This window comes from Pelodiscus sinensis, chromosome 20 (assembly GCF_052426305.1).
Source record: "Pelodiscus sinensis isolate ZL-2025 chromosome 20, ASM5242630v1, whole genome shotgun sequence".
Classification (NCBI taxonomy): domain Eukaryota; kingdom Metazoa; phylum Chordata; order Testudines; family Trionychidae; genus Pelodiscus; species Pelodiscus sinensis.
Window position 1 is genome coordinate 27,696,426 of NC_143071.1, and position 278,184 is coordinate 27,974,609.

General features: G+C 58.7%; 5 protein-coding genes across 11 annotated transcripts; 1 reads left to right on the forward strand and 4 right to left on the reverse strand.

Annotated features, from left to right (window-relative positions):
- Positions 1 to 4,100: 4,100 nt before the first annotated feature.
- Positions 4,101 to 12,659, reverse strand: TVP23C (trans-golgi network vesicle protein 23 homolog C). The gene is made up of 7 exons (XM_075903505.2): positions 12,524 to 12,659; positions 10,464 to 10,546; positions 9,237 to 9,381; positions 7,726 to 7,815; positions 6,913 to 7,044; positions 6,671 to 6,799; positions 4,101 to 5,915 (listed from the first exon to the last, which is right to left on the reverse strand). Exons 1-7 carry the CDS (start codon positions 12,533 to 12,535, stop codon positions 5,883 to 5,885), a joined length of 624 nt encoding a protein of 207 aa, XP_075759620.2. The 5' UTR covers positions 12,536 to 12,659; the 3' UTR covers positions 4,101 to 5,882.
- Positions 12,660 to 18,132: 5,473 nt separating this feature from the next.
- On the reverse strand, positions 18,133 to 46,243 carry FBXW10B (F-box and WD repeat domain containing 10B). The gene is made up of 14 exons (XM_075903504.2): positions 45,199 to 46,243; positions 43,517 to 43,708; positions 43,054 to 43,272; positions 42,825 to 42,952; positions 41,116 to 41,238; positions 38,827 to 38,936; positions 37,925 to 38,128; positions 33,980 to 34,101; positions 32,813 to 32,961; positions 27,671 to 27,813; positions 25,739 to 25,897; positions 24,269 to 24,558; positions 21,149 to 21,346; positions 18,133 to 19,489 (listed from the first exon to the last, which is right to left on the reverse strand). Exons 1-14 carry the CDS (start codon positions 45,737 to 45,739, stop codon positions 18,612 to 18,614), a joined length of 3,456 nt encoding a protein of 1,151 aa, XP_075759619.1. The 5' UTR covers positions 45,740 to 46,243; the 3' UTR covers positions 18,133 to 18,611.
- Positions 46,244 to 59,531: 13,288 nt separating this feature from the next.
- On the forward strand, positions 59,532 to 173,412 carry ARHGAP44 (Rho GTPase activating protein 44). Of its 5 annotated transcripts, XM_089771991.1 has the most exons (22): positions 59,532 to 60,017; positions 118,149 to 118,188; positions 126,649 to 126,753; positions 127,265 to 127,341; positions 128,021 to 128,132; positions 129,327 to 129,403; positions 132,744 to 132,861; positions 139,755 to 139,823; positions 139,971 to 140,052; positions 143,494 to 143,621; positions 146,014 to 146,125; positions 147,065 to 147,146; positions 149,996 to 150,076; positions 151,188 to 151,301; positions 154,531 to 154,622; positions 155,375 to 155,555; positions 158,728 to 158,949; positions 161,423 to 161,869; positions 162,806 to 162,954; positions 166,353 to 166,730; positions 168,001 to 168,052; positions 171,631 to 171,769. In XM_089771991.1, exons 1-21 carry the CDS (start codon positions 59,965 to 59,967, stop codon positions 168,006 to 168,008), a joined length of 2,727 nt encoding a protein of 908 aa, XP_089628117.1. In that variant the 5' UTR covers positions 59,532 to 59,964; the 3' UTR covers positions 168,009 to 168,052; positions 171,631 to 171,769. The 5 variants fall into 5 exon arrangements, with proteins under 5 accessions (XP_089628117.1, XP_089628118.1, XP_075759607.2 ...); XM_089771992.1 differs by lacking the exon at positions 168,001 to 168,052 and having other exon boundaries at positions 166,353 to 166,406; positions 171,631 to 173,412; XM_075903492.2 differs by lacking the exon at positions 168,001 to 168,052 and having other exon boundaries at positions 59,533 to 60,017; positions 171,631 to 173,412.
- A 2,668-nt stretch (positions 173,413 to 176,080) lies between these two features.
- LOC142819080 (testis-expressed protein 47-like) lies at positions 176,081 to 185,058 on the reverse strand. Of its 3 annotated transcripts, XM_075903502.2 has the most exons (7): positions 184,931 to 185,058; positions 181,530 to 181,602; positions 180,686 to 180,789; positions 180,033 to 180,097; positions 179,004 to 179,208; positions 177,615 to 177,771; positions 176,431 to 176,616 (listed from the first exon to the last, which is right to left on the reverse strand). In XM_075903502.2, the coding sequence occupies exons 1-7, from the start codon at positions 185,033 to 185,035 to the stop codon at positions 176,564 to 176,566; spliced, it is 762 nt and encodes a 253-aa protein (XP_075759617.1). In that variant the 5' UTR covers positions 185,036 to 185,058; the 3' UTR covers positions 176,431 to 176,563. The 3 variants fall into 3 exon arrangements, with proteins under 3 accessions (XP_089628119.1, XP_075759617.1, XP_075759615.2); XM_089771993.1 differs by lacking the exon at positions 180,686 to 180,789 and having other exon boundaries at positions 176,081 to 176,616; XM_075903500.2 differs by lacking the exons at positions 181,530 to 181,602; positions 184,931 to 185,058 and having other exon boundaries at positions 180,686 to 181,523.
- Positions 185,059 to 191,733: 6,675 nt separating this feature from the next.
- On the reverse strand, positions 191,734 to 276,455 carry USP43 (ubiquitin specific peptidase 43). Its single transcript, XM_075903490.2, is given in 16 exon segments — positions 191,734 to 193,133; positions 194,021 to 194,170; positions 195,014 to 195,172; positions 196,968 to 197,316; positions 198,333 to 198,462; positions 199,009 to 199,086; positions 203,941 to 204,044; positions 213,793 to 213,904; positions 214,916 to 215,078; positions 215,877 to 216,021; positions 216,455 to 216,590; positions 226,179 to 226,271; positions 245,666 to 245,772; positions 261,176 to 261,316; positions 275,763 to 276,253; positions 276,256 to 276,455. Coding segments are annotated over 16 exon segments (3,429 nt in total). The 5' UTR covers positions 276,323 to 276,455; the 3' UTR covers positions 191,734 to 192,129.
- Positions 276,456 to 278,184: the final 1,729 nt, after the last annotated feature.

Consider the following 278,184-nt stretch of genomic DNA (forward strand, 5'->3'; position numbering starts at 1 on the left):
GCCAGCTTGGCTTCTGCAGGGGGATCTGCCTACAGACAACGTTTTCTTTGTGCTACCCTTTCTTCATCGACATTATCTACAATATTTGGAGGCACTGTGAGTATCGCAGCTCCCAGCACGAGCAAGGATCACACGATGTGACATGAATGAAGCTCAGTTTTGAAAGGTTTATAACTAAACCTAGGAGGTTAAGGGGCTCTTAGTACAAATCTCATAGGACACAGTGTTCCAGCACCCCTGTAAGTAAGCTTTCTGTAACCACGTCAGTCCCAGATATTCGAGACACAAGGTTGGGGACTTTTGTTGCTACATCTTTTCACACATTTCTTTGAAATTTACATCACAGGTGGTCAAATTCAGGTTCAGGCCCGCATTCAAGCTACGTGAGTAATTACACGTTTTTAAAATTTTGAATTAATTTTTCATTTTAATTTAAAAAGTTGCATGTATTTTGGGAATGACAAAAGAGCCAGATTTGGTTCCATACTGAGCCATATTTGACTCACGAGCCATAAGTTGCAGACCCCTGGTCTAGAGAGACATAAATCTAGAGCTACAAGTCTCAGACAAAAAGTCTAGCTCACAGACAGGGATCACGGTGCATTTCAGTTTTAGCAATCAGCTGTTAAAATCAACCTCTCCCCTTCATAATGTAATAATCTCGCCTGCTACACAGCGGCACTCGACCATGTTTGCAGACACACACTGCCATGTAATGCCTCTGGACTGAGGGCTGGGAACACAAACATTGGCTTTCCTTGATCAGAACACGGGTATTTGAAGGAGAAAAGGCAGTGTAGGACTAGCATCTGCGCACAGGCTAAAGGAAAAAGGGCGGGGCTGGAGGACTGTCCCTTGCATGTTACCTATTTTTAGTGTAAGGTATTTGCTTGGGTCCTTGGCAACCTTGTGTTTGGCTTGCTAAAATTCCCAAACAATGTTTATTTTTAAAGCCTTAACCCTTGTTCTATTTAAGATCCCCCCCTCCCTTTCCCCCACCCACTCCACTGGTCTGCCCTGTAGATAGCATACTCCTCTGACCTGGGTTTGGGGCCCTGGTCTCCTCTTCCCAAGTGCTCAAAACTCACAAACTGGAACCCAAAATAGCATCAGCTTTTAAAAGCCACACACCTGGGGATCTTTTCATTGGCCTGCTGCTGGCAGAGCCTTTGGGGGACACGTCTGCAAACTTTTCTCTGCAGAGAAGGGGGCTTTTAGAAAAAGGCCTCAGAATGCAAACGGTCACTCTCACAGCACAGGACTCCAGGAGAAACACGGCCGTCCGCGGGGGACTAGAGATAGCGCCATGCTGTCCCTTGCACACGCGTGAGATAAGAACAGCTCTGAGTCACTGTTGTTCCGTTGGTTTGGAGCTGGTGACAGCAGAGGCAGCCCTTTTCGGGAGGCGTCTGAAAACCGGAGAAGGGGCAGATTCAGCCCTGAGACCTTGTTTGCCATCTCCTTACACCACTGATTAAACTGCACCAGGATAGGCCCAGCGTAATGCCGCAGGGAATCAGGTTCTGGCAGCATTAGCATGTGCAAGGGGCATTAATACTTCCCGCCCCACCGTTGCCTGGCACTTCTGAACTGGCATCTCCATGGGAACAGGAAATTTGATTCCATTGTTCTTCCGCCCCCAAGCCACTGGCGGGGCAAAGGGCTCAGGCACCACCTGTCTGTGGCTGCCCATCCAACCAACAGGCTCCTGCTGGCTCACAGCCCTCCAGAGCAGGAACCCGCCACCCAGCCTTCCTTTGGCTCCTGCAGCTCTTTGCTGCCTGTCCTAAAACACTGAGCTCAACCCACCCATGCTCTGAACCCATCAGGAGGCATTGGCGAGGTTATTAGCCAGCTGTAGAATGCTGGGCCAGTCCTTTCATAAGAACATAAGAACGGCTGTACTGGGTCAGACCAAAGATCCATCTAGCCCAGTAGCCTGTTTGTCTTTGGTCCACCCCCTCCGGGGCACTTGGCACCGGCCACTTTTAACAATGATCAAGCGATTTGTCTCCTGCCATCCCTCTCCAGCCTCTGACAGAGGCCAGGGACACCATTCCAGGGACACTAACAGCCTTTTATGGACCTAACCTCCATGAATTTATCTAGCTTCTCTTTAAACTCTGTTATAGTTCTAGCCTTCACAGCCTCCTCTGGCAAGGAGTTCCACAGATTGACTATGTGCTGTGTGAAGAAGAACTTTCGCTTATTAGTTTTAAACTTGCTACCCATTAATTTCATTTGGTGTCCTCTAGTCCTTATGGGAACTAATGAAGAACTTTTCTTTATTCACCCTTTCCACACCACTCATGATTTTATAGACCTCTATCATATCCCCCCTCAGTCTCCTCTTTTCCAAACTGAAAAGTCCCAGTCACTTTAGCCTCTCTTCATATGGGACCCGTTCCAAACCCCTCATCATTTTAGTTGCCCTTTTCTGAACCCTTTCCAAGGCCAAAATATCTTTTTTGAGGTGAGGAGACCACATCTGTATTCGCTGTGCTAATATGTTCATGAACATAGCAAATGGCTCAACGAAATCACTCTCCTGCGGCTCTTGTGGGTCATGTTGATCGCTAATTGGCTCCGGAACCACAGATGTCCGAGAGTCGCTCACTGCTAGTATTATTCTGGGAGCCACCAGCTCAAACTGCAGCTCCAGACCTGGAGACACCGTCAGTCAATAGGATAGCCTGTGTTATAGTGTGGTGGATACAGGGCCCCAGGGAATTATATTTGTGTTCGTTTTCATCACTCTACAAACCAACCATCCTGACCAACTGCAGATTGGCTCCCGTAGGCGAAACAGCTGTGCTGCTACTCTCAGTTGCATGTACGTGTCCTGTCTGTGTTCCTACGCGACTGTATTTAGTATGTGCAATTGATTTCATCACTTTAAAAGAAACACTCCACCATGCATTGGAGGCCAAAGCAACCAGCATTGTCCCTTCAGTGCGACGATGTGCCTGTGAACGCACAATCCAAACAAGCTACAGTGTCATAGCACACCTCTCTCTGGGCACGCAGCAGTCCCAACCCCAGTCAAGAGCAGGGCTATAGTCTGTATTTATTTGCCACTAGACTAGTGTTTCTCAACCAGTGGTACAAGTACCCTTAGGAGTACTCAAGAGAAGTTTGGGGGGTACATCAACAACTGGAATTTGGAGAAAACTGAATTTTTGTTTTAAGTTTTACAGCGCTTTATTATTTTTGTACTTTTTACACCCAAAAATTTCATTGCCCACTCAGCTACGATTGTGTTGCAATGGTAGAAAAAAAATTGTCTCTGAAAACTGTAGGTACTGGGGGTACTTTTTTTTTTTTTTTTTTTTTTTAAACAGGGCTACTTTATAAAAAAAGGTTGAGAAAAACACGGCACTAGACAATACTCATTCCTTCTCCTCGGCCCGGCTTGTGGTAGAATGGCTTCAACTGACAGGCGGGGACTTGCAAGTGGTGCAATGGACAAATCAGTTTCTCTTTTCTACTTCGTTTCCTTCTCCCTCTTAGCCCTTCTTATCCACTCCACAACGTCCTATTTTTCCCCTTAGCGTTTCCCACGGCTTTGCAAAAATCCATTTTCTCACCGTTATCCTTTCCCGCATCCATCAGTTTCTTCAAACTCAAATCTATTTTAGAGTGGTGTGGTTGACGAAGCATGGAACAAGGGAGGTAGAATCCCGTATCATCAGTTAACCTAACGCTAATTGGTTCACCGACTAAGCAGGATCCTGGGCAGCAGACTGCTCTAGCTTGGCAGGAGCAGCCCCAGCCTGCCGGGCTGTTGGTCCCAGTTACTCGTCCACATCCCTCCATGGAACTAGAAACACCCAAATGCTAACCTCTACTCTGCCATGATTTGCTGAGCTGCCCTGGGGACTCAGTTTCCTCATCAGTACCATGGGAGCAGCACTGCCTACCTCCCAGGGATGTGGTGGGCACTAAAATAAGCAAAGCCAGGTGAGGTCCTTGGACAAAAGGAGCAATAGCTTCCCTTGTTAATAACAGTGTGAATCAACAAACAGCTCTTGCCATGTTATTTCTACCTGGCGTGCTGATGATCCAGCTTTGTCAGTGTCTAGTAACAGCACACGATCCGGTTAGACAAAGCAGTATTTAATTTCCAGACTTTATAAATATCTTACAAAAAGATATCAGTCCACAGAGTTTAACAAATGTAGTGTCCGAGTTTGAAGAGATTTTACAATTTCAATATATTGCTTTAGAATAGGAAGAAAAATATCCTTGATGCAATCCCACGATTTAGATCCAAACAGAGACACGGCTTTTAAATGAAAAATACCCCACTGGAGGGTTTGATTCTCCCCTCTGATGTAGAAGACAAATCCCTCTTCAACTGAGTGACATGACAAGGTAGAACCAGTCCCGTGTTGACTCTGCTTTTCAAGCAGAACATATCACCGTCCTCTATCTAACTGAACGATGAAACCAAACAGTCGCTGAATAAATGCACAGCAGATGCAGAATTCCTACCAATCCCAATGAATCTGTTGGCGGGTACAATTCGAGGAGCAGGTAGAACACTAAACCTTCTTGCCAAGTTGGCATTCAAGCATTAGGTTCCTTAGACAGCTCCAGAATAGGAATTATTCAGATCGCATGAGTCCGCCCTGCCAGCCACACCGCAAGCGAGAGCAAAGCGGCCAGTTAAAAGTTTATAATCACACTGAATTTTTAGTGAGGACTCTTCTCAGTGACTATTGTATTTTACCTGCATATGGAATACAGGGGTCATATATTGTACCAATGGGGGAGATCCACTGGTCACTTCTATCTAGTAACAGCAGTGCTCCCCTTTGCAGACAGGCTGGCAGTCAATGTAGCAGGGCTTAAATGTGCCATTTTCTGCAGTGGCAAATCTTATCAGGCACCACCAGCCCTGTTCATCCCAGGGAGCCTCAGACGCCCCCTTGGACACAGTCTAACTGTATCGTGGCCTGTTAAGTGCATTAAGATGCACTTAGTGATGGCCAGGTAACGATCGCTCACACCTTCATTTTGCTGCTAGTATTTTACACAGCTTCCCCTGATACCCATTGCCCGCTCTCTGGTCAAACACACACCACAGGGTAAGGAGGGATTCCACTCCACACTCAGGGTCTAGATCCACACCGGCCTAGCTCCCGCCTTCTTTGAGAAGCAAAACTTCTATACAGGCAGAATTGGAGCTGCAGCTCACGCTCTAGATTGGGTGTTAATCAGGCCGGCCAGAGTATCCAAGTGTCATTCAGAAGTAACCAAGCTGCTTCGCCACCAAGTCAATGACACAAGTCCCACTGAACTCAATGGGAACAGGCTCAGCACCAACATCTGCTAACAGGTCGTCGTCTAGGGTAGGAGCCAAACCTGAGGATGCTGGGATCAAGGTTACCGAATGCTAACAGCAGCTACCTCCAACAGCAGAGTTACTTCTGCAGGCAGTAATTCTACAGGGTGAATTGCATCTGATGCAATTGCTGGAGGGCCAGGGGAGTTCCTAGATGATACACAGCCTGCCCCATTTACATTTCTCACCCTGACAAATTATGAGGAGGGATGCCCAGTCGTTTTCTCTTTTATTTCACCTCAGACTGTGTCTTCCCAGTTAGGCTCTAGGTCTATGATATTTTTTAATTAAAAGATTAGGTGAATTAACTCAAGCACTTTAACCAACCAAACTATTAGAAGAGCTCTGAAATGCAAACTGTTGCAGAAAAACGTAAGAGTAATTTGCTAAGAAAGTTAACCCAAAGTCTTACAAGATTTAATTTAAAATAAAATAAAATAAATCCACACACAGTTTATCTAGCTCCCAAACTCATGGTGAGAAAACATCTCCTGTTGTTCACCAGTATAAATCCAATCCAATTTTGGATCAGTCTTCAGGACGCTGCTTGGTCATCTTTAGCCACAGCCTGTGGAAGAAAGGAAAGGGACAATCCATCAGCACGAAACTAGCCACACACGGACACCTAGGGCAAATGTTTCAGAAAAGGGCCTGAATCTGCTTGGATAGAAAGCCCTTGACAAACTGAAGAGGTTGATTACACTGGAGCCAAACAACTAAGTTAGACTAAGTCTTCACTGCAAAGAAGAGGTCTGGTTTTATACCGAGTCAGCTGTTTCAGTGTAAAATCTTAGTGGGGACACGGCACAAGCAGTTTTTCTCTTGATGCAGTTAGTTAAGGTCAATCCCAGGTGAGGAGGCAGAGTGTAGACACGGGTGTGCTGAATATGGAATTTAGACCCAAGTGTACCACAGAGCATTGCACTAATTCATCTGGAAGTCAGGCTGCCATAAATTCAAAGTACAGAGAGCCATAGTTCTTCCACCCCTCACCCCACACTCTCAGTCAGCCAAGGCAGGGGGAGTTGGAACAGAAACAAGGGCCTATGAGAAATAACCTTCCTCCACCCCCTTAGCAAGAGATTTGCAGTGACGCCACCATTGTTTAGGCTGTTCACGAGCCCTGCGAATTAGAAAACAATCGGCAATAAAACTGAGCACAGTTAGCTTGGTGTTGCTACAACTCTTCCAGCTGAAAGCTACTCGGCTAAAGAAGGCTGCTCCAGGGTATCTGATCCAAGTCTCAGTGTCCCATAGGCCCTATTTAAATGCACGCTGAGAAGGGACATGGAGGCTTCACTCAGTAACCTTTAGGATCCTCACCTGCCGCAAGAACTGTCTTCCAAGATAGGAGGTAGCCATGCTGGTTAAATTTGTTCTGCTGCCCACTTTACACCGGATATAACCATACAGGTTAGCCCCCTGCAGAACCACTCCCATCGTAACCACTGCCTGTGACAGAGAAGACACAAAGATCAGGGTTTATTCTCCACTTCTCTAAGATCAGAGGTGACACGTCCATCTGGGAATTTCGAATGCACCCAGGATCGAGGTGCTAAACTCACCAGCCATTTCACTTTGAATGAGAACAGGGCACTGAAGGCAAATATCACCCAGATGATAGGACAGGTAATTAGCCCTAACCAAAAGATTCGGGACTCTGCTTCAGAGGAGACCTTTTTCCGTTGAGCCGATGCCTGGAAATGGAAGGAAACCAAATCTGAGCAGTTTTATTTGCCAAGCTCAGAGTGTCATTACCAACATCCTCAGGTGTTTGTGTCCATACTGTTCAGGAGTGACTCCTCAGGAGAGTCAAGGCATGCAGGAGAATTCTATCCCTCCAGGTGCTGTGGAAACAGGGCATTTTTTTAAAAGGACCATTCCTGTCAGGTTCCTGACTGCAGTGAAGAGTCTGGAATACACCCTTAGCTCTTTTTAGGGAACATTTTGAACTGTTAATGAAAACCCTGAGTTCCTGATGACATCAGCCACCGGAAGCTCATACCAATGGTCCATCATCACATACCTAGTGTACCATGTTGCTGTCATAAACCAAGGGGTAGCGGGAGGTGTTGTCAAAGACAGCAAACACCCTCTCAAAACAATCAGCAGCCAATTGACTGATGCATTTTTATTACAACACTTGTATTGTACTGTAGAATTATACAGCGTGAGACAGGCCAAGACACACTGCAGACCCTTAATACAGGCTGAACCTCTCTAGTCCGGCACCCTCACTGGTGCTGAACCAGAGAATTTTCTGGCCCATGGAAGGTCGCTATTGTCTAGCTGCATTACCAATACTTCCACTGCCTACTGGAGTCACATGGAGATTTTACCAAACTGAAGCAGTTAAAACATAAACATTAACCATTTACCTTCCTGGCTTCAAACACCCAGTGACTCTTGCCATCATCATCCACCTGGTTCCACCAGCGAAGGCCAACCATCAGCCGGCCTGTAACATTCTGGAGAAGGATAAACACAGAAGGAATGGGGTTCAGAGAAATTTTAGCCCTACAATGACAACCCAAGAAATCCTTCCTGTACCTTGCCCATGAAATACCAGAAAGAACTTTGAAAACCAATTCTCCTCTGTCTTATAAACTCTTAATATCTACAATTTCCATGGCAACCATCACAACCAATGCACCACATTTACAACCATTGCTATCAGGTCATATTGCTGTAGCAGTATTACAGGTGGTGCTAGTAGCTACCCGCATGGCTTATACTTCAGGTTGTTTAACACTCCCTGTTATATGTTTTCAGTGGCTTATAACCAGGGCTCGACAAACTATAGAATCTACTTGCCCGTGGTGAGTAGATTTCAGCCGCGTGCCCCGTTTACCAGTGGCGCATACATGCGCAATGTGGCTCTTGCGCATGTGCCGTGCGGGGCTGGCGAGCGGCTTTCACCACCGTTTGTCAAGCCCTGCTTACAACTTTGCCCAACTTTTGCCATCAGTGCTGTCAGCCTAGGCAAGTGCAGCAGAGTTTAATCAAGAATTCACAAGCTAACTCCCAAAGGGGACATGTTGTATAGAGAGAAGTTTTAAGGCCACGTGTGTAAACACGTCCACAAGAAGCACTTGTGATTTACATCTGCCGTGTTACGCGCTCTCTCTGCAGTGAAATACAAGACAAAATGCAGCGCCACTGGCGAGGCTGAAATCACGGCACAGGTAACAGTGCCTCATGAAACTGCCTCGAGGCTGTGGCAGGACTGCTGCAGTCAAGGCTGGTCCGGCATGTTGAGGGGTCTCTTCCCCAGCACTGACACAGCGGGACTGGAAGGGGTTCCTGGCATGGCCCAAGACAGAGCACAAAGTGTGGGGGAGGTGGCAGTTGTCTTTGGCCAACAGGACAGCAAAGATGAGCTGCCAGCCGTGGGGGAAATCTGATGAATATCTCCTGTGCGGGGAGGCTCCCGCACCCCTGGCTCAAGAGGGAAGGAACAAGGCTGTGTTCATAGAGCTGCAGAGGATGGCTGCAGTTTGGGCAGGGCAGGTCAGAGGCCCCTGGCTAGGACTGCAAGGAGAAGGACATCTACTCGAATTTGTGAGGCTGTGTGATATGGGCCTTGTGACATTACAGCCCATATTCTTTCTGAAAATGTGCGTATGATGTGAACATGCCTTCACCGAGACATGCTTAATGCAAGATAATTCATGTAAGGTATCACTGAAGAGGTGATGATGCATGTGAATGGGATGATCCTATTCAGTGAATGTCCCATGTTTGAATCTGAAGCTAGGAATATTAACCTGCGCATCTGTATTTCATATTTGCTGCTTTGGGGCCCTCCAATTGCTGACACTTCAGGGACTCCAGTTGGCCCATCAGCAAGGACAATGGACTGTGAATAGGCAGGGGGGAAGGGGCTTACCTTTACTGCCCAAAAGTCACAAGACAGGAGCAGGATAATTGACACCATGCAGGCAATAAAGCTGCTGCTGATCAGTTCGCAGAGCAGATAGACAACTATTGCAGTGACTCGGAAGAACAGGTGGAAAAATGATGCCACCGGGTGTCTGTAAACAATCCATCAGAAACACAATCCAGTCACAATCCACTCGTGTGAAACGAGGCTGAAGCCACATGGTAAAGAAGCAACATGTTCTATCAAGGCAGAAGAGGGTTTTGTTTTTCTTGTGCGCAGACTGGGAGGACAAAAGCCTTTAAATGAGGCTAGTTTGTAGAGCACGTGGACCACAGTGGGAAAACTGAGGACCATGATACATCGCATCATAACGTACACATCATCCTCTAGCATAACAAAGTCTTCTAGGAGCTCGCTACGCAGCAGACTTATCCTGCCTGTGGCCACAGTTCAAAGTGCATGCAGCATTTGAGGTGTGTGGGAAGGTGAAACCCATCAGAAGCTCCTAGATATGTAGCAGTTTTTGAGGGGTAACATTAAGACATACACCCTACTGAGATGAAGGGAAGCAAATTGCATCTCTCTCTAGGGAAATCCTGCTCTTTTCTCAGTCTTCTCTGGCATGTTTCCATTCCAAAAAGCTTTGAGATGCAGGCTTTGCTCCACAGAGCTCCCTGCATATGGCTTACAGCACGGGTCTGAGGATAAAGCAGGAATGAGTCTGCTGTATCAGCTAGTATGAAACAGCATCCAAAGGGAAGCAGGGAAATCGGACAGAGGCTACTCCAGGCAGGATACTGGAGAAGTGCTCAGGGAATGGCCTAGAAAGAAAGATTCCTCCCCCCATGTCCTAAAAAACTCTCTATTACTCAGGATAGATGCTGTGCACTGGAGCAACGGTTTTGGCCAGTTCACACATCTTATTATTTCAGATTGCCTTCCTGGGTCTGCACATAGACAGCTCAACAGCACGAACATACAATCCATCAAACCCATAAAGACATGGATTTGTAATGAAATACTAAATTATTTAGCTATTTATGAATAAGTCTCCTACCCTCTATTTGCCAGGAAACATTGCTTCAAAAATCTCATTCACTTTTAAGTAAAGAGAGAAACTCACAGCTCATCTACCAATAAGTAGACATAAAACATACCAGAAACACACCAGTCCTGCCTCTGCAACATTTCTGGATGCAACCCATGAAAGAACTATTCGTACTGACCACAGACCTTATCTTTGACTTTCTTGATCTCGTGGGTACTTCTTCATCCGCATCAAACAGTGACACATCTTCAGTATCATCATTACTGTCCTAAAGGGGAAGAAAGAGACAAAATGTTACAAGAGATATAATTGATAGGCTATTTTTAGCTTCAAATAGGGGATGGTTTTGACTATCCAGAACTACCATATTTCAATGAGGCCTTAAGATAAAAATAATTGGAAATTAACTAAATACAACAGAAGCAGCACACACAACCGCCAAGCTGTTTTAAACACTATCTCCTTCATCTTGCACCACACAAAGCTTTGAGTTCAAAGAGTCTTTTTACAAACAGTAGAGTAATATCAGATCTTAAAACAAGTCCTTTAAGCACAAAACCCCACCTTTTGAGCACTTCTGGATTTTTTTGCAAAGTTTTTTTTTTATTTTCAGTGGCAGTAAAGCCGAACTTGTCCATGTCACATTAGGGATTCCTCAAAGGACATAAATGGTGGAATTAAGGGCTGCAGATTTCTCAGAAGTTGGGAGCTGTTTGCCTAAAGCCTGATTTGAACATACTTTTGGTATTGGTATAACTATTTCAGGGAAGAGTGGGATTGTTTACCAAATTAATTAGAAGGGTATAATGTTCTTTGCGTTTGTACAATAATTATCTAAATGACATCCAGATCTCTGACTAGGGCCTATATCATGTCATCACACTATATATCCCAGGGGTCTCAAACTCCCAGCCCACAAGCCATCCCTTACTGAAACAACTGCATAATTCATCCTGGGAGTCCCAGCAGGCTAGGGGTGTCCTGTTCATTACTGTTCCACAAGCACCGCCCCTTCCTACAACCACTGCACCCTCATTCCCATGGCACCCCATTCCCTGAGGACACAGCTTCAGACATAACAGGGGGAGCAACTAGCGTCACGCAGCAACAGCAGCCGAGTTCCCCCCCCAACACAGTGATCCCTGGAGCCACATTTTTGGGGGACGAGGCTTGGAGGATGGGGTACCATGGGGGAGAGGGTGGGCTGATGGTAGGAAGAGGTAGGGCTTGGAGGACAGTAACAAACAGACATTCCCCTCCTCCCCCTCCCCCTCAACTCCTAGGCCACATTTCCTGCGGGACCTCTGATATATTCTAATCAAGTAGTAATTAGCAGATATAGTTGAGATCTCCAGTTACTAGTATTTATCCAGGTGTGCTTATCATCAGATCAATTAGGGCTTATTTTTAGTAAAAGTATTTTGGTGTTTTAAAAATGTTTCACCGAAGGTATTATTTTAAAAAATAGCCTCCTCATACGACATCCGAGCACTGTAGATCCCTGGTATTTGAATCTTAACCTGCCTCATCTCCCAGTAAGCTGTCCTCTACTCGCCCCTTAATGTTTTTTTTACTATTCTCCCACATCTTCAAGTAACTGCTCTGACCCTGTCACCAACTGCCCAGCACCCCCTCCAGCCTGACCCTTGCCCTCTGACCCCATTCCACTGCCAGCCCAGCACCCCCTCCAGCCTGACCCTTGCCCTCTGACCCCATTCCACTGCCAGCCCAGCACCCCCTCCAGCCTGACCCTTGTCCTCTGACCCCATTCCACTGCCAGCCCAGCACCCCCTCCAGCCTGACCCTTGTCCTCTGACCCCATTCCACTGCCAGTCCAGCACCCCCTCCAGCCTGACCCTTGTCCTCTGACCCCATTCCACTGCCAGCCCAGCACCCCCTCCAGCCTGACCCTTGTCCTCTGACCCCATTCCACTGCCAGTCCAGCACCCCCTCCAGCCTGACCCTTGCCCTCTGACCCCATTCCACTGCCAGCCCAGCACCCCCTCCAGCCTGACCCTTGCCCTCTGACCCGTTTGCCACCTGCCCAGAACCCCTTCAACTCTGACCCTTGACCTCCGAGCCCCCGCCCCTGAAGCTCTTCCCGACCGAGCCATACACCCTCCTCCTACCTCTTCAATCCCCGACCCCTGACCTTTGACCTCTCATCTCGTTCCCCTCCCCGCGCCAGGCCGGAGCAAGCGGGTCGCAAGCCCAGTAACCCCGAGCCCCTCCGGACCCTCCTCACCTGCCGTAGCATCCTCGAGCCGCCTCACTTCCGCCTCCCGCCACGTCACCACGCGGGGGCCAATCGCTCCCGAGAGTCCCGCCCACCGCGTGTCGTCATCGCGCCGCGCCACGCACCACACGCTGGGCGCACGAGTGACGCGTCCGTGGGCGGGCCGCTTCCTGATGGGTCGGCGGGGAGCCGGCTCGGCCGCCGGGGGGGGGGAGGTTTCCGCTTCCGCTTCCGCTTCCCGCGCCATAGGGAGGCAACATGGCGGAGCGGGGGGGGGGAGCCGAGCTTGAGCTGGATCTGGCTCCTCATGGGCTTCCTCAGAGCTGCCCCCCCCGCCTCCCACAAAGGGGGGGCAGGAGCCGGATTAATGGTGGGGGGGCTGGTGACCCCCCCACCCCCGTGAACATGTAACCCCTAAAAATCCTCCCGGTGCCTGTTCACACGAGTAGCTGTTAGTCACCGCCCCCGGGGCATGGGGGGGGCATGCCCAGGCTGGCCAGAAACAAGGCGCAGTCGGAAAGGTGGAGGCACAGACGAGGCTCAGTCTAGCTAGAGCTAGAAGGGTAACAAGAAAACGTCCCGCGAATCCACTAGAAGCAAGACGAACACCAAGGCCAGGGGAAGCCGTGGGGGCACCAGGACAGGACATGAAAAATCAGGATTGACCCAGGTGGTCAGCGTACCCATTGCTCAGTGAAGAAGGAAAAAACAATCAGGTAGTGAATGCCAGTGAAATTGGGTAGGTTCAGAAGTTAAACTAGGAAAAGAGCAAGTTTAAAAATTACTTTGGAAACTTAAATGGCGTCAAGTCACCAGGGGCCCCCAATGAAACACCTCCTCAAACAGCTTGAGTATTGTGTATCTGAGCCATTAGCTATCATCTTTGAAATGTCATGGAAGATGGGAGAGATTCCAGAAGACTGGAAAGGGGGCAAATATAGTGCCCATCTATAAAAAGAAATGAAGACAACCCAGGAAATTACAGATAATGGAGAAAATAATTAAGGAATCCATCTGCAAACATCTGGAAGATAAGGTGATAAGTAACAGCCAGCATGGATTTGTCTAGAAAGAATCATGTCAAACCAACCTGATGGCTTTATTTGGTAGGATAACCAGCTTTGCACATTAGGGGGAAGTGGTAGACATGGTAGATATTAGGCTTCAGTAAAGAATATGAATCAGTTTTGCATAACCTTCTTAACAATGAACTAGGAAAACATAGCTGGGTTCTTCTGAAAGGTGGTTGGATAACAAACATGTTTAAATGTCTAGAAAACATGACTTGTGAGGGAAAACTGAAAGGATTGGGTTTGTTTAGTTTGGAAAAGAGAAGACTGAGAGGATGTGATAGCAGCCTTCAAGTATCTGAAAGGATGTTAAAACCAGGGGGAAGAAATATTATTCTCCATAACCTCTGATGATAGGACAAGAAGCAATAGGCTTAAACTGCAGCAAGGGAGAACATTCAGAAAAGCTTCCCAGCAGGCTGATTAAGTACTGGAGTAAATTCCGTAGGTAGGTTGTGGAATCTCCATCACTGGAGATTTTTAAGAGGGGGTTAGATTAGGATGGTGCTTAGTCCTGCCAAGAGTTCAGGGCCTGGACTTGACCTCTTGAGGTCCCAGTTTTATTGTTCTGAGTCTGGTTCGGGTCAGGGAGTCACACAACGCTGAGGAATTAAAACAAAATTACAAAGTTACTTTAAAAGTTTCAGAGGGGTAGCCAAGTTAGTCTGTAACAGGAAAAATTTAATAACTAAGGGTATGTCTACACTACAGCGTTATTTCAAAATACCTTATTTTGAAATAGTTAATTCAAAATAAGTTAATTTGAAATAATGCATCTACACACACAGTGCATTTTGAAATAGCGTTTTGCTATTTCGAAATAGAGCGTCCACACTGAGTGGACACTGAATAGCATTTAAGGCCAGCTGGAACAAGGTCTGAGGTTATCTGAGGCCTATGCTTAAAGGGACCCCCCCGGACAGCCAGTTCTCAGGTTTCCCTGCTTGCTTGCCTACCTCGATGAGGGACAGCAAAGCATTTTGTCTCTGCATGCTCTGGTTGCCCTCACTCAGGACACCATGGCACTCTGCAACATGGAGCTGGAGCTGCCCCTGGGAACTCCGGTGCTTCTCGTGGACGCGTTGCTGCGAACCTGGCTGCACTTTCTGCAGGCTGCCATCTGGGAGGTCATCAGTATCCAGGAGGCCCTGCGGTAGAGCTTCCACCCTGAGGAGCACTAAGAGCCTCCCTAGTCTGCCCCACTGGGGGCTTGTGCCTCTTTCCTCCCTCACGTCCTTCCATTGACCCCTCTCTAACCTGCCTTCCTGATGTCAAATAAAATACATGTATTTTCATGAACACAAACTCTTTATTTAACAAAACGGGGGGGGGGATGAAACTCTGGTGAGACTGGGGAAAGGAGGTGGGGGAGAGGAGGGGGAAATCTGGGAGGAGGGAGCTGGAAGGGGGAAGCAAGGGGAAGATGGGGGAGGGGAAGCTCAGGGTTGGGGGTCTTGCTGGACCAACTTGATTTTCATGCAAACCTGCTCTTGGGTTTGCATGTGGCCTTTGGTGGCCAGGCTGGCAACTATCCTGCCATAGACAGCTGAGTTCCTCCATCTAGTGCAGAGATCATGGAAGTTGGAGGCATCCCCTCCAAACCTGACTTAAGGTCCATGATTTCTACCCTGGACCAGGAAGGCGCCTGCCTTCTCCGGGCCCTGGCAGGCTCCTGGGAGCTGGCAGACTGCTCCTGGGGAGCAGTGGAGGGCTGGCTGCCAGTGGCTTGCTGACTCATGTTTTGGGGCCACTGGGTCAGGGGCAGTGACTACTGGCTTAGGGTGGCAGGCTTGGAGCTGGCACAGGCACTGTGACCAGAGTCAACCCCTTTAAGGGCTCCAGGGAAGCGGGGAGGGAAAGGAGTGTTCTTGGTTGAGGCTGGTGTGGTCACCAGGGCACCCTGGGAAGGCTGGAGGCCTCCTATTTCGATATGTCTACTCAGCACTTATTTTGAAATATCTATTTCAAATTTGGCATTATTCCTTGTGGAATGAGGTTTACCAAATTTGAAATAAGTGCTTCGCTATTTCAAATTAATTTCAAAATAGCGGTTTGGCTGTGTAGACACTAGTAAAGTTATTTTGAAATAACTTTGCTGTGTAGACATACCCAAAAAGTCTAGTAGCACCTTAAAGACTGACAAAACATGTAGATGGTATCATGAGCTTTAAGCCCACAAAAGCTCATGGTACCATCCTCATTTTGTTAGTCTTTAAGGTGCTACTAGACTTTTTGATGTTTTTAAAGTTACTTTAGGAAGCAGAAATTACTTTTTTCCATACACAATGCCGATTAGACCCTTGGCATAGTAGTTTTACACAGACAATCGTTTTTTAAAATAATATTTTAAAAAATTCTGCTTTTCATTGTTTGTGAATCTTTGTAGCAAAACTGTAGGTAATGTCATTGGAAATTATATTGGGGCTTAACTGTTTTGTCTAGTATAATAAAAAATACTTAAGGCTTGTTCCTCACCATTTCTCCAACGTGGAGATCTGAGAAAGAATAAGTTTGCTTACCTCCTGTATAATATGTGGAATCAGTAATTATTTAAATGAGTACAAAATCAGTGAGTGACTCAAGAAGTATTTTCATTGTGTATATCTTTAACTTTGCTTATTCCCAACAGTGTTGTGTCTCTACCAATTTGTACTTGCCCATGAGTGGGGATGAGTATGAACATTTATATCATGATTTTCTATTATCCCTATAAATAAATACTTAAAGCACATAACTGGTTGGATCCCGACATCAAAATGCTAGTGAAAATGCTGGCAGTGAAGGGCCTGGGAGAAGGTGAGAATTAGGGATGTTAACGGGTTACCTGGTACCCGGAGAGCAGCTAATTTAATTAAACATGATTTTACATCCCTAGTGAGACTCCCCGTTCCCTTAGGCAAGACTCAGCGTTATGGGTGGACAGCACCTGTCTGGATCAGGCCAAACATGGTAATAAAGAGCACAAACAAGAGCCTTGATTGTGCTACAGCATTGAGCTGGTGTATGAAAACCACATGTGAAACTGACTCCTACCAAGAAACTTAGTTACCACATTCAAAATAAATGGAAATGCAAACAAACATGAAACTAGGAGCTTGAAATAAATTAGTTTTGTTTAATTATCACAGGTTACATGATCGACAGAAGAGATTTAATATGATTTTGTGGTTAACAGTGTCCATTGATGTTCTAATTAAAGGCAACAATATTTAATTTTGTAAACTACAGATGGAGGAGAATATTGCTGCTGAGGGAGGGAGTTGGGCATTGGTGAACACACCAAAATTGTATGTCGTGATATTGTATAAGAACCCTGAGTAGACTGGTTAATCCACTTACTGTGCTTGTCTGTACCTTGCAGATACCAAATATGAAGCCAAGACCTAAGATTTGCCAACATTTTATAAGTAATTTGACACATTCGTATAGTTGACTCACTGGTCCCAGTCTGTTCAGTGGGAAGATGGGACCATGCACTGCCAGGGCTTGTCTTCACTAGCAAATATCATATCCAACCATTTTTAAATATGGATTTAGGTGACCATGCTGACAACTGACTGGTCAGTATTGGCTAGAACAAATCCTGTTCTGCATGGTGTCAATTAGCGATGAGTAATCTGGAGTTATCTGCACTGACTTGTTAGCAGAATAAGAACAGGCATAATGGGTCAGACCAAAAGTCCATTTAGCTCAGTATCCTATCTTCCGATGGTGGCCAATGCCAGTTAGGAATGTAAAAGGTTAACCGGTGGCCTGGCCCGGCCAGAGCTAACCCCTGCCCTGGCCACAGCAGGCTTGGCCCAGCCTGGCCGATGCTTCTTCTGGCAGACCTGGTCTAGCCAGAGCAATTCCCTGCCTGTGGGATCCCGATTAACTGGTTAAATGTTACGATTAACTTTTAAAATGGGATTTTACATTCCTTACGCCAGCTGCCTCAGAGGGAATGAACAGAATAGGGAGAATCAAGTGATCCATTTCATGTCACTCATTCCCAGCTTCTGACAAAGAGAGGGTAGGGACACTATTCCTGCCAACCCTAGCTAACATCCATTGATGAACCTATCCTCCATGAATGTATTTAGCTTCTCTTTTCAACTCTGTTATAGTCTTGGATTTCACAACATCCTCTGGCAAGGAGTTCCACAGGTTGACTGTGCGCCTGCATTGTGTGAAGACAGTAACGCAACTGTTAGAAATCAAGTTTAAATTTCTAGGGAAGATAAGGATGGAATTCATCCCTGTGCTGAGACCTAGCAGTTGGCCTGTGCACTATTTTCATCCCATTTAAGCCCCCAGATTGGATTTAAACAAGACATAAGTGATAGTTGGGCCTTTTGCTGACCTGCTGTTCAGTGGGAACTCAACAGTAATTTAATAGAATTGGTCTCCTAGGAAAACCCATGTAAATTTTTGAGCACAGAAGCAATCTATACTAGGTAGAGATGTGCAAGGCTCCTCGATACCTTCTGCCTATATTTACAGTTCTTTTTCGGAGAACCAGCTGTTTCAATTCTAGTCCAACATGGAAGATACAAGTACAAGAAGAAATTATGGTTGGAGATATTTATTTCATATAATAAATATGCACATTTGATGAGGCTATCAGAGTTCTGGTGAGCCATCCCTACAGTTGCAAGGGGTAGGCACCCCTTCCTTGAAATGTGGGTCAAATGATTGGCCTGCTGGAGCGTGCATGAGACCTCATGAGGAAAACTGTGAAGCATAGCATGGTGGGGTGATCACGAGGGGAGATACTAATGATCACATTTCAATCAGTCTACATTAATACTAGGCCCACCTAAATAATAATCTCATGGGCTGCTGTGAGGGCTATTTAATTATGTTCGTAATATTTTCTTGAAGAATCATACAGTGTTCCTTATACAATTCTTCCCCCCGCCCCTGATAGAGTCATGAGATGATATCCTCAAATGGGGACCACAGCTGAATCAAACAATTTGAGCAACCCCCAAATCCCAAAGTTGTTTGCATTTCTTCCTTTAAAAGAGCTGGTAGTGTGCCTTAGCTCAGACATACACATTAAACCCAAGTTCAGGAGCAGCGATTTTTCCCTCCTTGGTGAAATCATCTATGGGAAGGCCTTTAATTTTCTTTAACCAGGCCTTCCTGCATTCTTTTTGCTGGTCTGCGATACGTTTTGTTCGGTGTGCTTGATACTCAACAGCAGTTGCTTCTCCACACATTTTCATCTGCTTCAGTGTCAGAAGCTTGAATCCACAGTTGTTCCGGTAAGGATTTGCAGTTTGTAAGAAGAGGGGAGTTTCTCGCCGGAACCCACTTTCAATTTTAGTTTGTGCGATCATCATGCGCGTCGATTTGATGGATTCAGATGAGCTTGTTATGTGGCCGATCAGCTGACCCCCACCTGCCGACAAGGAAGTGGCTCTGCCATGGCCGGTATGAACCTTCTTTTCTTCTGACAAGCTGCAGCATGACTTGGAGCGTACAATCACAGGAGCAGGAATAAAGGAGCTCACTGCTGACCCGTGCAAAGAGTTCTTCAAGTTCAGCTTCAGTCTTTTGGTTTCAAATGGGGTTGAGATTCTTTTCATAGGCAGTGAGCCACTGGCAGATTTGATGTATCTGAGTTGGGCTGATGGGTCCTCTTTCTCTTGCTTAAGGATTTTGGAGGTTGCCATCTTCTTAGAGCGTTCTTGGGGACGCAGAGGAGGTCCCCAGGCATCCCTGATTTTCACATTGTGCATCATATTGGAACTGACTTGGTCTGGCTTGTAGGCGTGCTGCAGCGTGCTGACAGTCAAGAGGATCTGGTCAGGAGAAATGGGACAATGCGGGCCCCATTTCTTCATACCCTGTAAAGCAGCCTCAGCTCTTTCAGCAAAGGAAGGTGTGTGGGCTGGAGAATCGTAACCAGATTCGATATCTATTTCCAAACATAAACATGAAGAAAAGAAAGTTATCTGACTCTCTCTCTCTATATATATATATACACACACACAATTATATGAAAGAGGAGGTTGTGCTAGTGGTAGCCTGTTTGATCCTTGCTAGAGTCCCAAAAGGGGACTGATGATGGGCATTAAATTGACAGTCCTAGAGAGTGAATGTTCACCCACAAAACAAGCACAGTATGGGAAGCAGCAAGGCACGCTTTCCCAGCACTGTGTTGTCTAATGTGTGACCGTCCTAAGGCTAGCAGAAGACTCCCTGTGGCTTCAGTCACCATCATTCTTTGACCCTGGTCACCAACAGTGGTGACAATTCTATGTTAGTTTTCAGTTGAGTGCCTGTTGGTACTAAAATTACTTAGGATAGTGGATGGACAATTGTTTGTGGGTGCCTTGACACCTGTCCTAGTTTTCTCGAAGCCATGGTTTCTTATGTGAACAGAACTGGGTCTTATGAGAGGGATGCCAGGAAGTGGACCCAAAATGCCAAGTCCGTTTCCAGTATAAACTGCTGAAGAACAATGAGATGGTAACAACTTCTGGCCATTACATATCTGAGCTGGATTAGAATTTGAAATCTCCAGGGGTATGTAAACTAGTTTACCTGGCATAGTCAAGGAAGTGGGGATTTAAATAATCCACGCTTCATTAAAATAAACATGGCCGCCAAGCTGTGTTGACGATCAGCTGATCCAGCACAGCACGGCAGTCTAGACACAGATCTGTCGGCTTCCCCAGCCGACAGATCCATGTCTAGACTGCCGCGCAATGCCCAATCAGTTGATTGTCGGCACAGCGCGGTGGCCATGTTTATTTTAATGAAGCGTGGATTATTTAAATCCCCACTTCATTGACTATGCCGGGTAAACTAGTTTACATGGCTCTGTCGACGGAGCCATGTAGTCTAGACATACCCAAGATGATCAAGGCATGGATTTTCTGATATCTGAACGTTTTCAGGAGTGGCCTCTGTTGTTTGATGGACACTTGGGGCCAGTCACCATCTTTCCTCATTATTCCAAGATCGTATGATTATGCCCAAGGTTAAGAAATGGTAGAGTTTTCAAAATGAGACATACCACAGTATAGAGCACCCAGCATTAAGGACTCTTGTCTTGCCAGCTGTCGGTAAATGTAAGGAATGTGCAGTAGGGATAGACCTGATGCAAACGCGAGATCCAAACACGTTGGAACAAAATGCGTTTACAGAGTGATTTCTTGAGCAAACTAAGATTGGTGTTTAAATGCTAACCATTTCTTCTGAGAACTTATGTAAACCCTTTCCTTCCCTCCCCACTTTTTAAAGTAGATCAAAGTGACTTTGAAATGTATAAGAAAATCTAAAGTGTAGCAATAACTCTACAGGGGAGGAAATGGGCCCACATATCACAGAACTTTTCACACTTAGAAGAGATCATGTGACTTAATGTCTGTTCATCTGCCCCACCTAAAACAGCCCCATAACCATTGTGTGCCTCAAAGGAATCAGCTTACTCAGTGCAGACTCCAGATGAAACCTCTCATTTACTTCAGGCCTTTTACCCAGAGCATATCCCCCTTACCATATTATTAGTCTATCTTCACTAGTTCTAAGGCAACCGCCACCAGACTGTCTAGCCACTAAGATCTCTTACCAGACTCTGGTAAACTTCGCGGTGTTGCTGCACCATATGTTCGACCTGAATCCTCTGAATCGCTGCTATAGGTCTGTTGTCTCCCAAGAAGAGCAAACCTTTTCTTCTGGTCCGGCTGTATATCAAGGCAACCCATACTCCTTTGCAAAATCTGACTTGGCCGGCGAACAGGTGTCTTCACAAATTCATAGTGGAGACCTACAAAAGAGAGAAGCGGGTTAATCTTGTGGAGTTAAGATCTGAAAGGTTGCCCATATCTATGCACTGCTGAGTCTTCTGGCTTTCGGTTACTCTTTTGGTTTTGGTTGAACTTCTGAAGTTAGCGAGCCATGGTTGAAAAATATCCACAAATGTTTGACAAGCTAAAAGCGTCCGAGAAGCTTTGAAGATGATAACTCCATGCCTCCTTGCTAGGGCACATTCTGATCTGAATTATGTTGGCTTAATTCCAGAGATTCTACAATCAATGATTCTGAGGGTTCACATTGATTGGAACAGAGGTTAGAATCTGGTTTATTCCCTCTCAATTGCCTATCTCTAGAGCCCTGCGTTGATACAAAATTTGTATCTTTATACCCCTCCATATCCTCAAAAATGGGATGCAGCCATCCACATCCACAGATGTGGACATCCATGGATGTAAAGCAGCTATTCGCGGATTTGCAGGGCTCTACCAATCTCCTTTCAACGCATGGGTCTTCAGACAGGTAAATGAGTGCATTGAGCGTTAATGCCACACGACTGTTATAACAATTCCAAGTAGCTGAGATGGCCCGGCATTTATGAAAGTAAGGCCTAATGGTTCTGCACTTAAGGATTGTAATGGAATCTAAGGCTATGTCTACACTATAACCTCTTTTTGGAAAAAGCTACACAAATTGCGCTCTGAAATTTGCGTAGCTGTTTCCGATTGCTTTTCCGAAAGAGGCTTTTCTAGACAGGGCCAAATGGCGGAGTCATGACATACCCTCAGTTGTGAATTTCGTCTCAATGTTTTTGTTCTAATGAATATTTTAGGACTCAGAGGGTATGTCTAGACTGCATCCCTCTGTCGGCAGAGGGATGCAGATTAAGCAGGTCGACATTGCAAATGAGGCAGGGATTTAACTATCCCTTTTTTGCATAAAAAAGGCCGCCGCATTCTGCCGACTCAGCACTTTGTCGGCAAAAAGCGGCAGTCTAGAGGGCGATCTGTCGAGAAAGAAAGCCTTTTTCGACAGATCCCTTATGCCTCCTGCAAGGAGGTTTACAGGATCTGTTGAAAAAGGGTTTCTTTCTCAACAGATCCCCCTCTAGACTGCCGCTTTTTGCCAACAAAGTGCTGAGTCTCCAAAACAAGGTGGCCATTTTTATGCAAATTAGGCATGGGATATTTAAATCCCTGCCTCATTTGCAATGTCGACCTGCCTAATCTGCATTTCTTTGCCGACAGAGGGATGCAGTCTAGACATACCCAAAGGGCCAAGCTTCATAGTGTCTCAGACATGTGGGGCTCCGCATTGTACAGCACAAGCTCAGCCATGCAGATTTTTGCATGGCAATTTGGATTCAGTAGCCATCCATAGTCTCAAACTGTATCAGGATGTTATAGTTTGAAGAGTATAAACCTGTATGGATTTGGTCTTCATGGTAGTTACAAAGTCTAATCATAGACGTTGCTAAGACTGATACTATGGGAGTAATGTAAAAATAAGTACTAATTCATGCATCCCTCAGCAAGTGCTTAAGTATATGCCTAACTTTAAGCATTTGATTAATCCCACTGACGTCAGTAGGACTGCTCGCACACTTTAAAAAACAAACAAACAGTCTGGTAGCACTTTAAAGACTAACACAACATGTAGATGGGATCATGAGCTTTCGTGGGCACAACCCACTTCTTCAAATGACCGGAGTGTTGGAGGTCCAGAAACAGGACCTTCATCACTCCGGTGGTCATCTGAAGAAGTGGGCTGCGCCCACGAAAGCTCCTGACACCGTCTACATGTTGTGTTAGTTTTTAAAGTGCTAGAAAAAATGTTGTTTTTTAAGTTTTTCGTCTTACAGACTAACTCGGCTCCCCCTCTGAAACTTTTGCACGTACTTAAAGTCAGACACACGAATAGCTTGCTGAATTAGGGCCTCAAATGTCTATCGCGCTGTGCTTTGAGCAGGATCCTAAAGGGCCTTACAAAATTCGTAGCACCAGTGAAATGCAGCAGCCATCTTGTACAACATCCCTGGAGGATGGTGGGGATTTGGTAAGAATAGTGGGTACCTGAAAATATTTCCTAACTCGTTTTTCTAAACTAACTAGATTTTAGGGTTGTAAAAAAGCCTTAAAAACAGTTAGGCTGTGTCTACACTGGGCCACTTATTCCGGAAAATCAGCCGCTTTTCCGGAATAAGCTGCGAGCTATCTACACTGGCCCTTGAATTTCCGGAAAAGCAACGACGCTCTACTGTACAAAATCAGCCGCTATTCCGGAAAAACTATTCTGCTCCTGCTCGGGCATAAGTCCTTATTCCGGAACACTGTTCTGGAAAAGGGCCAGTGTAGACAGCCCAGTAGTCTTTTCCGGAAAAAAGCCCCGATCGCGAAAATGGCGATCAGGGCTCTTTTCCGGAAAAGCGCGTCTACATTGGCCACAGACGCTTTTCCGGAAAAAGGGATTTTCCGGAAAAGCAGCCTGCCAATGTAGACGCTCCTTTTCCGGAAAAACTGAAAACGGAATAGTATTCCGTTTTAAGCAGTTCCGGAAATTCATGCCAGTGTAGACACAGCCTTACTGTGTAACAGTTAAAATTCCTACTGATTATGTGGTTACCTATTTTGGGGGATGTACAGCCGGGTGGGACTAGAGAAGGGATAGTGAGGGATGCCCCCCCGTTCCTGGGGAGCCATCTGCTCTGCGCTGTGAGTGCCGCAGTAGAGCAGGTGGGCTCCTGGCACATGCCGGCTGCAGTATAAGTCTTATACTGGAGCCCGCAGTGCAGGGCAGTCAGCTCCCTACTGGTAGCGGGGCAGGTGCCCCAGGAGTGGGGCTGGCAGAGCCCACAGTGCAATATGGCTCCCTGGGAGCAGGGTCTGTAGCCGGAGCTCCTGGGAGCCGGCTTATAGCATGTAAGATAGACTAGTACTTGGAGGTGCCCCAGAGTTCCTTGCTGACTGACGGCGAATCATGTATGACAACATTATCTGGTCCTCATCTGCTTGCTCCGTGGGATATTGATATATCTTCCTGTGGCTAGCTGCATCCCGTTTGGCGCGTCGAGCACGATCGTGCTGATAGCCCTGCATTTTGATCCTAATGTCTTTCTGCTTTTCCTTATCCTGTGTTTCTTCCGCTCGATCAGCCTCTAGTGTGTAGTCCCACTCTACGTCCTCAAACTGGAACATCAGCACGCTGCTTAGAGCATTGATCACCATCCTAGGAAGAGAAGAGGAACCGTGCTAAGAAACACATTGTAATAATGGAGTAGCAGTCATCTGTCGTGACAGATTGCTTGTGTGTGCGCTGTTACAAACACTAAGGCACGGAACTAGAATTGAAGTTGCAATTGTCTGTTGGGGATAAGAAAATGAGCAGGGTTTAGCTTGTTGCCAGCCCTTGTGATTAGACCCAGCATATTCCAGTTAATGTAACCTGAAATGTAAAGTACACTGTTGCGTTCATTCATTGCTATGTACAACTAGCAATAATAGTATGAAATCATGAAAAGGAAAAATTAAACGAAAGTTTTCTGACTGCTAGGCTGTGAAATAGCTTTCAAGGGAAATGGTGGTTGTACTGTTGCATCTGGATGAAAAAAAACCCCTGGGAAACATACAGTAGGGAGCAACCATATTCTTGTCTACAAGGATGTACAGGCAGTCCCCGGGTTACATGGATCCGACTTACATCAGATCCCTACTTACAAACGGGGTGAGGCAACCCCGCACTAGCTGCTTCCCCCCAGCAGACCAGGGAGACGCGAAACTAGCGCCCCCCCCCCCCCAGCGGACCAGGGAGACGCGGAGCGGCTTTTCTCAGCAGACACCTCAGCTTGAGAATAAAGGACTGAGGGAAGTGAGGTGTGGGAGAATAAAACTGAGCTCTGAGAAATGTTTGGCTAGAGTTTCCCCTACAATATGTACCAGTCCGACTTACATACAAATTCAACTTAAGAACATACAGTCCCTATCTTGTATGTAACCCGGGGACTGCCTGTATATGACGAGTAGGCCTTTTCCATCTCTTGCATCTATGAAAATGCAGTAAAACACTGCTGTGCTAAGGTGGGTGTGATCCTGAATCTACCCAAACTTAGGAAATTCAGGTCACGATCTTGACCGAACTTTATAGATTTGGCCTGTCTTTAAAATAGATTCAAGTCAAAACATCAGATATGAATGTTCCATGTGTTGGGGAAGTTTAGCTAGAAATCCAGACCGGAACACCACACGTATTTAATGGAATAACATATCACAGTGCGCCATACTCAATAAACCAGCGTAATCCTCATAACAAAAGTTCTACCTTTCAGGGCTGAAAAGAGGGACATGGTTTCTTGAGCAAGAAGATATCTTTCTAGCTAGCTCATAGTGTGAGTGCAACTGCTACTGCCCACCTGTTTTCCACAATGCAGAAGGACACCACAGGGTCACCTCTGCTGTTGGCCCGCATCACCTTCAGGCAGGTCCCCGTCATGAAGTTAAATATACGTATTTTTCCATCAGCACAGCCACTGATAACTCGGAGATACAGAAACGCTAGATACAGGACTTCCCTGAAAACAAAATACCAGAGCAGAAGCACATTCCTTATTCGTACGTGAGATGATTGAAGTAACAAAGTTCTTTTTGGAATGGTGAGTAAAAAAGGTCCATCTCTGCCTACAGATTAGATGCAAGAGCTAGTCAGGTTTAAAAGAGGCTGGTGAGGATCAAAGTCAGACGGCAAATTCCCCCCTAATCGTTACTGTTCAGAATGAAAGGATGTCAAAATTAGGAAGTCCAAACAATTTATTGGACATATGCACACTCAGAAAATGAACAGAGCCATCATTCACAGCCACCACTGTGTTTAAGACCAGTTGCAACTTGTAATGGTCTTGTTTTCCTGAACTCCTTGATTCACAGCGGGTGATTTGCCAGCGGTCTGGGATATAAGCACCCACTGCTAATGCTTTGGATATAACAACGAAGAAGGCCACAGTTCCGGTGAGCCATCAGTGAGAGACAATGAACTAGAAAAGAGTTTAACATTCCGAGGAAAGTGTGGGTCAGCCTGTGAAAAATGGCTGCAGAGACATGTGACCATGTCACCTGATCCTGAAACCCATCTTGAGCTCTGTAAGTTTCCATGAGAAGCTGGGAGAGGGTCAAAATGGAAACAGGGGTCTCCCATTTTATGCAAATCTTATTTAAGGTTGAGGAATGAGGTAATTCAAGTAATCTGTTCTTCCCAGCTTCCCCACCCAAGATGACGCTGGAACAACTAAGACTGAATTGGAAGAAGGAATGGGGGGCCGAATGGGAGGGTGTCTGCCCTGTGATGATCATTAGAACCAAATTTTGGGTGAAATCTTACATATAAATAGTATCTTATAGTGTAGTAAGTTTATCTCGCATGTTTGTTTATTTTGTTCAGTTACCTACTTTGTTCTGCCTGTTATCGCTTATGACCACTTCAATCCTATCTTTTTATACTTAATAAAATCACTTTTGTTTAGTAATAAACCCAGTATAAGTAATTTCTACCTGGGGAAGTGAGGAACTGTGAATCTCTCTCTATATTGAGAAAGAGGGTGAACTTACACAGTCCCTGTAACAGGGTAAGACTGATTTATCTAGGGTTCAGCTCCCAAAGGGGACATGTACTTGAGCGCTGGGAAGAGGTCTCACACTGTGCTGCTTTCAGTCTGCATCGAAGGCCTTGGGGGTTGGCCCTGTCCCTGTGTCTTGGGTGTGTCGACACTATTCAGCGTTAAGCGACAAGGCTGGGTTGACGCAGCCTTCCTGCAAGTCGGCAAGTGTGAATGCTTTGTGTCTGCGCTTTTGCCGACAAAATACTTCTACCCCCAGTGAATAGGTTTTGCTCTGGCAAAGCAGCATTCACCGGGGGCAGGGAGGATGTAAGCATCCAGGCACAAGAAAAGTTTTGTTGAGCAAGTGCAGACACAGCCTCAGTTGGAGCAGGCGGGAGAGCTAAGCTCAACAAGACAGGGTTAGAGGAGGCCCAGGCTGTCAAGGGAAGCCTACTCCGTGGTGTCTCAGCACATCAGGTGACAGTCCCAACGGGGTCCTGACCCGTCACAAGAGCCATCTGTTCTGCAGGAGTTTCTTACTCTGGAGCTACAGTTCCACTGCATAACAGCAAGTTCCTGTACAACGAAAACCCCTCCCAGCAGGACAGGGAACATATTAAAGCATTAGAACTGTGAATTAACACTACAGACACATTCCTAAGCAGGAAACAGAATTCACCTCTTTGAGTCAGAGCTACAGGAAACACACAGAGATTGGTTATCTATGGATTCCAACGTGCGAATGATACCTACTGTGGATGCCTGAAAGCTACTAGGCATCTCTTATGCTTTCCCACCATGCTCCATCCCAGGACAAATCCATCAGAGCTTCCTGTCACTAGATGCCACTGGTCGAAGGACAGACATTTGACTGGGCCTTGGTGTCCTTCTAAGGTCTGGAATAGGAAAGAGACATGTTACATAGCGTCACATACCACAAGAATTCTAGGCATATATGTAGCCCCGATCATTCTCACATTACAATCACAATATTGCCCCCTGTGATTGAGAGTGGGTTCTAGAAAGGGTTACAACACGCCCTTTGATAATTGCCTTGATACAGCAGCCACTAGGTGTGAAACAAGCCAGACTCACTATTGGCGGCCAGACACTAATGTGAATTTAATTATTCATTGGCCAGAATCACTGCATGTACTGTGATGCATAGAACTGTAGAGGCACGTCTACCCAGCAGGGCTAAAGCCGAAATAAGCTATGCAACTTGAGCAACGTCAATTGAATAGCTGAAGTTGAAATAGCTTATTTCGGCTTTTGGCGCTGTCCACACAGCAGGAAAGTACTCTTCCTCCGACATCCCTTCCTCCTCATACCATGAGGGGTACAGGAGTCGGAGGAAGACGTCCTCCAGCTGGACATTAGTTCGACATTATATCGATATAACTGCTTGTAGTGTACACATGGACTATGTTATTTCGGAATAACGTCCATTATTCCAAAATAACACTGCCGTGTAGACGTGCTCTAACTGAGAAGTCAACTCAGACCTGAAGGGTCAGTTAAGCAAATACTAAATGAAAAAAGACAAAATGAATCTGTCCCTAACTGAGCTAGTAGGGGCTGTATGTAAACTTGGCTTATCTAGAAGTGGAATATCTTACACTTGACTTACATCTGTACATGTCACTCTATGAGACTCTTTTCTTAGTAGAAACTCTTTGGGTACATCTAGACTGCAAGAATCTATCAGAAAAAGATAAGTAAAATGCACTCCACATTTTGCGTCTTTTTCCGATACTTTTGTCGGAAGAGGCTTTTCTGATATTTGCCCTGTCTAGACTGGGCCAAATTTCGGAAAAATAACCTCTTTCGAAAGCCCCCTTTTTCCTCGTGGAACGAGGAATACAGGGGCTTCCAAAAGAGTGTGTTTGCTATTCCACAAAAAAAAACAGAAGAGCAAATACATTTGCTGGGCATGGCTGAGTTTTTTCGGGATACCCAAAACGGGCCCCCCTCCCCTTTCCCCCTGCACTCTAGCCATACCCTTAGAGGACCAGAGAACTTGCTCTGGGTATACACTGATATAAGTGAAATCAAACTGGCTTTCATCTTTAAATTACAGTAAACTGTTTTTGTTTCTGCTAGAAACAAAATTCATTTCTTGGTTGAATTATATGTCATCCTCAGCTCTGAAATACAGCTGTTCTCTGGGAAATCCCTGCTTGTGAACATTCATCCAAACAAAAGCTGATTCATATAGATATCTGCAAAGAGCAAAAAATTAAACAGAGCAGATCAATTTTTGATCACATCAGATCAAATGTCAATTTTTAATTTTGCAAATTGTTTGCTAATAGACTCTTACACAGGCAGCCATTTCTGTTGATCATCAGTTTCTAGTTTCATACCTTTTTCTTTCTTAAAAAAAATATTTGGTGTAAACAAAAAGTCATGACTAATTGGGGTGAACAGATATGTAAAAGGTTGTTATAAAGAGCACAATGTTCAATTGTTCTCCATGTCCACCAAAGGAATCGTAGACATATAAAAAGGGACTGCAAAGGTCATCTGGTCTAACTTCCAGGGATTTTAACTGTCCAAATTGGCTTAGTTTACAGGAAGGGAGATTTAGGTAATTAGGGAAAACTTCCTAACTTTAAAGATAGCTACACAATGGAATGGATTACCCAGGGAAGTTGCGGCATCCCCATCACTGGAGGATTTTAAGAACAGGCTAGATGAATATCTGTCAGGGATGGTCACCGTGCAGGGGGATAGATTAGATGATTTCTTGAAGTCCCTTCCGACCCTACATTTCTATAATTCAGTATGTAGTAGAGCGAGAACCTGTGTAAAATCTAGGTCTGAATCAGAAGCTGTCAACAAGAGTCAAACCATATATCGAAGTAGATGTTCACAAGTCCACTGTCCAGTGCCTGATTTTGCCAAAGTTGTTGCTAGCGTATTAGGCTCCAGCTATTTACATCAATGTATTCCAGCTACTACAGGTATGTTCCCATCAAGTATAAGATGGTTTGACAAACTAATGAATAGGAATGTTTTGTCCGAGATATCAGGAACAAAGAGAGGTAACAAACAGTTATCATGAAACACATAAAGTGCTATGTAAGATGTTGTCATGGTCATGAGAGATGGTCAGCAGCCTGGGGATTAAGGGGATACACAAATCTGCTGCCACCATCAAATGCTTTTGAACCCACAAACCAACACTTGAAACCAACCCCAAAGAGCTTGAAAAAGAAAAGAGAAAATACAAATTGCAGTTTGTTGTGGCTGCCTCTCTGTCAGGCAAGTAGATGTACACACAGACCTTCCAGGACACAAAAATGAACCAATACCGGTTACTTAGAAAAAGAAAATAACCTTTTATTACTGAAACAAGATTACAGTCGCAAACATGATTAAGGTGACTGGAGGGTAAGAGTCACAACTTAATAAACTCATGGGGGATTCCCATGGGCTCAGGACTTAGTTATAGAAGGGAGGAAAAAAAACATTTCTAACACATACACCTTATATCCAAATTCCCAAACAAGAAAACAAGAAAACCTGAAGGATTTATCTAGTCTTTGCCCTACTTACAGCTGGTGAAGAGTCTTTTCTTTTCTACATTAGCCCCCTAGATCGATCTAGGGAGGCTAATGAGGGCGACTGAAATTGCAAATCAAGCCCGGGATTTAAATATCCCGCGCTTGATTTGCACGTTCCCGGCCGGTCGCCATTTTAGAAATTGACTAGCCCGAAGAAACTGCCTGCGTCTACACGCGGCAGTGAAACGGGATTCCGATTTAAAGCCCTATCTCGAATTAGCTTGTATTCCTCCTGCAATGAGGTTTACCAGCTAATTTGATTTCGGGGCTTTAAATCGGAATCCCGTTTCACTGCCGCGTGTAGACACGGGCAGTTACTTCGGGCTAGTCAATTTCTGAAATGGCGACCGGCCGGGAACATGCAAATCAAGCGCAGGATATTTAAATCCTGGGCTTGATTTGCAATTTCGGTCGCCCTCATTAGCCTCCCTAGATCGATCTAGGGGGCTAGTGTAGACTACCCTTAGAGAGAGACATGTCCTCTGTCCCTCTCAGTACCTGGAGAGCAAACTGGCTTAGAGACATAGGAGGGAAAACCCCAAAATTCCTTTGTCTCAGTTTGAAATCCCTATCTGCATTTCTATTGGTTGACTGCTACCTGGCTAGGTACAGTTAACCCCTTAGTCCCCAGGCTGCTGGCCATCCCTCATGACCATGACATAAGGTTTTGAGGTACTTTTGCGGGTCCCCACTTCTGCATTTATCATGCCAGAGTGGGGAATAAGCCTTGACAGATGTTTATTCCAGTTATTTGTCTCAGGCCTTATCAATACTTTCCCAGAAGGTCGAATTAAGATGCGCAGCTCCAGCTACATTAATTGCAAAGCTGGAGTCAACACACCTCAATTTGACCTTTGGTGCTGTCTCCACAGTGGGAGGTCAAGGGGAGCAAAGACTTCCATGCCCTTCCCTTACTCCTTGCGAATCAGTGGGGCACCCTCAGCGTTTGATTTCGCGGGTCCTTACTAACCCACTAAATTGAACTCTGGAAGATCAACGCAGCATTGAGTTTTTTAAGTCCCGGCTTGACCAAGCCCTGGCTGGGATGATTGAGTTGGGGTTGGTCCTGCTTTGGGCGGGGGCTGGACTCGATGCCTCCTGAGTTCTCTTCCAGCCCTGGGGGTATGTCTACACTACCCTCCTAGTTCGAACTGGAGGGTAATGTATGCATACCGCACTTGCTAATGAAGCCCGGGATTTGAATTTCCCGGGCTTCATTAGCATAAGCGGGGAGCCGCCATTTTTAAATCCCCGCTGCTTCGAACCCCGTGTAGCGCGGCTACACGGGGCTCGAACTAGGTAGTTCGGACTAGGGTGCCTATTCCGAACTACCGGTACACCTCGTTTCACGAGGAGTACCGGTAGTTCGGAATAGGACCCTAGTCCGAACTACCTAGTTCGAGCCCCGTGTAGCCGCGCTACACGGGGTTCGAAGCAGCGGGGATTTAAAAATGGCGGCTCCCCGCTTATGCTAATGAAGCCCGGGAAATTCAAATCCCGGGCTTCATTAGCAAGTGCGGTAGGCATACATTACCCCGCTGGTTCGAACTAGGTAGTGTAGACATACCCTGGGATTCTAGGATTCTATGATCTTCCCAGTGGTGAAGACATGGCCTTGGTCTGACGGAGCCATGTAGATTAGGGTTGTAGACATAGCAAAACGAAGTGGCGATTTAAATAATCGTAGCTTCATTTAAATGTAAATGGCTGCCACGCTGTGCCGATCAGCTGTTTTTCGGCTCAGCGCTGTAGTCTGGACGCTCCGCGCTCGACATCAAAGTCCTTTGTCGACCGCCCTGGTAAACCTCATCCCACGAGGAATAACGGGGAGGTCGACAAAGGGCTTTGATGTTGTGCGCGGAGTGTCCAGACTACAGTGCTGTGCCACCAAACAGCTGATCGGCACAGCGCGGCAGCCGTTTAAATTTAAATGAAGCGGCGATTTAAATAATTTTAGTTTTGCTATGTCTACAACCCTAATCTACATGGCTCCATCGACGGAGCCATGTAGTCTAGACACACCCTTAATGTTAAATAATAATAGAGATGTAGCCATGTTAGTCTGGTCTAGCTGAAACAAAAAACAGGACTATGTAGCACTTTAAAGACTAACAAGATGGTTTCATCACCTAATAAACCATCTTGTTAGTCTTTAAAGTGCTACATAATCCTGTTTTTTGTTTCACCTTAATGTTAAGGTATCTTGCCTTAACCCTTTCTCCAGCCAAGGAGTCATCCTGCTTGCTGACACCCCAACTGACAACACCGTGTTTTATTAAGAAAAACAAACAGTTCCAGAGCATGCACTGATTAGAAAGAAACATACCTTGATTAACACGCACGTCTCAACATGCCACACTTTCACCACCCCTTTTTCGCAGCTGCTCACAATGTGCAGGCTGTTGATTTTAGCTGTGCAAATGGCATCTTTGTGTTTTAAAGTTTTGAGGCATCGCCCGGTGCTTAAATCCCACACTGTTAGGAGCGGGAGGAAGAAACATAAATAATGTCCACATTGATTTGCCTGTGTCAGTCTGTAAAATGTGAATAAAGATGGTCTGTGTCACAGCAGAGGTCAGAACTCCCTCGTGCCAGGCTCTGCCCAGAGACAAACTCGAACCTGAAGCGTTTACACTGAGGGTGTGTCTAGACTACAAGGTTTTTTCGAAAAAATGTCACCTGCATCGAGACTACAGCTGTGTTCTTTCGAAAGCAAATCGAAAGAACACGGCAGTTTTTTTGTTCACGGTAAACCTCATTTTACAAGGAATCATGCCTTTTTTCAAAAGTACTCTTTCAAAAAAAGGCGCTATTGAATGCAAACTGTGTATTTTCGAAAGAGAGTGTCTAGACTCTCTTTCGAAAGAGCGGCTCGCTTTTTCGAAAAATCTGCTTGTAATCTAGACACGCTCTTTCGAAAGAGGCTCGAAGTCTAGACGTAGCCTCCAAGTAGAAAAAGAAATGGAGTATCATTAAACTCCCTGTTTCACAGGCAAGAATCTGAGGTCACAACAGGAAGTCTCCCACATCTAACCACAAAGCCGTTCCTATTGTATTAAACCACCCTCGTGGGAGTAGCCAAGCAAATTCAGCTCCATTGAGAGTGTCTGAAATTCACCAGCTGTCTTCCATGCTGGTTGTCAGGGGCACACACTGTCTGCAGAGGCAGCCCGTGCGTATAGGCCGACTCGGCTGTCGCCTAGGGCACCGCGTTAATCGGGGCGCCCAATGATGACATCATGCCATTGAGGGCTGTGGAGGCGGGGGCGCCGATCGTCTGGGGCACAGAGGCGCCGATCACGCATTCCGCATGGGGCGCCAGCTGCCGGCAGCCCACCTCAAGCCACCCCGACTGTCTGTGGTATAAATATACGTGTTGGGCCTGCTGGTCTAAGCCAGGTCAGACCCCCGTGCTGCTACCGTTGGGATTTGGAATGTGGCTGGCAATGGCCTGAGCAAAAGCCTTGGCGTATTTTGGTGATTTCTTGCTCACCTTTGACCATCCCGTCTTTCGCTCCTGACACAATCTTGGTTTTGTACAAGTCCAGGCAGGTGATGGTCCCCGTGTGACCGTTAAAGATCTTCAAACAAGTCCCGGTGAATATATTCCAGCATCTGCAGAGGAAGGGCCCAGCAGAGGAGACTCGTTGTGAATAGTGACATAATCTTTGTGAGTGCCACCTCATGGCCCTGGCTCTCTTTGTACATTCACTGGGGTCAGTCAGGAGCAATTCCAATGAGCTCAATGAAATAACAGCAGGAGAAGCCCAATGTAAGGTCAGTAGAATCAGTCCCTAATAGTAACGGAGCTGGTGTTATATTTTGTGCAGGCGGCACCAGGGCTGGCACCGACACAAACATCGGGATTGGTTCTCTGGCTACTCACCGATGGCTGGCCTCCAAAGGTAACAATTGGTCAAGCAGCCCCTTTTCCATCTAGCACAGGGGTGGAGAATAAGCGGGAACGGTGAATCGCAGCCAACAGGAGCTACAAACGGCTGCACCTGTGATGCTCAGGTAAATAAAGCATCTGGCAGCCCCCCAGGGGCTAACCTGGCAAACTGTGTCCAGCCCGTGGGCCGTTTATTGCCCAGCGCTGATCTTGCAGCTGCCAAGAAGTCGTACAGCTGCTTCAGTGAGAACACCCACGCAGGTGGCTACAGCAAAGACCATCCCACGCCAAATCAGGGGGGAGACAAAAGCTCCGTAGCTGTGTATGGCCATGGAAACAAACCCTGCCATGTCACCCCAGAGCTGGACAGAGAGGATACAAATCAATGATTTTTTTTAATTAAAGAAAATCAGATTTTTTTACATTTAAATCAATTTTAAAAAAATTTTAATCAACAAAAGACTACATTTTTCATTTAAAAATATGAGTTACAATTAGATCCCATCCCAAACATGCTACATCTACTCTCACAGCCTCGTACGAATGAATTATGGGCGCTAGTCCAGTGTTTCTCAACGTGGTCCACGAAACCACTTTGAGAAACACATTCCCTATGTCTACACTGCGGTTTTCATGTGGAAGAGGCTGTGCAAATGGTGCACTCATTTGCATATCCTCTTCCGATTCTTTTTGTGGAAAAGGTTTTGCCACAAAAAAGCCCTGTGGAGACGGGGCCATTTGTCAGAAAAAAAAATCCTGCTATGAACTTCGATTTTTGAGGAATAAGGGATCTTGCACAAAAGGGTTTTTTCTAACAAATGACCCTGTCTACACGGGGCTTTTTAGTGGCAAAACCTCTTCCGCAAAAAGAATCGGAAGAAGATATGCAAATGAGCATGCCATTTGCATATCCTCGTCTGCAAAAATACTATAGCGTAGACATAGCCAGTAACTGGCCGCCGCAGTTTGCTTATTTACCAGCACCGTGGCCACGGAGCCTCGTGGCTCCCATTGGCTCCGTTTTGCTCTTTGCGTGGCCAGTAAATGTGTTTCTCAATATGGTTTCATGGGCCGCTCTAGTCTGTCCAACCTAACAAGCTCCTGCTGCTTGAAAGTTCTGGGCTTTCCATTTCTGCTTCTCGGCAGACTGAGGTGTGCAGAGACAGACATAGTCTGGAAAGGATTGTTTCTGCTCTGTGCTTAGGTGGTTGTGGAGCTGGGCTAAGCTTGGCAGCCCTAGTTAAGACATTGTCTGAAGACAGCGAGATGAGAGGCAGGAAAGGACAGAAAGGAAGAGTGGAGTGGACTGGACTGGAAAGGAAAAGGGAAAACGTTCATTCTTCAGCATACACACAGCTTCCCATACTCCCCTACACTTTTGCTGTAGAAAAACTGGCCTGGCTTCTGGGCATAAAAGAGACCTTATCTGGGGATAGCTTGAAGGAATTCGTGCCCTGGGTAAAAAAGGAAACGTCGCCACGTGTAAGCAGGGCAAGAAGAAGACGCAGGAGCTAGCTGCAAACAGGAAACATCATAAGGAAAACGGCTTGTTGGGAGAAAACACCGTGGAGGAAGACGTGGCTATGGCTGACAAACAATGTGGATCTACTTTGCGATGCAACATTCTTCAAGCCTCTCTCTCTGCCTTTTAGTAGAAGTGTGACTGAACAAGTCAATTCCCAGCTGGCTGGTTGCCGTGTTGCGTGTCACTAGAAAAAAAAGTTGAGCTTAGCTAATCCATGTGGCTTGTTTAATTAGGCTTAGAGTCTAGCACCCAAGTGTACAGCACAGAAGGCTGCAGTAAGAGAAATCTAGAATTGCCAGTTGCCACTGAGTGTCATTTTCTTATTTTATATGACATAATACACACCTCTTATTTTGGGATCAGCCAGGTCACAGACCGTATAAGTCCATCCCGTACTGGTTTTCAATGGGGCTTACTCCAAATTAAGCACACTCTAAGTACAGACCGTCTTGGCTTTTTCGGTAACTTGGAATTAGACAGGCATCAAAATGACAGTGGGATGGGGAAGATGAGAGCTAGCTGTAGAAGTTTTAAGGAAACTGTACATGTGTCTGTTAGAGTTAATAAAATTTGAAGGACAGCTGTCAGCCGACAACTTGCCAAATGTAAAACATTTACATCTGCAGCTTGACACAGCTAATGAGTATGATGGACTATTTCCTAAATTAATAAAATCAAGTTGTCTAAAAAATGACACAAAGTGTACCTTCTTGGATGTTGTAAAATGCTAAACTGAACTGTAAAGTAACATGGTTTAGTGATCAGATTTGCACCATTGTTTGAAAAAATCTGAAGTCGTATGAGTGGGAAACTTGATTTAAAGCAATGAATTTTTGGGGGGGTGATTTAAATCATGATTTAAATTGATGATATAAATTGCCTTGTTTTTAAATCAGTCTGTCCTGGAGTTGGAGCACTTGACTTAGGTTTCCGCTCATGGGCATAACACGGCGATTTTGGCAGCGGACCACTAGACTCCTAGGAATTAGTGACAGAGAAGACATAAAATGACTCTTTGTTCCCTCTGGGGCTCCTGGCATTGGCAGGCAGGACATTGGGCTAGATGGACCTTTGGTCTGATCCAGTCTGGCCATTCCTATGACTTTCCATTCCCAAACTTTAAGGAGCAATGTAACCTCTTCACAGCTAGCTGCCTCTACACTGTCTTCCAATCAAGCTGGAAGAGTCAGAAAGATGTGGAGAAATGGCAGAAGATCCAGAGAAGAGAATCAAGAATGATTAAAAGTCTAGAGAACATGAGCTGTGAAGAAAGACTGAAGGAATTGGGCTTGTTTAGTTTGGAAAAGAGAAGACGGAGAGGGGACATGAGAGCGGTTTTCAAGTATCTAAAAGGGTGTCACAAGGAGGAGGGAGACAAATTGTTCTCCTTGGCCTCTGAGGACAGGGCAAGAAGCAATGGGCTTAAACTGCAGCAGTGAGGTTTAGGTTGGACATTAGGAAAAACTTCCTACCTAGTATAAATTGCCTAGAGAGGCTGTGGAATCTCCATCCCTGGAGATATTTAAAAGCAGGTTGGACAGACACCTCTCAGGAGTGGTCTAGACCGTGCTGGGTCCTGCTGTGAGGGCAGGGGACTGGACTCGATAACTTCTCAAGGTCCCTTCCAGTCCTAGTGTTCTAGGGTTCTATGACTTCAGAGGTGGACTCCTGGTCCTACTGAGCTGAATGGGGGTTTTGGCCTGGACAGCAGCAGGGCCAGGATGCAGCCCAGATGCTAATTGGAAACATAGCTCAATGCCTGTTTCCCTGGCTACTTCGCTACTTCTTCCAGTGCTGGGTGAAACTGCCACACACAGAGGAAGAATGTGCTGCCTGAACAAGGGGAGGGCACGTGGAAATCTAGGTCGTGTTTTTCCTCGCTCCTTATTCTGGTCAGAAAATGGGGGTGGGGCGGGTTCTGGAACAAATTCCCAACGTTGGGTTGGGTTTGGGGCTTTATGCTTTATGGAATGTCATTGCAACAGATCCTTCCCACATGGATGCTCCACCTGGGGGCTCACCTGATGCTGAGATCGAAGCTGGCACTGAGCACGAACCCTTTCTTCTCGTTGAGGAACACGGCCTTGATGCTCCCGGCATGGCCACTGATCACAAGAGGCATCTCCTTCAGCTCCAGCACGTCCAGGAACCTGATCTTCCGATCTATCGAGCCAATGGCGAGCAAGTTGCCACCGCTGTAGTGAATGACCCTGTGTGGATCTGGCCTGAGCAAGCAAGCCGAGATTGAGAAGAGCATCTGCTAAAGTGCTGCAGGCTAGCCAGGAAAGTGCTGTAAGCTGTTATTAACGGGCATCTCTCGGGTGCCGCAGTGCCTTAGATGTCCTGGAAAGGTACACGAAACCCCTCCAGGTACCAGCAGGAGGGTTGCTGAGACCCAACGTGTCAGCTGATGTTTGCCTAGAGGGGATAAACCATGGCAGGGAAGCGGGTGTGGCACGGTGAGACTGTTCACCCCATTATTTCTGAAACTGAGTCCCTACAATACCTTTATAAAAGGTCATATTTGGTTGGGATCCCCCTGCCATTGTGTTTTAAGTGCCAGTTCTTGCAAGGTATGGCAATAGACCTAGTTCATGTTTTGCTCATACACATGTCCACTCACACCGAGAGACCCCTCCTGTGATACACCCTGACGCGCACACACCTGAGATGCCTCCTCTCGCACTAGGGATGTACGCGACTGGTCAACCACCCGATAAGCCTGGGCGACTCTTGTAGCTTCCAAAGGGAGAGGCGCAACAGCAGGGGACCCACGCCAGCCGGACCGTTTGGTCCCCACTCACAGGGGTTCCCTGCTGTGCCTCTTCCTTTGAAATGTACAAGCGCCGTGGTGGTGCTTGTACATTTCAAAGGCAAAGGCACAGCAGAGCAGAGCACTCCCCTCATTCCCTTATGTACATACTGGTCTGTGAGGACACGGACATTATAGGAGCCGCAGAAAATGTTTCTCTCCTCCAGCTGGACAGTTTCAGTCATCTGGCCACGGTAAGCTGCCTGAAGGTTGTCCTCCTCCTACGGCCAGAAAGAAAGGAAATAGGAATAAATAACGCTGTTGGGAAGAGATGGCCTCTCGCTCTTCCTCCTCAGTTATACTAAAGAGCCTTAAGGATGATGGGGGACTGACCCCAGAGAATCTGCCCTATACACCAGCCCATCCCCTGCCAGAGGGCACGTTGGGGGCAGAGCAGGGGTGTTCCCTGGGGTACACTGCAGTAGGGTTCTTCTCAGAACGTGTTATGGACAAGTCGGAGTATCAGAAGGTGGAAAAAGTAACCGGGGCGGTGGGGCTATTTTAGATTTGATTCTGACTGGAAGGAACTGGTTGAGCATCTCAAGGGGGAAGACAGCGGAGAGAAATAGATCACGAAATGACACAGTTCGTGGTTATAAGCTAAGGAAGGAGTGACATTGGGGAAAAACCCAGACATTGACCAGCAGGGAACTGGTAGCTCTGGTCCTATGGAAAAGAAATTAAACGAAAAAGGAGTTCAGGAGACCTGGCTCTATCTATATAAATGTTACAGCACAACAGCAACCTGTCCCCATGCAGAGGGAAGACAGGAAGAATAGGAAGAGACCAACATGGCTTCATGTGGAGCTCTTCAATGGCCTGAAACACAAAAAGGAGTCATACAGAAAGTAAAAGCTCAGACAAATTGCTATGGATGAGTATAAAAGAAGAGCACAAACCATAGGGACAAAATCAGAGACTAAGGAGCAAAATGAATTACAACCAGTAAGCGATGTACATGGCTCAGGGCCAAGGGAGGGGTCACAGAGGACTGGAGAAGGGAAATCATGGTATTTATCTTTGAAAAGGGGGGGAAGGGAAAGCCCGGGAATTCTAGTCCAATCACCCTAACTTTGATACCCAGAAAGCCCTGGGAGCAAAGTGTTAAACAACAAATGCGTAAGCACCGAGGGAAGAATAAGGTGATAAGTAAGAGACGACACAGATTTGTCAAGAGCAAATCATCCCAAAACAGTCTGATCTCCTTCGGCAGGATGACAGGCCTAGCATGGGCAAGGGGAAGCAGGAGACACGAGACTGTCTGATTTTATTAACTCACGTGACATTCTCATTAGTGGTCTAGGGAAAAGTGGGCAGATGAGATTTCTGTAAGGTGGGTGTACAACAGGCTGAAGTGCTGCTCTCAAAGAGTTGTGATCAATGATCCACTGTCCGCTCGGAGGACTTATCAAAGGGATGTTTTGAGGGGGTGTCTTATCTGGTGCTATTCAGTCTTTCCATTAACAGTTTGCATGATGGAATATGGAGTCAACATAAAATGTGGGGGGAAACAAAACTGAGAGGAGCAGGGCGAATTTTGGAGGCCAGGATTAGAATTCAAAATGATCTAGATCAACTAGAAAATTGCTCTGAAACCAACAAGATTGAAATCAATGAGGATTTCAATGACAGAGTCCAGGGGAGACTGACCACAACGAGAAAATTCGACCTATGAAGGAGGGTTGAAAGAACGGAGTGTGTGTAGTTAAGAGAAGAGCAGACTGAGAGGAGGCCCAATAACCATTTTCACACATGTAAAAGGTTGTAATAAAGAGGAGGGCGATCCATTGTTTTCCATGGGCACCAAGGGCAGGGCAAGAAACGATTGGCTTAGTTGGCAGCCAAGCAGATTGGGGCTAGATGTTGTGAGGGCGCTCTGTCAGGAGCACTAAGTGCTGGATTAGGTTGCCAAGGGAGGTTGGGAATCCCTGTCCTTAGAGCAGTGTTTCTTAAACTTTTTAAGACTGAGGACCACCAAACAATAACTTTTTTTTATGAGGAACACCAAGGATTTTTTGTTGAACAAAAAAAAAAAAAAGTCGCCTGCCCCTTTAAGGGCAGCCATTTTGAACTCTGTTATTCTCCGCAGCACACCTCCAACTGCCTTGCGGCACACTGGTGTGCTGAGGAACACAGTTTAAGAAACACTGCCTTAGATGTTTTAAAATACGGGTTGGGCAAAAATCTCTCCGGGACAGGCTAGGTTTGCTTAGCCCTGCTTCTGTGTGGGGAGGGCCTCGATGACCTCTCAAGGTCCTTTCCAGCCCTAATTTTTTATGATTCTGCTTCCCAAGTTCCATAAGGGGCCATAGGAAGCAAAGTATAAATGAGAGCAGTCCTGAGGCTGCTCTAGCTTACCTTAGAAACCATGGAGGTTCTTTGGATGTAGCTACAGCTTACCTTGGTTCTGCGCTTCCATTTGTGGCCTCGTGCTGGGATGATGTCCCCATCTTTAGTTATCCTTGGGATTACCACGTTGGTCATTTTAGCGTAACTGGGAACGACTCCCCTAGGACATGACCCCTGGGATAAACATCAAAGGGAGTTGGTGTCATTACCGCCTCGGCTACATGGACAGCCAGGGAGGGGCTAGAAAGCAGCACTTCTCCTCAGAACTACAGACCCTTCCACGCACTCTGCTTGTACCCGAAGGCTGACCAGACACCCTGGTTTTTTATTGGTGAATTTCTTAAGCACCTTGGGCTGCACACACTGTTGTGTGATTGGAGGGTTGCTCCTCAGAGCCGGTGCTCACACACCGGTTTGTCCTGGTTGGGCTGTGTCTCAGATCTGCTGTGCATGTGCTTATTTCTAGGATTGCGGGAGATGTAAATAGGACAGTCGGCAAGAGGCACACCCTGAGTTTTCATGGGGGTGTTTTCACTTAGAGAGGAGCGTGGTGCCTTTATCGCCAGGGGCTGAGATTAGTGATCAAGGTCATGTTTTCCAAACCAGTTCTGAGGCAATTTCATTGCTACATAATGACTAAGATGTCTTTATTTGCCAGCAGTGGTCTCCCAGCTCCGCCTCCTATTTAAAGACGCGACTCTCCAGAAATAGATTTGTAGCTGCATACCGCACAGTACGCAATAACGGGACCTTATCAGAGAGGAGGAAGCTTGGCAGAATGGCTGGATTTGTTTGAAACACAAGTACTGGTGACTTAGCCTGAAACGAATTATCACCATGCAGGGCGACAACTGGCGTTTTTTGTGCATGGGGTAAGAAGATAAGAACGGCCAGACTGGCTCAGACCAAATCCAACCAAACCCTACATCTCAAAGGGCATCGCATCCCAAGCTGCCCTGTTCAACCAAAATTTGGAGTCAAACCCATCCAAGTATGTAGGGCTCCCAATGAAACTCTCTAAGGGCAGAGCCCCAAACCGTGGCTGGGTCAGCTGGAGTGTCTTTGTGAACAGAGCAGGCTTCGATGCGAATTTCCTTCACACGAATTGCACCATGGAGTGTGATTTTAAAGGTTGACCCTTCATGGGATTTGCCTCTGCTCTTAACGTAAGCCCAGTGGCAGGACAGTAGCCACAGATGTAAGTCTTTAGCCCAAGTGTCGGGTTTCAAGCCTTTCCCTTTAGGGGTCTTCAGTACATGCTGCTACACACAGAGGTCTCAGTACTTTTATGCTCCTGTGTGGAAGCTATTTCGGAAGAGGAGTTATTCCTTGTGGAATGAGGTTTACAGAAGTCGGAATGAGCCGTCCGTTATTTTGATATTATTTCGAAATAACGGAATTGCTGTGTAGACGCTCACATTGTATTTCGGAATGACACTAGTTATTCCGAAATAATGGTGCAGTGTCGACGTACCCTAAGGGAGCCTGCCCCGGACTAATTTCAAGGCTTCCCCGTAGTATGGACACGCTATTTTGAAATAATTCTTTGGGGAGTTATTATTTCAAAATAAGTTATTTGGAAATAATTTCCTAAGGTAGACAGGCCCTCATGCGCCTGGCTCTGGAGAGTGAGTGAGGAAGAAGGAAGGAGAAACCGGCTCGAAGGCATGTTGGTCCTCCCACCCCTTGGCTAGGGGCAAAGGAGCTATACGGTAACAGCCGTGACGGCAGAAGAGGAGGCAAACGCCAAGGCACGGTACCTGCAAATAGACAATCTCTTCCAGGACTAGTCTGCGCACCAGTTGTTCCTGCTTGACCTGTCTCACCAGGAGAGCCCAGTGCTGGCTCACGGAAGTGCACCTGTTGAGGGTCCTGGAATCCAGAAACCCTGGAGAATGGCAAGGACAATCAGGTTAACCCCCCGCTATGGTCGTATGGCATCGATGGGCCCATGGGGCAGTTGTGTGTGGGAAGGAAGAGGAGCCATACTCAGGATGTACTTGGACAGGTGGGTGGGCAGGCTGCGGATGAAGTCCTTATACTTGTAGATCCCAGTGGCTGACTGGAAAGACGCAGGGTCGGCGGCAAGGGCTGGGTCGATCAAAGATACAGTGGACATATCCTCGTCCATTGAGGCAGCTCTCTCACGACAGAGGGGCACCACCTCTCTGGCACTGAAGCATGGTATCTGCCCTAGGACTCCTAGGCCTGGGGAAGCCGAAACAAGAGCACGTTACCCACTGCCTGGAGACCCTGAGCCTTGGGATACATCCCTAATATCAGACTCGGACACCAAACCTGCGCCTCCTCATTTCTCATTCACCCACAGCTCTGAGGGAGATTTTGAGCACCCTGAGCTCTATGGCAGCTGAAGGCGCCTCATGAAACACAACCTCCCCCGCCTTGGGCTGTGAAGTCTCTCAGAGAACACCCCGCACTTTTGTGACGGTACCTATTTCACTGATCTGGCTGGTTCCTTCCGATAAGATTCCACTTTCGACGGCTATGGAGGGAGTCAGGAAGGACTGAGATGCGGGTTGTAGATGCACTTGAGAGCTGGACCCTGGGCGTTCCTCTGGCAGGACGCTGCTTTCGGCCTCAGTGATGACCACGGTGATTTTTAATTCCTCTTCCTCGGAAGGAACTGTGGAAACATAGGAGCAAGCCAGTCAAACAGAGCTAAGTCAAGGGGCCACAGAGACCGAGGCGGAAGGGGCCTGTTAAACCGGCTTCGTTCCCCTTGACTAGCGCAGGAATGTTTCCTTCTGGATTTTGTCGGGGGAGATTTCAATGAGTATTTATGTCTCCACCATTTCGCGGGGAGGTCTTTGGCACAGTAGACCCCACACTGGGAAATGATCGGAGGCTTGCTGATCACTGCAGAGGGACAGGAAGAAATCCCACCCCGACCTCCATGTCCTGCACAGCACAACCGGCCAGGTGCATTCTGGGCTGCGTTCCTCCCCCCTCTGGAGCGTCAGCATGGCCCACTCCTCCCCGCAAGGCTCCATATTTGAAGACACTGAGCCCCGCTCTCTGCCACTGCGCGCCCGTGCAACTCACACCCACGCCACGGGACCTGGGGAACAGCCCCTGCGCGGGGGGGGGGAGGGAGAGGGAAGAGCATTCACGCAGGCTTGGGGCAAAATGATTCATCCTCAAACTGCGGCGGTCCAAGCTCTCCAGGATCTCCGGTGGTCTCAATGGATGCAGGTGCGACATGTCCCTGCTAGGGATGTTAAATATCGGTGAACTGACTGGTCGATTAGCCTCGTGAATTCTTATTGGTTACTAGTCCCCGGGGGTGGGGCCAGCAGCCATTGCGCTCCCGCCCCACTCCTGAGGAGCCCCCTGCCACTTCACGCTGCTGCCGCTGTATCAGAAGCAGCAGCGCAGGGTGCCAGGCGGGAGCTGGTCCACAAGGGGAGCCAGTTTAAAAACCGGCTTCCCTCTTAGACAGGCTGCTTGTTGCCCCACGCTGCTGCCTCTGATGCAGTAGGCCCAGTGTGGGGCGGCAGGGGGGTGGTGGGTCTGAGCTCCTGGCGCGGGCTGGAACGGAGTCGAGCTGCCTGCCTGACCAGCTCCTAATACATTTCAAATGCAGAGCTGCAGTGGGGGTAGGTCCCGGACCCGGCGCGAGCCAGGACTGAGCCAGGCTGCTGGCCAGCCCAATAAAAAATGTCGTGGGTGGGTGGATGCGTGTAGTCTGTAGCATTAACCCACACGCTTTTGCTTATCAGTTCATGGGCTGCACTGTTCCATCCCATGAAAAGCCCACCCGAGAGGGAGCATCACAGGCAAGTCCAAGGGCTGAGCTCACTAGCCAGATGAAATGCACAGAGTGTGCTTTCCTCACTCCCCTTCCCCCCACAGAAAGTGTGCTGAGGCCCCCAGGACTCAGGCCACCGGCCCGCCGAGTGCATTAGAGCCGTGCTCTGCAAGTGGCCTCCATGAAGCCGTGCAGCAACTCAGCTGGGGCAAGGGGGCCGACAATGGAACTGCGGCCGGTCTGGCCGGACATGGCACTTGGGGCAGTGTGGAGGGAGTCACAGTCTGGCGCTATCCTGCTGCCTTCGTTCGTCCCGAAAGCCAGGGATTACTCGCTCCGGCCACCCAGGCCGTCACGCGGGTTACCTGTTTCTCTGGAGCTGGCACTCTGCTCCCTGAGCAGGCGGACTCGGACCAGGTTGGCAGCCATGAACAGTAACTTGGGGCTACACATCTGCAACAAGAGCAGTGTGTAGTTTGCCTTCGTCCAGTAGGAACCGTGTCTGAACCACTTCCAGGTCTCCAGCATGGCCTGCTCTAGCATCTCTGTGTTCAAAGCCCGGTCCCACGTGGACGTGGATGCGGTCGGGTCTTCTCTGAAGCTGGGGCTGATGCGGGAGCGGCTGAAAGTGAAATCCTTCCCGTGGGCGCTCTGCAGGACTTTCTCCGCATAGTTCAGCAAATCCAGGCTGTTGAATCGCTTCACGATCCCCACCAGGAACTTCCGTTGGGAGGCATTGCTGGCCCGCAGGAACCACTCCTTGGTGGAGAAGACCTTCCAAGCCAAGATACATGTCTCGCAACTTTGGCAAACGGGCACCAAGTCTGTTTTCTTCTCACAGCGCAGCTGAGGAGCAGAGTCCAGCCTGTACTCCAGGCTGGCCAGGTCCTTGGGGGCGTCTTTCATCGTCTCGGGTCCGATTCGGCATGCAGGCTCTGAGTTGGGCAATGGGAAACGCAGGGGAGCATAACCCGCTCCTTAACTGTCTGCTTCCATCCCGCGGCATTTAAAAGTCACACTGAGACACGGGCGGGACTCTGCGATGGGTGAAGCAGCCGCATCACACCCGGCTCTCTGTAGAACTCCCGTCTTTGATTGTACAGAACTCCTAGGAGACACCGTTGATACCATAAACCTCCTAGAATCTGCACAAAGAAAATATGGTAGCAGCTAGTCTACCGTATAGATTGTAATATCAGCACTGTTCCAGAATCAAGACAGGAATGGGATAATATGAAAAAGTAAACAACTATCCTCCGCTTGGATTCGTACAAAAGGTATCTAGTTTGCAGTGTCTTCTTTATGATGGCGATTTTTGTCAGTATTTCTGTTGAAGGAAATCTGGTTTTATTAGAATTGGTTCAAATACTGGTCCCCACAAAGGTCCTGCACTCCTGGAAATTGGAGCAAAGAAATTTGCATAAGAAGGGAGATTTTTCTGCAGTTTTGATTACTGAAAAAAGTGCAACTGCAGGTATTTGAGGGGCATATATCTTAAGCAGTTATATTCCTGAGGCTTTGTTTTGAGGCATTTTGGAGGGATCTGTGGGGTTTAGTCTAAAACTGGCGAAGCAAAGCATTGTGCACAGGTGACTGAAAAGTAGTAAAGTTTGTCAATATGGGGGTAGGGATGGTGTCCCTGGCTCTGTTCGTCAGAGGCTGGAGAGGGATGGCAGGAGACAAATCGCTCGATCGTTGTCATTGGTCCACCCTCTCTGGGGCACCTGGCGCTGGCCACTGTCGGTAGACAGGATACTGGGCTAGATGGACCTTTGGCCTGATCCAGTACGGCCGCTCTTATGTTCTTATGTTCTTAAAGTTTCCTTAATACAAAAGACAATTTGAAAATTGCAAATGCATGAAATATACAATATGACTGGAGAGATAGTGAGCTTTTAGGTCATAGGGAACTGCTTGGCGCCCTTTTCTGAGCCTCCTGCTGCCAGAAAGCATAAGCAATGCTCTCAAACAGCCAGGAAACGTGAGCTTTGGCCCCAAATCAGAAAGCACCTAAACACGGGCATCAGGCTAAATCAGTAGCCCAGCGGAAGCCAGTGGGACCGTATATTGGTAAAGGCAGTGTCTCGAGCTAGGAGTGAGAACTCAAAGAAACCTGTGTCCCCTGTTCAGCATTAGGGATGGTCAGTTGCGATTATTTAGCTAATTGGGTAGTCGATGGAATTTCCATCGACTACTCGATCTATCGATAATGGGGGAGGGGCGCTCGCGACCGCTGCTGTGGCTCTGCAGTTTAAATGTCGTAGGAGCTGAGCGTGCAGGCAGCCCGGCTCCGACTACAGAGCCACAGCAGGGATGGCTCCTGGGGCTGGTGCAAGTCAGGACTGACACAGAGGCAACGGTGGGGGCGGGGGAAGTGAGCAGTCGACTTGACTCCCCAGTAAACAGCATAGGCTTATGGGTAGTCGACTCCTCCCTTACATCCCTGTTCAGTACGGTCCAGGATGTTGTGTCCATGGACTGGGATTTTCCCACGGCAGAACGTAACTGTCGGGGATCGTGCAAGAGTCTCCGCACACGTCATGGGGTGTGGGGGAGTCCCCGGGCCCACATCCGCAGCCAGACGTGATTCTCAGCCGGCGGTAGAACAGAAGGGTTATTGGTTCACAGGGACACAGCGTAGCTCAGACTTGTGTCAGTACAGCCCATCGTGGAAATAGGGGGGTCCAGAGCCCCAGCCCCCCAGGTCAGCGAGGCTCCCTTCTCCCTCCGCCAGCTGGAAACAAACTCACACTCACAGCCACTGCTCACAGCCCCCCAGGCAACCCCGCCTCCTGCTTTGTCCTGCTTCCAGGCCCAAGGTGTTATCTGCTGTCACCTGGTCCTCAGGGGGTGGGAGACTGAACATACTTCCACCATGAGTCAAGCCCAGCCTCCCCCCTCTTCTTGCAGATAGTGCTGTAGTGTCCAGGGAAACTGAGGCACACCCGCACAGAGTTAATCCCGAACAGCTCAGGACAGGAGAATCACACAAAGCACAGCAAGCAAACAGTGAATGCAAAACCAGAGTGAACACAGTGGACACAATCCCCACGACGTCACAATGCAGCAGCAGAGAGCACCCCAGCCTCCTTGAAGCCCTGTGGGTCTTGCATGTCCCCACGGTGCTGGGCTGAAGTTCATCCATAACATTTTCAAAAGTGGCCTTGCTCCTCTCTTCTGCCTACATCCCCCATCCCCCGGCCTCCTGGTGTGAACCTTCAACTCCTGCAATCTCTAGAGTCTCCCTTTCACTCGCTCGCTCTCTGCTCTGCAATTTGTGTGGCCAAAGGTGTGTGTCCGTCCAGCCGTAGCCACCCGACGCTCTGCCTTGCTGTTCTCAGAGTCGCTCCGGGTCTCACTGGCACAGCCAGCACGGGAAAGTCTCCATCTAATGCCCAGGGCTCCACTTTCCATACCTCGCCCATGCCCATCCTTTCTGATGTGGCTCTCCTGTGTTCCTCCAAGGCTTCGTTTCTATCGTTCTCCCATCCATGGGGATGCTGCCATCTAGAGGGCCAGCAACGACAACGGGAGCTTGCTGAAACCAGAAAGGAGAGTACGCCAGACTGTAACACAATACAACGGTCGCTTTATTCCACTTACTAGCAGTGGAACTATTTGCCTGGTCTTTAAAAGACACCCGGCTAGCTTACCAGGTCACGGAGGAGTTAGCAGGGGTTGCCCAGAGAAACTCTGCTTTCTGAAACAAAGTTTAAATGAGTGAAATAAATGTCACAAATATATTTTCTCTCCTAAGCCCCAATCCTGCAAAGCACCAGCCATGTGCTTAACTGTACTTGAACAACAAGCTGTCCCTAATGTGTAGAAGTCCGTGTTCTCCAGCTTTCCAGGATGCCAAGCCCTTGTCTGAAGTTAAACATTTTCACAGCCTTTTTAGGGTTACTATGGAGAATACTTAGTGGGGAAGGGGAAGGATTTGCAGGGACAGGAGGAACAAGATTCTCTTTGCTTTATAACATAACGCTCAAGGCTTTGTTACCCCCCATGGCTCCCGGTTGCATTTTGTGGCACTCTCCCTCTCAGGGATATAACCCACCATTTGCAAAAACCGCTGTTTCCAGCTGTTCACGGTAACAGGCTCCGTAACACGGCCTGTTGCGTACAAACGTGTCAAATGAAATGCATTGTCCTGCATTTTGCTTCAACTACCCCAGACTAACACGGCTACATTTCTATCAAATGAAACAAGAACTCAAGACCAGCGGACTCATAGACTCATAGACTTTAAGGTCAGAAGGGACCATTATGATCATCTAGTCTGACCCCCTGCACAGTGCAGGCCACAAAATCTCACCCACCCCTCCTAGAATAATCCTCTCACCCATATCTCAGATATTGAAGCCTTCAAATACTTTGAAGACCCCAAGATGCAGAGAATCCTCCAGCTGTGATCTGTGCCCCATGCTACAGAGGAAGGCAAAAAACCTCCAGGGCCTCTGCCAATCTACCCTGGAGGAAAATTCCTTCCTGACCCCAAATATGGCGATCAGCTAAACCCTGAGCATGTGGGCAAGACTCATAGGGCACGTCTACACTACAGCGCTAATTCGAACTAACTTAGTTCGAATTAGTTAATTCGAACTAAGCTAATTCGAACTAACACATCTAGAACTAAAAACTAGTTCGAATTAGCGTTTTGCTAATTCGAACTAGCGCGTCCACACTGATTGGATGCAGGGGCGCATTTAAGGGCAGCTGAAACCGATTCTGGCAGGGCATCAGGTCAGTAGTTGCTTTGTGTGGCTGCTGTCTGAGGCTATCTGAGGCTCGTGCTTAAAGGGACCCCCCGGACAGCCGGTTCTCAGCTTTTCCTGCTTGCTTGCCAACCTCGCCGAGGGACAGCAAAGCGTTGGTCCCTGCGCCCGTGTGTGTCGGTGCTTCCCTTTGGGGACGCCGCCGCAGGTGGCAAAAGGGAGCCAGAGCTCGCCCTGCACCTTCTGGTGCACTTTCTGGACTTACTGCTGCAAGCCTGCCAGCAATGGCTCGAGGCTGCCTGGCACCTCCTGGTGCACGTCAGCCCCCTGCCTCTCCACCTGGCCGCCCTGGGGGCCGTGGAGGAGCCGCAGCAGCGCCCCGGCACCGGCGTGCCCTGCCGCATCTGGCGTCTGGACACCAGCAGCGACTGGTGGGACTGCATCGTCCTGGAGAGCTGGGAAGACCAACAGTGGACCCAGAACTTCAGGATGAGGAGGGACACCTTCCTGGAGCTCTGCGAGTGGCTCGCCCCTGCTCTGCGCAGAAGGGACACTCGCATGAGGCCCGTCATCCCCCTCCAGAAGCGGGTGGCTATCGCCCTCTGGAAGCTCTCCACGCCGGACAGCTACCGATCCATCGGGAATCAGTTCGGCGTGGGGAGATCCACCGTCGGAGCAGTGCTCATGCAGGTATGGCACTCGTCGGTCACTGCGCCGGGAGGGGAAGGGGGCTGCAAGGAGGGGATGGGCCGCCCCAGGGACAAAGTGGGGGAGGGAGGAGGCGAAAGCGCCCCGCACCGGAGGGGTCAGTCTGTCCCGGCCGTACTACACGCCACTAGGGGGGGTTGCTTCTGCGAGTGGGGCGCGGGGCACTGCCAGGGCACGAATGCTCCCAGCCACCCGGGCGCTCCACTGATTGGCGCTTTGCTGTGTCTCTCTCTGCAGGTGGTCAAGGCCATCAACTGGGTGCTGCTCCGCAGGGTGGTCCGCCTTGCCGACCCGGACGCCGTCATCCAGGGATTCAGCGCCCTCCGCTTCCCCAACTGCGGGGGGGCCATCGACGGGACGCACATCCCCATCCGTGCCCCGGAACACCAGGCGTCCCGTTACGTGAACTGCAAGGGGTACTTCTCTATCCTCCTGCAGGCCGTGTGTGACCACCGGGGACAGTTCACCGACAGTAATGTGGGCTGGTCCGGCAAAGCACACAACACACGGGTGTACCGCAACTCCTCCGTGTGCCAGCGGCTGCAGGATGGGACCTTCTTCCCTGACCGCCACATCAGGGTCGGGGACGTGGACATGCCCGTGTGCCTGGTGGGGGATGCCACCTACCCACTGCAGCTCTGGCTCATGAAGCCCTACACGGGGCACCTCAATCCCTCCCGCCAGGCCTTCAATGCCAGGCTGACCAGGGCCCGCATCGTGGTGGAGGGGGCCTTCGGGCGACTGAAAGCCCGCTTTCGATGCCTCCTCACCCGTCTGGACCTGGCCGAGCACAACATCCCTCCCGTGGTGGCAGCATGTTGTGTGCTCCACAATTTATGTGAGAGAAAGGGGGAGGCTTTCCTGCCAGCCTGGATGGCTGAGGCTGACCGCATGGCTGGCCACTACGGTCAGCCCCGCACCGCCGCCATCCGGGAAGCCCAGCGGGGGGCCGTCCGCATCCGGGAAGCCCTGCGGGAGAGCTTCCTGGTGGAGGAGGAGGACTGACCTCTCCCTGCATGCCCCACTGGGGCTTTGCTGTGTCTCTCTCCGCAGGTGGTCAAGGCCATCAACCGGGTGCTGCTCTGCAGGGTGGTCCGCCTCGCCGACCCGGACGCCGTCATCCGGGGCTTCGGCGCCCTCGGCTTCCCCAAAGTGTCCCAGCCGCCCAGCTGGAATGGACTCCAGTCTCTTGATGCCAGTCCAGTGTAGTTGGAGTCTAGTCCTTCATGGGCAGCGGGTAATAATTCATCTCTGGGCCTCCCTGAAACTGCGGGATGGAGAGCGCCGGCTCGGATGGGAACTGTTCTGTTCCGTTCTTGCACCGCACTGGCTGTCCTGCAAGGAGGGGTCTCCCGTAACTGATCTTAGAGCAGCTTCTGTTGCTCATTAATTTACAAGAGCCCTTTTGTCAGCCAGAGGCTGAGAGCTCCCGGGGGGCCTTCCCTTGTGGGGATGGTATTTCCCGCCTACCTCCCTAGAGATTTCCAATTCCTTTTCAGCTGCACGGCATTTCAACGGCAACCAGCTGGGAACTCTGGGCCTGGCCCCCCACTGGTGTAAACCAGGACCTCTGAGTGCCCCAGCCCTAGAGACAGGGTTCTCAACTTCCACGCCTTGTAAGCCAGGGCCATTGAACACAAAGGCAACAGCCATGACACAACACAGCAGCTTCCCGGAGGACTTTGAGCCTCATCCTGCGGCCACTGGAGGCAGCGGGTGTTTTGATATTAACTTGGCTGGGCCCTTTCCCCATCGGCCTCTGTGCTCTGCAAGTGGAAACGGGGGTGGCAGGTGACATATTTTGCCATGAATTGCAAAGTGTGTGTGTGGGGGGGAAGCATCCTCAGCTCCAGCTGCATCGGTCCCGAGGTTAATTTTCCTAAAAGAATGAACTTCACGGTAAAGTCAGGCCCCCATCTGCGGGATCCCGGCGCTGCTCTGGAAGGAGCTGAGCCCGGTGGTGTGACGTAATGGGGGTACCTTGCTGGTTGCTATGCTGGGCAGCGGGCTGTGGGTGACCCGCACTGGCTGCAGCACGGCCCAGCTGGGCAGGGGATGAGTCATAATGCAAGAGGGCTGCGAACCTGTCCGACCAGTGATCTCCCAGGGAGCGGAACAATGGGAAGAAGGGGAGTGGAGCCCTGGCTGGGAGGCAGGGCTGGAAGAGAGTGGTAGTTTTGGTCTGGGAAGCAGGGGAGAAGGAGCTAGGGAGGGGGGCTGGGATTGTAGGGCCCAGCCACCCCCCATCTCAAGGGGGGGCACTGAGGCCCTTAGCCCCAGTTCCTGTAACCAGATCACAACTGTGCTGTGCTGTATCCTGGAGAAGCAATAAACTCCCTCTATTCTACTGGCTGGGGGAGTCTGTTCGTGCCACTACAGGGGTGCAGGAGACGGGGAAACCCCAACGCTCCGTCACAGGCGGTTCCCTCCGTAAACCCAGAAACATTTCTCTCCCCTGCCATCTCCGTCCTTGACTACCCTGCATGTAACACTGGCAGCCCTTGAATCGCTTCCCATCCCGACAGAGCCTGTGGCATGGAATCGGCCGATGGCCCAACCCCACGTGTGGTCTCCGAGTTGTTGACGGGGGGGGGTGTGGTCTGCAAGCAAGGACTGAGGTGCACCACACAGCTGGGGGGCAGGGGAAAACCCAGCAGAGGAATAGCAGAGGGTTACAGTGCCCTAAAGTGCTGGGGAGACAAGAGAGGGTCGTTCTGCCAATCGGAAATGAGACGCATTGGAAATCTGTGTGCAAACTCGGAGAGCAGCTGCCTGCCTGTGCTGTGCTCCAGATCCTGTCCCGTATGTGGCACACACCAGATTCCCATCGGTGTAACAGAGCTGAATCTGGCCAGGACCCCGGCTAGCCAGTGACATCAGCCCCTCACTGCCATGAGACCAAATTTAGACCGGACTTTGGAAAACCAGGTTGCAAAATTCATCTTCCCTGTGTGTGGTTTGGGCTGTGGCGTGGGGGTGGGGTGGCCTTCGACAGATATTTTTTTCATGATTTTTTCCTGTCTTTCCAGATACCCGCTAAATTCCAGGAGACAGACGCCCAGCAGAACAGGAAGGGATGTGTTTGCACTGAATAAATCTCATTTCCTTCCTTTTCCCCTTTCTTTCTGTAGCAATGCCCGGCTGAGCTGCACCTGAAGGGACGTGTCTGAAAAGAGACTGAACACGGAGCAGTCTGACCCTGTCAGGAAGGAGCATCTGCGGAACAGCGGTGACCATGAAACGCGTGTTCATTGCCTTGAAAAACCCTGCCAAATGGGCTGGTTCCGCTCCTCGCCAAGGCTCTTCGGGAGAAAGTCTGCCAAGCTACCCCCTCTGCAAAATCCTTGTCAGCCGGTCTGGTCTGCACCCCAGCTGCGAGTCAGCAGGCTGATGACAGTGCTCGTTCGCTGGGCAGATGTGTCGGCATCGGCAGCAGAGGCTAATGCTGAAGTGATCACACAGGAACGGGGTGCGGGGAGGGCTGTACCACCAAAGGATATGACCGGTTAGCATGGATATGACCGGTTTTGGCTGCGTTTTATGAGACCGTGAAGGGTTACTATCTGTCGTGAACCTCTGTGGCCAAGGCGATGACGGTGGGAGAGATAGAAAGACAACAACGAGAATAATAGCAACAGATCCTCGGGTGGTTTTTGTTCCTTGCCAGTCACATTCCCTGAATTTGGTTTCAGTGACACTGTCAGGCGTTGTTTGGAGGCAAATCGTTTCTTTGCCGTGGGGCAATGGGTATATACGGTGCGGGGTTCAAGTTTAACACACTACAGGGAAGTTCTTTGCATCCGTGTGCATTCCCTGACTCTGCGCCCAGTAAGTCAAACGAGATCAGTGTTGCTTAAACTGTATTCGAAGCAGTCAGAGGTGTGTCGCGGAGAACAACAGAGTTCAAAATGGCCGCCCTTAAAGGGGCAGGTGACCTTTTTTTTTTGGTTCAATAACTTTTTTTTTTTGCTCAACAAAAAATCCTTGGTGTCCCTCATAAAAAAAATTATTGTTTGGTGTTCCTTGGTCTTAAAAAGTTTAAGAAACACTGATCTAGATGGTGGCAGTTAGATAGGGAAACATCCAATACAGGGCTACTCAACACATGGCCCGTTTGTTTGCGGCCCGTGGAGTGGTTTGGGTTTAAGCAGGGCTCACCACATGGGTGGGATCCTTTGAACGCGGCCTCTGCTGGGAACGCACTCCACAACGGCGAGGCATCTCCCAGGCAGGGTGAGCACTGAAAGACGCAAGCGGATGGGCTGGCTGGAACAGATGGATACACAGTGTCGGCATTTCTAGCCCACAGGGAGGAGGTGCTGGGAGCACCAGGGCATTGTGGGAAAGAAGCTATTTGCATATATTTACATATATTTGCGTGCATATGCAACCACATGGTCTAAGATGTGCTCAGTGGAGTGGCTGATGATCCTACCCTAGCAGGATCATCTGGCCAGATGCAGAAACTCTAGTAAGTGGCTTGGGCACGTTCCGTGTTGTGGTTTCACTCTGTGGCGTGACAGCGGGATCGAGATTAGCCTGACCACTGCCTACATCGTTCAGTTCGAATGCCGAGGAATAGAGGTAACGCTTCATTCATTTTTGTCTATATTGAATGGGGGCCACCAAAGTCAGAGTTCCCCTGGGGTGCCAAAAATCTTGGGCCAGCTCTCCCCAGGATTGGGACATCTCCTGAGTGGTTCATACTTTGCTCCTAGCGGTGCCCCTGATCCTGCAAACATCCACATGTGCTGAATATCCGCGCTGCCCAGACACATTGGAGAAAGTGCAGCAGAGGGCAACAAAAATGACGAGGGGGCTGGAGCACAGGGCCTACGAGGAGAGGCCGAGGGATTTGGGTTTGTTTAGTTTGCAGAAGGGAAGGGGGGGGGGGATTTGAGAGCAGCCTGCAACTTCCTGAAGGGAGGCTGGAGCGAGGCTGTTCTCAGTGGGGGCAGATGGCAGAGCCAGGAGCAATGGGCTCAAGTTGCAGTGAGGAAGGTCCAGGTTGGATATTAGGAGAAGCTATTTCCCTAGGAGGGTGGTGAAGCGCTGGGCTGGGTCCCTAGGGAGGGGGTGGAATCTCCATCCCTAGAGGTGTGTAAGTCCCAGCTTGACAAAGCCCTGGCTGGGCTGATTGAGTTGAGATTGGTCCTGCTTTGGGCAGGGGGCTGGACTCGATGGCTCCTGAGGGCTCTGCCCACCCTAGGATTGTATGATTCCAACCTGTGGCCCCCTTGCTGCTGACGTCTCTAACCCTCAGCCCCGTGCCTATCATTGCAGGATTTGCTCATCCCTTCCACTCGGGGCTCAGCGGCTTTGCCGGGCCCGTTTCATTTCCCAGGAAACAGGCCGAGCCCCAGGGAAACAACTGGGAACTGGACTGGTGTCTGGAACCCCCTCACCAGGCTGTGCTCTTCTGATGCTCCTGCGCCAGATCCTCTGCTCCGCTCCGCTGACTCCATTTCCTTTCTCCTACCTTTGGCCCTGTCTGTATAGGCCCGGGTCCTGCCACGCTGATGCACACGCTTCCCGTCAGTGGGGCATACGGCTCAGCACCTGGGTGAGGCTTTGCCGGATTAAGGCCTTTGTTTAGAAACTCGTTAAAGTTGGGATCGCCGCATACTCGGCAGCTGTCCACGACCACGCACCAGGGGCCCTCTAGTCCACAAATAACAACAGTCTTGGGGAAATGAAATTAACGTGTGTTTATTTCACTCACTCACACACACACACACTCTCTCTCGCTCTCTCTCTCTCGCTCGCTCTCGCTCTCAGGCCAAGCATGGAAAGTTTCCTCCCAAAAGGGAAATTGCTTAAGTAGCTCCAGGTGAGTAAAACCAAGGGATTAAAATGGCAGCTGAGTTGCACTCTTAGGCCTTGGTCTTGTGTTGGGCTCCACTGTCCTTGACTCTGGTATCTCCCTGTGGGGGCAAGACTCCATGCTATCAGACCCCGGGGTAGGATCAGGGCCTTGCCGGTAGCTTGTGCTTCCTGTGAAAGCTGCGTGCCGGACTGGGAGTGCTTGTAAAGCCTTCACGGAGGAAAGGTGCCAGCCAGGTGCCAGATTCTGGGCCTAACAAGGCCCAGGCACGGGCAAAATCCAAATCAGTCGTGTCTCATACACCGGGGCTAGCTGTGCGCCATTAATACGATTCATTGTTAGGGTCATTCCTTCTCCACCGCCACCAGCTGGCTACATTGCCCGAAAGCGCGGATGTCGCCGAAATATCTGGTTTTGATGTTTCATGCTCTTCCCAGCAGATTGCTGATAAAATCTGCTTCCTTTCCCAAATGGCCCCCAGCTCAGTTATTGTAGGGTTGCAAGTCTTGATCCCGTAAACATGCTGCAGTCAGAACCCCCTTCAGCTCTCCCTGGAAGTTGGTGCTTGAAGGACTGGGCCCCTAAACTGGTGTGAAGACCCTGGCTTGTTACTGATACCGTTTATGCACACCGCGGCGTGGTATGGTTCTCAGCATTGTCCTTGATCCTCCTACTGGAAACAAATACTTTGGAGAAGAAAATGAACCCCAGAAAAATCCGACAGCGTTTGCAGATCCCATTTTTCTAAATCCTTTCCCCCCACACGCCTGAGTCCTCAGATCAGATGTGGGAGAGGGAGGAGAAAATGCCGCTGAAGCAGGATTTTTCACTCACTACGCTGCCCCGTACAATCTGCAGGCGTTAACCAATCGCTAGCTCAGCAAGGTGAGTTGAGGACAGAGCTCTACCCTGAACTGGGAATTTCTGGCTTTTCCAGCAAGACAAACACGGATTTTTCTCCTGGGCCTCCAAAGAGCTGAAATAAACATGCCTGGGGGTTTATCCATTTGTTAAACAATTTAGCCATACTGCCCCCATTCGTTAAGAGGCCCAGACATCCTTTGTTTATGCTTCAGCATCCTTTGCTGTGTGAGCACGGCCCTGTGCACAACACCCGCTGACCAGTAGATGGGGCGCTCTGTGTTGCGGTAACAGGCCGCACTGCTTGTGTCTTCTGATTTCCCAGTGATGCTCCAGGATGCCCATCAAGCACAAATAAAGACATAAAAAGCAAATATGTCAAATTCAGAGAGTGGCCCATCTCTGCAAGTGTCTAACTGAGCAAAGACGGACTCGGAGACTCAGTTCTGCTGTCTGCTGTAAGGTGGGAACCACACACAATAGCCTGCATCACAAGAAGAGCCGAATCCTTAAAACTCCCACTGATTTCAATGGAGGTTGCAGGTGCTTTGCCTCTCAGAGATAACAACAACGCCGGCCACTTATAGACTACTTAGCAGCCGCACATCCCCAGGGAGGGCAAATCTCACTTTGCAGATGTGGAAATTGACGCTCAGAGTTATCGCACAGTGGGTAAGTGACCAAGCTGTGACTGACCCCAAGTCTCCTGATTCCATCATTAGTGTGACAAAGTGGGGATTTTCGTAACGTTTGGTATGCATATTGGGTGCCTCGGTTTCCCCTATGTGTTGTACAAGTATTTAGGTGGTGGGACAAGGGTGTGTTGTTGTTGCTGTGACCGCCTGGAGGCACGTGTGACCAATGTTCCCAGTAATCTTTTCTATCTATGTGCAGGTTTCTTCCATCCGGGTGCAGAATAAATGTGTGCACTGAGGCATGTGCAAATGTGCACCACTTGAAGAAACCCAAACCTAGCTGGGGGTGCTCTGGGCTCTCTCCTGAGTGGCTGCAAAGTGCACAGCTCACAGGGACCCCTGGTGTGATGGGGCCCGCCCGATGGCCTAACTCTGTTCTGGAAATTGAAGGCGGAGGCCCATCCTCTGCAAGAGCCAGCTGGAGGAGCTGGAGAGCAGAGTGTGCTGGAGGCCAGGTGCCAGTTTACCTGGCTGCTGGAAGCTGGACAGATGCCAGGTTTGGGACCAAGGAGAAGGGGACGAGCTCTGAGATGAACTTTGCTGATGTTCCTAACAAGCTCTGTTCTATACTGCGTTCCAGGCGACCAATAGCCCTTTGGTTTATATATCTGGCTGGGAGTCACTGCTGGCTGCAAATCAGAATCCTAGAACAGTATGACTGGAAGGCACCTCGAGAGGCCATCGAGTCCAGTCCTCTGCCCCCCGGCTGGACCAAGCACCGTCTAGACCATCCCTGACAGGTGTCCATCCAACCTGCTCTTAAATATCTCATGACAGAGATTCCACAACCCCCCCAGGCATTTTATTCCAGTGTTTCACCACCCTGACAGGCAGGAAGTTTTTCCTGATGTCCAACTGCAGCAAGGTAGGTGTAGGCTGAAGCCCATCACTTCTTGTCCTAGCATCAGAGGCCAAGGAGAACAATTTTTCACGCCTCACCTCCATGCAAAGTTGGGAGGCAGGACCCTTTGGGGCTTTCCGGACTTCCCCCAGTGTTCCATCCAGAGGGACGCCGTGCGGGGAGCTCCTGGCATGACACAGGCGCTGAACGCTCAGAGCTGAAGCCAAGCTGCTTGTCCTCCCAATGCGCCTGCGCTTGTGTCACTCGACAAGCGGGTCTTGTCCGACCTTCATCCCGAGCCTGGAACCTGCTCTCCCGTCCCAGGCTGAGCCCAGACACGTGCCCCTAAGGATGCGAAGCTGGTTCCCTTGGAGCCTTGCACAAACATGCCATCGGCTCACACCTCGTGGAAATGCTGCCGGCTTGGGTGGGAGGGGGATTTCCTGCCGCTTGCCCAGATTGGCTCCGCCGCTGGTGTCTCCGCGCTCCGACCGCCTGGCGCACAGCGAGGGAACGTGCTGCAGGACAGAGGCCCAGAGTCAACAAGGACAAATGCAAAGCGCCCCACTGAGGAAGGAGCCATCAGTGGCACGCACAGGCGCCCCTCCATGGCTGCTGTGGGGCTGGAGCACCCATGGGGAACAAAAAGCACCCATGGGAACCAAGCTCCCCCACCCCTCTTGCACAACGGTGCCCCCACGCATATGCTCTTCCCCCAGTGCCTCCAGGAATAGCTGCTTCAAGGGCTCCAGCTCCAGGAGGGAGGGGGAAGAGCTGAGCCAGGGCCCTCTCAGGAGAGGAGGTGGGGAAGAGGGAGGGAGGGGTGCAGTAGGGGCGGGGCCTGGAGTGGAGGGGAGTCAGGCACCCCCAGGTCAGCATGTTTCACCTTGGCAAGCACATGAAAGGTGCAAGGAGGAGGGATGACAATGGTCCTGCAGCCCCTGCCGACAGGGCCGGGCCAGGGGCTTGAACTGCAGCCAGGGAGGCTGAGGTTGGACATTAGGGAAAACTTCCTGCCTGCCAGGGCGGTGAACCCCGGGCTGAGCTGGGGGGGGGGGGTGTGGAGGCTCCATCCCTGCGGCTGGTTAAGGGCCGGCGAGACGTGCACCTGCCAGGGCCGGTCTGGAGAAGCCCTGCGCGCAGGGACCTCGGCTTGGCCGCCCTTGCCCTGAGCCGGGGCCGGGAAGCCGGCGGGGCGCGGGGCAGGGACTACGTCTCCCAGCCGGGCCGGGCGAGCAGCCGCAGTAGCAGCCGCGGAGCCCCCGCAGCGCAGCGCAGCGCAGCGCAACGCGCCGGTGGAGCAGGAGGGGCCGCGCCAGCCCCATGCCGCAGGATGCGCTGAGCCAGCGGGGGGCGGGAGCTGCCGCCGCCCGGGAGCAGCGCCGCGCGGCCGGGCTCCGGCCCCAGCCCGCCCGCTCCGCCCGCCGCCGCGCCCCGGCAGGAGCCATGTAAGCGCCGCCGCCCCGAGCGCCCCGGCCGCCGCCGACATGAAGAAGCAATTCAACCGCATGCGGCAGCTCGCCAACCAGACCGTGGGCAGGTAGGGCCGGGCCGGGGGCAGCAGCCTGGGGACCCCCCTCCCGTGCGTCCAGCCAGGGCCGTCCGCCCGCGCCCCTCCCCGGGGCGTCTGGGCTTGGCGCGGTGAGGGGCCTCGCAGCTCCCGCACCTGTGTGGCGCTTCCCTCCTTCCCCAGCTCCGCAGGGTCCGCGTGGCTTCTCTCCCTGCCATCGCCTTATTCCGGGCCCCCCTCCTCGCCCCTGCCCCAGCCAGAGGGCAGCGCCCGTGGCACCCCACGCGGGGGGGGGGGGGCAGAGGTTGTGGCTCTCGGCTGCTCGCCCGCCTGGTGGGCGGTGTTAGGCGTGGGCCGTGGAAGTGGTGCCATGGGGTTTCCGCATGTGCCTGGCTGGCTGGCTCGGTCGCTGGCGGTGCACTCTCCCTCTGGAGGGTGAGGTCTGCGGGCGCTCTCCTACCACCTGCCCTTCCAGAGAGACCCGCCTGCTGCGGGCACTGGTGGGGGGCGTGTGTGCACGCTGGCAGCGGGCAGGAGCCCCCGGCCGTAAATAGTGTGCACCCCAGCCAGCCAGGGACGCTTGCTTTGGGCTCTGGAATCGGGCCCTGATCCTGGAGCGAAATGGGGCTCCGTGGGGGTCATGGCTGTGGCCGGCTTGGGGCCTTAGCCACACCCGCAGGGAGATTGCCACTCACAAAAGGCACAAACAAGTCAGACCCTTCTTCTGGGGACAGCTACGTTCGGCTTCTGCCCTCTGGCAGGCAGAGGTCTGGCGTGCGTGGTGGAACTGGAGTGCTAGCTGTGCTGTGTAGTGGCCAGGCCTGGCTCGGTTCTCTGCGCTGCCCTGATGGATTACAGAGGCGCTGTGTAGTCCCTGCTGAACGCCACCGTGGGCTGTGCTGTGGTTTTGATTGACTGTCTGTCGTACCTGCACTGTTGCCGGCCTGGACCCTGAGTCATTTTCTCCGAGTTTTGGCTTGGACACCGAATTCACCTTCGTGTGAACCGGGCTGGTGCCTGGCCGGAGCCGGTTTCTGATTCCGCAAGGAGCCCAGCAGCGTTGGCTGGGTTCTGTGGGGCTGCCCAGGGGCATGTCGGCATGGGCTGGGATCTCAGTCGGTCGGTCTTACGCCCGTCCCTGGAGTCCTGCTTGCTGGTTTGGATGGAGCTTGGGAACACGCAGCATGATCTGAGGTGCCATCTGGAACCATGGCCAGAGACCTGGGTTTGTTTGTTGTTGTGCGATTCCCCAGGATTTTGCAATGGCTTTCAATATGGAGAGGATTCTTTTCCCTTTTCTTCCCTAATTAAGCATGTTCTTTTAGCAGGCGGCGAGGAGCCGGGGCAATGGAGAGGGGGAGGGGGCGGCCGAGTGGATTGCTTGGAACGTTATACCCCAGCAGATGCCCTCAAGGCAGTGTCTTTTGGCTTCGGACCTGCGGGGTGTTGGAATCCCTTTCTCCTTCTAACCTTTGGAGTAGGGGTCTTGGAAACCAGCACCCCGTGAATTGCCTGGGTTCGCATCACTCGTGTGCTGCCCACAACAGCGTTCGCCATGCCCAGCAACCCGCCGGGGTGTCGTGTGTCTGCCTGAGCGTCTGTGCCACTCACAACAACAAACACAGCGACCTTGGCGGCCTCCGGCGAGCCAGCCGCTGGGCCGGCTGTTTTGCATTAGCTCCTGGGGCTGGTTGTTTTGATGTCGTTTGCTGCGCAGCTCGGCCGTCTCGCCAGTGTCCCGCGTCCGGGTGGAACGAGCACTCGTGTGTGGGGTTACTCGAGGGACCCGAGCGTTGAAACCCCCACGGTGCATCCAAAGAGCTCAGAGCTGCGAGGCCGCTTCTCTTTCTCTTTGCTTTCGAAGGAAGGGGACCTGCGGGCTCCTCTGTCAGCCGTTTGCCGGGCACAGCCAGGGACTGCGTCAGCTCTGATTTGTGTCGCGGTGGCACAAAAACCGGCCTGGTACTTTGCAGAGAGGAAACGACCGTTCTCTGCCCCGCGGTGCTTCCAATGTCAGGTCTGGATCCTGCAGCGAGCGCGCACTGAAGGGCCCCGGAGTCGCTGGGTTTCTGCCAGGGCAGCTGGGTCCCTGTCTGAAGAGATCAGGCCCCAGATTAGACATGGCACAGGACGGGCCCGAGGGGCGTGGCCGGGAACAGCCAGGAAGGAGCTGCTCTTGCTTGGCACCGCTCTCGTGTGAGCAGAGGGCGATTGGCGGTGAGGGCCGGGGGCAGAAGCGAGTGCTGGGGCGTGCTCCAGGAGGCTGCAGTAGCCTGGCACGCAGCGCTAGAGGCTCAGTAGGCCGGGGGAATTGGCAGCCCTGCCCGCCCTGTGTTCAGGAGTCGTGAGTCGGCCGCTCCTCTCAGGAGAGAGCCGAAAAGCCCCGAGATGAGCCACGCGCGGGGGGCATTTCCCTCTGGGTTTGGAGCCGCGGGGGCTCGTTTCTGGCTTTTCTCCGCAGCCATGAGGGCTAGGAACCTTGGTCTGAATGGCCGCTGAGGTTCGCCGGTCAGCCCCTGGCTAGAGATGCTGGCCCTTCGGGAGGAGCCGCAGGCCACTGGGGGTAAAATGGCAGGAGCTGGCGAGCCTGGATTCCCGTGAGAATGTTGCCGGTTGTGACGTGGGGGGGGGGGGTGCCTTGCTAGGGCTGTGGCGACCTCTGCTGTCTGTGACAGGAGTCATTATGCAAAGGGGGCTCCAAACCTGTCTGACCAGCTACCCCCCATGGGGAGGAACAAAGGAAGGTGGATGCCGCCCCTGGCTGGGGGCAGGGCTGGAGGAGAGTTAGTTAGTTTTCTGTCTGGGAGCATGGAGGAAGCAGCCTCAGCAACAGCCTGGGGGGTTTAGAAGCTGGACCCCCCACCCCATATCAAGGGGGGCTGCGGCATCCTAGGCCTGCCCTGTAACCTGGTGACATCTGTGCTGGGCTGTACCCTGGAGAGGCAATAAACTCCCTCTGTTCTACCGGCTGGTGGAGTCTGTTCGTGCCCTTTCGGGGGTGCAGGAGGCGGGGGACCCCAACGCGCCGTCACACCTGTGTCCGGATCTGAACAGGGAGCGGGCCAGGCCCTGCTGAGATGTGCCCTGTGGAGTCTGGAGCACAGGCCGAGAAGGGACGGTACCATGGACCAGCTGTCGGAAGCCCAGCTGCGTTCCGAGAGAGCTGGCACTCAAAGTGTGTGCTGCTTTGTAGACCTGGGCTTCCGCGACAGTGAAGCCCTGCTGTCTCTCCTGCCAGGCAAGTCTCGGGGGTCCTGGCCCTCCCTGGGTCTGACCTGGCGCTGCAGGGCACTTGCGTTGCTGGCTGGCGGGAGCGTTCTGCCCTGGCGTGTATGGACTGTGTCCCCACCAGGCCTGGATCCGACAGCGGCCGCTCTGTGGTTCTCCAGAGGGAATGTCTCTCATGGCCGGCTAATGCTCCAAACCTACGAGGGTTTGTATCTCTCCGCTGGGGTCTCTGTATCTGTCCAACACGGGCCTGGCTGTTCTCCGCGTTTGTGGGGGGGGCGGGGGGCATGTCCAATTCTCCACTGACTCCGGCTGTGCTCTTGGCCAACGCCCCATGGGGTGGCGGTGAATTCAGGTGTCAGTAAAACGGGCGCTACTGAGTCAGACGTGTTGATTTTGGAGCCGTCGAGGTTTAAAAATACAATGGCAGCTGTTCCGGTTGGAGTGAATTTTGGCAGTTTTTTAATGCCGTTCTGTGTGGCACCAGAAAGCGGCTCGCCGTGGGCGTGGCACCGGGACGTGCCCGACGTGTGCATGCTGCCTGCGAAGTCCCCCGAGTGCTGCCGTGGATTTCTGTGTCAGCGGGCTGGGGGGGCATATGGTACAGATCCGGTTGTGGGTGGGAGCGAGGAAGTGCCCAGACCTGGGAGGCAGCCCATTAGAAGTCCCCCCGGGAGATTTGTCAGAGGCCATGGCATGGGTAGGGTGGTGCCCAAGAGCGGCTGCACAGGGAGTCGGCAGTGGTCAGAACAGAGCTGACCAGGGAGGCCAAGGACTGGCTGGAGACTGGCCCTTCGGTCTAATGATCGCTAAACGTGGCGCTGGGCCAAGGGATCTTCTGGATCGTCCTGAAGAGGCGAGGTCCTCAGACAGGCCCGACGCAGCTTGCAGCTGGGCGAGCTTCCAGCCACGCCCCCGAGCTGGGGGGTCTTTGCCCCTCCGGCCCTGGGTCTCCGGGCTGAAGGTGCCTATTCGCATCCGTTGTCAGAGGGCTTGGGTCGCGTCGGGACTGAAACTCACCAGCCTCTCCCATGCACGAGGTGACAACCTTCTTCCTCTGTGGATTGGGGCTCCCAGCGCTGTTCCCAGGTGCCTCAGTCTGTAGCGATCCCGACGGGTTTGGTGAGAACCGTTTTTTGCCTTTTCCTTTCCTTGCTCTGCTCTGCCGCGACGTGCAGTCCGCTCTGCTGTCCTTTCAGCCCAGGGTCGGGCGAGACGGGGCTGCACCCCCGCTGGGGTCGATCGATTTCGCGCCGTTGGCGGTAGTAGGGCTGCTCCGTCCCAGCGGCGGCTCTTCTAAGGGATTTGCACGGGGGCACTTCAGAGGGCTCGGCCGATGAGTCGCCCCCACTGCACAACGGCCAGTCAGGACTCGTGGTCCCAGCTCCAGAGGGGAGTGCGTTTGAGTGGTTAGAGTGGGGGAGTCGGGGTCCTGTCCCTGGCTGGCGGGAGGTAGAGTGAGCCTGTAGCTAGAACAGGGGGTCCCAGGCGACAGTGCCAAGCCCACAGGTCCGACGGGAGGGGAAGAGAGGTCGAGGCCAGCTGGTTTCAATCATTTCCGGGCCCTGATGGAGGAGGGGTGGCTGATACACAGCTGCCTCCGTGGCGGAGGTGCAGGGTGGGACAGGGGGTCCAGGGCAGGTAAATAGCAACATGTGGAGCTGGTGAGACCTCACTTCAGGGCATCCTGGCTTCCCGCTCCGTGCCCCTTCCACTAGGCATAGGGGCAGCTGGGGAAACAGCTGTGGCCCCCAGGGCTTTGCTTGCCCCTGCTCGAGATGGCCCTGGGCTCTGGCTAGGAAGGGCGAGAGCTCGCTCAGGCCCAGCGCTGTCAGAGAGCAGCCCCCAGCGGACTCAGGGCAAAGAAGCCCCCTGTGCCGAGGCCCTGGAGTCGGTTGCTCTAACCGAGCTGCGTGGGGGCACTAGGGGCTTGTCTTTCCTACAGCACCCCAGCGACACAGCTGCAGGGCTGGAGCGCTTTGCTGTGCTGACCGGAGAGCTTCTCCCATTGCCCGAGTTAATCTGTCCCCCCAAGCGGCGGTAGCTTCGTCGGCAGGCCTGTCCGCACCGTCTTCCAGGGGGCTAGGCCAGTCTGACTGTTGTGCAGGGCTGCTGAGTTTTGGTTACATCAGCACAGGTTGGTAGTGTAGGCCTGGCCAAAGAGGTCTGCCATATCCTGGTATTCCCTAGCTCTGGGTCGGTGTCAGGCTTACCTACCCTCGTCCCTTTTAAAGGCGCTTTCTCTCTGCCCTGGCTGAGTGGGGCCCACGCGGGCCATGCGCTGCAGTTACCCCAAGGCACTGAACTACGTTTCCCTGTTGTTCTCTCTCTGCTCCGTTCTGAAAGCAGCCTGGCTTTTTATTTGGCTTCCCCCCTGCGAGTGGGCACTGAGCAGACATCTCCTCCCGGCCGTAAATACCGCGGAATACATCAAAAGGACAGGGTGGGCTATTTGTTGGTGTGGTTCCCTACGGCGGTTAACTCACAAGGAGCACAGGATGTGTGTTTAGCTTGTGTCTGTGGGTCCAAGGTGTCTTACCGCCCTGCCCACCGGGACATCTCATTTCGAATCCTTCCCCCTCCCATCTTCCGCGAGGGGAGGGTCACACTCACAGATAAGAGCAGGCCCCTGGCCCGCCTTCTGAAACAGACGTAGACCTCGGAACGGCTGCTCCCCACTGCTCCTTTAAGTCTGCATCTGAAGGTTGTTACTTTGGCTGCTTGAAGGGGGACGGATAACAGCCTGGCGAAGAAAGAGGCCGGTTTAATTTGATTCAGGCCCTTTGAAGAACATTTGTCCCAGAAAACAATTTAATCTCTCCGGAAGACTGGCAATTCCTTCCCCCTCCCCCCTCCCGGTAGGATTTCAGGGGAATAAAGGCAATAAAGGATCATCTGTATTATGAGCTTAGCGCTGATAGATTTGCATCAGAATGTGCGCGGCAGTTCACGCTAGCGGCTGCTTTTTAGCATGGGAGTTAGAAACCGAAACAGTAACCAAGGTGTGAAGCAGGCCTGCCAGAATCAGCATCGCTCCGGCTCCGGCTGCTGCAGAGACCTTTCTCTAGCAGCTGCCGTGTGAAAACGCTGCGATTCCTCCCCAGTTGGCTGTGCCCTCCCGGTGCTGAGTGCCGCTGCTGTGAAATCGACCTGAGCGTTGTCAGTTTCACTCTGCTGCCACATGGGAAAGTGTGAGGAGGGTGGTAGAGCTGGGAGGCTGCCTGCAGACTCTGGCAGACGGCTTGGCGTGGACGGGTGTCGGGGGGGATCGGGCTCGGCGTGGACGGGTGTCGGGGGGGATCGGGCTCGGCGTGGACGGGTGTCGGGGGGGATCGGGCTCGGCGTGGACGGGTGTCGGGGGGGGATCGAGCTCAGCGTGGACGGGTGTCGGGGGAGTCAGCGTCACAGCCACGAGTCCTGGAGACGTTCAGTTTGTTAAATGGGGCAGTTTGCATTCTGCAGCAGTTCGGACTCCCACTCTCGGGAGGAAAGACGAAAACATTTTCCAGTTCAGCTCCCTTAGCTTGTTGAATGGTAAATTGAATGAAACACACGTGTTCTGCTGAGCCCTGGTACGGAAGGTGTTCCTCAGAGGCCTTTCTAAACACTCCTGTTGCGTCTCAGGCTCATCTGAGGAAGTGGGTTGTGCCCACGAAAGCCCATGACACTAGATAAATTGTTTGTCTCTAAAGTGCCACTGGACTGCGCCTTGTGTTTGGGAGCGTTGTACAGGAACGTGTTATTGGCGCGATCAAGTGGGTCTCTGGTATTCACACAATCACTGACCTGGTTGGGGGGTGGTTGGTGTGGGTGGTGGCGGGGTCACAAGCACCGTTCTTTCAGGCTAACTGGAGGGCACAATTATGCCCTTTTAGTGATGGCTGGAAACCAGAGGCGGTTCTGGCCCAGGGCAGTGGGCTGTATGGCAAAGCCCGAGTAGGGCTAAGCCGTGTGTTTGGAAGGGTTCCCCGTCGCACATGCAGGGGCTGGGGGATTCTTTGGCGAGCTCTCTGTGCGGTAGGTTTTGGCCAGGGGATGCAGGAAGCTAGCAACAGCTCTGAGAGGGAGAGCTCCGAGAGGACTCACTGGCTAGACAGGCTTGGCCTTTGCGAGCAAGGGAGCTGCCCCGTTTCCCTGTGCGGTCAGGGAGCCAGGCCTTTGCGTGCGGCCTTTGTCAATAAACAGGAATGCACCAACAGGGAGACCTGACTCCTCTGATCGGTTTCTCTGGAACAGCCTGGCAAGGCCCTGGCTAATTGCTCTTGCTAAGAGCCAGCAGCCAACAATAAGCCCTTCCCTTCGAGTCCCTCAGTGCACTTTACAAGGAACTGAAATCTTCACTGATTGTTCTGGGCACAGCGGAAGGGATCTAGTGTTACACCGGGCAGGCCCTCCACGCTGGCTGGTAGCTCCCGTGATCGGTGGTTGCGTGTCTTGTTGCCAGCTTAAAACAAACCAGAAACCTTCCTTGGGTTACTGTTACCCCCGGGGGCCTGAGACTGGAGAGAAGCTTTTCAAACTGGAGCCTGCGTCTAGTGAAAGTCCATTTAAACCCAGCTCCGAACCCCGGTTCCCCTGGAATTCAGGGGAATTTTAATCTGGGGCCTGAGGATCATTCTTTCTCTGCTGCTTCTGCTGTTCATCTCTGTCCGCTTGAGCTGTAGCCGCTTACAGGCGTGTTGCCAAGGAGTTTGGGGTTTTGCACCTGTCCCCAAAGGCCCTGCCAATTCTTGCGCTTTGCAGTCCCCTTTCCGTTACCGGTGTCTTCCTCGCCTTGGCTGCTGCGAGAGTGACCCACAGAAACAGCAGAAGGAGCTGACTTGCCATGTAAGAAAAGGGTGACGCTGACAGTACATGGTGACATGACAGTACAGTCGCGCTGGCGAACACCTTTACTCTCCTGGTCACAGCGAGTAGAGCTGTTACCTGCAACAACAGTCGGTGAAATGTGACGGTTCTATTATTTAATACGACAGCACCTGCTGGCCCCGGTGGCTGTCAGGGCCCTATGGTGCTAGGCGCTGGACAGACACCAAGTCAGAGGCCACTGACGCAGTGCACTGCTCCTTGGCTAGCCCGGGTGGTTGTTTGGGTTTGCAGCATTGCTGCTCGGAGGCCCCGACCCCACGGATACTTACATAGGTGTCCACGGAGCCGAGGGGTCCGCCTGACGTTCACGGGATGCGTCGTGTGGACGGGACGATTGTACGTTCTCTAGCTGTTTGGGACGTCGCTGAGGCGCACGCTGAAGCAGCTGCTGGAATCTATTCGTGTGCTAAAGTGCTTCCTGGGGTGGGTCTTAGATGGAAAGTTCGGTGGTGCAGAGGTCTCCAGGTGCTACTCGGTGTAATACCAGGCATCATTTCCAATCGTCTTCACACCGACTCGAGAGCTCCCTTGCTGGGGGGGCTCCTCTTATGCTCTTCCGAAAACTCTCCATTTCCAGCCGAAGCTGCCCTGCCCTTTGTTCGCCTCCCCCCCCCCCATCAAGTCTGTCAAGTGGCTTCTGCCTGGGGGAGTCCGGGCTCCACTCTCCCGTGCTGGCTGCAAAGCCGATCCGCCTTCCCAGATGACACAGCCTGGAACCCTCTTTCTTCCTCCCTCCCGGGCCCAGCCGAGGGGCATCGCTGCGTGAGCCCAGAGCGGATGGGCACGAGGGGGAACTTTGCAAAGGTCCCATCTGAAAGTTCCCCCCAGAGGGTGATGGATGCTTATGGCGAGCGCTGCGCTGGGAACCAAACCCAGCTGCTGCGCCGGCTGCTTGCCCCACAGGGTCAATGTGCAAACCCGGGGCAGGCGCCAGGGCCGGATTCACCCTCTGGGATCAGCTGTGCTGGAGGCAGAATTCAGCTCCAGGCTAGAGCAGGGGCAGTACCGATCCCTGGGGGATTCTGCTGCAGAGTCCGGGAGAGAGCTACCCAGGAGAGACGCTCAATCCACAAACCTCTCGCCGCTTGGTCTGGGCTGTGGCGTGGCTGTGTGCTCCGCTGGCCGATTTGCCACCCCAGGGAGTGACTCAGGCCCTAAAAGCTGGTGGGGGCCTGAGTCCAAACCTTGGATCTGGGGTCCCTGGGAGAGCTTGGCCTTTGGGCTAGCAGGAATCGGGTCGCGGTCGTCGTGCAATAGACACAGATGAGCTGCCGACCGGCTTGTGAACATCCCATTGGGAGCGTAGGAGTTCAAGGGCTGCTCTGACCTCTGCTCCCCCCCCCCCCCGCACAGCCCAACATCTGGCAACACCCTTGACTCTGCCGGGGTCTCTGGCCAGCCTGTAACACTGTGTTGAGTTTTCCTGGAGTCAGTTTGGGCCCAGCCAATGTGGGACGTGGCCTCTGCCGTGGACATTGGCTTGTTTCGGTGGATGATGGCCGCTCTGGCGCATTCTCCAGGGCCATCAGCAGGCTGCAGTGAAGCTGCTGTAACTCGCCCTCCCCCCTCCTCCCCCCGCCCTACTCAGGTCAGTGTCTGTGTAGAACGGTGCCAGGCACCCGCCTGGGTCGTCCGGCACCCCGGCAGTTATCACGTTGCACGTCCATCCCTCGGGGAGGGAGGCAACGGGACCGAACCTGGTGCTCTGTAAACTCCCGATCGCACCTCGCCGGGTTCCTGTGGCCCCGTGGCTGTGAAATGAGCTAGACAGGGGGATTCCAACTCGATTCCCCCCTTTTCCTGGAGCCTTCAGACGCGTTTACGAGCCCTCCAGCACCGCGAGGATCGTAAGAGAGCAAAGCCGTTACCACGCTCAAGGGAACCCCGGTCCTATCTGCCGGGCATGGGGAATAAAACGAACAGAACGCTGGAGGCTCCGGCAGCCTCGACGGCCCAGCCGCTGCACGTGCCGGGAGTGGCCGTTCTTTGTGCAGTCAGCAGTGGAACCCCGGGGCGTAGCCCCCTGGCCAGCAGGGGCTTCCTAGCCGAGCGCCATCCTGCCCGCTCCCGGGCACGCCGGAATCTGCTCGTGGGAGTAGGGCTTGTGCACCGCGCTGCCCGCAGGAGCGGAGCTAACGAGGGCAGGGACAAGGCGTAACCCCCACCTTGGGGGTGAGCAGCAGGCCAGCAACCTCCCTCTGTCTGTGCCAGAGCAGCCAAGAGCCAGGGGCAGCCTTGCTCAGCCCTAGCGAGTAGGGTTGCCAGGTGTCCAGTATTGCCCCGGACACTCCGGTATTTTTGCCTCGTGTCCAGTAAAAATCAGAAAATACCGGACACCTAAAATATCCTAAAATGTTCTGAGTTTTTTTTTTTTTTTTACTGGGCAGAAGGCGAAAATACCAGACACATGGCAACCTACGACACACTCAGCAACTGGTTCCAGCCCTTGGGCCCCTCCCGAACCGCACCTTCCCCCTCCACCCCCCCAGGCCTCCGGTTACCTGGTTTCGCAGGGAAGCTGTCTCATGGCACGGAGGAAGAAAACAAGATGGCCTCTGGCAAAAAAAAGCCCCAGAGGCCGTACTTTTAAATTATTATTATTATTTTGCTTAATAATTGTCAGGGTCTCTGACACTTAGCTATTGTGTGCCCTTGGAGGAGTCACTTAACCTCTCTGATCTGTAAATTGGTGACCGTATTGCTCTCAGCATGGTGGGAGAGAAAGGGTTGGTGAAGCTCAGTGGCTGTAAAGTGCTTTGCCAATGCTCCTGTGAAGTGTGGTGTTTCTCATTGCTCGAGTGACCTTTGCCATGATAACTTCATTGCTCTGTCTGGCTTCTGTTTGTTCTTGGTTTTCCTTAGGCTCACAGTGATAGCAAGTTAGTAGCAGGTACTAGGAAAACCTGGACAATTCTGTGCACTTTACAGCCACTGAGCTTCACCAACCCTTTCTCCCCCACCATGCTGAGAGCAATACTGTCACCAATTTACAGATCAGAGAGGTTAAGTGACTGCTCCAATGGCGCACAATAGCTAAGTGTCGGAGACAGACTTTGAACCCAGAATTCCTGACTCCATGTTGTATGATTTTTGGATTGTCTCATGTTTCTTCAAAAATAACCCCAGAAACTTCCAACCTGTTCTCTGAATGTGAATCAGTTGGTTTTCAATCCGTCAGAAAGTGGGCCTCTCCGAGTCTTATGCAATCTGGCATTTCTGGGCTTCCACCTGTCCCGGCAGGCGGCTGGAAATACATTTTTAGAGAGCCCTGGATTCCAAGGCCAGAAGGGACCATTGTGCTCAGCTAGTCTGACCTCCTGCCTAGCACAGGTCAGAGACCTGCCCCACAATACAGCTTGCAGCAGAGCTTTTAGGAAAATATCCCATCTGGATTGAAAAATTACCAATGATGGAGTCTCCCTCATAATCTTTGGTAAATTATTCCAACAGTTAATTGCCTCTCAGTTCTAGAATTTAAAAAAAAATGTTCCCTCTCTTTTTTCCATCTATGTGTGGAATAAATTTTATGTGCACTGAGGCATGTGCAGATGTGCACCACCAGTATAAACACATGCTTCCGGATGCGGGCTGCTGCTTCAAAGTTTGTGTTCCGCTAGCTCCAGCTAGTGGGCTGTGTCTTGGGCCAGCGTGTGGATGGGACCGAGGCCGTGTGTGCAGTGCCAGAGGTGTGCCAGGGGCCATGCAGGACAGGCAGCATGACCTGCTTCGGCCCAGGAGAGCTTTGTAACTGCAAGTGCATTACCCACACGCAATTCTATCACTCCCACGCTCTAGGGGCACCCACCCTTACCCGATTCCTAGGGCTCAGGGCGTAACTTCCAGCGGGTCTGCAGGACCTTTTACCAGTAAAAGAGCCTCACGCAGTAATATCCTTACTCTGTCTATTAGCAATTCCCAGGCAAGCAGAACACACCTGCTAAGCGCACGGTGCCAAGCTCACCCATCCTGATCAAGGCCGGTGAACTCCTCTGCTGGACAGGCCAGATCAGTCTCATCTGAGTCCTGGTTGTTGCACGTCACAGTCGTGCAGAGGAACCGTGGCAGCGCGGGTCTTAGACTGTCTCTCGGAGGTCTAAGACTCTTCTAGGCCTTCCCTTGTTACACCTTTTCCTTTCTTGTTGCTCTCCTTGTACTGTAATGTTACTAAGCAGTCATTTACCCATTACAAAGATAGCTTCCCCCATTATCACCTCTAATTCTATTAACTCACAGACATCTCCCCTTCCCCACCTCTAATATCATTAACTCACTGGCATTCACCTCCTTCCCCCCCCCGCCCCCCATCCCCCTTCTGTTCTGTAATGTGATTTGTCCTTTTCATGTGTGTTCATTTTTTTTAAATTGTATCCTTTGGTATATATGGTTGTGACTATTTTCTTCCACTATTTGATCTGAGGAAGTGGGTCTGGCCCATGTAAGCTCATCACCTAATAAACCATCTTGTTAGTCTTTAAAGTGCTACATAGACCTGTCTTTTGTTTAAGCAGTCATAGCATACTGGAACAGAATTACCTTACCAACCCTACCCCGCTATCTTAATTGATTTGCATCTAGCAAAATGAATTATGCAGCAGAGAGAAACAATTAAAAACCAGCCAGAGGCCGTACAGACGTCGGAACGGGGGGGCCATAACAGTAGATTGAGGATTTCACCCCCCCAGCGATTGATATGTAGTTTCTTGCCAGGTGACATGCTGTCAAACTCGGGTTTCTGCACCCCGCTGGAGATCCGTTCCTTTGCCTGGTGACGTGGGGGCCCTTGGGACAGGGTCTCCTTCCCGGCAGCCCGGCGTGACCCCGTTGCGAGGGGAGTTGGATGGGCTGGGCGGGTGGGAAGCCCTGCTCAGCAGCGGCGGGCGGCGGCTCTTTCGGTCTGGCCGCAGACGAAGGCCGTGGGCATTAGGCCTGGCCGTACGGCGGAGAACAGCCTGCCCCTGCCGCCGAGTGTGCATGCCGCGCAGCGAGCCGGGGGCGGGGCACATCGGAGACAAGCAGCGTCTCGGGCTTTGAAGCCAACAGGGCTGCTTTCCCGCCGGCTCTGTAACCAGCTGGTTCCTGGGGCTCTTTGCAGCCGGAAGAGGCTGGCTGGGGCTAGGGGCTCGGTCTGCCCGGCAGGCTCTGCGAGAGCTCTCAGGCCGGCCCGGACAGCTTGGGGAGGGGCCGCAGGAGCTTTGTGGCTGAGGTCCTGGGCAGGACAGCGGCGAGGGCTGCAGCAGAAATGGCAGCGCGCTCTGGTTGCGGGAACAAGCCACGTTCCCATCGGGGGGGGGGGGGGGGCTGCATCTGCTCCCAGCGGGCAGCGCCCGGCAGGGATCCCGGAGCGCCCTGGTGTTTTCCCTTTCTCGCCACCACCTGGGGCTTCCGCCTGGACTCCTGCACCCGGCTGGGGCCCCTCTGGCCTGGCTCCGTGGGCCCGGCCTCTAGACTCCCGGGGGCTGCTGCTCCTAGGGCTTATCAGGGGCCATTTGGATGCAGCCAGCTCCGTGCCCCTGAAGCTGGGCTGCGAGTGGCAGTGACAGTACGTGTGTGTGGCGCTGGGGGGGCTGGGCCTGTGCCGTGCCTTTGGGAACACCTGCTCCATCGTCACCCTGACACAGCAGTACCATTCGCCTGGCAGCTGGGGGGGGCTCCTTTTCCAAGACCCGTCGACTGTTGGGGCTAGCGGACGAGGGAGCGGAAGGGTCGCCTGGGAAGCCAGCCGGCCAAGAGTCCCAGGGCTGTGGTTGCAGATACCCTTTCACCGCTGCATCTCTGGGCCTGGCCTGGCAGGGACCCCAGCGCGCTCCACTCCCGTAGGAGTCCAGGGACGCTGAGACTGCTCCTGGCCCGCAGACCGGGACTTTTCCCACTTGGTCCCTGGTTCCTGGCTACATGGGAGGTTGCGTCAGTTTCACGGGTTTCCAGCCTGGTGATTAAAGGTCTAGAGATTAAAGGGCTAGAGAACATGAGCTCTGAGGCAAGACTGAAAGATTTGGGCTTGTTTAGTTTGGAAAGGAGAAGACGGAGAGGGGAGAGCAGATTTCAGGTATTTAAAAGGGTGTCACAAGGAGGAGGGAGAAAAATTGTTTCCTTGGCCTCTGAGGACAGGACAAGAAGCAATGGACTCAAATTGCAGCAAGGGAGGTTTAGATTGGACATTAGGAAAAACTTCCTGCCTGTCAGGGTGGTGAAACACTGGGATAAGTTGCCTAGGGAGGTTGTGGAATCCCTCACAAGCCATCGAGTCCAGCCCCCTGCCCAAGGCAGGACCAACCCAACTCAATCAGCCCAGCCAGGGCTTTGTCCAGCCGAGACTTAAACACCTCTAGGGATGGAGACTCCACTACCTCCCTAGGGAACCCATCCCAGTGCTTCACCACCCTCCTGGTGAAATAGTTTTTCCTAATATCCAACCTGGACCTCTCCCACTGCAACTTGAGCCCATTGCTCCTTGTTCTGCGACCTGCCCCCACTGAGAACAGCCTCTCTCCAACCCCCTTCAGGGAGTTGACGGCTGCTCTCAAATCCCCCCTCCCTCTTCTCTTCTGCAGACTAAATAAGCTCAACTCCCTCAGTCTCTCCTCGTAGGCCATGTGCTCCAGCCCCCTCATCGTTTTGGTCGCCCTCCACTGGACCCTCTCCAATGCGTCCACGTCCTTTCTGTGGTGGGGGGCCCACAACGGGACACAATACTCCAGAGGTGGCCTCGCCAGTCGGGCGGCTGTTACGCAAGCGGCGAAAGAGAGGGAGGTTTCTTGGGCCCTTCCAGGATGTCGGGTGCGGCAAACCCAGCGACCAGCAGGGAACGCAGAGCCGAGGCGCCGCCCACACAACTGCCCTCAGCGAGGGATGCCCCGGTGGGCCGCAAACACGCTCCCGCCCTGCCCTTGCTCCTGAGAGCCCCGTGTCTGCCGCCTGGGTGGCCCTTCTGGGCCTCTCCCACTCGGCTCTCTCACCCCTGACAGACCCACTCCTGTGCCCTTCCCGGCCACCGGCCCCTGGCCCGGCCCACCCCTGCACCCTCTGCTGACGCAGCCGAGTGCTGCCCTCGCCCAGGGGTTGCCCCCAGAGCTCAGGGAGGGGGGCTCCCCCCGGATCAGGGTCCCCACTTCCCTTTGTGTCGCAGCCCCAGCTCTGCCCAGCGAACCGGACCACGTTAGCCCAGCTGCCCTCAGCCAGGGAACGCAGCCGGAGTGTTCACCCTCGATCCACCGTATCCACAGCTGGGGGCTAACGACACCTGGAGCGGATTGGCCAGAACCCCGAAGCCAGAGGGTGATGGGGGGGGCAAAAGGTCACCACGAGGGGGATCAGGGAGCCAAATGCCTTATCCCCCCCCATTAAAAGACCTTTATAGTCCTGAGCGGCTGTGGGACGTGTGGATTGCCCATGCTCCGCGCTGGCACCTCCTGCCCGCAGCTGTGCGCCTGGCACCTGACTGCCCGCCTGTGTTTATGGGCGAAGAGGCTAATTGAATCGCAGTGTTCGGTGGGGTAGGACATGTCAGCCCCGAGCCATCCCCCACCCCAGGATTCAGCGTGTCACAGCCTCAAGCCAAACCCCCCTCCTCCTCCCCGACCACCACCCGGCGTTTGGTGCAGGCAGGAGAAATGGAAAGAGACAAAAATCTTCTGTTCTACTGGGAAAATATTGCGTGGAATTTTGTTGGGGGTTTTTTCAGTTAAATGAAAACTGTACTGTGCTCAGGGCCCCCCCTCTCCTTATTCCGGGGGCGAAGGGGAAGTGGGGAAGTCTTTAACAGTTTCATTTTTTACACGTCAAACTTCAACCTGAGATTTTTGTGTTGGTCGAAAAACCGTTTTTCAGGGGGGCGGGGAGCCACGCTGACAAATTTTGGATGGGCACCTCTAACAAAAGTGTCCATCTTGCAGTTCCCCCCCTTGCCGGCGGCAGGCCCTGGCTCCTGCTTGTCGCTCTCAGCAGAAGGACCTAGGCTCCAACAGGTGGCGGGGACGCGGCTCCACGGTTCCGAGGCCGCCGGGTGGGAGGCCGCCAATTGTGGCTGACGATAGTTCCTCAGCGTTGTGATTAGTAGGAGAATAAATATACAAATAGCATCGGGATGGCTCAGCCAGGGTCAGTGCCTCAGTGTGCTCGGCGCTGTACACACACGAGTTCCTCACCCAAAGAGCTTGCATCTAAACAGATGAGGAAGGGGAAACTGAGGCACAACAAGAGGGAGATGTACCTTGACTAAGGTGAGTGGAAGAGCTGGGAATAGACCCCTGATCTCCCATTGCTGTAGGTGCTGGACTGCCCTGGGCAGATGTCTAGAAAGGTCTCGCTGTAGCTGTCAAGCCAGCACTGTTCACAAACACTAGCAGTCGCTTAACTCCTGCCCCGCTGCGCTCCCTTCCCCCAGCTGGAGGAACAGAGTTCAGAGGAAATCCCTGTTTCCTTCCTCGTTCACGTACTGTTAGAGGCGATTGGGGCCCCTGGAAACCGAGGTGCGTCTCTTGGAACTCGTTGCCTTGGGAGGTCCATCCCCCACGTGGCCGGGAATAGCCCGGATCTGGGGCCCCTGTAGAGCGTGTTTCAGGCCCTTCCTTTCCACGGGCGGCTCTTGTGCTGGCAGGAAGGGGGATGTAGCAGGTGACCCCAGTCTGAGCCCTGGCTGCAGGGTCCCTGCTTGGCAAGGGACGTGAAGCTGTTTAAAATCGGCGGGTCCTGAGGGCCCTTTCTAGGCCCGTTGGGAAGGGAGGGGGTGAGAGGAGGAGGGGCAGAGCTTCGGGGCCAGCCTGTTAGCCTTTCCCGGGCCCGTTTTCTTGTCCCTGCTGGGACTCCGGAAGGTTCCCGGCCAGGTGCCGGCTGTGAGGGTTGGCAAAACCCTGGAGGGTTTATCTAACCGATGCCAGTGCTGGCCGGCCGCGAGGGCGGGGGGCTCCCTCCGTGTGTGTGCTGAGAGCCAGCGAGCGAGGGCGGAGAAGGGGGGCTGAGGCATGGGAGGGGCAGCAACAGGACCTGTGCCGGAGCAGGTGCCGAGCCCTGGCCTGTCCCCCAGCGAATATCGGTCCTGGCTTTCCTCCCACGCAGCCGGCTCCCTGCAGCAGCCCGGAGCTCTCTGCTCGCCCCTCTCCGCAGCCTGGGTGTCGGTGCCGACCAGCTGGTGCACGTCACCCCGGTGTCGCCGCGGGCCCCTTCGATCCATTCCCGTTTGCTGGTTGCAGCCAGGTGGAGGCTGCCTGGCTCCAGCGAGGGCCTGGTGCTACTGGAACGGGTGTCGTGAGCGGGACAGGCCTGGTGACCTCAGTCCTGCCTTCACAAGGGGTGTGAATCAGGAGTGAGGGATCCTCTGTGTGTGCGGGTGAACAGAGGCAGCTTCTCCTGGCTGGTCCAGAGGATCATCTGCTGCTGTTGGCTAGTGGAGTCTCCTTTCATAGAATCAGGGTGCAGCGGGGAGGTCCAGGTTGGATATTAGGAAAAACGATTTCCCTAGGAGGGTGGGAAGCACTGGGCTGGGTTCCCGGGGCAGGGGGGGGGGGGTGGAGTCTCCATCCCTAGAGGTGTTTAAGTCCTGGCTTGACAAAGCCCTGGCTGGGTTGATTGAGTTGGGATTGGTCCTGCCTTGAGTAGGGGGCTGGACCTGATGACCTCCTGAGGTCTCTTCCAGCCCTGGGATTCATAGAATCATAGAACTGGAAGAGACCTCGGGTCACTGAGTCCAGCCCCCGGCAAAAGCAGGACCAACCCCAGCTCGGGGAGACCAGCATTGGTGCCGGAGACCCTGGGTCTGGGCCCTGCTCTGCTTTCACGCCAGGGATGTGTGACGTAGTGGGGGGGGGGGTACCTTGCTGGTTGCTAGGCTGGGCAGTGGGTTGGGAGTGACCTCCACTGGCTGCTGGCTGCAGCACTGCCCAGCAGGGCAGGGGATGAGTCATTATGCAAGGGGGCTCTGAACCTGTCTGACCAGTTATCTCCCAGGGAGCGGAACAATGGGAAGAAGGGGAGTGGAGCCCTGGCTGGGGGCAGGGCTGGAAGTGAGGGAGTTAGTTTCTGTCTGGTATCGTGGAGGAAGCAGCCTAGGCAACAGGCTGGGATTTAGGGGCCCTGGCTCCCCCAACTCAAGGGGGGCTGAGGCATCCTAGGCCTGCCCTGGAACCAGATTACATCTGTGCTGGGCTGTATCCTGGAGAAGCAATAAACTCCCTCTATTCTACTGGCTGGCGGAGTTTGTCCGTGCCGTTACGGGGGTGCAGGAAACAGGAAAACCCCAAGGCGCCATCACAGGATGTTTCTGGAGCCCCGCGCGAGCGGCGGGAGAGCTGGGTTCTCGAAGGGCAAGTGGGTTAGCGCTGAGCCGGCGGCGTCCAGAGAGCTGGGCCGGCTGCGGTCCGCTGCAGCTCTGAACGGCCGGCCCCGGCACTGGGAAAGGATGAAAGCGCAAGCGTGGGTCAGGCGCCTGGGCCACGCGTCCTTCGGAAGCCGTAGAGCAGCAGTAAACGCGCGAAGGAAGGGGCTTTTCAGAACAGGCTGTTAGCCCCACCTGAGCCCCTGATGCACCATGACCAGCTCAGCCCCCCCCCCCGGCGTCGAAAGGGGAACGGACCCCAGTGCATTAGGCACTTGTGTGGAAGCCGGGTCCGTGGGGGCAGCTGTGCCCGGCAGGCGGTTGAGAGGGGGAGCGTGACCACACAGCCCGCTGGGCCGTGCCTCGAGGCTAGCCCTTGGTGCCGGGGTGACGTTTTCTGAGCCCTCGTGGGAAAGCAGCTTGCAGCAAACTTGGCACCGGAGCAAAGTCGCTTCTGTGCTTTCTTACTCCTAATCCCCTGGCTCTCGGGCCCTGCGCTGGGAAGTGCTCGTGACGGCTGCGTCCGAGACATTCACCAGCCAAAGCCATTTCCACCGCGGCCTGGAGCAGCAGCTGGAACCAGAACTATTTACCCTAAGCCTAGCGCCTTCCCTGGCACGGTCAGGCATAGGAGCACCAAGCTGGGGCCTTTGCGAAGCAGCGGGGGGCAGATTCCCACACCTCCCCTGGCTCCATTGGGGAGACACTTGCGAGGACTGGGGTGTGTTTGCCCCATAGCATGCTCAACACCTGCTCTCTCACAACCACAGGCGTTAGAACCTAGGCAGCCTAGGATCGTAGAGTTCTGGGCCTGGAAGGGACCTCGCGAGGTCATCGAGTCCAGTCCCCCGCCCCACGGCAGGACCCAGCACCATCTAGACCATCCCAGACAGGTGTCTGTCCAACCTGCTCTTAAATATCGCCAGGGATGGAGATTCCACAGCCCCCCAGGCAATTTATCCCAGTGTTTCACCTCCCTGACAGGCAGGAAGTTTTTCCTAATGTCCAACCTCAACCTCCCTTGCTGCACTTTAAACCCTTTGTTCTTGTTGTGACGGCGCGTTGGGGTTTCCCCGTCTCCTGCACCCCCGTAGTGGCACGAACAGACTCCACCAGCCAGTAGAACAGAGGGAGTTTATTGCTTCTCCAGGATACAGCACAGCACAGATGTCATCTGGTTACAGGAACTGGGGCTAGGAGGCCTCAGTGCCCCCCCTTGAGATGTGGAGTGGCTGGGCCCTACAATCCCAGCCCCCCTCCCTAGCTCCTTTTCCCCTGCTTCCAAGACAGAAACCTAACTCACTCACTTCCAGCCCTGCCCCCAGCCAGGGCTCCACTCCCCTTCTTCCCATTGTTCCGCTCCCTAGGAGATAACTGGTCGGACAGGTTCGAAGCCACCTTGCATAATGACTCATCCCCTGCCCTGCTGGGCCGTGCTGCAGCCAGTGGAGGTCACTTACAACCCACTGCCCAGCATAGCAACCAGCAAGGTACCCCCACTACGTCACACTTGTCCTGTCCTCAGAGGCCAAGGAGAACAATTTTTCTCCCTCCTCCTTGTGACACCTTTTGAGATACTTGAAAACCACTATCCCATCCCCTCTGCCTTCTCCTTTCCAAATTAAACAAGCCCAATTCTTCCATAGCTCATGTCTTCTAGACTTTTAATCATTTTTGTTGCTCTTCTCTGGACCCTCTCTAATTTCTCCACATCTCTCTTGAAATGTGGTGCCCAGAACTGGACACAATCCTCCAACTGAGGCCTAATCAGCGCAGAGTAGAGCGGAAGAATAACTTTCGTGTCTTGCTCACAACACTCCTGTTAATGCCGCCCAGACTCATGTTGGCTTTTTTTGTGACAGTGTCGCACTGTTGACTCATATTTAGCTTGTGGTCCACTCTGACCCCTAGATCCCTTTCTGCCGTGCTCCTTCCTGGACAGTCGCTTCCCATTCTGTGTGCGTGAAATGGATTGTTCCTTCCTAAGTGGGGCACTTTGCATTTGTCCTTATTGAACTTCATCCTATTTCCTAGCACATTGTTCCCGTGCCGAGATCCTCTGCCCGTCACATTGGGACGGGGAAAGAAGTAAATGTATGGGAATGAACGAGCACGTTGCGGGATCGCCGGAGCGGCAGGTCATGGATAAACAGCCCCAGCATGTCCCTGCCCTGTGTTAGCTTGAGCATGTGGGGCATTTTCCCCCTTCCCCCGCCACCTCGGCTGTAAGCTGCGGCTGTAGGCGGGACGCTGTTATTTTCACACGTGTGTTACATGATTGCCAGAGAGCTTGGAGCCCGGGGGGAGGGTGGGGGCAAACCTCTCTGCCCCATGGTCACATCTGAGCCATTGCGAGCAACAGTCTTTTTGCCCCTTTGGCACCAGTCACCCTCCCCACTTCCCGGGGCCCTGCCCCTCTCCCAACCCGGCTGCCCTGCCTGGTTTTTCCCCCCGCTCGGAAACAAAATGGAAATGCGCCTGGAACAGCTGGGGACGGAGCGCCCAGCTGAGGCCTTCTGCTCTCCCCCACCCCCGCAGGTCACAGACCTTTTCATTCCTCAGATGCTTACGGTAGTTCCTGGGGCAGAGAGAGCCACGGGCGGGGGGAGGGGAGGGCTCGCTCAGCTCTGAGGGGCTCCCTGAGGCCTGAGCACCCTCCGATCCGTGGGGAGCTCCGACGGCCGTTTGGATTGGCCTGTCTGTGGGCTGGGAAATGGGGGGAGGGGTTCCCTCTTGTGCCCATTCTGTGTACAGACGTGGTCACCGCCTCTCAAAAACCGATAGATTGGAAACAGTTCAGAATTGGGCAGCCAAAACGCTGAGGGGTTTGGAACAGGTGTCATATGAAGGCAGATTAAAAGGACGGGAGCTTTTTAGCTTGGAAAAGAGGAGACTAAGGGGGGATAGGCGAGAGGTCTATCAAATCAGGACAGGGGTAGATAAAAGTTCTTTCCTTGTTCCCATAATGTAAGATCTAGGAGTCACCAAAATGAAATGAATAGGTAGCAGGTTTAAAACAAACAAAAGGAAGGTTTTTTTTCACATAGAGCACAGTCAACCTGTGGAACTCCTTGCCAGAGGATGTTGTGAAGATCAGGACTTTAATGGGGTTCAAAAAAGATAGATTCATGGAGGTTAGGTCCATCAATGGCTATTGGTCATTAGGAATGGTGTTGTGATAGCGAGTCGGGGGTCCTCTGATCCTGCAGCCCTGTAGCAGCAAGAACAGACTCCGCCAGCCAGTAGAATAGAGGGGGTGTATTGCTTCTCCAGGATACAGCACAGCATAGATGTGATGTGGCTACAAGAGTCAGGGCCAGGATGCCCCAGACTCCCTTGAGATGGGGTGGCTGGGCCCTTAGATTCCTAGCCCCCTCCTGAGTCTGTCTCCTTCATGGTTTAAGCCCCAGACTGACCCTTCCCCCGGGGCACTCACTTCCTTAGTTCCCTCGCTGCCCTCAACCGGTCTGACCGGTTGGGTCTTTGTCCCACTGGCACAGCTTCGAAAGGTCTCAAGGAAGCGTCACTCAGCCGGGCTAAGGCTGGCCAGCCCCTTGCCCAATGGGGCCTGCTACAGCAACAGCCGAGGCAGGTGACCGAGGCAGCCCACCTGCTGGGCAGTGCTCACAGGCAGGGGCCAGGAGGGGTCATCCACCGCCCACAGCATAGCAACCAGCAAGGAACTGACACTACATCACAACGTGTGGGTCACACAGCCCAGCGCAGGGGGGCACCGGGTCACAGAGCAGACAGCCCCCCCGCTACGTCACAGGTGTCTCTAGCCTCTGTCTGGAAATGGGCGACGGGCGGGATCACGTGAGGATTCCCTGTTGTTCCCTCCATCTGGGGCACCTGGCATTGGCCACTGTCGGCAGGGAGGACGCTGGGCTGGATGGGCCCTTGGTCCGACCCCGTCTGGCTGCTCGTATGTGCAGATTTCCAGGTCGGGGGCTTATCTGGTTGGGGAAGGAATTTGCGTTTTGTGACCAGGCTTTCCCGTGGAACAGGCTGCGTCCCGGCGGCCGGCGGCCCCGCCAGAATGGGCGTGCCGCTTGGCTGGGCTCATTGCAGCTGGACTGTGGCTCGGCTCCTGGGTCCTGTGCGCACAAGTCTGGGCTACGCTGTGTCCCCGTGAACCAACCTACTGTGCTGCCTGCCAGCTGAGGCACGTCTGGCCGGGGGTGCAGGGCCCAGCCCCCCCTCCCCCCCCCGTGGCGGCAGGTGCCGGTGCTGGTGCCCAGAATGGATGCTTGGTTTTGTTTTTCCTGCAAGTGTGTGGGAGAGCACGTCTTCTGCCAAGGAGGGAGAGTCGTTCAGGCGGGAGCTGGAGAGAGTGCGCTGCACTTCCCACGCTCCCCTCTGGTACGTACTACGCCTTCCCCCACCCCCTGGCCCTGCCCCCCCGGCACCCCCCTGTTGTCCAGAAGTGGGACCCCGCACAGGGATGGGCCCGCACCCAGAAGGAGCGGCTCTAGAGCTGCCAGCCTCTTCCCTCCCTGGCAGCTCAGCACAGTTGGGTAGAAATCGGGGGTGGGTGCTGGTGGGGGGGGCAGTGCCTGCTCAAACGACACCCACGGCTGGCACGGGTTCCCGTGGCAACGGGATTGGTGTGTCCGGTCACCATGCTAACCAGCCCCCTGGCAGCGTGTTCCTGCAGCGCGGGGAGACGCAGCGGGGAGGGGGCGGCGCTGCCTTCCCCCTGCCAGGAGCCCCCCAGCAGGGCGGGGGGAGCAGCCTCACTCCCCCCACAATGGCAGCCCAGGCGTCCACCCGGCCCTGCGGCGAGGAGCAGCATCCGGGGGGGAAGCAGGGTCAGACCCGTGCCTGCAGCAAGGCGAGGCCCGGCGCAGACGTGAGCAGGTGTCTGGGTTGTGACTCTCTCAGCCCCCCAGGATGGCTCCCTGGGTTCTGTGCCAGCACGGGCAGGGCTGGGGCCCAGCGTCCTCCGGCAGCCCCAGCTCCCTCTGCAGGCAGCATTGGTGCCCCAGAGGGCTTCCTGTTCTAGTCCCGCAGGTTCCCTTTTGCTGTGTGTGGTCAGGCAGGAGGGCAGGGACCTTTCTGGGGTCAGGAGCCACACAAACCATCCACCCACAGGGAAATCAGTCAGGGGCCACACACGCGTAAGAAGCAACAAACCAGAGACAACCCCACCTCCCACAGTTCTGGTCTCCAGAGTTCCTCTTGTTTGCGCCGGTCCTGGGGGGAGAGGGGGCACCAAGACTGGATGAACTCTGCTGGAGACCTGGGGCTAGTGGATTTTGTGGGGCCCCCTAGGGTCCAGGGTAGGGCCCCCTAGGGTCCAGGGTAGGGCCAAGTGAGGTGTTCAGTGTGCAGGAAGGGGCTGCTGGGCTAGAGGGGAGGGTGCAGGGTCTGGGCAGGACATGTAGTGCAGGCGTGGGCTGGGGCTTGCAGGCACACACACCCCGCCACCCCTATTGGCTGCAATTTCTGACCAATGGGAGTGACGGGGGTGGAGCCTGCAGGCGAGGGCGGGGACAGACCTTCAGCTGGGCGGAGGGGGAGTGGCAGCTCGCAGAGTCGCTTCCTCCCCCTCCAGGCAGAGCCGGCCCCGCAGCAGGGGGCCAGCGCTCCTGCCCCGCACAGGGAGGGGGGTTGCACCGACTCACTGCGGGGTGGAGTGCCAGCCAGCTCGTCCTGCTCGGGGGTGGGGTTGGGAAGCCACGGACCTCGCCATGGGCCGGATCAAGGCGAGCTGGGAGCTGGGCTGTCAGATCCCTGCAAGGGTTTGTGCACGTGGCGCCCCCGGCAGGCCTGGGGCCCAAACGCACAACTCGCCTGCCCCGCGCGTGTGTGGGAATGTTGCGTGTGGGGGTTGGGGTTACAGCATGTAAGCGAACAGTCGGGGAACCTTCTTGTCCTGCTGTTGTGTGGGTGTTGCTGTAGCAGGCCCCATTGGGCAGGGGGCTGGCCAGCCTTCGCTCGGCTGAGTGACGCTTCCTTGAGGAGACCTTTCGAAGCTGTCCCAGGCATTCGGTCGCCCGATTTCCCATGCAAGATTTACTCAGGACTGGGTGCCTGCACCCCTTGGCGGCTTTGAAGACCCCCACGCTGAGGCTTTTGGGTTGCTGGTTATGTTGGTTTGAGGGCTCCGTTTGGGTCGCTGGTTATGTTGGTTTGGGGGCTCCGTTTGGGTCGCTGGTTATGCTGGTTTGGGGGCTCCGTTTGGGTCGCTGGTTATGCTGGTTTGGGGGCTCCGTTTGGGTCGCTGGTTATGTTGGTTTGGGGGCTCCGTTTGGGTCGCTGGTTATGTTGGTTTGGGGGCTCCGTTTGGGTCGCTGGTTATGTTGACGTACCAGGGGCTCCGTTCTCCTCTCCGTTCCCCATGCCCTGACTCCAGGGGCAGTTCCGCAGGTGGGTGTCCGAGTGCAAAATTGGATCCTAAATGTAGGCCGCAGGCAAGTTTACTAGACTTCCCTTAATCTTCGCCTGGCCTGCCTTCTGAGCACCGAGACTAGCAATCATGCCACCGCCCCAACAACACACGTTCGCACTAAAATATTTACGTGCAATTTTCCTCCGCCGCTTCCTTAAAGAGATCGGATTGCTCCGACAGCCTGGCCAGCCTTGCGTCAGGCCGCGTTGCTAAATAATTGCTCACAAGTACCATGCATGCTGGAGCCAGAGAATGTACCATTCGAATAGAGTAATTCTGCATGGGCTGCGAGGTGTGGGATAAATACACTCAGAAAACCCTCCCCTGCTGGGCGAGAAATTCTAACTGTGCCTTGAACAACGCAACCTGCGACCATCCTCCAGGTGCCGGGTGTAGAATAGAGGGGTGGTCCTTAAACGGTTAGTGAGCTGGCCAGGTCCGGCAGACTGAGAACTCTCCATGTCATAGAAACAAGCAGACACGTGGGAACAGCCGGGGGATTTCTCATGACCAGTTCCAGGGTTTGCTTCTGGACCGCTGAAGTCAGTGGAAGGGGAGAGAGAAGTTCTGGGCTGGGCTGTGTTGCTGCACCCAGAGCAAATCAACACCTTCTACAGCAGAGCATACCTGTGCGGGGATCAGGCCCCCGGTGCGCAGACGCTGTGCAGATCTGGAGTAAACAGTAGGGACGTCAATATGTAGTCGACTACTCCGTTAAGCGGTAAGCCCAAGCCTGTCAGTTAATTCTATCAACTACACGAATGCCCCCACCTCGGCCACACACATTTCCCCCCTTTTGCTGCCTCTGTATCAGAGGCAGCAAGTGGAGGGGGGGGAGCTGGTGCCCATGAGGAGCTGGCTTACTGGATCCCACGGAGCCTGCTGCCCCCCACAAAAGCAGTAGTGGGGGAGAGGTGGGAGCCGGCTTAAAAGGCAGCAGCGTGGGGTGACGGGGCTCCCCGGGCACACTGGCTGCCGGCCTGCCCCGGGACTGTCGAATAATTGCGTCAGGTTTGATGAGGTCGTGCGGGTATCCGTCAATGGGTATCTAACATCCCTACAGTCCTTGCTCCCAACCCTCTTTGCAGACTGGCAGTACGAGAGGGGCCCGAGAGGGGAAAGTGACATGCCCAAGGGTGTGCTGAGCCAGGAGCAACCTCTAGGTCTGCTGGTTCCCATTCCAGTGCCCTGTCTGCTAGACCAGACAGATTGAAATCTCCCCCACACTCCTGTCAAAATCGGCCTGGGGAACTGGTGAGTGGGGACGTTCTCCACTCTAACTGGCCATTCCCAGTGCCCATCCAGCAGGGCGTTACTGGGGCGTGGGGGGAAGGGCTGGCCCTGCCAGGGAGTTTCGCAGTCGGGGGCCGTCTGTCTGGGCCACATCTCTTCTTGCTCTTTAGCAAGAGCCTCTGCGGCCTGGCGGTCTCCGTGCGCAGGCAGCGCCCAGTGTTTCCGAGCAAACTCCCATGAGCACGGCGAGCGTGTCGCTCACAGCCCGGGCGCTGGCCGAAGGATTCCCGCCAGGCCAGGATGGCGCTAACCCGGCTCCTGCTGCATTTCTATTGGCCGAACAGGAACGGAAGACACCGCCCCCTGCCCCGCTAGATTGACTCAGGCCTGCTGACAATGGAGCAAAAGGCCAGGGATGGGGAGTAGGGTTGCCAGGTGTCCGGGATTGACCCGCACAGTCTGGTATTTTCGCCTCCTGCCTGGTAAAAAAAAAAAAAAAAATGCAGAAAATACCTAAAATGTCCTAAAATGTCTGATATTTTCTGAGGTTTTTTCCTGGCCAGGAGGCGAAAATCCCGGGTGCTTACTGTGTTCCACAGGGGAGCTGTCCAGCCCAGGCAGCCGCCGGCACCCTGTTAGGGCCAAAACCCCTCAAAAGCATTTCTTAAAGGGGTCACGCTGTTCTTTTTTTTATTATTATTTACTTATTTTTAAATGTTTTGTGCTTAACCACTCTCAGGGTGCTTTTTTTTCAACAACTTTGGTCTCCCCCTTTTTTTTCCTCAACAGATTTTTTTCCCCTGGCGGTTTGTTTTTTTGGGGGGGAGAGGGAGAGGCAGGGGAGGGTGTCAGTATTTTTGGTTAAACCATCTGGCAACCCTAATAAATGAATCGGCCCCACTCATGTCACCTGTTGTGTCTCCTGGGGTCTTCTGCTGTGCCCGTCACCATGGTGCCTGGGCTCTGCAAGAGCATGTAAAGCCAGAAATCATTAGATCAGCAAACCTCTGCCCTTTCCCCCAGTGGGAGCTGTTGGCTGGCGTAGGACACGTGCCCTGCACCTGCAAAGTGGCACATGGGAGCATGCTACCGCGGGGGTAGCGGCCCATCGGAGGCGCGTGCACGCAGGAGGGGCGAGGGGGAAGAAAACCAGCTGCAAGCACTGCTGGCCTTGGGGTCTCCCCTCTTTCGGGGGGCTGAGTCCCAGGCCCTGAGCTGTGGCAGGACAGGAGGGCGGCTCTCCGGGGCTCGGTCCTGCAGAGGGCTTGGGTCTGCGCGAGAGGCCTGGCGTTTGTGTGTCGGTTCTGCACGGAGCCGTGCGCCAGGCGGGCTTCTGCGACTTGCTGTGCCCGGGTGGGCGGCTTCGTTTTTACTTGGCAGGAATTCTGGGCGTTGTGGCGGTGGGGAGATCGGGAGATCGCTGCAGCCGGCTTTCAGCTCGCAGGGGGAAAGGGGCCTTTTGGGGCACCCTGGCCCCTCTGGCAGGTCTCCCAGGCCTCAGGCCCAGTTAACAATCAGGGGCAGATGCTGTCATGGCCAGGGCGAGTTGTTTGGGGGGAGGGACCTGGGTTGGTCTAAGCCTGGCGCGAATGCCGGGCTGCGTCCGGGTGATGGCGAGCCGGTGTTGTCCCTCTTGTGGTGTTTCACCGGGGCCGCCGCTCGGTGGAGCCTGGCCGTTCCCACGCTGTGGTCTGTGGAGTCACGTGGTGCCGGCGGCTCTCCTTGTTTGCAGCCGTGAGAGCACCCGGGGCGGGGGGGCGAAGAGCAGAGGCAGAGCGTGTGATTAACACGCTCACAAAGGGGAAATCGCAGCCTGGAGCCCGTGAAAGATCAACATTCCTCAGTCGTAGGGCTGGCCCGGCCTGGCAGCAGGAATTGTGCATCGCTTTGGGAGCAAGCGAGTGAGCCACAGATCCGCACCTGCGAGCGACGGGGCAGACCTGGGCCCAACCTCCTGCATCAGAGAAAAGAGTCAAACAGGATCTCACGGGGCCCAGGGCTGTGCGGGAGGGGAGGGATTGGGGGATCTCCCGGGGCCCAGGACTGTGCGGGATGGGAGGGATTGGGGGATCTCCCGGGGCCCAGGGCTGTGCGGGAGAGGAGGGATTGGGGGATCTCACGGGGCCCAGGGCTGTGCGGGATGGGAGGGATTGGGGGATCTCCCGGGGCCCAGGGCTGTGCGGGAGAGGAGGGATTGGGGGATCTCACGGGGCCCAGGGCTGTGCGGGAGAGGAGGGATTGGGGGATCTCACGGGGCCCAGGGCTGTGCGGGAGAGGAGGGATTGGGGGATCTCACGGGGCCCAGGGCTGTGCAGGAGAGGAGGGATTGGGGGATCTCACGGGGCCCAGGGCTGTGCGGGAGGGGAGGGATTGGGGGATCTCACGGGGCCCAGGGCTGTGCGGGAGAGGAGGGATTGGGGGATCTCACGGGGCCCAGGGCTGTGCGGGAGAGGAGGGATTGGGGGATCTCACGGGGCCCAGGGCTGTGCGGGAGGGGAGGGATTGGGGGATCTCATGGGGCCCAGGGCTGTGCGGGATGGGGGGGATTGGGGGATCTCCCGGGGCCCAGGGCTGTGCCGGATGGGGGGATTGGGGGATCTCATGGGGCCCAGGGCTGTGCGGGAGGGGAGGGATTGGGGGATCTCACGGGGCCCAGGACTGTGCGGGAGGGGAGGGATTGGGGGATCTCATGGGGCCCAGGGCTGTGCGGGAGGGGAGGGATTGGGGGATCTCACGGGGCCCAGGGCTGTGCGGGAGGGGAGGGATTGGGGGATCTCACGGGGCCCAGGGCTGTGCGGGAGGGGAGGGATTGGGGGATCTCCCGGGGCCCAGGGCTGTGCGGGATGGAGGGATTGGGGGATCTCACGGGGCCCAGGGCTGTGCGGGAGGGGAGGGATTGGGGTATCTCATGGGGCCCAGGGCTGTGCGGGATGGGAGGGATTGGGGGATCTCATGGGGCCCAGGGCTGTGCGGGAGAGGATGGATTGGGGGATCTCATGGGGCCCAGGGCTGTGCGGGATGGGAGGGATTGGGGGATCTCATGGGGCCCAGGGCTGTGCGGGAGGGGAGGGATTGGGGGATCTCACGGGGCCCAGGGCTGTGCGGGAGGGGAGGGATTGGGGGATCTAACGGGGCCCAGGGCTGTGCCGGATGGGGGGATTGGGGGATCTCACGGGGCCCAGGGCTGTGCGGGAGGGGAGGGATTGGGGGATCTCACGGGGCCCAGGGCTGTGCGGGAGGGGAGGGATTGGGGGATCTCATGGGGCCCAGGGCTGTGCGGGATGGGAGGGATTGGGGGATCTCACGGGGCCCAGGGCTGTGCGGGAGGGGAGGGATTGGGGGATCTCACGGGGCCCAGGGCTGTGCGGGAGGGGAGGGATTGGGGGATCTCATGGGGCCCAGGGCTGTGCGGGATGGGAGGGATTGGGGGATCTCATGGGGCCCAGGGCTGTGCGGGAGAGGAGGGATTGGGGGATCTCCCGGGGCCCAGGGCTGTGCGGGATGGGGGGGATTGGGGTCTCTCTCGCTTCCTGCTCAGAAATTCCATCCTAGCCCCCGGGGCCCCTCCCAGGCAACATTTAATCGACTCTGCTGGGTTCGGTAGCCACGGCCCTGGGGAAGTCCCACCGGTCTTTGTCCCCCTGGAACACGAACAGCAGGGCCGTTCTCTGGCCGCTCCTGTCGCAGGCTGGGCATGGGGGGGCCGTCTGTCCATGGGTGTCAGTTTCGAGCAGATCGGGAGCCCTTGCGGGGGCCTTTGTTAACTCTTCTGCCGCCTGCCCTCTTAGCTGGGGCGCGGATGCTGCGTGGGTTGGTGGCGACCTACAGCAGCCGCTGGGGAGAGTTCTGATTCCGGCCTGGAGAAGGGCACGCTCAGGCCGGGAAGGGGGTGGTAGTGGGGGGCGTTAATCCCTGGGAGTCTCCGCTCGCCCCGAGGTCGGGGCCAGGGCGTGAGCAGCTGGGCATGGTGAATGTCCTCGGCGTGAGCTGTGGGGGAGAGCTCCAGTGCGGGAGATTTGTGCCCCGGGGTGCGAGCCACCGGGTCGGGAAGGGCCCTTGGCTTTGGGGGGAAGGTGCTAAGGTCAGAGCCGCGAGGAGGCTCAGGCTCAGAGTCCCGTCAACAGTTATTTATAATGCAAACGTCAGAATAGGCGGCTGCTGTTAACCACCCTTCGTGCGTAACCCTCTGCCCCGGCCACGCGGCCAGTGTGCGGCAGGGCCGGGGATGTTGTCAATATTCTGTTGCAGGAGCCCTGGGCCAGGAGCCCGAGGTGCTAGGTGCTGTACAAACACAGAACAAAAACTTTGGTCCCCCCCAGCCAAAGAACCACAAATCTAAGATGCTGGGCTCCGGGCTCCAGCAGGGGCTTTTGTACACACCAGCCTCTGCGCCCTCCTCCTATGCACCATTACACAACAGTTTGTTGTTGCAGCCAGTCTCGGGCTGATGAACTGTCAGCCCTCGTGCCCAGGAAAGCGATCTGTCCCTGAGCGGTGAGTTCCACATGTAGTCGGTAGCAGAGGTGTGCCAGGCGGGTGCAGAAAGGCTGTGCCTGTCACCCTCTCCTCTGGCCTTCCAGCAGCCATGCGGCCGACAAGAGCTGACTCCTTCCCTGCCCCCACTCCAGTGGGACCTGAATTTGGAGGCAGGGGATGTGAGCGGCAGCGCATAGTCAGTGTCCGGTGCTGCTGGCCTGTCCGTAATGCACATCTGGGGGCGGGGGCGTGCACTTGAATGGCAGGTGCTCGGACCAATGAGCCAAGTCTGCACCTGCTGGGCCAGGGTGAGGGTGTATGGCCTGTGCATGTTACCCAGCTACCAACACAGCAGCCAGGCGAGGAGTTCTACAGGTTAACTGTGCTGAGTGACAAAAAACTTCCTCTTGTTTGTTTTAAACCTGCTGCCTATTAATTTCCTTTGGTGGCCCCTCATTCTTATGTGATGGGAACAAGACAATAACTTTCCCTGATTCACTTTCTCCACACCTGTCATGATTGTATAGACCCCTGTCCTACCCCCCCTTCGCCTCCTCTTTTCTAAGCTGAAAAGTCCCCGTCTCTTTAATCTCTCGTCATGTTCCAAACCCCTCATCAGTTTCGTTGCCCTTTTCTGAACCTTTTCCAATGCCAAGAGATCTCTTTCGAGAGGGAGGGAGGGAGGAACCTGCCTGTGCCCTTGGAGGCATGAGCCAGCCGCAGGTGTTGGTGCCGGATAGCTATGCTCTCTGATTCCTCTCTGCCAGGGGCTGGTGTCCCTTGTAGCCCCTGAAGCTTCCTGTGCTCGGCTCCGGTTGGGACTCTGCATGTCTTCGCCCCTGGCTCCGCTCGGACTCAGTCCCTCGCTGTCGCACCCCGGGGGGAGCGGGACGGAGGGATCCCCCGGGGCTCAGGAGAGTTCTTGCACTTTGCTGTGGGCATGTGGGGGCCTTTGGGCAGAAACCCAGCTGGAGCTTTCGGGCCGGGTTGTCGGTTCTGCTAACACCCCTCTTGGCTCTCTGGCCGCGGGAGGGGCCGTGCAGTGCTTGTAAATGGCATTTGCTCTCCTTTTCAAGCCCGCTCATGCCGCTCAGCCGGTGCAAAGCGGCGTCGGGGTGCGGGAGTTTGGCCCGTAGATCGGCGCGGTAGCCACATCTGCACAAGGAGCGCGTTATCGGTACAGGAGCACCAGGATGCTAGACCGGGAGAATGCTTCTGATGTGGATGCAGCCAGCGTGCGCGACACTAGACCCCCCCCCCCGCACACACACACAACGAGCAATGCTGCCAACGTGCTGTTTGCCCCACTTATCTGTGTGCACACTGGGGGCTTTGCTGGGACTGCCACGTGCCACGCCGGCCAGCAGCAGCGGAGACTCGGCACCGGGAGCCAGGGCTTAGGACTGCAGGCTAGGCCTGTCCCCCGCTAGGACACAAGTGGGGTCTGTTCTGCGGGGAGTTGTGGTGCCAGTTGGGGTGTGTCGGGTCAGGGTGTGGTTCTCTGCCTGGAGGGTGAGACCGACACAGCCCCGCGTGTAGCGCTGTCGAATACAGGCCGAACTCGCTCCCCCTCCCTAAGGGGCGTCCGTCACCACTTAGAGCTGCAGCTGCCCATGGGGGCCAGGCCTCGCTGCGTTCCGCCGGGAGACGTGGCGGCGCAGAGGTCCACGCTGCGTGCCCGGCCCACGGCTCTCCTCGCTCTGGCCTCGCTGGTCCCCTCTCCTCAGGCTCCGTCACACGGAAACGCGCCCCATTACTGAAGGGCAGGAGCCTGTCGAGTCCACAGCCAGGCGGAGCCGCTCCTGGGCGCGCAGTCCAGTGGCCATGTGGGCTAATGGGGCCCGGGGAAGTAGTTCTGCTGCTGAGCGCAATGGGCTTTGGGTGACAGCCCCCAACAGAGCCTGATCCCAGGGCAGGCAGAGCCATCCAGTCCAGCCCCCTGCCCAAAGCAGGACCCACCCAACTCAACCAGCCCAGCCAGGGCTCTGTCAAGCCCGGACTTAAACACCTCTAGGGATGGAGATTCCACCCCCTCCCTAGGGAACCCAGCCCAGCACTTCACCACCCGCCTAGGGAAAGAGTTTTTCCTTATATCCAACCTGGACCTCCCCCACTGCAACCTGAGACCATTGCTCCTGGCTCTGCCATCTGCCCCCACTGAGAACAGCCTCTCACCAGCCTCTTGGGAACCCCCCTTCAAGCCATTGAAGGCTGCTGATGTTGCCGATTGGTTCAGATGCTGGTTCTCCGTCTGCAGACAGCTCCTAAGGAGCAAACATCCTGGCTCAGGGTAGCTCCAATGGGGTGAATTTGGCGAAGGTCCCCAAAGGCCATGAAGCAAGCGGAGGGGGCCGGCGCTCAGGGGCGTGAACTGGGGGATCAGAGCTAGAAGCATGAACTACGACAGCTGGAGCTAGCCAGCCCGGGCTCCCTGGACGGGGCTGTAACAGATTCAGGTCCCCACGGTGGATCTGGCGCTGAGGGGAGCTTGGTCCCACTCCCCGGTGGGCTCCTGAGTGGGGAGAGGCAGCCGGCCCGAGCGGAGCTGTCGCTGTCGCCGTCGCCATCCCAGCTGTCGAATTGAAGGCGGCGGCGGTGTCCGGGGAGTTTGGAGGGCGATATCTGTCCTGTCCGCTCTTGCCGCCCGCGAGGAAGCAGAGGTCTGTGATCGGCTGCATCCCAAGCCGCTAGCTCGCGTGTCACTTCGGACCCGTCCCTTAGCCGGCCAGGTAACGCAGCCTCTGGGCCGTGCAGCTCGGCTCCTTTGCCTCGGGTGCGTGTTTTGTGGATGTTTCCATTCCCGAGTGTTGTCACTCCGCAGATCAAAGCAATTACGAGCCTCAATCATCATCCACAAGCACGTGGGGCGGGGGGATTATTATCAGAATGAAAACCGAATGAGCCAAGGCCGCAGCAGCACTTGGGTTGGTACCAGCGTCAATGGTAACTAATTAATTGCTGCCGGAAGAAATCCACCCCAGTCGAGCGAATGAATTTGAGTCACAGACACACACACTCCACCTCCCAGCATTTGCATCGCGCCGGGCTGCCAGGTTGTCAGCGTCTCCCGGGTGTTTCCGCTGGCCAGGCCGAGACTGTAGCTTGGAGGCCGGTGTATCCGATTGCGAGGGCCTGCTTGCTGGGCGAGCGACCGGCCCGGCCTGGGCGTGTTACCTGACGCACATGTTCAGCTCCTGAGGCCAGGAGGAGCCGTTGTGCTTTCCAGCGTACACGACACAGTGGAGAGAGTTCCTTCGGGCTGTTCCCGTCCCAGCTCCTCCAGTGGCTGAACGGGGCTCGGCTCTGGAGTCAGAACCGAGTGGGGAGGGTTCAGTGGCAGGTCCCCATGGGCGGCAGGGCCCGGGTCTGATCCTGGTGGCAGGCAAGAGCAGCTGGAGGCTGGGGGCAGGAACTGGAGGTGGAGAGAAGAGGAAGGCGGGAGCCCAGGAGCAGCTCTGAGCGGGGGCTGGCTTGCAGATGGATCGACCGGGCAGGGGGTGGGTGCTGCACCCACGGGCTGAGGCATGGCGGGAGTGGGCGCGTGGGCGCTCTGGGCAGCTGAGGGGTGGGGATGTGGCAGAGGCGACAGGCCGCAGGGGGAGGGGACAGGTCACTGCTGGAGCAAGGCGCTCGCTTCCGGGCCTGGGCCGGCGGTTGCAGCTACTGGCAGGAAGGGCTGAGCGGATGGCGCCCTGCAGATCAGACCCAGCAAGCGGCAATGCCGGCCCCTCCCCGGAGCCCCCCTTGGCCGCCAGCCTGGAGGCAGGTACCACACGTGAGGGGGAGGCGGCTGAGGGGTCCCCGTGTGCCTCAGTCCCACCCGCTGTGATGGTACCAACAAGGCTGCGCCGCTGACAGAACCTACCTGCTGGATGGAGCTCACTCTGTGTGTGTGTGTGTGTGTGTGTGTGTGTGTGTGTGTGTGTGTGTGTGTGTGTGTTCGTGCGTTTGTGTGTGGGGGGGGGTTTAGTGTGTGTGTGTGTGTGTGTTGTGTGTGTGTGTGGTTTTGAATGTGCGTGTGTGTTTGTATATGTGTATTTGTGCGTTTGTGTGTGTATATGTGTGTGGGTGTGTTTTAATGCCCTTTCAAGCATCCCCTATGTCTGGTCTCTCCTGGCCCGCTCTCTGTCAGGATGTTTACTCCCCCCCGCTCCGGCGTCTCGGCGGCTTGTCTCTCTTGCTTAGGCTCACCGGGAAGCAGCCTGACGTTGGGCCGGCCTGGGCAGTATGGCTCCCCCCGGGCTCCGGCGCAGATCACGGCTCAGCTGCTGCCGGCGCGGTGCCGAACGCCAGCCCCCCACATCACGGCGGCAGCCTCTGATTAGAGGTGACACTGTAAGAGCACCCTCCTTCCCCGGGGACACGCAGGTCCCTCGCCTGCCCAGCCACAGTGCGGGGAGGGTGGTGTCTCCGTGCGAAGGCGCTCGTGGGCGGCGATGGTGAGGCTGGCCGTGCGAGCGCGGGGTCACCTGCAGGCGGGTGTGGTCGTGTCTTGGGGCTTGGCGTGCCCAGCCGGTCGGTGCCGCGCACTGCGGAGCCGCATCGCTCAGCGGGGGGAGACCGACCAAAGCTCCCGTGCAAATCCCCGAGCCCTGTTGCCAGGACGTGGCGGGCTAGCAGGACAGGGCACTGTGCTCACGGGGGTTAAAATCCCTGCAGAGGAAGCAAAATGCAGGCGGATTTGCCCTTTTCAGAAATGTCTGACTTGGAGGAGACTGAAAGCATCAACCCTTCCACTAGCATTTCTCTGGCCTTGGGGCGAGGGTCCGAAGGCTTTTCCCTGTCTGCAAAACCTTTGCCTGCCATACAGAAGGAGCCTAAAAAGCAGACCCCGCCCCCCTCAGCATTAGAGTCAAAGCCAGGACCTGGCAGATGCAGAGGCTTTGGAGTAACTTCCTGCCTTTGCCCTGACTGGCCCTGTCCTCCTAGCTCTGAAGGCTGCTGCGTGTTTCTGCCCGCAGCTGTGCTCGCAGGAACGGCCGGGTCCCTTCAGAGCACCAAGCCGGTCGGACAGCGCTTCAGAGCAGCTAGGGAGCAGCTGTTTGTGAGGAGCCCCGGTCTGGGCAGACCCTGCAGATGTGACCACACAGACCCTTCCGCCAAGAGGCCAGCCTCGCCAGCAGGCTAATGTGTCCGTCAAACGTCCACTACCCGCGCTTTCCTGCGACCCAGTGTCTGAGGAATAGAATCTGTATTGTAATCACATCGTCTGAGCACGGACCCCTTGGGATAGGATTACTACAATCGCTGTCACCCAGGAAGTGTCGGTGCACTACAGCCACCTGGCTGCTTTGGGAAGTTTCCATGTCTCCTTGCAAAAGGGGAGGATTTAACAATTCAGAGCAGTAACTTCCTCGCTGCCATGTATTTCTTTGATTGATGGCCGGCCTCTGTCGCTTGCTTCCATCCCAGCCCGTCAGGTTCTCGCAGCCTGTGATTAATGCCCAGGAAATAGTCTATACCCAGCTCATTGTCATTTTTAGTTAGAAGGATGTAGCCAGCTAGATGTCGATGATTAATGCACACTCGAGTGCACGCATGGACGAGCGCACACCTGCACACGCAAACACACGCAGGGCAAGTAACCTAGCTGGGAATGTCTTCCTGATCTGTTTTTTCTGAAAAAGCCAATTATAACACTGCACTGCAGAGATCGGAGCCTAGATTGTCAGTGGGGAAGTAAAACCCGACCAGAATAGTTAACTAGTTAAGGGAGTTGTTTAATGGGTTAACCACCAGCTACAGGCGGTTGGGGCTGTTTCAGCCCTGACTGGCATGGTCGCGTGGACTGCTCTGGCCTGGTCTTACTGAGGGCCCTCTAGTAGCCAGTAAGACATAACCTTTAACATCCCTAACCGCCCAGTGCTATGTGGCAAAGCAGAAAGTGAAACTGACTAGAAACTGACCAGTTTCCTTGTGAGTAAAGTTCAGAAAGTGAAGAGAGAAGCACATGGGTAGCATTTATTATTTATTTCTTCTTCCTTACGTCCACGGAAGGCCCCACGCACGTGGCTGCCGTAAATAACAACGTAAACTAGGAGCCAACCCCTGTGTTTCTTCATTCAGGCAAACAGCGGCTGAGTCAAAGCAGAGAACAGACCTCAGGCTGTTGTCCTAGATTCCACAGAGCAGCTCGCAGGCAGGGCTGGCGCTACTGTACAGCAGACTCCACGGTGAGCTGAAATCTCTGGGCTGAATTTTATTCTGACTTTCATCCTCATCAGTAAAGGAGAAGGAAGTGGGGCCCATCTGTGCTCTGCCCTTTCCCTGTGGGTGAACTGGCTGGATGCCGGCGGCAGGGATTTTTCAGTTGGTGTGGAGGGAGCATTGGATCAGCCCAGACAACTGGACAGCAGGAAGGGAGGGGAACCCCTTGTATTTATTGTGAGAGCATTATCACACTTCCAGGGGCAGGTGGGCCCCAGGGTCGTGGGCCAATACTCGGAGTCCGGGTGGGAGGGCTGTTTTCTTAGTTATCACCCGGGTTCAGTGAGCGATGTGAAGGGATGCCGGGATCTCCAGGCAAGGCAGCTGCATGGCCAGTGTCTCGTGGGCCTTTTCTTAGCCGCACGGTGATGGAGAAGTCGTGTCAGAGTCGGTTCCCAGGCCACAGCAGGATTTAGCCTCCAAAGACGAAGCAGATGTGAACTCAGCTGATGATGTTGCCAGTAATGGAAATGCAGCCGGAGGTTCCTGGACTGGAGGACTTCCTGAGCTCTCTCCCCATCCTAATCGTCTGTGATTCTAAACAGAACAGCCGGGACAGACCTTTTGCCTAGCACTTGCCTCCAAAATCTCTGCAGCGGGGAGCACGCAGCTGTAGAACTGCTTCTCCATCAGCCCCAGCTGGGGTGGAGCAAGGCAGGCGTGTGGTCGGGCGGGACTGCTGCGTGCCCAGGCCGGACAAGGATGAAGAGAGGCGGGGGGGGGGGGGTACCTGGAGCCTTCAGAGGGGCCGCTCAGGCTGGCGGGACGTGCTTGGAGTTGGAACCTAGTTGAAGACACCAGAGCCGAGCTGGCAGCCGACGCGACAGGATTTGGGATGGTGGGGGTGGCCGAGACGTCCTGGCTGGAAGACGGCACCTGCCCTCCGGCTGTGCGGCGGCGCTGGTGGAGAGCCGGCTCTGGGAAGTGCTCCACAGCCCTGGGTGAATCTCCTTCCTGAGGAAAAGCCGGGAGCGGGAGGAGAGGTGTGCAGAGCCGCCTGCCTCGCCCTCCTGCACCTTCCGGCTCCGCTCTGCTGGCCTGCGCTGGGGGGCTTGGCTTCCCCTCCCTGTCCAGAACCCCTGCAGCCATGTGGCCATCGATCCCCCCGGGAGGGGCTGAAAATGCCCCCCCAGCAAGTGAGCATTGGACGTGCCTTTCCCCCTCTCCCCTTCCTCCCAGTGCAGCAGGCCAGAGGGGAGGGGCAGCTCCTGTCATGTGGCAAGGGGGCAGCAGGTGGCTTCCTGCCACCTTGTACCTGGGCACAGAGTGGGCTTTGGACCCCTCCCCCCTGCCATGTGTGCCGTAGACTCCCTGCCCCCCTTTGGGGTAGGAGGGAGGCGCAGGCCCCCTTGTTGTGTCATTGCAAGCCCTTCGCTCCGGTGCCCGGCCTCGGAGGCGCGAACCCTTCTGGCTTGGTGTCTGCCGGGCCTGTGGCGGGTCGGTGAAAGCGCCGGGGCTAGAGAACGGGCCCCGTCTCCCTGCACCCCTGGCGGGCCCAGCAGCTGCCAGAGCCAATCTCCCGGGATGTCTCGGCAAAGGACCAGGCAGGACCTCCGGGGTCTTGGCGTCCTGGCCCTTGTGGCCCCTGCAGCCCCGCCGTACAATCCTGGGGGTTCTGGCGCCAGCGTCGTCCTTTAGCTTTACTAGGCCTTCCCGCTCGCTCCCCCTCTCAGCTCCGACACAGGCCCAGCCTGTTCTGCCTCTTCTCCTTCCCTCGGTCTCCCAGTGGCATGGGCGTTGCTCGCGTGGCCTCTTCCCGTCAGCTGAGGAAGCCTTTCCTAGCTCTCCTGCTGCCTGCGCTAACCAAGCCACTGTCCTCTTGGGCGGGGGGAGAAAGCTTTCTCTGGCGGGTTTTTCCTTTCCACGCTGCTCTTTGAAGCTACTCGGGGTGTCAGACTCTGTCCCGGGGAGACGGCTCCGTGGGCAAAGTGCCCCCCAAGGGGGTCGAAGCTCTGAAATAAACTGTCGAGCCGAGGGATACATCGCGCTGATCACTGGGCCGCGACCTCCGTATGTGCCAAATGTGCGTGTGACGGCGTGTGTCATCCGTGTGCACGCGTGTGCACCCTGACCGTGCACCACGCTAACTGCCCTCCCGCCACGCCAAGCCGGGTTGCTCTGGGTCGTCGCTGCTCATCACGAGTGACTCAGCTCGAGCGCGGCAGAGCGCAGTACCAGAGGCATGTTTAACTAACTAATGAAATTCTCACAGACACATTTAAAACCCCCGTAGCAACCCAGCGCGCAGCATGGCAACGGCAGCTGCTGAGCCGAAAGACAAATTGGAACAATATATTCTTCTGGGGGGAAACACACGCGGCTCCAGTTGGGTTTCTTGTGACTTTGCAAAACGAAATAAACAAGCGAATCGCCAGCGTTTTCCTGGTAATGGAAGCAGCGTCCGCTTCAGAGCACGAATGAATGCAGGCGTGTCTGCTGGGACAATTACCATTGCAAAGACGACGCTGTCTCGGAGCCAGTGGCTCTGCCCCGACGCATCATCAGTGCCCTTGCTTTGGAGGGACGTGTTGTCTCTGCTCCCAGCTCTCCGCCCAGAGTCCGGCAGAGCAGAATTCCCTGGGAGGAGCAAAGCGGAGCCAGTGTGAACTGTGCTGCTTTCTCTCCACGTCGGGCATGAGGAGAGGCTCCAGTGCCTTCTCCTAGTGCCTCCGGGGAGTGGCGAGACCCCGGGGGGGCTGGCGAGAGACAGCGCGGCGCGCTTTCCGAGCGGCGTGGCGCACTCAATCCGGAGCGCGGGCTTTATTTGTCGCACTCTCCTGTCCCGTGGCCACTCTGCGGGGAACGGGGTGGAGCATCCTCCGAGCTGTCTGGTTCTCCCGCCGCGTCCTATTCCACGTCTGCCCGTCCCCGTTTCCCCCTCGCCAAACCCAATGCATCAGCCTGACCTTGGTGCCAGCCTGCATCAGTGTGTGCGCCTGGGCGGTGGCAGCTCAGCCGCGGCCTGCTGCACTCTGGGCCGGAGGGAGCCTTTCACTCAAGGCGCGCCTGGCAGGGCGGGGGGCTGCTGGCCGAGACAGCCTGCCGTCCCCTAGCCTCCTTTTCTCCCTTTCCCCTCGCTGGGCCCCATCCTGCTCCATGGAGACTGTGACGGAGTGGGGGGTAACTTGCTAACTCACTGGCCACTGTCTGTATCGCCACCGAGCAAGACAGGCGATGAGTCACTATGCAAAGAGGGTCTCTCAACCTGTCTGACCAGCTAACCCCCATGGAGAGGAACAAAGGAAGGGGGATGCTGCCCTGGCTGGGGGCAGGGCTGGAGGAGGGTTAGTTTAGTTTTTGTCTGGGAGGATGGAGGACGCAGCCTCAGCAAAGGCTGGGGGGTTTAGAAGCCGAGACCCCGCCCCCATATCAAGGGGAGCTGAGGCATCCTAGACCTGTCCTGTAACCTGGTGACATCTGTGCTGTGCTGTATCCTGGAGAGGCAATAAACTCCCTGTGTTCTACTGGCTGGTGGAGTCTGTCCGTGCCATTTCGGGGGTGCAGGAGGTGGGGGAACCCCAACACGTCGTCACCGAGCCCGGTGGCAGAGCTGCCGTTCCCACTGCGGAAGCAGGCGGTGTGAGTGGACCGGACCGTGGGCCGTCTCTCCCGTACCTGGCCTGGAGGCGAGAGGCACAGGAAGGGTGGGGTGGCACGTTGGGCACCCCCCGATCCTGCACTCCGCCTGCAGGAAGATGAGACTCCGCCAGCCAGTAGTATGGAAAGGGGGTTATTGCTCCTCCAGGATCCAGCCCAGCACAGACGAGATGCGGTTCCAGGAGCCAGGGCCAGGATGCCTCAGCCCCTTTGGATTAGGGGTCCATTGTCATCACTAGACCCTCAGCTAAGGCTGCTTCCTTCATGGTCCCAGCCAGCAACTGCCCCTTCCCCCGGCACCTCCCTTCCTTTGTTCCCTGCCTGCCCTCCACCGCCCGACAGCTTGGGTCTTTGCCTATGTGACTCAAGGCAGCCGTGCTGCTAGGCAGAGCTACAGCCACCGGCCAGTAGGGGTCACCCCAGCCCACACAGCCACCCGTGGATGCCCAGAGGGTGTGGCCAGCCCACCACATCACAGAGAGTTTGCCCCTTCTGGTCTTCAGCACGTTGGTTATTGCTGCGAAGGGCTGAGCTTGGCAGCCCTGGTGCCGGATGCAGTTTGTTCCCCCCTCGGGCTTCTGTGGGACAAGCCTCCCCCCAGCATCTCCCCCCCTCCAGGGAGGTCCCGCTGTCCCAGGCCCCCAGGGGAGCGTGGGCGCCGAGCCGCGCGGTGGAGGTGGGCAGGGAGGGTCACAGTGGGTGATGGGGCTGGGAACCTGCCCTCCCCGGGCCGAAAGCCAGCTGACGCTGACTGGGTAAGCGGTTAACCAGCGGCCCGGCTGGTCGGGAGCAGCCCCCCGCCCGCCAGCAGGCCCCCCGCGGGATCCCAGTGAACCGGTTACGCTTGGCGATGCGCCGGTTGGCTTTCGAAACCGGATTTGACGTCCCTGCGGTCAGGCCTTTCGAAGGGAGCCCTGCCCGAGCCGAAGGGCGCAGTGTCCACGTGGCTCGCAGTGAGGGCAGGTCCCCCAACTCCGGGCCTTGTCTGGAGACCAGAGGGTCTGGCCCAGCTGGACAGGATGGAGGGAGAGCGAGAGGGCAGGCGTCCGTGGGGCGATCAGCGCACTGGGGCACAAAGCCCAGGGGGCCCCTCTGATGGCCCCCGCAGCCGGGTGACCTGGGGCAGACTGTAGCGCTAGCAGGTCTGGGAATTATCCTGAGACGGGCCCGTGGACATGACGTGCAGGGGGGCAGGGAGCCACGGGGCCGGGGCACCTTTCCACAGAAAGTGGCACTGTAGGAAACCTTGGGGGCGCTCACTGTCCTGGGAGCCTGCTCCCTGGAGGTTGCTGCCTTGTGAGCGAGGGCTGAATGGCCACAGGTGGCACTTTCAGAGGATGGGCGGGCGGGCGGCGCCCTCCTTCGGGCCTGGGAACCGCCCAGAGCGGGCAGCAGCATGTGCAAAGGGCAGGGCTTTTGGCGCTGCTGGCGCAGGAGCACGTGGGCAGCTTGCAGAGCGCGCTTGAAGCATCCGGCCCGGCCGTTCGCCCTGCTCCGACGCCATGAGGGCGGCCGCGCCATGCGACACGTCCAACCCGGCGGGGCTCGGCCGCCCCCGGGAGCACAGCGGTCCCGGAACGCAGGTAACGGATGTGGCAAGCCCCTCGCAGCCGAGAGCCGGGTCCGGACACGCAAGACTGACGCCGAGCAGGCTCCGGCCGCTGTTGTGAGCGTTGTCCACGGGCTCGTCGTGGCCTCCGAAAGACTCACCACGGAGCGCGCCGGCCTCTCCGGTCCACGCACGGAGAGATTGCTGCGCTCTCACGGTTTGCCCACGCTCCCCGCCCCTCTCCGGCTACGTGCTGGGCTGGTTTTTCCGAGTTCTCCCGAAGCGAGCGTGTCTACAGCCCCAGCGGCGTCCTGGCTGTGTTTACTTGGCTGCTAAACATTGTTTGCGGTGGGTTTCCTGGAGCGCCGTGGCCTGCCTGGCAGGATGGCTTCTTCCCGGCTCTCTGCTCTCTCTCCCCCGGCCCCGGGGGCTCCCGGTTCCTTCTGGGCATCTGTCAGCTCTGCTCTGCAGCAGATGCCTTCGCTGCTCCTGCTGGGGCGAGCAGGACGGTGCCGTGGGGAGGTTCATCCTCCGAGGTGCTGGGCACAAGGGCGATGGGGGTGGAGAGGTCCCTGGCCATTGCAGAGGTTTGCCTGCTGAGGGGGCTCCAGGCAATGCCAGCTCCCCCTGAGAGCACGTCAGCCCGTCCAGTCCGGGGGCGGCCGGCTGGGTCCCTGACGCACTGGGCAGTGGGAGGGGCTGAAGGTAACAGCCCCCTGGATTCGCCACCGGGTCTCAAGTCAGGGAGCTCTCGGGCAGGGTTGGAACTTGCATCCCTCAGCAGTTCTTCCCTGGCACCTGAGCCCCTCTGTGACCCTTGGATGTGAGTGGGGCTGGATCCGTGTGTCCTCCCGGGCTCCCCCTCAGGCTGCGGGGCTGGGTCCGTGTGTCCTCCTGGGCTCCCCTTTGGGCTGCGGGGCTGGGTCCGTGTGTCCTCCCGGGCTCCCCCTCGGGCTGTGGGGCTGGGTCCGTGTGTCCTCCCGGGCTCCCCCTCGGGCTGCGGGGCTGGGTCCGTGTGTCCTCCTGGGCTCCCCTTCGGGCTGTGGGGCTGGGTCCATGTGTCCTCCCGGGCTCCCCCTTGGGCTCTGGGGCTGGGTCCATGTGCGTTCCTGGGCTCCCCCTCGGGCTGTGGGGCTGGGTCCGTGTGTCCTCTCGGGCTCCCCCTCAGGCTGCGGGGCTGGATCCGTGTGTCCTCCCGGGCTCCCCCTCGGGCTGTCGGGCTGGGTCCGTGTGTCCTCCCGGGCTCCCCCTCGGGCTGCGGGGCTGGGTCCGTGTGTCCTCCCGGGCTCCCCCTCGGGCTCTGGGGCTGGGTCCGTGTGTCCTCCCGGGCTCCCCCTCGGGCTCTGGGGCTGGGTCCGTGTGTCCTCCCGGGCTCCCCCTCGGGCTGTCAGGTGGGTCCGTGTGCCCTCCTGGGCTCCCCCTCGGGCTCTGGGGCTGGGTCCATGTGTCCTCCTGGGCTCCCCCTCGGGCTCTGGGGCTGGGTCCGTGTGTCCTCCCGGGCTCCCCCTCGGGCTGTCAGGTGGGTCCGTGTGTCCTCCTGGGCTCGGAGGACAGCAGCTGGGGACCGTTGCAGTGGGCTGGGCGTGGATCCTGGTTTTATTGTGAGTGTGTTGCAGCCCAGAGCATGCGGAGGGCTGCATTTCCGTGGAGGGCAGTAGAGGAACCCAGGCCTGGCGCGCGCACACACCCCCGGCGCCCAGCACTGCGCGTTGGCAGAGTCCCGAGCCGTCTGCCCTGCAGAGTCGCCACACTGGAAGGGCAGCATGGGGCACCTTGGCGTGCCTGTGAGCAGGCAACCCCTGGTCCGTGCATAGAGGGCGCGCGGGTGAAAGTCAGTGGATGTGATCTGCCTGGACTTTAGCAAGGTTTTTGATATGGTCTCCCACAATATTCTTGCCAGCAAGTTAAGGGAATGTGGATTGGATAAATGGACGGTAAGATGGATAGAAAGCTGGCTGGAAGGTCAGGCCCAGCGGGTAGAGATCAACGGCTCGATGTCAGGATGGTGGACGGTTTCTAGCGAGTGCCCCAAGGTTCGGTTCTAGGACCGGTTTTGTTCAATATCTTTATTAATGACCTGGATGAGGGGATGGATTGCACCCTCAGCAAGCTTGCAGATGACACTAAGCTGGGGGGAGAGGTAGATACGCTGGAGGGCAGGGATAGGGTCCAGAGTGACTTAGACAAATTGGAGGATTGGGCCACAAGAAATCTGATGAGGTTCAACAAAGACAAGTGCAGAGTCCTGCACTTGGGACGGAAGAATCCCAAGCATAGTTACAGGCCGGGGACCAACCATCTAAGTAGCAGTTCTGCAGAAAGGGACCTGGGGGTTACAGTGGATGAGAAGCTGGATATGAGCCAACAGGGCGCCCTTGTAGCCAAGAAGGCTAATGGCATATTAGGTTGCATTAAGAGGAGCACTGCCAGCAGATCCAGAGATGTCATTATTCCTCTGTACTCAGCTCTGGTGAGGCCACATCTGGAGTATTGTGTCCAGTTCTGGGCCCCCCACTACAAAAAGGATGTGGACGCATTGGAGAGGGTCCAGCGGAGGGCGACCACAATGATTAGGGGGCTGGAGCATATGACTTATGAGGAGAGGCTGAGGGACTTGGGTCTGTTTAGTCTGCAGAAGAGAAGAGTGAGGGGGGATTTGAGAGCAGCCTTCAACTTCCTGAAGGGAGGTTCCAAAGAGGATGGAGAGAGGCTGTTCTCAGTAGTGACAGATGGCAGAACAAGGAGCAATGGTCTCAAGTTGTGGTGGGAGAGGTCCAGGTTGGATATTAGGAAAAACTATTTCACTAGGAGGGTGGTGAAGCACTGGAATGGGTTCCCTAGGGAAGTAGTGGAGTCTCCATCCCTAGAGGTGTTTAAGTCTCGGCTTGACAAAACCCTGGCCGGGTTGATTTAGTTGGGATTGGTCCTGCCTAGAGCAGGGGGCTGGACTTGATGACCTGAGGTCTCTTCCAGCTCTATGGTTCTATGATAAGGGGATGGTTTGAGAACACGATCTTGGTAACTAATTGACCATTCATTATCAGTTGGAAATAGGTCAATGGAGGGATGATAGGAGTTACTATAGAGAACTTTCTGGGTGTCTGGCTGATGAGTCTTGCCCACATGCTCAGGGTTTAGCTGATCGCCATATTTGGGGTCGGGAAGGAATTTTCCTCCAGGGTAGATTGGCAGAGGCCCTGGAGGTTTTTCGCCTTCCTCTGTAGCATGGGGTACAGATCACAGCTGGAGGATTCTCTGCATCTTGGGGCCTTCAAAGTATTTGAAGGCTTCAGTATCTGAGATATAGGTGAGAGGATTATTCGAGGAGGGGTGGGTGAGATTCTGTGGCCTGCACTGTGCAGGGGGTCAGACTAGATGATCATAATGGTCCCTTCTGACCTTAAAGTCTATGAGTCTCAGGGCTCTGCCTGCGTATGGCTCACAGCTAAGCTCACCCGAACCTGTCAGTCCCCATAGAACCCTCTCGCTGGGTCTGCGTCCCCCGCGCCTGCTGGCAAACCCAGAGCACCAGCCGCGGCAGGAGCCGTCTGGCAACCCCCAGGGAGTCCTGCCGCCAGTCGTAGAACCAGAGAACCCCAGGGCAGGCAGAGACCTCGGGAGCCCAGTCCAGCCCCTGCCCAAAGCAGGACCCACCCAACTCAACCAGCCCAGCCAGGGCATGGTCCAGCTGGGACTTAAAACCTCTAGGGATGGAGATCCCCCCCCTCCCTAGAGAACCCAGCCCAGCGCTTCCCCACCCGCCTAGGGAAAGAGCTTTTCCTACTGTCCAACCTAGACCTCCCCCACTGCCACTTGAGCCCATTGCTCCTCGTTCTGCCCCCCTGAGAACAGCCTCTCGCCAGCCTCTGTGGACCCCCCTTCAGGGAGCTGGAGGCTGCTCTCACATCCCCCCTCCCTCTTCCCCTGCAGACGGCACCAGCCCAAGGCCCTCAGCCCCGCGGGGCTGCGCCGTGGCTCGGAGGCCTGTGCAGCGACCGGTGCGGAGCACAGAGGGAGACGGTTCCCCACCACTTGGAGGGGGGGGGGTATCCCTGTAGGGCCCTGGGAGGGGCTCCTCTGTCCAGGGCCCAGGGACGCGCTTGTCTGTGCAGCTGCTTCATGTGAGCGCCCTGGACAGGCTGGGTCTCTGCTGCGTGCGAGCGCCCTGGACAGGGCAGGCAGCCGCTCCGCCCCACAGCCCCCCGCTCAGTCTCTTGTGGGGATTGGCTGTGGCTTTTGGCTCAAGGCAGCCCCCAGTGCTAGGCAGGAGCAACCCCAGCCCTGGTTCCGGGCGGGGCAGCAAACAACCCCTCGAACAGTCTGAATGGAGGCACCCGGCCGGATGCCCTTGCTGGGCGGGGGCCTGGGAGACGGGGGCTGCAGATCGACCCAAGAGCGGTGGCAGGGGGGACCCAGGCCCGCCCTCCCCACGGCGCCCCAGCCCAGGGCCCTGGCAGCAGCAGAGCCGTCTGCTGTTGGGTCAGCAGGGATCCGCTCCACCACGCGCTGGCCTGGCTCTGCCCCAGCCACGCGGCCACCGGCCGCCCCTCGGCCGAGCCTGGGTCCCGTGCCGGTCCCCTGGGCCCCTCTGGCCGGGTGAGCTGTCCTTCCAGACTGTCGCCCGGTTGTGGGCCCAGCGGCCCAGGCCGGTCCCCGGCTTCCCCTGGCTCCAGCTCCTCCCTTGGCATCTGCCTCCTTTGGTCGCTGGGCTCCACCTGGCCTCTCTGGCTGCCTTTTATCTCCCTGGTCCCGCCTCCTGGCTTCCGGTGGGTCGCTGGGGCCGGGTGCTGCCCACTAAGGCTGGCTGGGGCTCCTCCCGCTCTGGTGGGTGGGCGGCCCTCCGCCCCACTGCAGGGGCATGCCAGTCAGAGAGGGCCAAGCGTGGCCAGGGCTGGTCCTGGGGTCTGCCCCGGGGGCGAGGGGCTCCGCCGGGAAGAGCTGCGCTGGCCGTGCCCACCGGCATCCGCTTTACTCGCACGTTGCATCCGCTCAGGCGGAGCCCAGAGAGGCAGAATGGCTGCAGTGGGATTTTCCCTTTTGTCCTGGCAGCACCAGGCGGCCACGCAACCCTGGACTGGAGCACGAGGGCAGTCGGGTGTTTTCCTCTGACCCCTTAGGAAACAACCCCGGGAGAAGTTGTAGTTTTCCGGGTGTCCTGGGACTCCCCTTCGGTCTCTTGACCCTGCCCATGAGCAGAAGGGGGTATCCTGAGACGGGAGAGAACCGAGGGCCGGGAGAACTTCCAGAGCGAAGAGAAATGTGTGATCTGGGAGGAGGCGGCGGGGGGGAGCTTGCCGAGCGGCTGTCTTGGGAATTGTACGTCTGCTCTGAGACCCAACGAATTCTCCTGCCAAATTAAGCAGAATCCAACCCGAGTGCCTGGTTCTTTGTGAAAGCCCAGCGAGCGGCGGGCTTGGTCCTCCTGGGACGCCGGCTCCCTTGTGTCCAGCTGCTAAATGGCATTTAAAGCTCTAACTAGTGTACGTCTCAGGGGTGTGTCTGTCTAATCGGGCGGACACGAGTGCACTCGTGTGTGTGTCTGTGTACGGTGGACGTGCACTTGTGTGTGTGTGTCTGTGTACGGTGGACGTTCACTTCTGTGTGTGTCTGTGTATGGCGCGCGTGCACTTGTGTGTGTGTGTGTGTGTACGGTGCGCGTGCACTTGTGTGTGTGTGTGTCTGTGTACGGTGCGCGTGCACTTGTGTGTGTGTCTGTGTGCAGTGCGCGGGCACTCGTCTGTGTGTGTGTCTGTACAGTGTGTGTGCACTCGTGTGTGTGTGTCTGTGTGCAGTGCGTGTGCACTCATGCGTGTCTGTGTGCAGTGCGTGTGCACTCATATGTGAGTCTGCACAGTGCACGTGCCCTTGTGTGTGTATCTGTGCAGTGCATGTGCACTGTGTGTGTGTGTACAGTGCATGTGCACTGGTGTGCATGTGTGTGTCTGTGTACAGTTGGTGTGCACTTCCCGTGAAAGCTGCTGCATTAGCTGCTAAGCTGGGATGGGAGATGCTGAGCTGAATGGGAAGGAAGCTGCCTGCCAGGAAGTCTGTGGATTTGAACTCGTCCCGGCCCAGTGTGCGGGGAAAGCGTGAGAGCCCCAGGCTGGAGTCGAGCACTTCTAGGTCAGGGCCATGTCCGTAGCAGAGAGCACCGCTCGGTGCCTGTCGGTGCTGTGGTGGGCTCGGGGGTGGGGAGTTCCGCCCAGGTCCCAGAATGGCAGCTGTGCGAATCCCAGTGTTGCTTCGCATCCTCTCAGCAAGGGGACCCCGCTCTGAAGGTGCCATGTAGGCCAAGCCCCCCGTTCGCACGAGGGCAGCCTCCGGGCTTGGGGGGGGGGTGTTCCTGGAGTATTTGGGGGTAGCGTGGGGAGGACACGGTGCTAGGCAGGCTGCTCCGGTGCTGCCCCTGTTCTGCGGATGAATCCCAGACTTTGGCCTCTGGAGGAGCCATATGGCACGTTTCACCAGCATGAAACTCACTGGTTCAAAATAGCCCCTCCCGGGGCCTGGCTGAGAGACGAGAATCGGTCCATGCGCCGACCGCACCCTCCGCTGCAGTAATCGTCCCTGCGTCTTTGTCACACGCCCGGCAGGGGCGGGGAGCCAGGTGGGCAGAGGGGAATTGTGCGAGGGGAATTTGTAGCGCTCGTGAGCGTGAAGAACCCGCACGGCCTGGTGCAAAGCAGACACCGAGCCAACTCCTGCACGAGCCCTCTGCCAACGGCTGCAGCCCGGGCAGGTAGGCACCGTCCAAGCTAGGGATGTGAAACCCCCTTGGATGAGTGAAATGGTTAAGCGATGAAATGGGGGCGAGTAGGGGGGATGCTCCGGCTCAGCTGTGCTGGAGTTCCCCCCGCCCCGGCCTGCTGCTGCTGCTGAGGCCAGGCTGGCGCAGCCCCCCCTTCCCTCCGACTGCGAATGAGGGCTGCTCCGGGCGGGCTGGAGCACCCTGCGCCCTCAGCAGGCCTGTGGGGCTACCTGCAACGGGCAGAGGGCTGCTCCCTCCCCCGCCAGCTAACCATAACCAGTAAGCCTCACCCAGCGGGGATGAGACTTACCGGTTCCCCATTAACAACCCTACTCCAAGGTCACCTGCCCACTGCATCTCCGTAGCTCCCGAATGGCTCTCAAAGCACTAGGATCTCATGAGCTGCCCTCCACCACTGCCACTGCTATGCCCATTTCACAGACGGGAAGCTGGAGACCGGAGTTATGGCCAACATTTCTGAATGTTTCCTGTGCTTCTGGGTGCCCTTTCTGAGCCTCCGTGGCCTGTCTTTTCAGAGCTGCCGAGCCTGGCGGTCCCAGAACTTCAGCACATTTGAAAATCCAACCCAAGGGGGCTTAAATTGGGCATCCTTGGATGTTGTTTGGATATTTGTGGGGAAGCTACTGGCTGGCGGCCTCCAGGAAGGCTGTGATGGGGCAGGGGGCAGGTCTCAGAACTGGTCCTCCTCCTACCCCCAGTTTGGAGTTCTGGATCTGTCATACTCTGCCGGACCCCAGGGTCTCTCGTGGCAGCTATAAACCCACACGTGGCCCTGGTTGGGTGGCTGTTGCCGACCCTGGGCTGGGAGAGGTTGGCAGTGTTTGGTGCCTGTGTGTGTGGCTGTAGAACAATCGTCCGCGGTCCTGTGGTTGCAGGGCAGCGAAGGAAGCAGCAGGGGAGTGTTCTGAGACTTTGAACCCAGGGTGAGTCACCTCGTGAGCGGTGCAAGGAGCTGTCCTTGTTCTGAAAGCCCTCGCTGCCCCGGGCCTGCCTGGGCGCTCGCTGGAACCCGGAAGCAGGAGCTTTCGGAACACACGACGCACTCCAACATCAGTCCAGCTCCGAGTGATGCTGTCATCCTAGCAGCATTGCGACGTGAGAGCACCACCTGCTGTCTGAGTGTGTAACTGACGGCGTGCTGGCTCCGCTACCGCATCATCCACCGTGCTCATGTCCTGCAAGAGACGTGCGCCCAAGGGACGCCAGCCTGGCTCTTGCAGCTAGGGGTGTTACCTTTAGATTAATCCACTAATCGAAGAGTCGATGGAATTTGCATTAGTCGATATGGGCGTCTCCGCCCCGCCGGCTCTTGCTACATTTCAAAGGCAGAAGCACCACCAGTTCACTGCTGTACCCCTGTCCCTCCCCCACAGAGACAGTGCTGGGGGGAGCACCGGCTCCCCCCCCCCCCCAATAGAGGCAGCAAAGAAGTGGGGAGTGACTAGTCGCTTACTTTCCTACTTGCAACATGACAGATGCAATCACAGTCAGCCCTGGAGAAAGGAAGGGCAAAAATTAGCTGGGGAAAAACGTACCAAGAGGGATTTACAGAACGGTGCAGAGTAAAAATAGAATGGTGTTAGCAGCCCCCAGTGGAGAACAGGCCTGGTCTGTGACATCCGAACATGTGTTTGCACACGTGCAATGTACGCACGGCGCTGACCGGAGATGTACACACACGACACTGGTTCTGCCACCCGGAGCGACCCTAAAACCTGCCGTTGGTCTGCCAGGGTTGCAGTGACGTTCCTTGGCTCTTTGCAGCTTTCCTGTTTTAGCGCCCGTGTGTGTTGGCCCGCTCCCTCGCCTGCCTCGCTGCGCTGATTTGGCAGCCGGGGGTGGAGGTGGACGCGCTTGTCTGTGCAGCTGCTTCATGTGAGCGCCCTGGACAGGCTGGGTCTCTGCTGCGTGTGAGCGCCCTGGACAGGCTGGGTCTCTGCTGCGTGTGAGCGCCCTGGACAGGCTGGGTCTCTGCTGCGTGCGAGCGCCCTGGACGGGCTGGGTCTCTGCTGCGTGCGAGCGCCCTGGACAGGCTGGGTCTCTGCTGCGTGCGAGTGCCCTGGACGGGCTGGGTCTCTGCTGCGTGCGAGCGCCCTGGACGGGCTGGGTCTCTGCTGCGTGTGAGCGCCCTGGACGGGCTGGGTCTCTGCTGCGTGCGAGCGCCCTGGACGGGCTGGGTCTCTGCTGCGTGTGAGCGCCCTGGACGGGCTGGGTCTCTGCTGCGTGTGAGCGCCCTGGACGGGCTGGGTCTCTGCTGCGTGTGAGCGCCCTGGACGGGCTGGGTCTCTGCTGCGTGTGAGCGCCCTGGACAGGCTGGGTCTCTGCTGCGTGCGAGCGCCCTGGACGGGCTGGGTCTCTGCTGCGTGTGAGCGCCCTGGACGGGCTGGGTCTCTGCTGCGTGTGAGCGCCCTGGACGGGCTGGGTCCCTGCTGCGTGTGAGCGCCCTGGACGGGCTGGGTCTCTGCTGCGTGTGAGCGCCCTGGACAGGCTGGGTCTCTGCTGCGTGCGAGCGCCCTGGACGGGCTGGGTCCCTGCTGCGTGTGAGCGCCCTGGACGGGCTGGGTCTCTGCTGCGTGTGAGCGCCCTGGACAGGCTGGGTCTCTGCTGCGTGCGAGCGCCCTGGACGGGCTGGGTCCCTGCTGCGTGTGAGCGCCCTGGACGGGCTGGGTCTCTGCTGCTGGTGACCTTGAAAGAGGGAGAGCAGATTTCTCTCTCCTGCTTTCAAGGGAGCCTTGGCTTTCAAACGGCAGCGTGTGATTTAGCGCATGATTTACAGCTGCAGGCTGAGCGCGCCCAGCGATCTGCTATAGGGATGTAATAGTGTAGTGGATTAACCGATTAAGCGAAAGCGTATAGGTCACTGTTATAGACTACACACATTGCCCCCCCCACACACACGCCCTCCCAGTCAGTTTTTTAGCAGGCTGGCCAGCAGCCTGGCTCAGACCCAGCTTGCACCGGGTCCGGGACCTACCCCTGCTACGGCTCGGTATTTAAAGTGTATTAGGAGGGAGGCAGCCAGGCAGCCCAGCTCGGTTCTGGCTCGCGCCGGGTCCTGTGCCGTTGCAGACTGAAGGGCTGTGTCTAGACTGCACCCCTTTTTCCTAAAAGGGATGCAAATTAGACACATCGCAATTGCAAATGAAGCAGGGATTTAAATCCCCCCGGCTTCATTAGCATAAAAATGTCTGCCGCTTATTTTAAGAGGAATAAGGGATCGTTCAGAAAAGGCTTTATTTTCCGAAAGATCCGCGTCTAGACTGGCGCTTTTTTCCAGCAAAGCTCCGAGCCGGAAAAAAGCGGCAGCCATGTTTATGCTAATGAAGCGGGGGGGCTTTAAATCCCTGCTTCATTTGCAATTGTGCAGTGTCTAATTTGCATCCCTTTTACGAAAAAGGGGTGCAGTCTAGACACAGCCAAGGTGAGTTCCACATGACGGGGCATCCCCCCGAACAGGGATTGTTCCAGCTCTTTCAGCAGTAAGTCACGAGGAAGCCGACTGGGAATGGCCTTGGGTTGGTTCCAGCCCTGTTCGCGCCGAGGCTGGATCCGTGCAGCATTAGCATCGTGGGTGGGCTACAGACACCTCTTCTCTGGGGATGCAGAGGAGCCTTTGCCCTTCGGACGTGACGCTTTGTCCAGCCACGGCCTTCCACGCACAAGCAACGAGCTAGAACTCCGTGTGCAATGTAGCCTTGTGGGCCTGGTTCTCCTCTTGCACTAGTGAAAATCTGGCACAACCCCCCGGTGTCGGTGGAGTTCCCCGGGAGGAACGGAGAAGAGACTCGGGCCCCCCGTCTCCGCAGTTCACGGGCGATAAGAATCCGAGCTGCGCCCTTGGCCCTTCCGAAGACCCGGGGGTGACACTTGCGTTGATTTGCGGGACCTTGGGAGCCTGCGTGAGTGTCGCTGCTTCCAGCTGTTCTGGCGCGCGGGGCCAACTGCCTGCCTGGACGCCAGGGGCTTTGTGCCCCCCCCCCCATTTTCAGAGCTCTGCCGTTTATTTTAATTGGCACCCTGAGTTGTGGGGGTGCCCTCCCCGGTCTGCACACGTCTGCTAACAGATAATGGCAAGGAGCAACGTCCAATGAGTCGAATGCTCAGCAGTCCCTCTGGGTCCCGTTCGTTCCCAGACTCGCTCATCTCCCCCAGCTCCAGTCGGCCCTGCAGGGCAGCAGATCCAGGCGTCGGGGAACCAATGAGGAAAGCCGGGGGGAGCCCTGCCGCCCCTGCACAGCCAAACCAGGAGAACTCTCGGCTCAGCCCCCTCGGTTCAGCCAGAGCGGCAGTCTCTGCAGTAACCAGCAGGCCGTCTCCTTAAGGCTCCGGGCTAATGCCTGGCACCGCTTGAACACGTAAGGGGGACAAATCGTGGGCGAAGTGGTATGTGCCCAGCAAGAGGCTGGAGAGGCAGTGCTGGCGTCTGGAGCACACCAATTTCCCCTGCCCAAATGTGAGTCTGGCAATCAGAGGCCAGCCCCGCGCACTTGGCCTCTCCCAGGCGAGTCCCGTGTGCCCCTTTGCTTTGCGCGCATCTTCCCAGGCCGTGCGCTGCGGCCCGGCGCGGGTGAACTCCGCCCTGCCAGTGTGTGACGGGCGCGCAGTGTAACGGAGCCGGCATGCGCGCTTGCCAAATGCACAGTCATTACAAACGTCCTTCCTCCCACCACGTGTCGCTGATTGTCGGTCTATTCCCACCCGCGCTTCGGAACACCTCTGCAGCTACAGCGCAAGCCCTTCCTGCTGGCGACTGTCTCTTGGCCTTGGGCTGTAACGCTTTGGGGTGCCATAAAACAAACGAGGAACGTGATGTGCAGGCCCTAGCTGAGTGGGTGTTGTGGTTGGGAAGCGCTGTGCGGCTCGGGTACAGGCGAGGGGCGCAGTCCGCCGGCTGTGTACCATGTCCCTGCTTTGCTGTATGGAATAGAAGGGAAGGGCATTCCCGAGATATTAAGGCACTGCTAGGTCTGGGGGTACCTGCAGCCCCAAGGAACCGGCTCACCAATTGCGGCTAGTGTGACCCACGCCCTAGGACACCCGACCTCCTCCCCCGACACCCAAGCAGACCGTGCGGCCTGGCGGGGCTGTAACCGCAGGGCTCAGCTGGAGCAGTCAGGCTGTGCTCGGGGACTCAGACGCAGCAGCAGGGGCAGCCTGTTTCCAGTGAATTTGCAACGTCCCTTTGACCCATGACTCCTAGCCCAAGGTCCACATGGCGGAGGCAGCTCAGCATGTTCTGTGGCCAGCGGCAGATAGGGACCGGATCGGGCCCCGGTTGGAAGTCTCTCTTGCTTCGTTGCATGGTGGTAGCTGACTTCTCGCCCTCCGCTTCCGTCGCTCGCCCATGTGTTTCCTTTCCCCTCCACCCCCAAAGCACCGGTAGGGTTGCCAGGTGTCTGGTTTTTGCCCAGACTGTCTGTTATTTGGGCCCCCGTCCGGTTAAAACAAATGGCCGGTATTCCCTGTTTCCCTTGGACTGAAGCTCGGCAGGGACAATTTTCCCCTGCCGCATCTGGCAGGGGAGTAAGGAGCATGGGGTCGTTTAAAGGCGCAGTGCCCTTTTTTTTTTTTTTTGCTGAACAACTTTGGTCTCCCCCTTGTTTTTTCTCAACGGAATTTTTTCCCGGTGTTTTTTTTTGGGGGGGGGGGGGGAGATGTTTGGTATTTTTTTAAACCATCTGGCAATCCTAAGCGCCAGGCCCCAGCTTTGCTAGTCAGGGCCCTCCTACAGCGAGGCGTCCCTCTCCCCCCGAGGCTGCAGAGTCGCCCCCACATGGGAGCCGGGACCGTGGAGAGGAGCCAATGCCTAAGTCAGGGCTGTCGCTGGCAGTGTCTCAGAGGGGCGGCCCCCCAGGCAGTGCGGCAGCGGTGCCGGACCCCAGGTGGGCTCAGGGGCAGGGAAGCTTGAGGGCCCCATGGGGACTCGACTGTCCCGCTCGCACCCACAGGAAGGCACGAGCTGCTGACTTAGCAGCGGGTGTCGGCAGCAGCTGCGGGCCGCTCTGCAGTGTCCTTGCCGAGGGAAACGCTTCTTTCCCTTGCAACAGGAAGCCGTCCGGGGAGCGATCAGTGAATCCAGCCCGGCTGCATCGCCCAGCGGGTTACCAGAGCATTGAATCGTCTCCTGGCGGGAGGGTTTGGGGAGAGCAGACGACAGCCCCAGCCATCAGTGGTAGCAAAGGGAGGAACATCAAATGGGACAAACAAGGCACATCTGCTCGGACTTAATCAGCTTCGTTAACACGGGTCCGACAATTGACCAGTAGCTTCTTTTGCTCTTATCTACTCTCCGGATTCTGTCAGTTTCACTCCGATGCCTCTGATGACGTGGGCTTTAACCACCAAAGTTCATGCCTTGATACATTTGTGGGTGCCACCGGATTGCATGTCCTTTTGAAAGGGAAGCAGGGCTTAGCAAGGGTTGATTTCGGCCCATGGATTAGACAATTCTTCCCTGCCCGGGCTCCTGGGTGCCAGTTCGAGTGAGGAACCGTGCACTGCTGCGGCTGCCATGGGTGCTTTTATGGAACCGTGCGGTAGGCCAAGGGAGTGCCGATACCTAGCCGACGTAGAAGATCCGTTCCAGGAGTTGTGGTATTTATCACTGCGCAGGGAAACGTCCGCCAAGCTTTCTCCGTGGGGGCCTGAGCAGAGCTGTTCTGGGGGACAGGAATACTCCTGGCACAGCCTGCCTTGTGCTATGCAACTACCTCACTTTGGGAGCTTAGGCAAATCACTTTGCCACGCTGTACCTCAGTTTGCCCATCTACGAAATGGGGAGATGCTTTATCTGGCTGGGGGCTGAGAGGTTTAACTGTCGATGGTTTCAGATGGGCTCGGCTGTTCTCTCCTGAAAGGCGTTTTACCGTGTCAAGGTATCAGGAGTCTCTGAGCTCAGACCTTCCCTTCAGCCTGACTCAGTGACCCTAGCTGAGCTAGCTGCATTGCTGTTTCTGAGAGCTGGAATCATTGCTCCCAAGGCAACTCAGCTCCATTGTGGGACCTCAGCGGGGGTCGAGCAGGAGTTACCCCCAAGCTCGGGGGCGTGTCCTGAGATGTGGTTTGGCTCCGCCTGTAAAACGGAATTGTTGCTGGAGCATTGTGCTCCGCCGGTTCCCTTCCTCCCCTCCCCCCCCGCCCCCCGAGAAGCCCTGCCGGTGTCACCTGCCTTGCTCGACCCCGTGCAGCGGAGATACAGCTGCACCCTCGTGGGGGGTCCCGGAGACAAGGAGCCTGTCGTGATAGGCCTGGGTTGGCCCAGGTTGGACCCAGTGGCTAGTGCTGCTCAGTGGCTCAGGAGGGTGTCCCCCGACACAGGGGAGGGCTGTGGTTTCCCGGGTGGCGCTTGTCAGGTTATGGGGTCAGCTGCCCCTCTGGTGTCTGAGACCCGGCCGGTGTCTGGCCTCGGGCCTCCCTGTCTTCTGGGCTGGCATCGGGTGACTGTCCCATCCCTGAGCTGCTGTGCCAGGCTTGCCCAGCAGGTCTGCCTGTGTCCAGACCCGGCCAGCCCTTCCCTTCAGGCGCCTGTGACCATGGGAGCGGGGAGGTGGCACGGACCACGGCATGGACAGAGTGTGTAGGGCAGGGCCGTAAAGGGTTAAACGGTGACCCACTTCCTCGGTAGCCCTTAGCCTTGCCAGCATGCTTACTGGGGAACCGGTTCACTGGAGGGCCCGGCTGGCAAGAGCCGCCCCGCCCCGCCCACGGCAGCCCGGTGGGGCCAGAGCAGCCCACGGCCGGTGACTAACCAGTTCACACGAGGCGCTGAAGTGGTTAATCAGCTGAGCCGGTTTTTACATCCCTAGTTTAGAGACCAGGACCCTAAAACAACAAGCCCCCCCCATGCACGTCTGTCCTGCCTCCAGGCCTCCCTGCGGATCACCCCGCACTCAGCTTCTTCTGGCCTGCCAGGCGGTGTCTGTGCCAGCCTGTTCCCAATACGCTCCCCAGCAAGGCCCCCAGGGAGAGAGACCATGTGTGTCCAGAAGAAGCCATGGCAGACTAGCTATTGGGCCCACAAGGTCCAGGCCCGGGACCCTGGCCAACAGGGTGCCCCAGCAGGCAGGGTGAGGGCAGACCCCATGGCCCTGGCCCTGTCAGAAGCTGTGGGACAGGGGAAACCCCGTCAGCCCCCCAAGTCCCACTCCAGTAGAAGCCGTGGGCTGGGGAAAGCCCCCCAGCGCCCCTCTCACCCTGCCTCAGCAAATGCTGCTGGATGGGAGCCCCCCCAGTGGCCCTCCAGCCCAGTCTCCAGCAGAATAAGCCCCCAGTGCCTCGACCCCGACCCTGAAGAAGCCCCAGGGAAGCCCATGTGCCCAACTCTGCTCTCCAGAGAAGCCCTGGGGGGTGGGGCAAGAGAAGCCATAGCCCTGCGTCCCCACAGGAGCATGGTGTGACGTAGCGGGGGGGCGTCTGCTCTGTGACCCGGTGCCCCCCTGCGCTGGGCTGTGTGATTCCCACTGACTCACCCACACTCAGTGACGTAGTGTCAGGTCCTTGCTGGTCGCTGTGCTTGGGCTGTGGGCTGTGACTGACCCCTACTGGCCAATGTCTGTGAGCACTGCCCAGCAGGTGGGCTGCCTAGGTCCTGTGGACAAAGACCCAACCGGTCAGACCGGTTGAGGGCAGCGAGGGAACTAAGCAAGTGAGTGGGTGGGGGAAGGGGCAGTTGCTGGCTGGAAGACATGAAGGGAACAACCTAACTGGAGGACTGAGGGTCTAAAGGGGAAGGGGGGGCAGTGGACCCCCTAACCTCAGGGGTCTGAGGCAGCCTGGCCTTGACTCCTGTAACCACATCCCGTCTGTGCTGGGCTGTATCCTGGAGAAGCAATAAATGCTCTATTCTACTGGCTGGAGGAGCCTGTTCGTGCTGCTACGGGGCTGCAGGATCAGGGAGACCCCGACATGATGCCACACATGGGGCTGGCGGGGGGAGCCCCAGCTTACAGGTCCCCACTGTGGCCCTGCGACTGGGGATTCCCTCGGTGCCCTGGGGCCGGGGCATCGGGACAGAGCTTCTCCAGCCTTGGGGCCAGCATGGAGGGGGCAGAAAGGTGCACGCGGGTTGTGGGATGGGGGACTTGGGGGAGGAGCCTGGGTGGACAATGGATGGGGTCCTAGGGAAGGGGAGGGTGGTGTGGGAGGGGCTGCAGGCAGATGGGGTGGGCCGGGCCCCCCTCTTGTTCTAGCCGTGGGCCCCAGGGAAACTTAATCGGCTTCTGAGCAGAGACCCCTGCACCTCTCAGGTCCTCGGTCCAGGAGATCAGGCCAGAACCCGCAGAGGCAGGGCTCTGCCATTGTCCTGTAACAACCCTCAAGTGTTTACCGCGGGGTGGCTGCGTCTGTTCCCTTGTGGCTCTAACCCACCGGGGTTGTACAGGGAACAGCCCAATCCCCCGGTCAAGGCCTGGGACTATATATCATTTCAGGGCACGTGGGGTCTCTCCGGGGGTGAGGCCGCCTGGGTGCATAGCCGGCTCTCGGATGTTTTTTGTCTGTCTCGCCCCTAACTTCTGCTTTTGTCCTTTCAGAGCTGAGAAGACAGAAGTGCTGAGTGAAGATCTCTTGCAGGTAAATTGCCTCTTTCCTCACAGCTGGCAACCACAGTCCAAGAGCGGCCTACGGGGGGGGGAGGGGGGTCTAGATTTCAGTGCGCCGAGAGAGGCAAGCTGGGCTAGTGGTCAGGGTGTTGGCCTAGAACTCGGGAGGGAGGCCTGGATTCAAGTCCACAGGTGTGGACAGACCCCGGGGTGGTCCTGTGCGAGTGATTTCGTCTTTCTGGGACAAACCCCTCACTCACCAGCACGAGGGTCATTCACTCCCCACTCCGGAGCTGACTTTAGGGGAGCTCGGCTGGAGGATGGCGCATCCCTCTGCAGTGCATGCTGGGTGGAAGACTGCTCCTTTGGCTGTCTCCCTGCCCGGGCACACAGCATCTGCTGTTGAGGGTGACGTCAGCTGCCATCCAGTCAGAGCATGGACGGCTTCCAGGAGCCAGGAACCGGCCCCCCTGTCCCATGTGCAGCTGCGCTTGTTGCCTTTCTGCACACACCGGGTGGAACAGGCTGCCTGCCGTTCGGCCAGGGGCTCGTGGGCCTGGCGCAGTTGGCAGACGTGGGTTTTGTCTCCCGTTCAAAGAGAAGGGAGGGTTTTCCAAGGCGCTCGCGGCTGGCCGAACTCTGCTCAACTGTGGGTCAGCGGTGCCCTTGGCACCAGGAGTCAAGTGAGCCCGGCTCTCGAGTGCTTTGAACAGACCCTGGGTAGGCATGGCGTGAACCTGAGGCTGGGGTCGCGAGGCTCAAGATGTCTCTGAGGTTCACGTGCTATTAATAAAGTGAGAGATAACGCCAGGCCGCTCCCTGCGTTAGGAGTTTGGTTGGACGCGTGTTCTGGTTACCAGGAGCAGAGGGGACACACCCGACCCTAGTGCGTTCCAACAGGGTGTGTCTTGATGTACGTAACAGCGCTACTTGGCGTGCTCCCTGCGACGCGTATGCCAGGGCCCCCCCGTCCAGCGCAGGTAACTGTAGATCAGTGTTTCTCAACCTTTTTTTTTTTTTTTTATAAAAAAGAAAATTAGAAGTACCCCTAGTACCTACAGTTTTCAGACACACACAGTTTGTTTCTACCATGGCAACACATTTGTTTAAACAACTTCAACAACTTAATTGGATCTGGGCAGGAGATGAAAGTGTTGGGTATAAAAAGTACAAAAATAATAAAGTGCTGTAAAACTTACAACAAAAATTCCATTTTCTCCAAATTTCAGTTGTGTTGACGTACCCACTAGCCTTCTCTCGAGCACCCCTGAGGGTAATTGTACTGCTGGTTGAGAAACACTGCTGTAGATTGCACTGAAACGTGAAGTTGTATTTTTGTGTCAGCAGCAACATTCCTGCCTGCAGGGTGCCATTCCGCCTTCTGTCCCCAGTGTAGAGAGGGAGGGAGGGGGATTCCCAAATCATGGGTCAGAATCTCATTGTGCAAGGTGCTGTACAAACCCAATAGAGATGATTCCTGTCCTAAAGAGTTTACAGTCACCGGGAGTAAATTCCCTGGCTTTCATGTCACCTCTAATCGTATGTGAGCGTTTGAACCACGTTCATACACCGCTCTCTTGTCTGACAAGAAACATCTGCACAGGAAGTCGGATCCCTGAGAAACAGTGATGCCACTTGTCTACACGTGTTCCGGTAGTTACCAGGAAAAGAAACAGATAATGTCACAGGAATTTCTTTGGAACAGTTTGAAGTGTTTTTTCCAAACTTTCCGGAAGACGCCGTCACTTCCTCCTCCTATTGCACAGCCATGCACAGCCACGTGCAGCCATGCACAGCCATGTGCAGCCATGCACAGACACGCGTTGCCACACACAGACATGCGCCACCACATGCAGCCACACACAGACATGTGCTGCCACGTGCAGACACATGCAGCCATGCGCAGCCACACACAGCCACACACAGACATGCGCCACCACGCACAGACACGCACAGCCACACACAGACATGCGCCGCCACGTGCAGCCATGCGCAGCCACACACAGCCACACGCAGCCAGGCACATACAAGCAGACACGCGCAGCCACAAGCAGACACGCGCAGCCACAAGCAGCCAGGCACACACATGCAGACACAGACAGCCACGCACAGACACACGCAGCCATGGACAGCCACACGCAGCCATACATGGACACATGCCGCCATGCGCAGCGATGTGCAGACACACACAGCCATGGATAGCCATGCTCAGCCAGAGCCAGGCACAGCCACGGACAGCCATGTGCAGCCATGCACAGACACACACAGCCACGGACAGACACACGCAGCCACATGCAGCCAGGCACAGCCAGGTGCAGCCAGCCGTCTCGGTTTGTCGGGATGCGGCAGTAGACAAGTGCAAAGGGGAAGTGACACAATATGTGCCCCTTAGCACGCGGGCGCACTGGCCTGTGTCGTCTGGGGCGATTGCTGAGTGATGGCCTGAGCCCCACGGGCCTGACATCAATTCCCCCTGGGCCAAGCCCCTCCAGGGAAGAAGCCAGGGCATGAATGTCCCTGCAGAACTCACGGCGGCGTCCTTTGCTCAGGGTAGCACCACGGTGTCAGGTGAGCAGCAAAACTGAGCCCTGGGCCTGGGATGTTTCCCGGCGGTTTGGAGAAATCCAGCCTAGACTCAGAGAACCGCAGGGCGGGCAGAGCCCTCCGGGGGCATCCAGTCCAGCCCTCTGCCCAAAGCAGGACCGACCTAACTCAACCAGCTCAGCCAGGGCTCTGTCCAGCCAGGACTTAAACACCCCTAGGGATGGAGATTCCACCCCCTCCCTAGGGAACCCAGCCCAGCGCTTCCCACCCTCCTAGGGAAAGAGTTTTTCCTAATATCCAGCCTAGACCCCCCCACTGCAGCTTGAGCCAATTGCTCCTTGTTCTGCCACCACTGAGAACAGCCTCTCTCTGTCCCCTCTCTCCATCCTCTTTGGAACCCCCCTCCAGGAAGCTGACGGCTGCTATCAAATCCCCCCTCACACTTCGCTTCTGCAGACTCAACAAGCCCAACTCCCTCAGCCTCTCCTCGTAGGCCATGTGCTCCAGCCCCCTAGTTATTTTGGTCGCCCTCCGCTGGACCCTCTCCAATGTGTCCACATCCTTTCTATAGTGGGGGGCCCACAACGGGACACAATACTCCAGACGTGGCCTCATCAGAGCTGAATAAAGGGGAATTACTACTTCCTGGATCTGCTGGCAATGCTCCTCCTAATCATAGAATCATAGAATACTAGGACTGGAAGGGACCTCGAGAGGTGATCGAGTCCAGCCCCCTGCCCTCAAGGTAGGACCAAGCTCCGTCTACACCATCCCTGACAGATGTCTATCTACCTGTTCTTAAATATCTCCAGAGAGGGAGATTCCACCACCTCCCTTGGCAATTTATTCCAATATTTCCTAATGTCCAATCTAAACCTCCCCTGCTGCACTTTAAGCCCATTACTCCTTGTCCTGTCCTCAGAAACCAAGAGGAACAAATTTTCTCCTTCCTCCTTGTGACACCCTTTTAGATATTTGAAAACCGCTATCACGTCCCCCCTTAATCTTCTTTTTTCCAAACTAAACAAGCCCAGTTCATGAAGCCTGGCTTCATAGGTCATGTTCTCTAAACCTTTAATCATTCTTGTTGCTCTTCTCTGTACCCTTTCCAATTTCTCCACATCTTTCTTGAAATGTGGCGCCCAGAACTGGACACAGTACTCCAGCTGAGGCCTAACTAGTGCAGAGTAGAGCGGCAGAATGACTTCACGAGTTTTGCTTACAACACACCTCTTGATACAACCTAGAATCATAGTTGCTTTTTTTGCAACAGCATCACACTGTTGACTCATATTCAACTTGTGGTCCACTATGACCCCTAGATTCCTTTCCGCCATGCTCCTTCCTAGACAGTCGCTTCCCATCTTGTATGTATGGAACTGATTGTTCCTTCCTAAGTGGAGCACTTTGCATTTCTCTTTATTAAACCTCATCCTGTTTACCTCTGACCATTTCTCTAACTTGCTAAGGTCATTTTGAGTTATGTCCCTATCCTCCAAAGAAGTTGCAACCCCACCCAGTTTGGTATCATCTGCAAACTTAATAAGCGTACTCTCTATCCCAATATCTACATCATTGATGAAGATATTGAACAGTACGGGTCCCAAAACAGACCCTTGAGGAACTCCACTTGTTATCCCTTTCCAGCAGGATTTAGAACCATTAACAACAACTCTCTGACTACGGTTATTCAGCCAATTATGCTCCCACCTTATCGTGGCCCTATCTAAGTTATATTTGCCTAGTTTATCAATAAGAATATCAAGCGAGACCGTATCAAATGCCTTACTAAAGTCTAGGTATATGACATCCACCACTTCTCCCTTATCCACAAGGCTCGTTATCCTATCAAAGAAAGCTATCAGATTAGTTTGGCATGACTTGTTCTTCACAAACCCATGCTGGCTATTCCCTATCACTTTATTACCTTCCAAGTGTTTGCATATGATTTCCTTAATTACCTGCTCCATTATCTTCCCTGGGACAGACGTTAAACTGACCGGTCTGTAATTTCCTGGGTTGTTCTTATTCCCCTTTTTATAGATGGGCACAATATTTGCCCTTTTCCAGTCTTCTGGAATCTCCCCTGTCTGCCATGATTTTTCAAAGATCATAGCTAAAGGCTCAGATACCTCCTCTATCAGCTCCTTGAGTATCCTGGGATGCATTTCATCAGGACCTGGTGACTTGCTAACATCTAACTTTCCTAAGTGATTTTTAACTTGTTCTTTGTGTATCCTATCTTCTAAACTTACCCTCTCTCTGCTTGTATTCACTACGTTAGGCACACCTCCAGACTTCTCGGTGAAGACCGAAACAAAGAAGTCATTGAGCATCTCCGCCATTTCCAAGTTTCCTGTTACTGCTTCTCCCTCCTCACTAAGCAGTGGGCCTACCCTGTCCTTGGTCTTCCTCTTGCTTTTAATGTATTTATAAAAGGTCTTCTTGTTTCCCTTTATGCCTGTAGCTAGTTTGATCTCATTTTCTGCCTTTGTCTTTCTAATCTTGCCCCTACATTCCCATGTTGCTTGCCTATATTCATCCTTTGTTAGTTGTCCTAGTTTCCATTTTTTATACGACTCCTTTTTTATTTTGAGATCATGCAAGATCTCCTTGTTAAGCCAAGCTGGTCTTTTGCCATATTTTCTATCTTTCCTACACAGCGGAATTGTTTGCTTTTGGGCCCTTAACAACGTCCCTTTGAAATACTTCCAACTCTCCTCAGTTGTTTTTCCCTTCAGTCTTGCTTCCCATGGGACCTTACCTACAAGTTCTCTGAGCTTATCAAAATCTGCCTTCCTGAAATCCATTACCTCAATTGTGCTGGTCTCCCTTCTACCTTTCCTTAAGATCATGAACTCTATTATTTCATGATCACTGTCCCCTATACTGTCTTCCACTTTCAAGTTCTCAACTAGTTCCTCCCTATTTGTTAAAACCAAGTCCAGAACAGCTTCTCCTCTGGTAGCTTTTTCAACCTTCTGAAACAGAAAGTTGTCTCCAAATGCAGTCCAGAAACTTATTGGATAGCCTGTGCCCCGCTGTGTTAGTTTCCCAACATATGTCTGGATAGTTGAAGTCCCCCATCACCACCAAATCTTGGGCTTTGGATAGTTTTGTTAATTGTTTAAAAAAGGCCTCATCCACCTCTTCCACCTGGCTAGGTGGCCTGTAGTAGACTCCTAGCATGATATCACCCTCGTTTTTTACCCCTTTTAGCTTAATCCAGAGACTCTCTACACAGCTATCTCCTACGTTCATCTCCACTTCAGTCCAAGTGTGTACATTTTTAATATACAAGGCAACCCCTCCTCCCTTTTTTCCCTGTCTGTCCTTCCTGAGCAAGCCGTACCCTTCCATACCAACATTCCAATCATGCGTCCCATCCCACCAGGTTTCTGTAGTACCAATGATATCATAGTTGTATTTATTGGTTAGCAATTCCAGTTCTTCCTGCTTATTACCCATACTTCTCGCATTTGTATATAGGCATCTAAGACTGATTTGATCTTGCCTCCCTGTTGTGCCCTGACCCTCCTTTCTCCTTGCCATTATAGGCCGTAGTCCCCCCCCATTTCCAACCCATTTCCCAGTCCCGCACATTCAGCACTTACCTGTGGGCTTTGCTCACTTGTCCCCGTCGAACCTAGTTTAAAGCCCTCCTCACAAGGTTAGCCAGTCTGTGTCCAAACAAGGCCTTCCCGCTCCTGGAAAGGTGAACTCCATCTCCGCCAAGCAGTCCTTCCTGGAAGAGCACCCCGTGGTCAAGGAAGCCGAAGCCCTCCTGGCGACACCATGTTCGTAGCCAGGCATTCACTTCCAGGATGCACCTCTCTCTGCCCGGGCCCCTACCTTTGACAGGAAGGATCGAAGAGAATACCACCTGCGCCCCAGACTCCTTCACCCGTACTCCCAAAGCCCTGTAGTCACACTTGATCCGCTCAGTGTCACACCTGGCAGTATCATTTGTGCCCACGTGGATGAGTAGCATGGGGTAGTAGTCAGAGGGCCGGATAATCCTCGACAATGCCTCCGTAACATCTCGGATACGGGCCCCTGGCAGACAGCATATGCCATTAGCACCCCCATATGCCATTAGCCTTCTTGGCTACGTTGTGTCATGTCCAGCTTCTCATCCACTGCAATCCCCAGGGCCTTTTCTGCCCAACTGCTGCGTAGCCAGTCGGTCCCCAGCCTGTAGCAGGGCTTGCGATTCCTCCGTCCCAAGGGCAGAACTCTGCACTTGTCCTTGGTGAACGTGCTCTCACTTTCCTCTTTTGCAGCCCATCTCCTCTCCGGCTCTGTCCAGTCCCTGCCCAGTCTGTAACCGGTCCCTTGAGCGTGGTGGTGTCCTTGTGCCAGATCCCAGGGGCCGCTCCGTTCCAATGGGGCCACCCCAAAAGTGGGTCTTGGGGTGCGAGCCTGCCCTGCGAGTACCCAGGGCTCCCTGCAGCGAGTCTCGCCAGGCCAGCTCTCCCGTCGGTGTAGCTAACCCCCCTCACGGGGCCAAAGCATGTCAACGGGAGAAGCTCTCCCCTCCACACAGCACTGCCTACAGCCGGGGGCAGGTGGGTGTAACTACGTCAGTCGGCGAGGTGCTTTCACACCCCTGCGCACTGTAGTTACACCGATACAGACCTTGTTCTGCACCTTTCCAGAGCCATGGGCTCTCCGCAGCATTTGCACTGACGCCAGGCAGCCCTTTTGAAACAAGGGATCAGTTAGTCACCGTGTTACACAGCCTGGAAGTCCTCGGGTTAGCACTAGGCTAGGACCTCGTCCACACTAGCCACAGCCAGGCTGCAGTCCCCTCCTGTGTGTCCCAGGGGAGAGGCCAGTGTCTCTGTTAAAGAAATGCCCCGGCCCATCCTGGGTCGGCCGATGCAGACTCGGGTTCTGGGACTCGCTGATGGGGGAGGGAAGCCTCCTTTTTCTCAGGGCTTAGTTGTGACATGGAAGCTTCTTGGCCACTGGGGTTTCCATTGTCTCTTCTGGCTCCTCCGTGCGCTTGTGTAGCCTGTATTCGGTATAGAAATGTCTCCGGTCCCCAACCGGGCAGCCGTGTGAGACTCACTCCTTGTTCCTGCCTTTTACAATCTCACAGCAGGACAAACCCAGCAGGCAATGGAGATACAGTCGGAAGCGTAACACTATTAGCAGAATGCCCACGTCCATCGCAGGCTCTCAGAGCCCTTCTTCAGATCTTAAAAACAGCCAGACCGGGTCAGGCCAAAGGGCCATCCAGCCCACAGTCCTGTCTGCTGCCAGTGGCCAAGGCCAGGTGCCCCATGGGGAGTGAACAGAACAGGGAATCATCCAGTGATCCCTCCCCGATAGCCCATTCCCAGCTTCTGACAAACAGGCTACAGACACCATCCCTGCCCAGCCTGGCTCATAGCCATAGATGGACCTGTCCACCATGAATTTATCTAGCTCTCTTTTGAACCCTGTTAAAGTCCTGGTCTTCACAACATCCTCTGGCAAGGAGTTCCACAGGTTGACTGTGTGTTGTGAGAAGAAAAACTTCCTTTTGTTTGTTTTAAACTTCTGTATATTTCATTTGGTGACCCTAGTTCTTGTGTAATGTCCCTTACTGTATCCTCCATGACACATGCTCTCCTTTACAAGCTTTGATTTCTCTTAATCTTCCTTAGTTTTTAGCAGGGCTTAATGTGCCATATGAAATTCCCTCTCCTGCTTAAAATAGTTCTTGGTGCGTGTTATGGTACCGATGCTGCCCCAGATACCTCGTAGAGAAGAGCGGGGCATCTGGCTTCATTAAGGCCTAGCAGGGGGGGTCTGTGGTCAGGGCTGTGTCTGGGCACCAAGGGGCACTGTTCTGCCGGGAGGCGGGCACCTGCCCTTGGCTGGCTTTTTGCAGCTGGCGCTGGCCGCTCTGGCTGGCGGGTCCCGTCTCTGTGCTGCCAACCGTGTCCTTCTGCCGCAGGTGGAGAAGCGCCTGGAGCTGGTGAAGCAGGTGTCCCACAGCACCCACAAGAAGCTGACGGCCTGCCTGCAGGGGCAGCAAGGCGTGGATGCCGACAAGCGCTCCGTGAGTGGCGCGGGGGAGAGGCGGGGCTGCGGGCCCCAGAGGTTACGCGGGGTCGTGCCAGGGCGCAGGCCGGGAGAGGAGGCCGTAGCGAAGTGCAGCGCCGTGGGCGAATACAGCACCCTGCGCGCAGTTCTGTGGCTTCCGCTTGGGGCCGGGGGGCCTGAGGCCAGGTCTGCCCATTGGGCGCCGGTCTGTGAGATCATCTGCCCGCCTGGGTGTGAGTTCCCACCGCGCTCTGCCGGCGGGCCAAGCTGCAACCCCCACACCGGTACGGCTCCTCCCTCCCACCCGAACAGCCCTCACACCCCCCGGGACAGCTCCTCGCGCCCCCCGGGACAGTCCTTCACGCCCACCCCTTGGTCGGCCCCTTGCATCCCCCCGGGGTGGTCCCTCACGTCCCCCAGGACAGCTCCTCATGTCCCCCCCTTGGTCAGCCCCCGGACCCCCCCGTCGGGCAGCCCCCGGGCCCCCCCTCGGGCAGCCCCTCATGCCCGTCCTGCTTCCCTTGCAGAAAAAGTTGCCGTTGACGACGCTGGCCCAGTGCTTGATGGAAGGCTCTGCCATTCTCGGGGACGACTCGCTCCTGGGGTAAGCCCCTCGCCTGGCGGCTGGGCTGGTGGCCGACAGTCGTGCCAAGAGGGTGTGAAATGCCAGCCCTGCAGGCAGCTCCCCAGGCTGGGGGTTGAAGGGGGGGCAGCGCCCCCAGGCTATCTGCTCCCTGCCCGTCCAGTCCCCGGGTGCCCTGGGTGGGGGCTGGCGCAGAGGGACGCCGTGCGTGGCTGGGCTCTGCTCCCCCGGCAGGCCTCAAAGGGGAGACCACGTCCCAGAAACCTGGGTGGCCGCAGCTCTTCCCTCTCCCCCTCCCCCCCCACAATCACGTGCAGAGGAGAGTGGAGGCCGAGCCCCCTGACAGGGCATGGTACACCCTGAGTTTCTCTACAGCCTTTCTTGAGGGGTGCTGCATCCCGCCCAGCCCCTGAACCCCAATAACACAGGGTGGCTTCCCCCCCCCACAACCCCAGCGACTCCTGTTGGAGACGGGCCCTCTGGGCCACCCTGAACCATCTCCACAACAGCCCATGGATGGCAGCCCCTCCCACTAGGCATCGCTGCCTCAGAGCTGGCTGAGGCCTGTGGCACAAGGCTGGCTCTCACCCTGCTGCCCCCTCCATGCCTTTGTCTGCAGGCTAGTCCAGCCCCGGGGGGGGTGGGTTAACACCCCAGCCTAGGCTCTGGGTTTTCACGCCCCGTCTCTGTCCCACCGCAGGAAGATGCTCAAACTCTGCGGTGAGGCGGAGGACAAGCTGGCCCAGGAGCTCACCAGCTTCGAGCTGGAAGTGGAGCGGGACGTGATTGAGCCCCTGTTTGTGCTGGCCGAGGTGAGCGGGATCGGGGTGCCGGGCGCGGCGGCGACCGTGCGCTGTTCAAGCAGCGCTAGTGTTTAAAAACCGGGCGCTCCAGCTGGTGGGTGGAAATCTGGCCTTCCCCGACCCTCTCCCCCAAACACCGGCCCGTTCTGCCTCTTCCCTGATGCCCCATCCCCACTCACTCCTTCCCCCCTCCCTCCTTGGCTCCCTGCTCTTCCCCTTTCCCCCTCCCTACCCGGGTGGCCTGTGGTGCCAGGTGGGGGCTGCAGCTACCGGGTGCAGGTAGGAGGTGGCCTGGCTAAGTAGGGGCTGATGTGGGTGACAACTCCTGCGCCGGACCAGACACCCTTGGGTCCCCTTTATAACTGGATCTTCCACGTGAAAACCTGCCGCCCACCCGCCCCCCACTCCAGACGTAGGCACCCGCTGGTCTGTAGAGAGCCCACGTCTGATTGTCTTGGTCTGTGTCCCTTCCCTAGCTATTCCCCCCATTCTCTTAGCATTTTCCCGGCCACTCGTAGGGCTCCCTTGTGCCCGGGGCTGGGACTCCCGGCTAGCGGCGTATTCTCCCAAGAGCTTTGGTGACGCGGGATCTGGGCTCCCCGGCTCTTCCTTGTAGCCCGAGCCTGGGACGTGCAGAGCTCTGGCCGGTTTCCCTGGGCTCCCCCACGCGGAACGGCTCGGAGCCCAGGCCAGAAGGACAGGCCTCGGCACTCATTCCCTGTGCGGTGGCCCGGCCCGGCTCAGCTCTCTCTGTAGCTTCCCGACCTGTGAGGGCCCAGAAGGGGTCGCGGTTAGAGCTGGGGGGTGGGGCCTGCAACTTGCATGAGCTTTGTTTGTCATTGTTCTCTCAGGGCACCTGCCCCCGTGCTCTGCCGCCCGGGCCGTCTGGGCTGCTCCTGTAGCTTTAGCCTCCTGCCGGGTGGGCAGGCGCGTGCGAAGATGCCCCGGATTCAACGTGCATCGGGGCTGCCCCCTTGCAAAGCCTTTCCCGCAAACAGGGACTAGGGGAACCTCCTTCGCTCTGATGTGACTGTCCCCTTTCCCAATGGGGGCAGCCGTCCGCCTGTGCCCATTGGGGTGGGGGCAGCGTGGGGCTCCCCGTGTGGCCAGGTGCCGGTGCTCCATGGGGCCGGGGGCGCAAGTCCTGGGGGGTGACCCGCTGCAGCCGGCACGTCATCCCTGGTGTTTCCCTCTGCACTGCAGGTCGAAATCCCGAATATCCAGAAGCAGAGGAAGCACTTAGCAAAGCTCGTCCTAGACATGGATTCCTCACGAACAAGGTAGGGAGCGTGGTCTGGGCTGGTCTCCCTGCAGCGGGCGTTGCTGCACAGCCGGTTTGCCATGCCTTTGGGGGAGGGAGCCTTAACCCCCTCTGGTTTGTGAGTGGTTTACAGCTGATTTCCAGGCAGTGGATGGACAGCTCCGCAGGTATATTCCAGCCAGCACATCCCCGGCCTCAGCTCACAGTTACCAGGGGTTTGTCTGTGTCTCCCTCCCCCTCCTGGGCCCATCAGCTGATGCACAAGACGATGCCTCGCTTGGTGCCAGGCCGATGGCGGATTCGGTGAGGTGTCAGCGGACAGAGACTCACGGCTTCGTCCTATCTGGGCCGCCAGAGCGAACAGCAGCCGTCAGGACGCATCAGCCGCTCAGTTCTGTGCCGTTGGATGGATCGGAGCCAGCCTGAACCCAGCCCATCAGCCCGGCTCCGCGTTTCCCATGCAGCCGGGTTTGGATTTCCCGTCTGAAGAAGTCCCCGGGGCAGCACGGTGTCGGGGGCTCCACTTGCCCGGGGACCAGAGAGTTCTGGGTTTCCAGCGGGATGAAGGAGTTCGTGCTCGTTTCTCTGTGTGCTCCAGCTCAGTGCGTAGCCCAGGCGCGACGGTGGCGTTGTAGTCAGAATTCCATGCTTCATTCCAGTGCGCTCGCCGGGCCCAGCTCTCCTGCCCCGCCAATCTTCTAACTTCCACCCGGGCCTGGCAGGGCTGTCGGCCTCCCCCGGCGAATGGCAGCAGCAGTCCAGAGTCTGTCGCACGTCCCGAGGGTCACCTTAAACACTGACCAGCATTTCACCTTCCGCCTGAAAAACACACGGAGGCCGCTTCTTGTGCACACTCCTCCACGTGGGACAGGCTGCCTGTGGAGCAGGTCTGGTTCTTTTTTCTCCCTGGGGGTGAAGCCTTGGACGGGTGGATTCGGCAGGGAATCCATCACAAAACAGCCACGCTCTGGTACAGTGGCCGGAGTCTAAGACGTAGCGAGCGCAGCCAGAGGTGTGGCTGGGCCCGCATGGTCCCTCACAAACCCAGCATCAGGAGGTTGGAATCTGACCGGAAACGTGTGTTGCCTCACTCTGAACCCAATGAACAGTCCGGCAGTGTCTTAGAGCAGTGGTCCCCAGCGCGGTGCCTGCGGGCGCCATGGCACCCGCCAGGGCATTTATGTGCGCCCGCCGAGTGATCAGGGCCAGCCCGAGACATTCTTGTGCCCCGGGTGCACGGTGCACGCGCGGCCCCGCCCCCGGCCACCCGGCAGCCCCAAAAGGTTGGGAACCGCTGTCTGAGAGGCGAGCAAATAGATAACTAGTGGCCTGGGCTTTCTTGGCAGAGCCCGCTTCCTTACGTGAGCTTGAGTCAAGCTTGCCCAAGTCTGGATTTTCCAGGCGGGGTTTTTTTTTTTTAACATTTTGTTTTAAATAAAAAGACACGGGCATGGGAGAGATTGGATGTGGCTGGGTTTTAAAAAGATGCTACCCGCATACAAATCCTGTTTGTTAAAAACTCCTCCCCTAGATTCATAGAATTCATAGAACTGGAAGGGACCTCGAGAGGTCATCAAATCCAGTCCCCTGCCCTCTCGGCAGGACCAAGCACCGTCTAGACCATCCCTGACAGGTGTCTGTCCAACTGGCTCTTAAATATCTCCAGAGATGGAGATTCCACAACCTCCCTGGGCAATGTATTCCAGTGTTTCACCACCCTGACAGTTTTTCCTAATAGCCAATCTTGCTGCAGTTTAAGCCCATTGCTTCTTGTCCTGTCCTCAGAGGCCAAGGAGAACAATTTTTCTCCCTCCTCTTTGTAACACCCTTTTAGGTACTTGAAAACTGCTCTCACGTCCCTTCTCCATCTTCTCTTTTCTAAACCAAACAAGCCCAATTCTTTCAGTCTTGCCTCCGAGCTCATGTTCTCTCGACCTTTCATCAGTTTTGTTTTGCTCTTCTCTGGACCTTTTCCAATTTCTCCACCTCTTTCCTGAAATGCGATGCCCAGATCTGAACACAGTCCTCCAACTGAGGCCTAATCAGTGCAGAGCAGAGCGGCAGAATGACTTCTCGGGTCTTGCTCACAACAAGGCGGCTTGCAGAGGCCTGCTGTTGTTAAGCGCACGCAGCTGCGGTTGATTGTCCCCCTTTCGGGCAGGCTGTTGCTGATGGGTGCGCTAGGCACATGGCAAAGCCACCCAGGCTTTCCGTGACCCTTAGCACTTCCTGTGTGCGTCTGTTCATGAGCAGGCTGGAGAGGGGGCTCTGTTCAGGGGCCTGCCGGAAGACGTGCAGATTGGTTTGTGAAAGCCTCCTCTTTCCAGCACGTGAAGAAGTCCCTGGAAGTGCTGGAATCCGCGACCCCCCGCCAGACTCGTGCCCTTGACAATAGTGCCGAGACGTAAGGCGGCTGAGCAGTGCGGCGATGTTGCTGGGAAGGCCACAGCTGTGCTGATGGAAGCCGCAGGGTGCAGGCTCAGTGGAAGAACGTGCCTGCCAGCCTAGCTACTACTGCTCAGAGCAGTCCCTTCCCTACAGCGGGAGAACCCCCGGCTGTCACCGCAGAGGTGCCTGCACTACACCGCAACAGTGGCATAACCACCACGCCATGCTGGGCCACTGTAGTGCCCATAGTCCAGCCCCAGCCCCAGACATGTGTGGCATTGGACTTGGTACTCTGTGGCATTTTGATGGAGAACCTAGAGCGTGGCCCATTGCACGGATCGAAACCTGGCTGGCTGGCGCGTCTCCAAATGTAACAGTAAGTGGGGGATCGCGGTCTAGTGATGATCAGTTCTTGGCCCTCCGCAATTTAACGTTTCAGGTGAGGCCGTGCAGGAAAACATACAGGTGTTTGTGGTAACGTTTGCAGGTGGTACACAGGCGGGGGGAGTGAGGAATAAGGAGGAGACCAGGTCTCTGGTATGGGGAGACCAAACTGGGTGTAAACAACAGGCATTTCTGAACAGCCTCATGTAACAAAGAATGCAGGCCTTGCGCATGGGCTTGTGCTTCCAGGCTGGCTGAGCCCGGACTCTGGGCCGCAGCATTCGCACGGTTCCCTTGGGAATTAACTCGCCCGGTCGCTGGTGGGGTGGAGAACAGTCGGCCTGTTGACTGACGGCATGCCAGGCCCGCTTGGCACGTCCTAGAGCGGAGAGGAGCTGCCTGGCTTTTGAGTGCAGCAGGGCGGCTCCTGCTCAGCTCACGGTGGCGTCTCGCAGGCAGGGGCCTGTGGTCTCCGCGGCCCGCCCTGGGCAGTGAAGATCGGGTTGCCCGTTAGCCCACGCGGTCGTCCCCTCGCCCCAGGAGCTCTGCCCTCTGCCGCTGACTCCAGCCCCCTTGCGTCTCCACAGGTGGCAACAGTCGGCGAAGTCGTCCGGTTTGTCGAGCAACCTGCAGCCGTCGGGCTCCAAAGTGGACACTCTCAGGGAAGAGATGGAGGAGGCGGCGAACAGAGTGGAGATTTGCAGGGTACCTCTCGCTGTGTCTGATCTCCCGGCCTGTCCGTGGGCCGGTGTCTCGCCCGGAGAAGGGTTCTACATGCTGGGGAATTGGGGGTGGAGTTGCAGACAGGCGGGGCTTAAGTCTGGGTGAGCAGTGCGGAGGGAGGCCTGCTGCTCCCAGGAGTCCCGGCATGCCCAACAGGCAGCGTCAGCAGCTCTTCCCTCCGGCTCCCTCCTCCAGCCCTGCCAGGACTCCTCACCCTGTGCCAGGTATGCAGGGAGAGGAGACCTGTCTCTCTCCACAGCTCCTCAGTCACCCGGTGAGACCCCCGCTCCCAGCACGTTCCCCCTGCCTCCCGCACAGCCCGAGGGCGCTCCAGCTCTCGAAGCCCCTGCCTCGGTCCTCACACAGCTTGGGGTGGGCTCTCCCTGCCCCTCGTCTCCCATAGGCGGGGGAAGCTCTGAGCTAACGACTCTCGGAGCCGGAGAGCAGCTTCAGGCCTCCTGCGTTGCGCCCTGGCAGTGAGCAGGCTCCGGGGGTGTTGGCTTGTGAACCTTGAGCAGTGTATGTCGGCGTCTGAACCACCAGCGGAAACCAGCCCTTTCCCCTGAGCTTGTTCGCTTGACAAGAGTCAGCGTTCCGGTGACTGCAGGGAGGGTGTCTCCTCCCTCCCCCACCCCTGCTCCATCTGGCTGTTGTGTTTGGGGACGGGAAGCAAACTCTTCCAGGTCTCCTCCATCCTAGAGGACTGTGGCAAATTCAGCATGGATGGTCTGTGTGGTGAACCCTAATGTACTGATGTACAAGGGAAGGCAGTGTTGCCTAGTGGGAGAGCCCTAGAGAACTGGAGTTCTATTCCTGGCTCTGCTAGAGGCCTGCAGGGTGACTTTGGACACGTCCCTTTGGCTCTCCATGCCTGTGTCGGTCTGTACAAGGCGGATACCGATACTGACATCCTTCATAAATTGCTCTGTCACCAGCCGATGAAGGGGGCTATGGAAGAGCTGGGGGGTGGATGCTTCTCGCTTGCCTTCTGCTCAAGATTTCAAAGCATCCACTTGGATACGTGAGCTAGATTTTCAAAAGTGCTTCGTCCCACCTGAAAATCTATCCCCTGCCTGCTCGGGCACGACCTGGCATGGCTTTATAGAGAGGGCTGCATGGGTTCAGGAATTCCACCCCAGGCTAACATGCGGCTAGGAAGGAACAGCCAAAGGGGGGACAGTCCGAAGTTCCTTCCAGCCTAGTCTCCTGTCTTGCAAGAGCGGCTGATGCCGGGTGCTTCAGAAGGAACCAGGAGAACAGGGCAATTCTCGAGCAGTCAGGGGCGAGGCTCCCCCAGAGCGTGGGGTTGCATGCCTGGCTGCCTGGGCTGAGAGCCGTGGAGGGACCTGTCCCACTCAAACTTACCAAGTTCTTCTTTGAACCCAGTGGCGGGTTTGGCCTTCACAACACGCCCTGACAAGTTCCACAGTTAAATTGTGCGTTGTGTGAAGAGGCACTTCCTTATGTTTGTGTTAAACTAGTTGCCTCGGATGACTCCTGGCTCTTGTGTTATGGGAAGGAATAAATACCCTTTCCTTTGCCACTTTCTCCACGTCGCTCACGATTCTGCATCCTCCTTGGGCCTCTCTTCTCCAAGCTGAAGAGTCCCGTCTTTTTCCTCTCTTGTCGTAGGGCAGCTTTGTCAGACCCTTGATTTGGTTTTGTGACTCTTCTCTTCACCTTTCCCAATTCTGAAATACCTTTTTGGAGTCTGAGTCATTTGCATGAATTAGAGCCGGTCAAAATGTTTTAAATGTTTTTGTGATGAATGCCGCCAATATCAAATGTTGACAAACATGGCTGGGGGTGGCGTGGGGGTGGAGGGGGAACATCACCACTCCCCGCCTCCCCCCATCTGTAAAAGTGTGGCAGCTTGAGAAATGTGCACCCAAGTTATAAATGCGGGTCATGTGGCAGTCTGTCAATGCAGACCCATAGCTGTGTCTTGTCCTGTCTTGCAGTTGTGTTACATAATAGAACTCTGGAGGTTGTGTCGTTGTATTTCATCCCCTGAACTCACACTACAAAGTAGGAGAGACAAGCTAGGGAGGGAAGATCTTTTGCTGGACCAGCACAGGTGGCTTATAGAGCTCTGTAAACTTGAACAGAAGTTGGCCGAATAAAAGATATTCCCTCGCCCATCTTGATTGTCTAACACCCTGGGATTAAGACGGTTACAACACTGGATCTTACAACCTACAGCGAGTCTTTCGGTATTGTGACGGCGCGTCGGGTTTGTCCATCTCCTGCACCCCTGTAATGGCACAAACAGACTCCACCACCCAGTAGAATAGAGGGAGTTTATTGCTCCTCCAAGATACAGCACAGCACAGATGCAATCTGGTTACAGGAACTGGGGCTAGGATGCCTCAGCCCCCCTTGAGATGGGGGAGACTGGGCAAACTAAATCCCAGCCCCTTTCCCTAGGCTGTCTCCTCCATGATCCCAGCCAGAAACTAACTAACCCTCTTCCAGCCCTGCCTCCAGCCAGGGGCGGCATTCCACTTTGCTTTGTTTCTCTCCCTGGGGGGTAGCTGGTCCAACAGGTTGAGAGACCCTTGCCTAGTGACTCATCCCCTGTCCTGCTGGGCTGTGCTACAGACAGCAGCCAGTGGGGGTCACCCACAGCCCCAGCATAGCAACCAGTAAGATACCCCCCACTACGTCACAGGTATGTCCATGCTTTGCGCGGCAGGTGAAATTTCCGCCTGAACTCTGAAATAAATGTGGCTGTGATTGCATGACAGGCAGGAGGACACAGTCCTGTCCAAGACCCTCGGTACTTATGCCGATGGCTAGCCCCTCGTATTGCCACGGCTACGCGCCTGTTCTTAGTACACTGCCTCAACCAGGAATAGTGTGGGTCTGTCTGCTTGAGCTAGACATTGTACGTTCCAGCTCCAGGGAAGAGGTGCCCTTCCTGCATGCGTTCCGTCCGCTACCGGTGTGAGCCGTAATGGGCTGTGTATATTTAATGAACCCCTCAGACAAAAATAGCAAAGCAGAGAGAGAACAAAGCAGATACTCAGGGAACATGCGGCATTTACCTGATCAGCCGCTGTCCATTCAAAACTGTTTGCTGTGCTGGACCAGCAGCTTTGTAGCCATGGTCTTTGGGCCTGGGTCCATTCCGCTTCTTCTCCGAAGCTCCTGTTGTGTAGAGTAACTTAATGTGATTCCATATCAAGTCAGTTGTTGAGGGCAGAGTATCACGACTGACACTGGCATAGACCAAGGGTGGGCAAACACCGGCCCACAAGCCGGATCCGGGCCACTAGGGTTAGCCCTTGGTGGTCCCCCCTGCTATATTTCCCTGCGCCTCTGCAGATCCCAGCGATCGCCATGCCATGGGTCACCATTCCCAGCCAATGGAAAGAGGTGTCCCAGTCCACACCGCTTCCCCCCACGCCCATTGTCCGGGAAAAGGGATCCCAGTGGGAGCGGTGATCGCCGGTACCTGCAGAGGTGCAAGGAGGTACAGTGGCAGTGGCCTGCCGGGGGCTCGCCACTGGCATAGATTGTCCTGCTCCTCTCAACACGAAACCCGAATTTGTCATGTCTGGCTGTGGCTAGATCCATTCGAAAGTTGGTGTCTCTTGAAAAGCTTTAAATAGTCAGTGATCTGCTTCTCCTCCCTCCGCCTCAGCATTGTACCGGGGTGGAGCTAAATTAGAACAAGCAGCCATGGGCTTGAATTGCAGCAAGGGAGGTTTAGGTTGGACATTAGGAAAAACTTCCTATCAGGGGGGTTAAACACTGGGATAAATTTCCTGGGGGGCTGTGGAATCCCCATCCCTGGAGATGTTTAAGAGCAGGTTGGACAGACCCTGTCAGGGATGGTCTAGACGGTGCTTGGTCCTGCCGGTGAGGGCAGGGGACTGGACCTGATGACCTCTCGAGTCCCTTCTGGTTCTAGGATTCTGGAATCCTCGGTCAATATCATTGTGCATTAAACATGGATTTCGGCATTGCAGTGGCCCTGGCCTCGCTCCTGCAAACACTCAGCCCTGTGTTTAACTTCCCTGCCCCGAGAAGCCTTTGAGACGGGTGGGATGGTTCTGATGGAAAGTGAAGAGTGTTAGTGCGATCAGGGTGCGAGCGTTTCACCACCGAACGTGCGAAAGCAACGGACGTTGCGGCGCTTTGTCTGTTGCAGAGGAATGATACTTTTCTGTCGGTCTGACCCTGTTCGTCTGGCCATCCTTGCACCGAGCTTCGTGTGGGTCGGGGGGAGCTGTGGGGACAGTACAGACACACAGGGCTGTTCTCAGTGATCTCTTGCACACGCCCAGAAATGCTTGATAGTGTTGCATGCCCTCGCCTCCTCTGGTTCCAAGCCCGGGCTCATATTCATGTCTGCACTCCTGACTGATTTCTGTAGGGAGTTCTATATACCCGGCCTGAAGCTGGAAGGTCGGGCACGTGGCTGCGTAGACACAAAGTCATCCAGGAAATCAGAGACTAAGGCTAGAAGAGCCCTCAGGAGCCATCGAGTCCAGCTCCCTGCCCAAAGCAGGACCAACCCCAACTCAATCAGCCCAGCCAGGGCTTTGTCAAGCCGGGACTCAAACACCTCTAGGGATGGAGATTCCACCCCTCCCTAGGGAACCCAGCCCAGTGCTTCCCCACCCTCCTAGGGAAATAGTTTTTCCTAATATCCAACCTGGACCTCCCCCACTGCAACTTGAGCCCATTGCTCCTCGTTCTGCCCCCACTGAGAACAGCCTCTTGGGAACCCTCCTTCAGGAAGTTGAAGGCTTCTCTCAGATCCCTCCTCACTTGTCTCTTCTGCAGACTAAAGACGCCCAAATCCCTCAGCCTCTCCTAAGCCGTGTGCTCCAGCCCCCTCGTCGTTTTTGTTGCCCTTCACTGGACTCTCTCCCGTTTGTTCACATCCTTTCTGTAATGGGGCCCCCCAAAATGATGCAGCGCTCCAGATGTGGCCTCCCCAGTGCCAAGAGCGGCAGTGCCATTTCCCAGATTCTCCTTCTTCCCGTTTTTTAGAGATGGGCGCTAAATTTGCCTTTTTACATCATCCAGGATGGACCTTCCCCGACCGCCTGGGGTTTTCAAAGACAATGGCCAATGGCTCTGCAATCACATCAGCCAATTCCCTCAGCCCCCTCGGGTGCATTAGGCCCAGCCCCCTGGATTTGGGTAGAAAAGCCTCGTGTGCCTCTTGCTCTAGAGCAGACACCCGCCACGCCAGCACCCTTGTTGCTCCCGCCTCTTGCTCAACCCAAAGTCTCTCCCAGGCTTATCTCCGGTTTCCCACTGGAGCTCGGAGCTGCTCTCTGACATGCAGCGCAACGCCCCCGCCTGTCCCCCCCGCCTCCATCCCTCCAGAGCGGGTGTCCCCTTCCCCGGCAGTGCTCAGTCCCACCGCCTCTCGGTTCCAATCACAGCACGGTTCCTTGCCTGCGCCAGGGCATCCAGTTCTTCCTGCTTGTTCCCGGGCCTCTTGCGTCCATGTGCAGGCACCTGAGGTAACTGGCCGGTCGCCCTGCTTTCCCTCGTGCTCGTCGTGAGCATCGGTTGGGGAGAAGCATCTCCTTTCTGCACACTGCGGCGGTAGCGCGGTGCTGGCGTAACTCTCCCCGGGCTTGGTAAAGAAGGGCTCTCCGCAGTAGCTGAGATCACACCTGGGCATTGGCCGAACCCTGCGCAGGGCGTGGGCGGAGGACTGTTCCCTCCAGCGGAGTCCTGAGCAGTTGCCTCCTCTTGCTTGTCCTGGGACGGTGGGCCCGTGGGAGGTCAGTGGTGAGGGTCATTCGGGGGGCGGGGAGGCTAGAGAAATAAAACCTCATGGGATCTTTTGCCTTTTTAAAAATACAGCACAAATAAGTAGGCGTGAATCCTGCCACCAGTCCTAGCCTGGGACCGTCTGAGCAGGGGCAATTAAAACTTCCCACCTCCCCCCAGGAATCCTCACCTGCACCCCCTCTGCTTTTCCAGGCCTGCCCCTGCCTCACCACCCAGCTGGTGCACCCGGACTGGGTCCACAGCCCGCCCCCAGCCTGGGCTTCTGCAGATTCACCCACGCCAAGATCTCTGCTGAGCGCTTGTGCGCGGTTGCGCCAGACAGGGCAATGGCTCCAGAATGTGGACAGAGGCGGCAGGGGGTAGGGAGAGACAGTTCCCCCTCGGACCTTTCAAAAAGCCCCCAGACCTCCAGGTGTGGTCAGTGTTGGGTGTGAACCCAGATCTTCAGAGGGGAAGAGTTACCCACCCTGCCACCTAGATCCTCTGAGCCTTGATCTCTACAGGGCAGGGCTCGTTCTCCACGGTTCGTGAGCTCCAGAAGGAACTTTTAATTTATGGATACGTTCTGTTACTGGGACTCAGAACTCAGGCTGATTGCCTGCTCGAGTGAAGAGTTATGTCCAGAGACAGGGAAAGAAAGAACAGTTGCAAGTCGTGTTGGGAAACAGCTTGGCAGATTTTGTTCAGGAGCATGGGGGTAAAGGACCCTGGAAGGCTGGAGCCTTTACTGGCCCGGGAGCCTTCCTGCAGCTCCACAAGCGATGGGATACCTGGGTTGGTGCAGGAAAGGAGGAGATCCGAATGTTAGGGCAAAGAGAGCTGCTTGGCAAGGGTTGTGGATGGTTGGGTATGTCTTCGAAGTAGGGAAGCAAATGAAGCACCCTGAAGTTGCAAATCAAGCCCGGGATTTAAATATCCCGCGCTTGATTCGCATGCTCTGTGAGGTTTGCACCGCTTCCCGGTAGCACTGCAAACGCGGTGCAATCCTGCAAGCATCTCTGACCCTGTGTGCCGGCAGGCAAACCGGATCCACCTGTAAACGATTGCAGCTGCTGCTCAGGCGGGTTTGAGCCGGGGTGATTTACTTCTTGCTAATTCTGTGCTCTCCACAGGACCAGCTCTCGGCTGACATGTACAATTTTGTGGCCAAAGAAATCGACTATGCAAACTACTTTCAAACGGTAAGTGCCAGTGGGGATGGGGCTGTTCTGTCTTCGTCCTTCCCTCTTGCACGATGCCTCGCTGAATTAACAGAGACCCCCGCTCCCCCGCACCGCACCGGGGTTCCTAGGGCAGGCTGTAACATCTGTCCCTTGTCTTTCCCCCAGCTGATAGAGGTGCAAGCAGAATACCATAGGAAGTCGTTAGCACTTTTACAGAACGTGTTGCCTCAGATAAAAGCACAGCAGGGTAAGTGCGCAGAGTTTTCTTCATTGACTGCATGCGCTGAGGAGACTGGCGCTCGGGGCGTCAGCTGGGGAGCAGTGGGCATGATGCGAGCGCCCCGTGGCCAGCACCGCGCTGCCCCTGGGTGCCGTCTGTCCCCGAACCGTCCGCTCTCGCCCACCCCCGAGGCAGGATTCTGGGCAGGTTGGAGCAGGGATTCTCAGTAGAGAGGCCGTCTCACGGGACCCCCCTCCCCAGCACCGGGATTGGGACTCTCCCAGTCCAAAGCCGCTCTGCCCACCCTGCTCAGAACCGGTGTCCTGAGGAGAAAATCCCGCCCCCCTCCACCCCTGGACAGACCCTCCCCAGAGAGGCGCTTTCCCTTGAACCCTCAAAACCGATTGTGTGTCAGTCGCCTCACAGTCAGTCCCCCAGCCCTCCACAACCAACACCCCCCGCAACCACGACGACCGCCTCTCCACACAGAGACTCTGGCCTGTTTGCCACCCGGCTTGTAACAGGCTTTTCAACAACTCCTCTGTCCCTCGCCCCCAGGACAGTGACTCCCTTCCCCGCCCCCTCCCCCCCAGGATCGATTGCCCCCACCGCACCCAGCTCCCCCCACCCGCTTGCTTGCCATTGCCAGTCACGCCTCCCTCCGCAGCGCTCAGCGCCTCTCTAACCCTGGTGCCTGTCCGAGCTAAGCTTTCACTGCCTCCTTCCAGCTAACCCCTGGCACAATTCGCAGCACTCATTAGACCTGAAAGAGGGACCCCTCTGGCTGTCGGGTTTCCTAGGGGCAAGGAACAACCTCTCCCTTTTGTCACATGCACGGACCATGCAGGTGCCTGCCCTCCCCAAAAGGAGGTGGATTTCTTCCTGTTCCCAAATGGGGAAACTGAGGCTGCGTCTCTACAACGCAGCATTCGGCGGCGAGGTTGTGTTAACCCAGCCCCGTCGCAAAGGTCAGCGCGTGTGAATGCTGGTTGTGAGCACTGCTGGCCGAATACTTCCAGCCCCCCCGGGCGGCTCCTGCCCACAAAGCGGCATTTACGCTTCCCTTTCTGCGGCAAAACGTTTCACTAAGCTAAGCGCCTGCGCAGGGCAAGGCGTGTGTCAATTCCACAGACACAGCCTTAGTGACTCATCCCCGCAGTTATGCCCCCTCAGATGCAAGCGTGCCAAGTCGCTGCACACATAGACGTGCCCACACTGTAGGCACGCACAGCCTCCTACGTGTGCATTGTGCCCTGCACTTGCACACACGCGTGCACATACGCTTGCACACTCAAGCTTCCCTGGCAGGATGAATTCAGGTGGACGTTCAGCCGGAGAGATTTCAGGGGCCCAGGGGTCTGGCTGATCAGCCAGGGTAGCCTTACATCTAACTATCCCCCCTCCCCCATAATGGAAAGGAATTCCTCAGCTGCCCAGACCCACAGGTACAGGGAAGTGTCTCTCCCTTTCTCTCTGCTAAAGACACCGAGCCCTGGAGTGCGTCCCAAGCAGCCGGGGGCCGGGTTGCTTCCAGCTGCAGGCTGCACACTCAGGACTTTGCAGTTCCCCATGACACGATCTCCTGGCCCCGAGAACCTGCCAGCTTGTAAAGCAGCGTGGTTCTCTCCCCTTGGAAAGCGACAGCGCTGTAGCTCCCAGCCATACACCGCTGCCCCCTCTAAGTACACTGAATGCAAGAGCTGAGCGTTGCAATAGCGTCGGGCTGCTCTCCCAGCCAGGGCTGCTCACCCGGGGCTGCACCAGCCCTTAGACGTCCGCCCGCATCCTTGGATGAAGGAACATGGCTGCTAGGATGCACCATGGTAATCGTGTCCCCTGGGGATTCCCCACTCCGGGACCAGTGGACGCCCAGTTTAAGTGGAGCCATGCAGTGGCTTGATGCATTTTTCCCTCTCCCCTCTGGAGGCTCGAGTGGAAATAAGAGCTCTGGACACTAGTGACTGGAGCGTGACGGGTCTCACTGTTAACACACGCTACAACTGCTCCACCACTTGGCCTGCTTGGCTGAGCCTGCTCAGTGGAGGGAGGTGGGGGGCGGGGGATGCTCGGAGGCTGTAGTGAAGGGCATTAAGGAGCTGGAAGTGGGGGGGGCATGCACAGGACATGCCTGCTGGGCTGTGTGCGGCTCCTCTCGGTGCGCCCTGCCAGGCTGGAGCCCCCACGGTGCCCAGAGCAGCAGCGGGAGCGGTGTCGTTAGGGCAGCGGCAGGCAGGCCTCGGTGGGGGGGAGGCCGGGTGCGGTCTGGCTTGGTTGCCCCCTGGGAGCTCTGCGTTCAGATCACGCATTGAGTCAGCAGGGGCTCTGGGGCCGGCTGCTTGGCCCCCCTAAGCAGGGGCTAGCCAGGGGCTCTATCCCATCCCCTCTCTGGCTGCAGGGCTGGGGGAGGCCGGAGCCTCAGCGTGGGACATTGGATAATGTAAGGAGAGCAGAGGGACATCGGGGGTCTTGCGCCCTGGCTCACCTAGACCCAGGGAGATGCATCCTGGACGTGCATCAGCCACACGGACACGGACACAGACATGGACACAGCCACACACACAGAGCAATACACACACAGCCACACGGACACGGACACAGACATGGACACAGCCACACACACAGAGCGATACACACACACACAGCCACACAGACACGGACACAGACATGGACACAGCCACACACACACAGCGATACACACACAGCCACACGGACACAGACATGGACACAGCCACACACACAGAGCTATACACACACAGCCACACGGACACGGACACAGACATGGACACAGCCACACACACACAGCGATACACACACAGCCACACGGACACGGACACAGACATGGACACAGCCACACACACAGAGCAATACACACACAGCCACACGGACACGGACACAGACATGGACACAGCCACACACACAGAGCGATACACACACAGCCACACGGACACGGACACAGACATGGACACAGCCACACACACAGAGCGATACACACACACACAGCCACACGGACAGAGACACAGCCACACACACAGAGCAATACACACACAGCCACACGGACACAGACATGGACACAGCCACACACACAGAGCAATACACACACAGCCACACAGACACGGACACAGACATGGACACAGCCACACACACAGAGCAATACACACACAGCCACACGCACAGAGCGATACACACACAGCCACACGGACACGGACACAGACATGGACACAGCCACACACACAGAGCAATACACACACAGCCACACGGACACATGCACACACACACACAGCCCCCCCCCCCCGCACACACACACACACACACACACGGAAAGGTGCGAGGTGGGGATGCGTAGCCCGGTAGCCCCGCTGCCAAGGAAGCTTGCTAGCCGGCAGAGCGACGGAGGGGATGAGTCGCGGTGCCCTTGCCCCCTAACCCGCCTGGTTCCTCTCCCCTGCTCTCGGCGGCTGCGTGGAGCAGAAGCCTGGATCGAGAAGCCCTCCTTTGGGAAGCCCCTGGAGGAGCACCTGGCCGTCAGCGGGCGGGAGATCGCCTTCCCCATCGAGGCCTGTGTCACCATGCTGCTGGAGTGCGGGATGCAGGAGGAGGTGAGTCGGGAACCCCCGCGCGGGTCTCTCTGTGCCGTCCCCTGGCTCCCGCGGCCCACGTGTGTCTGTCGCCATGACGATCCCTGCGGGCCTGGGAACCTCTGATGCCCATTGAGACCCCGCCCTCCGCAAAGCCCCTCGGCTCTACGCTGCCAGGTACGGAGCCTGCCCGGGGGCGAGGGCGGCAAACAGCCGGCTGCAGGGAGCCGGAGAGAGCCGTGAAGGAACCGGGGGGTGGCAGTGTGTATTGACTACACCATTAACCAGTAAGGGCAGGCGCGCTCCTGGCCCGCTGCACCCGGCGGCTCTTGCTACATTTAAAATGCAGAGGAGCAGCGGTTCTGGACCCGCGCACGTCAGGACAGCTCGGGCCCGGCTCGGGCCGGGTGCAGCAGCCCCTGTTCGCCGTGGCCTGGGCTGGTCGCAGGCAAGGGCTGCTCTGGCAGCTGCCCCTCTCTGCAGGGGTCCCCAGTGGGGGAGCTGGGTTTCCAGTGGATGGGGCTGCTGCCGCCAGGGACCCCCTCACCCCCCCCCCGTGGATTGGGGCTGCCACCGCCAGGGTCCCCCTCACCCCCCCCCCATGGATGGGGCTGCTGCCGCCAGGGACCCCCTCACCCCCCCCCCCATGGATGGGGCTGCTGCCGCCAGGGACCCCCTCACCCCCCCCCCCATGGATGGGGCTGCTGCCGCCAGGGACCCCCTCACCCCCCCCCCGTGGATTGGGGCTGCTGCCGCCAGGGACCCCCTCACCCCGCCCCCGTGGATTGGGGCTGCCACCGCCAGGGTCCCCCTCGCCCCCCACCCCCACTCCCCGTGGATTGGGGCTGCTGCCATGCCAGCCTGGGCTGCTGCGAACAGGGGATGCTTCATGGCAGCAGCCCCTGTTCGCAGGGGGGCCACTCCCCACTACTCTCCCCTGGGGGGGGCAGGTGGCACTGCAGAGACAGTGTGGGGGGGGAACCAGCTTTTAAGCCACTTTCCCTCAGCACTGGCTCCTGTTTTCCCTGCCTTCCCTCTTGCTGCCTCTCATACAGAGGCAGCCTGGGGAGGGGGGAGTGGTCAAGTACTCTACTCGATTACCCGATACACTGACGTTTAGCAGGTAGTTGACTACTCGCTTCCCCCCTAAGGGATCACTAAGGGGCTGGTGCCGCTGCGGGTCATGCCCGGGTCTGAGCAGACAGCCCCTCGCGCCTCGACAGTGGCCAGCGTAGCCACAGCTCAGCATGCAGCGGATCCCCCATGAGCCTGGGGGTGAGTCTGCTCCAGCGCCCGCTGGAGACCCGGGCTCTCGAGTAGGGACGTTAGCACCGGAGAGCCCTAGAGTTGGCCAAGAGGGCAGCTGGTACGTTGCCTTGCTGGGGCTCCCAGGAGTACAGGCGGGGGGGGCAGGCAAAGGGCGCAGGTGAGACGTGATGACGTGATTCTTCCGCTCTACCCTGCACTGATTGGGCCTCAGCTGGAGGGTTGTGTCCAGCTCTGGGCGCCACATTTCAGGAGAAACGAGGAGAAAATGGAGAAAGTCCAGAGAAGAGCAACAAAAATGATGAAAGGTCCAGAAGACATGAGCTGTGAGGCAAGGCTGAGGGAACTGGATTTAGACTGGAAAAGAGAAGACTGAGAGGGGACATGCCAGCAGCTTTCAAGTGACTAAAAGGGTTTTACAAGGAGAAGGGAGAAAAATTGTTCTCCTTGGCCTCTGATGCTACGACAAGAAGCAACGAGCTTCAATTACAACAAGGGAGGTTGAGGTTGGACATTAGGAAAAATTTCCTCCCTGTCAGGGTGGTGAAACACTGGGATAAATTGCCGAGGGAGGTTGTGGCATCTCCATCCCTGGAGATATTTAAGAGTAGGTTGGACAGACACCTGTCAGGGATGATCTAGACGGTGCTTGGTCCTGCCGTGAGGGCAGGGGACTGGACTCGATGACCTCTCGAGGTCCCTTCCAGTGCTAGTGTTCTAGGATTCTCTGAGGCCCCGGCACAGGGATGTGGCGTAATGAAAGCCTTTTCCTTTTCCACTAAAACCCTCTTTCTGCCATGTCTAATCTGCCTAGCTGTGTAGTGCCGAGGTGCCAGGAGCCAGGCAGCCGGCTCTGTTCCATAGATGCTGGTTTACACCAGCCGAGCTCTGACCGTGCAGCTGCACTCCGATCGGGTGTGTTGGTCGGGTGTGCCCCAGGGAAGGTGTTTCCGCGCGTCCTCGGGCAGTGACGTTCTACTCAAGCGCATCCATTGGGACCCTGCTAGGTCAGAGCCTGCCCTCTATGCCGTTGGCACCTGGGCCGCTCTGTGGGGCCCTTTCCCAATGGGGCACCATGCTCTGCCACCACCATGATAGTCACTGTTTCCCACAGTGGCTAACGCCGCTCCTGTCTCCTTTCCCCAAGGGGCTCTTCAGGGTGGCTCCTTCGGCATCCAAGTTAAAGAAGCTCAAAGCGGCTCTCGACTGCTGCGTGGTGGATGTGCAGGAGTACTCCGCAGACCCCCACGCCATTGCAGGTAAAGGGCAGAGTTACCCAGGCGGGGAAACACGATTTAGTGCTTCTCTCGGTGTCCATCTTCCAGCCGGGGCTCTCCACGCACGGCGCCCGCCGCGGGGACTCGGGCAGCAAGTGCTGTAGCCCGGGTGTGGTGGGAAGTTTTCCAGCAGAATTGCATCTCCCCCGAAAGTGCTGATTCCACGAAAGCAAAATGGGTTGCGGAAATGTTTCCCTGCCGGCGACATCGTTTTGAAAGAGGCGGAGGCGCTTTCGGAGGCGGTGTGGGAGGCAGCTTGCCGGCCGGCCATTTTGAAGTGTCTTTTTGTTTCTGGTTTTTAAAAATGAGAGAACAGAACGTTTCAAAAGCCGCGAGTGGAACAACCCATTCCCACTTTACCCAAGCGGAACATGCGGGTGGACCCAACGCAATATTTTTTTTCCAGAATTTTGTTTCATAAGAAAATTTAGAAATTTGGAGGGGGGGGGAGTCCCCCTTTTCAGAACAGGAAAAAAAACAGAAATGGGAGAATTGCTCCTGAAATAGAAACCCGTTTGCCCCGAGCTGTAGTACCGTCCCATGCCGCTATGTGCTGCAAACTGCTGCTAGTTGTTCCTGGACGAGTAGTAAAGCATCAGGGCCCTTCCACACGGACCTCCCCTGAGGGTTCAAGTCAGACTTGCAGGGAGGAGTCACTAATGGCTTCCTCTGGGGGGTCAGACAGGGTTTCGAGTGCTCTGTTTTAGAGGGACGCTGTTAACAAAGAGCTTGTCTCACTCCGAGTGTGAAAACCACCCCCCAGCTCAGTCACTTACCAGGATAGACAGACTCCTGGGGCGGGGAGTGGAGCTGGGGAGAGCCAGGCCTTCGGCGCTGACAAGTGACTGGTGTGACAGCTCAGTTCTGCAGACGCCTTAGGCCCGGCCCCAGACCTGGCCAGCGTTCCTTCCTGTCTCCTAGGGGCGCTGAAGTCCTATCTCCGAGAGCTTCCAGAGCCTCTCATGACCTTCGAACTCTACGACGAATGGATTCAAGCTTCCAAGTGAGTCCCGGAGGCGCTTTCCTTTGTCCTCGGCCCCACCCCCACAGCCGAGGCATCCAGAGCTCGCGCGTAAGAGGGGCGGAAGCGTGTTCTCCGCAGCCCGTGCGGAGTAGGGATGGAAAAGCGCAGACGATCAACCGAGAAGCAAAAGCCTATAGGTTCATGCGATAGACGACACGCGTTCCCCGGCGCCACTTGCCAGCAGCTCGGCTCAGTCCTGGCTTGCGATGGGTCCAGGTCCTGCCACTGCACCGGGTCTGCATTTAAAGCGTATTAGGAGCCAGGCAGGCAGCCCGGCTCAGTTCTGGCTCGCACCGGGTCCGGGAGCTCAGACCAGGGGCTGCCTGCTGCCTCTTTATCAGGTGACAGGCAGCCGGTCCGTGAAGGCGGCTGGTTTTTAAACTGGCTCCCCTCGCGGACCAGCTCCCGCCGGGCATCCTGTGCTGCTGCCTCTCATACAGAGGCAGCAGCGCAGAGTGGCAGGGGGGTCCTCAGAGTGGGGCTGGAGCGCACTGGCTGCCAGCCCCACCCCCGGGGACTATACACTGTAGACTAGTCGACTGACCAAGAATTCACGAGGTTCCTCGGCTATTCAGTTAACCGATAATTCACATCCCCAGTGCGGAGCGGCGCTGCCACGGGGGGCATTGCAGAGCCACCTGCTGAATGAGAACGTCGGGCACCTTTGTCCTCTGTGCTCTGCCTCCGCAAAGCCGGCTCCCAGGGTTCCTCCAGAGCCTGCGCTGCCAGTGCCTGGAATGGCCTCCTGGAGCACTCGAACTGCCCCACGCAGCCCTTCCCGGCGCGCACTGAACGGCACCCGGTGGGCCTCGCTCGAGCCCTGTTTGAAACGGGCCGACAGCCGCCTGGGCCAGGGCGCTTGGCAGGTGCGAGCAGGGCAGGCAGAGCACTGACGCATCAAGCTCCCTGCAGTTCATACCCCTGTGGCGCCGTCTGCAGAGTCATGGAGCTTCTCCCAGAAATTTGCCTCTAGCTAGAGCAGCTCCGGGCCCCCTCTAACATCCCAGATGTCTCCGCAGCTTCCGATAACTGCTGATGTTTGTCCCCTCAATCCGGAACTGTCTCCAATTTGCCCTGGCTCAAGGGCAGGCAAGATGGACTCCTGCTGCAGCTTTTCTAGCCCCGAAGTGTCCGGGCGTCGGAGCCTGGCAGGCTCCCTGCAGGACTAGAGCCAGGTGCTGGCTCTCACCAGGGGGAGAGGCAGCGTGCGTGTCCAGCTCTGGAAGGGACAGAGGTCAGGCCTTAAAGTCATGGTCTTTTTGGGTAGTGAAGAGTTGTGCTGAGTTCTTTTAGGGACTCCCTCTGCACCCTGCGTGGTGGGGCTGGGGGTGACCGAGCTTAGCAGGGGGGGATGTGGAACTACAGGTGAGGCTCTGTGCCTGTGGATGAGGGATGCGACACTTCCAGAGGAAGGCTGGTCCAATGGCCCGGTGCCAGGCTGAGGTTGTGTGACCTACCGGGCCGGGTCTGGGCACCGCTGAGGGCATCTGCTCAGGGCGAATTGCTCAAATTCAGGGCTCTCTATAGCCCCCAGACTGGGGACCTTCCCAAACAGGCCACAAACCAGTCCCACAGAGCGCTTCAGCTGCCTGCCAGCCAGAAGCCTCACAAGCAAAACCCCTCTGACACCCCAGCAATATCCGTGCCCTAAACGGCCCCGGGTGTCATACACAGGTGAGGGGTTTTAGAGCCCAATCTCACCTTCCCCGAACAAGTTCTGTCCGGTTCCAAGAAACCAGCCACAGATCCCTGGTCAATTTACCCTCTGGACCGTACCCACAAATCACTCTGGGCCAATCCTTTAGCATCTAACATCTAAAGATTTATTACTAAAAGAACGAAAAGCATGAGAGTAAGGTTGTGAAAGTATCATACATCACATGCATCGAATCTCCCAGTTCTCGACGCAGGCTCTAGCAGAGATGTTATAACTGCTGGCTTAAAAGTCCTTGGTGCACATCCTATGTCCGGATGGGTCCACAGTTCTTCCCGGCTCATGATTCCCTGCGAGGCCGCATCTGGGGTCAGGAGCAGATCTGAAGACAAAATGGAGGCTGCCCCGTGGCATCTTTATCCCTCCTTCCTGCTCTCTTCTTGGCTGCAGCAGGTCACCTGGCCCATGGCCTATCCCTGTGTTCCCTGCTGGTAGCCCCTAGGTATCAGTCACCATTCTTGAGGTGTGTCCTTGGCCTAGAGAGGGCTATTGCTCCATAGAGATTTGCTCATTAGCATGTCCATAGGCGGAGCTTCTTTGCCCAATGCTCAACCACATACAGAGAAAGATTTGGTATCCACACACAGTACATGCTTATAACTTCACACACAGACATTATACAACCACATAAATAGCAGATATAGAATCAGTATAAGATAAGCTTTCATTTGACACCTTGTGTGGCTCCCTTTGTACCAACGTTTGGGGCAACCCCCCCCCCACACACACCCCATGGGTGCAGCAGTGATCTGGCTGCTCCCCTCAAAATCCAGTAACGTGACAGGGGGCTGGAGGACTTCCTGCCGTGCTCAGTCCCTAGTGGAACCACGCAGGCCTGGAGCTTCTCTCTAAGCACGTGAAGTAAATGCTACAAGCAAAGCTGGGCTGAGGCCCCAGCATTCACACCGGCGCTCTGCACGGGACGCCCGTAGGCTGCGAGTGGTGACGGCTGCAAAGAACGTGGGGTCCCAGTTCAGATTTCAGAGGTGCCCCAGTCGCCGGGGTCTTTGGATCTGCCGCCTCCTCTCTGCACAGCCGCTGAGCGCTCGGCGCAGCGAGAGTCCGGCCGCGTGGCGACCTGACCGACTAATCCCGACCTACACTTCCTTCCCAGCCTCCAGGACCAAGACAAGAGACTGCAGGCCCTGTGGAACGCCTGCGAAAAACTGCCCAAGGCCAACCACAGCAACATCAGGTGGGCTTGCGGGGAGGGAACTGGGGGGTTCACTTCCGGAGTGATTTTTAAACCAGTTCCGCTGAACGGGCGCCAAAGGCGGTGTGCTTTAAACCAGCCCCGTTAACTCAGGGCAGTGACTAGGCACATTCCTCCCCCACTGGGAGCGTGTGCCCGGCCTCTGAGGGTGCGAGTCTGCGGCAGCCCCAGGAGGGGAGTTTTCGCTCTGTCCGTAGCCGCTTGTTCTTTTTGCTCCTGAGGCCAGTAGCTCAGTCCCCGGGTGTCGGCCAAGCTGGCGGCCATCACCCGTCCACACCACCGTTTGCACTGATGTAACTAGTCAGTGTGAAAACCAACAGCTGGGAAACGGGGGCCATTTCCTTGTGGAGACAAGGCCTTGGTAGAGGGCTGGGGCGGGGGTGTTCCCTTCCTCAAGTGCTGTCGGAGATCTCTGCATGCTTAGCCACATCAGCCCAACCCGACAGGCAGCAGAGGTCTCTGCTCCCCTGGAAGTGGGGCTTCCAGCCCCTCCGCCAGCGAGTGCTGCTGCAGTAGGTAGGGGGTGACTGGTCCCCAGGGCTCTGTCCTGGCAGAGGCTGAGGGAGGGGGAGCTGTACCTTGCTGGGAGCTAGGGATGTGGACGGTTACCCAGTTACAAAGTAAGCCTCCGCTTTCCCGGGTGATGCTTACCAGTCCTCGGCTAACCAGCACGGTGCCGGCTGCTGGCTGGAGTCCGTTTACCGAGCGGTCTGATCACAGGCCATCACGTGCTTAGTGGAAATGGGTCGGGTTTCCTGGCCAGCCATGCGGGAGGGACTCATGGGGGGTCGAGAGGGAGGCTGGAAGCTTTGCCCCAGCCTCACAGGATGGCCTGGGACAAGTCACAGCAGGACAGCGAAGCTGCTTGGAGACCCTCCGAGGGAGGCCACTGGGCGGCAGGCAGTGCCGGGCTGGCCTGCGGCCCGTGCTGAAGCATGGGCCTGGAGCCTGCCTCCCAAGAGCGGCCGAGGGGCCTGGGGCTCGGGGCACGGCCTGCGTCCGGTGTCGGGGGAAGGCTGCTGTGGGGAACATGCCCAGTAGCCCCCACGTGACCCTCCGGCCTCACCCTCTGCCCCTCGCTTGCCTCCTCCAGGTACCTGATCAAGTTCCTAGCAAAGCTGACGGAATACCAGGACGCCAACAAAATGACACCGAGCAACGTGGCCATCGTGCTGGGCCCCAACCTCCTCTGGCCCCAAGCAGAGGGGTGAGCGGAATCCAGTGGGGCTGCCGGCACGTCACAGGCTCCCTCCGGGGCCCCAGCCCTGGGGATACACACCCGCGACAGTTGTGGCCAGGGGCCCTTTCGCTCCGGCCGCAGCAGCTCGGGCCGTTGGCTCTGGAGGCCCCGTTCAGGCCCCAGCGTGGCGGCTGGGCTGGTGGCCATCACACAAGCCCCAGGACAGCGCAGTTCCCTGGCGGGCGGGTGGACCAGGGTTGATGCGTCTGTTGCCCTCCTCCAGTCTGCTTGGCTCCGGAGCTGAGCTTCCGCAGCCCCTGCTGGCGTCCGGGGCAGCTGGGGGCCCTCAGCACCTCTGGAAAGCAGGCCACGTGGGTGTGGCGAGGGTTGGAAATCCCTCCCCTCCGTGTCGCCAGAGCAGAGGTGCAGCCCCAGCCCCGTGGAGCTGGCATGCAGGGACGAGGCGCGACGGCCGCTCCGGCAGCGGGAGGGTGAAGTGGGAGGAGGCTGGGTTGGATGCAGAGGTGGGGAGGGGAGGGGAGGGGCTCTGGGCCTGCGAGGACAAGCGACTGCCCCCCGGCGTCGGGCAGCATGGAAGGAGGCAGAAGTAGGGAGGTGAAAGGGGAGAAGAGGGAGGAGCAGAATCACGATTCCTGTGTCAATTGGGCTCCCTGGGGTGGAGGTGTGACGCCGAGGCAGGGTCCCCCAAATCCTGCAACCCCGTAGCAGCAAGATGAGACTCCAGCAGCCAGTAGAGTTGAGGGTGTGTTGCTTCTCCAGGATACAGCACAGACATGATGTGGCTACAGGAGTCTGGGCCGGGATGCCTCAGACCCCTTGGGTTAGGGGGTCCATCCCCTCTAGACCTCCAGCCCTCAGTTTGGGCTCACTCCCTCCTGTTCCCCAGCCAGCCACTGCCCCTTCCGCCTCTCTCCCTTTGTTCCTCCCCCGGGAATCCTGTTATTGCCTCGGGTGGGCCTAGGTGTGTGGGTGGGTCAGTGGGAATCTCCCATCCCAGCACAGGGGGACATGGGTACAGAGCACACAGCCCCCCCCCCCCCCCACGCCATAGGAGGCTGCTACCGACAAGCGGGCGTTGGGACGATGGGCGTGTTAGGGCCCCGACCTGTCACAGGACTGGGCTAATCGTCTAACCATTGGCTGTCTGCCCAGTGTGCCTGCTGTTACCTCGTTTACTCAGGGCTGCAGGTTTGCTGCTCCCTAGCGCCGTAGCAGAGACGTTTCCTACATCGACAAAAGGGGGGTTTCCATCAGCCAATTTTCCCATCAGCCTAGCCACATCCACACCTGGGGCTAGGCCTCGCCATGTCCACACCTGGGGCTAGGCCTCGCCATGTCCACAGCTAGCCACGTCCACACCTAGCAACATCCGCACCTGGGGCTAGGCCTTGCCACGTCCGCACCTGGGGCTAGGCCGCGCCATGTCCACACCTGGGGCTAGGCCGCGCCACGTCCACACCTGGGGCTAGGCCTCGCCACGTCCACACCTGGGGCTAGGCCAGCTCAGCAATGGTGCTGGCGGCTGTGACGTTTTCTCCGCCAAGTGCCGTTAGCTGATCTTGGCCGGGGCTCGGATCCATCTGTCCTGCGCTGTGGCTAATGTCCCGTTGCATGGAACTGCCCTGTGAGCCAAGGCGACGTGCTGTTCAAACGGCGGGGGACGAGTAGGGGATGAGGGGCCGGGCTCTCCGCTGGTGGGGACGGGGGTAGCCGCAAACTACACCGGAGCTGCGCCAGCTGACAGTCCAGCCCAGAAACATCCCTCGTCAGAAAGCGCCTCCGACGTCCTGTGCTCATTTCAAAGCATCTAGCACCCGAGGTGCACGTTCCGTTCCCCAGGTAACGGGATTGAGAAGAGCAGGGGCAACGGGTTAGTGCCCTCCCCGGGGTGCCCCTTTGGGCATTTGCTCACCTGACATTCGTCACCGTTATTGCTCTCTGCTGAGAACTGGAAAAGTGGGAGAGGGAGCTGCAGGCCGGAACTGAGGGGCACCGGCAGGGCTGTGGGGGGCTGCAGGCCGGAACTGAGGGGCACCGGCAGGGCTGTGGGGGGCTGCAGGCCGGAACTGAGGGGCACCGGCAGGGCTGTGGGGGGCTGCAGGCCGGAACTGAGGGGCACCGGCAGGGCTGTGGGGGGCTGCAGGCCGGAACTGAGGGGCACCGGCAGGGCTGTGGGGGGCTGCAGGCCGGAACTGAGGGGCACCGGGAGGGCTGTGGGGGGCTGCAGGCCGGAACTCAGGGGCACCGGCAGGGCTGTGGGGGGCTGCAGGCCGGAACTCAGGGGCACCGGCAGGGCTGTGGGGGGCTGCAGGCCGGAACTGAGGGGCACCGGCAGGGCTGTGGGGGGCTGCAGGCCGGAACTGAGGGGCACCGGCAGGGCTGTGGGGGGCTGCAGGCCGGAACTGAGGGGCACCGGCAGGGCTGTGGGGGGCTGCAGGCCGGAACTGAGGGGCACCGGGAGGGCTGTGGGGGGCTGCAGGCCGGAACTGAGGGGCACCGGCAGGGCTGTGGGGGGCTGCAGGCCGGAACTGAGGGGCACCGGGAGGGCTGTGGGGGGCTGCAGGCCGGAACTGAGGGGCACCGGCAGGGCTGTGGGGGGCTGCAGGCCGGAACTGAGGGGCACCGGGAGGGCTGTGGGGGGCTGCAGGCCGGAACTGAGGGGCACCGGCAGGGCTGTGGGGGGCTGCAGGCCGGAACTGAGGGGCACCGGGAGGGCTGTGGGGGGCTGCAGGCCTGAACTGAGGGGCACCGGCAGGGCTGTGGGGGGCTGCAGGCCTGAACTGAGGGGCACCGGCAGGGCTGTGGGGGGCTGCAGGCCGGAACTGAGGGGCACCGGCAGGGCTGTGGGGGGCTGCAGGCCGGAACTGAGGGGCACCGGCAGGGCTGTGGGGGGCTGCAGGCCGGAACTGAGGGGCACCGGCAGGGCTGTGGGGGGCTGCAGGTCGGAACTGAGGGGCACCGGCAGGGCTGTGGGGGGCTGCAGGCCGGAACTCAGGGGCACCGGCAGGGCTGTGGGGGGCTGCAGGCCGGAACTCAGGGGCACCGGCAGGGCTGTGGGGGGCTGCAGGTCTCGAGTACCAGGCTGTGTGGTGGCTCCCACTGGACCAGCAAGGGGACTGCCAGACAGGACTGTGGTGGTGGCCTGGCACGTGTTGGCTTCGGCCCCGGCTCTGAGCCGTCGCGCCGTGACCCCGGCCGTTGCCTGCGCTGAGCGGCCGCCTCCCCTCTGTTGCAGCAATATCACGGAGATGATGACGACGGTCTCGCTGCAGATCGTGGGGATAATCGAGCCGCTCATCCTGCACGCTGACTGGTTCTTCCCTGGAGGTAAGCCCTGCGCGCAGCTGCCGGCGCTCGGAGAGCGCGTGACGGAGGCCGCCAGCGCCGAGCTGGGGCGGGTGCGGCCGAGCGTCCATTCCACAGACCCGCGGGGAGGGCAGTGGAGGGGAGCAGGGCTGCGTGGTGTCCATGCACTTGCTGGAGACCAAGTACTGATGCCACAAAACCCGCGGCAGCCATGAGCACCGCTGGGCAGAGTGGAGGGAAGCTGGGTGGGGCGGGCCCGGGGGCAGCCCTTGTCACCCCAGAGTGGGGCAGGGCCCTGTAGAGGGCTGTGCGCTGTCATGGCACCTGGTCCGTTCTGCGACTGAGGCTGCGGGGCCGCCAGCCCCACACTGCCCCAGCTCTGCCCTCCGACCCGGCAGCTCTGGAGGCTGAGGAGGGGACTCTCCCTGTGGAGCCCCACAAGCCCCCTGTGCAGGGACCCCAGAAGGCCAAGATACCTCAGAGAGTATCCAGAATGGAGCGTCAGGCGGGCCGGGCTCCCACCTACCCCCAGGAGACCCAGAGAGGGACCCTCGCTGCTCCCCTGGTCTTTCCCGCTCCTTACCAGGCGGCTTACAGTCCCCAACCCTCGCCCCTCCTGCCCCTCTGAGACGTGAGGGGTTCTGTGGCCGTGGCGCAATGGCTCCTGGCCCCGGGGCCGGGCCCCTGGGTGCAGAGCAGACTCGAAACAGCAGTAACAGCCCCTCGCTGCCCAGAGCCCCACCCACCACACTGCTCTCTTCTTCCCCACCCAGACATCGAATTCAACGTGACCGGGAACTACGGCAGCCCCATGCATGTCAACCACAATGCCAACTACAGCTCCATGCCCTCCCCCGACATGGACCACGCCGACCGCAAGCAGCACGACCAGGCCCGGCGCCCCCTCAGCGTGGCCACGGACAACATGATGCTGGAGTTCTACAAGAAGGATGGGTAGGGCCCGTTCGCTTGGCTGCCGGGTTTGGTTTGGGGGTTGAGTCCATGGCGGCGGCGTGAGCCAGAAGAGGCCGCACTTTGCATAGTCGTGGCTGAGAGATCCACGTGGGACGGGCCCGTGGGCACCATACAGTCTGTACCGTGCAGCCTCCGCACTTGTGAGCACAGGTGGCTCGCTGCCTTGTCACTTCTGCCCTCCCCTGCTCTTGACCCCTCCGCCCTCTCCAGTCGGCTGCCTTCCAGCCATTTTAGATGGGAGGAGAGCCCATCCCCTGACCCCTCAGCCTGAGGTAAGTCAGGTTGGACACGCGCGCCACACAGAGACGAAGGGCTGGGGAAAGAGTTTCTGGAGAGCCAGCTCCGTGGGCCGGGCACGGAGCCCTCATCCCGCACGGAGCTGGCTTGGAGGCCCCGGCGTGGGAGCCCAGCCGTGGCTGGGTCGCATCAGTGGGGCTAAGCATCCCGGGGGGCAGTGTGTGCATCTGCAATGGTCAGGCAGGAGAGGGGGCTGGGCAGAGGGGGGAGAGAGCATGGTGGCCGGAAGGGGGCAGGCCTGGCGTGAGCGGGTGGGGTGTGTCGGCATCCCGTGGGCGCCGGAGGGGCACGTCGGGCTTTCCGAGCTAGCCCAGCCGACAGCAGGGATCCCAGCTGACCCAGCAGAAGCTGGAAGGACGCCGCCTCCTGTGTTTGCGCATGACCGTTCTGAGCCCCTGTGAGCAAACCCCAGAGAAACGCAGTCTGTGCCCCACGGGCCGCCCCAGGGACAGAGGCCTTGTGCAGGCTCAGGCTGGGAAGGAGACGGGCACGGCCCTGAGGGGGGCGCAGTGAGGAGCGAGTGAATAGCTGTGCCAGCCCCCCAGCGCTATGGGTCTGGCTGGGGACCTGCCCTAGTAGGTTGCCAGGGGCTACCACGGTGTGACTGTCCCTCGGGAGGACTCTGCACTGGAGCCCACCTAAGCACTTCCCAGCAGTGAATTCTCCCGTCCCCCCGGGAGGGTGGGCATGTCCCCTCGTCCTTATGAAAGTCCTTTGGGCCGTGGTCACAGGCCCGCAGCAGAGTCCCGCCGCCTCCCCGGACCTCTGGGTTAGCCGCCAGAACGCCACCTCCCTAGCCCAGCCCGTCCGGTGCGGAAAGCTCGGGGGACGTTTGCATTTCCCTGGGCAGAGGGTGCAGGTAGCGCTGGACCCGCATGAGAACGCAGGCTGCGTCGGACGGCGAGTCGGGCCCCAGCAGCAGGGCAGACGCACGCGGGGCTGCCCACTGGAACTGTAAGTGAGCAGCAGCCGTACCCGACCGCCAGGACGGGAGCAGCCTACGACTCAGGGATCTCCACCGCCCCGGGCAGGCTGGGATCCCTAACGCTCAGCGCCTCAGGCCCCTGAGACCCCTGCCCCGCCCTCCCCTTGCACACGGCCCCACCCCTCCGCCCGCATGGCACGTCCCAGGAGTTCCCATCCCATGTTTGCAGGATCCTGCTTCTCCCTGTGTTGCCGTTTCTACTGACCAGTCCGCTCCTCCTCCTGCCGTAACCCAGAGTCAGAGACCTGCCCTACCTCGGCCCTCTGCGCTCCTTTCCGAACAGCAGTCGCTTTACCCCATGGACGTTTTTAGCCTCAGTTTCTTTGACACTAATGCTTGTATGTTTCTGTCCATGCAGCCTTAGGAAAATCCAAAGGTACGGTATCCGCTAGTAGCTACTGCTCCCTTTCCGGGCCGCCTGCGTTCTCAACACCAGGCCTGTGCCATTCCAGTAGGCAGGGAGGTAAAGCCCTCGCTGCAGCACACGCTGGAAAGCTGCTTGTTCTCCACTTAGTGATGGCAAGGGGCAAATTCTGAACTGGTTTCTCCCCAGGGGAGTTGGTTTCATGGGGGGAAGCCCAGGCTGAGTTTGGTCCTCAGCTGATCTCCATATTTGGGATCGGGAAGGAATTTTCCTCTAGGGTAGATTGGCAGAGGCCCTGGAGGTTTTTCGCCTTCCTCTGTAGCATGGAGCACGGGTCACTAGCGGGAGGATTCTCTGCATCTTGGGGTCCTTAAACCCTTTGAGAACTTCAATATCTGAGATATAGGTGAGAGGACTATTCTAGGAGGGGTGGGTGAGATTCTGTGGCCTGCGCTGTGCAGGGGTCAGACTAGATGATCAGAATGGTCCCTTCTGACCTTAAAGTCTATGAGTCCAAAGCCTGTTGAATTTTCACAACTTTGGGGAAAATAAGGGCTCGCTTCCTCTTTTCGGGGGATCCACCAGGAAGCTTCCCTAGCGCGGAGGAAAACCCCAGAACGCGCTCCCATTCATTTCAGCTTCTCCGGCCTCACTCGGGTGTGTGGCTGTTTGGAAAGGCCTCGCAGCAGGGCAGCCATGGCGTGCTGCCCTCTTCGGAGGGGAAACCTGTGGTTCCCAACCGCGGGGCTGCTGGCCTGGCTGTCCCGCCTGGGCCGAGGTGGTGACGGGCGGCAGCTTCCCAGCACCCCACCCAAGGTGGGAGGCAAGTTGTTACCGGGTGCCGCTGTGGGATTGGGAGGGGGCCTTAGCCAAGCCCCAACATTGGGCCTCACCAGTAGCCTCCGTGCGATGCCCCTGGCAAGCAGGCCCGTATGCGAAGGGTGCGAATGCAGCCCCCACGGTCCTTCATGGACCTAGGGAAGGCAGGGGCGGTGCATTGCCCCAGCCTCCCACGCCTGTGCTCCAGCCAGCTGGGGCTGATTCCCCCCTTGCTCACCCAGGAGCGAGGCTGGGGGTGGGGCGGATGGAGCTGTGGGGGGCAGGGCTGGGCTCCGGAGAGGGGCAGCCCCCAGCTGCTCCCACAGCTCACCCGCCCCCCCAGAAATTCCTGCAGTGAAGGCACGTTTGGGGCCCAGGATGGTTCTGTCCCTTTCCAAACCCTGCCGGTGGAGTTCCAGGGCAGAGCAGGGAGATCCCCGGCGTAAGAACTGGATCTCATCGGACACAGGTCGGGCCAGTCTCCACGGAGTCCTGCCCCAGGGTGTGGCGAGGGGCCGCCTGGCGGCACTAGCTGGGTCAGGACGGGAGGCTGCCCGGAGCCGGACCGGTGTGAGCGACCCGGGTGTAATGAAATGTGCTTTCTCCCCGTTCGCTGCCGCCTCCGCTCTGAGCCTTTGCGGGGCCGACTGCCGCGATGGTAAGGGAGTGTCTTTGTGTCCCCCCAGCATGGGCGTCAGGGTGATGGACACGTCTTGGGTTGCCCGCAGAGGCGCCACCGTAGCTCGCAAAGCGTCCTCCACCCCGCCAGCCGTGCAGCCCCCCGCGCCGCCTTCCGATCTCGCTGCCACTCCTCAGTCACCAATTCCTGAGCAGTCCCTTGATATTTCAGCTACTCCCTCCCCTCCTCCAACTAGCTTTGGCTTCCCGCCAGCAGCCGAGCGGACGAGGTAAGTGCGGGCGGCAGGTCCGAGAGCCTCCGGGAACACGCCTGTCTCCTCACCTGCATGGCCCCTTCTGATTTCACGCTTCTGCTTTCCGGTGTGTGTGAATCCAGGCACCAAATAATCCGAGAGGGCGGCCCCCCAGCAAACCGGGGAGCAGCCTCCGGAGAGGTGGGGCTGGAACATGCCGTTTTGCCGGAAAGACGGACCGTTTGGCGAAAGCAGGGCCTGGATGCTCAGGGCAGATCCTCCCTCCTCCACACTGCGAATCTGGCAGAGTCTGTGTGCGCGATGCCTTCCCCTCGCCCCAGAGGGCCCTGCAGAGATGCTAGAAGGCTCTTTGGAGCGCTCCTAGTTCCTGCCGGTCAGAATGGGAGACAGCAGATGGTGCCGCCCATTGGGGCTACCTTGCTGCCTGTGTCATTGGCCCCGCGCTCCATTTTTCTCAGTCCATCCCGCCGGTCTCCCCAATCAGGGCGTTGGTCTCCCACTGGTCTCCCCAACCAGGGTGCTGGTCTCCCACTGGTCTCCCCAACCAGGGCGCTGGTCTCCCACTGGTGTCCCCACTGGTCTTCCCAACCAGGGCGCTGGTCTCCCACTGGTCTCCCCACTGGTCTTCCCAACCAGGGTGCTGGTCTCCCACTGGTCTCCCCACTGGTCTTCCCAACCAGGGCACTGGTCTCCCCACTGGTCTCCCCACTGGTCTCCCCAACCAGGGCGCTGGTCTCCCCACTGGTCTCCCCAACCAGGGCGCTCCTGAGCCCGACCGATTCCACCTGTTGCCCCCTCTGCTGGCCGAAAGGAAGATGTTGGGGGCTCGCCTTTTGGGGTCTGCTAGGCTATGTGAGCCAAGCACACTCCCCCCTCTAAATGACAGCAGCAGCTTGTGCCCTCCCGCCCGTTGCACACGTGGGTACAGATGGGCACCGGCGTTTTTCCGGCTGCGGAATGGGGCAGGTGCGAATTTTGCAGCCCGTGTCGGAACCTCCTTTGCAAAATGCTTAGCCTAGGCCTGTGATTCTCAGCCCATTCCTTTCCCCCAGCCTGTCCCCCCTCCTGCGGGGAGGGACCCGTTTGTTCCCTGTGCCCCTCTCGGGAGGCCACGGGGTTATTTTGTGTCGATGGATTCACACACAGCTGCATGGCAGGCAGCCGGCAACCACGGAGGCCGTCAAGCGCAGTCACCCGCGTGCGCCGGGAGGGGGGCCAGTGTGTCCCGTTCGTGCTTCTGTCGGAGCTGTGCTTCCTGCCCAAAGCAAGTGTGGGCGTCTAAGGCGCTGGTGTGGGGGGCAGCCCAGCACACGGCCGGCTCAGCGTATGTGGCCTGGCCCAGATCCCTTCCCTTAGCACGGGCCACCCTGGCCCAGGGGCTGCAGGCTCCCAAGCCATCAAGTGGCTTTGTGCAGACGCGCATCTGCGCGGGGCCTGGATTCTGCTCCGATTTCTGTGCACCCCTTGACCGCGTTTCCCCCACTTGGCTAGCTGGTAACTTGTGAAACACTCGCACGTGCAGGGCCTGGCCTGCTCTCTGCTACGCCGCCGTGGGCCCGGAGCCGCCGTGTCCGGCGCGGTGCTCGCTCTGGCTGTAGCAGAGAGCGGAGCTGGCCGCAGCCCCCGCGCTCCCTCCCCTGCTCGTGGGGAGCGCTGCACTCCCGTCGTGGGTCATGGTGTGTCTCCCGGCTCGCCTGCGCCTGGCCTGGGGGGAGCCAGTTGGTTTGCCTACGCCCGGCCCTGCTCACGGCTCGGTGTCCTGTCTGCCTGGCGTTAGCCTCCTTCCCCAGGACGCTGCAAGTCTGGGGACTCTGCAGTGACACGTGGCGGGCACCTCCAGGCTAGTGGGTTGCGCCATGTTCGCTGCTGGCGAAGGGCTGTCCCTCGCCCGGCTGGCGCATGGCCAGGCATTCGCAAGGGGCCTTCAGGGCTCTTTGAGCCTCGCCAGCCTTGCGTTTCAGCACCGTGCCCTGCTGCTCGGCCTGGATCCCTGGCTTGGGCCCTCTCTCCGTCACTCCTGCCTGGCCGTTTTCTAGCTCGGTGGCTCCCAGCCCCCGGCGGTGCCCAGTGTGTGTTCGGCTTGGTGACCGGCCTCCTGGGCTCCCCTTCCTTCCTTCTACGATGTCCCGCTGAACCTGCCCCCGACCCCCTTAGCCTCCTAGGCTTCCCCGCGGGGCTGTGCCGCGCCAAAGCCGAGCGCGACGCAGCCCAGCTCTGGGGCAGGCGCCAGGGTGCCGGCGGGCACAGGCTGCCGTCTCAGGGCCACGCTCTGCTCTCCCACTTCCCCGTTGACCCACGTAAGTGAGCTCAGACCCCGCTGCTCTCCCCCCACCCCTGTGGGCTCGGTGTGTGTCGTGGCGCTGGTGGTGGTCGTAACTGTCCCTCTTTGCTTCTCTGCCAGCCTCGCCGCTCCGGGCGGGTCCCTCCCTGTACCAACACTTCTGCTCTTGTTTTTGTCTGTCTGTCTGTCTGTCTGGACACTCTGCAGCACGGATGATGTGTCGTCTAGTTGGTTGGACTCCTGTTACAGCTACCCTTCCCCCGAGGATGACAGGCCCCCCCCTTACCCTTGCTATCAGCACCTCCGCCATTACCCCCCCCAGGGGCGGCCCGAGGCCCCCTCGCCACACTCCCGGTGGTGGGGGCACAGCCAAACCCTGCCTCCCCGCTCCTCCTCATCCTCCTCCTCCTCCCCCAGCCCTCAGCCGCTTGACATTAACTCGAACCCGAAGCCCTGCTCCCTGCCCCTCCCCAAGCAGAGCTCCCTCACCGAGTCGCATGCTCTCGAAACTAATCTCCCCACCCTCTCCATCAAGCCCCCCCTTGTCTTAGCCAAACCGGACCCCCCTGGCGCTCCCCACCCCCCCCTCGTGTCAGCCTCTCCCCCCTGGGTCGGCTGCGCCTGGGCCAGCGACAGAGGAGCCAGCCTGACTAGGTAATTACCTGCGTGTTGGAGGGCAAAGGGGTCGCGCTGCGGTGGCAGCCGCGGCTGCGGACAGGCCCAGCGGCCCAGCCTGCTCGCCTGGCATGGCCCGGCGCTGGGCCGCTCGGGCAGGGAGCCGTCTGGCGCAGGGCTCAGGGCCCGCCTCCCCCGCCCTGCCCGAGAGATGCAGTAAGGAAGCCGAGTCCAGGCCACTCTCGCTGCTGTGGGCCCCGCGCGGCCCCCTGGACCCAGCGGTGCCTGGGGAGCCGCTCGGCGAGGTGCCTGGCCCGGCCGGCTTGCAGCTTGCACCCAGGGAATCCCGCTGCGCCGTAACCTCCCGCTGCCATGTCCAGAGGGGCGTTGCCACTGGTTGGTCCGGACCCCTCTGTGCATTCTTGGCCATTGCGAGTGAGCTCGGACGCTGGGGAGGCCGCTTGAAAAGCCCCCAAAGCCCACCCCTGGGGCAAGTTCATAGGTTCATTGACTTCACGGCCAGCAGTAGCCACGGGGTCCAGCCTCCTGCAGCACCCAGCCCCAAGGAGTTCCTACAGCCCTTGGCAAACAGCAGTCCCCGGGGGGCGTGGAAGGGTGTGTGTCCTGCGCTGTCCGCTGTATGCCGTGCGACCCGGAGGGCTGCAGCCTCGCTTCGTGCTTTCATCGTGCTCGGCCTGCTTGCAAAGCCGCGCGCGCGGCTGGAGTCCAGTGCGTAGCGTCTCCAGAAGCCGCTTCCATCGGGCACCAAGCGGGTGGGGGCTCGGCTTTGCCAGCGCGAGTGGCTGCCCTTCATGAGGCCGGCGTGCCAGAGCGCGGCCGGGGAGCCAAGGGAACTGGGGGGCTGAGGAGCTGGGGAGGTCCGAGGAGCTGGGGGGCCCAGGGAGGTCCGTGCGGTGGCTGCAAAGCAAAGGGACTCACACTTGTGCCTCTGTGTTCCTGTTTGTTTCTTCGCAGCACTTTAAAAACCAAGGAGCTGTCGCCCGTGTCCGGGCAGAAAGGCAGCCCTGGCTCCGGCCACGCGGCTCCGAGTGGGAGCATCCAGCCGGCAGCCAGTCCCACTCAGCAGCTGTCCACGGAGCAGAGCCCTCATGCGCTGCGCAAAGGTGTGCAGGGGCGGGCGGGGGTGTGCTCTGGAGTGCAGCGTTCTGAGTGTGCGCCCCCGCCTGCTAGTCCAGGTGCCGATTGTTTGGAGGCATCGTTACAGGCTCAGGGTATGTCTACACTACCCTCCTAGTTCGAACTAGGAGGGTAATGTATGCATACCGCACTTGCTAATGAAGCCCGGGATTTGAATTTCCCGGGCTTCATTAGCATAAGCGGGGAGCCGCCATTTTTAAATCCCCGCTGCTTCGAACCCCGTGTAGCGCGGCTACACGGGGCTCGAACTAGGTAGTTCGGACTAGGGTCCTATTCCGAACTACCGGTACTCCTCGTTTCACGAGGAGTAACGGTAGTTCGGAATAGGACCCTAGTCCGAACTACCTAGTTCGAGCCCCGTGTAGCCGCGCTACACGGGGTTCGAAGCAGCGGGGATTTAAAAATGGCGGCTCCCCGCTTATGCTAATGAAGCCCGGGAAATTCAAATCCCGGGCTTCATTAGCAAGTGCGGTATGCATACATTACCCCGCTAGTTCGAACTAGCGGGGTAGTGTAGACATACCCTCAGAGAGTTGCAGGTGTGTGGTCCTTTGCCTGGATCTCTGCACTGTCCTGCACACGATGTGTGACCCTCTGGCATTTGCATGGTGCCGGATTCCCTCCAGCCATAGCCCTGCACGGAGGTGAGCAAGGCCAGCTCTGCAGAGCAGGCTCTTTGCAGGTGTCTCTGTACAGGCAACCCTCTCTGAGTGTGGCTACACCGTAACGACACGTGTGCAGGCTTCACCGGTCAACGTGCCGTTGTGGTCACCCAGACGCTTGTGTAGTCTGGGCCAAAGACTCCGTCAACGGGACAATTACAATTTAGGCTGGGCCAGATCCTGAGCTGGGGTCAATCCTTTTAGCTCTGTTTAGTCCATAGGGCTACACCGACTTACGCCAGCTCCAGATCTGGCCCATGGTTAAACTGTGTTGGGTTTTGCTCTGATGACGGCTGTTGCTAAATCACATGCTGTGGAGATCTCCCCTCGTCTCCACAGCTGCGTCAGGGATTTGCTTTGTGCTCGCAAGGCTCTTTCGGCAAGCGCAAGGCCCGACTTCTCCGTGCGTCCGCTCCAATGAACGCCCCAGAGGCTCTGCGAGTTCCCACCCAGACGCAGGAATTCCATGGGCGACGTCGCGCAACGCGCCCTGACCGGGCCCACTCCGGACACGAGGATAACTACGGTGTGGTCAGAGAAGCATCCCAGCATCTGAGCGCAGGAGCGAACCACTGCCCGGAGCTTTTGGAGGGTGGTTGATAGACAACAGATACATTTTTCAAAAGGACCCGAGGGCCAGATTTTAAAAGGCATTTGGCCGTTTGAAGATGTACAGTAAACTTCTGATAATCCAGCACCTTTAGGACCCAGGGGGTGCCGGATTATCAGATATGCCAGACTATCAGAAGGGGGGGGGGGCTATGAGGAGTCTGGGGTGGGGGGGGATGCCACCCCAGACCCCTCATAGCCTCCCCTTCCGATACTCCGGCTCTGCCCCAGGCGTCCCCGATTCAGCCGCTGCTGGTCAGTTTCAGCAGCAGCTGAATCGGGGACACCTAGGGCAGAGCAGCTGGGGTGCTGCCGGGTTGGTCTGGTAGCGCCGCCCCACAGCACTGTGGGACCAACCCGGCAGCACCCCAGTTGTTCTGCCCCAGGTGTCCCTGATTCAGCCGCTGCTGAAACTGATCAGCGGCTGACTCCAGGAAGCCCGGGGCAGAGCAGCTCCAATTGTCCGGCAGCCGGAACACTTCCGGGTTCCCAATGGTGCCGGACCATCAGGAGTGCCAGAGCATTGGATGCCGGACCAATGGAGTTTTACTGTAGTTAGGTGAGGTATTCCAGACAGACTCAGGTTCTGACAACCCTTCCAGGGAAGCTAGGGCTCCTAAGTGCCTAAATCACTTTTGAAAATGGGATTGTGACTCCTAAGTCACTTGGGCGCTTTGGAAGATGTCCGATGTGTCTTTACAAAATCCCCCTCCTCGCCCTGCTCTACGGAGCTCTGCCCTCCCTCCCCGGCGTCCTGCCTCACGTCTCCGCTGCCACAGAAACCAGCTTGGGAGGCTCCTCTCTGTCTGGAGAGCGGGGCTGAGCCTACGGAGACCACGAGACCCACGGAGTTTGTGGGGCCGGCCTGGCCAGAGTCCTGCAGTGGCGGCTCACTGAGCTAAGCAGGCCACGCTAGCGGCTCCCAACCAGGAATGCAGTCACGGTGCTGGGAAGCGGAGCTGCTGGGCGTGGGAGGCAGGCTGGCGTCCACAGCCCGTTGCTCCTGGGCTGGCTTGAATTCGACGTTCACGAGTACCCAGTTGTGAGAGGCCGTCTGAGCTCCCTTGTTCCGCTGTGTTGGGCACATCCTCTGCGGTCCCCGCTGTGCCCGGTCCCGTCTCACTAGGGCTGGGTGAGGGCACGCCCCTTGTGCCCTTCCCGTGTGGGCGAGGCAGGTGCCATCTTGAAGCGACCCAGAAGCTCGGTGGAAGGGAAGGGGCCGAGCTCTCCACTTGGATCCCAGGACGGCGTCGTCCTGAGGACAACTATGGGAGGGCACGTAAGGATCCGTGCAGCTGCCACCTTCGGCTGCCATAGCTCTTTGGGACTGACGTCAGCCTGGCCTTTGGAGGACCTTCGCTAACGAAACAGGCTGTCCGTGGGTGTGTGAAGGAGGAGGGGTTCTACAGTCTGGTCCATGGAGAAGAGAAGCGATCTGCTACTGCTGCTAGCTAATGGAGCGCTCCCTTACGAGGGCATGGAGCGACCGGAGAGGCTGGAGCTGCAGGATGAGGTCAGGGCCGGGCTCCGTATGTGTCACTTCCAGGAGTTGTGTGCAATGTCTCCCGTGCAGGAGCTGTAACATCAGAGGGGCCAGCGGAGGCAGCCAAAATGATTCGGGGGCTGGAGCACGTGACCTACGAGCAGAGGCGGAGGGATTGGGGTTTGTTTAGTCTGCAGAAGAGCAGAGTGAGGGGGGATTTGAGAGCAGCATCCAGCTCCCTGAAGGGAGGTTCCAAAGAGGATGGAGAGAGGCTGTTCTCAGTGGGGGCAGAACGAGGAGCAATGGGCTCAAGTTGCAGTGGGGGAGGTCTAGGTTGGATATTAGGAAAAACGATTTCCCTGGAGGGTGGGGAAGCTCTGGGCTGGGTTCCCTAGGGAGGGGGTGGCATCTCCATCCCTAGAGGTTTTGAAGTCCTGGCTTAGCAAAGCCCTGGCTGGGCTGACTGAGTTGGGTTGGTCCTGCTTTGGGCAGGGGGCTGGACTTGGTGACTCCTGAGGGCTCTGCCCGCCCTGGGATTCTCCGGGCTAAGGACCCTCTGACCCTGTGCTTTGCTTAATGGCATCTTTCTCTCTCTCTTTATCTTCCACAGTTTCCAAGAAGCTGGCTCCAATCCCTCCCAAGGTGCCCTACGGCCAGTCAGGCGGTATGTCCGACCAGTCCACGGGACAGCCATCCCCCGTCAGCCTGTCTCCCACCCCTCCGAGCACCCCTTCACCCTATGGACTGAATTACCCACACGGCTACTCGTTGGCCTCCGGCCAGCTCTCCCCCGCTGCTGCTCCTTCCCTGTCTTCTCCTTCTGCCCTGACGAGCACTTTAACCAAGTCTCGGCCCACCCCTAAGCCACGGCAGAGGCCCACGCTGCCACCACCACAGCCTCCCACAGCCAGCGTGGCCGGCGCTAGCCCGCAGTCCATGGACCACACCCTGCTAGACGACATGTCCCCTGGGGAAAGCATGTCCACAGGTAACCGAGCCGTTCACGCCTTCGAGCTTTGCCGAGCCCCCGCAGGGAGAGGCGGGCGCGGTTGGCTAGTCCCAGTCGCCGCGCTGATGCTTTGCGAGTTGCTCTCGTGTGCTGGGGGGTGAGCGCGGGGGGCCGGAGCCCACTGTGCTGTAGGCACTGCCAGTAGGGTTAGCGCCAAGTCCAGTGCTGATGGGCAAGCTGCTGGGGGTTCAGGCCAGGGCCGAGTTGCAGGGCTTTCAAGTGCTTTTTATTGTAAGGCCTGGGGGGCCCAATTGAAACTCTCAGTGACTGTGTCCCCTCCGAACCGGGGCTCCCTTCGAGGGGTGATCGCCTAGAAGGCAAATAGCCGAGGCAGCGAGGCAGAATGGAAAGAGTGTCTGTGAAAACACAGCTCTCCTACCACGTGCGGTGTCGGGGCCACCCAACGAGCCGAGGGTCCCCGCTGAACCCTTGGGGCCGCCCGGGAGCACAGCAGGCAGGACGCCTGCTGAATTTAAAGGCCGTGTGCAAGCTGGCCTGCAAAGCTGGCTTGGACCGTCTGTTCACTGAGGCTGCAGCTTAGACGTCAAAGCCACGCGGGGTCTTGTTGTAACCCACCTGGCAGGATCTTCTCCATACTGCAGCCTTAGGTAAGTCCCACAATTGCCCCCCACATCTAGCAGAAGTTTTGAGGCATCCCCTGATCCATCCAAATAGCGGGGAGGTGTTGATATAGAAGTATAGCAGATCGTGGAAAACAAACTAGCCCAGCAACCTTAGAGTCTTTGCCTGCTCTGAGGGACTGGCTGTCATTCCAAGGTCTTTCTCGTGGCCCATGAGGACTAGAAACACGTACGAGATGTGGCTGGAAACCTGGGAATTCTGGTTCTCCGTTGGTATATACTGGGTCTTTCTACCCTTGATAGTTCCCGAGATGCTTTACGTCAGTTACCCTCTTCCATGTCCGCTGACTCCTTTACTTGTACAATAGCATCTGTGGCCCTCCTGATATGCTCGAAGGGGTCCCAAGGGAAATGGTGCAACCCCCCCCCCCCCCCAGTACGCCAGGATTTTAGAAGGGGCCCTGGCAAATGAGAATGGCTGACGGATTTGTCTCAGCTCTCTCCATGCGGGTGTGGGGCGCTAGTGTCTGCACTGTACTATATTCTGTGTTCTGTTTTCTCACGTGTCAGTCGCAATGCTCTGAACCGTGTTTCTGTTGTGTTCTTGTCTCCTTGTTGCTGCTTGGTTTTGTTTCTTTTCTCCCAACCCTCTGATTGTGTCCTTGCAGCGGTTTGAGGCGAGTGATGCAATATTGGATAGGTGTGAGGGGGATTCTCAGGGTAAGCTGGAGTTCCCATGCATACCTCCCCTCTCTGGCACTTGAAAAGCTAACCCCTTCCCCCCTCCCTCCCCGACTGACCTCCAGCAGCTGGCTGGGGCATCCAAGCCACCACTAATTCATCTTGCTCTCTGGCCTGTGCATGGGGCTCGCTGAACCGGAACTGCATGGCTTCTCGGGACTGGGACCATCTCCCAAGTTCACCAATAATGACGTTATTGGTAAACTGGTTTCTCTTGCTTCCTGGATCCGCTGCCTTTGTTCCCACCCCCTGTGTATATTGAAATCGCTAAATGAACAGTCCTGTGACCAGCTCCGAACCTTCCCCTCCCAACCCTGGCTTAGAACTGACCTGGATGAATAATTTCTCCCTCTTCCATTTCATGGATTGTTTATCAGAAGGGATGTCATGATATTGCCGCCTTGAATGGCATTGATTGGGCGTTTTGCAGGGAGTGGGAGCGTTGGCACCACTAGGGGCGCTTACTGGCTCTGTCCAGGAGCGCTCTGGAAACGCGCACTGAGAAAACGCGCCTGCAGATGCGCTGTAGCGTGAAGAGCCTCGTGTCAGAGGCAAAGCGCTGAGCCTCAGGGGCCGTGGGACGGAGCAGCCCGGTTAAGAAAACCGGGCCTCGTTAAGTCAGTGCAGTGCCCCACCGGTGTAACTCTACCTGCCCTCAGAGCTGTCACCCCAACGCGCGCACCGCACAGTCTGACGGCCTGTGAACTGGGCGGGTGTGCGCAGGGCTGCCCCCGCGGGTGAGCGCCAGCTGTGAGCGGGTGTTTCCTGTAACCGGACCCCAGACAGAATTCTCTCGCTGCGCCTAGGCAAAGCCTGGACCGCCAGCTACGCTGTGCTGCCAGTCCAAGCGAAGGGGGGGAGCAAACGCCGCACGGCAGACCAGCCCTAATGCGCCGCCCCGCCTAGAATTCTTGCTCCTGTCTCCATAGCAGGGAGAAGGGAAGGGATTCCCGTGTAGGTCAGACGAGGTTTGGATATCCTCCTCCCGCCCCTCCACAGACACTTGCTCCCCCAGCCGCGGGCAAGGCCCAGCCCTGCGAGAGCATCACACTGCCAGGGGCCAGGCTGTTGGCTAACGGGAACGGGCATGGGCCCAAGCCTGCCAGTCCCCAACCAGCACAGCCTGGCTTGCTGCGAGTGCCCCGTCGCTCCTGGCGGGTTCCTCGCCCATGGGAACGGTCTCCCGAGGCTGCTTAGCAGGGAGCTTATCTCAGCTCCATACGACAGGCCCTCTTATTCAAACGTTAAAACTGCCTCGCCTCTGAGACCTACCCCCCTGCCCTGCCCCCTCCCACTTCCCCCAGGCCCTACCCTTACGCCCCGCTCACTCCCCCGCCTCCTTTCCTCCCCCTGCGCCCCCATCCCCGCTTGCCGCGGGGGCTCCCTCTGCTGGAGGCGGGCGTGGGAGCTGCTGCCTGCCTGCCCAAGAGACCCAGGTAGGAGGCAGCCCCAGGCAAGCAGGGGCTAGTGGGGGCACCTCCCCCCCCCCAACCCCCATAGTAACCAGACACCGGGCACAGCCAGGTCCCCTTTTCTACTAGCCCGAGAACCCAAACACCTGGCAACCCTAAAGCAGCTACAATCTCGATCCCTGGCACCACGGGTGGCAGCCGCACCCCTAGTCCCCCTGGCCAGGCCCGTTTTCCGCAGCCACTCGTCTGGCAGCCGGGAAGAGACGGCCTCAGGCATCCCGTACGAACGGCTCGGCTGCGGGAGGGGCTGCTAGCCCTCCAGCTCTGTGAGCCACTTCGCACTGCCCCACGGCAGGCTCAGGAGCTCGCTGAAAACGTGGGCCCGCTCAGCCCTCCCAGTCAGCCGGGGCCCTGCGTGCCACGTGTTCCACGCCACGTGTGGGTGCTCTCCCAGGGCTGAGGGCACCCCGGAGCCTCTCCGTCTGCACACGGGCCTTTCGCTCCGGGACTCCAGCTTGCTCCTCCCCAGGGCTCCAGGCAGGAGATCAGAAAACCCGGCGCCTGTTTCTCCAATCTCTCCAGTCCCCATGCCCCAGCCTCCTGCCCCCTCCCAGTAGGCACCCATGGGTCCGGGAGTGTCCCTCCTCTGCACAGCCGACTGACCTTAAGCCCAGAGCCGTGGCCTGGCTGCCTGGCAGGCGGTGCCGGTCCTGGGCTCTCTGCCCCCAGCGACCCACCTTCCCTCGGTGTGAAGTGGGGCTCAGCGCAGCACAGAGCCGGGGCGGGAGGGAGGAGGCGTCAGACGAGGCGAGTTGGACCAGGACTGACAGTACGCAGGGTCCCCGTCTGGCTCTGCCTTCCTCGGCCACGGACTGACTTCCCCCGTCCCCACCTGGAGTGAGGAAGTGCGGCACAGAGCGACTGGTCCTGCCTCGCCCGCGCTGGCTGGGCTGTTTTCTTCAGCCACAGCTGGGCATTTCCAGGACCTGTTCCTCTGGGAATGGGACTGTTTGGGGTCCCCAGGAGCCTGTGGGAACGGCCACCAGGGCGGGTGTGGCAGGAGGCTGCCGCCGGGCCCGGGGAACAGCCTCCATGTGTGGCTGGAGCCCACCGGGCCCCGGAGCCTTCTGCCGGCCTGTGGAAATCCATGTGGCGCGGGTGCAGCGGCTCGCTCTGCCCGGCGGGAGCAGCCCAGAGGCCCCTTGTTCCCTGGGCTATGAGGGGCTGCGAGGCTGCAGACGTCGCACCCTCAGCGCCTGCGTCTCCCTAGCAGCTCCCGCCGTCGGTGCAGGGCCTCCTCAGAAGAGCAATTGGCTCTACGCAGGCTGCTTGAGGGGGGAATAGGGGTAAATGGGGAGGGGGAATTCCCAGAAGACCCCCCCCCAACAGAGTGACGCTGTATTTGCAACCGGCGCACTCGACCCTTCGCCGCGGGCTGTGGCGAGTGCTGTGCCCTCACACCGGCCCAGGCCTCATGGGTCGCTCTTTGCCCTATGAGACAGGAAAAGGGGGGTGCACAGAGGGTGGGGGGCCTGGACTTCTCCTTCAAAACCTAGTAGGGTTGTGTGGGAGAGTGGGTTTAGCCTCCGCCTCCCCCACGCAAGCAGCCCCTCCTGCCGTACTAGGGAGGGGCCGAATACTGGCAGGGGAGAGGAACCAGCCCTCGGTGCAGGAGAAGGAAAAGCCCTGGAGACTTTCACAAGTAGCCTAGGCACTGGGGGGGCCTCGCGACCAGCTCTCGGTGGCCACGGAACGGGAGGGGAGATGTCTGGACGGGAAGGATGGAAGGGGACTATGGTGAGTTTGCAAAGAGCAAGGGGGGCCCGGAGCAGACCCAAGGGGGAGTAGACAGGGCTAGTTTCGGCCCCGTATTGCGGAAAGCCACAGGGCTCGGCGCTTGTGCCCGGTCCGACCAGGCCTGAGGCCACTGCTGCAGCCGCGGTGCCCCAGATCCAGGAGGAAGTGAGGAGACGGGAAGGTGCAAACGAGACTCTATTATGACATCCCTGTGCTCCAGCATTAACACCGCCTAGCCCGAGACACGGTTTTGCCGCTGAGAAAAAGCAGCTCTGCCCGAGCTCTGTCTGCCCGAGCAGGTCCCTCCGGCACCTTCTCTGACCTCTGCCTTTCTGTGCCCGCTTGCAGATCTCGTCCGCTTTGACGTCCCGTCGATATACGTCGAGGGGGATGCTGCCCCCCGCCGAGAGCTGCTGGAGCAAAGCCAGAGACATTCCGTGGCAGGGAAAGGCGATTCGGAAGAGGAGGAGTCGGAAAGCACTGCCCTATGACATCGCCTCCCCCCCATGGACTCATTTGTACATACATGTGATCCCGTAGCCGCGGCTGTCCGGGCCGTCGCCGGGCAGGGCTCGCTCTCAGACAGGGCCCCGTGCCGGCGGGAGCTGGCTGCACAGACGCGGGAAACTCGCGGCCCACGGGGACAGCCTGTCTCAGTTGCAAAATGCATTTCGGGAGCAGTCCCGGTTATTTATTTCCATGGGTTTGTTTTGCCTTTTCCAAACTTTGCCTTTTGACTTGGTGCCTACGTGTCCCCCTGACTCACCCCAAGCCCCTCTGCCCCTTAGCACACGCATTCCCTGCTGCTCTTCCGTGTGGGGAAAGGAGGGTCCCTGCAGCCATGGTGCCCGGTCGGTCCAGCTTGTAGGATTCCACCCGCGGGAGCAGACAGGGAAGGAGCACGACCCCTTGCCCCGGTCCTGGGGAAATCCTTGCCCTGCGGCCTATTGAGTTTCCTGCTCATTGTCAGTGCCCATTCGGGGGAAGGTTTCCTCTTTAACCCTTACGAGCCTGGTGTTCTCCAGACTGTCTGCCAAAATGGCCGCCTTGGGATACCACCAGCAGCGTGGTCTCCAGGAGGGCGTTGGCCTCCGTGTCTCGGCGGGGGCTACTTTTTCTTCGGTTGTTTCTTTGTGAGCTTGACTCCTTGGGGGCCAGGAAACTTCTCCCTGGCTGAGCTGCAGCCGGCGGTTTGGCGAGGAACCTGGCGCCACCGTTCCTCTTGGGATCACGGTGGTGGGAGTGGCCCGGGCGAGGGAGACGGGCCCTGTTGGCATGAACGGTGCCTCTGCTGGAGAGCCAGGCCGTGCTTTGAATAGCAATAATGAGCTCCGGTACGTTCCCACACCCTGCTTTGTGAGGTGATATTTGGCCAGAGGCCCTCTCCTCCCAGCCAAATTCCTACCCTGCCCCCCCCCCCACGTGCCACGTACTTGTGTGTCTGCAAAGGGAGGGGCAGGCAAAACACCAGGGATGTGTCACCAGGGACTTGATCACCGCTCGCTAAGCGCTGGGCCTTCGGTCCCTGTTTTGTTTGGGGGGGTAGAGCAGAGGGTTTGGTGGTGCATGCAAAGACAACTTTACCCTTTCACCCTTTTGAAAGAGATGCGTATATCTATAGATCTGTCTGCAGAGAGAGTCCGTCTATATTTGTATATATCAAATAGATCTCTATATATTCGTTTTATTTGAGCCATTCCATCTGAACGGGTGTACAAATGTACAGTGGAAACTGAAACGCTTGCACCCCCACCCACCTCCACCCTGGAGCCGATATAAATGTAGGAAGAATTAGCCTCTCACCACCGTCGTCGCAAAGTTAGGATGTTACAGCTTCTTTGCACAGGTCGTAAGTGCAGCTCATCACCCAAACTGTACTGGGGGCGGGGGGGGGAGTGTAGAGCAAAATCGCCTGAAATAAACGTGCAAATTGCTGTCAAATCGGTTGGCAAAGCTGGGTTCTTCTCCTCACATAGAGTCAGCGTCTTGTGTTGCAGCAGTTCCCGCCGAAGGCCTGCAGGTTTGCGTCTCCCACTCTGTCTCGACATAGCGGCGCCCGGAGCTGCTCCTTGAAAGAAGCCAGATGCTTGATTCGCCCGACCCCCACCTGGCCCTGAACCGTGTTCTCAGTAAAGCAGAATCCACTACAGCTGTCTGCAGCCGCCAGTGCCGCTTTCGCTGTGTCTCTTCTGCGAGGACGTGGAGGGATCAGAAGGGCTGGGGGTGGGGGTCCATCAGCGAGAAAACCTTGCCATTCTCAGGGCCTTAGCCTGCAGCCCGTCACCATGGTATCTGGGTGGCTTCTAGGCAAAATCAGTAGCCAGAGCGAGTCTCTGGTGGCGTCCAGGGAGGCTCCTGTGCTTGTCAGGGGGAGAACTCAGCTCGTGGTGGTGGCTCCTCTGGGTGACTTTGGGCCAGGTCTCAAGAGCAGTGGCCAGCACAGGGCTTGGTCTGAGCAAACGCTGACAAAGTCAGCAACCGCGAGACCTGGTCTGCCCACGGGCAGGTCTAGAGCATCACTCCCCCACACACATGGTGCTGCACAAGCCGCGGGGGGGGGGGGGGGTCCAGGAGGACTTTTCAATGTCTCCCTCCAGCAGGGGCAGGCAAACTTTTTCTGTATGGAAATTGTGCAGTGGGCGAAGATCGGGCACAAACTCGGGGGTTGGGGTGGGGCCAGCTTGAGGGGGTTTGGGTAGTCCGACCTGGGATTGAGGGGTGTGGAGTAATCTGGGCTGGGATTGAAGAGTTTGGGGGTAATCTGAGCTGGGATTGAGGGGCTGGAGATGAAGGGGTTGGGGTGCAGGAGGCGGCTTGGGCCTTGGATCGAAGCCTTCAGCGGACAGGAGAAGGCTCGGGGCTGGGGCAGGGGGCTGGGAACCATGTGAGGGGTTGAGGCTATGGGTTTGGGGTGCAGGATGCTCCAGCTGGTATCAACCGGCAGGAGGGGGATCAGGGTGGTGGGGTGGGGTGACGGTGCATCAGGGTTCCCCCAACTCCTGCACCCCCGTAGTGGCACGGACAGACTCTACCAGACAGTAGCACAGAGGGAGTTTATTGCTTCTCCAGGGTACAGCACAGCACAGATGGAATCCGGTTACAGGGCAGGCCTAGGATGCCTCAGCCCCCCTTGAGATGGGGGAGCCTGGGCCCCTAAATCCCAGCCCCTTACTTAGGCTGCGTCCTCCGTGATTCCAGACAGAAACTAAAACTCTCTTCCAGCCCTGCCCCCAGCTGTCTCCGCCCTCCTCCCTTTGTCTCCCTCCCCCGGAGGCTGAGCCTGGTGTCTGGGTTAATCCACATTTGGGAGAGTCGGTGGGAATCTCCCATCACAGCGCAGGGGGACCCCGGGTCACAGAGCAGACAGCCCCCCCCCCCATGCCACAGGTGGAGGTTCTGGGTGCAGGCCCTGGGCAGCACTTACCTCAAGCAGCTCCCAGAAGCATTGGCAGGTTCCCCCCTCCAGCTCCGAGGTGGCGACACGGCCAGGTAGCCCTGCATGCCCAGGGCAAGGCAAGCCCCAAACCTGCTCTGCAGCTTAGAAGGTCTGGTGAGCCGGGTGCTGCCCCAGGCCTCAGTTTGCCCCCAACTGCCCTAAAGCAAAGCCAGGCAGTTTGCCAGTGAATTTTGGGCTTTCCTGCCAGCCTCCCCCACCAACTCCACCTGGGCCCTGCGAGTCAGGCGGGGCTCCGTCCCTCTCGCTCAGCCCGGGAAACGGCCTCCCCACGGGGGTAAGGACGCTGCAGGCTCAGAGGTGGGTTATAAAGGTGATGGCGCTGACGTGGGCCACTCCGTGGTGAGGCATTGGACGGGGGAAGCACACGACCACGTGTATCAAAACCGAGCCTGATACCAAGTGTCAGGGCGCTTTGCTGGGTTGGCAGCTGGCTACCGGCCGCTCTCCGATGTAACTGCAAGCAGAGCCGGCCTCAAGCGCCTCTGTTCAGCGGGGCCTTGCAGGGGTTGGCTCGGCCCCGGGACTGTGGAGCATTTTCACGAATGGTCTGGCAGCGGGACACTTCCTTAGCCCTGGAGACGGGAGCTGTAAGGGAACCTGCCCTCACCGTGAGACTGGCGACAGCCTTGAGCAGGGCCCCACGGCTCCGGCGAGGCCAGAGCTGCCGCCCGCTCAGCCGCCCACCTCATCCCGCTCGCGCACGGTACAATCCCTGGAGCTGCTGCACCTTCCGCCTCCCTCAGCGCACACCAGACCCTGCGCTCAGACCGAACCCGACCGTTGCCCAGGGCTGCTGGAGCAGGCGTGTAATGAGGAGCTAGCCTGGGCTGCAGGCAGTATGTCCTCTCTTTTTGTTTCCATGTGCGTGCAGAATAAATGTTCTTCTGTGCACCCAGGCATGTGTGAATGTGCACCACCAGTAGACACACATACTGCTGGCTGTGGGTGCTCTGCTAATCAGCTGGGTGGTGTGATGGCGCGTTGGGGTTTTCCCATCTCCAGCACCCCCATAATGGCATGGACAGACTCCACCAGCCAGTAGAACAGAGGGAGTTTATTGCTTCTCCAGGATACAGCACAGATGTCATCTGGTCACAGGGCAGGCCTAGGATACCTCAGCCCCCCTTGAGATGGGGGAGACTGGGCCCCTAAATCCCAGCCCCTTTCCCTAGGCTGTCTCCTCCATGCTCCCAGACAGAAACTAACTCACTCACTTCCAGCCCTGCCCCCAGCCAGGGCTCCACTCCCCTTCTTCCCATTGATCCGCTCCCTGGGAGATAACTGGTCAGACAGGTTCGGAGCCCCCTTTGCATAATGACTCATCCCCTGCCCTGCTGGGCCATGCTGCAGCCAGCAGCCAGTGGAGGTCACTCACAACCCACTGCCCAGCACAGCAACCAGCAAGGTACCCCCCCGCTACGTCACAGGTGGTAAATCGCTCCTAGCACTCAGCCGCCCAAGCACTCAGCTTACAGGAAACACTGGCTACAGGGCCCCCCAGCTCTGCCCAGGCCGTAGCTGTCGTCCCCCCCCCCCCCACGAGACCGGAGCTCAGCTTTGGACAGGTATCACAGGCAGGTAACCAGTGGCCGGCTAATCCCCATCTGCTTACAGGGAAATCCATGTGTCCATCCGAGCCCAGAATTCCACTGGGGAGACACGGGCTCCTCCGCCCGCTCTCCCGGGCTGCCCTTGGATGTTTCCCGTAATCGCAGGCCGAGATCAGCCACACTCTGAGCCCGGTGTGGCCCGCTGTGGCTGGAGCAGCACCTGGCCTGTGCCCACAGCCCTCCGGTCTCAGACCATGGGCCCGATTCCTGCCAGTCACGGGCTCCCGCTGTCCAGCCGCACCTGGGCGGGCAGTGGCCACACACGCTCTGGAAAGGGAGAGGGGAGAGGGCCCGTCAGAACAGCCGTGGGCAGCTGGAGCTGCGCCTGCGGAGCATGCCTGGTCGTGCCTGGGAGCGGAGAACAGCCGGGCCCGACTGCCTCAGGAACCAGCAGGCGCCGCGGGATTTCTTGGCCGTTTCCTGCTGCTGCAAATGTACCTACAGAAACCAACCAGCAGGGAAGGAGCGGTGGAGACTGGGCACCGCTCTGCGCGAGATGCACCAGCCCCACTGTGCGCTAAGCAGCCGGGCCGTGGGAATGGGGCGTTTGAGACACTGGGGTTTGGCTGGCAGCACGCGCCAGGGCAGCGCAGGAGCGGCAGAGACCGACGCGGGTCTGGGGCCGGCGATAAATGTGCAGCAATGAAACTCCCCGCTGGGTGCAGGGCGCGGGGAGGGGGGCGCCCTACAGCACAGGTTGGAGACGCGAGGTTTGCTTTCCGCCGAGGGTCTGTGAACACCCGCAGGGCAAGGCAGCCGCGGACTGCGTGAGCATGCCCTGCCGCGCCCGTCCCCGTGGCCAGCGCCCCGCCCCGGCGGCTTGCGAAGAGCCCTAGGCAGCGTACGGGTTGTCGCGTCCCAACACGCGCCCTTGAAGCAGGAGCGAAGTGTTAGCGCAGCTCGGACTCTGTTGCCAGCCCGTCTCTTCTGGGTCCCCCTTGATAATCACGCGCTGGTGACGGGAGCAGCAAGCTCACTTTTTGGGGGGGCACTGGAAGTGTTGTGAGCTTCCTCCCAGCAGTGCCCCTTCGGCTTTGAGGCTGAGATTTTTCTTGCCTCATCTGATTTCCAGGGCCCCCCCCCCAAACCTCCCAGGTGCTGTGTCCAACCCTTGGAGGCTGGTTTGGTTTTCCCACGCGCAGGACCAGTTCCCAGGTGCAGTGTCGCTGCCTGGGCACGTGCAACGAGCCCTACACAAGTCAGCCTGGGCCCTTGGACACAAGCATGCACAGCCCGGCACCGCGCACCCGGCCCGCGGCGCGTACCTGAGTCCAAGACCACATTCAAGGGGGAGTCGTAGGCCTGCAGGAACTGGGCCGGGCTCAGGAGCTCCCTGCACTCCAGGAGGTGGCAGATGGTGTCCTGGGGAATAATCAAGTTGGGGACCTTCTCCAGAGCAGCATCCGGGAGGTTTGGGGGGCCCTGGAAATCAGATGAGACAAGAAATCCTCAGTCACTCAGCTCATGCTGGAGGGGGAACCGCACGTCTGCAGCCATCGACTGGCTGCTCTGCCGCCCCCCCAGTGTACCCCAAGTGTACCCCCAGAGCAAGCCCCCAGTGTACCCCCAGAGCATGCCCCCCAGTGTACCCCAAGCGTACCCCCAGAGGATGCCCCCAGTGTACCCCAAGCATACCCCCAGAGCAAGCCCCCAGTGTACCCCCAAGCGTACCCCCAGAGCATGCCCCCAGTGTACTCCCAAGCGTACCCCCAGAGCATGCCCCCCAGTGTACCCCCAAGCGTACCCCCAGAGCATGCCCCCAGTGTACTCCCAAGCGTACCCCCAGAGCATGCCCCCCCAGTGTACTCCCAAGCGTACCCCCCAGAGCATGCCCCCAGTGTACCACCAGAGCATGCCCCCAGTGTACCCCCAAGCGTACCCCCAGAGCATGCCCCCTAGTGTACCCCCAAGCGTACCCCCAGAGCATGCCCCCCAGTGTACCCCCAAGCATACCCCCAGAGCATGCCCCCCAGTGTACCCCCAAGCGTACCCCCCAGAGCATGCCCCCAGTGTACCACCAGAGCATGCCCCCAGTGTACCCCAAGCGTACCCCCAGAGCATGCCCCCCAGTGTACCCCCAAGCGTACCCCCAGAGCATGCCCCCAGTGTACCACCAGAGCATGCCCCCCAGTGTACCCCCAAGCGTACCCCCAGAGCATGCCCCCTAGTGTACCCCCAAGCGTACCCCCAGAGCATGCCCCCCAGTGTACCCCCAAGCGTACCCCCCAGAGCATGCCCCCAGTGTACCACCAGAGCATGCCCCCAGTGTACCCCCAAGCGTACCCCCAGAGCATGCCCCCTAGTGTACCCCCAAGCGTACCCCCAGAGCATGCCCCCCAGTGTACCCCCAAGCGTACCCCCCAGAGCATGCCCCCCAGTGTACCCCAAGCGTACCCCCAGAGCATGCCCCCAGTGTACCCCAAGCATACCCCCAGAGCATGCCCCCAGTGTACCCCAAGAGCATGCCCCCCAGTGTACCTCCAAGCGTACCCCCAGAGCATGCCCCCCAGTGTACCACAAGCATAACCCCCGAGTGTGCCCACCTGCTGGGAGCCAGCCCTGACGATCAACCTGAACGGCTGGACAGGTCAGTGGGGCTGTATGGGGGGGCACACAGAACGCCCGACCCGCAATAGGGGGCTCGGGGCCCTTACCTTGGGGTATTTCTGCAGATGCACCCCCAGTTTCAGGAGCAGGGCCAGGCACTCGCCAGCGACGGCCTCCACTGGCTCCTGGCGGGAGGCGTCGTAGCCCAGGTGCCTGCTGGGCACGGCCAGCACCTTGTAGCTCCACTGCTGGAAGAGCCGGGCGGGAATGTCGTGGGACAGCACCAGGATCTTGGGCTCCAGGACTAGGGCCCTGGGACAGGCAGGGCAGCGGGATCAGCAAGGGGGAGGGGACACCACCCCTCTGGGATTAACAGGGGGGCGCCACCTGCCTCCCGAGGCCTCATCCCCGGGCAAAACCGGCGCGGCAGGAGCCTGGCATGGCTCAGGCGACACCGGCCCGGGGCGGAGACTGGCAGCAAGGTGCTGGCAGGGAGCGCAATATGCAAATGAATCTTCTACCGGATTGGCGCAAAGCCGCCGGTTTCCCCTTGCCCCTCTAGAGGGCGCCAGAGAGCGTCTGGTCCCAGCCAGCCTCCGGGCCCAGGGGCTCCCCTCAGCTGGCAGCCGGCAGCCTCCGCCCGGGAGCCGCGCTCCCCCTGGCTGGGGGGACGGTGCCCCGGGGCTGTGGCTGCAGCGCCCCCTGCTGGCTAGACCCGCTAAAGACAGGGAGAGACACAGGTTCCAAGGCCAAAGGGGACCCTGGTGGCCAGTCTGGCTGCTGGGAGAACACTGGCCAGAGACACGCTCGCCCCTGCCCCAATTCCTGGAGCAGGTCCTACCAGAAAACACCCACCCTTGATTGAAACCTTTGCATGGGGGCAGACCCCAGTATGGCCCTTGGGAAGTTGTCCCAGTGGCTAATTAAAACTGGAGCCCGTATTCCCAGGCCGAATTTGCCCCGTGTCGGTGTCCAGCCCCTGACTCTTGCTCGCTTGTCTTAGCTGCCGCCTGCCAGCCAACCGCAGCAGGGGCGCGTGCTGCTAGGGCCCAGGTTCGGGTCCCGCGCCCAGCCCAGCCGCCATCGGCCTCGTGCGGGCACTCTGCACTGCGTGGCCACAGCCCTCCGGCCCTCACCTGTGCTGCTGGGGCTGCATGTCCCGCAGGTCCCGCAGGACGGCGTACAGCACCTCGCTGGAGGCCTGCAAAAGAGCAACCTCATTGGCTGCACCAACCCCTCTGGCCACATCCCGCCTGGTGCCCTGGGCTGCCGCCGAGGCAGTGGGAGGAGCCTCGGATGCCCGGGGGGGGGGCACTCAGAGGCTGGCGTGGGGGCGTCAGGCCTGCGGCTCTTCTGTGTGGGGTGGGTGAGCTAGGTCTGAGGCCCTCAGACTGTGATTGGGGGCAAGAGTGGGTCCACACATCGTGGGGTTGCAGGGAGACTAGCCCCTTTGATTTTGTGTTGGGGGCTGAGGCCTGGGACGGGGAATGGACCCTTTGAGTGAGATGCTGGGGGTACCAGGAGCGAGGCGAGGCTGGGGGGGGGCATCTGCTGCAGGGCAGTGGTTCTCCAGTGAGGTCGAGGGGGTTCTAGCCCCCGGCTCCCGCCCTCCCAGCTGTTGCTACCCTCTCCCTGGGCCAGGCTGTGGCGGGAGGGCAGCAGGGGGGTGGGGCTGACATGGGAAGGAACGGGGCTGGGGCGCAGCTAATCCCAAGTCCCCCTGGTTCCGACCCCGTTCTTTGACATTCCCGGCCGTTTGTGGCCAGCCCCCCGCCCGCTGGCCCGGTACCTCCAGGGCGTGCACCACGTAGGTGGGATAGAGCAGCACGAGGCCCGTGACCCCCTCGCCCGGGTAGCAGCGCTGCAGGCTCAGCAAGAGGCGTTGCCAGTGCCCTGCGGAGAACCCACCCACACGGCGTTTGCCGGGAGGGGCCAGCAGAGCAGCCAGCCCCAGGCTCCTGCAGCTGCCCCTTCTCCAGGCTGCGGGTCCCTCCCCCGTGTCGTGATGCCCCAGGGCGCTGTCCGGCTCAGAGTGCACATGGGCACCCAGGGCGTGGCAGCCTCTTGCAGCCAGGACAGGTGTTCCCGGGCTGCCGTGTGTACAGGCATCGCCATGGGCCCCCCGTGGCTGCCCGGCGCACTCCCCTCGCTGGCACCTGCACCTCCCAGGGGTGAAGGAGGAGCCAGCCAGCCCGTGCAGCCTGGGCTCCCCAGGCCCGCTCGCAGGGCCGGCGTGGTCCAGGGGCAGATGGGCCCTTCCCCTTGGGCTGAGCTGGAACATCCACCCGGCCTTTAAACGAGAACCGAGCCCAGAAATGCGGCCTGGGGGTGGCAGCTGCCCGGGCCTGAGACGCTCTCGGTGCCCCACACATCTCAATGGGGCGCTAGCTCTGCGCCCAGCAACAGTACCCAGCTGCCGTCCCCCCATGGCTGAGCTGGGGGCCTCCGCCACCCTTCTCTAGCCCAGCTCCCCCGCCCTGGAGCAGGCAAGCAGGGCTCCAGCCCCGTAGCTGCCGCCGTCTCCCACGCCACGTCATGCAGCCCTTGGGGCTGTCGGTCAGGCGCCCTGGCCAGCTGCTGCCAATCGGTGTGTGCCTGGCCCTAGGGCCCTTTCCGGCCCCGCAGACACTGACCTGCTAGGTCCCGTTTGTCGGCCAGCTCGGGGGCGATCTTAGCCAGCAACACCAGCCTGTGCAGAAGGGATTTCTGGAGGGGGAGAGAGGCCGGCTGGGGCTCAGAGCCTGCGGAGGGCAGGGCTGGCAGCGGGAGGCGCCGAGATGGGGTGAAGGCGGAACGGGAAGGGGAGGGGCGCACCCTGTGCTCGTGGCTCTCATGGGTGGCGATGGGTCATAGCAGGGGGCCGGACTCGGGGAGCCAGGGGGTCCCTGCCGGCCCTGAGGCTGCCCGCTCTGTGCACCCAGCCACCTGCCTGTCAGTGCGACGGGGCAGGGGGCAGATGAACCCGTGGCCCTGCACTGGCTGACTCCTCTCCTTCCCCACGCCCGGCTCGGTGGGGGTCACAGATCCATGCCAGCCGGGCAGGCGGGGGCAGCAGGCCCTGGAGCACACACCTCCCAGGAGGCGGGGCAGGGGCGGGGGGGGGGGGGGCTGGTCCTGTGGGAAGGGCGGTGAGATTTCCAGCCCACGGGGGTCAAACAGGCTCTGCCTTTCCCCGGCGCTCGGCTCCTGCTGGAAGAACGTCCCCCGGGCACAGGGCCCGCAGCACCTCCGTGGGAGTGCCCCCAGCAGGAAGCAGTGGCCCACGCTGACCGAGGCCACAGCCCCGCAGCTTGGCCTGTGGGCATCGGGACGGAGGCCCACGGCCAGCGAGCATGAGAATCCATGGGGCGCCTCGGGCCCAGGCGGCTGCCGGGAGCCGGGGGGCTCAGCAGCATCCGACCAAGGCCACCTTTCCTCCTGGGTCTGCGCCTGTCTCCCAACGTCACCGTTCCTGCTGTGGGGGAGGGGGCGCCCTGGTGGAGGGGCTGACGTGCTCCCTGGGAATCCCAGAAAAGGCCAATGTGGGGTGATTCCTTTTGGGGGAGGCTGCATGGAAGCAGAGCTGGGCAGAGGGAGCAGAGCTGCTCCTTGCATTACCCAGACGCCACCTACTGCCGGACAGGCTGTGACGTAGTGGGGGTACCTGGCTGGTTTCTATGCTGCTGGCTCTGGGGTAACCCCCACTGGCTGCCGTGGGTACCACGACCCAGCAAAACAGGATGAGTCACTATGCAAACCAGTATGGCCAGACACCTCCCATGGAGAGGAACAAAGGAAGGTGGAATGCTGCCCTGGCTGGGGGGCAGGGCTGGAAGAGGGTTAGGGAGTTGCTGGCTGGGAGCATGGAGGAGACAGCCTAGGGGAAGGGGACTGGAGTTTAGGGGCCCAGTCTCCCCCATCTCAAGGGGGCCTGAGGCATCCTAGCCCAGCTCTGTGACCAGATTACATCTGAGCTGTGCTGTATCCTGGAGAGGCAATAAACTTCCTCTATTCCACCGGCTGGTGCAGTCTGTTTGTGCCATTTCAGGGTGCAGGAGACGGGGGACCCCCATCGCGCCGTCACACAGGCCCAACAGGGAACGGAACAGACCGTCCGTGGCCATCGCCCACAGCCTCCGCTCCAACCCTCTGACAAGCTACAACCCAAACAAGCCCCCACCACAGGGCCAAACTGCATCAGCCGCACCCTCAGCGGCTCCTACACCTGCACATCCATCAGTGTGATCTGTGCCAGCCATGCCCCCGCCATGGACACTGGCCAAACCGGGCGTCTCTCTGACAGGATTAATGGCCATCGAGACAACAACGGGCAGGAGAACACGCTAACCCCCCTGGACACTCAGCAAGGGATTTCCAGCCTTCTCCTGCACCCCTCCAAACCCAGACTACAAAGAGAAACTGCAGCTGCAATTCCTTTGCAGATAGAACAGGAGCAAATTAGGACTGAATAGGGCTTTAGAATGGCTCTCTCACCCCCTTCAGAATCACCCCTCCTCATCCACTATGGGGAAAGGAGGCCAGGACACTCTGCCTGAATTGGCCTCGTTAACTCCTGTCCTACGCTCCATAGCAGCTCCCTTCTTTTGCCAAGCTACTGTCTTTTAGCAACTATACCCAGCACCCAAGAATAACCCGCACCTGAATATACCCCGCCGGTTTTGCAGTTTGAGTAAAAAAAATCTTGTATACCCCACGCACGAGTATAACCCGCAGGGTATACAAGACTGTGCGGGGGGGGGGCGGGAATTAGCCACCCTCTGGATGGGGGAGCACTCACTACGCCTGGTTCCCGCACAGCTGCACAACCTCTGGGTGGGAGAATGAGAGCGCTCCCCACCCCGTCCTGCAACTGCGCAGCCGCCAGCCTCCAGGCGGGGGGGGGGGCTCATCTCCCGGTTCCTGTGCAGCTGCAGGAAAGGGGGGGGGGCTCCTACACAGGAACCGGGAGATAAGCCCCCCCCCCGCCTGGAGGCTGCGCAATGGGGGAAGGGGGGGGAGCACGCCGCTCACCACCAAGTGAGTAAAGAAATGTGTGTATACCCCGCCCCCGAGTATACCCTGCCGGGGGGCGGGGTTTGTACAAACGAATATAACCCGCGGGCCATAGTGGCTTCAATACAGCCGGACAGACCCCGCTCTCTAGCCCTGCCTCTGTGGCGTGCACGGCGCTGCGTCTTGCCCACAAAGCATCGGCCCGTTCCTAAGGGGCCCCAGGCCTCCCTGCTGTTTCTGCAGACACAGCCGGAGACGTTGCACGGCCACGGTGCTCAGTCGTGCGAGACACGCCTGCCCCAGGCGGCAGCGGCCCTGCTCTCCAGTGGGGGGGCTGAGGACAGAGCGATTCAGATGAGATGCTCAGCAGGGACTCGGGGAGCGAGTGGACGGCAGAGCCCGGCCCTGATCCCCGGAGCCCCACGGCCCAGCCCAAAGCAGCCTGTAGCGAGCGGGCCCGTGGTGGCTCTTGGCAGGCGGTTATGTGACGATGGACCAGCGGACGCTTTCTTTCCCGGTGCCCAGCCGGCGCAGCGCTGGGGAACTGAAAACTGGCCCTTTTGGAACGGTTGATGGTGCTTTGATTTGCCCTTTGCCCTCGGGAATGGCCGGGGGCCCTGCCGGCTCGGCGAGGTCTCCGCCTGTAACGCTACAGCGTCCCTGAGCTCCCAAACGTTTCCCCTGCCCCTGGGAGGGGACAGACCCGCAGCATGAACTGGGCCAGGGGCCTGAAAGAGGCCATGGGAAAGGCTCCCAGGGCTGCTACCCAGGCAGGCCTAAGGTCAGCCCGTGCAAAGGCCCGATGCAGCGATCACCCCTCTGCTGGAGCAGCCCTGGGCGGCACGAGTAGCCCATTGACTCAGCGCAGTCCTACGAGAGGGAGGCAGAGCCCGGGCGCTGGAGCTGCAGGCGCTGGGAGCTGGAGCCTAATAGAGCTGCAGGGCTTGGGGTCTGGGGTTCCGGGTGCCCCCCGCCCTGTGGGCCATCTCCCAGCCCGGCCCCACGCCGTGCGCTCCGGGGGCCCGAGACAGGAGCCACTGACCGTTTCCTCGTTGGCCCGGGGGCCCCGCCTGGCCAGCGTGCGCTGGAGGAGACTGGTCCGGACTTTCTCCGGTTTCCTCTGCCCCACGTCCCCCCGACCAGCCATGCGCTCAGCTCGGCCTGCCACCAGCCCCGGATTGCTGCCTGGCCTCTCCGCGCCCGGCGGCCAGCGGGGAGAAGCGGGCACTGGCCGGGCGCTCGGCCGGAGAGGGGCCGGTGGGGGGAGCCGGGCGCACGGCGGAGAGGGGGCCGGTGGGGAGAGCCGGGCGCACGGCCGGAGAGGGGGCCGGTGGGGAGAGCCGGGCGCACGGCCGGAGAGGGGGCCGGTGGGGAGAGCCGGGCGCTCGGCCGGAGGGGGCCGGTGGGGAGAGCCGGGCGCTCGGCCGGAGGGGGCCGGTGGGGAGAGCCGGGCGCTGGCCGGAGGGGGCCGGTGGGGAGAGCCGGGCGCTGGCCGGAGAGGGGCCGGTGGGGAGAGCCGGGCGCTCGGCCGGAGGGGGCCGGTGGGGAGAGCCGGGCGCTGGCCGGAGAGGGGCCGGTGGGGAGAGCCGGGCGCTCGGCGGAGAGGGGGCCGGTGGGGAGAGCCGGGCGCTCGGCCGGAGGGGGCCGGTGGGGAGAGCCGGGCGCACGGCGGAGAGGGGGCCGGTGGGGAGAGCCGGGCGCTCGGCCGGAGGGGGCCGGTGGGGAGAGCCGGGCGCTGGCCGGAGAGGGGCCGGTGGGGAGAGCCGGGCGCTCGGCCGGAGGGGGCCGGTGGGGAGAGCCGGGCGCTCGGCCGGAGGGGGCCGGGCTGCAGCCGGCTGCCAAAGGGCTTTCCGCACTGTAGCAGCAGGGCCGGGCTTGGCGCTCTCGCTGCCATTGTCTGGCGGGGCAGGTGCTGGCAGGGGGCAGCGGTTGCTCTGACAACCCCCGGCGCACGGAGCCTCTTCCCACGCCTGGGCGCTCGCTGCCCGCCGCGTCTCCCGCCCCACACGAGCCCTGGGCCCAGCCGGTGCGTCTCGCGCGGTCTCGGTCCCCGCCTCTGGCTGGGCCCTAGGACACTGAGTCGAAGCGCCTGGCGTGGGGCAGGCGGCTGTGGGGAGGGGTGAGCCCCGGCGCGCCAGGCAGGCCGTGCTCCTGCAGAGGGGCCGTGGCCACGTGGTGTTCCAGACCCCCGGGGGGGGGGGCTGCGAAGCTTTTGGGGTCCCTAAAGGGGAGAAGTGTTGGGCCTGCAGCCGCTGGCCCTGCTCCTCGGGCCCTGGGGTGTTTGTCACGGGGGGGCCTGCCGTGGGGGCGCTCTCCTCCGAAGGCTTCACTCTGGGGCTCGGTTTGGCCCCTTCTGCAGGAAAGGAGCAGAGGGATCGGCCCCCCAACTCCCCCTGCAGCCGCCCCAGCCCAGCCTCCGCTGCCCAGCCATGCATCCTGGGCCAGAGGGTGGAGTGACCCCTTTCCCCCAGCTTCCTCGGTGGCCATTCCCCACCACCCCAGCAGCCCACTCTCCTGCTGAAAGGCCCCGTGTCTCGTAACACCGGGCGTGCAGGTCAGGCCAACGGGCCAGCTCGCCCCACTAGCCAGGGCCAGGCAGAGGGCATGAAGAGCACGGGACAGTTATCAAGTGAGCCACCCCCGTTGACCATTCCCGCTTCCGGCAGGCAGGTCTCAGGGCACCAAGAGCACGGCCTTGCAGCCCTGGCTGTCTGGGCTCTCAGCCATTGATGGACCAGTGCTCCATGAACGCTAGTGCTTTTCCAGCCCCGTTACATCCACCTTGGGCCTTCGTAACATCCTGCAGCAATGAGTTCCCCAGACTAGGCTTTGTGAAGAACTTTGTTTGAAATCCGCCGCTTGTTAATGCCATGAGGTGACCCAGTCCTGTGTCATGGGATGGAGTCTCTCTCGGCCGTGGCAGGCTGGTTGGCGCCAGATCAGCCCATGCCAGGCTGGGCCTGACCTATGCTGCTGTCCTCAGGCTCTGCCCCTCTGCTGCCACCTCGAGAGGCCTATTGTCAGTTGGTGGGTTGGTGATGTCATAGGAACTCAACCAATCATCACCCTTCCCTCTCCCTACTAGACTGGGAAGTGATGTCAGAAGTGAGTTCACCACTCAGCCATCTTCCTACTGGAACATGACATCAGAGGCCCATCCACCAATCACTGCCAACCTTGCCTACCACCATTCATCTGTATAGTGCGAGGTGATTGGTTGAAAGGTCTGTTCCTGGCTCACGTCTGGTGCTGCATTAGTAGCCCAGCCTTTGCGGGTGGCGTTGGGGTCTGCAGGGGCCCGCGGCCGGCCGGCTCCCTGACGTGGGCCCAGCCCGGCAGCCTTTGCTCTAGGGCTGGTGTCCCGAGCCGGTTTGGCGGCAGCTGAGGATGGGCGGCAGGGGAGGGGTCACTGGATGGTTCCCGGCTCCGTTGCCTCCCTCTGGGGCACCTGGCATTGGCCACGATGGGCAGACGGGACCCTGGGCCGGGTGGACCTTTGGGCTGACCCGGCCTGGCCGCTCTTGTGTTTGTGGGAAGTGCTGGGGGACTCATGTCATTAGAACGTGTGTGCGTGTGTGTGTGTGTGTGCATGTGTGTGTGTGCGTGTATATGTGCAGGTGCAGGAGTGTAAGTCTGTGAGTGTATGTATGTCTGTGTGCATGGCTCTGTGTGTTTGTGAGTGCATGGGTGTGTGTATGGCTCTGTGTGAGTGCCTCTGTGTGTCTGGGCACAAGTGTATGTCTGAGTGTATAGGTCTGTGTGCATGTCTGTGAGTACATGGCTGTGTGTGTCTGTTTCTGTGTGTGTGTGAGTGCGTGTCTGTCTGTCTGTGTATATCTGTGTGTGAGTGCGTGTCTGTCTGTGTGTGTATATCTATGTGTGTGAGTGCTTGTCTGTGTGAGTGCGTCTGTCTGTCTGTGTGTGTATATCTGTGTGTGTGTGAGTGCGTGTCTGTCTGTCTCTGTGTGTATATCTATGTGTGTGTGCGCGTGTCTGTGTGAGTGCGTGTCTGTGTGTGTATATCTATGTGTGTGAGTGCGTGTCTGTGTGAGTGCGTGTCTGTCTGTGTGTGTATATCTATGTGTGTGAGTGCGTGTCTGTCTGTGTATATCTATGTGTGTGAGTGCATGTCTGTGTGAGTGCGTGTCTGTCTGTGTATATCTGTGTGTGTGTGAGTGCGTGTCTGTCTGTGTATATCTATGTGTGTGAGTGCGTGTCTGTCTGTCTGTGTATATGTGTGTGAGTGCGTGTCTGTGTGAGTGCGTGTCTGTGTGTGTATATCTGTGTGTGTGTGAGTGCATGTCTGTCTGTGTATATCTGTGTGTGTGTGAGTGCGTGTCTGTGTGAGTGTCTGTGTGAGTGCGTGTCTGTCTGTGTGTGTATATCTGTGTGTGTGAGAGTGCGTGTCTGTGTGAGTGCGTGTCTGTCTGTGTGTGTGTATATCTGTGTGTGTGTGTGTGTATCTGTGTGTGTGTGAGTGCGTGTCTGTGTGAGTGCCTGTCTGTCTGTCTGTGTATATCTGTGTGTGTGTGAGTGCGTGTCTGTCTGTCTGTGTGTGTATCTGTGTGTGTGTGTGAGTGCGTGTCTGTCTGTCTGTGTATATCTATGTGTGTGTGCGCGTGTCTGTGTGAGTGCGTGTCTGTGTGTGTATATCTGTGTGTGAGTGCGTGTCTGTGTGAGTGCGTGTCTGTCTGTGTGTGTATATCTATGTGTGTGAGTGCGTGTCTGTCTGTCTGTGTATATCTATGTGTGTGAGTGCGTGTCTGTGTGAGTGCGTGTCTGTCTGTCTGTGTATATCTGTGTGTGTGTGAGTGCGATTCTGTCTGTCTGTGTATATCTATGTGTGTGAGTGCGTGTCTGTCTGTCTGTGTATATCTATGTGTGTGAGTGCGTGTCTGAGTGCGTGTCTGTGTGTGTATATCTGTGTGTGTGTGAGTGCGTGTCTGTCTGTGTGTGTATATCTGTGTGTGTGTGAGTGCATGTCTGTCTGTCTGTGTATATCTGTGTGTGTGTGAGTGCGTGTCTGTGTGAGTGTCTGTGTGAGTGCGTCTGTCTGTGTGTGTATATCTGTGTGTGTGTGAGTGCGTGTCTGTGTGAGTGCGTGTCTGTCTGTGTGTGTGTATATCTGTGTGTGTGTGTGTATCTGTGTGTGTGTGTGTATCTGTGTGTGTGAGTGCGTGTCTGTGTGAGTGCCTGTCTGTCTGTCTGTGTGTGTATATCTGTGTGTGTGTGAGTGCGTGTCTGTGTGTGTATATCTGTGTGTGTTTGAGTGCGTGTCTGTCTGTCTGTGTATATCTATGTGTGTATGCGTGTCTGTGTGAGTGCGTGTCTGTGTGTGTATATCTATGTGTGTGAGTGCGTGTCTGTCTGTGTGTATATCTATGTGTGTGAGTGCGTGTCTGTCTGTGTATATCTGTGTGTGTGTGAGTGCGTGTCTGTCTGTCTGTGTATATCTATGTGTGTGAGTGCGTGTCTGTCTGTCTGTGTATATCTATGTGTGTGAGTGCGTGTCTGTGTGAGTGCGTGTCTGTGTGTGTATATCTGTGTGTGTGAGACCGTGTCTGTGTGAGTGCGTGTCTGTCTGTGTGTGTATATCTGTGTGTGTGTGAGTGCATGTCTGTCTGTCTGTCTATATCTGTGTGTGTGTGAGTGCATGTCTGTGTGAGTGTCTGTGTGAGTGCGTGTCTGTCTGTGTGTGTATATCTGTGTGTGTGTGAGTGCGTGTCTGTGTGAGTGCGTGTCTGTGTGTGTATATCTGTGTGTGTGTGTATCTGTGTGTGTGTGTGTATATCTGTGTGTGTGTGTGTGTATCTGTGTGTGTGTGTGTGTGAGTGCGTGTCTGTGTGAGTGCCTGTCTGTCTGTCTGTGTGTGTATATCTGTGTGTGTGTGAGTGCGTGTCTGTCTGTGTGTGTATATCTGTGTGTGTGTGTGTGAGTGCGTGTCTGACTCTCTGTGTGTGTATATCTGTGTGTGTGTGAGTGCGTGTTTGTCTGTCTGTGTGTGTATATCTATGTGTGTGTGCGCGTGTCTGTGTGAGTGCGTGTCTGTCTGTGTGTGTGTATCTGTGTGTGTGTGAGTGCGTGTCTGTGAGTGCCTGTCTGTCTGTGTGTGTATATCTGTGTGTGTGTGAGTGCGTGTCTGTCTGTCTGTGTGTGTATATCTGTGTGTGTGTGAGTGCGTGTCTGTCTGTCTGTGTATATCTGTGTGTGTGTGAGTGCGTGTCTGTCTGTGTGTGTATATCTGTGTGTGTGTGAGTGCGTGTCTGTCTGTCTGTGTATATCTGTGTGTGTGTGAGTGCGTGTCTGTGTGCGTGCGTGTCTGTGTGTGTATATCTGTGTGTGTGAGTGCGTCTGTGTGAGTGCGTGTCTGTCTGTGTGTGTGTATATCTGTGTGTGTGTGTGTCTATATCTGTGTGTGTGTGAGTGCGTGTCTGTGTGAGTGCGTGTCTGTCTGTGTGTGTATATCTGTGTGTGTGTGAGTGCGTGTCTGTGTGAGTGCGTGTCTGTGTGAGTGCGTGTCTGTCTGTGTATATCTGTGTGTGTGTGAGTGCGTGTCGGTGTGAGTGTGTGTCTGTCTGTCTGTGTGTATATCTGTGTGTGTGTGAGTGCGTGTCTGTCTGTGTGTATATCTGTGTGTGTGAGTGCGTGTCTGTGTGAGTGCCTGTCTGTCTGTGTGTGTATATCTGTGTGTGTGTGAGTGCGTGTCTGTCTGTCTGTATATCTGTGTGTGTGTGAGTGCGTGTCTGTCTGTCTGTATATCTGTGTGTGTGAGTGCGTGTCTGTGTGAGTGCGTGTCTGTCTGTGTGTGTATATCTGTGTGTGTGTGAGTGCGTGTCTGTCTGTGTGTATATCTGTGTCTGTGTGAGTGCGTGTCTGTGTGAGTGCGTGTCTGTCTGTCTGTATATCTGTGTCTGTGTGAGTGCGTGTCTGTCTGTCTGTATATCTGTGTGTGTGTGAGTGCGTGTCTGTCTGTGTGTATATCTGTGTGTGTGTGAGTGCGTGTCTGTCTGTGTGTATATCTGTGTGTGTGTGAGTGCGTGTCTGTCTGTCTGTGTGTATATCTGTGTGTGTGTGAGTGCGTGTCTGTCTGTCTGTCTGTATATCTGTGTGTGTGTGAGTGCGTGTCTGTCTGTCTGTATATCTGTGTGTGTGTGAGTGCGTGTCTGTCTGTGTATATCTGTGTGTGTGTGAGTGCGTGTCTGTCTGTCTGTCTGTATATCTGTGTGTGTGTGAGTGCGTGTCTGTCTGTATATCTGTGTGTGTGTGAGTGCGTGTCTGTCTGTCTATCTGTGTGTGTGTGAGTGCGTGTCTGTCTGTCTGTCTATCTGTGTGTGTGTGAGTGCGTGTCTGTCTGTCTGTATATCTGTGTGTGTGTGAGTGCGTGTCTGTCTGTGTGTATATCTGTGTGTGTGTGAGTGCGTGTCTGTCTGTCTGTCTGTATATCTGTGTGTGTGTGAGTGCGTGTCTGTCTGTCTGTATATCTGTGTGTGTGTGAGTGCGTGTCTGTCTGTCTGTATATCTGTGTGTGTGTGAGTGCGTGTCTGTCTGTCTGTATATCTGTGTGTGTGTGAGTGCCTTCAAACTGCCCCCTCCCTCCCCCCACCTGCCACGACCAGCCCCTGCCCGAGCGGGAGCAGATCTGTGGCTGTGTCCATCCCCCCCCCCCCGCTGTAGAAAAGCGGGTCTGGGCAGAAACGCATCTGCAGGGTGCAGCTGTGTGTCCTAGTGGTGAGAGCAGAGGGGGGGCTTGCAAATTCACCTCCCAGCCCAGCACTGATCCCCGTGTACTGCCCAGAGCCCAGCGGGGCGCTCGCCTGCCGGGGCTCTGAGGAAGGCTCTGCAGACCCCAGTGTGCGCGGCCAGCCGGGCCTGAGCACCCAGCTCCAGCGGAGACTTTATTGCATAGACCTCGGTGCGCATCCCCCCGCCCCCCGGTACGAAAAATAGTCGCCTTTTACAAAACACAAAGTGCCGGGGACCCGACGGGACTAGAACTCTCCGTGCCCAGAATAAACCCTCCCCCGCCCCACGGCCCCCTCCTGCTAAGGCACAGGCTGTGCAGGGGCACCAGGGCCGGGGCGCGGCCTCAGCAGCCCTAGGGACAGAGAGTGGGCCCCACCCCCAGGGACCCTGGGAGCCCAGCGATGGGAGCAAGGTGGCCTCTCCGGAACCCCGGCCCCTGCCTAGGGACTGTCCGTTTCCTCCCTCCCAGCCGCGCTCCGTCTGGCCCCGGCCGCCTGGTCAGAAGCTGGATTCAGGCACTGGCTTCCTCCGGCCCAGCGAGGCCGTGTGGTCCCTGGCCCTCGGCAGGGTGCCGGAGGCCGCCTTCTCCACGGGCGCGCTGCGGCTGTGCTTCTGGAGGGAGGCCGCCCTGCGCAGGGCCCCCTCGGCCTTGCCGGGGATGCTGGCAGAGCTCTGCGAGCGCTTGATGTCCACCTCGGAGCGGCTGAGCCGGCCGTTGGCCCTGCGCTCGCTGCTGGCGCTCGGGGGGCCGTTGCACAGCGACGTCCGGGAGGAGCCCATGGCCGGCTCCGAGTCGCTAGGCCGCTTGGGCTCCTTCCTCAGGAAGCCCGGCCGGAAGACGGCGAACTTCCCTTCGGGCTGCCTCTCCGCCTCAGGCTCCCTGCCGTGCCCCCCGGCCTGGGCGGGGGTTCTTTGGTCGAGGTCCCTGCCCCGGCCCGGCGCCCCTTTGGCCCTCAGGGAGCTGTGTGGGTGGGGCAAGGAGCCCGTGCGGGCCGCCCCATTGGAGCTGACTTTGCCCCCCTGGCTCTTTGGCTCCTCGGCTCTCCGGGGGCCCCCCGCGGTGGCTGTTCTCTGCGGCTGGCCCGTGTCCTCCTTTGGTTTGCTGCTCCGCCTCAGGGTCCCGGCCTTCTCGGCAGCCAGGGATGCTCTTTCGTGGCTCTCCGTGGCACCCCCCAGGGCGCCTTGGGAGTTCCTGCTGGCCCCGTGGTCCTCCCCCGTCGTGGCCGGGTTCACCGGCGGCCTCGCCAGGGCTGGGGTGTTCTCGCTGCCCACGGCGCCTGTCATGAGGGGGACGATGGACTCCTTGGTGTACCGGGGCCTGCGCCCGGACTCGAGGTACTCCACCAGCTCCCCGGACGTGGCCTGCGGCCGCTCTCTGACTGCAAAGGACCAGCGGAGGGGGGCTGGCTTGGTCGCCCCGAGCCTGGGCTTGGTGGGAGACTCTTTCATGCTGACACTGCGCCCCTGAATGCCGCGCACCAGGGGCCGCGCCTCGAAGCCTCCTGCAAGAGAAAGCGGCAGGTTGGTGGGAGCCCACAAGAGCAGACCAGCTCCAGGTGCTCCCTCCATGATGGGCACCGGGGGCAGCTGGGGATGGGCACAGCGCCTCCAAGAGCTGCTGAAGCTGCCCACGAGCGAGCCAGGGCAGGCCCCAGCCGGCAGCGTGAGCTAGTGGCTAGGGACCTTGGCCAGGGAGCCAGGAGAACTGGGGTCTAGTCTTGGAGTGACCTCGGGCACGTCACTAAGTGCCTCTCGTCCGCCTAGGCCCTTCCCTTGGCCCTGCCCCTGAATGCCCAGTGCCCGCTGCGGGGGGGGCACCAGACGACGCTACCCGCGGGGTCCAGGTCCCAGGAGCCAGCTGAATGGCTCGGCCGGCCCTCTGGTGCAGGCAGCGCACCGGAGCATGGACCAGCCGCCCTGGCGTCTGCCAGCCACAGGGGCTGCACGGCTGGGGCGGGGGCAGCCGGGCAGGGTTAACCCCCCATGCGCCAGGGGCCCGTTGGCTTGGGAGTCCTGGCTCGAGGCGCTGCCCCAGCGTGCCAAGCCTGGCGCTGCCACGGGGCCGGGGCCTGGGGAGAAGGGCAGCTCCTGGTCTTCAGCAGAGCTAGAAAACGGGGCCTCTCCAGGCTTCTGCCCGAGGGGGAGTAAACGGAGCCCCAGTGCCCCTCATTCGCTGCCAATGGCCCGGCCAGGCCGGGGGGTTACTGGGAATGAGCTGGGGGGGATAAAACGGGCCTCCCCTGAGTCCCTTCCCCGGCGCCAGCCGACTGCCTGGGTCCCCCCAGCCGGTGCCCTTGGGGGCCGGTGCTGCTCTGCGACCCGAGGGGGGTCTCCGTTGACAGGGCCGGGCCCCGGCTGCCCCGGGGGTCGGGCTGGGAGCAGCACCCACCTTTCTCCTGGCTGGCTGCGGCGTCGGAGAAGACGGGCGAGTCGGGGGCCGTGGGGAGGGAGGGGCAGGCCGTGGAGCTGCGGGACCCCAGGCTCTCCCGCTTGCTGAGCCGTGCGAGCCAGTGATCCGACACGGAGGAGCTGGTGGAGCCTGCAGAGGAACCCAGAGAGCCGGCGGGAGCCGCGTGACCGGGGCACAGAGCCAGTGGGGTGCTGGGGGCCCAAAAGGCTCCAGCCCCTTCCCCTGCCCTGGCACGGAGCGGTACACGGCCCCAGGGACCTCTGGGTGCGGAGTGGGCCCCGTGCAGAGATCCCCAGGGGCCTTGGGGGGTGCTGGACCAGGCCCCCAGTAGGTAGCCAGGTGCCAACCTGGCTGTTTGGTTGCAATGTGGAGGGCACACAATGGCTGTTGTGTAGCTGCTGGCCCGGCCAGAGTCAGGGGGTCGCCCATGCCCGCCCACTAGACCCGCGTGCATGCTTTGAGGTTGTGTGTGTGTGTGTGTGTGTGTGTGTGTACTTTGTGGTTGTTTTTGTGTGTGTGCGCTTGCATGCTTTGTGGTTGTGTGTGCTTTGTGGTTGCGCATGTGTATACTTTGGTTGCACGTGTGCGTATACACTTTGTTGTGTGTGTGTGCGCTTTGTGGTTAAATGTGCATATGTGCTTTGTGATTGTGTGTGTGCGCGTGCATGCATTTTGATTGCGTGTGTACTTTGCGGTTGCGTGTGTGCGCATGTGCTTTGGGGTTGTGTATGTGTGCGTTTTGGTTGAGTGTGTGTGTACTTTGTGGTTGTGTGTATGTGCGTGCTTTGTGGTTGTATATGTGTGCGTGCATGCGTTTTGGTTGCGTGTGTGTACTTTGTGATTGCATGTGCATGTGTGCTATGTGGTTGGGTGTGCACGTGCCGGTCAGTGTGTACTCTGTGCACGCCTGGTGGCATGCCCATCCTGGCGGGCGGTGCCAGGGCCGTGCCAGGGAGTCAGGCGCGGACCCACCTCGCAGGGAGCTGCCGGCCGACCAGCTGGGGATGACGTTGCGGCGCTGGTAGAAGAGGATGTAGGCGCCCCGGGTGCAGACCTCGTCCTCCGGGACCGGCTCCACGGCGCTGTCGTCGTAGCCGTACCAGCGCCCGTCCAGCGAGTTCCTGCAGTAGGCTGGGCCGAGAGCGCGGCGGGGTGAGCCGGGGGCCGAGAGCGCGGCGGGGGGAGCCGGGGGCCGAGAGCGCGGCGGGGGGAGCCGGGGGCCGAGAGCGCGGCGGGGTGAGCCGGGGGCCGAGAGCACGGCGGGGGGAGCCGGGGGCCGAGAGCGCGGCGGGGGGAGCCGGGGGCCGAGAGCGCGGCGGGGGGAGCCGGGGGCCGAGAGCGCGGCGGGGGGAGCCGGGGGCCGAGAGCGCGGCGGGGGGAGCCGGGGGCCAAGAGCGCGGCTCCCAACAACAGGGGATCCTGCTGGGCGCGCTCCCCCGTGGGGCCCCCACTCCACACGGCACCCGGCGTGCTCCCCCGTGCGGGGTGCACTCACATGTGTGGTGCCTGCCTCGCACGGTGCCCAGCGCACTCCCCCATACAGCCCCCGTCACGGTGCCCAAAACACTTCCTGGTGCAGCCCCCGCCCCGCACAGTGCCTGGCGCACTCCCCATGCGGGGTGCACTCACCCACCTCGCACAGTGCCCATAGCACTCACCCGCATAGTGCCCACCTCGCACAGTGCCCATAGCACTCACCCGCATAGTGCCCACCTCGCACAGTGCCCATAGCACTCACCCGCATAGTGCCCACCTCGCACAGTGCCCATAGCACTCACCCGCATAGTGCCCACCTCACACGGTGCCCGGCACACTCACCTGCGTAGTGCCCACCCACATGGCACCCTGCTCACTCCCCCATGAGGGGTGCACTCACATGTGTAGTGCCTGCCTCGCACGGTGCCCAGTGCACTCCCTGGTGCAGCCCCTGCCCCGCACAGTGCCTGGTGCACTCACCCACATAGCACCCACCTTGCACATTGACTGGTGCACTCACCCGCGTAGCGCCCGCCTTGCACGTTGCCCGGTGCACTCACCCTCGTAGGGCCCGCCTTGCACAGTGCACAGTGCACTCACTCGCGTAGCACCCGGCTCCCACAGTGCCCAGTGCACTCACCCGTGCAGCGCCTACCTCGCACGGTGCCTGGTGCACTCACCTGCCTCACACAGTGCCCGGCGCACTGACCCGCACAGCACCCGCCTTGCACGGTGCCCAGCAAACTCACCGGAGCAGCGCCCACCTCCCATGGTGCCCGGCGCACTCACCCGCATAGGGCCCGCCTCGCACAGTGCTCAGCGCACTCACCCATGTAGTGTCCGCTTCCCATGGTGCCCGGTGCACTCACCCGCACAGTGCATGCATCGCATGGTGCCCAGCGCACTCACCTGTAGTGCCGCCTTGCACGGTGCCCAGCGCACTCACCCGCGTCATGCCCAGCACACTCACCCGTGTAGTGCCTGCCTCGCACGGTGCCCGGCACACTCACCCGTGTAGTGCCCGCCTCGCACAGTGCCCGGCACACTCACCCGTGTAGTGCCTGCCTCGCACGGTGCCCGGCACACTCACCCGTGTAGTGCCTGCCTCGCACGGTGCCCGGCACACTCACCCGTGTAGTGCCCGCCTCGCACAGTGCCCGGCGCACTCACCCGTGTAGTGCCCGCCTCGCACGGTGCCTGGCGCACTCACCCGTGTAGTGCCTGCCTCGCACGGTGCCCGGCACACTCACCCGTGTAGTGCCTGCCTCGCACGGTGCCCGGCACACTCACCCGTGTAGTGCCTGCCTCGCACGGTGCCCGGCGCACTCACCCGTGTAGTGCCCGCCTCGCACGGTGCCTGGCGCACTCACCCGTGTAGTGCCCGCCTCGCACGGTGCCCGGCGCACTCACCCGTGTAGTGCCCGCCTCGCACGGTGCCCGGCGCACTCACCCGTGTAGTGCCCGCCCTGCATGCTGCCGTGGTGGTTGCAGACGGCGTACAGGTCGTAGAGGGAGTCGAGCTGGCAGCCGTGGGACAGGTACGGAGGCCGCTTCCACGCCGCCCACGGGCCCGGTGCCTGCTTCCCGGCCTGGCTCCGCTGGGCCACGTGGGGGGCCATGTTGAGGCCGCGCAGGGGGAAGCGGACCAGGGTGGAGAGCTTGGTCCTGCGCTCGCCCGCCTGCCGGAACCGCTTCAGGTGGATGAGGAGGATGTCGGGCAGCGTCCAGAGGCTCAGCTTCACCACGCCCTGCTGCAGCACCTGGCAGTGCGGGCACCGCCAGGCGTCATCGGGGGCCAGCTGGGGACACAAGACACCAGGACTGGGGGCTCCTCACGGAGAGAGGGGGCAGTGCAGGGTTCAGCCGACAGCAGGCACATCCCCCCGCCCCCGCCACTGGGCTGCACGCCCTGGCCACAAAGAGCAGAGACCCTCTAGGGCTTTAGGCTAGAGGAGAATCCCCTGCTCTACAGGGCCTATGACACACAGAGGAGCCATTCCGACTGCATCCAGGGGAGGGCGGCATCACAGGGACAGTAGCCAGCTCGCTCTGGGTATGACCCCAGGACGGCCGACCCACTGATCTCCCCCCGGGGACTGTTTTCACCCCCTTGCTGCTACCCCAACCAATTCCAGGCCCCCCCCCAGCTGCCGCAGGAGAGGCCCAGAGCCCTGCAGGAGGGTGGGGGCGTGAGAGCCACGGGCTGTGGGGAAGCAGCCGTAGGAATGAGCCCTGGAGTGGAGCGGTCGGCCAAGCCACCCTGCCTGTCAGTACCAGACTGGCTCGGACCGTGGCAGGGCCCTCTGCCCCGGCAGGCAGGACAGTGGAACCCACCCTGGGGAGGGTCTCAGCCGGCAAGGCCTGGGCTCCCCAGCATCCCAGCGGGTGTGGAGGCAGCAATGTCTCCTGGCCGGGCCATGCCCCCTGTACCCACTGGGCTCCGGGTGCCACAGCGCCATCCCTCCAGCAGGATTCGTCCAGCAGGGAAGCTCAGCTCCCAGCGCCTGTCTGGCCTGGCTCAGGCTCAGCGAGGAAGGCCGGGGCTCCCCTCACAGGGCCGGGGGCTCTCCGGGTCCAGGCAGGGCAGCGGGTTCACTCCACACCCCACCCTGGCCCCCTGAACCAGCATGCGGCCGAAGCACCGAGGCAGGGCAGGGCTAAAGCCGACCAACGGGCCCCATGCGCCACCCACTGAGAAGAGCCAGGGCAGCACCCTGGGGTGCTCGTCTGTCACCCAGTGCCCCAGATGGCCCAGCGCAAAGGGCAGCGCCCGGCCCAGGGGGCATGGCTGTCCCCCGTCCCGCAGGGCACGTACCTGCTCCTCCTTGGTGTAGAGCTGGAAGCACTCGTCCAGGGTGCAGCTGTGCTGTTGCTGCTGGGCCTGCTGCTGCAGCTGCACGCTCTCGCTGTCCTGCACCACCTCCTCTTGGATGCTGCCGAACAGGCTGCGAAGGCCAGGGAGGGGTTGGTGGGGGCAGCAGCCACTGTGCCCACCTTGGGCGCAGACTCCACTCGCTTTGGCGCACCGTGACAGCAGCCAGCACCTGCCCTGCCCTTCCCGAGCCAGCCACCGGGAATTGCCTCCAGATCATGAGGCGGTGAGTTCCGCAGGTCGAGTTACAGTAAGACCCTCCTAAGTGACGGGTCCCCAGTGGCCAACACTGCCCAGTACGCGGGTGGGAAGTCAGGGTCCAGCCCAAGAGAGTCACCACTGCCAGTGATGTGGGGACGTGAGCCGCTTCAAAGGGCCAACGTTCAGACCCCAAGTGAGGCTGCCAGGCTGGGCCAATACTAAGGCGCCTGGCTCTGGGGGGTGACACGCAGAGCCCCGGGTCCTGGTGTGAGGCCTGCAGCTGGCTGAGGGCCGAGCACTGAGGGGAACCGAGCCGTTTTCTTCTGGCCGTGGCGCCCCGTGTCTGAGCCCAGCCCCGGCCCGGAGCCAGACCTGCCGCCTCGGCTCAGGGGCTCTCCCGCCGCGGCTCTGGACTCACCGCTCTTTGGCGCTCAGGTCCCACTCCACCACCAGCTTGACGTGGGGGGGCTCGCCGGGGCCGCAGCTCTGCAGCGCTCTGCGGGGACAAGGGCAGGCGTGAGCGGGAGGGAGCCCTGCGGGGTGGCGCTGGCAGCAGGTTCCCCCTGCCCCCCCGCCCTGTGTGAGACCCTGCAGGGAGCCAGCCAGCCCCCTGGCCGCAGCCTCACGCGTCCCTGGAGCCCTGGCCCTGCCCCGCGGTGGAGCGGCGGCGACTCCGGCAAGGGGCCCGTCCACGGAGCGATTACGGCCGGCCCACCAGCCTCCCGGCATCCGTCCTGCCAGCACCAGGCCTGGGAAGCGAAGGGGGGCTCCCAGCCACGGCCCCACGGCCCCAGCCCGCTCCAGACACACGGAGATCCCAGCGGTGACGCCGTCCGCTGAACCCTTGTGCACGTGGCCAGGGGCCGCCAAGAGCCTCAAAGCAGGATCTCACCCCTCCCACTCCAGGGAGCTCAGCCGTGGCACCCCATGCTGCAGGGGAGCCGCGTGGAACTCGCCTGGCCCCAGGCCCCCCCGCGCTCTGTGCCCTGCCTGCGAGGCGCCCCCATCCCCCGGCTACGCTCGATACACGCCGGGGGGCTGCCCCGGGGCCGGGTCGATTGTGCCGCCCGCCGGAGGGCGCGAAGGCAGCGAGGGACGAAGCCACCCGGAGGCAGGGCGGCCCCACTCACCCGCTGCGTCCCGGGCTGACGCCGACGGCAGACGTTCGCCCTGGGTCTGTGCAGCGCCTGGCGCGCCAGGGTCCAGGGCTCCTGGGCAGGCCCACCGAGCCAATAGCCACTGGGCGCTGGCTCCGACAGGACGGTTTGCACCGGGGGGCGGGGTCTCCCCTCGGGCCAGGTGGGCAGCAACGTGCTGGCCCCGATCCGGCACACCTGGCCGGCGGCTGTCACTGGGGAGAGCCCTGGTCCGGGCCTCGGCTCTGGCCGTGCGGTGAGCTCAAGGACTGTGCGCCCGTCCTGGGGACGGCCGGAGGGAAGGCTCCCGCGCCAAGCAGCCATGAGGGGCAGAGAGGGGACGGGGGGCAGGGGAGCCCCCCATCAGAACACGGCCTGGCAGGGAATGAGCCCCCCTGTAATCCCCGGAAGGGCCAGCAGGTGGCAGACGCCTCCCAGACAAGCTGCTTGCTCCATTATCCGAGCCGGAGCCCGGCGATGGAGGGTTGCTTCCACCCCTGGTTGCCACCGAGAAGGCGCCCGAGCGCTCAGCCCCGTGCAGCCGGGCTGCTCCCCTCTGGGCCTCGAAGGCCGGGCCCGGAGGAGACCACGGAGTCTGCAGGCGGATGCATGAGCTCCGAAAAGGCTGCCCTCTGTCTCGCCCAGCCCGTGAGCCCCAGTGACCCCTCCGCCCCCAGCGGGCCTGAGCGCAGCTGCCTGTGCTGGCGCCTTGTGAGTGGTCCCCGGGGCCAGAGAGCGGGGCTGCCCCGCTGGCTGGGCCTGGCTCCTGTGCCGGGATACGGCACGTGGGGCGCCTGGTGCCGGGACCCCGTGAGCCGGGCTGCAGCGGCCGGAGCAGGCCCCAGCTGGCAGGAGCTGCTGTTTCCCGGGGAGTCCAGGGCAGGCTCCCTCTTCCAGCCCACCAGCCATCGTCCCCTGGCTGCCAACCCTGGCTCCCTGTGGCTGATCTCTGCAATCCCTTAGGAGCTGCAACCAGCCCCCCGCGACTGGGCCCTGCTGCATGAGCCCCTGCTCCCCCTCCCAGAGTGCACACCTCTCCCGGGCACACACGGGGCACCCCCATTCTCAGATGGGCCCCGTCCTGGGGACAGGGCTGCCCTACACCCCTCCCTGTGGGTGGTGCTGCCAAGGCACAGCACCAAGAGGAGTCTGGCCTGACACTGACAAAGTGCAGATGCCACGGTGATGGGCAATTAGTCATGGAGAACACTGGTGTGAGACAATCCTGTGAGAACGCAGCAATAACAAAGGTACTGGTGCGAGAGGATCCTGGGAGAATGCAGCAATACAAAGACACTAGTGCGAGAGGATCCTGTGAGAACGCAGCAATAACAAAGGTACTGGTGCGAGAGGATCCTGTGAGAACGCAGCAATACAAAGACACTAGTGCGAGAGGATCCTGTGAGAACGCAGCAATACAAAGACACTAGTGCGAGAGGATCCTGTGAGAACGCAGCAATAACAAAGGTACTGGTGCGAGAGGATCCTGTGAGAACGCAGCAATACAAAGACACTAGTGCGAGAGGATCCTGTGAGAACGCAGCAATAACAAAGGTACTGGTGCGAGAGGATCCTGTGAGAACGCAGCAATACAAAGACACTAGTGCGAGAGGATCCTGTGAGAACGCAGCAATACAAAGACACTAGTGCGAGAGGATCCTGTGAGAATGCAGTGGTTCAAGGGCAGTAGTGCAACAGGATCATTCCAGAATCCAGTGGTGGAAAGGCACAAGTGTGACAGGATTATCTGTGAATACGGCAGTGCACTCACTAGTGACAGGATCACATGTGAATACGGTGGTGCAAAGCCACTAGTGACAGGATCACATGTGAATACGGTGGTGCAAAGCCACTAGTGACAGGATCACATGTGAATACGGCAGTGCAGTCACTAGTGACAGGATCACGTGTGAATACGGTGGTGCAAAGGAAGTCGTGACAGGATCGTTGTACGCTCTACAATGACACCACCCAGCGACTCAGTGGCGGCAGCATTCTGTGCCCTCATGGACGCTGGCTGCCCCTCACCCTACGCTAGCTAGGAAGGGCTCGGCTGTCGGTGCTGGTGCTGCAGCAGCTGCAGAGGGATCTGCACTGGGACCACAAGTCCTGCCTGGCCATCCCAGCCGCCAGGCCCAGTATAAAAGTTCACCTGGAGCAAGCAAGTCCTTGCCTGGAAGAAATCAAAGCCTGAGCTGGAGCGGAGGAGCGAGGCCTCGGCTGCCTCCCCGTGCTCTGCCCCAGGACGCGGGCGCCCGGCAGTGTCCACAGGCAGAGCCCCACTTCCTCCCTGCTTACTTCGTGGCTGCAGAGAGAACCCATGGCAGGTAGCAGGGACGGCCACTGCCCGCCAGCTGAGCCAGGGCCGGCCTCGGGGAGCAGGGTTACAGGCACGTCCGGGGGGTCGCTGATTTCAGGGCAGGGGGCTGAGGCCAGGTCCCTCCGGCCCAGGTTTCTTGCAGAGAGGAGCAGATAGGGACCAGCTCCCCAAAGCGCACTGGGGCTGGGGGGGGTTGCCGGGGGGGCTGCCAAGCGCTGCGGACAGATTCCAGGCCCAGCCGCTTCTGCAGCCACACTCCTCCGAGGAGTGAGCACCACTTCCAAACGCGGCCGCTTCGCCCGGGGCGAGGTGGGAACGGCGCTCTGGGGGAGGAGCCAGGCCGGATGCGAGCAGGGCGGGGCCGTGTCGTTATTGTTTGACGCCGCTCAAAGGGCAGAGTCTGCGCCTGGCCCGGCAGGGGCGGCGAGCTGGCCCCAGCAGCAGCAGGAGGACATAGAAACCGGGAAGGGAAACGGCCCCGTGCCCTGCTTGTGCACACGGCACAGCGCCGATCACTGCCCGGGGCTGTTTGCCTGCAGATCTGACAGTGCTTTGCAAATACGGGGCAGCAGCGTTAACCCCTGAACAGAAAGGGAAATTGAGGCAGGGAGGTGCAGTGACTTGCAGTCACCCAGGGAGACAGTGGCTGGCCCAAGGAAAGGCCCCAAGTCTCCTGATGCTTGGTGGGGTGTGTAACTCCTCACACACACTGCCGCTCCCCTGCGCCAGCCTGGAGACCCTCCGGAGCGCCCCTCCCCCCCGGCAGGCAGCGGAGTCTCCCAGGGCGTGTCACTCCCAGCGATCTCGCTGCAGAATCCCGCCCAGGAGCCCGTCACGGCTCCCAGGGACAATCCGCGTGAGGGACATGCCAAAGGGAGCTGGGGGCGAGGATGGATCTGTGCAGCGCCGAGCGCCCGGGCAGCCAGAGGGGCCCTGTGGAGCTCAGCGTCCAGCAGCAGTGATGCAGCGGATAGCAGCCCGCCAGCACCGCCGCAATAAACTCGGACACACGGTGCTGCGAGGGGCCTCTTGCCGGAGGGGCTCCCAGGCCTGCTGCTGCTCCCTCCGGGGGCCGGCAAGGAGCAGAGCGGAGGGCAAGCCCTAGTCCTGAGCCCAGCGGGGCGCACCAGCCACCTCCGGGGCACCGAGTGTGACCGAGAGCCGGGCACGGGCTGCCGAAGGAGCCAACGGCAGGATTTTCTTTGCGGCAAAGTGAAGCCAGCGAGAAACGCTTCCCGATAAACAGCCCAACACCCAGCTGGGCCTTCGGGGGCCTCCCCACATTGCACCCCCGGCCACGAAGGGCAGCAGGAGTGGAAGCTAGATCCTGCTGCTTCCGCATCACAGGCCCTCCAGTCCAGCTAAAGGAAAATCTTTCTGGGTGCCTAGCAGTACGGGGCCAATGACACGCAGCCGAGCAGTTCTGATCGCACCCAGCAGAGGGCAGCACTCTCCCCTAACCCTGGCCAGCTGATGACAGGACGCAGCGAGTAACCCTTTTCGGAAGGGAAACGTCTGAGATACCCAGACAGCTGTTAAATAAACGCTCCCGCCAGCACAGGGCAGGCTAGTGACACCCCCACATCAGAGGCCTTGCTGGTGGGAGGTGGGTCTGGGATCCAGGCGAGGAGGGGAAAGCCCAGGGCTGTCTGGGGAGCCGCCGCGGGAATTCAGCTTGTCTCACTTGGCCTGAAATCTAGTCCCAGCCCCGGCCCTGGTCCCTCCTCCCCCTCAGGCCCGGCCTGTGCCCCCCGGGCTGGTCCTCCTCCCTCCATCCTCTGGCCCCCGCGTCTGACCCCGGCCCTGGTCCCTCCGCCCCAGGCCTGTCCCTGGCTCTGGTCCCTCCAGTGGCCCCTGGCTCAGCTGCTTCCATCCCGGCGGGGGGGCCTCTTACCTGTCGACAGCGGGGTGGGAGAGCGGCCTGCCGTCCTCGGGGGAGAGGTAGCTACAAGCCACGGAGCCTCCGGCAACCCGCACCCGGAACAGGTCCCCCAGGCTCTGCGAAAGAGAAGCACAGAGACTGAGGATCCCTCTTCGGCAGCCCCTCCCCACAGCACTTCCCTTCAAAGGCCCCCCAGAGCACTTGCCCGGCCAGAGGAGAAATGCAGCTGCCTCTGGGGAGGAGCACAGCTGGTGCCAGCAAAGGGCTCTGCCGGGTTGCAGGGGCAGCGAAGCTGGTCACTCTGGCTGCCAGCCCATGGGGGAGTCCGGGAATCACGCGGGACACACCGGGGGCAGGGAGGGGCCGGGTTCCTGCAAGCCGTTGCGTGGATCGAGAAGGCCTGGTGCATGCTGGGACTGGAAGCCCATTAACACAAGGGGCTGGTGGAACCCAGGGCCTGCCTGTGGCCAAGGCAAACCCCAGCCCCTCGCCCCACAGGGACAATCCAACCCCCGGTGCCCAGGCGCCCTGCAGCTGGCGTTTAGCCAGGGGACACTCGGCACCGCTCCAGGCTGGCGCCGGGTTAGCGCCTTCACCGCCCTGCCACCTGGCACCCTGTGCTCCACGTGGGCTCCTTGGAGGCAGGAGCTGGGCGCGACTGCACCTCAAAGGCTAGAGATGGGCCCAGCCCTGCTGGCAACTCCCCCCCCCCCCCCCAGCTGCCCCTCCACCCGTGGCCCAGCGCATCAGCAGCTCCTGCATTTCACACCCGTGCATCCCCGCTGGCCTCAAGAATCCAGTGCTCACCTGCCCCCACCGCACCCAGCCAGGCGCCTAGAGAACGGAAAGGCTCCGTTATCCCCGAGCGCACCTGGCGCCTGTGGTGCAGGGATGCCGCCGGGCTCGCTCCAGCTCCCGCGGGACAGAGCGGCCCAATTCTGCGCACACAATTCCGTTCTCTTTCGACTGCCGCGGCGCACTGAGCGGATGTTTCCCGAGCACTATCCACAAGGACCCTCGGGTCTCTTCCGCCAGTGGTAACAGCTAATTTCAACCCCATCATTTTGTACGTGTAGTTGGGATTATGGTTTCCAATGTGCTTTACTTTGCATTGACTTCCCTATACCAGTTTTGGAGTATTAATACCATGGGGTATGTCTACACTGCATCCCTAGTTCGAACTAGGGATGCAAATGGAGACAATTGAACTAGTTAATGAAGCGGGGATTTAAATATCCCGCGCTCCATTAACATGATCTCGCCGGCGCGCTAGTTCGAATCACAGCTGATTCGAACCAGGAAGTGCGCGCCGGGACACGTTAGTTCGGACTAAAGCCCTTAGTCCGAACTAATGTTACTCCTCATTTTAATGGAGCGAGATCCATGTTAATGGAGCGCGGGATATTTAAATCCCCGCTTCATTAACTAGTTTGATTGTCTCCATTTGCATCCCTAGTTCGAACTAGGGATGCAGTGTAGACATACCCAGAACTACTAACTGTAACCGTCACCTACATTGACACAGAATATTTGGTCAATACCATTGTGCTTACACGACACAGCAATCGCCCTCAAACACCCACAGACTTTTTAATTTTCATTTATATTATCATCTGGAAAATTACAAGCAAGCAAACATACGCACTCTTAATTTGTATATCTCGGTTCTCATTACAAATATATGACGTCTAAAGCAGTCGAGTTTCCCCATAATCATTCTTCTAAAATAGGATATAACTAACACATTGGAGAAGAAATGCATTTTGGCATGACTTTAAAAAAAAGAACAGAGGAAAAGCTTTTAAAGTGATAACTGGAAAGAACATGTTAGAACAAATTGGCCAGCATGGGTTTTCTATTTGCTCTATGACACCTGGAAGAGCATTTCCAGGAGATAAAAAGGTTAGCGGCTATTTCCAATGGTGATGTGTTTTTTTTACCTGTCAAGTCACTTGGTAATTAAAAATAACGTCTTAAACACTGCAAGCTGCGTATCTGATATTCTCCAGCACACGTCGGATCAAGGCACTAACGATGGAACAATTCAAACCACGAAAAGAAATATCAACATTGAATTTGCATTTACAAAGGACGGATGCAAACGTCCGTTTTAGCCTCGGGTGTCATTCAACAGGGTGATAGAGATCCTGAGTGTGCATGCAGTGACCCAGCTGGAAGAGTCTCACCGCGCCCCCATGAAAACAGGACATGAGCCGATACATCTTAAATATTAGGAAGAAAGTTTGCTCCCTGAACAATGTCCCTTCAAGGGCCCACTCGTCTATCAAGGAAGGAGTAAAGAGATTTGTTCGGAGGCTGTAACAACCTGGAGGATTACAGCTTGCCAGGAAATGTTAAAAAATGTCCTGGTGGCCCATAGACTAATTCCAGCAAGAAAACGTTGTCCTGCCTGCTGAGCAGCAGAGCTGTGCACGGCCACCCCCTCTGATTTCCACCAGGAGCAACTGAAACGCCCGGGCGGGGGGTCTCCAACCGTTGTAACGGCAAGATCACTTTCAACTGAAGTGCAATGTAAGATCAGCCTCAAACCCAAATCCCCTTACGCAGCTTCCTTCCCCCCTTCTCCGAGCCCCGCCCCTTCTCCGAGCCCCACCCCTTCTCCGAGCCCCACCCCTTCTCCGAGCCTCTTCCCTTGTCTGAGCCCCACCCCTTCTCCGAGCCCCACCCCTTGTCTGAGCCCCACCCCTTCTCCGAGCCCCGCCCCTTCTCCGAGGCCTCGCCTTGCTCACGCCATCCCCCTTCCTCCACGAATCTCATTCACTTGTACCAGGCGGGGGTAGGGGGTTGGGGAGCAGGCTCTGGTCTCAGGCCAAGGGGTCCGGAGTGTGGGAGGGGACACCCTGTAGGTAGGGCAGTGGGGTGGTTCTGGGGGATAGAGCATTTGCCTGGGACGCGCAGGGTTGGGGGCTCAAGTCCCTTCCCCCCCTCCACCCGCCCTGGGAGTGCCAGACAGCCAATACCGGCTGCCCCAGGGATGGATGTGGCTCCTGCATCAGGAAGCCAGGATAAGGGACGCCCTGAAGGCAGGGAGGTGGGCTGGGCTCCGGACTGGCCATGGGGACAGGGCACTGGCCTGGGCAGTGCACGGAGAGGATGTACTTTCCTCTAGGAGAGCGCCGAGGCGGACAGGCAGCACTGGCCCCGTGGCACCAGGCACCGCGGCTGCCACCGACGCTTGGGGTGCGGCCACTGAGCTCTGGCCCTGGCCCTGGCTCTGGCACTGCAGGCCTCATGCTCATGGGCGGTGGGTGAAGGCCCAGCTGGGAAAGGCAGCTGAAGCCCCGCCCCTTCCAAACAAGCCACACCCCTTTCCCTGAGACCACGCCCCTTCACAACCTCACCCCGCCTGGCTGCCGGGGAGTGGCGTGGTGCAGTCCCAGACTCTCCCAGGCGGCTGGGCAGTCTAGGCAATTCTGGGAAGGCAATACCTTCCCTTGCCCGCACCGCCCAGGCTGATGCTCCATTTCCGCTGTGATTTCTTAGTGTGTGGCCCCCCCATGCCGTCACTCAGGCCCAGGGGGCTGGAAATCCGGTGTCTGAGCCCAGCTCCACCATGCCAAAGCTCAGGCTATTGCACCGGGCACGGAAAGGGATGCGCCGGAAACCGACTGCACTGGGCCGTTTGCGGCTGGGAGGGGGCAGAGGAAAGCAATCCTCCCTGCCGAGTGGTGCTGAAGCCACTGGATGGAATTAGTCGCCGGGGCAGTTTAGAACCGATGAAAGGCCGTCACGGCTACAACAGAACAGGCTCAGCTAAAGCGGCTGGTTTTCACAGAGAGACCCGGCAAATCGCAGAGACGATATCAGGGCTTAAGACAGGGAACAGCTAATCTCATGCTTCAGGGCCCCGGTTGATTCCCCAGGGGTCAGGAAGAAATGTGTGTGTCTCCATCTGCCCCGCCTCCTCCCCCCCCACAAGATGCTACATGGTACAATCGGCTCAGAGCGGTATGAGAGGTGTTCGTTTCCGCAGGCCTGGTGGATCAATGGGAAATCCCAGAGCTCGGACAATCCAAGGCCTCCTTTCCTGTTGAAGGAGGGTCCTGGTGGTGGGATGGGAGACAAAAGAGCCCCAATGTAGCCCAACGGAGCAGAAGCCAATAGGGCTTCTAGGCAGAAAACGACGTTTGGCCAAGGACTTACTTGATTGTTTTTCCCTGTATCTCTGACTCCTGAATGTTGCCACTTGCTGTGTTAGCTCTGGGCAGCTGTCTGTCTGCCTGAGGGGATCCAGCCGCCGCTTGGAGTCAGAGCACACCCCCTCCCCCCATCGCCAGAGGGGTACAGCGATGCTAATGGCTCCTAAAATCTGATTTGGTCACTCCTAGACATTCTCGGGGATGGGTGAGAGACACTCAAGAGACTCTGGGCTTGATTCGAAGTCATGCACGGTGGAAAACAGAATCCTAACTAGAAATATAAAACGACAGGATCTAAATTCGCTTTTACCACTCAAGAGAGATCCTGGAGTCACTATGGATAGTTCTCTGAAAACACCCACTTCATGTGCAGCAGCAGTCAAAAAAGTGAACAGACTGCTGGCGATCATTAGGAGAGGGACAGAGAATAAGACAGAAAATATCCTATTGCTTCTACATAACCCATGGCACGCTCACATCCTGAATACAGCGCGCAGACGTGATAACCTATCTCAAAATTGGAAAACGGCAACAAAAAGGATCAGAGTATGGAGCAGCCCATATGAGGAGAGAATAATAAGACTAGGGCTTTTCAGCTTGGAAAAGAGACAACTAAAATGGGGAGATGTGATAAAGGCCTATAAAATCATGACTGGTGTGAAGTAAGGAAAGATGTGTCATTTGTCCCTTCACGTAACACAACCAGGTGTTACCAAATGAAATGAATAGGCAGCAGGTTCAAGGGGAGACGACAGCGGGTCATATTGAAAGGTGAACTCTCGGGTTGGAGGAAGGTTACTAGCAGAGTTCCTCAGGGATCAGTTTTGGGGCTAATTTTATTTAATCTTTTTATTGCTGATCTTGGCACCAAAAGTGGAAGTGTCCTAATACAATCTGCGGATGACACAAAGTTGGGAGCTATTGCCAATTCAGAAAAGGATCGGGATATCATACAGGAAGATCTGGATGATCTTGTAAATTGGAGTGATAGCAATAGGATGAAATTTAATAGTGAGAAGTGTAAGGTTATGCATTTAGGGATTAATAACAAGAATTTTAGTTATAAGCTGGGGACACATCAGTTGGAAGTAACGGAGGAGGAGAAGGACCTCGGAGTCCTAGTTGATTATAGGATGACTATGAGCCGCCATTGTGACATGGCCGTGAAAAAGGCTAATACAGTCTTGGGATGTATTAGGCGAGGTATTTCCAGTAGGGATAAGGAGGTGGTAGTGCCATTATACAAGGCATTGGTGAGACCCCATTTGGAATACTGTGTGCAGTTCTGGTCTCCCATGTTTAAGAAGGATGAATTCAAACTGGAGCAGGTACAAAGAAGGGCCACTAGGATGATCTGAGGAATGGAAAACCTGTCTTATGAAAGGAGACTCAAGGAGCTTGGCTTGTTTACCTTAACCAAAACAAGGCTGAGGGGGGACATGATTGCACTTTTAAAATATATTAGAGGGATAAATACCAGGGAGGGAGAGGAATTATTTAAGCTTAATATCAGTGTGGACACAAGAACAAATGGATATAAGCTGGCTAGTAGGAAGTTTAGACTTGAGATTAGACGAAGGTTTCTAGCCATTAGAGGAGTGAGGTTCTGGAACGGCCTTCCAAGGGAAGTAGTGGGGGCAAAAGATCTATCCGCTTTCAAGATTAAACTAGATGGCTGTGTCTACACTGGCATCCCTTCCGGAAAAGGGATGCTAATGTAGCACTTTGGAATAGGCAAATCCACGGGGGATTTAAATCTCCCCCGCGGTATTTGCATTAACATGGCTGCCGTTTTTTTCCGGCTTGGAGATAAGCTGGAGAAAAGCGCCAGTCTAGACGTGATTCTCCGGAAAATAAAGCCTTTTATTCCTTGAAAGTAGGAATAAGAGATCCTCCGGAAAAGGCTTTATTTTCCGGAGAATCACGTCTAGACTGGCGCTTTTCTCCGGCTTATCTCCAAGACGGAAAAAAGCGGCAGCCATGTTAATGCAAATATCGCGGGGGATATTTAAATCCCCCGTGGATTTGCCTATTCCAAAGTGCTACATTAGCAACCAGTGTAGACACAGCCGATGGGTTTATGAAGGGGATGGTTTGATGAGATAATATGATCTTGGTAACTAATTGACCATTGATTATCAGTGGGAATAGGTCAATGGAGGGATGATAGGAGTTACTATAGAGAACTTTCTGGGTGTCTCTGGCTGATGAGTCTTGCCCACATGCTCAGGGTTTAGCTGATCGCCATATTTGGGGTCGGGAAGGAATTTTCCTCCAGGGTAGATTGGCAGAGGCCCTGGAGGTTTTTCGCCTTCCTCTGTAGCGTGGGGTACAGATCACAGCTGGAGGATTCTCTGCATCTTGGGGTCTTCAAAGTATTTGAAGGTTTCAATATCTGAGATATAGGTGAGAGGATTATTTTGGGAGGAGTGGGTGAGATTCTGTGGCCTGCACTGTGCAGGGGGTCAGACTGGATGATCATAATGGTCCCTTCTGACCTTAAAGTCTATGAGTCTATGAGGTTTAAAACAAACAAAAGGAAGTTTTTCTTTATACAACACATGGTCAACTTGTGGAACTCCTTGCCAGAGGATATTGTAAAGGGCAAGACTGTTTCAGGGTTCAAAAAAGAGCCAGATAAATGCATGGAGGTTAGGTTTTCTGTCTGTCAGAAGTTGGGAATGGCCAGCAGAGGATGGATCATTCACTGACTGACCTGTTCATTCCCTCTGGGGCACCGGGCATTGGCACAGGACCCTAGGGTGGAGCCTGAGGGAAGAAGACCACTCTGAAGGCAGATGGCAGAAAGGCCATTAGGCTGCAGTTTCCCACATGTGAGGGCGGGGTCCCAGGGAGCATAAACATCCCCTCCCCTCTCTGTGTGGGGATGGGGCACATCCGCCTCCTGACAGCTGGATTTAGAGAGCTTCTTCTGAGCTCTTCCCCAGCCCTGTTCACCCCGGGAAAGAAACTCAGCAAGGCATCTACGGGCGACTTTGGCGTTGGATGCAATAATCAATCTTCATTCTGCACAGGAATGGAAGGCGGGGCCCCTCGTGGGTTCCGAGGATGATTTAACAAGCTCTAATTTAATTAAAATGCTATCCACTCGGAAGGAATGGGAAAGGAGATTAACAGGCACAAAAATTAATGTTACATTAAAATTCATCTCCCCCCCAGGAGGAGGGGTTCTAATGCTTTAATAAATAGATCAAATGTATCTAATCGAGCTACAGGCACCTCAGAGATTGCGTCTGTCTTGCCTTGGCTCACAGAAGTTTACCCGGCCCCTCCTGCCACTCTTCCCGATTACCAAACCTGGGGAGGAGCTGGGGGGGAGTGGGAGGGGTTTGCTTTGCAAAGGTTTGCCCCATTTTACCCCGGGGTTCAACCACGCAAAAGACTCCGTAATTCTCAGCGCAAAACTCAGCCAGAATTGCCCGGGGTCATCTGAATTCACTGGGGGTATGTGGAGCTCAGAGCTTGGCCCGGCAAGTGTTCCACGCAAACCCACTGCACGTCGGCACAGAGCTGGGAGCCCGGCGCTTTCCCCTCCCACAAGGGGCGTGCTAGGTGGGGACGTTGCCCCTGCGCAAAGGGGGGTTACAGAAGGGCTCACCAGCTCTAAGCTTTGGGAAACCAACTGCCGTGGTGGGGCTGGCCAACTGCAGGGCCCCGTGGCTCTAGGCGCCGCAGACACACAGCAAGAGCCAGCTGTTTCAGGTCTGAGCAGGCAGCAGCGCTCCTGGCCATGCAGCCACCCAGCCATGGGGTTGCTCAACTTCTTGCCATGCGCGTAACTCAGCGGGCGGAGCGGCGAAGGGGGTCGGCGCCCACCTCCCGCAAGCGCCCCCGTGTGGCCGAGCGTGGGTTCCCGCACTGCCTCCGTTTTGAGAAACCCTGCAACTACCCAGCTCCCCGGCCTCGTGTGCAGTCACAGCCCCTCCGGGGTACACCTCTATCAGGGTCCATCCCGGCCCCCTCTCTGAGCCCAGGCTCTCAATCTGCTTCCCACTTGGTAAGAGCGGGGCCGCCAAGGCCTTCTCCTCCAGGAGATGGTGTCCTGAACAGCTCCCCTCTCTGAGCTGTCCTTGGTCCTGCCAGCCAGCGCCCTTCACCTTCTCCCTTCCAGGTCTGGGCTACAACTCAGCTGCCACTAGTCCTGCAGCTCCTTTTGTAGTCCCTCCTGGCTCCTGATTGGCTGGTTCCTTCACAGCCACTCTAGCCTTCTGGAGGACTTCTCTATGGCCTAGTCCCATAACTGGCTGCTAACTCCTTGCTCTTTCAGTTTGTCAATTCCTTGACTTCAAGAGCTGCACAGGGAGGTGCATTTGGACTTCATTCCACCCTGCAATGCTCCTTTGCTCGACTTTTCCACTCCCTTTCCCTGCCAGGAACCACAACGTCAGGCGGCAGCGAACCCGGCCCCCTGAAGTTTTCTATTGCAGTCAGTGGGTCCCAGGAAGCCTGATGGTTGTGTTTTCCAGCTGTGCAAGAGCACTAGTGCTCAGCACAGCTGCATGGGCTGGGTTTCAGGAAGCAAACCTCAGAGCCCTGTGCTGAAAAGGTGGGTTGCCTTTTTTTTTTCAATGGAGATAATTACATTCCCCATTCCCAGCCCCCGCTTGCCCGGAACATAGACACAGCTTTGCCCAAACTTTTTCCAACAATCCGCCAGAATGGAAAATGTCAGCCCCCGGTGGGAACCTATCAGAAAGCAAGTAGGCCATGAAACCAAGCTTAGAAACTGGCAGGAAGGATGAGGAAGTTAGGACTAATGGCACCTGCACTTCCGTGGTTTCTTCTCTCGCACGATGGCAGAGCATGCTGGGCGGGAGCCGGAAGGGCACATTTTTAGTGGTCAGAGTAATTAATGGTTGGAGCCATTTATAGTCTCATCACTGACCATCTCTCACTCAGGATTGGGGGCTTTCCTAACAGCTGCTCTAGGAAGCCTCTGGAGCATCCCCCTGGCCTTTGTGATGCCGGGGGTCAGAGTAGATCGGGGTGGCCAACCTGTGGCTCAGATGCCGCATGCGGCTCTTCACCCCCTTAAAGTGCGGCTCACGAAGCGTCCCCCTTGGCTCGCGAAGCCGCCCCTGAGCCCCCAGAAAGGGTCCCTGGCCCCCTGTGCTCACTGGGGCAGGGGAGCCGTCCGGTGCGGCGATTCAAGATGGCGGTGGATGATGGGAGCCTGATGTGGCCTTGTCTTTTCTTTTAAAGGGGCAGTGTCTTTTCTTTTTTTTTTTTTTTGCTCAACAAAAATTGCTGCAAAAAAAAATTCTTGTGCGGCTCTTCGCATTTTTCCCACCACTGTTTCGGCTCTCTTCGTTTAATGGGTTGGCCACCCCTGGACTAGATGATCACCAAGTTCCCTTCTGACCTTGAATCCATGAATCTCCACCTGGGTAAATCCCCCGCTACCAATGGATTTCCTCTGGGTTCACACCAACGCACGGGCACAATCCCGCCTGGTGAGACAAATCCCTCCCTGGTGACCCTTTGGAGAGGAGAGTTGGGACGGAAATGCAGGAGGCTTGTCAGAAGGGGGTGGGGAACGCTTCTCCCCAGGCGGGTCCCCTTGCACTGTGACATGCTGCGAGCCGCCAAGCCGGGCAGTGCCCTGACATGAGCAGGTCCCGCTCTACCCCGGTCCTGGCTGGCACCAAGACACCCGCAGCGGGGGAGACGGGAATGGACTGACCTGCCCCTGAGCCTCGCTCCTCATCAGGTAGCGCATCTTGCTGAGGATGCACTGCCGGAGCTGCTCCCACGAGACGGCTCTGTCTTCTCTCGCCAGCAGTGGGGGCCCGAACCTGCAAAGCCAAAAGCTGGGGGTTGACGCTAGAACAGGAATCCCTGGCCCCACCGGGCAGGCGCCATCTTTGTCCATCCCCTCTTGGTCGGGGACAAAAGCGCACGGAGTGCTCGGGTACGTCCCAGGGGCTCTTGGACTGGGGGGAGGGGTAGCTCAGTGGGTTGCGCATTGGCCTGCTAAACCCAGGGCTGCGAGTTCAATCCTTGAGGGAGCCATCTAGGAATCTGGGGCAAATCTGTCAGGGATGGTGCTTGGTCCTGCTGTGAGGACAGGGAACTGGACTCAGTGACCTCCCTCCTAGCTCCATGGGATCATATATCTCCATATAAGACAGCACAGGGGCCTCCAGCTGGTGTGGGAAGGGGGCACCACACAGCCATGCAGAGAGGAAGCACTGCCTAGCAGTCAGAGCACTGGACACTGAATCATTGCCCTTTGTCAGAGGGATAAACCCAGCCAGAGCAAGAACAGGCAGCCAATGGGAGATCCTGGAGAGGAACCCAGGAGTGTGGGCACCTGTTACTTTGCTTCATCCACTAGGCTGCACCACCTTCCAAACCCACCTGTTACTTCAGGGAGGGGTAACCGGGGCTAGTGAATGGCCCCTCCAGCTCACTGGGCTGCAAGACTGTCGGAACCAAGACGGTGTCCCGGGCGGGGGAGTTGTGTAACTGCACTTGTGTAGCATGGGGTGCGGGTTGCTCCATGGCAAGGCTTTTGGTGCAGAGGGATCGCACGTGTGGCCCTCACAACGGTGTGCACCAGCACCTCACCTCCCTGGCCCCTGCGTTCAGTGTGTGTCATTTTAGTAACACCGGTAGGAAACCCGACGCAGACAGAAACCCGCAGACTCCGGCAACCCTGCACGTGGGCAACGGTAACAACCCGTCCCGCGGGTCGCACACAACCCCGGAGGCAGGTGCCCATCGCTGCGTTACCGGGTAATGGCTGCAGCGTTCACGCCCAGGCAGCTCTAACCCGCAGCGTGGGGCGGAGCAAGGCGGCGTACCTGGCAGCCTGCTGCCCTGTCCCTGCCATGTTACAGAGGAGAAGCAGCACTCTCCCGCCTCCACCGGGGTGCACGAGCTCCGAGGACACGGCTCCAGCATGGGGCAATCGCTGACCTTCGGCCTCGGAGGAGCTGGGGGATGTTGGGAGGCTGAGGGGGCAGCCTGCAGGGAGAAACAGAGGAGCAAGAGAATGAATGCCCGAGTCCGGGCTGGTGTGGGGGGCACTGATCACAGCAGGTGCCAACTCTTTACCCCACGGAGAGCGGGCAGTGAACCCCTGGCTGGCCTGCCTGGGCGCTGGGCAGCCCTTCTCCTCCCCAGTCTGCGAGGCGTGGGCACCTCCCAGGCACTCAGCCCAGCGCCGGCCCAGAGCCGCCTGCCCCGCCGGATGAACCCCGCGGAATGACACTGCGCTGCTGGACCGCAGCGGGCGGGAAGAATCAAAGAGGCCTAGGCTGAGCGCTGATCCATTTGCAGGGTGCCCGGCTGGCGCGAAGGGCACGTCCCCGCCCCGGGCGCACCTGCCACCTCCCGACCGTCTTACTAGCATGGCTTGGCAAGTAACCAGAGGGCCCCGCAGGGCTGGGAGCAAGCTCTGAGGCTTCCCAACGTCGGGACTCCCCGCTAGCCGGGAGGGACGATGAATCCCGGGGGCGCTGAGGAGAGAACCCGGAGGTGCCCTAACAGCAGCTCCTCAGCAGGCCAGACTCCGCCGGGCGTAACTGAGGCTGGCGTTCAAGCCAGGCCCTTCTGGGGTCTCCTCGGCCCCAGCGCGGTCGCAGGTGGCGCGAGCCCCGAGCACACAGGCGGCTCTCGTCGCACTGACACACCCGAGCGGGACGCAGACAGAGGGGCCTCGGTCCCCGGGGTAACTCCCCCGCCATTCACGGCGCTGATGGAGAGCCCCGCTGCCCGGCGGAGATGGGCTCGGTTCCAGGCGCCCGGAACGCAGCCTGGTACCTGAGAGCCGGGACGAGCTGCCTCGGCGGGCGGGCAGTGGGGCCTGGAAGGCGTAGACGCTGTCACCCTCGGCGATGGTGTTGAGATCCTCCTCGTCGTGGAAGGAGCGCTGGAACCCGCTGGGGGACAGCTCCACCAGGACCACCTGCAGCGCAGGGCAACGTCAGCCGCCCCGTCCCCCTCCCCGAGGGCCCCTGGCCCCGGCCGGTCCTGTGTTTGGAGAGCCCCAGGGCCTCCCCGCAGCAGCTCAGTGCAGCCCCGCTCTGTGGATGCGCCCGGTGGGGGGTCTCCAGGCTGCTACCGAGGAGCCAGGCTGAGGGGCTGGCGCACACGCGTATCTCCCGCAACCAGGCCGGCCTGAGACACCCTGGGGGGTTCCATTCACACCTGGCATGTGTGGCACGCCCCAGTGCCCCCCCCCCCACAGTGACTGAGGCAAAAGGGGCTCCCCTTGCCAGGTGAGCCCTGCCAGGCTGGAGCGGGCGCCCCCGTGCCCCCGGGAGAGGGCTCAGCATTGGGGCAGCTGCCCACCGCTGCTCCAGGCCTGGGGAGGGGAGGGGAGACTGGCCCTGACTGACCTGATCGGGGGCGATTTTGCCTTCTTCTGCCACCTTTGCCCGCAGGGCGGCCACCGTGCTGAAGAGGGGCACAGCCAGGCCCACCCGCAGGAACCGCTGGCTCTTGGACTGGAAGACTAAGGTCACGTTCAAGGACCTGAAAAACAGGGCGGGGGAGCTCCAGAGGGGCCAGCAGCAGCTCCTGGGGCGGTCTGGGCCCCAGGGAACCGGAGTTATTCCGGCCGGGCAGGCAGCGGGGAGAGCCGAGGGCTGAGCACTGGCCCAAGAACGCCCCCGAGCACCGCGTCCCGCTGTAAGGGCCACAACGCGGGGGTGCAGCCCCGCCCCGGCTGAGCACTGGCCCAGGAACCCCCCCGAGCACCGCGTCCCGCTGTAAGGGCCACAACGCGGGGGTGCAGCCCCGCCCCGGCTGAGCACTGGCCCAGGAACCCCCCGAGCACCGCGTCCCGCTGTAAGGGCCACAACGCGGGGGTGCGGCCCCGCCCGGCTGAGCACTGGCCCAGGAACGCCCCTGAGCACCGCGTCCCGCTGTAAGGGACACAACGCGGGGGTGCGGCCCCCCCCGGCTGAGCACTGGCCCAGGAACGCCCCCGAGCACCGGGTCCCGCTGTAAGGGCCACAACGCGGGGGTGCGGCCCCGCCCCGGCTGAGCACTCGCCCAGGAACGCCCCCGACCACCGCGTCCCGCTGTAAGGGCCACAACGCGGGGGTGCGGCCCCGCCCGGCTGAGCACTGGCCCAGGAACGCCCCTGAGCACCGCGTCCCGCTGTAAGGGCCACAACGCGGGGGTGCGGCCCCGCCCGGCTGAGCACTCGCCCAGGAACGCCCCTGAGCACCGCGTCCCGCTGTAAGGGCCACAACGCGGGGGTGCGGCCCCGCCCGGCTGAGCACTGGCCCAGGAACGCCCCTGAGCACCGCGTCCCGCTGTAAGGGCCACAACGCGGGGGTGCGGCCCCCCCCCGACTGAGCACTGGCCCAGGAACGCCCCTGAGCACCGCGTCCCGCTGTAAGGGCCACAACACGGGGGTGCGGCCCCGCCCGGCTGAGCACTGGCCCAGGAACGCCCCCGAGCACCGCGTCCCGCTGTAAGGGCCACAACGCGGGGTTGCGGCCCCCCCGGCTGAGCACTGGCCCAGGAACGCCCCTGAGCACCGGGTCCCGCTGTAAGGGCCACAACGCGGGGGTGCGGCCCCGCCCGGCTGAGCACTGGCCCAGGAACGCCCCCGAGCACCGCGTCCCGCTGTAAGGGCCACAACGCGGGGGTGCGGCCCCCCCCCCGGCTGAGCACCGGCCCAGGAACGCCCCCGAGCACCGCGTCCCGCTGTAAGGGCCACAACGCGGGGGTGCGGCCCCGCCCGGCTGAGCACTGGCCCAGGAACGCCCCTGAGCACCGCGTCCGGCTGTAAGGGCCACAACGCGGGGGTGCGGCCACCCCCCCGGCTGAGCACTCGCCCAGGAACGCCCCCGACCACCGCGTCCCGCTGTAAGGGCCACAACGCGGGGGTGCGGCCCCGCCCGGCTGAGCACTGGCCCAGGAACGCCCCTGAGCACCGCGTCCCGCTGTAAGGGCCACAACGCGGGGGTGCGGCCCCGCCCGGCTGAGCACTCGCCCAGGAACGCCCCTGAGCACCGCGTCCCGCTGTAAGGGCCACAACGCGGGGGTGCGGCCCCGCCCGGCTGAGCACTGGCCCAGGAACGCCCCCGAGCACCGCGTCCCGCTGTAAGGGCCACAACGCGGGGGTGCGGCCCCGCCCGGCTGAGCACTGGCCCAGGAACGCCCCCGAGCACCGCGTCCCGCTGTAAGGGCCACAACGCGGGGGTGCGGCCCCGCCCCGGCTGAGCACTCGCCCAGGAACGCCCCTGAGCACCGCGTCCCGCTGTAAGGGCCACAACGCGGGGGTGCGGCCCCGCCCCGGCTGAGCACTGGCCCAGGAACGCCCCTGAGCACCGCGTCCCGCTGTAAGGGCCACAACGCGGGGGTGCGGCCCCCCCCCGGCTGAGCACTGGCCCAGGAACGCCCCCGACCACCGCGTCCCGCTGTAAGGGCCACAACGCGGGGGTGCGGCCCCGCCCGGCTGAGCACTGGCCCAGGAACGCCCCCGAGCACCGCGTACCGCTGTAAGGGCCACAACGCGGGGGTGCGGCCCCCCCCCGGCTGAGCACTGGCCCAGGAACGCCCCTGAGCACCGCGTCCCGCTGTAAGGGCCACAACGCGGGGGTGCGGCCCCGCCCCGGCTGAGCACTGGCCCAGGAAAGCCCCCGAGCACCGCGTCCCGCTGTAAGGGCCACAACGCGGGGGTGCGGCCCCGCCCGGCTGAGCACTGGCCCAGGAACGCCCCTGAGCACCGCGTCCCGCTGTAAGGGCCACAACGCGGGGGTGCGGCCCCGCCCGGCTGAGCACTCGCCCAGGAACGCCCCTGAGCACCGCGTCCCGCTGTAAGGGCCACAACGCGGGGGTGCGGCCCCGCCCGGCTGAGCACTGGCCCAGGAACGCCCCTGAGCACCGCGTCCCGCTGTAAGGGCCACAACGCGGGGGTGCGGCCCCCCCCGGCTGAGCACTGGCCCAGGAACGCCCCCGAGCACCGCGTCCCGCTGTAAGGGCCACAACGCGGGGGTGCGGCCCCCCTCCCCGGCTGAGCACTGGCCCAGGAACGCCCCCGAGCACCGCGTCCCGCTGTAAGGGCCACAACGCGGGGGTGCGGCCCCGCCCGGCTGAGCACTGGCCCAGGAACGCCCCTGAGCACCGCGTCCCGCTGTAAGGGCCACAACGCGGGGTTGCGGCCCCCCCCGGCTGAGCACTGGCCCAGGAACGCCCCTGAGCACCGGGTCCCGCTGTAAGGGCCACAACGCGGGGGTGCGGCCCCGCCCGGCTGAGCACTGGCCCAGGAACGCCCCCGAGCACCGCGTCCCGCTGTAAGGGCCACAACGCGGGGGTGCGGCCCCCCCCCCGGCTGAGCACCGGCCCAGGAACGCCCCCGAGCACCGCGTCCCGCTGTAAGGGCCACAACGCGGGGGTGCGGCCCCGCCCGGCTGAGCACTGGCCCAGGAACGCCCCTGAGCACCGCGTCCGGCTGTAAGGGCCACAACGCGGGGGTGCGGCCCCGCCCGGCTGAGCACTGGCCCAGGAACGCCCCTGAGCACCGCGTCCCGCTGTAAGGGACACAACGCGGGGGTGCGGCCCCGCCCGGCTGAGCACTGGCCCAGGAACGCCCCCGAGCACCGCGTCCCGCTGTAAGGGCCACAACGCGGGGGTGCGGCCCCGCCCCGGCTGAGCACTGGCCCAGGAACGCCCCTGAGCACCGCGTCCCGCTGTAAGGGACACAACGCGGGGGTGCGGCCCCCCCCGGCTGAGCACTCGCCCAGGAACGCCCCTGAGCACCGCGTCCCGCTGTAAGGGCCACAACGCGGGGGTGCGGCCCCGCCCGGCTGAGCACTGGCCCAGGAACGCCCCTGAGCACCGGGTCCCGCTGTAAGGGCCACAACGTGGGGGTGCGGCCCCGCCCCGGCTGAGCACTCGCCCAGGAACGCCCCCGACCACCGCGTCCCGCTGTAAGGGCCACAACGCGGGGGTGCGGCCCCGCCCGGCTGAGCACTGGCCCAGGAACGCCCCTGAGCACCGCGTCCCGCTGTAAGGGCCACAACGTGGGGGTGCGGCCCCGCCCGGCTGAGCACTCGCCCAGGAACGCCCCTGAGCACCGCGTCCCGCTGTAAGGGCCACAACGCGGGGGTGCGGCCCCCCCCCGGCTGAGCACTGGCCCAGGAACGCCCCTGAGCACCGGGTCCCGCTGTAAGGGCCACAACGCGGGGGTGCGGCCCCGCCCGGCTGAGCACTCGCCCAGGAACGCCCCTGAGCACCGCGTCCCGCTGTAAGGGCCACAACGCGGGGGTGCGGCCCCGCCCGGCTCAGCACTGGCCCAGGAACGCCCCCGAGCACCGCGTCCCGCTGTAAGGGCCACAACGCGGGGGTGCGGCCCCGCCCGGCTGAGCACTGGCCCAGGAACGCCCCCGAGCACCGCGTACCGCTGTAAGGGCCACAACGCGGGGGTGCGGCCCCGCCCCGGCTGAGCACTCGCCCAGGAACGCCCCCGAGCACCGCGTCCCGCTGTAAGGGACACAACGCGGGGGTGCGGCCCCCCCCCGGCTGAGCACTGGCCCAGGAACGCCCCCGAGCACCGCGTCCCGCTGTAAGGGCCAAAACGCGGGGGTGCGGCCCCGCCCCGGCTGAGCACTGGCCCAGGAAAGCCCCCGAGCACCGCGTCCCGCTGTAAGGGCCACAACGCGGGGGTGCGGCCCCCCCCCGGCTGAGCACTGGCCCAGGAACGCCCCTGAGCACCGCGTCCCGCTGTAAGGGCCAAAACGCGGGGGTGCGGCCCCGCCCCGGCTGAGCACTGGCCCAGGAAAGCCCCCGAGCACCGCGTCCCGCTGTAAGGGCCACAACGCGGGGGTGCGACCCCCCCCCCGGCTGAGCACTGGCCCAGGAACGCCCCTGAGCACCGCGTCCCGCTGTAAGGGCCACAACGCGGGGGTGCAGCCCGCCCCGGCTGAGCACTGGCCCAGGAACGCCCCTGAGCACCGCGTCCCGCTGTAAGGGCCACAACGCGGGGGTGCGGCCCCCCCCCGGCTGAGCACTGGCCCAGGAACGCCCCCGAGCACCGCGTCCCGCTGTAAGGGCCACAACGCGGGGGTGCGGCCCCCCCCCGGCTGAGCACTGGCCCAGGAACGCCCCCGAGCACCGCGTCCCGCTGTAAGGGCCACAACGCGGGGGTGCGGCCCCGCCCGGCTGAGCACTGGCCCAGGAACGCCCCCGAGCACCGCGTCCCGCTGTAAGGGCCACAACGCGGGGGTGCGGCCCCGCCCCGGCTGAGCGGCGGCCCCCGGGCAGAATCACCCGCCACATTAACACCCTGGGCTGGTGCTCCGACCCCTTTAAGGAGCGGCCGTCAGTCCCGCCCCACAGCCTCCTGCCAGCCCTGATCCCAGCCCTGGGCACCCCACACACAGCTCTGCCACTGCCCCTCAGTCCCACCCCACAGCCCCCTGCTAGCCCAGCCCTGGGCGCCCCACACACAGCTCTGCCACTGCCCCTGAGTCCCACCCCACGGCCCCCTGCTAGCCCAGCCCTGGGCACCCCACACACAGCTCTGCCACTGCCCCTCAGTCCCCCCCACAGCCCCCTGCTAGCCCGGCCCTGGGCGCCCCACACACAGCTCTGCCACTGCCCCTCAGTCCCCCCCACAGCCCCCTGCTAGCCCAGCCCTGGGCACCCTACACACAGCTCTGCCACTGCCCCTCACTCCCCCCCACAGCCCCCTGCTAGCCCAGCCCTGGGCACCCCACACACAGCTCTGCCACTGCCCCTCAGTGCCACCCCACAGCCCCCTGCTAGCCCGGCTCTGGGCGCCCCACACACAGCTCTGCCACTGCCCCTCAGTCCCACCCCACAGCCCCCTGCTAGCCCGGCCCTGGGCGCCCCACACACAGCTCTGCCACTGCCCCTCAGTCCCACCCCACAGCCCCCTGCTAGCCCGGCCCTGGGCACCCCACACACAGCTCTGCCACTGCCCCTCAGTCCCACCCCCTGCTAGCCCGGCCCTGGGCGCCCCACACACAGCACTGCCAGTGCCCCTCAGTCCCACCCCACAGCCCCCTGCTAGCCCAGCCCTGGGCACCCCACACACAACTCTGCCACTGCCCCTCAGTCCCACCCCACAGCCCCCTGCTAGCCCAGCCCTGGGCACCCCACACACAGCTCTGCCACTGCCCCTCAGTCCCACCCCACAGCCCCCTGCTAGCCCAGCCCTGGGCACCCCACACACAGCTCTGCCACTGCCCCTCAGTCCCACCCCACAGGCCCCTGCTAGCCCGGCCCTGGGCGCCCCACACACAGCTCTGCCACTGCCCCTCAGTCCCACCCCACAGCCCCCTGCTAGCCCAGCCCTGGGCGCCCCACACACAGCTCTGCCACTGCCCCTCAGTCCCACCCCACAGCCCCCTGCTAGCCCAGCCCTGGGCACCCCACACACAGCTCTGCCACAGCCCCTGAGTCCCACCCCACAGCCCCCTGCTAGCCCAGCCCTGGGCGCCCCACACACAGCTCTGCCAGTGCCCCTCAGTCCCACCCCACGGCCCCCTGCTAGCCCGGCCCTGGGCGCCCCACACACAGCTCTGCCACTGCCCCTCAGTCCCACCCCACAGCCCCCTGCTAGCCCAGCCCTGGGCACCCCACACACAGCTCTGCCACTGCCCCTCAGTCCCACCCCACGGCCCCCTGCTAGCCCGGCTCTGGGCACCCCACACACAGCTCTGCCACTGCCCCTCAGTCCCACCCCACAGCCCCCTGCTAGCCCGGCCCTGGGCGCCCCACACACAGCTCTGCCACTGCCCCTCAGTCCCACCCCACGGCCCCCTGCTAGCCCAGCCCTGGGCACCCCACACACAGCTCTGCCACTGCCCCTCAGTCCCCCCCACAGACTCCTGCTAGCCCAGCCCTGGGCGCCCCACACACAGCTCTGCCACTGCCCCTCAGTCCCACCCCACAGCCCCCTGCTAGCCCAGCCCTGGGCACCCCACACACAGCTCTGCCACTGCCCCTCAGTCCCCCCCACAGCCCTCTGCTAGCCCGGCCCTGGGCACCCCACACACAGCTCTGCCACTGCCCCTCAGTCCCACCCCACAGCCCCCTGCTAGCCCGGCCCTGGGCACCCCACACACAGCTCTGCCACTGCCCCTCAGTCCCACCCCACAGCCCCCTGCTAGCCCAGCCCTGGGCGCCCCACACACAGCTCTGCCACTGCCCCTCAGTCCCACCCCACAGCCCCCTGCTAGCCCGGCCCTGGGCGCCCCACACACAGCTCTGCCACTGCCCCTCAGTCCCACCCCACAGCCCCCTGCTAGCCCGGCCCTGGGCGCCCCACACACAGCTCTGCCACTGCCCCTCAGTCCCACCCCACAGCCCCTTGCTAGCCCGGCCCTGGGCACCCCACACACAGCTCTGCCACTGCCCCTCAGTTCCACCTCACGGCCCCCTGCTAGCCCGGCCCTGGGCGCCCCACACACAGCTCTGCCACTGCCCCTCAGTCCCACCCCACAGCCCCCTGCTAGCCCGGCCCTGGGCGCCCCACACACAGCTCTGCCACTGCCCCTCAGTCCCACCCCACGGCCCCCTGCTAGCCCAGCCCTGGGCGCCCCACACACAGCTCTGCCACTGCCCCTCAGTCCCACCCCACAGCCCCCTGCTAGCCCGGCCCTGGGCGCCCCACACACAGCTCTGCCACTGCCCCTCAGTCCCACCCCACAGCCCCCTGCTAGCCCGGCCCTGGGCACCCCACACACAGCTCTGCCACTGCCCCTCAGTCCCACCCCACGGCCCCCTGCTAGCCCGGCCTTGGGCGCCCCACACACAGCTCTGCCACTGCCCCTCAGTCCTCCCCACAGCCCCCTGCTAGCCCAGCCCTGGGCGCCCCACACACAGCTCTGCCAGTGCCCCTCAGTCCCACCCCACAGCCCCCTGCTAGCCCAGCCCTGGGCACCCCACACACAGCTCTGCCACTGCCCCTCAGTCCCCCCCAGAGCCCCCTGCTAGCCCAGCCCTGGGCACCCCACACACAGCTCTGCCACTGCCCCTCAGTCCCACCCCACAGCCCCCTGCTAGCCCGGCCCTGGGCACCCCACACACAGCTCTGCCACTGCCCCTCAGTCCCACCCCACAGCCCCCTGCTAGCCCAGCCCTGGGCGCCCCACACACAGCTCTGCCACTGCCCCTCAGTCCCACCCCACAGCCCCCTGCTAGCCCGGCCCTGGGCGCCCCACACACAGCTCTGCCACTGCCCCTCAGTCCCACCCCACAGCCCCCTGCTAGCCCGGCCCTGGGCGCCCCACACACAGCTCTGCCACTGCCCCTCAGTCCCACCCCACAGCCCCCTGCTAGCCCAGCCCTGGGCACCCCACACACAGCTCTGCCACTGCCCCTCAGTCCCACCTCACGGCCCCCTGCTAGCCCGGCCCTGGGCGCCCCACACACAGCTCTGCCACTGCCCCTCAGTCCCACCCCACAGCCCCCTGCTAGCCCGGCCCTGGGCACCCCACACACAGCTCTGCCACTGCCCCTCAGTCCCCCCCACAGCCCCCTGCTAGCCCGGCCCTGGGCGCCCCACACACAGCTCTGCCACTGCCCCTCAGTCCCACCCCACGGCCCCCTGCTAGCCCAGCCCTGGGCGCCCCACACACAGCTCTGCCACTGCCCCTCAGTCCCACCCCACAGCCCCCTGCTAGCCCGGCCCTGGGCGCCCCACACACAGCTCTGCCACTGCCCCTCAGTCCCACCCCACAGCCCCCTGCTAGCCCGGCCCTGGGCACCCCACACACAGCTCTGCCACTGCCCCTCAGTCCCACCCCACGGCCCCCTGCTAGCCCGGCCTTGGGCGCCCCACACACAGCTCTGCCAGTGCCCCTCAGTCCTCCCCACAGCCCCCTGCTAGCCCAGCCCTGGGCACCCCACACACAGCTCTGCCACTGCCCCTCAGTCCCCCCCACAGCCTCCTGCTAGCCCGGCCCTGGGCGCCCCACACACAGCTCTGCCACTGCCCCTCAGTCCCACCCCACAGCCCCCTGCTAGCCCAGCCCTGGGCACCCCACACACAGCTCTGCCACTGCCCCTCAGTCCCACCCCACAGCCCCCTGCTAGCCCAGCCCTGGGCACCCCACACACAGCTCTGCCACTGCCCCTCAGTCCCCCCCAGAGCCCCCTGCTAGCCCGGCCCTGGGCACCCCACACACAGCTCTGCCACTGCCCCTCAGTCCCACCCCACAGCCCCCTGCTAGCCCGGCCCTGGGCACCCCACACACAGCTCTGCCACTGCCCCTCAGTCCCACCCCACAGCCCCCTGCTAGCCCAGCCCTGGGCGCCCCACACACAGCTCTGCCACTGCCCCTCAGTCCCACCCCACAGCCCCCTGCTAGCCCGGCCCTGGGCGCCCCACACACAGCTCTGCCACTGCCCCTCAGTCCCACCCCACAGCCCCCTGCTAGCCCGGCCCTGGGCGCCCCACACACAGCTCTGCCACTGCCCCTCAGTCCCACCCCACAGCCCCCTGCTAGCCCAGCCCTGGGCACCCCACACACAGCTCTGCCACTGCCCCTCAGTCCCACCTCACGGCCCCCTGCTAGCCCGGCCCTGGGCGCCCCACACACAGCTCTGCCACTGCCCCTCAGTCCCACCCCACAGCCCCCTGCTAGCCCAGCCCTGGGCGCCCCACACACAGCTCTGCCACTGCCCCTCAGTCCCCCCCACAGCCCCCTGCTAGCCCGGCCCTGGGCGCCCCACACACAGCTCTGCCACTGCCCCTCAGTCCCCCCCACAGCCCTCTGCTAGCCTAGCCCTGGGCACCCCACACACAGCTCTGCCAGTGCTCCTGAGTCCCCACAAATGCAGCTGCTCTGCCCTGCCAGTCCTAGGTCACCACATCATGTGTCTGAGCTGGGTGCTGACCAGCAGCGACCGTGATGGCCCTGCCCAGCTCCCTGTGATTGGAACCTGGTCTCCATGGGCAGCCCCTGACACCCCGTGCCCACTGCCCCCTTGCTCCACCCTGCCGGAGACCCACGTGGCTGACGCCGCCCAGGCTCACAGGCCCAGCGGGGGAGCAGGCGCAGGGAGGACGGAGAACGCTCCCAGGGGCGCCGTAGTGCCAGCTCCGAGCAGGGGGGCCGGGCTGCGTTCGCCTACCTGGTCTGGCGCAGGGGGATGGGTAAGGAGACGCACAGGAAGGGGTCAAAGGTGTTGCTTTGCTTCAGGCAGTGCGGGCAGGTCAAGGAGGACCTAAAACCGAAACAGGAAACCCGTCAAATTAACGAGGGACGGATTTGAACAAGGGCACCCCCCACCCCCGGCGAAAAGCAACCAGGGCCAGCACCCCTCTGCCTGGGAGAGCCCAGCTCCGGTGTGGGATCCCTACAGCACGGGGATCACACTGGAAAGGACCGGGACAGCTTGGACCTGCGGGTTCCCCTCCCGGTGCAGGGCCGCCGTGGTGCACGCTGGGTTCTCCGGCCCAGGCGGCGCCGAACCGACCTCGGCAATCCGGCTCCCCGGCCACACCTGGGGCCTCGCTATGAGGAAGCTCCTCCGGATAACCAGCCGGCCCCGACTTTGGTCAGTTCCAGCCCCTGGCTTCTGACAGCTCTCTCCCCACTAGAATAGAGCTGGACCCAGGCACGCGGAGGCACGGACACAGCCTGGGGGGGAGCCCCACCACACAACAGGCCGGCTCCTTTAACCTTTACCGCTGGGCTAGCCCTGCTCCCGAACCCTGGCGCTGCCTCCTGGCCGGCGCGGGGAGAGGAAGCCCCAAAGCTGGCCTGATGGCCGCAGATGCAAACGGATCCGAGGTGCCGGCTTTTCTGTCGTGCCTCTCGCAGCCTGGCTCCGATCCCCTGCCAGAGCGTCTCCCCATGCACCAGCGGGACGCCAGGCTGGTCACGCCCGGCCGGGGTGCTCGGCAGACTCCTGGGCCCCGGAGCTGATGCGAGGTATCCCGGCAGAGCGCCCATGCGAGGGTCACGGAGGGACCGTCCCAGCATCCGAGGGCCAGCAGCGTTCATGCGGCTGCTGAGCTGGGACCAGCTCGAGCAAGTGTTGGAAATCGGTTAGCGCGAGGACCACGTGGGCGTCACCAGACCTCACGCCAGCCAATCAGCTGAGGTGAACGGAGCCCCCTCGAGAGATCACGTCTGGGAGGCAGGAGTGACATGAGCTTGGGGCGGGGACCGGGAAGAGAAAGGGGCCATGCAGAGATGCAGCATGTTGAGCTCTGAGCCCCCACGGAGCCACAGAAAGGCGACAAACTCCCCGCATGCCCACAGCGTGCCCTAACACGGCCAGAGCACAGAAACGCCACTGGGGAATGCACCCAGGAGGCGGAATGGCAGCAATGAAGGGTGCGTGTGTACATGCGTGTGTATATGTGTGTGTGCATGTGCATGTGTGTACGTGTGTGCATGTGCATGCGTGTACATATGTGTATATGGGTGTGTGTGTGAATGTGTCCATGTGTATATGTACATGTATGTGTGTACATGTGTGCGCATGCGTCCCTGTGCATATGTGTGTCCGTGTGTACATGTGTGTGTGTGTGCATGTGCAGACACATTCAGGTGCTGTGCAGGGAGGAAGAGCTGTGTGTGCCTGTGTGCATTCAGCAGCCCTGCGGCTGTAAGGCAGGCGGAGGGTGTTCACGGGCGGCGGAGCGGCTCTGCATGTTTACGTGGCTCAGCCTAAGCCTACACTCACCTGCCGGGTAAATCGGCGGGTTCAGTCCAGCCCCCTCTGCTGCGCTGGCAGCCCCAGGCTGGAAGCCGGCTGCAGAGAATTCAGCCACGTCTCCCCTCCCCGTTTCTGGAATTCGCCGCTGTTTGCTCGCCCCCGCCGCCGGACAGCCAGGAGGCTCTGCACTCGCCCCGGTGCGCTTCCTTCCCTCCCTGCGCCCAGGGGCGCTCGCCGCAGGTCCCCGCGCGAAGGGAGTGCCCTGCTGGGTGGCGTGTGTCCAGCCAGCCTGCTGCGAGCCCTTTGCCGCGTACCTGCCCCGCCCATGTCCGGCGCCCCGGCGAACCCACTCCCCAGGCCGTCGGGGCCAAGCGGGGATTGGCTCTGGGGGCAGAACTGCAACCGGCCCGGAGCGGCTGTCTGTCCCTGTTCCGGTTTGCCGAGACCCGTCATGGCTGGGGGGCAGCAACAGAGCCCCGGGATCCCATCACTGCGCTCTGCCAGGGCTGCTCCATTCACCCCTCCTTAGCCAGGCACCTGTCGAGTGGCACCAGCTGGCTGTTCCGCGTCATCAGGGGCTGTTCCCTGGCTACTGGTCAGTGTGTGTGTGTGTGTGTGTGAGTGTGTGTGTGTGTGTGCACGTGAGTGTGTGTGTGTGTGCGCAGCAGAGGAGGCTGGACTGAACCCGCGGATTTACTCAGCAGGTGAGTGTAGGCTTAGGCCGAGCCACATAAACATGCAGAGCCGCTCCACCGCCTGTGAACACCCCCTGCCTGCCTTACAGCCGCAGGGCTGCTTAATGCACACAGCCACACACGGCTCTTCCTCCCTGCACACACCTGAATGTGTCTGCGCGCACACACACACACACACACACACACACACACTCTCTCTCTCCTGCCACAGCGCCGAGCGGAAGACAGACCCGGCCCCTTGCCTGCCGCTGGTCCATGGAACACGCCGTGGGAACGCCTACGAGTGAGCCCGCCAGCGGCTCCTCTCTGCCGGCCACTCGGCCACCCTACCGGGCACTGCACATTTCCATGCCTCTGCCCTGCACTGGCACCGGGGGGTGTCCATGCAGGCTGGCGCTGCAGGGCGGGGGTTGGGGCAAGGGCGGGGCTGGCACTCAGCAGATGGACTAGCCGGCGTGATGCCAGGTGCCAGGCAAGACCGTGGCCGGGTGGCACAGGGCGGGGTGGGGAGCGGTGGCCTGAGCTGGCTGAGGCAGGTCTGCATTGCTTCTGCAGGGGAGCTGTGGGAACGTCACCCCTCAGGTCTTCCAGCTTCCAGAGCTTTTCTTTTCTCCGCTCTTTATTTAGCCTGGCTTCAGCCTGGGACTGTCCCAGGTTAGAACGCAGCCACTCGCTCGCACCCTGCCACTTGCCTGTGTAGGTAGCCCTTTGGCCATTTCTTAGCAGGAGCAGATAGAGCCCGCCTTACCCCTGCTCCAACCTCTCCCCGGGGCTGCCTTTAGTATTGTCAGTAACATGGCCAACACAAAGGGGTCAGTGAATGACAGTGAAAGGCACTGATGCCTAGAAAGGCTTGAGCACGCAACAATCTGTGGAACTCCCTGCCACTGGATGCTGAGAAAGTCACGATTTCAGCAGGGGTTAATGAAGACAAGGACGTTCCATTTGCTCCAGGACACAGGCTAATTGCTCGCTGCTAGTGGGAAATAGCTCCTGGAAGCAGATTACCCAATAGCTACCCACTTTGGGGTCGGTTGCATCTTCCCCTGAAGCAGCAGAGTTGTTCCTGTAGCTTCTGTCTTGCCCCTCCCTGCCAGAGGTGACTGTCGTAAGTCTAGGCTAAGGGATGTGGGTCTGCCTGGGCGGTCAGTAATTACTGTGTGTGGCATCAGCACCCCACGGGCCAGGCGGGAGTCAGGACCCAGAGTTCACAGAACAAGCAAGTAGCCGGCCCCCGCCCCACGGCTGACTGTTTTTTCAGTCGCCTCCCTCCAGGAGCTGATTCCAAGGGGCGGTAAGCGAACGCCGCTGCCCCTGGATACGTTAGTGCCTCCGCTCTTCAGAGGACACGAGAAGCAGGAACACGGCAGCCTCGCTTGCTAGGAAGCAGGAAGGCAATCAGAGCAGTGACTGCTTTGATATCCCCGGCCCAATCGAGCTGCGGGAGCTGCCTTTGGTGACTAAAGCAAAGGCAGCTGCTTCCTGCTCCCCCTTTAGCGCTCAGCACGGGGCGCGCGGTCAGGAACCCAGCCGCCAAGGATGCAACGAGCAACCCCGCCAAGAGCCTGGCAGGGCAGCACAGGCCCCGGCAGCCGGCGGGGCTGGTGGCTCGCTGGAACCCCAGCAGGTGGGGGGCCAATTAAAGGCGGCAGCAGAGCAACGGAGAAGCTGAATGCAAGAGCACCTGACGAGCGTGGGCCGAGTGTCCCCCACGGCAGCACAGGCAGGGCAAAGGATGCAACAGCAAACTCCCCATCCTCAGTCTCTGCCCTGGGCCATGCCTCAGTTTCCCCAGGTATCAAAGGGCTAGCGCCACTGCTCTCCATTGAGACCCATGCACGTGGGGCGCCACAGGCTGGGCGGCCCAGCGAGCAGGCGCAGACAGACACCAGGGAGCAGGCCAAAGCGCGCAGGACAGGGAAGGTGACCTACATCCTGCAGGCCTGACTCCTGCCATTTCCCTCTTGTCCGCACGAATCGCACGTGCGCTCCCGCCCCTCCCCAGAGCGAGCTGCAGCCTGGCGACGTGACCTTAGCGGCCCCTGCGGAGACGAACCGCCCCGACCTGCAGACTTTCCACAGACACCTTGGTGCTCGGACGCCTGCCTCTGCCCCCGCCCTGTAGGGGCCATGACTCCTTGGCCCCGTGGAGTGACTCCATCGATCAACGGGGTTCCTCCACATTTCCACCGGCCCGGCTCAGCACCAGCCCTGGCCATGACTCAACCCACCCGAGGAGGGGTCCCGTGCACTTCTGGCTGTCCTTAGGGTGGCCCAATTAGCTCCGGGTGTCAACAGGCAAGCGAGGAAAGCCTCCGTCCATCACGTTATCACCCCCACGCTGTGCTCACGGCTCACCCACGTGCTGCTGCGCGGAGCCGGGGCCCAGCAGCGGCCAGGGCCCCACCCCCGGGCCGGAGGAGCTCGTCGCATCCCAGGGCAGCCCTGGGAAGCCCCCTTTTGTCCCACAGTGGCACCCAGCGTGCACGTCTCCATGCACGGGGCAAGCGCTTTGGCAGGTGAGTGCGGACCAGGCCGGGCGGGGAGGGGAGAGAGAGAACGGAGGCAAAGGGGGGTGACGTCGGAGCAGAGGGAAAATCAGGAAGATTCCAGGCAACGCCCGGAGCATCCTGCCCGGGGCGCCCACTGGTGCCAGCCCGGCGCAGAGGTGGGGCTGTTTCTGCTTCCTGCAAGGCACAGGTGCTATCCAGCTAGAAACCCGGGCCCCAGCGAAGGCAGCTGAGCTCCGACTACGGCCCCGCCGGCGACCTGCGCACAGAGGAAGACACAGGAACGCCCACAGGAGGCCGAGGCGCGCTACCTGGGGCAGGCCGGCCCAACCCCCATTACCCAGAGACCGGCTTACGCCTGGACGCATGCAGGCTGCTCTCCCCGCCTGCCCTTTGCAGGGGCTGGACCCGGCGCCCGCTGCAGCGCCCGCCCTCAGGAGCTCCTGACCTTTGAACGGGCTCGCTAGCTGGCCGCGCACACCTGTGTGGCGCCAGCCGGGGAGCCTCGGGGCGGAGCAGTCCTGCCACGCACACAGCCGGCACGAGCAGGCCCTGGCGCTGCCTCCAACGGGCCTTGTCCCCGGAAGGGCCCTGGCAGCGCTGGGGGGCTGTGAATTTCCAGTAGCTTTGGAGCACAGAGGCAAAGCAGCTTCGCCACCCTGGGCCGTGCGGCGTGCGGGCTGCCGGGCACCCTGGCGGGCCGGCTGTGGGCAGGCCAGACGCTGGGGGTTGACCGTTTGCATTCGCGGAGCCGCGGAGGTGCCGCTAATCTCCGTTCAGCGTTCGCAGGAAGGGCCTCGTCACAAAACAGGACATTCGGGGGCCAGCAGACGGACAGCACGCGGAGCGTTGCCTAGCAACGCCTCGGTGCAGCGTGTGCCCCACCTCGAGGAGCCCTGGCGTGAAAGCGGGAGGCTGACAGGCCTTGCAGATGGCTCCTGCTCACTCCCCAGGGTTGAACAGAGACGAATACCACTCTCTCCACATCTGAGGAAACTGAGGCACGAGCGGAGACTTTGAGAGGGTTCCATCTTCCGTTGTGTAGGGCCTGACAGGGCCAGGTGCTGAGGGCCCCTTGCTCCCACGGACATGCTCAGCAGCTTCCAGGATCAGGCCCATTAGGGCGAGAACTAGAATTCACCTCTCAATGGGAAGCCACTTTTATTTCTGAGGCTATGTCTATACTTGCGGCTTCTTGCCTCAGAAATATGCAAATAAGGCTAAGCGTGGAATATTGCCAAGCCTCATTTGCATACCTAATGGGCCGCCATTTTTGCAGAACTGGCTCTTGCGCCAGAAGGCGCTGTGCTGTCTACACGGCCCCTTCTTGTGCGAGAAATCCCTGAAATTCCTGAAAATACCTGGCATAACGGCATTGCACAAGAGGGGTTTTCTTGCGCAAGAAGGGCGTGTAGACAGCTCCTTCTGGCGCAAGAGCCTCTTCTGCAAAAATGGCGGCCCATTTGGTATGCAAATGAGGCTCCGCGATAGTCCACGCTTAGCCTCATTTGCATATTTCTGACACAAGATGCCACGCGTGTAGACACAGCCCTCGTGTCCTTCACATTTATTTGAAATGAAAAAAAATTAAAAACCTCTAAGGTGCTAGTCGACTTTGTGATTCACTAAACACGCCAAGCAGCCCTGGTTCCGAGTCGACCCAGCACTCGTGTTTGCGTCTGATTTTGCAGAATTGCCAGGGAATTGACAAATCAGTGCTTCCCACGGGGCTAGTCGAAAGAGTCCAAAAATCACCCCCCCTGCATTTCTCCGGGTCTTTCCTAAAAGTAGTTCTGAGCGCCAGTACCCGTAGCCAGGCCCCAGCTGAGAAGGAGGGTGTGACGGGTCTGTCCCTGTGTCTCTGGAGATCAAGGGAGGGGAGAGCCGCTGTTAATAAGACCATCCTGAGGGAAGGATGGCGAGTTAATGGGATCATGGAAAAGGAGATGACTTAGGAGCTCGAGATGGGCAGAAGCACCCCAGAGCCAACAACAGAAGCCCCCCGAGCTGACAGAAGACGGTGGCCAGGGAGGATGCCAGGAGTCGGGATCTGACATGCTCAGAGCATCCCTGTCCCACTCCGGGACCGAGTCAGCTGTCACGTGATGCTGCAGCTGGCTGCCCCGTTCCCTGGGCTGCGCCACGTGGCACGGCCCGCGAGCACATCCTTTGCAGACTCCAGAACGCTTCCGGCAGCGCCAGCAGGATCAGCCTCGTCCCAGGACCCGCCGCACAGCAGGGCTCGTTTTTCAGTGCTGCCCGACCTGTCGTGCTGCGGAATCGCCCAGGCAGCGGAGCCGAGCGGCACAAAATGAGCCACGGGCCCCTCCCCCACCCAGCTCACGCGAATGGAGTTGCACAACCCCAGAGGTTCATTGCTGGGTCTCCCGAGCCCTGGACCCCCCAGCGGAAGGACCCGGAGGGCGGCTTGAGCCTGGATTTGACACGAGAAATTCAAGGTCTTGTCGGTCCCGTTTCTCCCGGGGGGGCTCTATGGCTGGACCGGAAGCACTAGGACGACAATGGGCAGGACCGTGCGCCCAGCCAAGCCTCAGTGACCTCAGCAGTGCTGGATGAAGCCATGGGAAGGCCAGACACGAGCAGAGATGTCACACCTCACCCCCTACCACAGCAGCCCTCATACGCCATCAAGCTGCCCCCCCACCCGGCCCACGCTGCAGGCTCCCTCGCTCCAGCTCCAGCCTAACTCCTCCGAGCTTCCTCTAGGCCCCTCCTCGCAGGTGGGCGGCGCTCCCTGGAAAGCGATCTCGTTATGCGCCCTGGAAACCGTGTTTCTGCGAGGCCGCTGGGAAATCTACCAACAGCCGGGCAGCTGGTGTGTTGAGGCCTGTGGTGCAGCCCCAAACTTCCTTCTTGCTTCCCTGTGTGCCCACCCTTGGTCTGTACCAGCCCGTGTGTGTGTCATCCTCAGATTGTCAGGAGGAGACTGAACTTTTGGTTCTGCGTTTGTACAGTGCCTAGCACAGCAGTGTCCTGCTCTAAGATAGGCCTCCCTCCGCGACGGCCATACAATGTATTACTATTAGTACTAGCGAGGAGAAAGGATGTCTAGGCAGACGGGTTAAAAGTCGTGATTTGTTTTTGTCAACAGCTATTGAGATCAAACATCTGGAAGCTAGAAGAAAAGATCTCTTTAGTAAAGATTCAATGCACCACCACCTGCCGCCGCCGTTGGAGGCTAGGAAAACTCCCTCCTCCAATCTCTGGTCCTCCAATGAGACCTCCAGCAAAAATGAAATAAAATACAATAAAAAAGGCTTTCAATTAATTGCAGTTAACTCACGCAATTAACTCAAAAAACCTTATTCCGACTAAAAAAAAATGGTGATTAATCACAGTTTTAATCACACCTTTTAAACAATAGAATACTAATTGAAATCTATTAAATAGCTGTGAATGTTTTTCTACATTTTCAAATATATTGATTTCAGTTACAACACAGACTACAAAGTGTCCAGTGCTCACTTTCTATTTTTACTAGAAGATTTACCCGGCTTTACTCAGATCCTTAACTCAAATAAGTTCTGGTTTTCATCGTTTAAGTCATTGCTCTGGGGTGGGGCTGGGGAGGAGGAGTTCAGTATGCAGACTTCCCCAGCCCTTTCTCACCGGAGCAGCTTGAGGCTAGCTGAGAAGCATCTGACCATGGCAGCTGCAGCAGGTACCGCTGGAGGAGGGGTGCATGTCACTTGACTAGGGGACATACAGACAGACAGACACACAAACTCTGAAATGTACAGTAGACAGCTGTCCCTTTCTCCACCTCTGACCCCTGCTGGCTCAGTGAGGTTATAGCTGTCCCCGTGTCCATCTCTGGCCCTTTGCTGCCCCCCGTGGTCATTCATTAGTATAACCGTCCCTCCTATCAGACCCCCCTTCCCATTTTATGAGAAACAATCAAATTCCAGGCACATCCTATTGTCCTGGCACAACCAAACCCTGACCTTGCTTTAAGTTACGATAAGAGGGAAGTGCATCCCAAATGTGGCGGTCCTAGCTCTCATAGTTTAGGAGGATCAGAAGGGGAGCCGAGTTAGTCTGTAACAGGAAAAACTTAAAAAACAACAAATAGTCTGGTAGCACTTTAAAGAGTAACAAAACATGTAGATGGTATCATAAAAACAAACGGACATACTGCCTGATGGAAAGACACATTTCTAAAATATATAGATAAAGATTTTATTACAAATACATGCACTGTAAAATGATAAACAAAATAGTACTTCTCAATTCACCTCATATAAATACTGTTGTGTAATCTCTTTATTGTGAAAGTGAAACTCTTACAAAGGTAGATTTTTTTGCACTCAAAACCAAAACCATGTAAACGTTAGAGCCTACAAGTTCACTCAGTCCTACTTCTTGTTCAGCCAATCACACAGACACATTTATTTGATTGACAGGAGACACGGCTGCCTACTTCTCATTTACAATGTCACCAGAAAGTGAGAACAGACATCCCCCAGCACTTCTGTAGCCAGCCTTGCAAGATATTTACGTGCTAACATTGGTATGCTCCTTCATGCAATGGCCACCATTCCAGAGAACATGCCTCCGGGCTGATGATGCTCTTTAAAAAAAACCATGCATTAATAACATTTGTGGCTGAACTCCTTGAGGGAGAATTGTATGTCTCCTGCTCTGTGCTTGACCTATATTATGCCATATATTTCATGTTCTAGCAGGCTAAGACGATGACCCAGTACGTGTGCATCTTAAGAACACCAGCCCTACAGATTCGATGAAACACAGAGACAGGACCAATGTGAGGTTTCTAGAGAGAGCTACAGCATTCAACCCAGGTTTAAGAACCTGAAGAGCCTTCCAAAATCAAAGGAGGACGATGCTTTCAGAAGTCTTAAAGGATCGACACGTTGATGCAGAAACTACAGAACCCCACCACCAAAAAAGAAAATCAACCTTCTGCTGGAGGTGATGAAAATGAACATGCTCTGCATTGGACTGTTGTCAAGCAGAACCTGTCATCAGCATGGACGCATGCCCTCTGGCCTGGTGGTTAAAGCATGAAGGGACATACAAATCTTTAGCGCATCTAGCACGTAAATCTCTACAACAGTGCCATGCGAAACCCTGTTCTCACGTTCAGGTGACTTGTGAACAGGAAGCTGGCAGCTTTCTCTCCTGCAAACTGTAACTAAACATATTTGTCTGAGCAATTGTCTGAACAAGAAGTAGGACTGAGTGAACTTGTAGGCTCTAACGTATACATGGTTTTGGTTTTGAGTGCAGTTATTTTTGGTGCTTCATTCTACATGTGTAAGTTCAACCTTCATGATAAGGAGAGCGAACTGCAGAAATGGGAGAAGTGAAACATACTATTTCTTAGTTTTCCTTATATTTGTAATCAATAACATAAAGCGAGCACTGGGCACATTGCATTCAGTGTTGTAACTGAAATCAATCTATTTGAAAATGGAGAGAACATCCACAAATACTGAAATAAATGGTATTCTATTAACAGTGCGATTAACTGGGCAGTTAATCGTGATTAATTTTTTTAAATCGCTTGACAGCCCCAATATATACAGAACAAAAATATAGGATTTCTTAAGTAAACAAGAAAGAAACTTAAAAAAAGAATAAAATAAAACTGGCCAAATCCCAACTTTTCTGACCTTCTTTTCTCCATCATAAAGAAGCAAAAAAGTCACAAAAGTGCTTTGCTTTTCCCTGGCCTGCTCCCGCTTGGAAGAAGTAAACACGGGAATAATGAACATTGCCATTGGTTCCAAAGCTATCAGGCTAGAGCAGAAATGTCTGCCCTCTTCAAGTAACAAGGGGGAAAACTCCTAACAAGAGTCATTTTTTCTTGGCTACAGCATCTTGAAGGGAGCCCTCCATCAAAGCACCAGCCAAAATGAATATTTCATGCCAATCTCCAGCTTACCTCGCCATTTCTTTGCTTCTTTTTTTATACGTTCCTGCACTTTTCCTTTTTCTTGTTTAAAAAATGGGGGAAAAACATTAATTAAAAGCAAATCAAAATCCGTTTCTGTCCAAGCCCTAGTTATCCGTCACCTTCCAGACCCCCAAACTCTGAGGGAAGCCACGCTGCAAATTAATAGATCTTTCTGCAGATAGCCTGGCTTTGGTGCACAGATCCGAGCCGATAGGCTGATGCAAATGACAGCGCCCTTTCTTGCTCTACGGAGAGGAATTAATTGGCAAAGGATTGGCATGCCAGGCATGTCCCTCCCTGCTGCACCGAGGCAACAACAGGCACATGGGTCAGGATTCAGGTGTCTTCGCTGGCCAAGTGGGAGCGGGGGTATTTCCCAGGGCCCACCATAGCATGTAGCAGAGGTGCTACGAGAGTCTGCAAGGGCCAAGGACAGCTGGGGCATTTCTGGAGGGGCACTGTCATCCGCTGATAACTCTGCACTCCTCAAGAGAACAGACGCACACCATGGCCCAGAGCAGCGGAGGGCCACATGTGGCCCATTGGGGGCCTGTGTGGGGCCCACGAGACGTTTTGCTCACCGTTGCCCATGCACAGGGTTGCCAGATTCCCTCTGGTTTCTGTCTGCGTCGGTTTTGCCCTACCTGTGTGTGACGCAGTGCGGGTACCTTGCTGGTTGCTAGGCTTGGGCTGTGGGGGACCCCCACTGGCTGCTGCCTGTACCACGGCCCAGCAGAGTAGCTGATGGGACAGGGAGGTCACCTGTTCTACCAGTTACCCCCCCAGGGAGAGGAACAAAGGAAGGTGGATGCCGCCCCTGGCTGGGGGCAGGGCTGGAAGGGACGGTCTTTAGTTTCTGTCTGGGAAGCAGGGGAGAAGGAGCTAAGGAGGGGGGCTGGGATTGTAGGGCCCAGCCACCCCCCATCTCAAGGGGGGCACTGAGGCCTCCTAGCCCCAGTTCCTGTAACCAGATGACATCTGTGCTGTGCTGTATCCTGGAGAAGCAATAAACTCCCTCTATTCTACTGGCTGGTGGAGTCTGTTTGTGCCACTCTGTTTGTGCCACTCTGGTGCAGGAGACGGGAAAACCCCAACGCGCCGTCACACTGTGTTCCTAAAGCGACGCGCACGTACAGCCAGGACCGCGACACGAGGTACGTGCCAACTGCACACGCCAACTGCACACGCCAACCACGCGCTCCCTCTGCTCCAATCCCAGCGCGGCCACGGTTCTGTCGGCACCTCCCGCAGATTCAAGGTGAACCAAACTGCCCTACCCCAGAAGACCATCTTGGTTACAACAATCTTGCAGTCCCCTGAGATGGAGGGCATCACGCGGCCCCCTCACTCGCCCGGCACTGGCCTAGAGCCCCCCAGGCGGAGAGGAACCTGTGCCTACCTGCTTCAGGAGGGAGCCAGGCAATGGCTCCCCACACGGACAGCCTCCACGTTGCTAAGGCGATGTCTGCCCTTAAAACGGGCAGAGCTACCGCGCGGCGGCTGCGTTGCTGTAGACCTGCCCCAAGGCCGTCGTGAGTGGAAAGATTCTTCCCTCAGCCCTTGTCTGCTCCGGGGGCCAGGTTGTCTTTGCTACATCTTTTGGGGGGTGGATGTTTCACGTTCCAAGAGCCGCATCTGGGCCAATGTAACTTTTCAGTGTAAACTAGCCCCCAGCCATACCTTGGTCTTCTCTAGGAGCCGGAGGACCAAGGACTCTATGGCTGAAATCCTAGCCCTATTGGAAGTCCCACAAGACTAGGATTTCACCCTCTGAGGGCTGCTTAACTCCACAGGATGGTTGCTGGGAAGGGGAAAGGCAGGACAGGGTCCAGCAGGGGAGCATCTTCCCCCTCAGTAGGAGGGAAACCAGGCCAGGTTTTGAACCCAAAGGTCTTTGACAATTTCCCATCAGGCCATGAGCCTTCCCCAGGGGACAACTGCGCTGCTTCTCCCTGATCTGCGGGAGTCGCTGCTTGGGGAGCTCTCATATGGGTGCGCTGGTGAAACCCGGCAACACCCCGGGACGCCACAAACGTAAGGGGCCAGAAACATTACTGGTGCAAGTCCCCGGAAAGCAACAGTCAGCCCAGGGCTGGAGAGGCCCTGACGCTCTCTAGAAATGTCCCTACTGAAATCAAGCGTTCAGGACAAGTAGCCGAGGCCAAACCCGGGACTGTCCCATGCGCTCCCATGAGGTTTCCGCAGCATCTGAGCCTTTTCTCAGCATCCCCCGCCAGTAGACCTGAGTCCAACTTTGCAAGAGTGACTCCTGATCTTGCCTTTCCATTTTCGGGGGGCCCAGATCAGGAGGCAGCACCATCCCACGAACACTCGACTTGCTCAATATCAGCCTCGTTGCCACGTTTTGGCAGTAGCTTGCTACGAATGACGCAATAATGAGCTGTTCTCCGTCTTCCCCAGCTGCCCCGTGTGATTGGCCCCCTAGGTCACATGCTCTCTGGATGACTGAAATGTACAATAAACTGAGGCACCCGTGGCACAAACCTCCGCGTGGGCTCGTGTTCACGAGACTGTCACTTGCCAGGAAGGTGCTTGGGAACAAGTCATCTGACTATTTACGGGGTGGCCACACGGCGCTTTGTCCCCCTCTAGTGGTGGCAGGGCCACACAGCGGTCGATGAGCCGGCTACGGCTTTGGCAGGGCCCTTCGGCTCAGGCAATACAGAGGCTCATGCACTGAGATCCCAAGGTCCCCAGTTCAATCCCGACGGCCGACAACTCGCCCAGTGCCCCTCTGTGGCGGCACGTCGGGGTTCCCCGTCTCCTGCACCCCCGTAGGGCACGGACAGACTCCGCCAGCCAGTAGCGGTGAGGGAGTGTATTGCTGCTCCCAGATACAGCACAGATGTCATCTGGTTACAGGAACTGGGGCCAGGAGGCCACAGCCGCTGCCCCCCTTGAGACGGGGGTGGCTGGGCCCTACAATCCCAGCCCCCTCCCCTGCTTCCCAGACAGAAACTGACTCTCTCCCAGCCCTGCCCCCCAGACGGGGGTTGGTCTCCGCCTTCCTCCCTTTGTCTCTCTCCCTGGGAGGCGACCTGTCGGACAGGCTGGGAGCCCCTTGCCTCGTGATTCATCCGCTGTCCTGTTGGGCCGTGCTACAAACAGTGGAGGTCACCCACTGCCCAAGCCCAGCAACCAGCAAGGCCCCCCCATACCACACGGGGTTATGGAGCAGACAGCTCCCCCCACTACGTCACACCCTCTGTCACGAGATGAAGTGAATTTCCAGGTCTCAGCCACGCACACGTGCACGGATACACGAGTGCAGCCTCTGCTGTGCTCTAGGCACCCATCCTCTGTTGCCGTGGAGACGGTTGCCGTGGTACAGCGGAGATGCTCAGGTGAGGCAGTTTGAGCTAGTGGTCAGAGAATGGGAGTCCAGGAACCTTCCATTCTGCCCTGGACCCTTGGGCAAGTCACTGCCCACATTCCCCATCTGTAGCAGGGGCTATGCTCAGACCCACCTCAGCCCGGATGTGAATGTTGAACCGGTAAGTCTCCCGCTTAGCAGGTGAGGCTCGCCGGTTGCAGTTAACGGGGGAGCCTGTCGCGGGCAGGGGATGCTCTACGCCTCCTGGGGGCAGGTGGATTCTGCTGTGGAATCCGCCGGGGGACGCACCAGCCATTTCAAACCAGGCTGGATAAGGCATGCGTGGTACTCCAGGGAGTGAGCTGGACTGATGGGCCAGGGGAAATCAGACCAGCTCTAATTCCTCCCACATGGGATGCTAGTCACTGTGCAGGGGGGGAGAGGAATAGGGTGCTGTGACTTTACAACACAGCCCAAGGAAACCTTCCCCGTGGCCGGGCACAGCACGTGCCGCATTTCAGCAGCTCTTCGCATCTGCGGGACTTAATACGCCAGCAGATGACATCAGCAGCCCAGATAAGGCGCCTGCAAACCCACTAAGCCCTTTTCCGCGTGTCAGACTCAAGCGATGTCTAGGAGAGGGGGGCCGGCTCTGCGAGGGCCCATCCAGCTAGGGAAACGAAGGGTCTTTAGCAAACCTCTCCGCAAGCGCAGGGCCGTTAGCACCCTTTAAACACAGCCTGGCGCGGGGACCGCTAAAGACAATGGGGTCTCTGACCAGCGTGGGTCCCCTTGGGGGCTTTGCCAGCCCTCTAACCCTGCAACAGCTTATGCCAGGAGGAGCGTGTCTCCCGGCCCAGTGTCAGCCCCTCCCTGCACGTTTGCCGCTGTGTCCTCCAAAGCCCCCTTTGTTGGCATCACTGCACCTACACTGGGGCTGGGGGGGTTGCTGACTATCACAGCGACGGGGTGGGGGGGCTGTACCTCTGCCAAGGAAACTGTGCAGCATAGATCTGCCCCCCCCCCCCCCCCGACACAGTGACTCTGGCAGGCATCGAAGGGCAGACCTGGCCAGGGAGCTGCACCCGGTGGGGGGTGGCAAACACGAACCCCCCACGGGGCCGTACAGCTGGAAAGAGGAGAATTCTACACAGGCAGCGCATCGCCCTCCCCGCACCGTGGCCAGGCCACTGCGGCCCCTAGTCATCCCCCGTGGCTCAGGGACCCGGGACACATGGCCCGTCACCGGGTTGTGCGGGGTTGCAGCAGGCTGGCCACTCGGGGCTCGCGCTGGTGGGAACACGGTCTCGGTGAAAAGGGGAAGCCCGTGTGTAGATGTGGCTGCTAGCGGGCGCTGGCCGGCCACGAGGCAGGACTGCCACAGGCCCCATCTACTCTGGGCTTTCAAAACAGGCCAGCCCCCCTCTCTCCCACAGCTCTTTTACTCCCCCCTTTGGTGCTCTGCCAGGCCAAGTACGGGGGAACTGCTGGCATCTTGTCACTGCTGGCCGGGCGGACTTGTCCGCTGTGACATCGTCTGCCCCACCCCTGCCCCTCTGCCAGACCCCGGGGGCCTGGGAAGCTGAGACGGCGCCTCCCCCCCGGGCCAGCAGATCCCTGCTTGAGTGGGACACACCCCCAAATCCCACCCCACGGGCTCCGGCCTCCCTGCGAGGCTGGCACCGGTTTCTGCGTGCCGATTGTCACACAACAGCCGGACAACAAGCGGGGCTTCGAGAGAGCTCCCAGAGGCCCCCCCCCTCCCCAGCAGGGCTGTCTACAGAACACACCAGGAGGGGCTGGACAGCCTGTTCAGGCACCAGCACCATGCGCACTCCCTGCCCCCCGCTGAGCACCCTGAAACCCAGCCTGGATGCAAGTGCCGCGCTGCCTGTCACCCACAGGTAACCCCCCCCCCCGCAGCAAACCCTGCGCCCCAGCTCCCAAGGGAAGGCCCGGACTCTCCAAGGTATTTAGGCACCGGCCTTCCATCAATTTCAATGGGAGTTAGGAGCCTAAACACCAGTCAGGGTCTAGACCAAAACCTATCACCGTGCAAGCTGGCAGGGGACTTGGGGCAAGACGAATGTAACGAAACAGCCGGCCTGGGGCCTGGCTAGGGCGAGGAGGCACCAGAGCAGCCTTGGCAAAGTGCCAGGGCATCTTTCTGGCCACAAGGGGTTGGGTCCTCTCTCCTCTCCTCCCTCCCCTCGCACCCCAACAATGCCACCTCCAGCAGCACAGAGACCCTGTAAATTCCCCGGGGCCGGGGCCGGGGCCGGCTCGGGGAAAGTTCCTCTGCGGAGCTGCGAAGGCCACTCCCCGGGCCTGAACAACAGGGCAATCCTGCTTTGAGTCTACTTCTTGGCTTATTCATTAACCACGGTGGATTGTTTACGGGGCGCTGCCAAGGTGCTCGCTGCTGTAAAAACCACCCTGCCCGGCCTCTTGGCGCTCGCGGGCGAAGGGGACTCGCAGCGGGTGACAGAACACGCACTAGGCCCTTAAGCCCCAGTCAAGTCTTGAACTCTACCCACAAGAACAGACAGGAACTGATCCTGGTGGAGCGGTTCCTTGGCTTTGCAGAGGGCGCTGACTTGCCCGGCGTGGCGCTGGGTCCTGGCAGTACATGCTGGGATTTCTGGCACACACAAAGGATTTCCTCTGAGCACATCTGAGATGAAACAGACCCCTTGGATTCTTTACTCTCTTCCCAGCCCCCCTCCATGCCCAGAGATAAGGCATAGCAGAGGAACCTCGTCACCACCACAATCTCCTAGGCTAGGTCTACACTGGGGACCAAGTTGAGCTAAAGTAATCAACTCGTGAATAGCGTAGCTAGAGTCAGGGTATCTTAATTCGACTTACCGGGGCGCCCCACTGCAGAGGGCTGATGGGAGAAACTCACCCATCAACTCACCTTCCTCAGACGTGGTAGAGTACCAGAGTCGGCGGGAGCGGGAGCGGTGGTCAATTGAGCAGGTCCTTACTAGACCCGCTAAATCAATCCCAGGAGATCAATCTCTGCAGCCTAAGTGGAGACAGGGCCTGACCACTTAATCAACCAAGATCCACCTGACACTCCCTGAGTCTTCACTTTGCAATAAGCTATGCGAATGCCCATCAACTGTGTCCTGACTACGCCTGTGTTCCCTGACCTACCCGCTCAGAGTCAAGGGTGGAACCCTAGAGCTCTTTGCTTTACTCTCCTATGGAGTTTGGCTGGTGCAGAATCACCACGTTTCTCTCCATTGTCTCCGAAAAGTGCAACAGCCCTTCTCCTCCTTCTGGCTTAACAAATGCGCTTCCCTCCTGCCACATGGGCAGCCACCTCTGGGGTGGGACATGGGAGCTTTCCAACACCCGGACCAGGAAGCGAAGAAAAAACCGAACACCGCAAAGAAACGTCCGGGGGCCAGATGGAATATGTGAACACCCCCAGCTGGGGGTAGGTAATGCCCTTGAGTACAGGGTTATTTGTCCCACGGGGCCTTACAGGAGAGTGCCAGCCACCCGGGCCAACGCTGCCCTCGGCTTTGGCTTGAAGGGCTCCCGTCCAAGCACAGCCAGGCCATGGAGCCGGCAAGCCTCCCTCGAGGGTTGTCCCTGGGCAATAGGTCCCTTCATGCCCCCTCTGCCACCCTGGCCAGGGAGATCGTTGCCAGCTGATTCCTAAATGGGTCTGTACCGTCCGTTCCCGCTCTGCCTTTCGGATCATTCCCACGCAGGCGGGGATGGTGGGAAGCCCCTACATCTCTCAGTGAAGCCTCTTTCCTGGCCCCACGGCGGCTCTGAAATGCAGCCTGCGGCGCGAGCGGCAGGGGGGCAGATGCCTTTGTGGCCAGCTCGGGATGACACAGCAGGTGGATTCCTGCCCCTTGCAAAATCCCTCGAGGAACGTCCTTAGCACAGAGGCCACCAGGCGGAGAGTTCTTGTCTTTTACCGCAGCAGGCTGCCAGCGCGCCCCGGGCTGCAGAGCGGCTCAGCGCGTCGAGCAGGAGTCGTGTGGATGTGGGGGCAAGCAGAAGCCAACAGAGCTAGCAAGTGCCAGGGAAGGGCGACAGCCGCGCTTCCTGGCCCGGCCCCAGCTGTTACATTCCAGCCATGCCTGCGGCTCCTCGGGGATCTCTCCTCCTGCTCCTGGCTCGGCGAACGGTCTCAGCCTGGCAGCCGACGCGGGTTCGGATTTCACTCTGTGCCCCCAGGGCCAGCTCCACGCCCCTTACGCCCACGGGTGCCTGGCGGGAGGGAAGTTAGCTGCCTCCTCTCCCCCGCACTCCCCATCCAGACTGTGCTTCCTGCTGTGCACCACAAACAGCCCAGGCCCAGGGATGGCGGGGGGGTCGCCCAGGCGGGAGGGAGAGCAAAACTCAGCCCGAGATCGTGATGGCTCCGGGAGAAGCCGCTTCAGAGGGAACAGCCAGAAGCCGACGCTGGAGCACGCCGCCCCCTCGGTTGGCACCGGCCCGGCCCAAAGGGCGCCCTGCTGCTGGCACCTTTCAAATGCAGCATGAAGCCCGGGTCCTGCCCCGGGGGGGGGGGGGTATTAAGTAAGATTCAGGGTGGCAACGGGGTCAGATTTCAGGCTGGGCTGTGACACTGCCCCCTGCGCTTTCAGCAGGATGCAATAATCTTCATGCCGGTCGGCCCCGCAGCGTTGCTGTGGGCTGCTGAGTAGCGGCCCCGCTCCTACCCAGAGGTGGCTTCATGTGACCGCTAGGGGAAGCCCCTCCTGCCGCCTGGCTGGCGCGATCAGTGCGGCGCTGGGGAGGCGGATGCAAGGCAGCAGCGAGGTGCCGGTCGCACGGTCGCCTCCTCGGGGCCCTCCCAGCTCATTCCCAGCCGACAGGCCCAGGTTTCAGGGCTCTGCCCCGAGGAGTCTCTCTCTGTCCCCCGCAAGGCGACGGACTCTGTTCACAGGCGGGAAGGGGTTTGCTAACCGGCCACTGCCCCCGCCGCTGGAGAGGGAGGGTGGCGCATCTGCAACGCAGCCCCTTCGCTGGGCACCCTTTGCAAACTGGGGGTGGGGCGGTGTCCTGCCTGCTGGCTGGGACATCATGCAAGCATGTGTCTCTGCAGGTCCCCCCGTGGCAGGGGGATTGCAGGCCAAGCGCCTGGCACTGAGGAGCGGCTGATTTCACTGGCCTCTTCCCTCCTACCCCCGGGCATCCCACTTCGACCAGCAGGGAGGAGCGAGAGTCTCCCCATGCCAGCCAGGCCAGCCGCTCCCCCCAGACGCTGCTCTTATTCCCAGAGCGCCGAAGCCCCGAAAGATTCCTGTTCCTCGCCCCCCGCCCTGCCCGGGCACCTATCGGTGATGCCCAGCACGACGGCGCTGGAGGTGCCAGGCAGCTGACACGGCCCGGGTCCTGCAAGGGCAGGCTCTGGATCCCAGCTGCTCCTACCCCGCTCGCTGCTCAGCCTGACCCGAACTGGGTGGGGCAGGAAGGGTTGCCCCCGCTCCGCTTACCGGTACTGGGCTTGGAAGTGGTTCTGCACGAAGCTCTGGCTGCTGGGAGGCCGGGCGGCCGGCTGGGGGCTGCCGGAGTCACAGATCTCATCGGGGCCGGCTTGGGGCTGCAGAGAAACAGAGGGGGTTATGGAGACAAGGGGAGGGGCTGAAAGGCACCCGAGTCCCCATGGCGCACCCTGCCCTCCTCCCCGCTGCCCCCGGCCATTCCTCTGATGTTCGGCTGCCTCTCCGCCCCGTCCCTGCCCTGCCCCTCCACAGCTCGGCACGCAGGGCGGGACCCCGATCCCCTTCGGACCAGGCTGAGGTGTGAGTCACACAAGCCCTTGGCCCGGCCCCGGGGCTAAGCGCCTGTGCCCCGTGGGGGTCGGACTAGAGGATCTAACATTCCTTCCGGGCCTGGTCTCTGGATTGGCACTGACAATGGGCCGGCTGCTTGTGAGCCACACAGCCTGCCTGCGGCTCTGGGGTGCGCGCCCATCTGCCCTTGCAGGGAGAAAGCACGCGAGGGCCAGGAGATGGGACAGCGCAGCGGAGAGGGGAGGCGAGATCGGCATTTGGAGAGCAGCACCGCGTCTCTGGGACAGCAATGCAAAACACACACAGCGTCCACCCAAGTGAAACCCACCGGCTGCGGGGCACAGACCCGGCTCACCGCCCCCCCCCCCCACAGAGCAAAGGTACACAGGGACCAGCCCCTCACAACCCCCTGGGTGCCTGTTGGATGTGATGTCTGCTAGCAAGCAGCTGTCTGCTTTCACACACCCCTCCGGGGAGGGGAGAAAAAGAACTAGTGAGTTTGAGGAGTGTGCACGTGTGTACACAAGGGTTGCTGTGCATGCATTAGTGTGTGCGCATGAGAGCTGCTCTCCGTGCATTGGTGTGTTTGTGAGAACAAGGGTTGCTGTAGGTGCATGAGTGTGTATGTTTGTGCACAAGTGTGTGTTTATGTGTACCAGAACTGCTGTGTGTGCACACAGGGGTTGCTGTGTGTGCAGCAAGCACAAGTGGAAGACGGTGCCAGGTGGGCATTAAGCTGATGTAAGTGATTAGAAACTGAGCACGAACGCCAAACACCAGCTGGGGTGCAGGTCTCAAGGCAGATGGGACGCAGGGCTCAGTGACCAAGGACATGAGGCCTTGCATTTCCATGGTGCCTTTCATATCCAGAGAGCTGAGTGTTTACAAACCCCAGTGAATTCTGCGCAGTGCCCCATAAATGTGTCCATTTTACAGAGGGGTAAACTGGGGCAAGAACGAGTCGCATGACGGACTTGTCACAGCTGTTGAGTCACTGGCGGATCTGGGAACAGAAGCCAGGAGCTCCAAGCCCCAGGTCCCTATCGGAGCCCCGACCCATGCTAGCTCCGTTAGGATGTCCTGAGAACAGTGAGCTGTAGGGCTGCCCTACAGGAACAGCAGCAGGAAGGGGGACATGAACCCATTCCTAACGATTTTCACCTTGCACCTCAACACAGCCTGCCCCTCTCGGGTGGGGGTAATTCCTTGGAGCCCTCGCGCCGAGACCATGGTGCAATTCAATGAACGGCCCCAGCGTGCTCGCAAGAGTTCGACTGCGTCCCCTGCACGTTTCGAAAAGACAAAGGGGGCGGGGTAGTGCCTCCAACCAGGGGAAGAGCCAGTTTCCATATCACCCTGCGAGGGGGCAGCTGGCAAAGCCGCTGGAATTAGGGGCAGCACCTGCCCCGGCTGCGGCTGGGAGAAAAGAAAGGAGGAAGAAAAGGGACATCGGGTGGCCGAGTTAACCCTCCCTGAGCACCGGCTCCTGGCTCTGTCGCTGCAGAAGGAAGTGCAGGGAACTGATTGCAGCCTGGAGTCTCTACAGGACAGCCGGCAGCCCTCCGGCCAGCAGCCCCCCCGAGCCACGAGCTACCACCCGCCTGACAAAGGACCAAACCCTGCTGCAAAGAGGGTCCCTTCGAAACCCAGCGGGAGCAGCCTGCCGGGCGTTCGATGGAACAGGGGCTCACGGGGTTCCCAGCACCAGGCACCGTCCACCACGCTACAGTCGGGTTTGGTCCAGAGACCTCGGCTTAGCACCATGGCGAACGCACCCTTGACCTTCCATCCCAGAGAATGCCTTTCCTGAGCCAGGCTTGGTTCCAACAGCATCCCTTGTTCCCTCCCCTTGAGCTGGGGAGAGTGTCAGAAGGGTCCCCCAGGATGGGGAAAGGGGAGGAGTTCCAGGAGACGGGTTGCTGTTGCTACAGGCAGACCCAGGTGTGGACGGGGCGCGGGGGTGACATCTGGCCCCTCCCTCTGGCCCAGTGTGGCCTGGACAACTCTCGGGAGCAGGACAACGAAGGCCCAGGGCTCAGGACACGCGCCAGTATCCTCCGTCTGCTCTTCCTGAAAATCCCCCCGGCTCTGTTGAAGGACCCAGGAAAGGCAAAGCGGATGGAACAGCCCCGCCCCTCCCCTTCTCCTCTGGCCCACCAATTCGCCCTCCCAGCCCAAATGCCATTCATCCCTGGCCAGGCCGGCTGCCGCGTTCTAGAGAAGGGGGCAGGTTATACTTACCTGCTATTGGTGAGAGACGCTCAGCCACACACAGACGGACACGACAGCCCTGCCCCCAAGAACTGACAGGCAAAGCCCAGATGTGCAGTGCAGAGGGGAAGGGACTTGCCAAAGGTCACACAAGTCGTCAGTGGCAAAGCTAGGAGAACCCAGGCGTCCCGCCCCCTCGCCTTGTGCTCTGCCCACTGGGTCGTGCTGCCTCTAGCAACTCACCTGTACTAAAACGCAGCCTCTTCCGTCCAATGAGCAGCCCACATTCGGATGCTCCAACGCCTGCGTCAAGGGCCCGCCCTTTACCAAACCGCCTCTCACCCCCCTTCGCTCCGCAGGGCGCATTCACGGCTCCGGGCTGCGATTCGCCTCGCTGGATTTGCCCTCTCCGCAGGCTGACACAGCCACAGACCGCGCCGCGTCTCCCGGCTCCCCTCACACGATGGAACCCGCCGCCGGGACTCACAGCGCTTGACGTGTCCATCGCCGGAGGCGAGAGAGCGCCAAGGGACCGGCGCAATCTGGCCCAGACAGAGGGCTAACGAATTCTGCCATCTGCCCCCAGCTCCACAGGGGCGCGCGTGCTGCGTTTGAAATGGGGATGAGCGGCGAGGTCTTTCAAGGACACAGCGGACGCCCAGCCGGGGCTGCGTTACAGCCACGGCACCACGCGCCCCCACCCCCATGCACCCTAGAGCCCCGGGCCCCGCGGGTGGCCAGGCCGTGGTCTGCACGGGTGTAAATGCCTGGGCTCTGCTCCAGGGAAGTCACAGTCACCACAACAGTGCAGGCCTGGGCTGGACGCTGGCAGAGAGCAGGAGCGATCCGGCCCCACCTCCGCGCCCTCCCCTCCTCCCCTTCCTGTGTCCTTGCTTGGCTCAAAGCTTTCCCTCGCGCCCCGTCTCCACCTGCGCCTGAGGGAGCCGGGCCCGCCAGGACTGCAGACTCAGGCTGGGCTCCAGTCCACTTTCTCCTCAGCTAGTGCGTCTGGGAGTGGGGGGGCGGGGGCGACAGCGAGAGCCCTAACTTCAGCGGGCGCCGCGGCTGCTCTGAAAAGCAGCCCCATCCGTAACACGGCTACCGCCATATAGAGTCCAACAGGCGCATCCGAGGTCCCCGAGGCGGCTCCGGCCGGCTCCGGCTTGTGCGCGAGGCAGAGCGGGACGGCTCCGGGCAGCACAGAAACGTGGTGGGATGAGGAAAATCGTGGTGGGGGAGGGGGCACTATAGGTGCACAAACGTGTCGAATCAAAGGCAGTAAAATCTTAAACGGACTAAAGTGTTCCACAGAATGTCTATGGCCGGCCAGCCCGTGCTCTAAGAATACGGCGATAGGGCCCGAGTACCGAACACCTGGCCAGGATGCCGAGAGGAACAGAGAAACGCTTAGGGAGACGAGGGAGGAGAGGCAAGTAAAAACTTGATGCCGGGGGGGGTTTGCAATGGCCCCATATTACCTGGGTGACGGGAAGCAAAGATAAAGTTTCTGGACACTTGAAATGGCTGCTTCTTGGAGCAGCAAGTCCGAGAACCCACCAGAGGAGAAGTAATTCTCAATCCGGGATTTGACCCCCAGACTACTCAGTAATAGTGACCGTAAAATAATTCAACTTAACATCCCTGTGGCGGGAAAACACCTCGGCAGTCCAACACGATGGCAGTAAGTTGCGAAAGGGGAACTACACAAAAATGAGGAAGTTAAACAGAAATTAAAAGGTACCGTGCCAAAAGATTTGATGATGATAGAAATGTAGCTGTGTTAGTCTGGTGTAGCTGAAACAAAAGACAGGACTATGTAGCACTTTAAAGACTAACAAGATGGTTTATTAGGTGATGAGCTTTCGTGGGCCAGACCCACTTCCTCAGATCAAATAGTGGAAGGAAATTGTCACAACCATATATACCAAAGGATACAATTAAAAAAATGAACACATAAGAAAAGGACAAATCAAATTTCAGAACAGAAGGGGAATTGGGGGAGGGGGGAGATAAATGTCTGTGAGCTAATGATATTAGAGGTGATAATTGGGGAAGCTATCTTTGTAATGGGTAAGATAATTAGCGTCTTTATTCAAACTTAGGCATAAAGTGTCGAATTTAAGCATGAATGACAGTTCAGAGGATTCTCTTTCAAGTGTAGTCTTATATGAGAGACTTTTCAGCTTGGAAAACAGATGATTAAGGGAGGGGATAAGCAGGGGCAGCTCGTCCATACAGGCGAACTAAGCGGTCTCCTAGGGCGCCAAGTTAAATGGGGCGCCAAATGGTGGCGCAATATCATTGAGGGGTTTGGAGGGGGGGGCGCCGATTGCCTGGTTCGCCTAGGGCGCCAGTTGCTGGCAGCTAGTCTAGGGCCGCCCCTGGGGATAAGAGGAAGGTCTATAAAATCATGACAAGTGTTGAGACAGTAAATAAGGGAGGTATTATTTACTCCCTCCAATAGTTTTGGTTTTATTTTGCCAAATGAAATTAATAGGCTGCAAGTTTAAAAGAAATAAAAAGGATGTATTTCTTCACCCAGCACCTAGTCAACCTGTGGAACTCCTTGCCAAAGGATATTGTGAAGACCAGGACCGTAACAGAGTTAAAAAAAACCTAGATACATGCATGGAGGTTACGTCCATCCATGGCCATTAGCCAGGATGGGTAGGGATGGTGCCCCTGGCCTCTGTTTGCCAGAAGCTGGGAATGGGCCACAGGGATGGGTCACTTGTTCTGTCCAGGGCTAGATGGAGTGTGCGTGACCCTCTGGCTGCTCTGACGCGGCGCTCCCCCTGCGCACCGTGGCGAGTAGATTCCTGACACCGGCGGGGGGGGCTGTCTGTGTGGGGACCACGAGTGACAGGGAGGGAGCGTCACAGCCGTGGCCTCGCCTCAGGAGGCCCGAGGGGCGCACGGGGGAAAGGAGGCGGTCCGGGGTCAGTGGGGAAAGCATCTCTGCTGGCGGGCACGGCTCCTGCGGCCCCACTGGGAAAGCCCCAGGGAGCTCGCAGTGGGATGGCCCTCCGTAGAACCCAGTCAGGCTCCTTCCTCAGGCGCTCTGTGACCAACGGGAGGGGAGGCTCAGGGGCTCGCCGTCCTTCGGAGGCATCAGAGACACCCGGGCGGGGGCCAGGTCCCGCTTGGTGCCGGATCCATACGTGCTCGGAGTCTGTTACCGGCCCCGCCAGGGACCTCTCGTTCCCCCAGCAGCAGGCCCTGCTGTTAGCCCGGCTCAGTTCCCAGGGCCGCACATGCCTGCATATGTGTGTGTGCACGCGCGTGCCTGCATGTGTGTGTGTGTGTGCGCGTGCCTGCATGTGTGTAAGTGCGTGTGTGTGTACACGTGTGTACGTGCCTGCATGTGTGTACACGTGTAAGTGCCTGCGTGTGTGTGTGTGTTTCAGTGACATGCCCGGCGAGGGGCAGGCAGAGAGGCTGGTGTGTGGGGAGAGGACGGAGACGCGCGCCAGAGACAGAGGGGCTCTCTTGCAGGGTGGAGCAGAGAGCTGCCCGCCAGCACACGGCTGCTACACGCATGCAGATGAGAAACCCAGGAATCCAGCGTGGCGGGAAGTGGGGAGACCCTTCTGCAGCCCGGTGAGAGGACACACATGGGGGGGCCGAGTGCCACTGCAGACACAGCTACTCTGCAATCTGCCCCCACCCGCCGAGCTAACAGCCAGACCCCAGCGCACTCCGACAGCCCTCCTGGACGCGGCGGGATTTGGGGGAATGAGCGGGGAGACCCAGCCGGGCCGAGAGCCCGGAGCACAAAGGTGCAGCAGCGATGCCAGCCCCCTGGGGACACGGACTGCAGCTCACACCCCCAAGAGCGGCTCCGACTCCCAGGGCATCTCGACCCAGCCCCGAATGGCGCCGCTTGCTGGAAAGCCCCCGACGTGCGGCTCGTTCTAGCCACGGGGGGGGCGAGGGGGCGAGGGCTCTGCCGACACTAACTAACCACTGTCAGGAGTCAGCCGTGGCTCGCGGCCGTGAGCTAGAGACAAAGCTCCCGGCAAACAGCCCCGGCGGCTGGCCCGGCGCTCAAACAGCAGCCAAACGGTCCAGGAGCCAGGCTGCTGGAGCGCCGCCCGGGGAGATGTTCACAGCCAGGGAGAGGGGTGAGGCTGAGAGACCCGCTCGGAGGAGCCATCCCCGGCTCTGAGCTAACGCAGCTGGAACGGAGACGAGCCAAGAGAGGCCAGCGGGGACGGAGCCGGTGGTTAGAAAAGCCCCGGACTCTGTACTAGTGGCACAGAAGGAGGGACCGCGCCAAGGAGAGAGGGGGCTCGTACCTGCCAGCCGCACCCGCGCCAACAAGCACCTGCCCGTGTCTAGCCTCCTCGGCAAAGCCCTCGCCGCGCTCTCCGGCTGCCACGGAGATTCGGTTCCACCGGCAGCCCCGTCCCCGCCTCGGGTCTCTCGCCCTGACAGAACACCCCCACCACCTTGGCTCCCTCTCCTCCTCCCACCAGCATACGCCCCGGACCCGACAGACCCGGAGAAGAAATTCCGAGCTGGGAGATTCCTGCCTCCCCTCCCCAGCAGGGAAGGGCCAAGAGTCTTAAAAGAGAGCGCTAGCTCAGAGAGGAGAGGCTGCGGGTCACAGCCCGGATGAGAGAGCAGGAAGCAGCTCTACAGGCGGACACGCATTTGGTTCCTCCGCAGAGACACTGATGTGCTAACAGGAAAATCTCAATCGCAGGCGTCAGGTCACAAGCAAACTCTTCCGTGCAGGGATAAATCAAACCAAGAGACAGTGAAAAATTACACGTCCCCAAATCTCCATAAACCTCAGATTTATAGGGACCCAGGGGACAGAAAGAAAAATACGACAGAATCCTGAAAAGCCCATGGATAGAAAATACGAGCAATGCTTTCTCGAACCAAAAAAATCACCGCGGTACAGCCGGTGGCATAAATCGAGAGCTGGGAAAGTTAAATGGCATTTTTAACACACCTGTCAAGGACTCTAAGTAGGACATCAGTGGAAATATACAGAACCCAACAGAAAAGGGAAAAGAGAGCAGAGCTGGTTTAAGAGGGATTGTATTAAGAATATAATAAGACAATGAGAGTGCTTCTTAACCCAGAGATCGTGGTCCCAGACCTCCGATTCCCCTGCCAACACCAACCACAGGGGCACTGCTTAGAGAGAAATTATCTGAAAGCAAGGACACTCCAGACACCAGTGGCTAGACTATTGCCATGGGATTAGAGATTGGTCTTCAAGTCTGCGCCCTAACACAGAATTCCTGTGTGACCTTGGTCAAGTCACATAGAGTATGTCTACACTACAGCACTAATTCCAACTAACTTAATTCGAATTAGTTCATTCGAACTAAGCTAATTCGAACTAGTGCATCTAGACCTAAAAACTAGTTTGAATTAGCATTTTGCTAATTCGAACTAGCATGTCCACACTGAGTGGACCCTGAACCGAGGTTAAGGATGGCCGGAAGCAGTGCCGGCAGGGCATCAGATTAGGACTTAGAGCGTGGAGCTGCTGTCTCAGGCTAGCCGAGGGCTGTGCTTAAAGGGTCCCGACCCCCACCCCGGACAGACAGTTCTCAGGGGTTCCCTGCTCGCATGTATAACTCGATGAGGGACAGCAAAGCAGTCCTGGCTTGGAGTGCCCTGAATGCCCCCACTCGGCACATCACAGCACTCGGCCATCAGCCCGGCTGCACTTGCCGCAGGCTGCCATCCGGGGAGGGGAGTCAATCGGGGGGCTGCAGGAGAGCTTCCACCCCAAGGAGCCCGCAGAGCCACCCCAGTCCTCCCCATCAGGGGGCTCATACCCCATTCCTCCCTCACCTCCTTCCACTTACCCCTCCCTAGCCCCCCTTCCTGATGTACAAAATAAAGGACACGTGTGTTCAAAAATAGAAACTCTCTTTATTGAACAAAACTCGGGGAGACTGGGAAAAAGAGGTGGGAGAGGGGAGGGCAACTAAAATGATCAGGAATTTGGAACAGGTCCCATATGAAGAAAGGCTAAAGAGACTGGGACTTTTCAGCTTAGAAAAGAGGAGACTGAGGGGGGATATGATAGAGGTCTATAAAAGCAGGAGTTGGGTGGAGAGGGTGAATATAGAAAAGTTCTTCATTGGTTCCCATAATAGAAGGACTAGAGGACACCAAATGAAATGAATGGGTAGCAGGCTTCAAACTAATAACAGAAAGTTCTTCTTCACAAAGCAAATAGTCAACCTGTGGAACTCCTTGCTGCAGGAGGCTGTGAAGGCTAGAACTAGAACAGAGTTTAAAGAGAAGTGAGATAAAATCATGGAGGTTGGGTCCATGGAGTGCTATTAGCTAGGGGGTAGAAATGGTGTCCCTGGCCTCTGTTTGTGGCAGGCTGGAGATGGATGGCACGAGACAAATGGATTGGTCATTGTCTTCGGTCCATCCCCTCCAGGGTACCTAGTGTTGGCCGCTGTCGGCAGACAGGCTACTGGGCTAGATGGACCTTTGGTCTGACCCAGTACAGCCATTCTAAGCTCAGGGTCGGGGGTCTCACTGGACCACCTTGATTTTCATGCACACCTGCTCCTGGGTGGCCAGGCTGGCAGCTATCCTGCCCTAGACGGCCACTTTCCTGTGCCTAGTGCGGAGGTCGTGGATGAGGTCCACGATGTCCGCACCAGACCAGGTGGGTGCCCACCTCTTGTGGACCCGGGCAGGCTCCTGGGAGCCGCCAGCCTGGTCCCGGGAAGAGGCGGAGGGCTGGGTGGCCGCGGGTGGGTGGCTCGTGCCGTGCCAGGTGCAGGGTCTGCTGGCTGGGTGCTAGCAGGCTTGCACCTGGCACGGGCACCGTAGCCAGCCCGTGCCCCTTTAAGGGCTCCGGGGCCGGGAGGGGGGCAGAAGAGTTTCCCTGGTGGTGCCCAGAGTGGCCACCAGGGCAAGCTGGGGAGGGCTAGCCTCCCACTAGTTCGAATTAAGGGGCTACACAGCCCTTAATTCGAACTAGGCTTTAGTCCTCGTGAAATGAGGTTTTCCTAGTTCGAACTAAGCGCTCCGCTAGTTCCAATTAAGTTCGAACTAGCGGTTTGCTAGTGTAGCGCCTAGCAAAGTTAATTCAAACAAACGCCTGTTAGTTCGAATTAACTTTGTAGTGTAGACATACCCCCAGTGTCTCCATCTGCAGAAGGATAACAGCCTTGCCCTGCCTCACAAGAAGGGGAGAATAAATACCCTATGGCTCTGTCTACACTGCGAGTTTTTGCAGCAGAAATTATGCTAATGAGGGACTCTAACATATTTTCTGCTGTTTCTTTTTGCACAAAAGCAGCGGCGTAGCCGGTATAGGCATACAGGAGAGGCATAAGACTCTTGCACAAAACAGGAGTTTTGCGCAAAATGGAAGCAGCTACACTGTTTCTTTTTGCGCAAAAACCCCTCGCACAAAGAGATATGGCAGAAAATATGCTAACGAGATTGTGACTTATGCAAATGAGCCCCTCATTAGCATATTTTCTGCCGCAAAAACTCGCAGTGTAGACAGAGCCATAGGGTATTTATCCTCCCCCTTTTGTGAGGCAGGGCAAGGCTGTTATCCTTGTGCAGATGGGGACCTAAGGCTATGAGGGGCTCAGATTTAGAGCAAGGGGTGCCTAACAGGTAAATTATAGGTTTGGGAGGGAAATCTACTCCCAATTAGGGAGACAGCTGCTACAGCTCCAAAGGATTACGCAGGCTAGAGTTTCAGGGAAGGTATCGCGAGGTTTGGAAAGATCCGATTTTTATGGGCAAATGTCAATTTCACCGGACACAGACAAACGGGTGAAAAAAGTCTTTCCAGGCTTCTCATCAAAATTCCCAAGCAGACAATGTAAGAAAAACCCACCAGAGAACATACCGGAGTCAAAACTCAAGGGCTGCGTTGAGACTGGCAAAAACTTGCCAGCTGTCTACACTGGCCACTTGAATTTGCGCAAGAGCACTGACGTTGTAATGTACAAAATCAGTGCTTCTTGCACAAATTCTTTCACGCTCTTGCTCAGGGATAAGCCCTCTTGTGCAAGAATACTTGTGCAAGAGGGCCAGTGTAGACAGGACCTTCATTTTTTGCGCAAGAAAGCCCGATGGCTAAAATGGCCATCAGAGCTTTCTTGCGCAAAAGTGCGTCTAGACTGGCCATAGATGCTTTTGTGCAAAAGCATCCGTGCCAATCTAGACGCTCTTTTCTTACCCATTACCAAGATAGCTTCCCCAATTATCACCGCTAATACCATTAGCTCACAGACATCCCACTCTCCCCACCTCTAATATCATCTATTCACAGACACTCACCTTCCTTCCTTCCTCCCCCCCCCCCCGCATCCCCCTCCTGTTCTGAAATGTGATTTGTCCTTTTCACATGTGTTCATTTTTTAAATTGTATCCTTTGGTATATATGGTTGTGACTATTTTCTTCCACTATTTGATCTGAGGAAGTGGGTCTGGTCCACGAAAGCTCATCACCTAATAAACCATCTTGTTAGTCTTTAAAGCGCTACATTGTCCTGCATTTTGCTTCAGCTACCCCAGGCTAACACGGCTACATTTCTATCACTATTTTAATGGAAAAACTTTTCCGTTAAAAGTATTTCCGCAAAATCAGGCCAGTCTAGATGCAGCCAACGATTCAGACTTTTGAATTAGGCTGGTTACAAAAGGACTAGCACAGGAATAGTAAAAACAGGCCCGATAGAAGGATGCTGCAGGTGGACGGGGGGTTTTGATTTTCATTTGTAAAGCTTTAGGTTTTTGAAGCTCAATGGTCACAATCATTAAATATTATTGCGCCGTTATTGGCACAACTGTGAACATTTAAATAACTGGAAAAATGCTTGAAGAGAAACATATCAGGGGAAATAATAATTTAAAAAATGCATTGAATTCTGCCACGCCACAACCTCAGCCTGCAGCAGAATCCAAGATCTGGGAGTCAGTGAAAGTGACCAGTGGAGAACTAAAGAGGGATGCGAGGAAATGCTTTTTCACACAACTGACAATTAGCCGGCAGGAACCAGGGCCGCTGGACACGGCGCGGGCAAGAGCGAGAAAAGAATTAGACAATGATAACAAGAATATCCAGCCGGAGAACAGGCAATGCTAAAAATAGATGAGCTACTGGGAATGGATCTAAGCCCTCCCGCTTCAGGGCGCTAGTCAGTTTCTGACTATGGGGGTCAGGCTTTTGAGCGAGATAGTCTATCAGCGCCTGCTGTGCGACCTGCGTCTCCCTCTGAAGCGCCGGGTGCAGGCTGGTGCTGAGGTCAGGCCGTGGGCTAGGTGGACTTGAGCTCTGCAGGGTTCTCATGTTCTGGCATGAGGTGCAACCCACCCCAAACGTCGACCTCCAGATCAGAACCTCTAACGTCCCGCTAACGCCACCCTGGTCTCCATCCAGAGCGAGCTCAGGGGAGAAAAATGTCTCAGGTTCCTGGACAGAGAAAAGGATTCTTCTCTGGAGCAGTCAGAAGTCGAGCGTCAGCATCTCACATATGAGCAGCCAATTGGGGCAGACCAAAGGTCCATCAGCCCAGGGCCTGTCTGTCGACAGTGGCCAATGCCAGGTGCCAAGGGGACGAAGGGGTGAGAGCAGAGGGGGCTGGGTGATTTAAATGGGCCCAGAGGCCGCTGACGGCCATGCAGTGGGGCTACGGCACAAGCAGCCAGCACCCGGGCCTCAGAGATGGGAGGGGTCTCCGTGCACTACCCCCACCCCAAGCACCGACTCTGCAGCTCCCATTGGCCAGGAACCACAGCCAATGGGAGTTGCAGGGGCGGTGCTGGAGGTAAGCACCATCCCTCCCTCACTCTCCCTGCACCTGAATCCCCGGCCCCAGATTAGAGCTCGCACTCCTCTCGCCCCCTGCCCCAAACTCCCTCCCCGAGCTTGTGCCCCGTTTGTCTCGCGGGAGTCGCGGGGGCTGCTCGCCCTCCGGTTTCCATAAAGCATCACCTCCCTTCTTGAATGGCCCCAAAGGGCGGGGGAAATTGACGTCGCCTCTCCCTGATGGGCCGGCTCTCCTGGGATAGACTCACAGCCGCTCCCCAGCGGGGGTGGGCACAGACCCTCGGACACGAGCCTTTGCGGGGGGAAGGGGGCAGCCGAGGCGGCTCGTGGCAGAAGCGGGAGCTCCCCAGGGCAGTGCTGATTTCGTCCCTCACCGCCAAGGACCGCGCACAGAGACGCAGCCCGACTGCCAGGCACAAGTGTCCCTCGCGCTGCCTGCTCCGTTCACTGCCTCCGGGGCACCTGCCGCTGCCCTCGGACAGGTGGCAGCTTACTGGGCTGCATGGACCTCCCTGCCCCCGGCGCATGGCGGGCAGGCCCAGCCCCGGGAGGATGCACAGGGACCAGCTCTGGAAGAAGAACTGGCAGGCCCCCCCCCCCCCCGGCTGAGCAACGTGGCCGGAAGGCAGGCGTGAGACCAGACCCCGGCTGCAGCTGACGGGCCCTATGGAAGCAGGAGGCAGGGTTGTGCCGTGCTCCGGACGCCTGCAGGTGGGAGATGGCGGCCGTCACGGGCGGTCCAGATGCCGATGTGAGCTGGACTGCGATCCTCTCGGAGGCGCGTGGGGAGGCCGGGCGCGGGGCCGCGGGAGGCATTAGTGGCTGGTTTGGCCAGCCGCACGGCGTGGCCGTTCCCCTTCCGTGCACAGGATGCGGGCGCTGGCTCGCCGGCGTGGAGACGGCTTGCAATGGGCGGGCGACTGGGCAGACCCGGCAGCGAAGGGCAGGAGATAAAACGCCATGTGCCAGGGAAGCGTCAGCCCGGGTTTTGTGACGGGAAGTCTCACCTCCCCGAGCCGGGAGCATTCTCCGTGGACGCGTGAGGAGAGGCAGCCAGGGGCTAGAATGTCCCTGGACTGTCCGAAAGCCTTGGAAAAGGTCCCTCGCCAAAGGTAGACTAGCTACTCCGGGATAACGCTCCTGGGTCAAGCTGGGAGCCGAAGGGCAGGAAGAAAGGGGCAGTTTTCACTATGCCGACAACTGGGGGACCCCAAGGATGCGATTCATTAACAAGCTGGAAAGTGGAGCCGACCCCGAGTGGCAAAACCTGCCGCCGCCACGAAACAACTCGCGAGGGCGAAGTCCAAAGCTGAGCGCAACGAGTTCTGTCAGGATCTCTCAAACCCAGGGGAGGGGCATCGCAAGAGGAGGAGAAATTGAACATTGACCGGTCACTGGAAAAAACGGTGCTAGGAACGATGAGGAAAGGGATGGAGAAGAAGGCAGAAAATATCCTCATGCCCTTGGATAAATCCATGGGGCAGCCCCTGCCCCCGCCCCCTTGAACGCTGCATCCAGCGCTGGCCGTCCCGTCCCCAGGAGAGAGCGGAACTTGGAAAGGTTCAGAGACAGGCAGCGGGACGATCCAGGGTGCGGAGCGGCTTCCAGCGAAGCCGAGAGGAAAGTCGGGGTCGGTCCTGCCTCGGGCAGGGGCCTGGATTCGATGCCTCCTGAGGTCTCTGCCCGCCCTGGGATTCTAGGAAAAGCTTTGGGCTGGTCGGCCGAGGGAGGAGACTATTAAGGGGGGAGTTAAGGGACTTGCACACAGTCACCCTGGGAGCCTGCGGCAGGACAGGGACTCGCAGCCCGGTCTCCCAAGGGCCAAGCTAGTGCCCTACCCACTGGGCCAGACTTCCCCTCTTCACAGCCACCACCTTCAGGTGCCTGGCCCTGCGGTGGCATGCGAGTGCCTGTGGGAAGCACTGCCCCCCGTGATGCCTGACGTGGGGGGGAGGAACAGCACAAGACGGGACCCCCCCAGGGCCAGGGCGCCCGCAGAGGTAGACGGCAGGGGGCCAGCCCGGCGGCCATGTCCTGCGAATCACAAGCAGCGTGTTACCTGCTGCCCTCTTTCAGCTGGGCTCAGACGGCGCCCAGCCCCCGCCGCTCGCCGGCGCGCACAATGCCCCAGCGCACAATGCCGGAGCTCGGCCTTCGCCTATTGTCTCTCCTGGGAACGGGGTCAGGGGCCCTGCCGAGGGGCCTGCCGCCTGCGCACGGGGACGTGCCGGCACCGTGGCTGGAGGAGGGCAGGGGAGCCGTGTAAAGCTGCTGCACGGAGCCCGGCGGCCGCTGGCTCTCTGGCTGCCCCCGCCCCTCCCTGTTTCCACGTCCCTAGCTCCCTGCACCCCAACGGCCAGGCTGGGGGACTCGCTGGGGGCTCGGGAGGGGGAGATGGAGGCAGCCTCAGAGACTCCCCTCGGGGCCCCCGTGCAGGACGCAGCAGGCTGGGCCAGGCGCTGCCCGGTGCTGAGCCTTGCAGTGGGGCCGCTCGGCGCCACGTACAAACCGTCCGCACCACAGCAGCAGCCCTTGGCCTGCGTGCCACCCCCTGCGCCTCAAAGCACCTGGCGAGGCCCGGGCACGAGGGGGCACGAGGGGCACGAGGGGGCACGAGGGGGCACGAGCCCTACGCTGCAGGCGCGTGTGCGATTGGCCGGAGGGCCAGGAGTTGCTGGCAGTCACAGCCCCAGGAACCCAGATGCGCCCTCCGTGCTCTAACCGCTAGCTCATTCTCCCTTGGGGGGCTGCTCCCCTTTACTCTAGCCCAGGGATGGGCAGGCTGCAACGACAGATCACCACTGCCCAGGCTAGAGGGGTCAGGAAGAGACACGCGGGTCCCAGCTGAGCCTGGATCCAGCTCAAGCAGAGATCTGGGAGAGGGGCAGCCCCAAGTTCTGAGCCTGCCTGTGCCAATGACTTGGCAAGTCAGTCCCACTCCGTGCCTCAGTTTCCCCATCTGTATGTGCCCCAGCTCGGCACTAACACAGCGGCCATGCAGAACTTCGCTCCAATCCCCGCCCCGAGAGCGCAGGCTCTTACTGTGGGAGAATCACCGTAAGCGGTTAGCAGTGCAGAGCCTAGGACACACAGCGGAGCAGTTCTGATCCCACCCCTAGAGGCCAGTGGCGACCCAACTCCCCTCCTCCCCCCAGACAGTCTTACAGCGGCAGGGCCCTGGGGGGCGTGCAGGGGGAGAGGACACTGACCTGGCCCGCTGTCCTAGCCTTCTGGCGGGGTGGCGAGGCGCCCAGATCCTCGTGCATTCTGTCCAGCAGCCAGAGCAGGAACTCCAGGGCGTCGTGCTGCGCGTTGCCCCGGAACTGGGTGCCGTACTTGGCGACGGTGTTCTGCAAGACAGGGCGGGGGCGTTAGCCAGCTTTGGGGGTGGCACGAGGCTGGTTAGTATGCCCGGGCCTGCTGCCCGGCGGCCACATCACCTTGGGCTGGTCTTGGCCTGTCTCACAACCCACCAGGCAGCACGGGGGGACCCCCCTGCTGAGTCTCTGGTGGTGCGGGGCCCAGAACCACTTCCAACCAACAGCCAGACTCTTCCCGGCTCCGGCGTTACTGGCCAGCCCACGCTGGAGCGCTGACTCCAGAGGCCAGGCGCTTCGTGGCCCATCACCAGCCCTGGGCCCTGCCCACCCCACTGGTGTCTGGGGTGTCCAGTGGCTGGAGGTGCCCTGCGTGCGCTGGGAGAGAAGACACGGAGTCAATGGGCCGAGTTATTCCCGAGCATCGCTCTCCGAAAGTCCACGCCGGGGAGTCAATCCGTTTGGTGCCACGCCCCACCCACCACGGAAATGTCCCTCCGAGTCAGCTGGCTCGGTTGCAAGCCAGGGGCAGGGAATGCAGGGCCCTGGATTAAGCCTCTACAGAGCTCGGCCCCTTTGCACATCCCAGCTGCTTGACTTTGATCTCAGGGCTATGGCAACTCACTGCGCTGTCTGCTCTGCTCCCGGGAATTAACCCTGAGTCACTCCTGGCCAGGGAGAGCGGGCTGCCCCGCCAACATGGGGGCCGGCCGGAGGGGGAGGGAGGCGGGCTGCCCCGCCAACATGGGGGCCGGCCGGAGGGGGAGGGAGGCGGGCTGCCCCGCTTACCCGGGGGCCGGCCGGAGGGGGAGGGAGGCGGGCTGCCCCGCTTACCCGGGGGTCGGCCGGAGGGGGAGGGAGGCGGGCTGCCCCGCTTACCCGGGGGCCGGCCGGAGGGGGAGGGAGGCGGGCTGCCCCGCTTACCCGGGGGCCGGCCGGAGGGGGAGGGAGGCGGGCTGCCCCGCTTACCCGGGGGCCGGCCGGAGGGGGAGGGAGGCGGGCTGCCCCGCTTACCGGGGGGCCGGCCCGAGGGGGAGGGAGGCGGGCTGCCCTGCTTACCCGGGGGCCGGCTGGAGGGGGAGGGAGGCGGGCTGCCCCGCTTACCCGGGGGGCCGGCCGGAGGGGGAGGGAGGCGGGCTGCCCCGCTTACCCGGGGGCCGGCCGGAGGGGGAGGGAGGCGGGCTGCCCCGCTTACCCGGGGGCCGGCCGGAGGGGGAGGGAGGCGGGCTGCCCCGCTTACCCGGGGGCCGGCCGGCCGGAGGGGGAGGACTCAAGGAATTGCAGGAGGAGTTGGTTGGGGCTCAGCAGGGCAAGGCTGCTGCAGAGCCAGGGAAGGGTGAACTGCTGCTTAAGGAAGCTCATAGGGAGGAGAGTCCTGGCAGTGCTTGTAGCGAGCAGGTTGCAGTGACTGTGGGAGGTGACAGGGCCTGGCTTGGGGAAGGCGTTCAGGGGAAAGCTCTGCCTGTAAACGGCAGCAGCTTGTTGTGTGAGGCGCTTGTTGCAGCGCCTGACAGACAGAAATTGTCCATTAGCAGTGACTCCACTGACTTGGATGTGGACAAACCCAGTGTGGATGGTGGTGGAGAGGTCTCGGAGGGACTGAGGGTTGTTCCAGATGAGGCAGGAACAGCCAGAGAACTGGAGCAGGCTGATGACCCAGTGACTGTGGGTGACCAGCTTGCTGGGAAGTCAGTGTGTGTGGGACAGGATTGTTCCCAGGTGAGTGAGGAGAGTGGGAACTTAGTGTCTCAGATTCAGGAGAAGGGCTGGGTTGCTAAGTATGCAGAGCAGAATGGCTGTGTGGTCACTCTCCCTAGGATGCAGGAGATGGCGATTAAGCTCCCATCTCTGGATACTGTGGACACTCATAATCAATCAGGGAGGTTGATATCTGGTTCCATGTGGAAACAGAGGTTGGAGGTGGCCAGAGGAGAGACTTGGGAGTCTACAGCTCACTGCTGTTACCCCACTGAGTGGGGGAAGGGGGAGAATTCCAGGGCCATTGTGAGCCAGGGAGTCACACCCAGCCAGCCCTTTGTCTTGGTCTGGCCAGAGGTTTCAGGCCTGGAGCCCAGAGGACAAGGGGGAGGGGCAGGACTTGCTTTGGCCAAGATGATTTGCAGTTTAAACCTGAAGGGCCAAAACTGCAATGGGGTGGGGCCAGAGAAGGGGCCTGATGGGGAATGTCAATATGCACCTGAGAGAGGATACTGATGTTAATTCTTGTAACCAGTGGATTATTGCTGCAGAGAATCGTAAGGGTGTATGATGTGCCTGATCTTATGGAAACACCTTGTAACTTGTCAGGGAATGTGCCCAGTGACAGACTGTACGTAAAAGGACATTGTAATGTTGATATTTCATGGTTAATGCTTGTAACTGGTCCAGGAACTTCTTACAGGACAAAAAAGGTTCCAGCCAGAAGGTCCTGTGTGGAAAAGGGAAACTGAGGCACGCCACCATTTTGTTTTCGTGGATAAGTGCGAAAATGCCTACACTATTTGGGATGAGAATACCTGCATTCACACAATGTTAATTGTGGTTCAGAGAGTTGCCAGAGCTGGCCTGGATAAATTCACTACTTTCTTCAGCTCTGGGCAAAAATCACCTGACATACATGGGGATCATGCTACAAAGGCAGATCCAATTAGTTCTGGGTCTTACCAAGTTTTACCTTGGGATTCGAAGACAATTCAAGGACGTGGTTGTCGCTATGACAGACCTTGCAGTAATGAAGCCTATTTTTGGCGAACTGGGTTCTCATACACTGATCCAGCTCTGTACTGCTGTTTCTAACATTGGGTTAGAACATGTGATGACACAGAGCCAAAGCATGGGGAGGCCGGTGATGCCCTCAGTGATGTTACTGGCATCACGTCCTGCGTCAGTTTTGTGTTGGGGGTGTCACGTTACTGGATCTTGAGGGGAGCAGCCAGATCATGGCTGCACCCATAGGTGGGGGTGCTGGCCCCAACAATGGTATAAAAGGGGGCCATGTGAGGTATTGAATAGAAGCTGACTGTTTGCTGATCCTGTGTACACTATTTATGTGAGTGTATAATGTCTGTGTGAGTAGGTAGGAATCTGTAATCTGTGTGGAAACTGAATATTTCTCTGAACGTGGTTGAGCATTGGGCAGAGCCTGGCCTATGGACACGCTAATTAGTGAGGCCCTATGGGACAATGGCACTTGATGGGCCAAGGACACACCTAAAGCATGAGGGTGGAGGCCTAAGAGCTGCAGCAGAGAGAGGCTGACGGCCAGGTGACCGGCTGCGGCCAAGGAGAGGCCAGGAAGGAGGTATAAAGAGGCCATGTGGGGGACTCCATTTGGTTCTCAGCTCAGCACTTCATCCCAGAGGCAGCACTGCAGGGATCGAAGAGCCCGGAAGACCTGTGAACCCATCCTGATCCTAGGATGCACAACAAGAACTTTTAAACCAGCAGCTGTAACATCTCTGCTAGAGTCTGCACCAAGAACTGGGAGATTCGGTGCATGTAACGTACTATTCCTTTAACAACCTGACTCTCATGCTTTTCTTTCTTGTAATAATAAACCTTTAGTTGTTAGATGCTAAAGGATTGGCCCAGCGTGATTTGTGGGTAAGGTCCAGAGGGTAAATTGACCAGGGATCTGTGGCTGGTTTCTTGGAACCGGACAGGACTTGTTCGGGGTAGGTGGGATTGGGTGCTAGGACCCCCCACCTGTGTATGAGGCCCGGGGCGTTGCTGGGGTGTCGGAGGGGTTTTGCTCGTGAGGCTTCAGGCAGGCGGCTGAAGCGCTCTGTGGGACTGGTTTGTGGCCTGTTTGGGGAGGTCACCAGTCTGGGGGCTGTAAGGAGCCCCGAAGTTGAGCAATTTGCCCTGAGCGGATGCCCTCAGCTGTGCCCAGACACGGCCCGGTCCATCACACCCAGCTGCATGGCAAGGAAGATAGGGAGCGGGGCCTGGCAGCGGGAGCCACAGGATGACAGGGGCCCAGTTCACCTGCCACAGGGCCAGCATCCAGGGGGGCTCGGAGTGGCGCTGCCCGCCCCCCCCTGACAGCAGCCAGAGAGGGGACCCAGAAGCTGCTCCCGGACTGCAGTCCTAGGGGCGTGTCCAGCCCAGGAAGGGGAGCCAGGCAAGGCTGGGACACAAGGGGAGCAGCCTCCCCGGTGTCCTCGCTGGAGGAGTTTGCCCTTCCCTCTGCCACCCAGCATCCCCACCCACGCCCAGGGCCAACAGGCCAGCCGCCTGCCAGCTCTGCCTGGCTGCCCAACCTTCCTGGGGGCTGGAAAAACAGGTTTGCAGATCAATAGTGCCTTGGCAACAAAGGTCAGGCAGCGGGAAGCGAGCCAGGCCAGGCTGGGGGACGCAGGGGACATGGGCACCCGTGGGCAGAGCGGAGGGAGAACGTGGGAGGCCCCAAAGCCCCACAGAGAAAGGGAAACTGGGGGGCGGGGCTCCCGTAAGAGCTGGCAATGGCGGCTGCAAGAGGCAGAATCCCGACTTGCTGCCCACGTGGCACCAATCCAGCCCAAAAGCAGGGACTCCAGATTCACACCAGGCTGCCCGGAGATCAGTGGCTGGGGGACGAGGAGCCGGGAGGACCCCCGGTGCTGCGTCCCTCGGAGCGTTACCCCGGGAGGAACCCGGCGCCGCGTCCCTCGGAGCGTTACCCCGGGAGGAGCCCGGCGCCGCGTCCCTCGGAGCGTTACCCCGGGAGGAGCCCCGGTGCCGCGTCCCTCGGAGCGTTACCCCGGGAGGACCCCAGAGCTGTGTCACTCGGAGCGTTACCCCGGGAGGACCCCAGCGCCGCGTCCCTCGGAGCGTTACCCCGGGAGGACCCCCGGCGCCGCGTCCCTCGGAGCGTTACCCCGGGAGGACCCCAGCGCCGCGTCCCTCGGAGCGTTACCCCGGGAGGACCCCAGCGCCGCGTCCCTCGGAGCGTTACCCCGGGAGGACCCCAGAGCTGTGTCCCTCGGAGCGTTACCCCGGGAGGGCCCCGGCGCCGCGTCCCTCGGAGCGTTACCCCGGGAGGAACCCTGGCGCCGCGTCCCTCGGAGCGTTACCCCGGGAGGGCCCCGGCGCCGCGTCCCTCGGAGCGTTACCCCGGGAGGACCCCAGAGCTGTGTCCCTCGGAGCGTTACCCCGGGAGGGCCCCGGCGCCGCGTCACTCGGAGCGTTACCCCGGGAGGAGCCCGGCGCCGCGTCCCTCGGAGCGTTACCCCGGGAGGACCCCAGAGCCGTGTCCCTCGGAGCGTTACCCCGGGAGGACCCCAGAGCCGCGTCCCTCGGAGCGTTACCCCGGGAGGAGCCCGGCGCCGCGTCCCTCGGAGCGTTACCCCGGGAGGAGCCCGGCGCCGTGTCCCTCGGAGCGTTACCCCGGGAGGAGCCCGGCGCCGCGTCCCTCGGAGCGCTACCCCGGGAGGAGCCCGGCGCCGCGTCCCTCGGAGCGTTACCCCGGGAGGAGCCCGGCGCCGCGTCCCTCGGAGCGCTACCCCGGGAGGAGCCCGGCGCCGCGTCCCTCGGAGCGCTACCCCGGGAGGAGCCCGGCGCCGCGTCCCTCGGAGCGCTACCCCGGGAGGAGCCCGGCGCCGCGTCCCTCGGAGCGCTACCCCGGGAGGAGCCCGGCGCCGCGTCCCTCGGAGCGTTACCCCGGGAGGACCCCAGAGCCGTGTCCCTCGGAGCGTTACCCCGGGAGGACCCCAGAGCCGTGTCCCTCGGAGCGTTACCCCGGGAGGAGCCCGGCGCCGCGTCCCTCGGAGCGTTACCCCGGGAGGACCCCAGAGCTGTGTCACTCGGAGCGTTACCCCAGGAGGACCCCAGAGCTGTGTCACTCGGAGCGTTACCCCGGGAGGACCCCAGAGCTGTGTCACTCAGAGCTACCCAGAGGTGACCCGCAAACACACTGAACTCGGAAACTGGACGGCGAGAGGAACACAGCCCTGTCTCTCCAAAGGCAAAGCCCTGGGGAGATCTTACATAACCGCCTTCCCCGGCGCGCTCAAGCGTCTCCTGCAGCCCCCTAATGGAGCCCGGTGGATACCGGAGGAGCTCGTCACTAATGGACTCGTGCTTGCGAGCGCCCCCGGGTTTGGCCGCACGCGGGTTCCCGCAGCCCAGCAGTCGCGCTCTGCACGCCAGCCCCCCGCCCCCCCCCCAGCTCAGCTCTTCATTCCTGACTTCCCTGGGGCCCTGGAACTGGCGACCAACCCGGAACGGCCTGTCGGGGCGGCGCCCGGCCACTAGCCTCCCACGGCACCTCGGTCTCTTCCCCAGGCGCCTCTGCTCCCTGCAGCCTGACGCAGGCGGGACCTCCCTGGAATTCCCTCTTCCCGGCTCTCAGGCAGCAATGAGGGTTCAAAAGGAGACCAGAGCCCTACTGCGTGGCCAGGTACCACAGCGGAGCCCAGCCCCCCGCGTGGCCAGGCACCACAATGGAGCCCAGCCCCCCAGCTCCCCTACCCCCCCACGTGGCCAGGCACCACAGCAGAACCCAGCCCCCCAGCTCCCCCCACCCCCCCGCGTGGCCAGGCACCACAGCGGAGCCCAGCCCCCCAGCTCCCCCCACCCTCCCACGTGGCCAGGCACCACAGCGGAGCCCAGCCCCCAGCTCCCCCCACCTCCCCGCGTGGCCAGACACCAGAGCCAGGGCCCAGCGCCCCCCCCCCCCGCACGGCCAGGCACCACAGCGGGGTCCAGGGGCCCGGGGCCCCGCCGTGGGCAGGGAGCGGAGCAGGAAGAGGCTGAGCCTGCAGCTCTCTCCGGGTGCTCTGAGAGCGGAAAGAGCCTGAACAGCCTCGTCCAGGGAGCCCCCAGCCACCCCGCGGCAGGCGCAGACACCTCGAGGGGCGGGGCTGGTCTCCACTTGGGATCCGAACATTGAACTGGGGGGGCTGCAGCCGGAGGGGGCAGCTCCAGCCCCTCGGGGCCCCCCACGGACAGGGGCTGCTCTGGCCCTGTGTGGCCCCTGCCTGCCGTGCGGGGGGGGGGTGGTTCCAGCTGGGCTGAAGAGGGCTCCCCGCCTCCCCCTTAACTCGGTTACCCCTTCCAAGGGGATTTGCCATCCCTAGTCTCCACGCGGCGGCAACTGGCGTTTCCTGCCCCAGACGGAGCCGGGGCCGGCCCAGCAGCACGTGCGGCCTGTGGGGGGCCCAGGCCTGGAGCAAGGCCCTGCTGGCAGAGAAGCACGGGCACTTTGGGGGCTGCGTGCCAGGGGAGCAGGGAGCCCACGTAGGCTGGGCTCCGTCTGCCCTTCCCAGCCACCGAGCTCCCTCCGGCCGGCGCGGAGCCAGCGAGCGGCTACAGACCAGGCTCCCCTGCCCCACCCGCCCGCCGGCTCTTTGGGGTCACCAAGGGGAGCAGGCGCGTTAACCCTTTCACAGCCGGCCTGCAGCCTCCTCCGGGGAAACGGCAGCAGCTGGGAACCCACCTGGCGCCTGGCCCCCGGGGCATTCGGAGGGTGGGGGAGACGCGCCCGGCGCCTGGCCCCCGGGGCATTCGGAGGGTGGGGGAGACGCGCCCGGCGCCTGGCCCCCGGGGCATTCGGAGGGTGGGGGAGACGCGCCCGGCGCGTTGCAAGGTCTCTATTCTCTGGGCCTAGTGGCCCTTCCCCCCCCAGTCTGGCACCTGAGGCGGCCGCCTCAGTTCTCCTCATGGTAAGGCCGGCCTCAGACTGAGGCTGCTCAGAGCATCGCTTGCCAGCGGGCACGAGTCCCCTGGAGGAGCCAAGCCACCCTGCCCGGCTGCCTCGTGCCAGGCTGGCAGGCTCTGTGCCCACGCAGCAGGACACGGCAACAGGCCTCGGGACCTTCCCCCTGCTCCAGGGCCCGGTGACCTTCCTCCTCAGCAGCTGCCCAGCCCGGTGCTCTTCCATCCTGTAGGGGCCCAAGGCCCAGCTGACCCCTGCTTGTGGGAAGCCTGGGGGGTCTGCCCCAAAGGGATGGGTGGTCCAGCACCCTGAGAATCTGCACCTTGGGGGGATGGGATCTGAGCTGCCCCGGTGCTGGGACTGTGCAGCTGTAGCATGTTATGCACAGAGGGGAATGGCATGGACAGTGGCCCTAGGGGAGACAGCTGCACAATAAACCGCCCTCAGGTGAAGTCACAACCTCCACTCACAGCCCTGCCTTCAGGCACTAACCCAGCCCAGCCCTCCAGTTGTGCCCTTCTGCCACAAGCTTGAGCTGGCTGGCGAGACCAAGTTCACTACCCCTAGTTCACAGGTGGGGAAACTGAGGCACCAAAAGACGACGTGACATGCCCAAGGTCAGGCTGGGAGTCAGTAGCAGAGCAGGGAGCAGAACCCAGGTCCTGTCATCTCCCACTCCTGTACGACACCATGACCTCGTGGAGCCCCGAGGCTTTGGGTAAGACTCTCCTCCTGCCCCAGGAGACAGGCAATGGGTCTGTTACAGCAAGAGGTGCGCGTAGGAAAAGCATCATGGCTGCCCCTCACTGAGAAGCACAGGAGTGTCCAGACCATGGTCCATCCAAACCCAGCATCCCCCTGAGACCGTGGCCAGATGTGCCAGAGAAAGGGACAACAGTTGCCACAACAAACAATTCTGTGCTACCTGCCCCCACCGCTCAGGGCCTCTTTCTGCCTGCAGCGAGCAAGATTTACGCGCCTGTAATATTCTTCCTCTTGCAATTTCACTGTGCACGTTCTCACGCTCACATACGGAGCTGCTCCTCCTTTAATCCTGTCCAAGCGGGCCACAGTGAGACCTGGTGGCGGCGAGTTCCGCAGGACAACGGTGCCCTGTCGAAAAGTGTTTGCTCTTTTACTCCAGCAGCCTCTTGTTCTTATCCCACAGGGTTCTGCTGGCGCCTTGCAACATTTCCCAGAGTGCCTAAGTGATTTAGGCACCTCCGCCCCATTAGGCACCCCAAGTCAAACAGCACGTTCCCCGCTCTACAACGAGCTGGTCCAATCACGTACAGGGGAGGGACACGACCTGCCGGCTGCTGCCCGTTACGACGTGGCTGGGTTCCACACGTGCCTCGCCTGCGGCTTTCGCTGTCTCCGAGCGCTCTGCGTGGCGCAGTGACGGGCGACGCCAGGACTCGGGGGCCAGCAGGGCGACGCCCTCGGGCACCTGCGCCCGTGACTCAGGCTACTGGCCAGACGGGGAGAAGGTGGCCCCCCATTTGGAAATGGGACCTTGTGGGATCCTCAGGAGAGTCGCTGCCCCCCACTGCTGACAGCTCATCGGTCCCTGGCGCGGCATTCAGCCTCCCCCTTCTCCTGCTCCCAGACACCAGCTATTCGAGCGATGCCTGGAGACCCCCGCCGAGACCAGCACTGGCTGCGCAAGGAGCCGGCCCCACCCCCCTTGCCTCAACTGCTTCCAGCTGCACTTGAGCGCTCAACTCCCAGAGGCTCAACTGCCAAAGGGGGTTGGGCACCCGGCTCCTCTGCAAATCCCAGCCCTGCAGTACGCAATGCCGCAGTCTGAGCACTGACGGGCACGTTTCACCTCCGCTCTCTCCTGGCCAGCCCAGCGCTAGGGATGTTAAGTTTCACTTAATCAACTATCACCTCTGCCTCCCCTGCCTCCTGTGGAGCTGGTGCTGGGGGGGATCCGGCTTTTAAGCTGACTCCCCCCACCACTGGCGCCTGCTCCCCCCCTTACTGCCTCTCTCTGATAGAGGCAGTGGGAGGAGGGGGGTGCACAACTAATCGTGTGACTACTCCATTACCCACTAAGCATAAGCCTACATCCCTCCTCAGTACAGGCGTACGGCTGGAGAAGACCCTACGCAAACAACCCCCAACCTGTGTAAACCCATCTTCCCTAACGCGACTCTGCCGCTGTTTGAGTAGTTGCTAATGTGCCTCTGCCCAGCGAGTCAGAGGCCTGGCTTGTGCATGTGCACGAGAGCGTGCAAGCATACACACGTGTGTGCGAGGGCTGCTTGCTGATAAAGGATGGGATATAAGGAGGGAGCCAGCCACTATATAAGCGTAAAAGAAAGGCCAGGGCGGGCAGCACAAGGCTGGAAACGCAGAGCAGGAAAGCACCAGCCAAACCCACAGCCCATTAAGGGAGAGCAGCGTGCAGTGCGGCGCGCCCATCCAGCTGGCGGCCAGGAGCGACCGGGTCCCGGGTCCCCCGCCTGTAGAGGGAATTCCCAGGGCGTCTGCGAGCAAGCGCTGGCCGTGCAGGCTGCACCGGAGCAGAGCGGGAGGCAGCCGGGAGTCTGCGGGGATCCCTCTGTCTGCAGGTGTGACTGACACGCCCCCGTCCAGGAAAGGGTGGCTGGCTCCCAGCTACCCCGGCCCTTGCCGGAGCCTGGGACAGTCGGGGGATTGGCCCACAAGGTCACGGAGCCTGGGGATGAGAGCGCGGCTTTGTGCCGACTGTTCCGCAGCAGCATCTCTGGCTGGGGCTGCCCGATTCCTTGCCAGCTGGCGGGGGGAGGGGGGAGAGAGATTCCAGCCAGGGACGAACCCCAAGCAACTATATAAGGAGGGAGCCAGCCACTATATACGCGGCTTCCAAGGGAAGTCAAACATCAAAAGCCGAGCAGCCTAACGTGGGCCAGGGCGCCACACAAGGGCTGTAAATTGCCAGCACTGTTAATTGGCGGGAGAAGCAGTCGGAGGCCATTTATATCCGAGCAGGTGTCTCCGGGGGCTGAGCACAGAGCTTCGGGGCGGGAAGCGGCAGACCCAGAGACGGGGCCGTGCGAAATCAGCAGGCAGGGGCGGGAGGGGCCGGAGCTCACTGGCGAGGCAGTACGTTTGGCCCGACTGCAAGCGTTTGTCCTTTTTTCAACTCAGAACAATGCGTCCTGCCCTGCGAATTTCTGCCGCCCGGGGAGCCAGGAGCAAAGGGCGCCCGAGCCCAGCTCGGACTCCGCCGCAAGAAACGCCTGCGGCGCTGGGTCCCGGAGCCTGGCCAGCTGACCGACTCGCAGGGCTCTGCTGCCCCAGCCCAAAGGGGCCGGCTCCCCGGGCTCGGAGACTCAGCGGAGCGGGTCGGGTGTCTCCCTGCAGACGTGCCCACTGCGCAGGAACCGGGGCCCTACGGAGCCCAACTGCCCGACTGGCTACACAACCTGCTGGCGGGAGGAGTCCAAAGCCCAGCTCTGAAGCCCAGCGGCAGCAGGGCAGGGGCTGCTCAAAGCATTCGTTCACGGCTGCAACCGCTTCTGCGCCCGCTTGTTCCCAGCTGCGCCCCCTCCTGGAGCCCATCCTGCCTGCCCTGGCGCCCGCCTTGCCTTACCCCAGTAGCCAGGTCCTGACTCTCAGCTCCAATCCCTGGGGTTTGACTTCGGCCCTGCTCCACCCACTAGGCATGACTGCTCGCCTCCCAGTCAGCAGCACATCGCAGGCCGCTCTCAGGCTGTCTCCCCTCTGGCGCCTACTCAAGGAGACCAGCCACTGGGTCTCCCCGCGCCATGCTGTGCACGGCCAGCCCCGTGCGTTCCCAGGCACAGCCCCCCGGCTAGGGTTACCGAGGGGGCTGCTCACACAACAGCTCATCTGTGTGGCACACAACGGGGCCCATTGCTCCCTCCCAAGCGGGAGGGAAGTGGAGAAGGGGAGATCCTGCTGGCCAGGAATGTGAAATCGACCAGGCGCCGGGAGCAGCTCTCAATAGGGCTGTTCATTCCTTCCCTCCGCGATGTGCTGGGCTGGGTCCTAGGAGCCCAGCCCAGGTTCACTGCCAGTTCACGTGGCTGCAGCACGCCAGCATGCCCCAACCCAACCCGCTGGCAGAGCTACCCCGCCACGGGGCCAAACGCCCTGGCTTCCATCCCGAGCCAGAGGCCAAAGACGAGGGACTTTCCTGGCGTGGGAATGCTCCAACAGATGGCGGGGCGCGGGCACGGCAGAGTCCTGCCTGAGCACAACCCCACGTCCCCCTGCCACCCGCGCTGAGCCAGCCCTCGGTGGCCCACGATCGGCTCCACCGGGCACCGGCGGGTCTGTATTCGAGCCCAAGCTGGGAAATTTTCCCAGCGTAAGTTGCTGTCAGCGTGGACAGCGAGTGGCGCTTTGGCCTGCCATGCACCAGAGCCGCTCCGCTCCGGGTGGGCAGAGGCGTGGCCAGGAAAGCAGGCAGGGGACCTGCACAGGCCGGCCCGCAGCAGGAGTAGGAATGGAAGCCAGCACCTGCCTCCCAGACGGCCGCTCCGACCAGCAGCCATTTCCAGAGCACACGGCAGGGCAGTGGGGCGACGCCGCTTTCCCCAAGGACGCTGGGCTCCTCCGCAGACCACACGCCCCTGCTCCGCACGGCGTGTCCCCCACCCCGTGGGCCGAGGTCAGGAGTCACCGTCATGTTAATCTGCCCCCCCGACCCAAACACCTGTGGAGCGCTGCTGGGCTGCCGGCTGGGTCGGGAATCGCCCCTTCTTTCCGGTCCGGCTTGGAAAGGGAAACGCTCCCTGTGAAATATTAGTGGGCTCCACCCATGAGCCAAAGCTCGAGACGGATCTGCAGGGACGTGTGGGGCAGCGAGGTCCTTTGGGACACCCACGCGCCACAGAGTCACACCTGGAGAGCATCCAGCAGGGCTCCCCACACGACTCAATGCGCCTTTGCCACCTCGGCCACGGCAGGCTGACGTGCCAGGCCACGGGGCACAGAGCGCCGGCTCGCTGCAGGGAGCATGCTCCCGAGGGGCGATCTGAAACGAGAAGGCGCTGTGGGCGCGGATGGACAGGCTATGTGGGCGCGGATGGACAGGCTATGTGGGCGCGGATGGACAGGCTATGTGGGCGCGGATGGACAGGCTACGCGGCGCTGCAGCCTCTCACCTCCCAGCTCTTGCGCTTTGCCAGGGGAAAGCTTGTTTTCCAGGGAGATTAAACACTGGGAGGAAATCGCGGCCCAGGCAGACAGCCACCCCGGGGAGGAAATGCAGAGTTAAAGCAGGAACTTTTTGCCTGTGGGGGGCCTAGGAAGGCAGCTGTCTGGGGAAGAGGGAGCTTCTGGCCATTACCCGTATTTACACAGGCAGATTGGGCCCATCCTTACAATAGCAGGACGCCTGCTGTAGAAGTGACAACCACCATCTGCCACCCATTGCCCCGGCCCCCAGCCCAGCCTCTGCCGCCATCCACTCGCTGAGCCGCCCCATGGCCAAAGGCCCTTTCAAGGTGTGCAGAGAGGCTGGAAACGGGACCCCGCCCTGCTAATCACAGTCCTGCTCCGGGCAGCTCCCGGCCGCATTCCAGTCTCCTCTCCAGACCCCGGGAGCCTCCGCTCCTCCCATGGCAGGGCCCAGCGAAAGATCTGCACCCAGCGGCCACTCCCGGGGGCTGCCCCGACCGGGTGGCAGCCTGTGCCAGTGGGGGGGGGGGGAGGTGAGGGAGGCTCGTGCCCCTCCCCAGAGCTCATGCTACCTACACCGGCCCTGGCTCAGCTGCCCTGTGGGGAAAGAGCTGGAAGGGGGCAGGTCAAGCAGAGGGCCGGCTCCCAATGCCCCAGAGGCAGGCTCAGCTTCCCACCAGCAGAGTGACGAGGGAAGAGGCTTCTCAGCAATTAGTCAGTGATAAATAGTCCATGTTCATCTTCCACTAAGCCCGCTGCTCAGCACAGGGACTTCCCAGAGCCTGTGCCAGAGGACAGCCAGATGGCACATCCTGCAGGGGACCTGGGCACACGGCTAGACACGCTGCCCTTCGCTCTCGCCAGCCTTGTTCCCCGGGGCTCTCAACACACTGCACAGGTGGCTCAGCGTCACTCCCTGTTTTGCAGCAGGGAAACTGAGGCTCAGGGAGATTGCGAGAGATTCCCCCTCGACACAGGGCCAGGCATTGCTCACACAAGTGGGGTCTCCAAGACCGGCTGTTACCCGCACGCCTAAACTGCAAGTTTTCCCAGGCGGGCACAGCCTGTACCAGTACAGGCCCCAGGAAACTCCGGGGCTCTGCCATGGGGCTCTGCCCAGACAGAACAATGTGCAGTTACGTCAGCACGTCTTCAGGAGAGTGACTCTGGATCGGCCCCAGTGCAGCCAACAGCAGGATCAGGCCCCCCGAGGCAACCCGCTCTCTTGCTGAGATAACCTCTTATCCCCCAGCTGTGTGGCCAGCTGCACCTGCCTACCGGCCTGACCCCACCTCCCACCCCACAACCAAGCACCCCCTATGGGTAGGGAGGCACTGCCAAGCCTGGGCTTAGGGTGACAGGATATTGGGGGAGGGGGTGGAGACCCATCACTAGGGTGACTCCTTGTTAAGGTAAGAGGAGCCTGGAAGTACCAGCATCTATCTGGCACAGGCTGGTTGCCACTGCGTGGTGTGATTTTGATCAGTAGAGGTAGGGGATGGAGTTAAGGTGGTCTTTGGGGCAGAGTTAAGGTTGCCTTTGGGCAGAGTTAAGGTGGTCTTTGGGGCAGAGTTAAGGTGGTCTTTGGGGCAGAGTTAAGGTTAGGGGTTACACAGCCCTGCGCCCACAGCCCCTGTACCCCAGCGAGCCTGGCAGGCGCCCCGCGCCCAAGCCTGTGGGCAGCAGCCCAGCTGCCCCTCCTACCTTAAACTCCACGGAGAGCTGGGGGGTGTAATCCTGTGTCCAGAGCGCCCGGACCAGGGCCGCCAGGTGCTGGGTGACCTCTCCGGGCAGGCCACGGGCGCGGTACCGCTCCAGGCCCAGGAACTCGGCCAGCAGGTCGGTGTTGCTCAGGCACTGCACCACGGCGTTCATGAAGCAGGTGTTCCCGTGGTTCTTCAGCCCCTGCGCCCCGGGGGGCCGCCCCTCGGCCGGGCCCCCCGGCGGGCTCCAGGAGCGCCGCGCCTCCGCCCAGCCGCTGCCTCCCCCGGCCTGCTCCTGCGGCTGGGCTGCGCCGGGGGGCCCGGCCGGCGGGGGGCACCGGAACCCCCCCTCGTCGTCCTCCGGCTCCGCGCCCCCCCGGCGGCTCCCGGGCCGCCCCGCCCCGACGCGCGACAAGGCGCCCAAAGTTTGCAGCAGGCGGCTGAGCAGGCTGCCCAGGGCGCGCAGGGTTCGGCGCCGGGCCCCGCGCCGCCGCCCGGGGGTTCCGGGCCGGGCGGCGGGCTGGCCCCGCTCCTGTCCCCCGCCGGCGGCTGCTCGCCCATCTCCTGCCCCGCCAGGCGCCGGCTTCACCTGCCGCCCGCTGCGCGCTGCGCTCCCCGGCGCCGGCTGCGCGCCCGCGGGCCGGCCGAGCTGCCCGGGCCAGCGCTGGGCATGCTGGCGGGCGCTCCCGGGCTCCGGCTGGCGGGCGCTCCCGGGCTCCGGCTGCGCGAAGGGGCAGCGCCGAGCTCCTCCCCCTGCTGGAATCGGATCCGCGGGGGGGCTGCTCTTCGCGCGAGCCGCTGCTGCTGCTGGTGGCGAGAAGCGGCATCGGCTCAGCCCGGCCTGGAGCGCTGCGCTGCGCTGCCCGCCGGAGCGCGGGGGGGCGGCCGGGTCCGCTGTTTGCATTGCCCGCCCCGAGAGCGGAGAGCCGGGCTGGCCGGCAGAGGAGAGGGGACGCCACGCCCCTTTCCTGCCGCGGGCCGGGAACGGCGGAACGCCCCTCCACAGGAGAGCAGGGCGAGCAGGCCGCTGTGAGGAGAGCAGCCTAGGCCCCCCGTGCTCTGTGGGGTCTGGCCCCATACTGCCCACCCAGCTCTCGTCCTGGGTAGGGCCAGGGGACTAGCAGCCCCACCTGTTTGTTTTCTCACCCTCTTGGTTTCACTAGCTCCGGGGGTCTAGCCCTGGCCCTCACCCTGACAGAGCCTCAGGCCGGCCTCCGCCAGCCCAGGCTACAGCCAGGTTGGGCCTCTGGTACCCGAGAGCATACACTATGCAGCTCTCCACTCGCCTGAGCGCCATCTCCCTCCGCAGGGAAAGACTGTGGCCATGGTGGACGGCAGAGCCCGCACCGTCTCCCAGTGCCCTTTGCCGCGTTGTAGCTACACACCAGTGTGGATGCCGCCGGCTGCTCACTGACATGGAGGGGTCGTGTCGACACAACCCTAGTGGCACTAATGCAGCCCCCTAATGCAGATGCACGTAACACTGGTTCAGCCCTGGCTTCCAGCAGTTCAGCTTGTATCCTCTGACTTAGGGAGTCCTTACACCAATTTCAACGTCTCTACATTCGGGGTTTAAACTCACCTAGTTAAACCAGAGCCATTTCCCTAGTAGAGATAAGGCCTGAGATCCAGCAAAGAAGTGTCCTGTATCTGTGGAGTGGACTGCCCGGACCAGGGCATGACATGCCACCTGCAGGCCCTGGGGCGCATGGCCCCCCACGTTGCCATTTCTCTCAGGCTGCTGTAAAGGTCTGTATGTTCCTGCTTGCTGAGGACTTTGGGCCAAATTCATCCCTGGTGTATCTCCATTACCTGCCATGGTGTTTGCACCAAGGGCGAGTTTGGCCCCATGACATTTAAAGGGATCCTGTCAGGCTAATCCTCGGGGAGAGAGAATAATGCAGCCCCTCTCCCCCTCCGCAGAGGAGACTGCAGAAAGCGGCCGGCCGGTCCAGGTGGTTTTGCGGAGAGACACTAAGCGGGGCGGGATCAATTCTATTTCCTTGCGAATCGCTTTCACTTTCCAGGGCTCGTTCCCCGGAGTGGCCAAGGGCGGGCGTCTGCCTGCTTAGGTTCCCGCTGGGCCCGGGACATCCACAGGGCTTTGGTGTGCTCTGGGCCAGGGCAAGCTCCTGCTCCCGGCTTCCCTCCCGCCTGCAGTGGCTGCCCAGAGACCTTCCGTTGCCGACCGGGCCCTGGAGCGCGGTTGCAGGGCCTGTCCCACTGGCTTTGCAGACCCAGCCACCACGCGGGTCGCAGCACCCAGCGCTGGCCCGGCAAGGCTGGGGAGGGACGGGATCTCTCCTCCCCGGAAGCCTTCTTGGTTCTGGCTCTGCCCCCTGCCTCCCTTCCCAGCACCTCCTCCCTGGGCTGCCTTCTCCCCTCCGCTCCCAGGGCCTGCTGAGCTCGTTGGTCCTCCCCAA

Excerpts from the sequence above, each read along its gene's own strand:
- TVP23C (XM_075903505.2), bottom strand. Across the intron at positions 7,816-9,236 it reads GTGACTTTTGGGCAGTAAAG|AATGTTACAGGCCGGCTGAT; the intron begins GTAAGCCCCTTC and ends ATCCTTCTCCAG. Across the intron at positions 7,045-7,725 it reads GGGTGTTTGAAGCCAGGAAG|GCATCGGCTCAACGGAAAAA; the intron begins GTAAATGGTTAA and ends TTCCATTTCCAG.
- FBXW10B (XM_075903504.2), bottom strand. The coding sequence starts at position 45,739 with ATGAAAGACGCCCCCAAGGACCTGGCCAGCCTGGAGTACAGGCTGGAC. Across the intron at positions 41,239-42,824 it reads AAGAGATTGTCTATTTGCAG|GGGTCATGTCCTAGGGGAGT; the intron begins GTACCGTGCCTT and ends TGTTTATCCCAG. Across the intron at positions 25,898-27,670 it reads GTAGCTTTCAGGCATCCACA|GGAAGTCCTGTATCTAGCGT; the intron begins GTAGGTATCATT and ends TTTTGTTTTCAG.
- ARHGAP44 (XM_075903492.2), top strand. The coding sequence starts at position 59,965 with ATGAAGAAGCAATTCAACCGCATGCGGCAGCTCGCCAACCAGACCGTG. Across the intron at positions 127,342-128,020 it reads GGGGACGACTCGCTCCTGGG|GAAGATGCTCAAACTCTGCG; the intron begins GTAAGCCCCTCG and ends GTCCCACCGCAG. Across the intron at positions 146,126-147,064 it reads AGACCCCCACGCCATTGCAG|GGGCGCTGAAGTCCTATCTC; the intron begins GTAAAGGGCAGA and ends CCTGTCTCCTAG.
- LOC142819080 (XM_075903500.2), bottom strand. The coding sequence starts at position 181,324 with ATGGGGGGACGGCAGCTGGGTACTGTTGCTGGGCGCAGAGCTAGCGCC. Across the intron at positions 179,209-180,032 it reads ATGCAGCCCCAGCAGCACAG|GGCCCTAGTCCTGGAGCCCA; the intron begins GTGAGGGCCGGA and ends TGCCTGTCCCAG. Across the intron at positions 177,772-179,003 it reads ATCTGCAGAAATACCCCAAG|GGCCCCCCAAACCTCCCGGA; the intron begins GTAAGGGCCCCG and ends TCTGATTTCCAG.